This window comes from Citrus sinensis, chromosome 9, assembly GCF_022201045.2.
Source record: "Citrus sinensis cultivar Valencia sweet orange chromosome 9, DVS_A1.0, whole genome shotgun sequence".
Lineage (NCBI taxonomy): Eukaryota > Viridiplantae > Streptophyta > Magnoliopsida > Sapindales > Rutaceae > Citrus > Citrus sinensis.
The window spans coordinates 13372913-13651719 of NC_068564.1; the positions used below are offsets into that span (position 1 = coordinate 13372913).

General features: G+C 32.3%; 5 protein-coding genes, 1 long non-coding RNA gene, 4 other non-coding genes and 1 pseudogene across 12 annotated transcripts; 7 read left to right on the plus strand and 4 right to left on the minus strand.

Moving 5' to 3' along the window:
• Positions 1-20880: 20880 nt before the first annotated feature.
• LOC127899667 (uncharacterized) lies at positions 20881-21960 on the minus strand. Of its 2 annotated transcripts, none has more exons than XR_008051574.1 (2): positions 21709-21960; positions 20881-21235 (listed from the first exon to the last, which is right to left on the minus strand). It is a non-coding gene; the product is annotated as an uncharacterized LOC127899667 (long non-coding RNA). The 2 variants fall into 2 exon arrangements; XR_008051575.1 differs by having other exon boundaries at positions 21488-21960.
• Positions 21961-23665: 1705 nt separating this feature from the next.
• On the minus strand, positions 23666-26476 carry LOC102615906 (uncharacterized). Of its 2 annotated transcripts, XM_052434207.1 has the most exons (5): positions 26302-26476; positions 25129-25255; positions 24913-24985; positions 24023-24110; positions 23666-23911 (listed from the first exon to the last, which is right to left on the minus strand). In XM_052434207.1, the coding sequence occupies exons 1-5, from the start codon at positions 26330-26332 to the stop codon at positions 23862-23864; spliced, it is 369 nt and encodes a 122-aa protein (XP_052290167.1). In that variant the 5' UTR covers positions 26333-26476; the 3' UTR covers positions 23666-23861. The 2 variants fall into 2 exon arrangements, with proteins under 2 accessions (XP_052290167.1, XP_006477499.2); XM_006477436.4 differs by having other exon boundaries at positions 23666-24110; positions 26302-26462.
• A 26302-nt stretch (positions 26477-52778) lies between these two features.
• On the minus strand, positions 52779-52887 carry LOC127900107 (small nucleolar RNA R71). The gene has a single exon (XR_008052131.1). It is a non-coding gene; the product is annotated as a small nucleolar RNA R71 (small nucleolar RNA).
• Positions 52888-57926: 5039 nt separating this feature from the next.
• On the plus strand, positions 57927-59035 carry LOC127899660 (uncharacterized). The gene has a single exon (XM_052433161.1). The coding sequence runs from the start codon at positions 58236-58238 to the stop codon at positions 58788-58790; it is 555 nt and encodes a 184-aa protein (XP_052289121.1). The 5' UTR covers positions 57927-58235; the 3' UTR covers positions 58791-59035.
• A 122-nt stretch (positions 59036-59157) lies between these two features.
• On the plus strand, positions 59158-62125 carry LOC127899659 (probable cytokinin riboside 5'-monophosphate phosphoribohydrolase LOGL10). The gene has a single exon (XM_052433160.1). It carries the CDS (start codon positions 59158-59160, stop codon positions 59830-59832), a length of 675 nt encoding a protein of 224 aa, XP_052289120.1. The 3' UTR covers positions 59833-62125.
• A 2346-nt stretch (positions 62126-64471) lies between these two features.
• Positions 64472-169198, minus strand: LOC127899876 (uncharacterized; annotated as a pseudogene).
• Positions 67805-67908, plus strand: LOC127900090 (small nucleolar RNA R71). The gene has a single exon (XR_008052118.1). It is a non-coding gene; the product is annotated as a small nucleolar RNA R71 (small nucleolar RNA).
• LOC102615499 (amino acid transporter AVT1A) lies at positions 84211-91449 on the plus strand. The gene is made up of 11 exons (XM_025098825.2): positions 84211-84729; positions 85995-86269; positions 86610-86824; positions 87184-87207; positions 87292-87472; positions 87575-87794; positions 87879-88014; positions 88137-88302; positions 89449-89492; positions 90734-90796; positions 91206-91449. The coding sequence occupies exons 1-11, from the start codon at positions 84491-84493 to the stop codon at positions 91296-91298; spliced, it is 1656 nt and encodes a 551-aa protein (XP_024954593.2). The 5' UTR covers positions 84211-84490; the 3' UTR covers positions 91299-91449.
• Positions 127483-133568, plus strand: LOC102615225 (nudix hydrolase 16, mitochondrial). Its single transcript, XM_006477434.4, has 4 exons — positions 127483-127833; positions 127958-128093; positions 130603-130686; positions 133109-133568. Exons 1-4 carry the CDS (start codon positions 127763-127765, stop codon positions 133412-133414), a joined length of 597 nt encoding a protein of 198 aa, XP_006477497.2. The 5' UTR covers positions 127483-127762; the 3' UTR covers positions 133415-133568.
• A 691-nt stretch (positions 169199-169889) lies between the features above and the next one.
• Positions 169890-169998, plus strand: LOC112496047 (small nucleolar RNA R71). Its single transcript, XR_003062479.2, has one exon. It is a non-coding gene; the product is annotated as a small nucleolar RNA R71 (small nucleolar RNA).
• Positions 169999-187085: 17087 nt separating this feature from the next.
• On the plus strand, positions 187086-187189 carry LOC127900092 (small nucleolar RNA R71). Its single transcript, XR_008052119.1, has one exon. It is a non-coding gene; the product is annotated as a small nucleolar RNA R71 (small nucleolar RNA).
• The last annotated feature ends 91618 nt before the right edge of the window (positions 187190-278807 follow it).

Sequence of the window (278807 nt, forward strand, 5' to 3'; positions counted from 1 at the left end):
ATGACTTGAATAAAGAGTTATTAGATGACATCTTTCGACTCTTGAAATGCATCCTAGTGGATATTTATAGTGAGCAATTTTTTAGTTATAGCCATTATTCTAGAAAGATTATCACAATATAGTTTGATTCTAAACAATCTTGTTTGCTAGTTTATAATAAAATTAGATGGAAAGTCTATCATTGACCCATAGGAGGCATTTAAGTCATTTTGGCAGTAAAACCAGCGAAAGATGTAAGCCACAGTCACAACTACCACTATATATCCTTTTATTTTACTATTCATTTATCATTTGCATTATTACTTTTAATGGTGTAATTTTATCTTTTCTTACTGTTTGTTTTCTTTGCTTTTTTACTTTTAACTTTTAAGCCACGAACTTCATACTTCATTTAACAAACACACCACTCAATTTACAGTTGTGCGTCATTATGTTTGTCACCAAGATCTTTAAGTATGAGCTTATTTTTAAACACTCATAATTTGTTGTTGAGAATTTTCTCAATGAAAGCAACTTCAAATAGACAACTCAAGAACGTTTGTGTGCTTTGTGGCTTTCGCTATTGGAAAATACAAAGAGTTTATTCAAGCAGCCATAGAGAAAAACACACCTAGTGTATAAAGAAGATGACTGAGAATTATTAAGACTTGTCTTCTAAACAAATTGGATTTAACCCTCCATTTGAAAACTTATTCTTGTGTTGCAATATTTAGGTGATGTCTTCTAAACACTGCTTCTTTCTTTTCAAATACTAAGGATAACGTCTCATTCTGGTTAGGGCGAAGAATAGTTAATGATTGTGGAGTAACTAATAGTTGTGTTGTTGTACTTTTGCTAACCTTTTCTAAATTTTTTAGTTGAAAATGTCTGAATATGGAGTTTTAATTACTCTAGAAACACATATTTCTTGTCTTACAATTTAGTTAAAAATAATAATAAAATAATAAAATTTAAGACATTTTGTGTGATCCTTTGACATTGGATGATATGATGACTTCTCAATTTAGTATTTGTATAATCTTGGCTTTAAGTTATATTCCACCATATTTGCCACTTTGCATATCGATGTTGGTGACAAGTGTGAATTGAGAAATTTAATAGGTGAAATTGATTAAGTTATTTCAAGGAATGTACATATTGTAATAAGTTTCAAATGAGTTTTTAAGCCTATAATTTTTCTTAGAGGGCAACCATTTTTCATAATTTAACAGCTTATTGTTTTATAGACTATTTGTATCTTTTTGTTTGAGTCGACCAATAAAAAAAAAAAAAATTGTGTGTTGCTACATCTTAAAGTCCATTGAGCTAGTAGATATGAAAGACTATTTAGAGTTCTAAAAAATGAAAGAAAGGTCATCTTTAATTCATTTGAGCCTTTTATAGTCATCCTTATTGTGTAGTGTTCATAGTTACCCCTTTTGAGCCTATACTAAAAAAAAAAAAAACTTTTTTTTGTTAATTTTTCATCCTATCCCACTCCAATTTGGAGTATTACCCTATATTTTTATGTTTTCCATCACCTATTTATATTTGATAAAAATATGGACGATTTTTCCTTTTCAGAAAAGTGGTGCGCGCTCGCACACACACACAAACACATGTTAATAAAAAAAAGGAGAAAAAAGAGATAAATAAATAATAAATAAATAAAAACACCTTGCAATTTCTAAAATATCTCTATTTTTTCTCAAATATATTTTTTTGTTCTTTCTATTATTCTTTCTTTGTTAGTGATTTTCCTAGCAATGTTACGTCCTAATAAAAGCCATTGATTTTATGAAACTATAATTTGAAGTAGATGTTGATAATATGGACTAAAAGATATAGTGATGCATTAAAAAAAAAGTATACAAATAATATTGGTTTAAGCTATAAATGTTGAGATCATATTCTTTTTTAAGCTATAAATATTATTCCTTCATCTAGGTGATGCGATACTGTTTTTTTTTTTTATTTTCTCTCAATCTATCATTCCTTGGAATGACTGCTTTTATTGGATTTATTTTCTTTTAAGAGTGTCATTCTTACTAGTGAGATTTTAAGGTTTGGCATGTCATTCTTGAAAGTGACTTGATTAATGTAGCTTTTATAATTAATTATTTTGATAATTTACCTAACTGATTTGTGTGAATGATTGATGTGGGAGTGACTTTTCAAAGCCAAAGATAATGCTTATACTTTTATTTGATTGTTGTCATTAATCTGACTAAAGAAATAAATACAATTGCCCAAAAAAAAGAGATTTCAATTTGGATTTTTCTAGATATTATCGCTTAATTTACTAGGGACTAACAATAAGCCGGTTAAGGGCATGATGAATGCTGGAGAATGCATATTTATAAAGGGTAAAATTATCATTTTTCCTTCTAAATGTCATTAACATTTTTACTTTTATGTGTTTAAGATGTTTGAACTTTGATTGTGCATGTTTTGTTATAATTTGAGTAATTTATGTATTTTAGGGGTATTTTGGTTACTTCATGATTAATGAGAAGTTGGATCGTAAAATGCTGAAAACCTTTCAAAGGATAAAATCATAATTTTTTTACTTTTGTGGGGCCTAGCTGACGTGGTATTGTCCAACTGTCGTGGCATTGACCGATGAAGTGGCAATATTCGATTGGGCCAAAAAATGATGATGAGTTATTGACTGATGACGTGACAATATCCTATTGGACAGTAAAATGTTGATGTGGCATTAAGGATGATATATCAGTAGATTATTGGACCGAATTATAGCCTTAATGGCATGTTTCAGAGCTTGCAATATGGCGCAATCTCGAGTGTCCGAATTTTTTCATCCAATGGTCATGATCTGCCCATTGTATCTATAAATAGGGACTCCCTCTTAATTCAACAGGTCTTAATCTAAATCGAAGCTCCATTTTCTATAATTCTATCTTAATCTTGTATTTTTTACGTATTCTAATATAAAATTATGACCTACAATTCAATATGAGTGGCTTATTCAGTTTCAAACTTGAGTTCAAGGTGAAGGATCAACATGATCCATGGGCATAATTTAGTAAGTTTATTAACTCTCTCTCTTATTTATGTTGTTTGTTTTGACTTATTATTGATAGATAATAATAATCTTGTCTAGATTTTACTTGGTATAGCGGCTCGTTAGTGCAAGATCATTACTATTTAAAACAATAAGCCCTTTGTTGGGTTCAACTCATGTAGTTGGCCCAAAGCCCACATAAATTGTAATTGAAGAAGATTAAGAGGCCTAGATGAATTGTTCCATTAAAATTAGGTTTAGAAAACGTGGCTATATAAAGAAGGGAAAGTAGAGGCGGTAGTATAATTCACAATTGCAAAAGGACGAGAAAGGGAGAGAAAGACAATGGCTATTTTTGGTTTTGGGGGCAAGGATTTTTAATTTTTGATTCAACAATCGGAAGGCAAATTTAACTCTGATTTCTCCCAAATTTAGAGGTTAAGTTCCTAGCATAACGAGTGCTTGATTCTATTTCCACGAGAATGAGGACTATGGGAAGTGGAAACATCCCCTCATAAATTAAAGAGAAGTAAAAAGAAATATTAAGCTTATGGAAACTGAGACTCTACAAATTTAACATCACTAGAAATATCAATTTTTCCTAATCTAGGCTCTGGACATTTATATGCACTCTATTCAATATAGTAGCCAAGAAAAACACAAGCAAATGAATGAGGCTCAAGCTTGTGACTTGTGTAAGGTTTGAGCCATGGAAAACAAAGGCAGCCAAAAGCTCTCAATTTACTGTAGTTGGGGTTGTCCTTAAATTATAATTAAAATGGACTCTTCATGGAATTTTTTTAAAGGGCATTCTATTTATAAGATAAACTACTGTTTGAAAGGTGAAGGTCCAAAATTGTGGTGGCATGGAGGCTTAATGTATTAAAGTTAAACCTATCTTAAAAACATAGTGATGGTGACGCTCTACTGTGCCATTGTGTTAAAGTGTGTTGTTAGCCGGAGTGAAGAGATGAGTGATACTAGTTTTCTTAAAAAAGAATTTAAGCTTAATAAATTCACCTCCGCCATTTTATTTTGGTCTTAAAGATGTCTCAAAAATTCTTGAACTGAACAAATATAGAACAAAGTTAGACTTGTAACGTAATAGATAAGGCCATACATATTTTGTAAAATAATCCATATAAATTATATAATAATTAACATTATCAAAACAAGAAATAAAGGCAAGGACCCAAACATCTGAGTAAATTAAGTCCAATGATCTTTTACTCTTAATGAAAGACATTCCAAAGGGAATTCTATGACTTTTATTTCAGAAATTACTTATTGAATTTTAGTAGAAGGATGTCCTAAACATTGATGCCAATGACAATTATCGAACTATTTTAAATGGAATTCCCTCAAAACAAGCCTACAAAATAGAGTTCAAGCATTGTCCATTTGTACGAATTCAAAGAAGTTTCATCCTCAAGGCTAATAAATCAAGATAAAAAGCAAATATGCAATTCTCATGACAATCTCAAAGAAGGTATCAGCATGCTACAAATATATTGCACAATACAAAAAAACATAAGCAATAATGATGATAAATGATAAGAAAAAAATGTAACTGCAATTCTACAATATCTATACATTCAGCTTTAATCTCTAGGAGTGATACTTAAAAAATTATTAATGTTTTGTAAAGTGCATTTTTCTACCATCAAAATATTAGAAAAATGTCTAATGCAATTATGTAATACAAACAGATAATCTCACTAGGAATTGGACTGGTACATGAAGATGTATATGTACTGGAGAGTGACAACTAGGATGTAAAATTTAGTTGTTTTCTATTAACACACAATAGTTGATTTTTTTGTTTGTTTATAAAATAAGAAAAATGCAGTATGTTGGAAAAGAAAAGGAAAAAGAAAATGTTAAAGGTTCAGGCTAAAGTTCGACAGGTTAATATCAAAGAGGAGCAATAATAAATCTTTAACCATTGGTTCATGTTCATGCTTTGTAAAATAAAGATAAGTGAATATGCACACGACATAATTAATTAGATTTTCCTCTGTGTGTCTAGTACACGCATGTGTTTCTTGTTTTGGCCTAGGTGCCGTCTAGATTAGAGAAACTAATTAGACTAAAGACATAAAGAGAGTGACTATTTGAATATATAGTATAGTTTCCAAATTATATAGTTTGAAAACAATGAATTTAGTCTCACATTTTCTGAAGGAACACTATTCTTTGCCTACATTTCTTGATCTTTCTTTCTTTATCTTCAATTAAGCAAATTGATTATGCAAATAAGTAAGAGCATGTACAATCAATATTACAAAGGCCAATGAAAATAAAACCATTGAAAAAGAGGTAAATCAATCAAAATACACTTTGGAAATTTTAAAATATGGAATAATAAATCTTTGGGCCATAAATTAACAAAACATAGCAATAAATCTATGTCATTATAGACATAAAGTGGCCAAATGTGAAGCATTAAGAATCATAAATGAAGGCCAATTAAAGACAAAAGAAACTTAGCAATAATAAATCTTTCAAAACTTGTTTATCTACCAATAATTAATTATCACTAGCATCACGACTAAAAATGTAAAGAACTTTAATAGTTGGCTTAAGGAACAAACACGTAAAGAAGAAGAACTAAACCTAAAATTAAAGGTTTAAGACTACAATCCTTTGGTTTGTGTTACGATATTAGGGAGATGGATAGTTCACGTTGCATCGCACCGTGAACCATAATGGCAGACTGTGTTTGGAAAAATAAGAATAGCGAACTGGCTAGGGTTTGGGTGGTAGTAGTGGCCTATTGATTAGAGTGTAAGAGAAAAGTACTTTAAGCTATGGTTTAAGTGCTATTTGTGAGAGTGAAAGTGATGATGACTATGGTGGGTGTAGAGTATTAATTATGTTGATGAGTTTTGAGCTTAGGACTTAGAAAATTTTTTGTTTGTTCAGATTTAGGTTAAACACATTGTCTTGTTCTATATACTTCGTATTTAAAAAATCATTTGACAATCTAAATGCCTCATTTTGGATTTTCAAAAAATAAAATATTAATTTTAAATTTGGCAAAAAAGATCAACATCAAATTTCTATCACAAAGTTTGTGATTATGTTAATTTACATCACTAGCTAGTCATAAGCTCTTTATAGACAAACATTCTATCACAAGTAGGCTATTAGTAGCTTTGTAGACTAAAATTAATCCATGACTCCATCATACTTACATGATAAAATGAAATTTATCATAAAGTGACTATTATCTATTCCTAGATTTCTTGTAGTACACGATTTTCATCATTAAAAATAACAACTTAACTTTCAAATCACAACAATAGTGTTTACCTAATACTTTAATATTGTAGCTTAAGGCTACAGCCTACAGTTGTTAACCACAATACAAAATAGGGTCATATTTGATATGAACGAAATTAACAAATTTTCTCGTAAGTATAGGGGTGACAGCCACTAAATCTTAAAGGGTGGGTAGTGACAGATTCAAAGTTTTAATTTGTCCGAGTGGATAAAATATAAGCTGAAGTAGGTTGTCCTATTAGTAAAATTGAGGAGTACTACTAGAAAACAGACAATAGATGACGGGAAATAACTATCATAAAGGGGGTGTATGACAATCAATCAATCTCTTGTTTATGTTACTTTTACTCATTCATGATAGAGTTTTTCCCTTCATGATTTTATAATAGTACTTAATAGTCATATGTATGTCATACCATATTTTAGAGGGAAATTCTAAATCATTTGAATTTTTAGCATTTCTTTTGAAATTTTATTGATAAATTTCTTAATATTTCAATTAATAATATTTAAAGATATTTATTATTATTTTTGGAATTCCTCCTCTGTTAAATCATTCTCCCCATGAAGATAAGTCTTACTAAAGTAATATTGATTTTCTACAAAGGTCACATCCATAGTAACAGATTCCTTGTAGGAGGATGATAACATTTGTACCCCATTTTTGTTGGAGAGTAGCATAAGAAAACACACTTAACAAACCTAGGATCAAGTTTACTATATAAACATGGTTGAACAAAAGCATATGAAACACATCCAAATGCTTTCGGTAGTAAAGATCCAATCTTCTGAAAGTCTAAAAAGAAGGCCATGAGTTTCTTCAGAGGATTTTGATTGTCAAGACCACATTGTTGGCAATCTATTGATTAGATAAGTTGCAATAAGAATAGCATCCCCGCAATAGCATTTTGGCACTCTAGTCTAAAACAAAAGAGATCGAGCAACGTCAAGAGAATATTTATTCTTTCTTTAGAAATTCTATTTTGTTGAGGTGCATGATGCAAGTTGATTGATGTAGAATGTTGACATAAATACTCTCATAATATTGATTTTGATGATAATAAACTATGTGTGTCATTAGTTAAGGATGTTGGAGTCTTTAAAATTGGATAAGTTTCCTAAGTTGTACATTATTTTTAAAAAGTTCAAGTTTCTAGAGAAAATTAGATAACCGCTACTGATTAATGGCAAACTGTTTTCACAAGGTTTAATATGTTGTTTTGATTCTGGAAAATAACAATGAACCATTTATGAGAAAATGGCTAACCAATGATTTCCAGAAAGGGTAATTTTTCCAGACAAAATGTTGTTTTGATTTTGGAAAGTAACGATGAAACATTTATGAGAAAATGGCTATTTGATAATTTCCAGAGAGGAATTTGCTTTGTGGATGCGAATTGTTTAGTGCAAACGGTTAGCCAATAAAATTTTTGCAGGTTACTGGAAAATAACAGCTAACTGACATCTAGTTAATAGCTTATCCGACATTTGCAAAATGGTCATTTGTACAAGGTCAAAATAGCAATCTGATATAGGTTAATAGGGATCTAATTATGTCTAGAAAGTTAACAACAATTATTTTTCTTCTCCAACCATAAAGAGACTCATTCAAATTCAAATCAGAATAGATTGTACAATCAACATTGAGCTTATTATTGTGCATTCAATCCTTCTTGTGCTTAAAAATTATTAGATCACACCTTGAACTTTCATTTGTAAACACATGCACTGTGTGCAGAAAAGTTTTTATAATCTTTATCAAATTCAGTGTTTGAGAGTGTGAGAGGCAATTAGGTTAAGAGGTTTGGTATAACCTCTAGATGTAATGGTTGATTGACACATTTGAAGTCAATTGTAAAGATTTTGAAACCTTAAGATATAAGGCTTGGTTAGTGGAATCCTCAAGTTCGGTGAGCTTGGAGGCATGGACGTAGGCGGGGTTTGCCAAACCATGTAAAATTCTAGTATTTGATTCTCTTTCCCTTCTCTTCTTATATTTTGATTGTTGTTATTTATTTTTTTGTTATTTGCTTAATTTTATTAGACATTTACATTGGATTTTGATTTAATTATTCCATAATTTTTAGAAACTCAATTCACCCCCTCTTGGATTGCTTAACCAATATTTCATAGATGTCTTTATTAAATAAATATATCTTAAGTTTCTAGTTAAAGTATTCTTTTCCGTTATTAAATATCAAAGTTTGGATATAGATCCCAAACAATTTCTTAATAAACTTATAGAATTTCTTTTTTTAAGATGGATCCATATTATCCTGATACAATCGTCAATAAAGATGACAAACCACTAAGTGCCAAAAATATTAGTAATTCAAAATGGGCTCCATACATCATAATGAATTAGATTAAATGGTGTAGAAATTTGACTTTTTTAATTCAAAAAATAGAGCAATGATGTTTAGGAAATATACACGATTCAAAAGGTAAACTGCTAACATTTATTTTCTAAAATAACTTTGAAAATAATTTCTTTAAGACGGTAAAATATGGGTGTCTTAAACTATTAAGTCAAAGATAAATCTGGTCAAAATCGTCTTAATGAGAAACTAGACATTGAGCCTTTTCTTCACCACTCGTCTAATCAGTATCTAAGAGTAAAATTTGTCTCTTAGTTTTACCAACCCCAATCATCTTTCTTGATCAAACTTGAAAGAAAACAATAATAAAATGGATTAAATTTAGCTAAATGGTTTAGATCTTTTGTGAGTTTTCCAATAGAAAACAAATTATCATCCAAGTTTGGAATATGAAGAACATATTGTACGGTTATGGTGTTTGATATTTTGATAGTTTCTTGACCAACAACTAAGGAAAAACTCTCATCAACTATTTTAATTTTTTTTTCTTAAACGTGGTAAATAGCTACAAAAGTTATTAGACATGCTTATCGTACGATCAAAAGCACATGAATCAATGATCTAGGTACAAGAATCAAGTTTTAAGAGTATTAAAGAGGCTTTTATGACTAAGGAAGCCATAGAACAAGAATCTCTAATGGTGGGTTAATGGTTAGTCCTAGTGTTGCCAAGTTAGTTCAACAATCGTCTAAGCTTTTCAATCTTACTAGTTAAATCCATCTAGTCATTGCCTATTGCTTCTATCAACAATTAAGGTTTGATTTGTTTGGCTTGTCTAGTTGGTTGAAATCCTCCTTGATTACCAAGTTGCTTCAGATTTTGTGACTTTCCATGTAGCTTCTAACATGTGGCCCGTGTGTACCTCTATTTATCATAGTAGTCAAATCAAAGCTTGAAATTTTCCTAAGATTTTTTATTGTTAGTAGACTTTGTCACAACAAAAGAAGAAATTTGGAGGTTGCATCTCTACCCTTTATGGTTTTAAAACTCACTAGTTCTTTGTTGCTATTTTCTTCTTTAATGATAGCGAATGCTCGATCAAGATTAGGTGGAGGATTTGTCTAGAGGAGTCATTCTCTTGCTTGCTCATACATTGAATTAAGTCCTAATAGAAACTATACTCTATTTCCATAAGATCTCTTATTTTCTTTGTATCTTCAGAACATTATAGCTCCACATTCTAGTACAAATCAAATTCAATTGACAAACCTTTAAGAGTATTGTAGTAGTTTATGACATTCATAGACCCTTTGTGAAATAAATCTATCATTTAATTTGAAATATTCATGTAACAAAATGAACTTTAGAGTATGTTTTATTCATAGCATGCAAAATTTCTTTTGTTATAAGAAGTTGTTTATAGGTTTACTTGAATTTAGATTCAATGGAGTTAAAGCAACCAAGACATTACCATGTAATTCTCAATGTCCCACGTCTCAAATTTGGGATCCTTCACATCTGATGGTACTTTACTTATATATTTAAACCTCCATTTATTTTTCAGGGAGATTTTCCCAAATTGACACCACTCTATGAATTTCATTCCATCAAGTCTAGTGATAGTACTCTAAAGGGTGGGTTCTTAGCATGGATAGGGTTGAAAGGGTTGTTGGCTTTAGTGATTTCTAACATGATTTCAGGAAGCATAAGTTGGCAAAGAAGCCCAAGGAGAAAATGGCAATTAAGGTTGGAGAAGAAAATGGTTGTGAAAGCCATGAATGACACTGGTCAAAAAATGGCAATTAAGGCCCTCTGTTTAGCTAGAACCCCTTCATTAATTGCTTCATTGCTCAGGCATGCTTTTTTTCTATCTTTCCTCAACTAAGTTAGAGACCATGCCATGCATGAAATGATACCCAGTTTGTAGATCCTCTGATTCTTCCTTGTGTGCTCTAAAATTTTTACTATTGATACGATGTAAAAAATCATCTATACTGAGTTTGAATCATAACTGCAAGCAATCACCTAATCTTCTTTAACTGCGATAATTTTGGTTGATGTTAGGACCTTTATGGCAATGCATGGATACTACACATTAAGAGGTGGCTACAAATAGTTGGCCTATAATTATGTTGTGAGGAGTATTAATATCCATGACGAGGAGATTAACTAAGTAAGCTATCTTGTCACATTCATAACTAATAGTAATTAGCAAGCAGATGACCCTTTAAGGAGTTATTATTTCTCTAGCAAATCTGACCAGAGGCATCTGTTAAGGCCTTAGGTTCACGAACTTAGGCCTATTTTGTTTAGAATGCTCTTAAATATTATGTTAATAGAGCATATAATGTCAATTAGGTTCTTATTGATATCTTCTACCACAACTTTCATATTAACTCTAGCATGACCTTATAAGGTTGCCTAACCCCCATGGTATCTTCTCCAGAAAAAGGACATAAGCAGCGAGTGTTTCGTTTTTTCCTAATTCCCCAGTTACAATAGGTCCTTCATTTATAGTATTGACTAAGTGTTTGTTATTTGACCTGTTTATTAAGTCTTCTTCTATGGGTTCCGGTATGTAGGGCTTATTCTCATCATTCACCTTTTGGATATTTTAATTCCTTACTATATCTAGAAAGCACTGTCGTAAGTATCTTTTATAGATTGGGTATTGTATCTCTTCATATAGTCGAAAACACTCAATGGTACTATAGCCCCCCAATCATGGTGAAAGTCACAATATTCTTATTTTTCTTTCATTATTTCACGAACTGCTTTATTTTTGCAAGATTTCTAAATATCCTTTTGTTCATAACCAAGTAGAAGATATTCTCTGAAGAGTTGTTTAGCTCTTCATAGTTCGTAAAATAAAAAAGTCAAGGAGCCTTCTTTCATGATGAAGTGGTACATAGCGTGCTCTTTCTTTTTAATTGTGTTTCATGTCCTTATGCGCTCTTTGCTTTTGCCTTCTATTTCAGTGTGTAGTTCTCTTCTTTCATCACTTTAATTCTTTTTTAAGATTAAGTACCATGTCCATTAATTTTTCCTTAGAAAGCCTTCTTTTGCCTGTTTTTATCTTTTTTCATGACTCCTAGAACTACAACTATCTTGGCGTTCCGTGGAAGTAAACTCCTTGCTGGGAACAACCTCCAGTTTGGTCATTTCTAGAAAGCTTTGGCAAGGAGCTGGTCTTGCCACATTTTGACTCACTATCTTTCGAATGAAGGTGTTATTTTGACAAGAATCACCCGCACGGTCTAGTTAAAGCATGGACCGAATGTTTTTTACAACGATGTTCACACCATCTTTCCTTGTAAGTGGAGACTCCTTTTGTCGAAGCTTTGGCTTTGGCTCTTTCAAAGCTTGGGTGGTCGCAAAACTCTTTTACCTACTTAATGGGTACTTACTCTTGGTGTTCTTTCTCACCACTTTGTGCTTCCCATGTTATATTACAAGAAAAACGTGGCTCTTATATGAAGACAAACCCTAATTAGAACATTGACTTTTTGCATGATCTCCATAGATGGTGCTAAATATTTTAGCCCATTTTTTATAAGCTAAAACATTAGAGAAAAGGCTTTGTCTTTGGGTTGATTAGGACAACATCAAAGACATATGATTATTAATAATTTAGGTTACTATTATGAATTCCTTTGATTCTTTGAGCTGTTGATTAAGGTTAGTAAACACAAAACTTAAAAAGGAAAAGAGAGTTGTTAGAGATCATGCATGCGATGACACTTTGATGGTCAAGCCAATGGTGTGACTAAAATGGATGAAGACCACACTTGAAGACTTAAAGTAATTCAAATAGTGAGAGAGGTGAAAATGGTGTGACTAAAATTTATTTTTCTTTTACTTTTGACTTTTTATATGTGGGAGTGTCGTATTGGTCATGATTTATATTACAATTAAAATCCTTAACTTGTATTTGTTAGTCAATTTTTTCTGGCAATTAATTATAATTATTACAACTTTTTTGTAATATTAGATCAAAGTTATGAAAGGGTAATTTCAAAATAAATTAGGATTAGAATAGATATTAATAGTTGGTGATGTAATATAGAATATTTTATTATGTACAATATCAAGAATGGGTCTTAGTGCAACGACGAAGAGTTCAAGTTACAACCATTAGGTCTTGAGTTCAACTTTGGATAGCTGATGATGTCATTTGTGGGTCCTAAAATGTTGAGCAAGTGTTAGCAGCCACATGAGTGCCATGTCACCTGCTAAGTCCCACCTCACGCAACCAATCTACCACATCAGTAAGAGCACAACAAATTGAAAGCTATTTTCCAATTAATTCACAAATCTTTTCACCTCAATTCCAAACTCACATCTAACTAATTCTTAATAAGACTTAACTAGATAATCTCATCTTCATCTAAATCAAACGAAGTTCATCACAATTTCATTAAAATTATTCAAGATTGACAATTATTTTACAAGAAGATCAAATTGTTGTGAGCTAGCATCAAAGTATTCAATTTCTATATTTTTCATTATCCATGCTGCTGATTTTATTCCAACATGTTTATAATAGCCCATCACCTCACTACTAGATGTATTACCATGTCAACTAGAGGTCCCTAGATATTGAGCCACGTAAGCTGCCTATGTCAGCAGCCACATGAGTGCCATGTCACCTGCCAAGTCACACATCATGCCACTAATTTGTCACGTCAGCACTGTCACATCAGCATTACGTGATTGATGACATCAGTAAATTAGCACAGATTCAGCCCATGACAACCCAACTTATCCAAGACCATTTCTTTAAAGCTTCCAAACTCAGAAGCATAGTAAATTGCAAGCTATTTGCAAATTAGTTCCGAGCTCTATCAAGATATAAATAGATTAATCTCATCTTTACAAGTGGATTAAATTTTTTCAAGCTAGCATTTGAGCGTTCAATTTTTGTATTTTTCATCATCCAAACTACTAATTTTATTCCAAGATATTTACTAGCCCACCACCTCAATGTCACATGTATGAGCCACGTCAACCACTTGTGTCAATAGCCATATGAGCACCATGTCACCCGTTAGGTCCTACCTCACCCTACCAATCTATCATGTCAGCACGCCACATCACCATGGCTTTATGGATGACATCAGTGGATCAGTACACATCCAGTCCATGATAGCCCAACTTATTCAGGCCAATTTCATTAAAGCTTTCTAATGCAATAGCACAACAAATTACAAGCTATCTTCCAATTGATTCACAGCTCTTTTAACTTTAATTCCAACTTAAATCCAACCAATTATTACTAAGAATTAACTTGATTAATCTCATCTTCATGTAAGTCAAGCCAAGTTCATCGCAATTTCACAGAAATTACTTAAGACTGACAACTATTTTATGAAAAGATCAAATTGTTGTGACCTAGCATCCAAGTGTTCAATTTTTGTATTTTTCACCATCCAATTTTATTCCAACATTTTTAAGGGCCTCCCACATTACTGCCATATGTGTTGTCACATCATCTGCAAGTCACAAGATGTTAAAGCATATCAGCTGCTTGTGTCAACGGCCACATGAGCACCATGTGACATGCCAAGTACCACATGATGTCATTAATCTGCCATGTCAGTAATGCAACATTATCCAATACATCAGCGAATCAGCATACACGCAACCCATGACAGCCCAACTTACTCAGGCCCATTTCTTATAAGCTTCCAAATTCAGGAGCACAGCAAATTGCAAGCCATTTTCAATTTGATTCACAATTCTTTTCACCTCAATTCCAACTCACATATAACCAATTCTTTCGAAGAGATAGCTAGATTAATCTCATCTTCATCTAAAACGGATAGTTAGGTTAATCTCACCTTCATCTAAATCACCAGCATATTTGTCAAACGACATTTTTGCCCTAAAACTATGTTAATAATGGTCAATTTAATCGTTTGCATATTTATAACTATTAGAACGACAACCCAAATTTAAATAACTCTTTGCAACATTTTATCAAACTCTTGATTGCATTATATGTTTCCACTCGTTTTGACCAAAGCGAACACTTAAAACTCCAATCCTTTGACAATTATAATCAAACTTTATGGCTTCACAAAGTCATCAAAAATATTTACACAAAGTACATGAGACGTTTTAGCAGTTTTCTTATGCTTATCATCTTTCTTTTTACTCATAGATTACATAAAACATGAACAATATAGTGCAATAGAATTAACATAAAAGATATATATATATATATATAAAACAATTTGCAGGGATAAAAGAAAAAAAAAACTATCATAAGTTGCTCCATCTTGTCACTTTAAGATTCACCCATGACTTTTAACCATCGTATCATATCCATCTTAGACGCTAGCATATGTAGATTTAGAAACAACAAAACCATTTTTTAGTCAGAGCATGTTGATATTGTTCATTATGTATTCTTGTGACGTTCCTCTGTGACGGCTGCCTCCCCCAACAGTGTTAGCAACATTTGATTTCTGTTCATCTCTAACTTTATTAAATATCATTGTAAGTCCTTCAACTAATGTAGGATTGTTCACATCCCGTTCTCCAAATTTTGGTAGAGGTCATCCTTTACCCTACTGTTTGGCCATGAATGCAGATTTTCAGGAGCTTTCTAGATGAGAAAAAAAAAAAAAGGTATATCGCGTTTAAATGATGTTGTTTAGGTAAAATCACAATTTTACTTCTGTGACATTAACAAGGTCTTAACAAAGTGATGACAGAAGTTGAGTGAAAAAAAAGTCAACTTTGATAGAATTATGTAAAGAAAAAATAATTTTTGCATTTTTAAAAAAAACGAGATTGATCGTTGGATAATAGCCATTTATGCTTTTAATATTTTTAATTTTGGCTTCACATGATTTATAACAATAGAACATCGTTAACCATTAGTATCATGTATTCTTGGTAGATAGGAAATAGATTTTAATAAATTAAGAACTACATGGCCCCAAGGGCATCTTTGGTCCAACCAAACACATGGCATGAACCCATTGGCACTTCTCTCCTTATGTAGAGACATAATGGTATTTGTGCCTCTTTTTCAAATATTAGAGCCATTGAGATACTTTTTACTACTAGCCACGTGTGACTCCTTGATTAATGGCTTGCATCGGTTTGGTAAGCACCAAGATCATTTTAGAGGTGGTGCACCTTCAGTGGGTGCTTAAGAACCTCAAAGAGGAACCTCAGATAAGTTGGGTGCTTTAATTCTTGTGAGCTAATCACATCCAGTACCACATTTTTATATGATAGTGGTTGGAGAATGTCAAACAAGCTTACCACACAAGTTAAAGTTCATGGGTCCCTCTTTCTCGTTGATTCCTTGAAGTGGGTGATATTTAGTGGATGCACTACCACATCCCTTAAAGGTCTGATGGTTAATTAAGAGCTTAAAAAAAGGGGGAATATCTTTTAAGATTTGATACCTCTAATTTGACCTTAGTGTCTCCTGCTTTTATTCACTTGGTCCTCGCGGTTAGTCCTCCTTCCTCAGGGATCCTTAATGAAGCCTAAGTGCCATTTCTGCTTAGTGCTCCATGTTCATATCCTAACACATGTCTCTATCTTTTCGGTCAAAAATTCAAACTCATGAAAAACCATTAATTAAATTTATGGAAGCGAGCAATATTGTTACTTTATGCTGCGTTTACTTTTTAGATTTGAGTGGGAATCCTGAGGAGTGAGAATTCTTGGATTAGGAGTGTGGAGTGGGAGTGGGAGTAGGGTGTTTACTTAGACTAAATGAAAGTATGGATTGTCAATCAGAATCCTAATTATTTGTTTACTTTGTCTTGGATTGGGAGTAAATTATTTTAAATTATAATTTTATCCTTATGTACAGTATTATAATTTGTAATTAAAAAATTAATAAAAAATATATTTGGAAAATAAAATAAATATTTTATTATATTTATAAATTAATAATAATTACTAATATTCTTAATTATGTAAATTATAATTTTTTATTAATTTTAATTTAAATTATGTGAATAAAAATTATTAATAATAGCAACACAAATGAAATATTATTATTGATAATATAGTACAAAATTAATATTTTTTTAGAATAAAATATTTATTATTATTAATTAAATAAATAATTAATATTTATTAAAATTAATGTTTAATATTATTAATTTAAATATAATATAATTATTATTTTTAATAAATATGATATTATTTATTTGATTAAATATGATATTATTTATTTGATTAAATATGATATTATTTATTTTATTAAATATGATATTATTTATTTATTTTATTAAATATTATTTATTTATTTATTTTTATAAGGATAAAATGGGAAGAGGGGGGAGTGGATTCTCACTCCCACCTCTCCCCATAGGAGTGAGAATCCCACTCCCCACTCTAAAATTGGGTGGAATCCACGGATTCCCACTCCTACTCCCTTCTTTTTTAAAGTAAGTAAATACTGGAGTGGGAGGAATTCACACTCCACACTCCCACTCCAAAAAATAAACACTGCCTTAATTGACTCTAGAATAAGGATTCAGATTCGGTACTGAACTAACTTCTGCCTTAGCTTTCAAGGAGCTTATTACACCTGTCTACTTTACCTATTAATGGCTAAGATTTGTTCCCTTTTAAATTTTTTCTACTTTTCCAAAAATACACCGTATTGGAATAATTATACCGCCTTTTTCTCTCCCCTTGTGTTTTCTTTCAACCCCTCTTTACCATTAATTGGATTTAATGCTTATTATAAGATGAATCAAATTAACGGACTCCCACCAATTCCTTCTCTGCCTTCAAGTTTCAGAACTGATGAAATAGCTTTTTTGTCATCTTTCTTTTACCACCAATAGAGATAGGAGTACTCCAACACTACAATAACTTAGTGATTCAACCAACACTAGTTCTTCCATCATCATCGTGATATTAATTGAAGGCACTTCGGAAAGAGCAAAATTCGGCAAGATTAGTTTTATTTTTTTGTGAATATTTTTTCCATTGATTAAAATGCCTGCAATAAAGATTATTTCAAAATACTCAATTGATTTATCCTGTAAACCAAGACTAGGCATGGAGTTTGATTCAGAAGGAACTGCATATGAATTCTATAATAAGTATGCCTTAAAGGATACCCACGCTAAGAATAAGCAAACTAGTGAAATTACATCAAGGGTATTTGTTTGTTGCAAACAAGGTTATCAATCGAAATCCAAAACAGGTCTTCCAAAAGTAAAATATAGAGCAGAGACAAGAACATGGTGTAATGCTGGATTATTTATCAAGCTAAATAGGAAGAAGAATAATTGGTTTATTAATCTTTTATTGAGTCTCATAACCATCAGCTTATAATGCAAGAGTTTGCCCACATGTTACCTTCTCAAAGGAAAAATAACAGCTTCGCAAGCAATGGAAGTAGACTTGGCTGAACAATCTGAAATTTCACTTAAATCTGCATATGAGTTAATCGGCAGGCAAGTAGGAGGGCGAGAATCTCTTGGATTCACAAAACTAGATCAAAAGAATTATCCTAGAATAAGGAGACAGAAAAACTTAGCATACTGAGAAGCGAGGTATTTATTGAAATATTTTTCTGATGAAACTTTAAAAAATCCATCATTTATCATTTTTCTACTCTATGCAGCTAAACAATGAGGAACAGATCACAAATATATTTTGGGCAGATGCTAAGATGATTATTGATTATGGCCAATTTGGAGATGTTGTAAGTTTTGATACAACTTACAAAGTAAATAAAGAAAATCGACCATTCGCAACTTTTGTTGGATTTTAATAATCATCGAGTGACAGTTATATTTGGGACAACTTTGATGTATGATGAGACTGTTGATTCATTTATATGATTGTTTGAAACATTTTTAAAGGCAATGTCTGGGAAATCACCAAAAACAATCTTTATAGATTAGGATGTTGTGATGGCTAAAGCTATTTTCATGTAATGCCTAACACAAACCATAGGCTTTGTACACGGCATATAATGCAAAATGCCTTGAAGCATGTAAATAATGTTTTCAAAGGTCCTGAAGGGGTAAAAAGTGCATTATCTATGTTCATGAAGTCCATTGACGAGGAAAATGAGTTTTTGAGTGCTTGGAATGCAATACTTGAGGAGTGTAATGTGCGTGATAATAACTGGTTGGAAATTATATTTGAGTTAACGGAGAAATGGGCTTATGCATATAACAAGAAAGCATGGTCAACTGAAATTAATTGTACCCAATTATATTTGAGAGTTTTAATGCTAGTTTAAAAGATTACCTCAAGTCAGACCTCAATGTACCACAATTTTTTATGCATATCAAGAGGATAATTAATGATAAAAGGTATAAGGAGTTGGAAGCAGAGTACGATTTATGCTACAGGCTAGTTAACATGATAATGTATGTTAAAATACTTGCACAAGCAAGAGAAGTTTATACAAAAATAATATTTCAAGAGTTTCAAGATAAGCTTAAGGAAGCCATTGATTTGTCTATACAAAATTCTGTAATAGAAGGAGAATGTTTACGTTACGCAATTAGTATGGACAAGCACTCTAAAAACCGATCTGTAAAAAGGGAGATTGATGATATATTATCTTGTAGTTGTATGATGTTTGAGAAGAAAGGGGTTTTATGTAGTCATATGATTAGGGTTCTTAGAGATGTGATGGATATCAAAGAATTTCTTCCCAGCCAGTATATCTTAAAAAGATAGACAAAACAAGCAAGAGCTGAATTTGTTCAAGATTGTACGGGCGTGAAATTCAAGTTGATCCAAAGTTGCAGCGGACATGTAGATATAGAGCTTTATGTTCCACCTTCACCAGGATTTCAAGTAGAGCTTCTGAGAGTGAAAAAACATACAAGTTGGCGAATGAGCATGCAATTAAATTGGCAAAGCTGATTGAAGACCTTTTTGAGTTTAAAAATGGATGGTAATAAAATTAAAAAAATTCAAAACTCTCCTCCTATTAAACACTCAAGTAGTACTAAAATGGATGTTCAACAAAATGCTACTATTGCCGAAGGAAAAGGACTAGAAGAGAAAGAGTCACCTCGAGGAAGATGTACATTTAAAAGTGGTTTAGAGATTGTGTTAGCAAAGAAAAAGAAATTATATAATTGTCAGTTGCACTCTCAGATGTCTCAGGTGATGTAGTTATCTTATTCATCAAACCAAATGTTTAATTTTTTAAAATAAATAATTCAAATAAATGATTAATTTACATTAAATATTTGTAGGCACCCATTCAATCTGTTCCGGCAGTTAATAGCACTCTTCGTTCATCAATGGTTCTCCATTCATATTTAGTAAGTACTTTTGATCCCTTTTTAAAATTCAGTATTGATATTTATTTAATTTTGTAACATCTTAAGAGTTTTCTAAATTGTTCTTCTAGTTGGAAAAGCCACCACAAGGTTATAATGTGCCTAGTTTGGTGCTGTATCTCTCCTGTGAACAATCTCATCAGACTAGCTTTCAAGATTTGCTTTATCAAAACTCAACAAGATTTTCATTTACATTTCAAGACTCTCAAGATTCAAATAGCAATGCTTTGTTTTAATAAAATGTCATAAATGAACAACATATTGTTTATTTTCTTAGTACTGAATTTTTATTTTTAAAGATTAACTGAAGAAAATTATTATGAGTACCGCATCTGCTGTTGTAATATGGTATTCCAGATAAGTTTTCTTTGCTTGATTTCATATTATGTAGATTGACATATGTTAAATTTTATTTAGTTTTGAAACTTTATTAGATAAGACATTTATTTCATAGTAGAAGATGTGCCTAATTTGGTGCCATATCTCCCTTATGAACAATCTCAGCAGACCAGACCAGCTTTCAAGATTTGTTTTATCAAAACTTAACAAGATTTTCATTTACATGTCAGGAATCTCAAGCTTCAAATAACAATCTTTGTTTTAATGAAATGTCATAAATGAATGACATATTGTTTCTTTTCCTAATGCTAAATTTTTATTCTTAAAGATTAACTGAAGAAAATTATCATGTGTAATGCATCTGCTATTGCAGTATGGTCTTCAAGATAAGTTTTTGCACCTGTTTCACTTTCCGCCTTTTATATTTTAATTGATGAGTTAAATTGATTTAAAGTTTTGTTTGCTTGAATTCATGTATTATGTAGATTGAAAAATGCTAAATTTTAAGTAGTTTTTAAACTTCATCAGATGTGCATTCTTACATTTGATGCACTCATGAAACTTTACATTTTATTCTTTTGGACAAGCAGAACTTAGCTCAATTGAAAGCTATTTAAGAAACAGAACAAACTTTTTACAGAAATTGAACTTCAGATGCCAATATACATCTAAAATAATTTTATTATTAGATTATAATTGTACACAATAAAAATCATTACATTTTCCCTTTATTATATGTATTTTATACAATGAGAATGACAAACATGGCATGTACATAACATCCCTAGCCAAAGCCAAAGCCAAAAACCAACGGCCACTAAGAATACATCAGCAGTATTTGACAGACATGCCTCATCTTCTCTTTGGATTCACTATCTCTGAAGATACCTCTGTAGTATTTGAGGTACCAATTACTTTATTCAAAACAATCTCCTCATCAATGCTTCTCTCTGTCAACAATCTCATTTTGCAACACTTCATCTGACCTGAATCAAAATGAGTATTAAAATTATGGCTAACTCTCTCTCTCTCTCTCTCTCTCTCTCTTTTTCAATGAGAACTTTTATCAAACATGTGGCAGGCATGAAATACATCTAAAAATTATTTTTGCACAAATGCATGTTAAAACCACAAAAATTGACCATGAAGTAAGCTTCAAAGTTGCATAACCATGAATGGATAATTAAATTGAAGAATTGAATAGAAAAATAACAAACAATGAGATTTCGAGATAGTACCATCAACACCAAATGATCAACAAAAAAAAAAAAATACAAATGCTGTAAAGAGTTGATGAAAAGAAAAATTTAGAAAAGAAAAAAGATGTTCATTCAATTTGTTTGTGGACCTAAGTTTTGTGCTTTGAGCAAGAAAATAAACGGTAAGTTATAAAAAGCATGTTTTGTTAGGTAAGAGAAAATTGGGTAAAAGAAAAGAAAGAGAGGAAAATAATCCTAACCGTTAGTAGTGTAAGTGTACAGGTGTGATAAGATTCTTAAAAGTTGAGTAAAAACTTAGCTTTGCACTAAATCCGAATCCCTATAATAAAATCAACTCCATAACATATATGCCACAGGATGCTCGTGCTGTTCCAAAATCTAATACGAGACCTCTTGGGCTATATATTGAGGCGGAAGTGAGTAATGCTTTTCACACCCTTTTAATATCCTTACAAAATTTCATTTCTGCAGCCATATTTGCAATACTTACATAGCTAGAAAAAATTATACAAAAGGACTATTATGAATTTAATTAAAGTTAAAATACTTTTAAATCATGAACTCCAACAATTTTTAAATCTTAATATATGATAGTATTTATTTTTTTTACAAAATCAAAATAATCTGAATCAATGATGAAATAAACCTCTTAATAAAAAGATTTCTTTTAAAAAAAAGTATGGTTATAGTTTAGTTTTATTTATTCTAGATGATAGTAAAATTAATTAAACTCTATTATAATTGTTTGTACTTTTTTTTATAATTTTTCTCAAAGAAAGAGTTATAAATTTAAAAAGTATTTGATAAGAGTTTTAAAATGATGTTAGAAGCTCAAATCAACTAAAAAATACTAGGACCGTGCCATGGGCTTCATAAGCAGGCCAGAAAGATAAGAAAGACTTTGCAATCAATCTCACAAGTCACAAGTTGAGTGGCTAGAACCACTCCGTCACAACTGTAAGGGTAGTGGTTTGAATCCGCACATGAGTTATGGGGGTTTAATTTTTTTAACAAGTCTTAGTAATTGTCTGATTATAAATGAAAGGAATTTAAATCTATCACAAATAGATGTAGGCAATTAAAAAAAAATTCACAACTTAATTAATTTTCAGAAATACTGTTCATAGTTACTGTTTACGATTACTGTTTATGATTACTGTTCATCCACATAAAAAATGTTAATTTTCCAAAAATACAATAAATTTCGGAAAATAAATGACACGAAGATTTTTACGTGGTTCAGATTAATCAATCCACATAAAAAATGTTAATTTTCTAAAAATACAATAAATTTCAGAAAATAAATGATACGAAGATTCTTACGTGGTTCAGATTAATCAATCCTACATCCATGAGACCATGCCCACATGAAAAGTAATTCACTAAGTTGAGATGTTACAACCTATGAATTTGCCAAACTTAAGACTATCACTTACAGTTTATTACCATGCAATTTACTCAACCTTAAATTGAATCTGCTTCTCTTGAATAATTGCTACCCCTCTTGATCCACGATCCTTAAGGCACTTTTGCAAAATGATTAATAGTAATTCTTCAATTCTTCAACGTCTAATAATCCAACATTCACATAGACTCCCCACAGAGATGAAATGAAGATAAATAAATAAATCAACCAAACATTATGCACCAAATCCGAATTCTCTAGAGAGGAGGCCGAATTTTGCTTCTCTACTTTATGTTTTGTGTTGTGCGTGCCTTCAATTGTGAAATACCTCTCTTTATATAGGCACTAGGGTTTCACCAAAATAACAAGTCTTAAAAGATTTGAATTCTTTCCAAATAAGAGTTTCTTTCTTTTTATAATTCTCATGAATCTGAATAGAAATACATCTAATCTTCTTCCCTTACTTGCCTCCCAAAAATATCTGGAGCATTTAATGAACTTCTTATTTGAAACAATTTCTTGCTCTAAATAGATCTCATGCGCCAATTATAGAATCTCATCATTAATAGACTTTCTAAATTAGATATCTAATTAAATTAAGAAACAAATATTCTTAATAAATTAGAATCTCATCTAAGAGTCATGTAAAATTAATCTCTATTACAAGATATACAATAAATAAAATTTCAATTTAACTAAACTTATCATAAGATGCCAACTCTATAAATAATGGACTTAACAATAAATATCAGTTCAAATCTCATCTAAGAGTCATGTAATTAAAAAAAAAATTCTCACAAATCACAACTCGGAATCATTATTAGCGGCGAAGTTAATCGACAAAGCAACATGTGTACTTATTGTACATTGCATCCAAATCATAAATAAATATATAAAAAATTCAATTAATTTGTCATCTGACTGGAACTAATGAGAATCGTACCGTTTGAACAGTAATAAACCAATATGCGGCGCATGCTTCATAATTCATATCTTATTAAGTTTGGCGAGAAGGAAGACAGTGGCCGAAGTGACAACTGGAATAAAGATATCGTTAGGAACTGCTTTTGGCGCTACCCTTTGCTTTATAAACAGTGCTGTTATTGGTACGCCAAACATGTAAAATATTATGTCCTTTGCGCCAAAACCTGTTAATCCTGTATCAACTATCAATTCTTTAATTATCTTTTCAAATTCGTCCTTCGTCAATGATTTTCCTTTCCCTTTGTGGTGCTTCTGTAAAAAATAAAAAAATAAAAAAATAAAAAAAAGTAAAGTATTCGTTCATCATATGTATTTTAGGAAAATGTTATTGGAGAATAGTTCAATTGATTTTTTTTTTCTTTTGGTTTGAATCACGAGGTGGTCCTGAGTGTGCTCCAATTGTGGGAGGCGCATTTAAGTCCGTATCACAACCAATATTAATTCATGTCCGCACCGGGTCGACCCGTAAAGGATAAAGTACTGGCCAAAATAGTGACTCATACGAGAGCGGAGTTTTAACCCCTAATCTCTCTTAAGGAATGAGAGTGCCGAATCACTCACACCAACCAACTTTGGCTAGAATAGTTCAATTGATTGTAAATACATTTTGCACTTGTGATTATTGAAATTCGAGTAATAATAAAGACAAAAGTTAATAATTAGTGGATTAGATTTTTCAATCCCATTTATATTTTTTTCTTTGAAAAAAATGTGCATGTTGGAAAAACAATCAAAACTCCACTATAATTGTTTTAAAAGAAAGTTTCCTTAATTGATCACCCAATTTAAATAGAGAGATAAAGGTTAAGAAAGTAAATTGGGTTTTTCAAACTTTACTTTATTTTTCTTTTAAAAAAATAACTCATCAACATTTTTATTAATAAATTTTGTGAATTCTACCGCATCAGGAGTAAAATAGTAAGGGATACAAAATCTAAAAATTAATGGAGACTTGGGAAAATGATTAATTTACTGAAACAGAAAAGGGTTTTGATAATTTTCTCTCAGTACAGTTTTATATATTAAAGACTAATAGTCATGGAAAATTGCTTACCTCATAAGCTTCCTGAAGTGTTTCAGTCTGGGGTACACGGAACTGTGAGCTGCCAAGACTTTTGTTGATTTCTCTGTGCGTAGAATAAAAATTGTGGCATTAATTTCTCCATCCATTGTTAACTTTCTTAATTTCAATGGCATATGAAATTCAAATATTTTAATTCTAAATTATAAAAAAAATAAAATGACGAATAGAGAAGTGTAAGAAAAATACTCGATAGTTTGGCATACAGCTTGGTAGAAGTCTGCTGAGGTCAGAGCCTTTCTGCTACCAGCAATGTAAACTTCATAACATTGTTCTACTATTGGACCAATCTCTTTGACCTTCTTTTCCTCGCTTCCTTTCAAAATTAAATGAGAGACGTTAAATTAAAAAAAAAAAAAAACGTGTGACGTAGATCTTAGCTTTGTAAATTATAAGAAAATGCAGCATTATATATATAAATTAAGAATAATGATAAAGTGTAATGATGCGCTCATAAATTTGGGAACAAAATTTGTTTATTCTGCAGCAGCAAATGGTATTCACAATCTAGGTTTCAACGAAGGAAGTTTATTCATTATTAAAGCCGAAGTAAACGAGGGTGCTACTGCGAAAAGATTAAAACCTCGAGCCCGAGGGCGTCTCACCAGTTCATGACACCAAGTATTTGATAATAAATAATTTTTTACATCATCATTAATGAGATATATAATGCTAATGCCATAGATATATAATGCTAATGAGATCTTAGCTTTGTAAATTATAAGAAAATGCAGCATTATATATATAAATTAAGAATAATGATAAAGTGTAATGATGCGCTCATAAATTTGGGAACAAAATTGGTTTATTCTGCAGCAGCAAATGGTATTCACAATCTGGGTTTCAACGAAGGAAGTTTATTCATTATTAAAGCCGAATAGCTATGGGTCCTACTGCGAAAAGATTAAAACCTCGAGCCCGAGGGCGGAGTCGTCTCACCGGTTCGTGACACCAAGTATTTGATAATAAATAATTTTTTACATCATCATTAATGAGATATATAATGCTAATGCCATAGATTTTTACGAAATTGAAGAAACGGGATTTCAGAACTATACCAATTAGTTAAAAATCATTATTCTACTGCAGCTTTTAAGTTTTTAATGCTAATAACATAATTCTATATGATAAGTAGGATTGGAAGATCAAAGCCCTATCAGTTTGAAGAATGAGGCAATGGATGACAAATATTGCAATATTATGTAATAAATCAATAAGTTTCCGACAATATTTTTTTAAATGAAATTTTAAACTCTTATCATGATCAAATAAGTCAAAATGCGCTTCATAAACCTTCCGAGAGAGAAAAAAAAAAAACAAAATGGTAATGCAAAGAGAAAGATGAGGGACAAAATGAATTACCAGAAGCTAATGTCTTCAAGGCTTGGCCCATTATATTTTCTACTTAAATTTTTCAAGGCAACTAAGGTGAATTGATAAACCTCAGCCTCCAATAAAACAAGTCTCTATGCTTTGATCTTATGAATAAGACTTGCAAGATTGGGAGAGTATCCAGAATTTCCTGGGAACGAAGCAAAGTTTTCTTCAAAATGAAAAATAGAAAATCGATATATAAGAAACAAGGAATCAAGCTAGATGATGAGTTTAAGCTAGAATTTTGATTCTTTACCACCTCAAGGGAAAACTTCAATTCGATACATTAGAAAATCATTTTATTTAGAGTTATCTTATGCAAGAGTGAAATCCATACTATCTTTTGACCTGACAAAACCTAAATGACATTATTTATCTAACATGACACATTTATTAAGAATATTGTCACACAATGGCTAAAATAAATGTTGAGCTAACAATATATATATATATATATATATATGTTTAATTGAAGCAATCCTCAGCTCATGAGCTAGGTTTTAGCAATCAAAATAAAATATGAAAAATTTCCACCAAATGCTAGCGAATATTAAATATTAATTATTATTAAAATCCACATGAATTGATGTTAATAAAATATAAATAAATTATTGCTTTTATTTATGAAATATATTTTTATCCCATATTTCTATTATAATTATATATTAATTATATTTTATGAAAATTATTTAAAAATTTAAATACTAACTTAATTTTAAAATATAAATAAATCATTCGTTTAATGCTATCTTATTTTAAATAAGTTTATATACATAAATTTAAAATTATTATTTTTTAATATTTAATGAATTATTATGATATCATAAAAATTAAAGAAATCAATAATTCATTTAACTAAATATTTAATTACTTTAAAAAATAATTGTTTACAAAATATTTTATTTGTTTTGTGATGATAAATTTGTAACGACTCTTTCGCATTTGCAATATTGAATTTAATTTTTTTATTATATTAATATGATTTTTACGTTGACAAGTTATTAAGAGTAATTGGTTTGACAACTTAAATCATACCCGAACTAATCTTATGATCCAATGGGATAAAAAAATTTATGTTTTTAAGATTATATGGTGGGCGCAGGATAAGCAATCCTAAAGCTGTTAAATTCACCAATTATGAGAGAAGATATGATTGCTATTTGCTTTAAATGATTTATTCATGTTTCTCTGTTCTCATTCCGTTATAATTATTGATTTCTCCCTCTTGTCCATATTGTTCGTTAAATGCTATCTCATTTTAAATAAATTTATATATGTAAATTTTAAATTATTTTATTATTTAATGAAGAATTACAATATTATAAAATTTAAAAAATAAATAATTCATTTAATTACTTAAAATTTTATTTTTAAAAAATTATTTTATGTGTTATATGTCTAAAGATAGAATATTAATGGAGTGTCTGATATCTTGAGATGAGGTTTACCTTTATTTGAATTTATTTTGTTTTATGCTAATATGAGCTTGTTTTGTTTGTTTGTTGCTCTCTGTTCAGTTTCTCTGCTACTAATATTACTGTCAACATCAATTCTATTCCTATGCTAAATGAATCTAACTTCAAATCATGGTAAGAGAACCTCTTAATAGTTCTCGTAGTCATGGATCTTAACTTTGCATTAAGGATTGATTCTCCTCCACGTCTTATGAATAATAGTACCCCTGATGATAAAAAGGAAATAGAAAGGTGGGAGAAATCAAATCGCATGTATATCATGATTATGAAGAAGGCCATTCCAGAAGTATTCAGGGGCTCAATGACTAAAAAAAATAACTACGACTAAGGAGTTCCTTGCACAGATTGAACAGAGGTTTGTCAAGAACAAAAAGGCTTAAATTTATATGCTCTTAAAAAAAACTAATTTTAATGAGGTATGCGGATAAAGGCATATCTTTACCAACACAGTTTTACCAGTTTAAGGTTTAGAAAGAGACTTCATATCTGAATGAGCTCATATCACATTGTGTTTAAGAAAGGATAGGCTGAAGAAAGATAAGGAGAAAGTGCTCACCTAACCTTTACCTCTAAGGGCAAGAACAAAGGTAAAAAAAGGAAGAAGGATAAGGAAGCTACAGATACAACACCTCAAAAGAAACAACAAAAGAAATCGGATGATCCAAAAGCCACTAGTTGTTTCTTTTACCAAGCCGAAGGGAATGGTTTGATTTATTTTGAGGTTAATTTAACTTCGGTACCTAGATATACTTGGTGGATAGATTTTGGTGCAACCACTCACATCGGTATGTCTATGCAAGCTTGCTTAAATTGCCGAAAGCTCAATGATGGTAAGAGATACATCTATGTGGGTGATGGCAAGAATGTTGAAGTTGAAACAATTGGAAAATTTAGATTATTATTAAAGATATGATTTTATTTGGATCTTGATGAAACATTTGTTGTTCTGCTTTTTAGACGAAGTTTGATTTTTATTTCCAGTTTGGACAAATATGGTTATTCTTGTTCATTTGGACATGAAAAATTCAGTTTGTTTCATGATCCAAAACTGGTTGATTCTGGTTCTTTGTCAGGCAATGAGAATCTTTATATGCTTGATATGATTGCTTCATTTAATAAATCCTTGTAATTAAGTACACGAGGCCTAAAGAGAAAATTAACCTATAAGAATTTGGATGTGTTATGGCACAGGAAATAGGGTCATATCTCCAGACGGAGAATAGAGGGACTTGTGTTAGATGAAATTTTTAACCCTTTGGATTTCATAGATTTTAATATCTTTGTTAACTATATCAAGGGGAAACAAACTAATAAAAGGAGATTTATAGCCAAGAGGATTTTAGATATCTTAGAACTCATACATACAGACATTTGTGGGACATTTCCTATGGCTGCTTGGAATGGTCAACAATACTTTATGACGTTCATAGATGATTTTTCTAGATATACCTATATATATCTCCTCCATGAAAAGTCACAATCCTTGGATATATTCAAAAAATTTTAAGATTGAATTTGAGAACCAACTTGCCAAAAGAATTAAAAGCATTAGATTTGACCGTGGTGGCAAATATTATGACAGAAATGATGGTTTAGGTGAACAACATTCAGAGTTGTTTGTTAAATTCCTAGAGTAATGCAGTATCGTCCCACAGTACACTATGCTGGGTTCTTGTTGTGAAAATTTTATTGTACTAGTAAGTGCACAAATCTATTGTAGAATAGATTTTGTGGGGACGAGTGTCGATCCCACGAGCAGGTAGTTTTAATTATGCGTAGGATTAATTTTCTAGGTGTAAATTGAACTGGTTGGAAGTGATTTTTTTTTATCTTAAGGTTTAAAATAAAATGGCGAGAATGAATTAAAGATGAAAACAATGTGAATGAAACACTTGAATCTCTGGGTTCACACTCAACATTCACCATGAGCTTAATATTTCTTTTTTAGTTCTAATTAATTCATGAGGGGGTATTTATACTCTTCATAATCCTCACTCTAATAAATATGGTATCAAGCACTCAGTGTGTTTGATACCAATGATCTTCCACTAAATGTGGTGTCAAGAACACGCTGTACCAGACGATAATAATCCTACTGTTGACAACGTGGCAAGACTATCCACTAAATAGCTTATATACACTCTTTGTCGACACTGAGTCAAGATGACTTGTAAAATACTAAATGGAAATTTTCTCTCTAATTAATATAGGGCTAAGTGCTCATTATACTAGACAATAACGATCCTTTACTAGGGAGTCAGTATACCGTGTAAATTCTAGACATGATACACTGTCTGTTAATAATGAGTCAAAATAATCACATAAATCAAAGAGAAAAAGAAAATAAACTTACCTAATTAAGCCTATAGATCATGTTGAGAATTCGCCTTCAACCCAAGCTTAAAACTAAACTAACGACTCATAATTAAACTAGGGGTAAAATGATAATTTTATTAAAATACGTAGAAAATACAAGATGGAGGAAGAATTACAGAAAATGGACCTAAAAATATATTCAGGGGTGTCTAATTAAGGGGAAAGCCCTCTATTTATAAATAAATCATGGCCATCAGATAAAAACAATTCGGACGCTCAGGATTGCACCACATGGCAAGCTTTCATTGGTTGGAACACATCATCAGTCAACATCATATCAGTATTTCGGTCTAATAGAATGTTGCCACATCATCGATCAACACCACATAATCAGCCAATGCCACATCATTGGTCTAATAGAATGCTGCCACGTCATTGATCAATGTCACGTTATTGTATCGTATATGTGAACAGTGTCTTACTTGTGAATAGTGCTATATATGTGAATATTATCATATATGTGAATATTATCATATACGTGACAATATCAAATACGTTTTTATGTTCTTCCTAAGGTTTTCGATTGTTTTGAGTTAGAGAAATGTCATTTGTTTTACTATCCGACTTCTCGTTAGTCATGAAATGGCTAAACTATCCCTAAAATATATAAAATACTTAAATTATAATAAAACACACTTAATAAAAGTTTACAAGATTTAAATACATAAAAGGGAAAATTTTAGTGAGACTTGGAGCATAAAATGACAATTTTATCCTTTACAAATATACATTCTCCAGTAGTCAACAGTTCGGCCATTATGAATGATATAAGATGCTTAAGGATATAGTCAGGAACAAGATTTGTCATTCTACCTTACCAGAATCACTTTAGAGAGAAGCACTTAAGATTGCAGTGTATATCCTTAATAGAGTTCCAACTAAAGCGACTGCCAAAACCGCTTACTAGCTTTTGACAAGTAAGAAGACTAGTCTAAAACACTTGCATGTTTGGGGATGTCCAGCTGCGGCAAGGCCTTATAAGCCTAAGAGAAGAAACTGGACTTAAGGACAATGAGTTGTCATTTTATTGAATACTCTGAAATATACAAGGTTACAAGTTTTATGATCCCACGACTAAGTTGATTTTCGATTAGGAAAATGCTCAGTTCTTTAAGGATGTCGAGTTTGTGAGGGGAGATACAGTTAGGGACTTTGTCTTTGAAGAGGAATATGTTGATATTCCTATAAGTGTTATTGGCATTGATCAGGGTCTCATTCATGATTTTGTTCAAGACACAACAGATCAAGATAATGTTGGAAAACCCCCAATACAAGAAGTTGTTCCAAATGAAAAAACTCTATTACCTCAAGAACCTATGCCATTAAGGAGATTCATTAGAGAAAAGAGAAGTGCAGTGCCAGATGACTGCATTGTATTTCTCCAAGAACATGAGGCAGACATTAGAGTGATGGAAGATAATCCAATCAATTTCCATCAAGCCATGGAAAGTTCAAACTTTCAGAAGTGGATAGATACCATGAATAAGGAGATGAAGTCCATAAAGGACAATGACATATAAGATCTCATCCCATTGTCAGAAGGTGCAAAATCTTGGTTGCATATGGATATTTAAGACCAAGAATGACTCAAAAGACAATGTGGAGAGGTAAAAGGCGCGTCTTGTCTCATTGACTATGAAGAGACTTTCTCTCCGGTTTCTTTGAAAAACTCTTTCAACATTATAATGGCATTAGTGGTGCATTTCGATCTTGAGTTACATCAGATGGATGTGAAGACCACATTTCTCAATGGTGGCATTAATGAGACGACCTATATGGTGAAACCAGAAAAATTTATGTCCGGAGACCCAAAAAATATGATTTTCAAACTTAAGAAATTCATCATTGACTTAAACAAGCATCTCAACAATGGTATTTCAAGTTTCATTAAGTGATCATCTCATTCGATTTCGAGGTGAATTTAGTCAATGATTGCATATACCATACGTATTATAGGAGCAAATATATTTTCTGGTTTTATATGTCAATGACATTTTACTTGGCAGCAACGATATAGGCTTATTACACGACACCAAGGGATTTCTAGCTAAGAATTCTAAGATGAAAGATCTCGGTGCCGTCTTTTTTTGTATTAGGCATATAGATACACCGGGATCGCTCTTGAAGTATTCTTGAATTGTCACAAAGGAGCTATATTGATACAGTTCCTAAAAAATATGCATGCAATATTACAAATCAGGTGATACCCCTGTGATTAAGGGAGACAATTTTAGTCTCAATTAGTGCCTTAAGAATGATTTTGAGAAAAAAAATACAGAAGATTCCTTATGCGTTAGTAGTAGGAGGTTTGATGTATGCTTAGGTTTGTACGTGACCGAATATTGCGTTCGTTTATTAATTAGAAAGTTGCCAAACAGGTCTTACGTTACTTACAGAGGATAAAGAACTACATGCTCACATATCGGAGGTCGAATTAGCTTGAGATCATTGGGTATATTGAATTTGATTTTGCTAGATGCTAACATAGTATGAAATCTACTTTGGGCTACATTTATTTACTAACTGGGGATGTTATCTTCTGGAATAGTGCTAAACAATCTCTTATAGCCTCTTCTACGATGGCAGCAGAGTTTCAGAGCATGTTATGAAGCATCCAATCGTAGAATATGCCTGCAAAATTTTGTCATGGGGCTGCTTATAGTAGATGGTGTTGATAGACTATTCAAGTTATTTTGTGACAATAAGTCGGCAATGTTGTATTCCAATAACAACAGTAGCTCAACCATTCAAGTTATTTTTGTATAGTTTAATCTCACTAAGATTTAAGATACACCAGTTGGAAATAGGCATGTTAAGATCACATTACATGAAATTTTCATGTTAGACATCTACATCATGATCCATGTTAATAAGTTGTATTGGCATAGTGACCATTGATGGGTCGAATTATGATAGTTGTAACAAAGGCCGCTTTGATCCTATGTTGTTATAATTGATGAATCAGATTGGTCATAGATACATTTCGGTAATGTTAGTAAGGTTAAGCTTATACGGTTGATTTTACAAAACATAAATATAAGGTTATACATATAGCCCAAGTGGGAGATTGTTGGATTTTTTACTCTAACATTGTTGGATGCTTAATCCAACGTTGAGCTTATATGTGAATAATTATGTGTTGCACACTGTGATATAGGGTTAATCCCAATTAAAGGTGATCTATTAAGATTTTTTGTATTATAGGTTTTAATGTATCTACTAGGATGTTGGCCTTTAATGTGTAGAGATCAATGGTATTTTAATTATATGATGGGTATAATTAGGAATACCTAATGGAAAACGGAAAAGGTTGTCTATATAAGTAGTTATAGTCCACAGGTCACATGTATCTTTCTATTTTCTATTGACATCCCATCATCAGAGAGAGCAGTGAGAAACTTAAAGGATTCTCTAAGAGAATGTGTAGATCTAAAAGGCTAACCACACAACCCTAGAGAGCAATTCAGCATTATGGATTCAGGTACGCTTTCGCATAATTTTGTTATTGATTCTTAGTGATACAACATGTATATTCTTGTAACATAGGTGATGGATTTCTTGTTCTTACAGTTTATTGAAGGTGGCATAGTAGACAAACTTTGAACCGATAACCTTGTTCAAATAACTAGATATATCTTACAAATAAGCTTTCAAATTCTCAAGTATTCTTTAGCTGACAAGAGGATTGGCCCTGTGTTTATGCCTTGTTTTCATGAGCACTTTAGTAACTAGCCAAGTTATGTAGGAAGCGGCACCACCTCGTACACTCACTTAGGTAGACTTATTTATAATGCCTTTGAAATTAAAACATTTATAAGTGATATATTAAAATCTAAATAACTTATCCTTTTCCATATGTTCTAGGTATCAATTACTCACCTTTGGGGTGCATCTTAAAATGTTATAGTGCTTGCTATCACAACATATGATGTACTTTGCTCATTAAACCCAAGATCCTGATATTTCAAGTGTTGGATTGAGTTTCTATCAGTGGTGATAAGATAATTCTGGCTTTAGTTCTATCCCTTTATAAGTTTTAATAAAACACCCCTTGCAAAACCTTCCGTTAAAGGGTCCGCCACATTTTGGCATGATTTCACAAGTTAAGTTTTGATTACTCCGCCACTAGGCCTCTGGCCGAAGTGGTTGGCTGCACTCACAAGCGTGAGGGTAGCGGTTCAAGCCCCCACAAAATCATTGTGAGGGCTAAAATATTTATAAGTCCTTCTGCTTGCGAAATGTGAGTGGAGCAGAGACATCCCTCTTCTGTGAGGGTTATTTGTCTTAGCATGTACTTCATTGAATTTAATGTAATAATGTAAGCCTCAATTATGTATACCTGATTGTAAATATTAGTATAATGTCTGCTATAATAGCAGTTGTAAATATCTGAACAATACAGTAATCTGATGTGTAATCAGTATTAAAAAAAAAGTTTTGATTACTCCATCTGTAGGTAATTGTCTCACATAACTATGTCTTAAATCAATGTGCCTGGACTTTACTTATTGATTTGTTTGTATACCCTTGACAAAGTTTCCTCATTATCATAGTGAATGGATACAGGAGACATTGGTATAGACCAAATAGGAATTTTTATAATCAAATTCTTTAACCATTCAACTTCTTTGCTACATAAAACCAAAGTTACAAATATTGTAGCCATGGTGGAGTCTATTATACAGTTTACTTTGTTAAGCCCCATAAAATAGCTCCTCCACCAGGAATAATTATCCAACCACTTGTGGATGTATGATCACCTCGATCAATAATTTGACTAGCATCCAAAAATCCTTACAAGACTGAAGAATATGCAATATAATATATACCATAATTTGTTGTCTGTTTTAAATATTTTAAAATTATGTACATTGCTTGCTTATGTGCTTGGCTTGGATTACTAGTATATCTATTCAACTTTCCAACAGCGAGAGCAATGTCAGGCCTAATACAAGTCATAGCATACATAAAACACCCAATAACACGTGCATATTCTAATTGGTATATTGCTCTTCCAGTCTTAGAATACAATCTTATGTTTGAATCAAAAGGCGTTGACATAGGCTTACATCATAATAATTAAATTTCTTTAAAATTTTCTCAGTATTATGAGATTGCGTCAGCACTAGGCCATTATCATTTTTTTATAATTTAATCCCCAAAATCACATCAGTAAGCCCCAAGTCTTTTATATATTAGATGACAATGATGATTTAGTGAGTGTAATTCTCTCATTATCAATATAAAAAATTAACATGTTGTCTACATATAAACAAATAGTCACACCTTTATTTTTATTGAATTTGCTATATATACATTTATTAGATTCATGAATATTAAATTCATTAGAAATAATCAGTTTGTCAAACTTTTTATGCCACTGCTTTGGAGCTTTTTTAAGGCCGTATAAAGATTTGACTAATTTATAAATTTTATATTCTTGTCTTCGCATAACAAACCCTTCTGGTTATTTCATGTAAATTTCTTCATTTACTCTATTTAGCAAAGCTGTTTTTACATCCATTTAATGGATTTCAAAATGATAAATTGAAGTCAAAGCAATCAAGACTCTAATAGTAGCAATTCTTACTACAGTTGCATATGTATCAAAATAATCAAGGTCTTCTTTTTGCGTAAAGCCCTTTGCTACTAGCCTTTCTTTAAACCTTCTTTTTGTCTAAAGCTATTTTCTACTAGTTAACTTTCTTCTTCCTTTTGAAGATCCATCTACAACCTATAGGATTAGAGTCAGGTGGTAAATCAACTAAATTCCAAGTCTTATTACCCATGATATAGTCTATTTCGTCATTAATGACCTCTTTTTAGAAGGCAGTATCTTGAGACTTCATTGCTCTTCATAAATGAGGGGATCAGACTCTGTAGTAGGTGTGATCATGGTTTATTTAGATTGTGAGTCTCTTACCTCTTCTACTAAATAGACTATAAAATCTGGTTGAAAGGATTTTCTCATCCTTACTATTTTGCTTCTTATCAATTGGTTATGCTCATTATTAGCATTAAGTTTTTAACTAATTTCTATTGGTTTACCATCCTTTTGAGAATCAATTCTTTTTGGTATAATGGAAAATCTATTTTCATAGAATATAACATCTTTAGACTCCATTATATTGTTGATCTCAACAAAGCTATTAGGTTCTATTTCAAGAAACCTATAAGCTTTACTATATGTTCAGCATATCCTAAAAATATACATTCAATTCTCTTTTCTCCTAATTTCTTTGTCTTAAGTGTAAGTAGCCTTACAATGGCTTGAAAACCCTTATATAAGAAAGATTAGACTTTCTCTTTTTCCATAGTTCATAAGGGGTTACTTTGGTTTTCTTATTACACACTATATTCAAGTTATGACATGCAATTAAAAGAACTTCACCTAAAAAACCTTTACCAAGTCCAGCGTTAAAAAGAATAGCATTAATCATTTCTTTTAGTGTCTTATGTTTCCTTTCAGCTATACCATTGTGTTGCGGTGTATATGCAGTGCTAGTTTCATGCACAATGGCAATAGACTCACAAAGCTCAAGAAATGCATATTTACCTCATTTATCATATTTGAAGCTTTTAATTTTAATGTCACAAAAATTCTCAACTTTGATTTTATAAATTTTTAAATTTATCTAACACTTGATCTTTAGAATGTAATAAATACACATAGTAATATTTTGGAAAATCATCAATAAACATTACAATGTATTTTTTACCACCTTTAGTAGAATTATTATGCATATCACATACATCACTATGAATTAAATGCAACAAAGAATATATTTTTTCAATTTTTGAAAAATGCGATCTAGTGATTTTAGTCTTTACATTTTTCATGCATATCATTTTCATATTTGGGAATTAATTCTAAATTAGCAATATTATGCAATCTTCTAATATTCACATGTACTAAACAATTATGCCACAAAGATAATGAGTCAATCATATAAGTAGAGAAAACATTTATTTTATTAATATTGTGTTCAGACATTCCCTCATACATGTATGATTTCCCAACAAAGATACCACCCTTAGACAATACAAATATGTTTGACTCAAATACAAGTTTGAAGCCAAATTTATTAAGAAGGCTATCAGATACAAGATTTTTCCCAAATTTATTAAGAAAGCTATCAGATACAAGATACAAGATAAACCTTCAAGGCTAATTTTCTCTTTACTATGTTTAAAACTTTTCTTATGGTCTTCCCAAGAGGGAGGAAGTTTATCAATAATTGAAGAAACAATAATAGATTTATTATATTATTCAACCACAAGTCTATTATCAATAATTTTATAATTAAAAAGTTTAGAAGCCAAGAATTTCTTACTTGCAGCATCTTTCATCATTTACATAGCCTTCAATTAGTCATATAATTCTTTTGCTGTGGGTTTGTTGTGATAATGATCAAATAAAGTATCAAACATGACATTACAAATATGTCCTCTGCAGATGTAGTCATCTTGCTCCTACTTCTGTTGCACTCTAGTTCTTGCTATTATCTCATCTTTACGCTCTTAAGGGTTTGTATTGTGAGAATATGACCACATTAAGGCTTGTCAACAAGAAATACAACTTTTTCTGCCAACGTATAAAGTTGCTGCCATTGAACAGCTCTAGTTTGATAAAATCAACTGCGAATTGTCGAAGAGATGAAGTTGATGACGTTGTTATAGAAATAGCGTCTTAAGATTGTTGGGAATATGTACTTGTAGGGAATGGAAAATGTTAAGAATTGCAGAAATCATTGTGATACTTTATTATAAAAAATAATTTATTTACAAATCGTATGTAGAAAGAAAATATATAGTAATAAGTAAACTGCAGAAAAATAATATGTACTTCAAGGTACATTACAAATGTCATTTTCCTTAAGGCATTATTTGCCCCCTACCAATTGAGGGATGCACATGCGTTAAGCAAATATGCCTCTAGGATATAATGAAGCACTTATTTGTTTGCTTTTGTCATACATAGACGAAAGCAAACCTGAATACTCTTGAATATTACAAGCTTACCAAAAATTAATATATTATTCCGACAGAAAATAATATATTGGTTATATGATGCACAAAAATATGTGTTAGATGATGGAATTCACTTTAGAAAAGAGGGTTGAAAAAAGAGTAGCGTAGGATCATTATTGTCATGTCAAAGTGGCCTAAATATGGCCTCTATTTATAGATAAGTTTGCACTCCTCTATTTGGGTTGTCACCTTTCATGATATCCTTTAATCCATGGCCATTAGATCAATATTTGATCTTAATCAATGGTTCAAGTTGAACCATCACCATTTCAAATAAAATGTCACGAAGGTATCTTTAACTGAAAAGATACATCTTCTATAAGGCACAATTAATTAGATGTTTCTTTACAATAAGACATTATTTATTTTAAAAATTAGTCCAACAATCTAAGGCTGTTAAATTTACCAATTTATAAGATAAAACATGATTTATTTTGAATGATGAATAGGACTATTGACACCCTCAAAACTTCTCTTAAAATGTTTTTTTTTTAATGCACCTCATTAAAATATTTAAAAATTATATGATATCTTGTAACGTTTCTTTCAATGCCGAAAATAGCTTTAATTTACCGGGGTTTTTACTCAGTTTTTCTAGTTGCTTTATAATGGGGTTTACAACATTAACCCCAAATGATTGCATCTAAAATTTATAGTTGTATTTTTTTTAATCAAAATCATAATTGTTCAACTAGTATCAGCTATGCCCTAGTAAATTTGGTGCACAACAGATTGATTTAAACAATGGGTACGGTCTATATAAGTGCATTTTAGAAGAAGTTGAAGACATCTTTTGATTTTAAAATTGAAAGCCCGAATCACTCTATCCTTTGAAGCCAGCAATAAGAAATTCTCAGCCTTTGGAACATATATGACTACTAATTAACAGATTTTTGAAATCTACGAAAGCAAAATCCTAAAAGTCCAAAACGTGATATACAATGAAATATTAAGACTTCCTAACTACAAGCCTTCTATTGCTCTTATTCATTTAATTATGTTGCAATTTTCCCATAAATTATGTTTAATGATTGAGAAGAAAGAAAAAACGGATGTTGACTGCAAATCTTGGATGCCTGAAAATCGATCCCTACAGAAAAAAATAGCAGCCATAAAAATTTAAAAGAAGATTATGAAATTTTTAAATAAATTTCAAACTCAAAACACACGTAGGGTGCGTTTGGGATTGAGGTTGGGCAACTGTAGCTTAAAAGCTACAGCACTAAAGTGTTTGGTAAACACTAGCTGCTGTAGCTTTTAAGCTATATTGATATGATTTTTCACTTGTATAATATAAAATCTATTATATCTTTAATAATTTTATCAAAATTATTATTTAAAATTTATATTTACTATATATTATTAACTTTTGTTTCATAATTATAGCTTTTTTTTCACAGCAGCTGTAGCTTAAAAGTTACAGCACTTCAATCCCAAACGCACCCGTAGGCGGGGTGTACGGAGTCTGTCATGCACTCTTCTTTCACTTGTATGTCTTTAAGTGTAATTTTAATTAGGGGTAAAGTTGTAAAAAACCAAAAGGAGTTTTAAAAGGAAATTGAAGGGATGCTAATAGCTCGCCTCTTAAATGATTTCTTCACTCTCTCTCTTTTCATTCTCTTATAATTGTTCATTTCTTCCTCTTCTTCAAATTACTCATATAATGCTAACTTATTTTAAATAAGTCTATGTATGTAAATTTGAAATTGCTTTATTATTATTCAAAATATTGTTTTGTTATTTAATATTTAACAAAGGATTATAATATTATAATGATTAAATAAATAAATAATTCATTTAATTAAATATTTAATTACTTTAAAATAATAATGTTTAAAAAAAATTATATTTAGTATTATATGATGATGAATTAGTAATGATACTTGTACATCATTAAATTTAATTTTTATTATTTTAATACGAATTTTATGTTGACAAATTATAAAGAGCACTTGGGTTGGCAATTTAATCATATCCTAACTAATATCATGACCTCGTGGGATAAATTTTTTGACATTTATCAGATTATAGGGTGGGCAATCCAAAGGCTGTTAGCTGAGATAGGGCATGAGTTAGTTGAAATGATTTCTTCACTTCTTCTCTCTTCTCTCTTCTCATTGTATTATAACTATTCACTTCTCCTTATTGCCCTTTCCCTTCCTCTTTCACACTATGTTTGGTTTTGTTTTCTCTCTTTCTGTTATTATTTTTTGAATTTTTGTTTTCAATTTTCAATTTTTTACTTTGCTTAATATATATATATATAACTAAAATGAATAAAACAAAACGAAATACTTCATAAAAAAGAGGAAGGCTTAAAAATGGGCTAAAACAGAAGTGCAATCAAACAAAAATTATGAGTTAAATTATCTTATAAAACTCATTTTTGTAAATTCCGTAGTTAAAAAGAGATTAAACTAATTCTTTTACTGAGCACTACTCTTTTGTAAATCCATAAGTGACCCTTTAGTCTTTCTTCTCAAGAAAATTAAGAAAGAATGAAAAATTTTCCAAAATGCACAATAATTGAATCCTATATTTATCTTTCAAATAAATATCCGGAATCAAATAAACAAACTCTAAGTTTAAAAAGCTGATATAAATGTATAAACTATCTTCGTTTAAAAAGAAAATCAACAACCAATAAACTCTAACATAACTAATTCACGTGATTTGTTAGTGAAAGTTTCTTTTTTATTGTTACTCTTGTTTGTAAATGAGTAGAGAAATTATTTTCCTTCTAATTTGCAATGAATAAACACATTTGATTAGTGATGCGAGCTAAAAGTTAACCAAAAAGTAATAATTTTTCTATCAAATTGCAACTGCCTGAAGAGTTTATTTTGGATAGGAAATGAGTAGAAAGTTTGAAGAGATTTGTGCTATGAACCAAGTTCTTTACTAAAAAACTTACGTCAAATCATCTTTTTTGCTTCTCAATCAAGAACAAGCTCAACTTCACTTCTTTTGTACTCTGGTGGTTCTAAACGACAGTTTTCCCCATAGAACCCCCTTATAATAGAAGGGTGTAAGAACTTATGCATGAAATCTTAATTAAATTTCAAAATGCAAATACATGAAAGAGGTGTTTTAAAGAACTTTTGAGGGATGTTATACAACCCGGACTGAAAAATCTATATACTTAGCAAAATTTGGGTATGAGAGGAGAAAGGTTTTATTATTCCCATAAAAAACCACTATGTGGAGTTAAATGATGAATGCAAAACTTGTTCAAATGAAACGACATCATTTTTCATACTTTTTTTTGTAGCTTACGGTCATGGGGCAGCACACATGAGGAACTTAAACTCATAAGACAGTGAAAATTCAAGTCGTTTAAGCCATAAGCTTAAATGACATGTGATGTAGTGTGTCAGGAACGAATCAAAGTTGTTATAAACCGTTATCCATATGTCAAAATCTTATGCATTATTGGTTTGCTATCAGCTGTTATATAAACAGATCAACAGGGCTGCTTCAAAGATCATCTAAGAGAATTCTAAAGAGGGTTTTAAAAGGAGAAAGTGTTATCTTGTTCCTTTTAATCTTCTTTGTAAATGCTCTGTAATCTTGACTTGAATCATCAATAAATCTCATTCTGATGGCTTCTCCCATGGTTATAGATTATGCACTCTTGCACAATTGAACCACGTAAATCTATTGTCTTTGATTGTTTTGCTTTTTGCTTCTTAATTCAGTTAATCTTTTATGATCATAATCTTCATTAATTATGTTGTAAAGGGTTCTTAATCATTGAGTCATCAACGTTGGTTTGTTGGCTTATTAACATCTTGCATTGATCTTGGTCTAGATCTTAAGTAGCGATTGAATTGCTTTGAGTTCTTGGAGGCATTCCAATCACTACACTTGGTATTAGAGTAAGGTTTATAAATCAAGATCCAAGTATGGCTACACCTAAGATTGACCTTGAGAAGTTCAATGGTAAAAATGGAAGCATTGCTAGTTACTTAAGGGCTTGGTGATACAATTCAACTAGGGACCAAGAATGAGGGGAAAGAAGTATCTTCATCAAAGACTCCTAAACCAGTTATAAAGATTGACAAGAAGGCTAGAGAAATTGTAATATTTAGTCTTGTAGATTCAGTGATAAGGAAAGTGGCAAAAGAATGTACAGTTGCTAACTTATAGGCCAAATTGGAGAGCATATACATGAAAAAGACTCTTACAAATATGTTGTATATTAAAAAGAGAATGTTCACACTAAAGACTGTGGAAGGCGCATCTCTTAAAGATCATTTTGATGAGTTTAACAAAGCATGTGATACTTTGGAGACTATTGATACAACCTTAAATGATGAGAATAAAGCTCTACTCTTAATAAGCTCTCTGCCCAAATCTTACGAGCACTTTGTTGATGCCTTGGCGTATGAAAGCCGAACATTGTCTCTAGATGAAGTTAAGTTAGCCTTAAACACTAAGGAACTATAAGGGAAACAAAATAGCTTGGGAAATAGTTCTGGTGAAGACAGCAAAAGCAAAACCTGATGGAAAGAAAAAGAAGCAGGGTAAGAACAAAGACAAATCCAAGATCTTAAAGTGCTTCTTATGTTATAAACATAAACAGAGGCATTTCAAGAAAGATTGTTCAAAAAGAAAACTTAGGAAAAAATGGCATAATGGGGATGCAGCTATTTTAGAAGTAGAAGGTTATGAGTCTACCGAAGTGTGCATTGCAACATATAGTAAAGAAAAAGGTAAATGGGTTATAGACTCTGGCTGTATCTTTCATATGTGTTCATTTAAGAGTTACTTTATTGAGTTCCATAGTATTAATAGTAGTAGAGTAATGATGGGAAATAATGTTGTATGTAAGGTTATAAAAATTAGCAATACTAATATTAAGCTACATGATGTTACTATTAGGGAACTAAAATAAGTTAGATATGTGCCTAACCTAAAAAGGCATTTAATTTCCTTGGGTATGCTTGACCAAATAGAATATAATGTTACAATTGAATCTAATGAGATGAAAATTGTCAAGCGCTCAGGGTCATTATGAAGGGTAACAGAAGAAATGGTGTGTTTATCTTAGATGGTGAGGTAGTTAATGTGAAATTAATATGATTTCAAATGTTATCATTGACATAACCAAGCTATAGCATATGAGGTTAGGACATATAGGTGAAAGAGGTCTTAACGAACTAGAAAGTTAAGATGTATTTGGAGATGATAAGATTAAAAACTTGGAATTTTGTGAAGACTGCATTCTAGGCAAATCAACTAAGGCTAGTTTTAACTGAACAGTTCACAAGTCAAATGACAAATTGGATTATATCCATTCTAATTTATAGGTCCTACACATCAAGTATCTCTAGGTGGTATCTCCAGTAAAATTAAGATGACTTCTTAAGGAAGGTACAGGTTCATGTCTTGAAAAGCAAGGATCAAGTATCTAATAATTTTAAAGAATGGAAGAGCTTGTTTGAAATCAGACTAGAAAGAAAGTAAAGAAAATCATAATAGACAATTTGCAATCAAAGGTTTAATAGTTATTGTGCAGAGGAGGGAATTAAAAGACATAAAATAGTGGGGTTGATACCTCAACATAATGACTTGACTAAAAGGATAAACAAGACCCTTATGGATAAAGTAATGTGCATGCTTATATAATCAAAGCTTCCCAAGACCTTATAGGCAGAAACACTTCTGATAGCCTACTTCTCAGTTAACTTAAGTCCTTCTACTACTATTGATTTCAATACACCTCATGAGATGTGGATAGGTCAAAAAACAAACTATGGAGATTTGAAGGCCTTTGACTATTCAGCCTATGCTTACATAAACCAAGGAAAGCTAGCTCCTAGGGTGTTAAAGCGCATCTTAATATGACATTCAGTGAGGATTAAGGGTTATCAGTTCTGGTATACAAATTTTAATCTTAAAAAATGTATAATCAGTGGAGATGCGGTATTCAATGAAGAATAATTGTTAAGCAAGAAGTCGGTTTAAAAACCACCTGAAAGTGATTTTAATAGGACAAATAAGCATTAATTTCAATTAGACTTATTCCACCATGATGATACATAAGAAGTTACATATTTAAGTGCTATCATTGACAGATTAGATGATCATGTAACTCTACAATAAGAAGAAGAATCATAGCCACTAGACCAGGGTTATTAGCTAACTACAGATAAATCCAAAAGGCAAATCAGACCACCAAGAAGGTATAGATATGCTTATTTCATTGCCTATGCCTTGGTTGTAGCATATGAAATTGATGATGAAAAGCTAAAAACTTTCAAAGAAGCAATCCAATGTAAGTTTAAATCATAATAGAAAAAAGCTATGAATAAATAAATGTGATCTTTGTATAGCAATAACGCTAGGGAACTTGTTGGAAAACCAAAAAATAGAAGAATTATGACCTATAAGTGGATTTTTAGAATAAAAAAGGGATTGACGAGCTCAGAACCAAGGAGATTTAAAGCAAGGCTTATGGCAAAGGGTTATACACAGAAGAAGCGGGTCAATTTTAAGAAAGTGTTCTCTCCTCTAGTCAGGCATTCATCAATAAGATTGTTTTTGGCACTAATTGTAGTTCAAGACATGGTGTTGTACAAATTTTGTTGAACTCGCAAGCGCACGATTCTATTGTAGTATAGACTAATGGTGACTAGTGTCGATCCCACGAGGAGGTGGATTTTAGTTGTGTATAGAATTAATTTTGCATGAGGTGGTTGGATTTTGTGGTGAAAGTGACTTAGATTATCCTAAAATTGGAAATAATGGCAAGAATAAATTGAAGAGAAATCTATTGAAATGACGTACTTGGGTATCTGGATCCGTATCAACATGAACCATGGGCTAAATATTTCTTATTAATACCAATTAAATCATGAGGGGGGAATCCACACCTTATGAACCACACTCTAATCAATATGGTGCTAAGGGCTTATCGTGCCAAATAATAATAACCTTGTACTAGAGAGCCGGTGTAACCAAGGCGGTATCTAGACAAGATTATTATCATTTGTCGACGAAAAGTCAAATCATCCACAAAAATTAGAGGGGAAAAGAAAATAAATTTACCAAATAAAGCCCATAACACATGTTGAGACTTCACCTTCAACCCAAGCTTGAAAGAAAATTAGCTACTCATAATTGAACTAGGGGCAAAATGGAAACTTATTAAAATACGTAGAAAATCCATGATGGAGAAGGAATTATAGAAAATGAATCCCAAAAATGGATTCAGAGCTATCAAATTAGGGGGGAGAGGCCCCCTCTTTATAGATACATGGAGTAAATCATGGCCATCAGATTAAAAACAGTTTGGACGCTCAGGATTGCGTCACGTCATCAGTCAACAATACGCGGTTTGACCACGTTGATGAACAGTAACACGGTTTGACCCGAGTTGAACAGTGACGCGGTTTGGTTGAAAATAATCCTGTGTGATGCATGTACCGTACGCGAGATTTTTGGTCCACTGATATGTGGCCACGTCACCATGAACAGTACATAAGAATTTTAGTCCAAAAGGATCATGACACCTCATCAGTCCATGCCACATCATCGGTCAATGCCACGTCATCGATCCGTCTATGTGAACAGTGTCGTGAACAGTAACGTAGACAGTACCGTACACGTGAATAGTACCGTACATGTGAACAGTGCCATTTTTCCTTTTATGCTCCTCCTAAGGTTTTCGACCGTCCTGAGTTCAAAAGTGATGTCTGTTTTACCGTCTGATCTCTCGTTTATTGTGAAATGACTATGATGCCCCTAAAATACATAAAATACTTAATTAAAATAAAACATTCGGAATTAAATCAAAAGAAGGTTAAATACATAAAAGTAAGGGTGTTAGTAAAACTAGAAGTATAAAATGACGATTTTCTCCTTTATAAATATACATTTTCTAACACTCAACACACCCCCCAACCAGCTTATTGCTAGTCCCTAGCAAATAAAGGGAAAATAAAATTTAAATCCAAAATAATAATTTTTTTTAACACTCATGTTTATTCAATTAGACTAATGATAGTAATCAAATAAAAGTATAAGCATTATCTCAAGTCTAAAGAAACACCACATCCACATGAATCAGCCTAGTAGACTTTATCATATCTACCTTCAAGAATGACATGTTAAACCCCAAAATCTCACTGGAAGTAGTGACACTCTCACAAAGAAATTAAACCCAATAAAAATAGTCACTCCAATGAATGGTAATTGAGAGAAAAAAAATGATATCATATGCTCTCACCAAGATGAAAGAAATATGCCCTTAGCTAATAAATAATACGATCTCAAGTCAAACAAAAATGCTAGTCAACCCACTTTATTTATCTTTTTTTTTCTTTTTTTTATTATGCATCACTACATCTTTTTAGCCCATATAACTAGCTTCTACTTCAGACTATAGTTCCCTAAAATCAAAAAGGACTTTTATTAAGACGTAACGTAGGCTAGGGACATGGTTAACAAAAAAGGGAAATAAGGAAAACAAAGTGTATGTTTGAGAAAAATGCAGAGAATTTTTTTTTTTTTTTAGAAGTTGCAAGGTGGATTTCACCTATTATTGTTATTATTATTTTTTTTTTTTTGAAACAATTTTTTTTAAACAATTTTTTTTTTTGCTTTTGCTTGGCACAACGTGACTGAACAAAATAATTATTTACATTTTTCTCAAACATAAATAGGTGATGGAACTTATAAGACATCGGGTAATACTCCAAATCGGAGTGGGTCAAGATGATAAGTTTAACAAATAAAAGGTTTTTTTTTTTAAAAAAGGCTCAAAATGGTTAACTATGGATATTTCACAAAAGGGATGGCTAGAAAGGCTCAAACGGATCAAAAATGGCATTTCCATCATCTTTTAGGGCTCTAAATAACCTTCCATATCTACTAGTTAGATGGGCCTCCAAATGTAGCAACACACATTTTTTTTTCTTCTTTTGTTTTTAATTTTATAATTTTTTTTAAGGGTTAACTCAAAAGAAATCTAGAGATCGTGTATACAAAATAAACTACTAAGCTGTATAAAGAATGGGCAAAATGATTACTCTCCATGAAAAATGATAGGCTCAAAAACTCACTTGATACTTATTATGACATGTTCATTCCTTCAAGCAACTCATATTTGTCTTCGACATCAACATGTAAAGTAGGAAACATGGCGTAACATAACTTAAGACCAAAGATAATATAAATACTAAAATTTGAAATTAATCATGTCATCCAATGTTAAAACAAATCACACAATTTTTTTTTTTTAAAACAACATTCTACCCCCCAACCTATTCTAAGCATGAAAGGAAAATATACATGCAGAAATGTGAAAATGATGCAGAAAAACTACTTAGAAAAGTTACACTTAAAATGATAGAAAAAAAATTTTTTTTTTTAACTTAGAAGATGCTTTTCTAGAGGCACTACACTCCATATTCAGCCATCTTCGACTCAAAAATTTTGAAAATGTATATTTATAAAGGAGAAATTAAAAAGAAGAAGAAAAATGAACATCAAAACATAATGAAGAAAAAGAAAATGTCTATATTTTTTATTTTTTTATTTAATTTTTTTTGTTTTTTTTTCAAACGATGAAGATGTGTTTCTAGAATAACTACACTCCATATTCAGCCATCTTCAACACAAAAAGTTAGCAACAGTTAGTTTCTACAACAAAAAATCAGTAAAAACTTAACCAGGATTCCACAATTGTCGACTATTCCCTCCCCCCAACCAGAACGAAACATTGTCCTCAATGTTTGAAAGGAAAGAAGTAGAGTTTAGAAGACATCACCTGGGTGGTGCAACACAGAAGAAAATATTTACAAGCGGAGAGTTAAATCTAATTTGTACTTCTTACTGCGGCTACTGTTACCATCATTATTCGGACGCTCCAACACAAAGGTCCAGGGATCTGGCTCCGGTTTATAAGCTTGTAACAGATCAAGTAGCTCATTAGTAGTGTGAGCACAAATAAAAAGCTTTTTGGCATTGGAAGGAACGAAATAGTTTTTTATTCATGGTTAAGAAATGCGATAAAGCCATCATAAAAATTATTGACATTTAACAAACCGATGGGTTTCTGGTGAATGTGCAGATGGGCCCAAGATGCTAGTGTGATAAGTGCCTCTAGTGTTGCAAGATCTCCTGGAAGGAAAATAAAAGCATCAGCATGATTAAACATTTCAGTTATTCTTTCTTGCATACCTGAGACGACTAATTCTTCTCCAGTCGGTGAGTCAGACAAACTGCCCAAAGGTTTTAGGACTCTTGGGATGATGCCTACACTTGGCTTCCTTTGACAAAAGCAGCTTCTGAAACCAATTTTGATAAGCCTCGGTTACCTCCTCCATACACCAAGTGTAATTTTCTCTCTGCTATACTTCGACCAAGATCTACGGCTGCCTCAACGAACTCTTTATGTTTGCCATATTTAAATCCAGAAAGCACACAAATGTTCTTGAATTGTCTATTGGGAGTAGCTGCCATCGGAATATTTCTCAAAAATAATTTGTGAGTGCTTAACAAAAAGTCATATTTAAGAATCTTGGTGACAGTGGATCACAATTGTGTATGAGGTGGCATGTCAGTGTCAAATAACGCGTAAAGCACATGATTCGTGAGTCAAAAAGGAAACAGTAAAAAGAAGAAAAAAAATAATGATAAAATAAAATTATTAAAGACAATAATGCAAAAGATAAAATAACAGTAAATAAAATAACAGTGAAGTAAAAGGATATTTACAGGTAGTTGCGACTGTGGCTCACATCTTCCTCTGGTTTTACGTCCAGAAACAGTTTGAACGCCCTCTATGGGTCGAGGATGGGCTTCCCATCCAGTTTTCTTATAAACTAGCAAACAAGGTCATTTATAGTCAGATTCCCGAGACTATATCGTGCATGCTCTTTCTGGAATAATGGCCATAACTGGAGAATCGCTCCTTGTACATATCCACTAGGATGCGTTTCAAGAGACAAAAGGATATCATCCAATGACTCCTTATTCAAGTCATCCCTAATGAATTGAATCTTATCTTCCCTGTTATCAAACAACATTTCTAAAGAACATGGTTTTTTATCGCAACTCATTCTGGCACACTTATGACAAGCAACAGAAATTCTTCGAGCTCGTCGTTTTCTTGTATAATTTCCTTTACCACAACCAGGCATGTATGCAATAAATTTTGGAGGTAACTCACCTGCCAATCGTACTTTCGCCTCGATTAACCAACGGATATCAGCAGGTATGTTATTTCTCATGAGCATGGTTTTTTATCGCAACTCATTCTGGCACACTTATGACAAGCAACAGAAATTCTTCGAGCTCGTCGTTTTCTTGCATAATTTCCTTTACCACAACCAGGCATGTATGCAATAAATTTTGGAGGTAACTCACCTGCCAATCGTACTTTCGCCTCGATTAACCAACGGATATCAGCAGGTATGTTATTTCTCATGAGCAATCGCATGTATTCGGACCGAGCTTTATAGATTGTAAGGATGACATTCTGAGGAAGTGAAGGGAATCACTTGTGAAGCTTCGCTAGAGTCTCGTTTCTGTCCATACCTTCGCCTCAGAATATCAATTATTATGGGAAACTAAAGTAACCGACTTGATTGTCACGGAGTATCGTTATCTGCCACTTCACTGGGGTAACAAACTAAAGCACACAAAAAGAAAAACAAATTAAAACACACAAAGAAAATTAAAATCGTCCTCTTATTGAATTTACCTCAAGCTCCAACTGGATGTCGTAAACACTTCTCTCAATGTCTCCGAGTTGGCTTTCTAAACCCTCAACATAGGATACTAACTCTGGTGGTTGCAGAGTCCAAATACGATGTGTTTTACTGATTAGTATTAAAAATTGTTTAATTATCAAGCGATAATATGTTATTTTATGCTTATGTTATAATTTATATTTGTGTTTATGTAATATATTATGAATTATTAATTATGTTTTAAATATATTTAATTTTGTGTATTTTTATGTGTTTATTAGGAAAATTATTAATTTCACGTACTTCGAGGCTCCAAACAGATAAACGGAGGTCAAATTTGGATTCCGGAGGTCCGAAAACCTTAAGATCAGTCAAGATCGGCTTAAAATTGGGCTTGTGTAAAAAAAAGTTGACTTTTCCTGTTGACCGAGCACTGATTGGATGATGAAATGAGCTTACAATAGATATGAGTGCATGGGATAATTGGCAATCTTGACTAAATCTCAACCGTTCATGATTCAATGGCCATGATTGTGCCACGTGGCAATGGTTGGTGAAGCAAGTTGGAGGATCCGAATCTTTGTATTCGGGTCGACCCGATCCACCCATTAACCCGCCAAATCTCAACCGTTCTTTGGGTAAATCGGACGAGTCAAATGATGCCATGTGTGATGTTGACTTTTGAAGTTTGACCAGCCATTGGATCTTGATCTAAGGGTTGTGAGGAGCACATGCATGAAGCCTATGATGGACCGCAAAGCACTGGATTATGAATTTATTTTTCTATAAATAGAGCCTCATTTTTATGTTTTAATCATCTCTCTACAACTCTCTTCTTCTCAAATTCTCTCCATCTCCTTGTAATCTTGATTTCCAGGTGTGTTTTTAATATTTTGTATAATTATTTTCATTAATAAAATTAGTTTTATTTCCAATTTTAGTTGTTTTTATTTCTTTTAATTATAAGTAATTCAATTTTACTACTTCTTTTTATTTTAATTATGCTTAACTAAATAATATTAGTTAGGGGAAGGTGAAACTCTTAAGAAATAAATATGATTTAATCAAATTCTATGTTTAATTTTATAAATTAAATTATTTTCTATTTAATTTTATACATGTTTTATATTTTGAAAATTTGATTTATTGTAGACAAACAAATGAATTTGGCACAATAAATTCTTAAGATCTTAATATAAGGCATGGTGAAATGGTATTTTGACTTATTGTAGACAAATTAAATTTTGGCACAATAAATACTTAATCCATCATAAAATTAAAGGGAAAATAATAATAATTTGTATAATTAATCTTTTGAGTAATAAATCTAAAACAAATTGGCAAAAAGAATTTATTAAGTTTTATTTATTTCTAAGAGTGGATCCATAACCCTAACTAGTTCAATTCCATAGTTTCATTTAAATTAAGTTGTTTATATTCAAGTTTTAATTTCAATTTTTAGATAAAATAAAATAAACTAATTAAATCTTTTCTCTGTGGATCGACCTCGGACTCACCGAGTTATAATACAACAAGACACTCTTATACTTGGGAGTTAAAATTTACTTTTAAGTTGTGTCAAGTTTTTGGCGCCGTTGCCGGGGAAAAGTTTTTTATTTGGTTTGTTTTTCCGTTTTTATTTTTCTCTTATATGTAAAATTTCGTTTGCCCCCTTTTCCTTTTCTTAAATTCTCTTTTGTCCCCATATCTTTCATAATTCTCGTTTCACCCCAACAGTTTCCGTTTCTAGCCCAATCTTCTGGTAATTACGTTCGGACCCCGATATCTTTCAATTGTTTCACTTTCATCCCAAATTGCTAATTCTAAACTTCTAAAAATTACAGTTTGACCATAAAATTAAAAATAATTTGCAATAGAATCCCTAGACGAAATTCCTCAACATAATCAAGACTTGGACATATTTGGACATACTTTGGACATATTTGGACATACTTTGGACATATTTGGACATACTTTGGACATATTTGGACTTATTTTGGACCAAACTAACTTTAACTACTAACTCTAATTACTAACTCTTAACTTACTAACAGCTAACTCCTAACTTTTATTTAATTTCAGTTATTTAATTTTCTGCATTTATTTTATTTCGTATTTTTTTTTTTTGCTTTATTGGTGGGTTTAACCACCAAACTAACTACTAACCCTTAACTTTTATTTTCAGTTATTTAATTTTCAGTATTTATTTAATTTTGCATTTTTTATTTTTTTAATTGGTGGGTTCAACCACCATTTTTGTTATTTAATTTTCTTTTGTATACTTATATTATTTGCTTATTTATTTATTTTATTTTATTTTGTTATCAATTTGTGTAAATATTATCTTTATAACATAACCCTTGCATGAGACATTGGTCTCGATCTTCAAGTGGCAGGTTAATTCGTAGATCTCAATCTCCACCACCAATCATGGATGAGAATCAAGGCGAAAACGTTTTGGGCGAACCTAATCCTCAAATTGATCAGGGAGACAACCAATCTCAACATGGGCATGATCAGAATCAACCAAGGACTCTGAGAGACTACATGAATCCAACCAGAACCGGAGCACCGTCGTGTATAGTATTTCCTCCAGAAGCATCTCGATTCAATTTTAAACCAGGTATTATCCAACTTTTACCAACATTTCATGGTTTAGAATCTGAGAATCCGTACTTGCATCTAAGAGATTTTGAGGAAGTTTGTAATACATACACGGACCAAAATTGTAGCATGAACATAATTAGATTAAAGCTTTTTCCTTTTTCATTAAAAGATAAAGCTAAAACTTGGCTACAAAACCTTAGATCTGGATCAGTAAGAACTTGGAATAACATGCAAGAACAGTTTTTGAAAAAATTCTTTCCACCTCATAGAACAAATTCTTTTAAAAGGCAAATCACTTCTTTCACTCAAAAAAATGGAGAAACATTATACCAATGTTGGGATAGGTTTAAAGAGTTGCTTAACATATGCCCACATCATGGTTTTGAAACTTGGCGATTGGTCACTTATTTCTACGAAGGCTTAATACCCCAAAGTAGACAGGTTGTTGAAATGATGTGTAATGGTGAATTTAGGGATAAAAATCCTGAAGATGCACTAGATTACCTTGACCAGTTAGCTGAAAATGCACAACATTGGGATACTGTTGGAACTTTTGAATTGACAAATAAGCAACAATCATCTCCATCTAGTGGAGGAATCCATAACCTTAGGGAAGATCATGATTTACAAGCAAAATTTGCATCCCTAGTTAGGAAAGTTGAAGCTTTGGAGCATAAAAAGAGTGATCAAGTAAAATCTGTTCAAGAAATTGCATGTAACATATGTAATTCGAATGATCATTTCACTCAAGAGTGTCCCACTTTGCCTGCACTTAAAGAATGTCTAAATGATCAAGCTAATGTTATTAACACTTTCAATAAACCAAACCCATATTCACAGACTTATAATCCTGGTTGGAAAAATCATCCGAATTTCAGTTGGAGGAATAATAATAATGCACAATCTTCACAAGCACCACCTCCACAAAATTTTCAAAATCCTCAGCCTTATGCACCATATGTTCCACCACCTTGGAAAAATCTGGAGGACACAATGCATTCATTCATCAGAAAGCAAGATGTTATTAACAATCAAAATGCACAAACTTTTTCTAATTTGAAAGATACTCTTGCTAAAATTGCTTCTGCACTCACCATTCAAGAAAAAGGAAAATTTCCAGCCCAACCACAACCAAATCCTAAAATTCAACAAAATCCACCCACAGACCAAGTCAAGTCAGTTATAACTCTTCGTAGTGGTAAGGTTGTTGATAGACCTATGCCTGAACCTTATGAAAATGATGAAAATTCAAAGGGTAAGGAAGGACTAAATGAACTTACACCTAGTGAAGAAATAACTAGTGTTCCACCTGAACCACCATTTCCGCATGCATTGAATAAACCAAAGAAATCAAACCACTCTTCTGAAATTTATGAAATCTTTAAGCAAGTGAAAGTTAACATTCCTCTATTAGATGCAATCAAGCAGGTTCCTTCATATGCCAAATTTTTAAAGGACTTGTGCACTGTTAAGAGGAAATTGAAGGTAAGAAAGAGTGCTTTCATGGCCGAACAGGTAAGTACAATTCTGTCTACTAATAATAAGTTGAAATATAAAGATCCTGGTTGTCCTACCATTTCTTGTATTATTGGTAACCACAGAATTGAGCATGCTTTACTAGATCTTGGTGCTAGTGTTAATTTGCTTCCATATTCAGTTTATCTTCAACTTAATCTTGGTGAGTTAAAATCAACTTCAACTACACTTTTGCTTGCCGATAGATCAGTTAAAGTACCAAAAGGAATAGTGGAAGATGTTTTAGTACAAGTTGATAAATTTATTTATCCTGTGGATTTTATTGTCTTGGAAACTGAACCTGTTGTGAATAATTACAAACCAATTCCTGTAATTTTAGTTCGACTATTTTTAGCAACTGCTAATGCTTTGATTAATTGTAGGAATGGTTTAATGAATTTATCCTTTGGGAATATGACTTTGGAATTGAATGTTTTCAACATGTGCAGACAACCTAATGAAGAAAATGAGAATGAAGATGATACTGATGAACAAAAGGAATTGTTTGAATCTTGTATCGAGGAAAATATTCAAAAAGGGGATTTTTCTGAACTTTCTAATGTTTGTTTAGTTAATTCAATTGAGTCAAATAAGCAACTTAAACTTGATATTTCTAATATAAATTCGTTGCTTGATTCTATGCAGACTTCGCAAAATTATGATGACGAGCCAAAATTTGAGGAGCTTGGAAGTATTGAAAAGACAAAACAACAAGAAGCACCTAAAATGGAATTGAAACCTTTGCCTGAAGGATTGAAATATGCTTTTCTTGGAGAAGAACAAACTTATCCTGTTGTGATTTCTTCTACTTTAACAAGCGACCAAGAAGGTAAGTTACTAACTGTTCTTAAAAAGCATAAAAATGCAATAGGATGGACTTTAAATGACATTAAAGGCATTAATCCCTTAATCTGCACACATAGAATTAATTTGGAAGAAAATGCTAAAATATGTCAACAACCTCAAAGAAGATTAAACCCACACATGAAAGAGGTAGTCAAAACAGAAGTCCTTAAATTACTTGATGTGGGAATTATCTACCCTATTTCTGATAGTAAGTGGGTAAGTCCTACACAAGTAGTGCCTAAAAAATCTGGAATCACTGTTGTTAAAAATGAAAAAGGTGAATTAATTCCAACACGAATTACATCTAGTTGGCGCATGTGCATTGATTATAGAAAATTAAATGAAGCCACTAGAAAAGATCATTTTCCATTACCATTCCTTGACCAAATCTTAGAAAGAGTAGCAGGACATCCCTACTATTGTTTTTTAGATGGATATTCAGGTTATTATCAAATTCCTATAGCACTTGAGGACCAAGAAAAGACCACATTCACATGTCCTTTTGGAACATTTGCATTTAAAAGAATGCCATTCGGGCTTTGTAATGCTCCTGCAACATTTCAAAGATGTATGTTAAGCATTTTTTGTGATATGGTTGAACATTGTTTAGAGGTCTTTATGGATGATTTGACTGTGTTTGGGAATTCTTTTGATGATTGCCTTGATAATTTGGAGAAAGTTTTAAAAAGATGTGTTGAAAAAGAACTCGTGTTGAATTGGGAAAAATGTCACTACATGGTTACTTCTGGAATTGTTTTGGGTCATGTTGTTTCTATTAAAGGAATTGAAGTTGACAAAGCAAAAATCGAAGTCATATCTAAATTGCCACAACCAAAAACAGTTAGAGATGTGCGATCCTTTTTAGGACATGCAGGATTTTATAGGAGGTTTATAAAAAACTTTAGTGCCATATCTAAACCACTTTGTAACCTCTTATTAAAAGATGCACCGTTTGAATGGAATGATGATTGCCAAAAATCTTTTGAAAAAATAATTTGTCTTTTAACATCTGCACCTATTATGCAATCTCCTGATTGGTCTTTGCCATTTGAATTAATGTGTGATGCAAGTGATTTTGCTGTTGGTGCTGTTTTAGGACAAAGAAGGGATGGTAAGCCTTTTGTGATTTATTATGCGAGCAAGACTTTGGATAGTGCTCAAATGAATTATTCTACAACTGAAAAAGAATTACTTGCTGTGGTATTTGCATTAAACAAATTCCGTTCATATTTGCTTGGCTCTAAATCTGTTGTGTTTACTGACCATGCTGCTGTGAGATATTTGATGAGTAAACAGGATGCCAAACCGAGACTAATTCGTTGGATTTTGTTACTACAAGAATTTGACCTTACCATCAAAGATAAAAAGGGTGCTGAAAATGTTGTTGCTGATCATCTATCAAGACTCACATCCGAATTCTGCAATGATATAACACCCATAAATGATTCTTTCCCTGATGAATTTTTATTTTCTGTTACTTCAATGCCATGGTATGCTAATATTGTTAATTTTCTTGTTACAGGTAAAATGCCTTTGCAATGGAATGCTCAAGAGAAGAAGAAATTTTTTGTTGAAGTAAAGAAATTTTATTGGGATGATCCTTATTTGTTCAAATATTGCCCAGATCAAATTTTTCGGCGATGTATTCCTGATAATGAGGTAAGTAGTGTCATTAATTTTTGTCATTCTGAAGCATGTGGTGGTCACTTTTCTTCAAGAAAAACTACTGCTAAAATTTTGCAGTGTGGATTTTATTGGCCTACCATGTTTAAAGACACATATGAATTTTGCAAAAGTTGTGAAAAATGTCAAAAATTGGGATCAATTACAAAAAGAAACATGATGCCCTTAAATCCCATACTTGAAATTGAAATATTTGACTGTTGGGGAATTGATTTCATGGGTCCATTTCCATCATCTTTTGGATTTGTGTATATATTAGTTGCAGTTGATTATGTCTCAAAATGGATTGAAGCAATTTCTTGTCGAAATAATGACAGTAAAACTGTGATTAAATTTTTAAGAGAAAACATTTTAAGTCGATTTGGAATCCCTCGAGCCATTATCAGTGATGGAGGTAAGCATTTTTGTAATAAGTCATTTGAGTCTTTAATAAAGAAATATGGAATTACACATAAAATTGCTACCCCTTATCATCCTCAAACAAATGGTCAAGTTGAATTAGCAAATAGGGAGATAAAACAAATTTTGGAAAAAACGGTTAACCCAAACCGAAAAGATTGGTCTCTTAGACTTAATGATGCACTTTGGGCTTACCGCACTGCATTTAAAACATCATTAGGAATGTCACCCTATCGGTTAATTTATGGTAAACCTTGTCATTTACCTGTTGAACTTGAACATAAATCACTTTGGGCTATTAAAGCTTTTAATTCAAATTTGGTTGATGCTGGTAATGTGCGAAAATTGCAATTGAATGAACTTGAGGAATTAAGGAATGATGCATATGAAAATTCAAGAATTATTAAGGCAAGAACAAAAGCATTTCATGATAAAAGAATTTTTCGAAAAACATTTGAGATTGGTCAAAAAGTGTTGCTTTATAATTCTCGTCTTCATTTATTTCCAGGAAAGTTAAAGTCAAAATGGAGTGGCCCATTTGTTGTAAAAAATGTATATTCATATGGGGCCATAGAAATTGAGAATCCAAATAATGGTGTCACATTTAAAGTTAATGGTCAAAGATTAAAACCATATCTGGAACATCACCCACGTGACGAGGACACCGAAATTAATTTGGATGACCCACCAGTTCTTGATTAAGTTTTTAATGATTTTTTTTTGTTTTACTATTATTTTACCGTTTCATTGTTTGACTTTTTTTTTCCTTAGATTGATGCACTGTACATAGTTTTTTTTTAACATTGTTTTTCTTGTGTAAGCCTGTTTGTTTGACAGTTGTACATTCTCTCATCAATTTTCATTTTACATCATGAGCACCTCAATGAGAAAATACCTGTTCGCACATCTTAAAAGATTTCGGCGTATAAAATTTCACTTAAGAGGCCTAATACAAAGCTGTAAATCACATCCACTTTGGGATCTGCAACCACCAGAATTCGTGTCCTATGTTGAGGATCTAGAGGGACAACTCAGAACAGTAGAGAGTGGCATATATGAATTTCAAATGGAGCTTGAGGTTAACTCAATGAGAGGACGAATGTAAGTTCATTTTCCTTTTATATTGTGTGCTTCTTTTTGCTCGCTTTCACGCTTGATTTGATTTTGCAGATTTGATTTTGGTGTGTTTTGATTTATTTTCCCGTATAAATGGCGGATAACGGTACTCCGTGACTTCTTAAGTCGGTATCTTCAGTTTCCCACAATAACTGAAACCCCAAAATCATACATGGAAGAAATACAACATAAACTCCATAAGCATTTTCCCTCTCTCCCTCAGAATGCCCTCAGGAAAATTTACAAAGCTCGTTGTGAACGACTGCGTTTGTTAATGATCAATGGCATTCCTTCTGACATTCGTTGGTTAATTGAAGCAAAGGTCCGATTAGCAGGTGAGTTTTCTGGTCAATTTGTTTCTTACATGCCTGGTTTTGGTAAAAGTACGTTTGCTAAGAAAAGGAGAGCTAAACGACTTGGCTCAAAATGTCATAACTGTGTGAGACTTGGTTGCAAACGACCAGATTGTAAATCTTTAGGAATGGTTTCTGATACTCGTGAAGATAAAATTAAATTCGTTAAAGATGGCATGAGTAAAGAATCGTTGGATGATATCTTACGATCTCTTGAGACGCATCGAAGCGGAATTGTGCAACGTGAGATTTACAATTTGTGGATACTATTCCAAAAACAAAGTGCACAGTTAAGTCTTGGGAATCTGACTCAAAAAGACCCTGTTTGCCAGTTTATAAGAAAACTGGATGGGAAGCCGATCCTCGACCCATAGAGGGCGTTCAAGCCGTTACTGGACGTAAAACCAGAGGAAGATGTGAGCCACAATCACAACTACCAGTAAATATCCTTTCACTTCACTGTTATTTTACTTTACTGTTATTTTATCATTTGCATTATTGCATTTAGCGATGTGATTTTGTATTTAATAAATATTTGGTTTTCTTTTACTGTTTGCTTTTTCTAATCATTACTTTCTTTTTACTGTTTGTTTTTGAATTATTGAGCCACGAGCTTTACTCATCATTTGACAAATATTGCCAACCCATTTACAGCTGTTTCTCATTATTTATGTTACCAAGATCTTTAAATATGAGCTCATTTTTCAAACACTCACAACTTGTTTTTGAAAAATTAGTCCAATGGCATCATCTTCGAGTAAACAATTCAAAAATATTTGTGTGCTTTCTGGGTTTCACTATGGAAAGTACAAAGAGTTCGTTCAGGCAGCTGTAGATCTTGGTCGTGTCATAGCAGAGAGGAAACTGCATCTTGTATATGGAGGAGGTGAACGAGGGTTATCAAGACTTGTCTCAGAAGCTGTTTTTACCAGAGGAAGCCAAGTACTCGGCATTATCCCAAAACCCATGAAACCGCTAGTGTGCTTGTCTGGCCCACCAATTGGAGAAGAATTAGTGGTATCAAGTATGCAAGAGAGAATATCTGAAATGATGAATCATGCTGATGCTTTTATTTTCTTGCCAGGAGATCTTGCAACTTTTGAGGCACTAATTACATTTGCATCTTGGGCCCACTTGAACATTCATCAAAAACCCATCGGTTTGTTAAATGTTAATAATTTTTATGACGGCTTGCTAACTTTTATTAACCATGCAATAAAGAATCATTTTGTTCCACATTCTGTAAAAAAACTCTTTATCTCTGCTTCTACTACTAATGAGTTACTTGATCTTTTGCAAGCTTATACACCAGAGCCAGATCCACAGACTGTTGCACTGAATTGGTCGACTAATGACGGTAACGGTAACAGTAGCAGTAATAAGAAGTGCGATTTAGATTTAACTCTCCGTTTGTAAATATTTTCTGTTGTAGTGTTCATGTGATGTCTTCTACACTCTTTCTCTTTCCTTTTAAAACATTGAGGACAATGTCTTTTTCAGGTTGGGGGGAGGGAATAGTTGATAATTGTGGAATGTCTTAGTCCTGGTTATGTGTTTACAAAAAAAAAAAAAACCAAAAAAACAAAAAAAAAAATTTTTTTTTTTTCTGTAAAGACTAACTTAGGACAAATTTGAGTCGAAGATGGCAGGATATAGAGAATGTAGTCTCTCTAGAAACGCATCTTCTTAATCTTAAGGGTGTTGTTAAAAAAAAATTGACTCTTTCTTCATCTTTGTTATTTGCTTTTAAGCTTCTGCATCAAGTTCAGGTGAGATCTCTTCTTCTTCTTCTTTTATTATTCTCTTTTATTTTTATTTTTTTGCATATCTGTAAAATTATAAAATGTTAAGATAATGTTTAGATTAGGTTGTGGGGTGGGGATAATTGACGTATATTTTAAATATGTGTGTTGTTTTTCTCTTTTCTCTTTTCTTTTCTTTGTTAAAAAAAAAAACCAAAAAAAAAAAAAAATTTGTTTTTTGTCTAGGATGGCCGTGTAAAGAGTCACGACTTTTGAGACGCATCCTAATAGTCTTGTTGTATTATATTTTGATTTTGAGATTCATAGTAAGTTGTTTTTGTTCCCTTTTCTTTGAATTACTCAAATTTGTGAACTCTCCACTTGGTTATTAAGTTATTTAATTGTTTACTCATTTAACAGGTATTATTGAATCATTCTTCACACACACACTATGACACATACTAGTGGGTTGTAAGTTAAAGTTTTACAGCATTTAGTTCTTTTGATTTATTAGGAATAGTATCTAAGGTAGTAGAAAGTGTATATTTCCAAAAACAAAAAAACAAAAAAACCAAAAAAAAAAAAAAAAAAAAAAGAAGAAGAAAAAATGTTTTTAATTTTGTTATATCTAGAAACCCGAGTAATTAAGTCCGTAGGGGTGTTTCAACACCTAGTACCCTAAGGTCAACTGGTCTGGGAGTCACTGGCATAAAGCTCGCTACATGGGTAATAGATATATTGTTTGTTTATTAGAAACCCGAGTAATTAAGTCCGTAGGGGTGCTTCAACACCTAGTGCCCTAAGGCCAACTGGTCTGGGAGTCATTGACCTAAAGCTCGCTACACGGGTTAGAAATGTAATATAAAAAAAAAATGTGTGAATAATCTATTGCCTAAAGATATAATTTCTAATGAATTTTAGAACGAAAATGTAGTTTTTCTTTTAATGAAGCCCCATAAGTATTGTGTTAATTACTTGAGCACAAAAGAAGGTTTGATGATATTCTGGATAATGAGTGAACATCAATGTGGTAAAGGAATTTGGGAGAGTTCATTTATTTGGTAATTTAGAGGATAGATGAACAACTATTAACTTGCATGTGAATTTTATAAATCTTAATATAACGCTTTAATTGCTAGAGGGCTAGCAATAAGCTGGTTGGGGGGTGTGATTAGTATTAAAAATTGTTTAATTATCAAGCGATAATATGTTATTTTATGCTTATGTTATAATTTATATTTGTGTTTATGTAATATATTATGAATTATTAATTATGTTTTAAATATATTTAATTTTGTGTATTTTTATGTGTTTATTAGGAAAATTATTAATTTCACGTACTTCGAGGCTCCAAACAGATAAACGGAGGTCAAATTTGGATTCCGGAGGTCCGAAAACCTTAAGATCAGTCAAGATCGGCTTAAAATTGGGCTTGTGTAAAAAAAAGTTGACTTTTCCTGTTGACCGAGCACTGATTGGATGATGAAATGAGCTTACAATAGATATGAGTGCATGGGATAATTGGCAATCTTGACTAAATCTCAACCGTTCATGATTCAATGGCCATGATTGTGCCACGTGGCAATGGTTGGTGAAGTAAGTTGGAGGATCCGAATCTTTGTATTCGGGTCGACCCGATCCACCCATTAACCCGCCAAATCTCAACCGTTCTTTGGGTAAATCGGACGAGTCAAATGATGCCATGTGTGATGTTGACTTTTGAAGTTTGACCAGCCATTGGATCTTGATCTAAGGGTTGTGAGGAGCACATGCATGAAGCCTATGATGGACCGCAAAGCACTGGATTATGAATTTATTTTTCTATAAATAGAGCCTCATTTTTATGTTTTAATCATCTCTCTACAACTCTCTTCTTCTCAAATTCTCTCCATCTCCTTGTAATCTTGATTTCCAGGTGTGTTTTTAATATTTTGTATAATTATTTTCATTAATAAAATTAGTTTTATTTCCAATTTTAGTTGTTTTTATTTCTTTTAATTATAAGTAATTCAATTTTACTACTTCTTTTTATTTTAATTATGCTTAACTAAATAATATTAGTTAGGGGAAGGTGAAACTCTTAAGAAATAAATATGATTTAATCAAATTCTATGTTTAATTTTATAAATTAAATTATTTTCTATTTAATTTTATACATGTTTTATATTTTGAAAATTTGATTTATTGTAGACAAACAAATGAATTTGGCACAATAAATTCTTAAGATCTTAATATAAGGCATGGTGAAATGGTATTTTGACTTATTGTAGACAAATTAAATTTTGGCACAATAAATACTTAATCCATCATAAAATTAAAGGGAAAATAATAATAATTTGTATAATTAATCTTTTGAGTAATAAATCTAAAACAAATTGGCAAAAAGAATTTATTAAGTTTTATTTATTTCTAAGAGTGGATCCATAACCCTAACTAGTTCAATTCCATAGTTTCATTTAAATTAAGTTGTTTATATTCAAGTTTTAATTTCAATTTTTAGATAAAATAAAATAAACTAATTAAATCTTTTCTCTGTGGATCGACCTCGGACTCACCGAGTTATAATACAACAAGACACTCTTATACTTGGGAGTTAAAATTTACTTTTAAGTTGTGTCATTTACAAAATTGAATTTGCTTTTTGAGATGAGTTTTGACATGTTGAAGTGGTTTAAGAATGTTCAGGAGGAACGGTCTAAGTATGGTACTCATGATTAACAATGATAAGAGAAAACTTAATGATTAAACAAACACACTTATGCAAAAATAATTTCAATTAGCAAAAGAATAATAAAAAGAAAGAAAGAAAAAATCAAATCAACGAAAAGAAAAAAAAATCAATTCAAATCTAGTAGGTCACTCAAATTTATTTCGATGTCTTCTCCATGTGGTTGGTACTCTAGATATGGCTTTAATCTTTGACCATTAATTTTAAACATGACACCGTTCTTTGGGTCCTTAATTTCAATTGCCCCATGTGAAAAAACAGTATGAACAATAAAGGGACCAGACCATCGAGAGCGTAACTTACCTGGGAATAGGCGCAAGCGAGAATTGAATAAAAGCACTTTCTGACCTGGAGTGAAAGATTTTCTCATAATTTGCTTAGTGTGGAAGACTTTCATCCGTTGCTTGTAAATCTTGGCATTTTCATATGCGTCATTGCGAATTTCTTCAAGTTCTGCCAGTTGTAATATTCTTTCTGAGCTGACTTGCTACATGTCAAAGTTGAATTTCTTGATGGCCCAATACGCATGATGCTCGAGTTCCACAGGTAGGTGGCAAGTTTTTCCATACACTAGCTTGTAGGGTGACATCCCAATCGGGGTCTTGAAAGCCGTTCTATATGCCCATAATGCATCATCAAGTCTTAATGACCAATCTTTTCTGTCTGGCCTCACCATCTTTTCTAATATGTGCTTTATTTCTCGATTGGAGATCTCAACTTGGCCACTGGTTTGCGGATGATATGGGGTTGCCACTTTGTGAGTGATTGAATACTTTGTCAAGAGAGCCTTGAATGCTTTGTTACAAAAGTGGGCACCACCATCACTGATTATTGCTCGAGGGAATCCAAAGCGTGAAACAATGTTGCTTTTCAAAAAACCTATCACCACCCTGTGATCATTGGTTCTACATGGAATTGCTTCTACCCATTTCGATACGTAGTCAATAGCAACCAATATGTATTGATGGCCAAAAGAAGGGGTAAAGGGACCCATGAAGTCGATACCCCATACATCAAAAATCTCAACCACTAAAATTGGATTTAGTGGCATCATGTTCCTTCGTGTAATGCACCTCATTCGTTGACACCTATCACATGAAGAACAGAAAGTATAAGCGTCTCGAAATATAATTGGCCAATAGCAACCACATTGTAAAACTTTAGTTGCTGTTTTCTTAGCACTGAAATGGCCTCCACAAGCTTGTTCATGGCAGAATGAAAGAATATTCTGAATTTCATTTTCTGGGACACATCGTCTAATAATTTGATCTGCACAATACTTGAACAAATACGGGTCATCCCAAAAGAAATTCTTTATTTCCGCAAAAAATTTGGCCTTGTCTTGCTTGGTCCAATGCTCTGGAAGTTGACCTGTAACAAGATAATTCACGATGTCAACATACCACGGTAATACTTTTACACTCATGAATTGTTCATCTGGAAATGACTCATTCAATATTAATGGCTCTGTAATTGTGTCAAAATGGAGATGAGAGAGATGGTCTGCCACAACATTTTCTGTGCCTTTCTTATCTTTGAATTCCAAGTCAAATTCTTGCAAAAGTAACACCCAACGAATTAGTCTAGCTTTTGCATCTTTATTTGTGATAAGATATTTAAGAGCAGCATGATCTATGAATATAATTATTTTACAACCAATGAGATAAGATCGAAATTTCTCTAATGCAAACACTACTGCTAGCATTTCTTTTTCAGTAGTTGAATAGTTCAATTGTGCATCATTCAATGTCATACTAGCATAGTAAATAACACTGGGAATTCGATCAACTCTTTGTCCTAATACTGCTCCTACTGCATAATCATATGCATCACACATGAGCTCAAATTGTAAGCTCTAATTTGGGGGATGAATGATGGGTGATGATGTCAACAACTGCTTTAGTTTTTCAAATGCCACAAGACATGAATCATCAAAGATAAAAGGTACATCCTTAGCAAGTAAATTGCATAAGGGTCTAGAAACTTTGCTAAAATCTTTAATGAAACTTATATAGAAACCAGCATGCCCAAGGAAAGATCTTACTTCTCTGACTGTTTTAGGTGAAGGAAGATTAGAAATGAGATCCACCTTGGCTTGGTCAACCTCAATACCTTTGCTCGAAATGATGTGACCGAGAACAATACCTTGTTTTACCATAAAATGACATTTCTTCCAATTTAAGACTAAGTTCTTCTCGATACATCTCTGCAAAACTAGTGTTAGATGATGTAAACATTGATCAAACGAATCACCAAAGATAGAAAAGTCATCCATAAAGACTTCAAGAAATCGTTCAACCATATCAGAAAAAATGCTTAGGATGCATCGTTGAAATGTAGTAGGTGCATTACATAATCCAAATGCCATTCTCCTATATGCAAAAGTGCCAAAAGGGAAAGTGAAAGTAGTTTTCTCTTGATCTTTTGGTGCTATGGGAATCTGATTATATCCTGAGTAGCCATCTAGAAAGCAATAAAATTCATGGCCTGCTAATCTATCAAGCATTTGATCGATAAATGGTAAAGGAAAATGATCTTTACGTGTGACAGAATTTAACTTTTTATAATCAATGCATACACGCCATCCTGTAGTCACTCTAGTGGGTATCAATTCATTATTGGTATTCGTAACTACTGTGACTCCTGACTTTTTGGGGACAACTTGTACATGATTGACCCATGAACTATCAGAAATTGGGTAAATGATACCTGCATCTAATAGCTTAAGGACTTCAGTTCTAACAACTTCTTTCATATTAGGATTTAACCGACGTTGCATTTCCCTAGTAGATTTAGCATTTTCATCAAGGTGAATGTAATGCATGCAGTCTACTGAGTTTATACCTTTGATGTCTGCTATGGTCCATCCTAATACTCCTTTGTGCTCTTTTAAAACATCCAACAACTTACCTTTTTGTTCGTCATTTAGGGATGATGAGATGATTACCGGTAGAGTACTTTCTTCTCCCAAAAACGCATATTCCAAAGTGTTGGGCAATGGTTTGAGCTCGAGTTTCGGTGGTGATTCTGATGATGGGAAGAGTTTCTTCTCTGATGGTGCTAGTTGTTCAACTTTTGACTTCCATTTATTAGTGTCCATGGATGGTGCTGAGTCAAGCAAGGCGTTGACCTCATCGACTGTTCTGTCAATATCAAAATCCAAACCAAAGTGAGTTAAACATGTTTGTAAAGGATCATCACTAAGGTTTGAAAGAAAAGTGTCATCAACTAATGCTTCAATTAAGTCCACATCAACAATTTCATCATCTGCATTATGAGGTTGTTTGGCAATGTTGAAGATGTTTAGCTCCATAGTCATGTTGCCGAAGGACAACTGCATATTTCCAGTCATGCATTGAATGTGAGCATCTGCAGTTGCCAAGAAAGGTCGGCCTAGGATAATGGGGATGTGCTTCCTTGAATCCTGTATTGGTTCAGTGTCAATTACAATGAAATCAACAGGAAAATAAAACTTGTCTACCTGGATAAGCACGTCCTCCACAATACCACGAGGTATTTTCGTAGACCGATCTGCAAGTTGTAACACCACTGGAGTTGGGTGTAATTCTCCCAGTCCAAGTTTCACAAATACAGAGAAAAGCAACAGATTTACACTATCTCCTAAATCCAACAAAGTATTTTCAATTGTGTGGTTCCCTATGCTACATGAGATAGTGAGGGAGCCCGAGTCTTTGCATTTTAGAGGAATTTTATGTCGAAGTATAGAACTAACGTTTTCTGTTAAAAATGTCTTCTTTTGAACATGAATGTTTCTCTTTTTAGTACAAATGCCTTTAAGAAACTTGGCATAAGATGGAACTTGCTTTATAGCATCAAGTAAAGGGATGTTAACACTTACCTGTTTGAAGATTTCAAGAATCTCACCTATGGATTTTCCCTTCTTTCCTTTAGCTAACCTCTGAGGAAATGGAGCTTTGGGAACGTATGCTCGTGGTTTGGTTTCTTCTCACTCCTCCGGTGATGAGTCCTCAACACTCACAGGTACAATTTGATTTTCTTTTATCACCGACATCTCCACTTTGTTGTCGACTTCTTTTCCTTTTCGCAAGGTCATGACTGCTTTGACCTCTCCATGCTGCTGTGGTGAACTGGTACTTGCTTCATGTACTCCTTTAGGATTAGGCACTGGTTGACTTGGAAACTTGCCTTTCTCAACAGTCATTGCAAAGGTCTGAACTGAAGAAGCAAGCTGTCCCACCATCTTCTCGAGGCTTGAAACTGATTGAGCTTGTGAGTTGAAGCTTGCTCTCAACTCATTTCGTAGTCCATCAGTGGTGCGGTTCTGTTGTTCAATCGTGGAGTGAGTAAGATTCTTGAGATTCTGGAATGAATCCTCCCATGGTCTGGGTTGAGAGTAATTCTGATTCTGATTGTATGGTCTAAATAGTGGCTGAGAGGCTTAAGGAATTTGAGGAATTGGTTGCATTGGTGGAGCTGAAGCCGCTGGTCCATTCTATTGGAATCCTTGAGACCATGAAAAATTAGGGTGGTCTCTCCATCCAGGGTTATATGTGTTGGAGTATGGGTTGAAATTTGATAACTTTCTCATTACACATATGGCATTGGCTTGATCTGAGTATGAGTCATGGTCATGTGGTTCTGTTGATTTCGCAGTCGATAACGATGCTATTTGTCGAACAAGACCTTCAACCATCTCCTTGACTTCTTTGATTCCCGAAGTTGACTCGCCAATTTGAACCTCATTTACTCCCTTAATTCTTCTAGTATTCCTGAGTGATCGACTCCGTTGTTAGGAATTATCCCCTTGTCACTAGAAGAATTCCCAAATCTCTGATGCACTTTTTGACATTAGCTCTCCTCCACTTGTTGCCATTAGCCATTCTTGCACATTCGGTAATAATCCCTCAAAACGTATTGGCATTGGTGCCATTTCTCGTATCCATGATGTGGACACTTCAAGAGTAACCCATTGAATCGCTCCCATGTTTCGAAAAACTGCTCGTCTTCTCTCTGTGTAAACTCTGAAATTTCCCTGCGAATAGCATTAGTTTTATGCACTGGAAAATATTTATTCAAAAATTTAGTTACCATTTGTTCCCATGATGTAATGCTATTAGCAGGCAAAATATTTAACCATGAACGAGCTCTATCCTTTAAAGAAAATGGGAATAATTTGAGTTTAACATCATCGTCTGAAAAATTCTCATATTTAAAAGTTTGACAAATAGCATGAAAATCATTCAGATGATTATATGGGTCCTCATTTTCTAGGCCATAGAATGTTGGGAGACAATTTAGCACACTAGGTTTTAGTTCAAAACTCCTAGCAGCTATATTTGGGTATCTTATGCAGGATGTGCTCAAATTAGCTAAGGGACTAAAATAGTCCTTAAATGGCCTCTCCTGTGGTGCTTGTAAATCCATTCCAAATTTATTTTTAACGTGCTTGTGTGTGCGAAATGTTTTTTTCTAGTTCAAGGTCTATAGGTTCAAGATTAGGTAATAATGACCTACGACCATGCATGCAAAACAAATAAAATGAAAATAAAGATGGGAACAAAACAAATAAAAATAAATAAGAGGGAGAAATTACGATACTAACCTTATTGCGCTATTACAACCTTACTATAAAACACACTAAAAAAATACGTGAAAATAAATTAACTAAAAATAAATTAAAAAAAATTACAAAGAAAAATAACTTAAAAATTAAATTGCAAAATTGTAAAGAATAGAGAAAGAAAAGAAATTATTACCTCTAAATGCAGATTCTTTTTTTTTCTTTTTTTTAATAAGAAAAAAAAAATACAAGAAATCAAATAAAAGAAATTATTCACAAAAATTAATTCTATAAATTAAAATAACTTACCTCCCCGGCAACGGCGCCAAAAACTTGTTGTGCAAATTTCGTTGAACTCGCAAGTGCACGAATTTATTGTAGTATAGAATAATGGTGACGAGTGTCGATCCCATGAGGAGGTGAATTTTAATTGTGTATAGAATTAATTTTGCATGAGGTGGTTGGATTTTGTGGTGAAAGTGACTCGGATTATCCTAAAATTGAAATTGAAATGGCGAGAATAAATTCTAAAATTGGAATTGAAATGGGGAGCATAAATTGAAAAGAAATCTATTGAAATGATGTACTTGGGTATCTGGATCCGTATTCCGTATCAACATGCACCATGGGCTAAATATTCCTTATTAATACCAATTAAATCATGAGGAGGGAATTCACACCTCATGAACCACACTGTAATCAATATGGTGCTAAGGGCTTATCGTGCCAGATAATAATAACTTTATACTAGAGAGTCGGTGTAACCAAAGCGGTATCTAGACAAGATTATTATTATTTGTCGACGAAAAGTCAAATCATCCACAAAAATTAGAGGGGAAAAGAAAATAAATTTACCAAATAAAGCCTATGACACATGTTGAGACTTCACCTTCAACCCAAGCTTGAAAGAAAATTAGCTACTCATAATTGAACTAGGGGCAAAATGAAAATTTATGAAAATACGTAGAAAATACAAGATGGAGAAGAAATTACCGAAAATGGATCCCAAATATGAATTCAGAGCTATCAAATTAGGGGGGAGAGTCCCCCTTTTTATAGATACATGGAGTAAATCATGGCCATCGGATTAAAAACAGTTTGAACGTTCAGGATTGCGCCACGTCATCAGTCAACAATACGCGGTTTGACCACGTGGATGAACAGTAACACGGTTTGACCCGGGTTGAACAGTGACGCGGTTTGGTTGAAAATAATCCTGTGTGATTGATGTACCGTACGTGAGATTTTTGGTCCACTGATATGCTGCCACGTCACCATGAACAGTACATAAGAATTTTAGTCCAACAGGATCATGACACCTCATCAGTCCATGCCACATCATCAGTCCATGCCACATCATCGGTCAATGCCACGTCATCGATCCGTCTATGTGAACAGTGTCGTGAATAGTAACGTAGACAGTACCGTACACGTGAATAGTACCGTACGTGTGAACAGTGCCATTTTTCCTTTTATGCTCCTCTTAAGGTTTTCGACCGTCCTGAGTTCAAAAGTGATGTCTGTTTTGCCGTCTGATCTCTCGTTTATTGTGAAATGACTATGATGCCCCTAAAATACATAAAATACTTAATTAAAATAAAACATTCGGAATTAAATCAAAAGAAGGTTAAATACGTAAAAGTAAGGGTGTTAGTAAAACTTGAAGTGTAAAATGACGATTTTCTCCTTTATAAATATACATTTTCTAACACTCAACACATGGAGCTTGATCAACTTGATGTCAAGACTATATTCTTACATAAAAGACTTGAAGAATAAATATTTATGGTTCAATCTGAAGGGTATGAAGATCTTGAAAAGCCTAAACATGTTTGCGTATTGAAGAAATCTTTTAATGGACTAAAACAGACCTCAAGACAGTGGTATCTCAAATTTGATGAATTCATGGTTACACATGAATTCATGAGATGCAATTGTGATTGTTGTGTGTACTACAAGTTATTGAGGGTTAATCTTTATATAAATCTCCTTTTATATGTGCAAAACATGTTAATATCCTATAAAGAAAAAAGTGATATAGAGAATTTAACGCTAGTGCTAAATTCTAAGTTTGATTTTAAGAACTTGAGGACTGTAAGAAAGATATTAGGTGTAGAAATTGAGAGAATCACAATAAAAGGTCTTATATATCTGTCATAGAAGAAATATCTAACCAGAGTGCTGGACCCATTTCAAGTTAAGCAACTTACAATGCCCAAAAATAGATGATAAGAAACTTAAAATGGAAAATGTTCCTTATGCAAATATAGTTGGATGCCTTATATATGAAACCGGGTTAACGAGGCCAGATCTATCTCATGTAATAAGTGTTGTGAGTAGATAGATGGCCTCACCAGGTAGGGAACACCAAAAAACAAATGAATTTTTCATGCTCATATGAAATACTTTGTTTACCTTTAAATGATGCAATTCTATCATGCAACATTTTATTATCTAACTCTAGTCCTTTAATCTTTTCATTTAATGAATCATTGCATTTTTGTAAAGCATCATTTTCATTTTTCAAGTTATCTACATATGATTCTAGATGCTCATGTGAAGTGCTAGGTTTCTCATTTGATAATGCAACTCTATCATGCAATGTTTTATTCTCTAATTCTAGGCATATAATCTTTGCACTTAGAGTTTCATTTTCATTTATGAGCTCTACCATTTTCTTTTTAAAACATGCATTCTTTTTACCAATTTTCATCCACTCATCGTGCAATTCTTTAAACGCATCATGTAATTCATCATAAGTAGGAAGATCATTTACCTCATCAAGTTCATCATCCGAGTCATCTCCAATTGCCATAAGTGCCAAATTCGACACTTCATGAAGTTCCTCCTCGTTTGTAGTCTCCTCATATACAATTTCAAGTTTTCTCCAAATTTCATAAGCATTAGAACAATTTGAAACTCTATGAAATTCCTTTTTATCTAAGGCACACAATAAAGCATTCATAGCCTTGGAATTTAAAGATATCTTTTTCTTATCCAACTCACTTAAAGCATTCTTTCTAGGAATGAATAAATCATCACAAACAACTTCCCAAATTTCATAATCTAAAGCTTGTAAATAAATTCTCATCCTAGTTTTCCAATAAGGATAATCATTTCCATCGAAAAATGGAGGTCTAGTGGTAGATTAGCCTTCCATGATGATTGAGCTAATTTGGGTTGCTATGGATCTTTAACTCTAGACGGTTAAGTCTACACAAAAGCACCTTGCTATGATGCCAATTGAAATACAAGTATGCAACCCAAGAGGGGGGGTGAATTGGGATATTAAAAATTATTCAATTTTAAAACAAAACTCAATGCAAATCTAAAACGGATTTAAAGTAATAACAAATAAATCAATCAAGCATAATAAAAAGATTAAGGGAAGAGAAAACAAACACAATGATTTTTACGTGGTTCGGCAATCCCCGCCTACATCCACGCCTTCAAGCTCACCAGGCTTGAGGATTTCACTAAGCAAGCCTCCAAGGCTTCAAATGCTTACAATTGACTTCCAAGGTGTCAATGGACCTTCACAACAAGAGATTATCCCCAATCTCTTAACCCAAGTGTATCCCAACACTTACAATCTTTTAACTTAATTTTACAAAAAGGATTACAAATGAATTTCTCTCACACAATGGGTTTGATCACAAATGAAAGCTCAATGTGTGAATGAATAAGATGAATACAATGATTTAAAGCTCAATGAAAGTTGTATTCTCAATATTTTGCTCAATGATGATCGTTGGAAATCAAATCCTTGTTTGAATTTGAATGAGCTTATTTATAGCTGCAGTTGAAAACTAGCCGTTATTGACTTTCTGCACACTGTCGGATCGCCGTTAGCTAGATGTCGGATCGCCGTTTGACTGGTCAATATGACCGTTAGGCTGATTTTTCAAATTGTCGGATCGCCGTTAACTATATGTCGGATCATCGTTTAGGTCCAGAGGCTACTGGTTGATATCGGTGAGCCGTTTATCACACATGTCGGTTTGCCGTTTAGGTCCAGAGACTACCCTTTAGTTCTGGTTGATATCGGCGAGCCGTTTATCACACATGTCGGTTCGCCGTTTAGGTCCAGAGGCTATTGGTTGATATCAGCGAGCCGTTTATCACACATGTTGGTTCGCCGTTTATGTCCAGATACTAATCTCCATTTCTGCTTGAAATCGGCGAGCCGTTTATTACACATGTCGGATCGCCGCTTTCCACAAGAAACTTCTGCAGTGAACTATTTTGCAAGATGACTGTTTTGACTCCAAATCTTTATAAACATTACTTTATGAAACTTGTCAAAAATAGATGAAAATTATGTTGAGCTCTTAAAAGATTAATCAAACTTAATCATGTTTGTTATCATCAAAATCAATAAGGAATTATTTAGGTTAATATTTTCCATATTTGTTTTACAGTTTATGGTCACGGGGCAACACACATAAGTTATTACACTCATAAGACAGGTAAAACGAAATAATTCAAGTCATTTTAACCATAGCATAAGTGACATGTGATGTAGCATGTGAAAAAGGAATCAAAGTTTTTATAAGTTGTTATCTACATGTCAAAATCTAATGCATTCTAGGCTTTTTATCAGTAGTTATATAAGCTAACCAACAAGGCTAGTTTAAGGATCATCTAAGAGTATTCTAGAGAGGGTTTCAAGAGTTCCTTGTCATCTTCTTTGTAAATGTTCTATAATCTTGACTTGAATCATCAATAAATCTCATTCTAATGGTTTCTCATGTGGATGTAGATTGTGCACTCTTCCATAATTGAACCACGTAAATTTGTTGTCTTTGATTGTGTGTTTTTTGCTACATAATTCAGTTCATCTTTTTTTATCTTAATCTTTATTATTTCTATTACAAAGGGTTGTTAATCATTGACTCATCAAGGTTAGCTTGTTGCCTTATTAGCATCTTGCATTGATCTTTAGTCTAGATCTTGGGTAGTAATTGAATTGCTTTGAGTTCTTGGAGGCATTCAATTCACTACACTTTATTTTTTATATTTACATTAAAGGGAAAATGTGAATATACAATATTTTCTCTCTCCAAAAACACCTACACCCCACATAGATATAATTTTCCATTCTTTAAGATTTATTCACAATCATCATCAGTCCTCTTTCAGGGATCAATAAATTGTTTTAGTTATCAAAGAATGGGCAATCAACAGGAATCCTTCTCAAACTAAAATACAATATAAAATTGTGTAAATTTAATCAGAGACATCTATAATGCCTGGTTATAGAAGCATTGAAAGTTAAAGCTACAACTGTTTGATGACATTCTTCAAAGAAACATAGATGGCGAGAAGCAAAATATTTAAGTTATCAAGTTGTATAGTGAAAAACAGAGGCACATCAAGCATGAACAAAATCAAGGGTCATGATCTCATAAAGAACATGACATGAAGAGCTAAGACATTGTAGATTGTTGGTGATAAGGTTGTTGTGTCTTATGTAATAAGACAAATAAATGTAATAGCAGTTACTAGTATATTGTATGGTAATGTGATGTATTGTGAGCCCTTCATATTAGGTTTAGGCGATAGAGTAATGTAACAGCCTAGCACCACATAGAGAATAATAAAGTGAATAATTATTCAGGGAAACAAAAATATTCTTCATAGTCATTGTGATATACCATTATTCTTTATAAGATCGCACACAATCTTGATGGATCCATAGTAAGACACAAGGCCAGATTGGTGGCAAAAGAATACTGCTAAAAAGCTAGATAGACTATACTAAAACATTCAACCCAGTTGCAAAGTTAGCTACTATCTAGATTCTTCTAAGCCTTGCAGTCACATATGGCTGGGATATAAAATAAGTGGATCTAAATGACACTTTCCTAAATAGAGAGCTATATGAGATAGTACTTTTGGAGCAACTAGTGGTTTGAAAGTCCAAGGAAAAGAGAATTATGTTTGTAGATTAAACAAAGCCTTATATGGGCTGAAAGGGAGCTTAGTATGAAAAACTTAAGACAACTCTACTAACTTGGGTATTCATAAATGCAGTATCAGACAACTCTATTCCATTTAATAGATGGGGACAAAGTTATCTACATTCTAGTATATGTAGATGACATACATATGACGGGTAATCAGCCTAAGGTGATAGACAATCTGATAGAAAAATCGAACAAGAATTTCTCATTAAAAATACTAAGATCTTTAAGCTATTCCTTTATAACAGAAGTGAAGAGAGATTGTGAAGGTATGCATCTAAGTCAAAGCAAGTCCATTCTGGATTTGCTAAGAAAAACCAATATGCCATGATGCAACAAAAACCCAATTCCCATGAGCTCAAGCATCAAGTAAAGGCAATAATTAGAGGAAGACAAAGCTGGATGATTCTTTAAAGACACTACATTTTACATAAATGTAATTGAAGCACTATTATATGCAACAATCACTAAACTAGAGATAGTATACATTGTTAACAAACTATGTTAATTCATGTAGAATCTAAGAATGATGTATTGGCAAGGACACAATAGAATTCTAAGGTACTTAAAGGGGATGGTTGATTATGGATTATATTACACACTTGGGTTGAAGATGGAGATATCGACTTGTACAGATGCTGATTGGGCAGCAGATAAGGATAACAGAAGGTCTACAAGAGGCTACTGCATCATCTTAGCTGCTAATTGTTGTATCATAGAACTCAAAGAAACAAAATGTAATGTCAAACTCCAGGCATTGAGGCTAAATATAAAGCCTTATCAAATAATGCTACAGAAGTAACATGGATATAGTCACTTTTGTTTAAGATAGGAGTAATATTAGAAAGAAAATTAGTGCTACAGTATGACAGCAAAAGTGCAATAGCATTAGTTGAGAATCCAATCTTCTATTGGAGGATAAAGTACATTGAAATCAAATTAGTATTTCTTCATTCATTCCCATCCAATCACAAAAGAACCCCCTTTGAGTGGATGGGTTAGAGCAAGAACCAAATTGCCGATATTATAACCAAAGGACTTTCGAGCAATAGCTTTGTATACTTAAAGAACAAACTCAATCTCTATATAAACACTAGAGTTTGAGAGGGGGAGTTAAATCTACACTTGTTTAATGAAATTATACAAAGAAACATAGATGGCAGGAAGCAAAAAGTTAAAGTAAGCAAGTTGTATAGTGAAAATTAGAGGCTCATCAAGCATGAATAAAATCAAGGTCATGATTTCATGAAGGATATGACATGAAGAGCTAAAACATTCTAGATTGTTAGTGATAAGTTTGTTGTTGAAACACTAACTAGGCAACCCAAGAGGGGGGTGAATTGGGTTTTTAAAAATTAAGCTAAGCAAACCACACAACAAACCAATCTAATGCCTTAATAAATTCGAAAATAATAAATTCAATGAAAGTACAATAATAAATGAGCAAGGGAAGAGAAAGCAAACTCAAGGATTTTTACGTGGTTCGGCAATCCCCGCCTATATCCACTCCTCCAAGCACACCGGGCTTGAGGATTTCACTATCCGAGCATTTCCAAGGCTTCAAACGTTTACAATTGACTTCAAGGTGTCAATGAGCCTTTACAACAAGAGATTATCTCTCCAATCTCTTCACCCCAAGTGTTTCTCACACTTGTACACTCACAATTTGATGAGAAATGAAAAATACAACAATGAATCTCTCTTTAAGAGTGGATATACAAATTGAAGAACAAAGATGATTTAATAAATGATGAGTTACGAAATTGAAGCTCAATATATGTTGTGTGCAATTGTTTATGCTTGCTTGGATTACCAAAAATGAATTGGTTTTGAGTTTATATAGTTTGAGCTCATAAACTAGCCGTTATGCACATTTTGGTCGTAACCGGATTGCCGGTTATAGACATCCGGTTATCCGCTTAATGTTACCGTTACAGCCACAATTTTGAATTTCTAAACATCCGGTATGCCGCTTTGTCAAATCCGGATTGCCGCTTATGCTCAGAAGCTTACTGCCCAACAACTGGATTTCCATTTGTTAGGATCTGGTTAGCCGCTTGCTACAGTAACTGCTACAGTGAAATATTTTTCAAATTTATAGTTTGATCCCAAAACTTTATAAAACTGTACTATGGCCCAAAAAGTTATGAAAGCTTTCAAATAGGTCCAATTTTAGAATTTTTAAATAATGCTTTGTCAATCCCAAAACTTTCTGAAATTATGATTTCACCCAAACTATGTGAAATTATAGAATGACCCAAAATATTTAAATAGTTTCAAATAGGTCCAAATCCGAAAGTTTAAAAACAATATCAAAGGTTTTAAAATACTTTCATTTTAGTCCAAAACACTTTAATTCCATAACATCATTTTTCCATTAAATATGAAACCTTTATAATTTGAAAATATTGATTTATTTAAAAAGAAAATAATTTGAGCTTAAAAGATTAATCATTCTTAATCTTGTTTGTTATCATCAAAATCAACATTATGGAAACATATATGTTAACAATCTCCCCCTTTTTTATGATGACAAACATTTCATGTATTTAAATAATGATTCCACAAATTGCTCCCCCTAAATATAATCTTCTCTTACAATTTGCCAATTAGCTAAATTAACAAATTTAAATACATGGATTTTTCTCCCCCTTTATCATAAAAAAGAAAACTTAATTGGCAAAGAAAAAGAGTAGTAAATTTTTATAAATTTAAAAACATGTATTCTTCTCCCCCTTCGTCATCAAAAAGAAAACATAAAGGAAAAGAATAAAAGTAGCAAATTTGTTACCCATGTTGTTCGAGTAGAAATTTTGATAGAATCTCCCCCTAACAACAAGCATTACCTCAAATACAAGTTTAGTAATATTACTCCCAAATTATTATAAATCATGATACAAGCCAACTCCATTCACAAATCATCACACCAAATATCATGAACCATTATTCCATCAATTACCAAGTCAACAACTCATAACATAAATTTATCATATAAAACACCCATGTAATCAAATCGTCATCATATCTCAAAATCATCAAATCATCACCATAATCAAAACAATACTCAAAGTGCATATTATTCTTCTCATTTTGACAACATCGAAATGATATATTACTTTGTCTCCCCCTTTGGACAATAAAAAAGTTCAAAATGCATATTATCCAAAATCATATTATATGCTCCCCCTAAGTATATGGCCAATTTAAAATTTTAACCAAAATGATTTTATCCAAAAACATATCATATTTGTCTCCCCATATCAATCATCAAAACCTCAAATCGAGCACATTAGTTCAAAATTATCCAAAACGTAAGTAAAGAACATAACATATAACTATATCAAATCCATATAATTCAAAACAAACATATAATCCAAAATCATAGCAAACATCCATATAATCCAAATGCAAAATAAAATAAAAATAAAATAGTAAATGTTGGTGTGTTCAAATACAAGTATAAAGGATTTGAAGTGAAAAAGGATGAGATTGATGGATTTTAGAATGAAAAAGAATGAAGGAAGAAACCATTTTTAGAGAGAGAATGGGATCCAACTTGCCGAAATGAAGAAGAAGATGAATAGTTTAAAAAACCTTCGAATCCGGCTTGTCGGATGTCACTAACCGGCTAACCGGTTAGTGTCCAGAAGCTAAAAAGCCGAAAACGGCTTGCCGGATCTGTTTAACCGGAAATCCGATTATGTTCTAGCAAGTCCTTCACTTGAATCCGGTTATCCGAATATTGACCCGAGAGCAACCAAAGATAATGCGGCTCACCGGTTTGGAAAATTCGGTTATCCGGAATTTGTCCCGAGAGCTCCAAAATAAAAAAACGGCTTTCCGATTGATTAGAAGTGGTATACCGATTAAGCTTTGGAAAATATTTTTGAAATTTTGTAAGCTCTTAGACTTGTATTATACACATCAATTTATTTTTGGCTTAAAAATTGATCAAATTTAAAAATCATTTTGAGATTCAAAATTTTTCAATAAGCCATTTAATACATGAGACATAAATGCATACAAGACCAAACATATGAAATCGTATCAAACAATGATGTCAATTTTATTAGTGAATGATCATATAACACAATTAACGACACAAATTGAAAAATACAACAATGAATCTCTCTTTAAGAGTGGATATACAAATTGAAGAACAAAGATGATTTAATAAATGATGAGTTACGAAATTGAAGCTCAATATATGTTTTGTGCACTTGTTTATGCTTGCTTGGATTACCAAAAATGAATTGGTTTTGAGTTTATATAGTTTGAGCTCATAAACTAGCCGTTATGCACATTTTGGTCGTAACCGGATTGCCGGTTATGGACATCCGGTTATCCGCTTAATGTTACCGTTACAGCCACAATTTTGAATTTCTGAACATCCGGTATGCCGCTTTGTCAAATCCAGATTGCCGCTTATGCTCAGAAGCTTACTGCCCAACAACTGGATTTCCGTTTGTTAGGATCTGGTTAGCCGCTTGCTACAGTAACTGCTACAGTGAAATATTTTTCAAATTTATAGTTTGATCCCAAAACTTTATAAAACTGTACTATGGCCCAAAAAGTTATGAAAGCTTTCAAATAGGTCCAATTTTAGAATTTTTAAATAATGCTTTGTCAATCCCAAACTTTCTGAAATTATGATTTCACCCAAACTATGTGAAATTATAGAATGACCCAAAATATTTAAATAGTTTCAAATAGGTCCAAATCCGAAATTTTAAAAACAATATCAAAGGTTTTAAAATACTTTCATTTTAGTCCAAAACACTTTAATTCCACAACATCATTTTTCCATTAAATATGAAACCTTTATAATTTGAAAATAATGATTTATTTATAAAGAAAATAATTTGAGCTTAAAAGATTAATCATTCTTAATCTTGTTTGTTATCATCAAAATCAACATTATGAAAATATATATGTTAACAGTTGTGCCTTATGTATAGGACAAATAACATGTGATAGTCGTTTCCGGTATAATGTATTATAGTGTGATGCATTGTGAGCCCTTAATATTAGGTTTAGACGATAGAGTAATATAAAAACCTAGCAATATATATAGATTAATAAGGTGAAAAATGATTAAGGTAAGTAAAAATATTATTCATAATCATTGTACTGTGAGATACCTTTATTCTTACTTCAAACAAGAATTTTATGTTCAAAAAACCTCATGATTATTGAATCAATTGGCATAAATCAATACCCACATAGTAGAGCAATTGCCACTACTGCTTTAAGTACCCCATTAAATAGTGTTAAAAAATTAATTATTATTACCAACACCATTTTAATTTAAAACTACCCTTCTTCTAAATTTAATTTCCTCTCTCCCAAAACCCAAAAATAATGATCTCTTGAGTTTTTTCTTCTCCTCTAATTAATTTGCTACTTGATAAAATTTTCTAATCCCACGATTGATTTATATGTTGAAATCATGCATTGAAATTACTTCACCATAATACTATATAGTGGATTTCAGCGTGGCATTTTACAACATATGTTATGAGGTTTTGAATTTAGTTTTGCATGGCTTAATTCCATAACAAGTACGCATTTTACAATATATGTTGTGAGGTTTTGAATTTAGTTTTGCATGGCTTAATTCCATAACAAGTACGAAAATCTTCAATAACTATGTGGTCAAGTAGAATAATTGTCACTCCTAGGTCCTTATGGCGTGTTTACTCATTGATAATTGGAATGAGTTGGAGTCAAAATAGGTTAAAGTTTGAATGACGAATAAGAATCAAAATAAGTTGTTTACTTGAGTTATAGGAATAGAAACTAGAACATGTAGTATTCCCATTGATGTGTTTACTTCATCTTAGAATCATAATAGACAGTTATAAGTTATAAAAATATCTTTACTTAACTATTGTCTTTAGTAATAATAGAAATAATAGTAGTAGTAGTAATAATAATAATAACAAAAACCTTATTTGGAAATATTACAAAAATTTTGGGCCTTTTTATAAAGGGCAATTATCCATCGTCCACCTATTTTTTCTCACTTTTTTAAAAATACACAATTTTTAATTTTTTTTGTTGAGTTTCACTCAAAGTTATATGTTTTTGCACCTATCCATTGACGTCTTCAAACCTTTAAGACTTTGCTAAGGTCATAAGGATATAATGGTAATTTCACCTATGTAATTTGGACAATATTCTGTTAGTTTTCTTAACGATTTGAAGACGGTAGTAGATAGGTGCAAAAAAATATAACTTCAAGTGGAGCTCAACAAAAAAAAATTAAGAATTATTTATTTTTGAAAAAGTGTAAAAAAATAGGTGGACGGTAAATAATTACATTTTATAAATTTTGTAAAATACTGTAAAACCTTGATAAATTAATAGCTTGGAAATATGGAAAATCTATTAATTTAGTGAATAACAATATATTGATAAGTTAACAATTATTAACTCACCAATAAAATGATAATTTATTAATTTATATAGATAATTTCAAGTTGATAATATGAATTTTTGTGAAGTATAAAGCTAATGTAAATTAAAGAATTAATTCTGTCAACTTGTATGACATAATTTTGATTTGATCTTGCTGAGTGAATCAGTCATTCAATGATCCTTTGGCTTGATCACAATTATATGGTAACTCATTAGATAGAACGTTTTGGAGAGACAATAAATTAAGCCGATATCTATCTTATCTTTGTTAACACAACATACAAAATACAACAATATATTAAGCCAATATCTATCTTATCTTTGTTAACATAGCATACAGAATACAATAATAGCTTCACATTTGAAATGTGTAAAGAAAATGACAAAGACTGATGAAATGTATAAAGCGTTATGCTAGGATATCAAAGAAATTATATACATATCATATGTATTTAGTTTCAAATTAATTAATTCATGTATTAATTGGGTCTTAGAGACAAATAAGATTCTTTTGAGTATTTATTATCTAATAAATTTAGGAAATTATTAATTTACTACTTTGGCCCAAAGTTGGGACCCAAAAAACTAATACTTAATTGGGGTTATCAATTTAGAGAAAGCCTTTCTACACCCCTCTAGATTCCTCATAAAAACCATTTCTTATTGAAATTACCTAAATAACCAAAGACAATTAATTCATTTTTTTTTGTTTCGAATGAAAATTAAATTAAACCTTATTTTAACAAAATTTTAAACCCACCACATTTTATAATTTATATTTATATTTTAAATTTTAAATAAAAAATATTCTTTTAAAGAAAATTATAAGAATGTTGACTTATGGAGATATAAATAATCTAATAAGAAGAAAATAATTAAAGATTTTAGGATTTGTATGTATTTTATAATAAGAACTTAAAAAGAGATGCTCTATGTAGGGATGAAACTTTGTAGGAAGATGATTAATTTTTTTAATGTGGGGTATTTTATAAATTAAAATTAAGAGTATTTTAAGAAATAAAATTCAAGAGCGATTTTATAAGAATTTTATAAGGATGTTAAAAGCTCCACTGATCAATTTATTTAGTATTAATTTAATAAAATTCTACTCTCTATTGAAAATGTGGACTAAAATGTAGAATTTAATTAAGGTAATTTAAAATTTTCACAATTGAATAAGACAAATAGTTTGTCCTCATAATTGAAATTTGATTCCCAACTATATAGAAATTAGAGCCCCATTCTATAATGTTAAGATTTCATATATTTTGTTCCTTCTTTTGTTTTAATAAATAAATAACTTTAAGGGAAAATATCACTTGTATACCCTTAAATGACATTTGTATCAAACGTACTACAACACTTTTAACATGTATCAATCGTATACTCTAAGTTGACAAAATGTGTTTGTCATCCACCAAACCGTTAGCTGCCGTTAGAAAGTTAACTGAATTGTGACAAATTGACTATTTTACCCTTAAAACTCAAAATAAGGTAAAAATATATATTTACCCCAAAAATTAACGTAACTTTTCAATACATTTTTTTATTTTGTTTAACAATACATTTTTATTAAAAAATAAATTATTAATGGTACATATTATTAACAATTATCCGTAAAAAATTATCTATATTATATCATAAAAAATTATTAACAACATGTTATTTACAATTATATATATTATACCATAAAAATTTCCAATTCGAAATTGGAGGAGTAGATTCAGCAGTGAAGTATCATTTTCTTTTTTTTAATCCCGTTGAAACAACATTATTTCACATAAATGACGTCATTTTCCGATACATGGGATGACATGTCATTTTTTTATCAATATATATCATATGACATGTCAGTTTTTAGTAGGTAAATCGGATGACATGTCGTTTTTTTAATTAAAGTTTCTTCCATTTGAAAAAATTAAATTACCCTTATGATGTCAGTACACACTTTGTCAATTTAAAATATATGAATAATACATGTTAAAAATATTGTAATACGTTTAATATAAGGGGAGATTGCCAATTTCCCCCTACAGTAATTAACATATACCATTTTTTCCCCTGCTGTTTTTATAATGGCCAAAAAACCCCCTAATATCATAAGTTTATAATATTATCCTTATTTTCAACTACTCTTTTATTTATATTTATTATAAATTAAATAAATCACATGAATAGACACTAAATAAAAAATTAAGCATTAAAAATAAGAAATATATGTTTTGATATGAACAAAAAAATTAATAATAATTTTTTTATACTTGTTTATTTTGTGAAAATTTTCTTATAATAAATATATAAGAAAATTATTAGTAAAATGATAAAAAAATTATTATAAGAAAACCTGAACGAAAAATAAAAATTTATTATAAGATAAATAATAAAATATTTTTCCTATACTTTTTACATTTAATTTTAAAATATTACAAAATGTTTATTATAAGAAAATATTCACAAAATAAATAATTATAAGAAAAAATTTTATTATTAATTTTTTTGCTCATATCAAAACATATATTTCTTGTTTTTAATGCTTAATTTTTTATTTAGTTTCTATTCATGTAATTTATTTAATTTATAATAAATATAAATAAAAGGTAGTTAAAAATAAAGATAATATTGTAAACTTATACTGTCAAGAGAGTTTTTGACCATTATAAAAATAAAAAAAAAATAAATGATATATGTTAATTACTGTAAGAGGAAAAGTGGCAATCCCCCTTAATATAAGTATCATTTAAAAGTATCTGAGTGATATTTTTCATAATTTTATTAATTTTAATTTGAGAATTCGACTCTCCAGTCTAACCAATAGTCACGGAAGCGAGAAAAGTTGTGGTTACGCAACAATGCTCTCATATGACGACATATCCCCCCGTCATGCAATTTCGGTGACGTGGCGATGTCTAGAAACATCTCGATTCTGTGAAAAATGGGCTATTATTCCCACTTTTGTCGTTAAGTAAATTGTTCATTGTACTAAAAGCGCTTTTCTAAAGCAAGTTAATGCCACAGTTACTGCGCTATAAGTAACACCTACAAAAGAAAAAAAATCACTTTGCAATATATTTGTAAAATAACGTTACAATTCTAACATTTGAATCTTAAATTATAACTAATTAATATGATTTTCGTATATATAATAGTTTAGACCAATCATTTTTCAACAAAGGCAGCCCCCGGACGCCCAATTTCAGAGCCTGGAATTATGTTTAGACCGATTACTTTTTATGTTGTATATGGTGAATCGCGATCTTAAGATTTGAAATCACCTGCGAAATAAATAAATAAAATCAACTTCTGAGTATGACGAACCAATGAACAAACTGAGTGCAGTTGTTCGACAGAAAGGCGCGTGCTGAATCAGTTTCCTTATCATCATCAGCCGACATTAATTGTTTTGATTTTGGATGATTTCTGGGATTGTGCCAAAACCAATGACTTACGAAATAAAAAAATGAGAATACGAAACAAAACAAAACAAAACAAAACAAAACTTTCAATCTCAATCTCAGCCACCCAAATCTTTTAACCACAGCACAGGTGTTTCATTCCAAATTAACCAAAGTACTATATTCATGTTCTAGGGGTTTCGTCACTTCTTTGGTATAAATATAAAGTAGCAGGGTGGTCAGCTGTTGTCTTGATATTCTTCTTACTTGTGAGTACTGTTAACATGGCTGAGAAGGACAGAGAGAAAAGAGAAGAGTTGTTCTTATTGGAAAATGAAGATGGTGAAGAACAACAGCAAGATATTGAAGTGAACAAAATTGGAAGTAGTAGTAGTAGCTCTGCTTCTGGTGGCAGTGGCAGTGATGAAGAAGAAGAAGAAGATCAATATGATTATGAGGGTGGTATTGGTAGGGGCTCTTCTACTGGTACTTTCACTTCTCAGCAATGGCCCCAGAGTTTCAGGTACGACACAAGCTGCCTCTGATCACTCTCTGTTATTTCTTTTTGTATATTTTAATGGAATTAATTAGTCATAATATTTAGTGGTATATACTATCATCAAAACTACATATTAAAATAAAAAAAAAATTAGGAATATTTTATCAGCTTTTTGATGCGTTAGATGAGATATTCAACTAATTTTAATTCCTTTATTTTTAGTGAGAACCACAAACAAGTCATCTTGAGTGCCCTGTATACATAGCATTTTGGCTATATATATATATATATATATATATTTTGTAAATGTTGGATGGAAATTAATCAGTTTTTCTTGTCTCCATAACGTGGACTTGAAGGGCTGCATTTGTCATCCTAGAGACAACAAGACCTATTGCATTTTATTAGTCAGATCATCGCTAGGATCAATTTTTAATCTGTATCCATTTCGTCTATATGTCAAGAAATGACTTAACTAAGGTGACAGAAAAATGCAGAGTTATGTAAACATCTTTTCATGGGCTGTGAGCGTTAGAAAAAAATATTAAAGTTGCCAATTTAGTCACGTTATAATGGTAAAAACCTTTGGTTCAATAACTTAATTAGTAGCAGGCCATGGATTCGGGAAAGAAACATGCCATTTGAATATTTCTTACAATGCAGAAAGAAAGTTAATCAGAAATGCTGAAACAGCATGCTCCTGCTCTGACATCTTGGTCAGTATAATTTGATTCACTATTTCGCTGTCATATGATGTATGGTAAAAGGTCTCTAAACATATATTTTGTGGTTGCAGAACCAAATTTTGGGGCCGAGACTTATCAATTGAGAATCAGCTTCTAGATATGTCTTCATAAGATAGAGAATTAAACAACCAACTTTCATCATATAAACTACAAAATTTAAGAGGTGAAAAGAAGAGATAACTACTGTAATTGTGTAAAATCTATCTTGTTTTCATTCCATGTCCTCTATTCAGCTGTAGAAAGGTGGGGAATAATATTTTTTTTTATCACATAAAAGAAATATTAGCAGGCAAGACAAATTTAGAGCCCCTGTTATGTGTGTAGAACACTATCCCAATGAAGGGAGTTCTTGAAAGTGCATTTTTTATTTTATCTTATTTTATTTTTCACATGACTCAAGTCACACATTTCATTTGTTCAAGAAACTAACATTTAAATGTGGCTTTTAAGATTATATCAGGTGAGCATATAGTTATGCTTATTCAAGGATTGTGCTCTTTCTGTTGAATTCATTGAGGTACTCCACCTTTATTTTCATGGCAGGGAAACAACTGATTCTTATACAATTGCTGCATCACCATATTTTGGGACACTTGGACCTTCTCCAAGTATTAAATATTCAAGCTTCCTCAGTCAAGACAGAAATAATTTAGACATGGATGCAAAATACCCTTTCTTGTCTGAATATGAAAAGGAAGAGTTGGATAGGATCTCAAGAACTCGATCATCATTGTCAGAGAAAATATCATTTCATAAGCAACTCACAGGAGAATTACCCATTGCACATGGCTGTAGCTTTACTCAAACAATTTTTAATGGTAAGCTATGTGAATATAAACATTCTTTTGCCTTCATCATTAACATCCTTCATTCCTAGTTGTATTTTTTATGTTCTTAAAGTTATTAAAAAAGTTTAGGAGGGCTGTTTAACATTTAAAACTGGCCATGCTCATAGTGATTGATAAAAATGTGGGCAAATTTGCTCATATTTGTCTATTTATCTTATTTGTTCTTCTAATTTAAGCTTACCAATTATCAAAGGAAATGAGAAAATTGTAACTTTAGGCTAGAAACTGGTGGAACACTATGCTGTCTTATGTTGTACATATTCTGTTGTTTTTCTGGGCTGATTTTGATTTGTCAAATTGCTTTGGCCAGGAATTAATGTAATGGCTGGAGTTGGGCTTCTTTCAACTCCTTACACAGTGAAAGAAGCAGGCTGGGCCAGTCTGGTCGTACTTCTTCTTTTTGCAGTTGTCTGTTGTTATACAGCTTCTCTTATGAGATATTGCTTTGAGAGCAAGGAAGGCATCACAACCTATCCAGATATAGGTGAAGCTGCATTTGGCAAATATGGACGTCTTTTGATATCAGTAAGTTGGTAACTTCCAGTGACAGTATAGCAAAATGTCGGTGAAGTGGTAGTAATGATAATTATCTGTCCTTATTCTTTGTCTTGGTTCAGATGGGTGCATCCTATTCAATTCATTTGTTTGGTTTGACATTAGTTGCTCTGCATTTCTTTTATGTTGGGATGGTTAATCATGCACTTCAGATGTAATAAATGTGTCCAATTTTGTTTTGGTGCAGAATTCCTTTCTATTTTCTAGTAGTTTTCTCTCCAATATTGTTTAAAAGGAAACTTACTTCCGCTCCTCTATTATTTATTTTATTCTTAGTTTGATCATTTTGTATTCAATGTTCTCACAAGTATTTTTGGTTCTTCGTGCAGGTACTTTTGTACACGGAGTTATATGTAAGTGAAGCAATAAACATTTTGTTTTTGTTTCTTGCTAATAATTTTCAAGCAGTCTTCTAAGATATCTTTTTCTGTGTGCAGTCATATTGTGTGGAATTTATAATTTTGGAAGGGGATAATCTAACCAGTTTATTCCCTGGAGCATCATTGGACTGGCCTGGTTTTCAGCTAGACTCTACACACCTCTTTGGAATTTTGACTGCTTTAATTGTTCTACCCACCATTTGGTTGAGGGATCTCCGAGTTATCTCATATCTTTCAGGTGTTGCAAACTTGTTTGTCAGTAGTTTTATGACATTCAGGGAAAGAAAATTTTTAAGATTCATTATGTATATCAATCTTCATCTTGTTATCTATTTTGCAGCTACTGGGGTCGTTGCTACTATCTTAATAGTACTCTGTGTGCTTTTTCTTGGTACAATTGAGGGTATTGGTTTCCATCCAACTGGTCAGGTGGTGAAGTGGAGTGGCATGCCATTTGCCATTGGTATTTATGGGTTTTGCTATTCTGGGCACTCTGTGTTTCCTAATATCTACCAATCAATGGCCGATAAAACAAAATTTACCAAGGCATTGATAACATGGTAAATAATATTTTATTTTTTGGGGTTAGGCCATTTGTTATACCTGACTTTGTTTCTATTCCTTACTCATTACTTCTTGTGCAGTTTTGCTCTGTGCGTTCTAATATACGGGGGTGTTGCAGTAATGGGATTTCTTATGTTTGGTCAAGGTACCTTGTCTCAGATAACTTTGAATATGCCGCCTCATGCATTTGCTTCAAAAGTTGCAGTGTGGACAACAGTAAGTATGATATAGTGGATTCTAACCCGGATTATAGGAGTTGGATGTTTATGTTGTCTTTTTGAGAGAGGGTCATTATAATATGACATGGTCCTAAGCTTTTCTACATTGATCATTTGCAGGTTATCAACCCATTCACTAAATATGCACTCTTGATGAACCCATTAGCCAGGAGTATAGAAGAGCTACTGCCTGCTGGAATTTCAAATAATTACTGGTGTTTTATTCTTCTTAGGACTGCACTTGTCTTTTCTTCTGTTTGTGCTGCTTTCCTTCTTCCATTTTTCAGTAAGTTTGGAACTTGACTTTGCTTTTCTTTTATTCTTATCCATATTTGTTCAGAAGTACATGGAATTTTATTTTAGCTTATGTTTGTTAACGTGTATCACATTTCATGTTTTGTTCAATCTTTTGCTTAAATTGTTTGAAGTGACATCATGCGTAAAATTAATTGTTCTGTGGTTTGGTACTTCATGCGGTAAGTGCCCAACTAAAAATAATGGAATGCGATTTTGTGAAAATATAGTTTGTGGTTTCATTAGCAATTAAGAATCTATAGGTTATACTGATTTAGGCATCAATTGGTAGCTGACCTGAGGCAAGTATCAGTTTCAGTTTTATCATTGTGTGTGAAAATTCATAGCCTTGAAAGGCCCTTTTGATGTACAGTTATGGAAATTGTATGTTAGTTTAACCATATTCATTCTCATATTCTATAAAAATATAACAATTTAAATTACGTAGTAATTATAACCATAGTTCAAGATATGACAGACTGAACAATAGTAAATTATGTAGCAATTCTCATATTCTATGTTGGGAGGGTTGCACGACTGAGTCCCTGTGGCAATGTAAAGAAGCATTGTTTCAGATACAAGCTGTGAGGACTTTAGAATCCAGGAGGCTGAGGGATTCTCTGCATCCACATACTGAGAACATTAATATGGATTTTGAATCAGAATAACTAATTGTGCCTATAATAGCTGACCACATTATTATAACAAAGTTCAGATATGTATAATTATATAAACACTGTCTGAAAATGAATCCAAAACTTCAATCAAGTCAGATTGGGGTGGTTTGATTGACTCCAGCCATATTAGCTTTTGAACACTATGATAGATAGGTGCTGTATGTATTGAAGTTCTCCATAATGAATGGATGAAGTTTCAAAAATTTTAATATCAAGCGTATGGATATTTTCCAGTCATTACTTTTTCTTTTTTTAAAAAAATTCCAGACCTTACTTAACCATACCTTTCAAGGAACCTGCATAGGGTAACTGCAGCCGATGGCAAAATGAATTTCATTATTGATTCATTGGTTATTGTTGGGCTTCTGGCTTATTATCAGTTTGCTCTCACTCTTGAAGTGCTTTGCTTCTTATGCTTGTGAGTTTGAAAGGACTAAAAATATATTTTTGCTTGATGCCAGGTCTTGTAATGGCTTTAATTGGTTCTCTACTCAGCATACTTGTGGTAAGCATAAAAATCTTTATTTCCAATTATATAATACTGATGTTTTTTGTGTACCTCCAATTTTCCTTACAATCTCAATCTGGAAACAACTATTGTTTATTCCAGCACTGTTTGATAGATATACAATTTCTGGTAATACATGAATCATGACAATCCAGTTCATTAAACTGAATTATTATTGAGGCTATCATACATGATCCTTTCTAAACTAGGTTTCAACTGTAATATATATATACCATTTGAAAAATTGGAGCGGATGCTAATTTCGGTAGACTTAGCAGTGCTTTAGTTAAAGAATGTCAGGCTTTGCTATGTTGTTTCCTGGAGCTCACAATTGTGCAGGATGAGAATTATTGATTTTCTGGTTATCTAGAAGGAAAATTATACTCTGAATATGCTTTAACTATTTAAAGTCCTTACAAATATTCTGTCTGTCATATATCGTTTAGAGGGAGTGTTAAAAGACTCAGAAATGTAGTATACTTTAAAATAATCTTGAGGGTAGTATTGTTGATTCCAATGTTTAATTTCAATTTTTGAAGTTTAAGAACTTCAATAGCATGCAATCAGATCTTCCTGCTGCTCTAGGGCCCTTTATCTTCTTGTTAGGGAGTAAGATACTGAAGAATTTTTGAAGTATTGTTTTTAAGTACTTTGGTATAGTTTTCGAATAATTCATCATATCAATTTAAGAATACAGCAAACAATCTCAGGTGATACTTATATTCATGTAAATTAGTTTGTTCTAGGAAATCTTTCCAGCATTACTCTTCAACTTCATTTATTTTCTTTCATCTCTTATGAAATAACTAGAGTCAGTGAAGGGTGTTCAAGATTGATGGAAATGCAAGAGCTTCCTATCACAAAACGATAAGAAATGCCTTTTAACTTATCATTATAGTACGTATTTTATCAAAGGGTTAAAGTAATATGATTGTGATCTACTGAGAACTCCTAATATTCAATTTATGGAGATGCCGCTATTTCAGTAACTTCAAGGACTATACAGAGTACTAAAAACAGTGCTTTGAAAATTCAAGCATTTTGATAATTTCGTTGTCTGCTTGTAGCCTGATTTATATATTAGTAGCCTACATCCTTTGGGAAAAACATTCATTTCCGTGAATGTGACTGAATAGGACAATAATATTGCCCGTATCCTTTCTTTGTTGTCCTGAAGTTTTTCAAGGATTTTATTTTCAAAATCCATATAATCTTATATATCGTTGGCTCTTGTTCAGGCAATAATAATGCCATCATTATGTTTCATAAAAATCTTGGGGAAGAAAGCTACTAGAACACAGGTATCCATATTCTAACTCAATGTTAATGTAATTTAGTTCAACTTGCAGGAATTTCTTTCTGTGCGTCAAAATGAAGAAAATGGTAATAGAATGATATGATGAATAATCTGATATTAAATTTCTTCAAAAAAGATTTCATCTTTTAGGCTTCTTAGAATGCAGATAAAAACACTTTCCTGGAGAAAAAATTGCAGTATAAAACATGCCCTCAAATGGTATCACCTCTTTATCTTATATAATTCACACAATGAAGCATATAATAATGCCTCAGCCAATAACCATCCCCGCATATTAGGACCGCACATTTCAAAGCTTAACTTTATTAGTAGCCGCTATGCGAACAGATTGTTTTCAGTACTCAAAACATCTACAGTTCTCTTTCTTAATGTTAGCTTTTTCACCTTATCAGATTGTTTCAAGTACTGCAATTGCTGTACTGGGTGTGATTTGTGCAATCCTGGGGACATTTTCTTCAGTTGCAAAGATTGCCGAGAATTACTGATGTATCAAACTGTAAGATTTTATTATTGATTCTGCTGTAATCGATCTCTCTTTACAATGCAGCTACAATTTTTAAACTTTTTGACATAATGCCAGGATGTCTGGCTGATAGAACTTGTTATTCAGTATGCTATCTTAGAAGAATTTTATTACCCTTGCAAGTGATGGTTAAAAATTGTTTTGCAGTGGAAACATTTGAATCGTAATTCTCATAAAATATATAAAATTACCATAATATAGAAATCGTATTTTTACTTTTTTAAAAAATAATTTACTCTCAAGTCACGATTTGCCATTACCAATCTTGTTAAATCATGATTTGTTACGAACGATTTTATTGAATCACGATCTATCACCAATGCTATGATTCAAGTTCGATCTATACTTGATATGTGAGCGCCTTTATTATTACTAAAAACAACTAGCAGTATAAAAAATTTTCTCTTAAAATTAGAGAGAAAAAATTTAATTTTATGCCCTATGGCTCCTCTTTATTCCTTAAACCTTATGCTCTCTAACTATCTCTTTTCTTAATACAATAAAAAATATTTGATTTAAATTAGAAGATTGGATAAAATTAAAAAAATGACATTGCACTTGTTCTTATAAAATAACATAAAACTCCTTATATATAATTATATTAAGTGGAGTTTCTCATCAAATAATATATTTAAGGTTTTAATTTAAATTACTAGTTATCTTGCTTATCAATTCAGCAGTGGTGTAATCAATTAAATAAAATAGTCGGGAGATCATATGAGTATATACAATAGTGGCTATTATAATTATGCATGTAATTGAACTAGCCTGATTATTTAATTACAAATTCACTCTACTAAAAGAGAAACTAACTTCCATAATTGTATGTTATTTAGGATAGTATTCTCAAATAATAATTTGACCCATGCCACATTGATTTATTTACCGATCAACCATTTGTACTACATCACTAATTAAATTAATACCTCAATTATTCAATCAATTTAAATATATTTTATTTTTTGACACTTACTGATTTTCTTTAATAATTATTTTTAATATATTAATTTTGTTGACACTCTAGTTAAAGAATTTTATGATCAAGTATTGAAAATCGGTCAAGAGATGTGTGTTATTTTGTCAATCTATAATCTCACTGCTCATAGTTGCTTCTACTAAGATACCGAATAATCTTGACTATAACTGTATGTCGCGCCTATTGGTAACTCAAATAGAATAACAATCATAATCATGAAACTATAATTAACTCAAGATTAAAATTATAATAAAATAATTGTTTATGAAATTTAATAAATTTGACATACATTTAAAGATTAATTAAATCTCATATGTGATCTAGTTTAATGTAGTCAAATCACATCAATAAATTTATGTGTAATTAAGACAAATTATTCAATAAATTTATTACAGTCTAAATATAAATAGAGTGCCCACCTATGTTTATCAACTACGAACTCAATTTATTTGATTATAAAATAACTTGTGTTTATGTCTTCTGTGAATTTATATGATGATCACATTAATACATATAATATGATTAAATGAACCTTATTTAAATATTTATGCAATTAGAATATTTGAAGAAATATCTCAAATATTTTATTAATAAAAAAAAAATAAATAAATATGTTTTAAAGAGTACATAATCTCAACAATCTCCCTCCTCTAACTCTGAAAGCATATCTAGCATATTGCACATGTCGTAAGACTTGCAATACAAGTTATAAAAGTTTCCCATTAATAGCCATCGTGATAAGATTTGCCATATGTCATTTAGGATACCTGTTACATAACCTTACTACATTATTCCTTTAAAGAGATAGTATTCCCTCTCAATGTGGCTTTCTTTCTTGTGATTTCTTGGCTCCTATAATTGATCAATTGCACCACTATTATACTACTAAGTTTAGCATATATAGTTATTACATGTACCATTTTGGTTCTCATGACTTTGTCATTGTTACACTGTTACACTACTAAAGTTTAACAGATACAATTAGTATAGGTACCATCTTATGTTCCAGCAGGGACTTGTAGAGTTAAATAGCTTCTTTAGTAGCTTCAAATAGAGCCACAATTTTAGCTTTTGGTTATGGAGTCTATGATACTAAAATTGTTTCATACTCCTATAACTCAGATTTCCACTTACTGATTTAAACACGATTTGGAAACAAACTTCCTAGAATCCTTAGAACCTTTTGTAAAATTCACTATTATAAGATCACCACCAACATACATAAGCATATAATTTCTTAGTTCTTTTTAAAATCGATATTAAATGCTTAACAATATTTTGATATTTAAGGCATGAATGATATCTACTGACCATCTAATTGTAAAATAAGAGTCTATCATGACATGAATGAGACTAGGTAGTTTGTCTCATTTTATATATCTCCTCGAGTGTATGGGAACACTGATACATGGAGAATATATAATTCCATTTTTGAATGATAAAAATCATTCTTAGAACTTACATATTTAATCAAGACAGTATCTCATCAATATAAGCAGTTCGAGATAAAGTTAGAGTTTTATTCTTCTAGTTTCACAAAAGGTTGGTATCAAGAATAAAACTTTCTAATTTTAGGTCACTTTTATCAAACTGTTTTCTAGCCAACTCTTTATTACAGATAATACTTCTCTATCTTTTTCAATTAAGAGGGTATTACCATTATAAAGAATTAGTAATGCTATAGACTTTCCCTAAATTTATTGTACACAGAAGGCTCATCAATATTATGTATGAATCTAAACGATTTAATTGTTTGATCAAATATGATGTTCTGTGACCGGGATGCTTGCTTTAATCCATAAATTGATATTTGCAACTTACATACCATGTATTCTTGGCTTTTTCTAATGAACCCATCTAGCTGCTGCATATAGAGATCTTTTTCAAGATATCCATTAAGAAAGGTAGTCTTAACATCTCTTTGCCAAATTGCATAATACAGCATTGCAGCAATCAAGAGCAAAATCTTGATGGATTTAAGCATAGTAACCAGTGAAAAAGTTTCTTCATTATCAATTCCTTTTTTTTTAGTGTACGTTTTTGCTACTAATCTTTCTTTAAATGTTTCTACCCTTTTGTTTACTCTTTTTTTTTCTTCTAGATCCACTTATACCATATAGGTTTTTCCTTATTTGATGTCGCTACAAGTTCTTATACTTTATTGGAATACATAGATTCTATTCTTGGTTCATGGCGTTTTTCCATAGTTCAGTATCTCTATATAATAGAGTTTCTTTGTAGCTAGTGGAATATTGTACTTGGCTATCTGAGATAGTTGAATAAGTTTCTCTTTGTAACATGTACTTGACTAGTAATAGAGTTACTCTCCCACTATAACATAGTTCCATAGATTTTTATATTTCGGGGGTAATCCATTCCTAATCGTTTTTGCTCTTTTCTATGTTATTAAATATAAATAGAATACTAAACATCAACTTGATCTCATAATAGTTTCTCTAGTTTTACCTTACTCTTAGGTTATAAGTCATTTATATGGTCTTCCTCAAGTAAAGTAAAGTGTATGCCTACAAATACTTTTCTATCTTGAGGACTATAAATTAAACTTTCCCTTACCGCTTTAGGATACCGAGAATAGGTAATCTTCTGAACACAAATCCATTTTCTCTGCCTTTGATTCTAGCATAAATGCTAGTGGACTCCAAATACGGATGTGTCTTAAACTAGATTTGAGACTTTTTCATAATTCCTTGGAGCAATTGGCCCTGATATAGATGAAACTAAGTTCAATAGACTATACAGTTTTAAATACTGGTATCTAGAATCAGAAAGGTAAATGATAAATCACTTTGCACATATCTTGTCTTATAAAAAGGAATCTTGTTTCTTCACTTAATTATACTATTATGTTATAGTGTTCATTATAAATGGGACTTTATCTCATTTTATAACTAAATGGACTTTGAATTCTCCAGAGAGATATTCTTTGCTTCGATCAGATTGAAGTACTTGTATATTCTTGTCTAATTGCTTCACTGTCTTATCAATGTACTCTTTTGAATTAAAAAAGCCACAGAATCATGACACATTTAGACAAACATAAACGCGATGAATATTCGTCAATAAGATTGATAGAACACTCATAACCTCTTATAACATGTAAATTGATTAATACGCATGGATTTGTATGCACTAAATCATATTACTTTTTTAAATAAGATTTATGGAGTGATAATGATCAATCTTAATAGGCCAACAAGTCTATCATTAATCATTTTCTTAAAATCTTATTATAGTTTATATGACTTAAGCATAAATATTAGAGGTGATATTAGTTAGAAGAAACATTTCTTTTCTTAGATAATACATATATACTCTTTATCGTTATATCTTGCTTTAAATAGATCAATGGACTTATATGATATAAATTGTTTTTGTAAAGTACCAAAACAAGTAATTATAATAAATATAGGATGTAAAAATAACAGTGTGCTCTTGTTTATTAAAAACAAGCTACTGAAATTGAATTCCTCTAATGTTTAGAACATAAAGATAAATATAAAAAACTAAAGCCTTATAAAACTGATCTAGTCTTCTTAGCTTATATAAACTAGCATTTTCCCAAGCTTTCTTCATTTAGTCTCTTGGTTTCCTAAAACCAAGTAAATAAATAAAAAATAAGATTAGTTACATCAGGATTTACTATTGCATGACTCAATAGACATATGAACTAATTTGGAAAACTGAAAGATTTTTCATATCAGATTTTAATAATCTTAGTACAATCTTTTTTCCAATGACCCTCTTATCCACATTTGTAGCACTTGCCTCTTGGCTTGCCATTTATTATTAATTTTCTTATCCCAACTTTCTTCTTCTTATCCTTGTCTTTCGACTTATGCTTTGAAGAGAACCCTTTTTGGGAAGTTTCTTTTTATGATAAGATTCTTTCATAATATGTAGTTCGTGCATTAATTCAATTGAGGTCACATCTTTGTTGCTTAATATATAGTTGACCTTAAACTCTTGGAATGTACTAAGCAATGATTCAATCACCATGTTAATCTTTGATTTATCATCGATTTGAACACCATGAATGTCAAACATTCAAATAGTCCATCATTTTGAGGACATGATCATAGACTCTTGTGCCCTCTTCCATCTTGGTGTCAGTAACACATTTCAACGCTACTTCTCTGGCAAAATGAGTATTCTGCCCAAACATCTGATGGAGGCTAACCAATATTTCAATGGTTGTTTCCTTGCTTTGATGTTTGTTCTACAGTTTCATAGAAATTGAAGTCAATATATACCGTTTAGCCATTTTATTAGCTTTGCACCATTTCTTATAAGACTTCCTCTGATTTCTATAATCATGTAATGTTGGTTTTGGGTGCATGGTTGAGTCCAAACATATTTGCAGCCTTTAGCAGTGAGAATATTAAATTGATTGCATTTCTAATCTAAATAATTTTTGCGAGTGAGTTCATTTTTTACCAAGATAATCAATAATGGGTTTATGAAGACATTTTCTAAAAAAATCAAATATACATGCATAAACACTTTGAAACAAATAATATTCACAATATAAATTCTAAAATGCAAAAAAATCATAACTACGTTTAATTTTATTGTAACGACAATCTAGTGACGCATTGGCAAGCTATACGTTAGGGAAGTCATGCTTACACTTATAAGACCTAATTAACCATTAGATTATTTACTTGCATGTCGAAACATAATAAATAATTATCTTTATCTTTTAGGGCCACAATTTGTTAACAAAGCTTCGTTGGAAATGTTAATAACAAATTTTTATTGAGTGTATAATCATTGTTTCAATCTACATATCTTTCATATCAAGTAGCCACCGTAGGGGTGATCAACAGATTGAAAAATATTTCGATCTTATCTATGAAAAAATTCATCAAATAAAATGTCTAATATATATACTCTCTGTATGGAGCATCACCATATTATGAAGTCGAGATATATAAATTATTTTATTATTGAACTAACAATGAAGCCCGTGGGAAAAAATATCTTGAATTTTTCCTGTCCCACTCAATATTTTAAAGTTGGTTTTTCCTTTTGAACAATATACATATTATATCCTATTTTATTAATTGCATGTTTCTTGAAATAATATTATCTAGATGAAATCTATTATTATCAAGCACATGCAAAGATCAAACAATATATATTAATAGTTTATAGATGCCATGTATTATGATGCATGTAGAGGTGCTATCTTTTCTATATGACATGTTATCATGCATGATATCAACCAAGCATAGCATATGGATAAAAGATATTAAACCATCTCAATTCATAGTTTTCCTAAGGAAAATTTGATTTAATCTACAAGTTTAATATCTTTTGGGCTTCAAGTCAACGCCCATCTTCCTTCTTTCTCTTCCTAGCACTTGCTCTTTTCCATATCCATTGGCTTGGAAACTTTTGGGTTTTTAAATTTGGGCATCTTTTAAATAAAATTCTATTGGGTCTTATTTTTTAAATAATTTTTTTTATAAAAACTAGACCCAATCAATTTAATAAAATAAGCCCGAATTTATATTAAAAATTTCTTGAGCCAAATAATTTTTATTATTGATCTTACCAAATTTCCATTTATATTACCCAATTTTGAAATCTTAAAATGGGTTTGGGACCGATATAAATAAATTTGCCCAAGTAATTACTATTCGGCTTATCAAATTTTTAATTATATTATCCAATTGACAACCAAAATTGGATTTAGGTCCAATATAAATAAATTTGAACTTTTTCACCAAAAACCCAAATATTTTAGCTGAATTGTACAATAGTAAAACTATAGGGTGCCATAGGATATAAAAAACCCTAGTTCACATATTTTTCCTCCTAACTATTGCTAGCAAATTCTTGTGGACTTAAATGCAAGAGTTTCTATAATTTTATCAGAAATATAAATTATTGAAATCTTAGGGTGTCTAACAAAACAATCCAGAAGGAACCCTCCATCTTCTTCTTGTTTTACGCCGCCAATACCAGAAGCCACTGTTGTATTTGCTTCTTCTTGCCGCATCAACCTTTTCTTTATTTTCTTGAGTTCTTTGCTTTTGTTTTATAATAAAAAATAATATTTACATAAACTCTTGTGCTATTATTAGCTTACAAAGAATCTAAGAGTAATGAAATAAAATAATCAAGAGATAAACATAGTGAAAGTAGACCACTTCTCTTGTTACAAATCTATAAAATCAATATAAGTAAATCTCTAACAATGAATTGAAACAACCTTTAATATGCTCAAAAAATATATAATATATAAAATTAGTGTCACTCATCTTATACACATAATACAAGAGATTAATTTAATATAGTAACTCCATATATGAATATGAAATACCAATTGTTAGTTAAAAATCGTTATGCAACAAAAATATTTGGATCACAATTCTCATACAACATATATAATTACCATAATCTAGAAATTGTACCTTTGTTTTTTTGTAGAAATAATTTAGGCACCCAAATCACGATCCGGCACTACCAATCTTGTTAGATCCTGATTTGTCACCAACAATCTTACCGGATCACGATCTATCCCCAACGATCTTTTAGGTAATGACTCAAGTTGGATTCTTCACTTAACGTGTGGGCATCTTTATCACTATTAAAAGTAATTAGTAATAGAAAAATTTTCTCTCAAAACTAGAAAGAAAAAAGAAATTTCTACGCCCTATATATTATGGCTCCTCTTTTTCCTTTTATGGAGAAATAAACCCTTTTGTATCTCTTAGTGGAAACCCTAGACCCCCTATTTATCTCCTTTTAAATAAAAAAAAATTTTAATTTAAATATATATATATATATATATATATATATAAAGTTAGGACTTGAGGAGGTGATGTGGCATCACCATTTCTCATCTTTGTATATTCTCTATTATCTAATAAATAGAGAAATTTTCTTTTAAATTTGGCTTTTCATCTTCTCATAATTAATTTGATTGTTATTACACAATAACAATTATGTAAAGATTTTAATGAGGCATATTCTTTATAATGAACATCCAAGGGGGATAGTTATGAATTTATTAAAATAATCTATATCTATATATCTTCTATATCTATATATATATATAAAGTTGGGACTACAAGAGGTGATGTGGCATCACCATTTCTCATCATTTCATATTCTCTATTATTTAATAAATTGGTTGAAATTAAAAAATAATTACATTATAAAATATTAAAATATAAAATAATTATTAGATTATAAATGATTACATGTCTTTTCCTCTTTCTATTTAAATTCAACAATATGTAACCATTAATAATAATTAATTATAAGTCTTGAAATATTCATTTATTTTATTATGCCAACAATTAAATTTTAGTGGCTTAAAATACATCAATTAATTAATATAGGAAGGAAGGTCCATTCATCTTCTCTCAACAATACCATTAGAGCCTAATTTTAATGTCATAATCCCATATTTAATTATTCAATCTTTTGTTTAGTACCTTTTGGCTTCTTCAAACTCCATAAACATTAAATATTTAAGATTTGTGTCATCATTATTTCTCATCTTTTTTTTATTCTCTATTATCTAATATATTGGTTGAGATTAAAAAATAATTACATTACAAAATATTAAAAATCTATATCGATCTATATATATATATATATATATATATATATATATATATATATATATATATATATATATATATATATATATATAATTGGGACTACAAGAAGTGATGTGGTATCACCATTTCTCATCATTTCATATTCTCTATTATCTAATAAATTGGTTGAAATTAAAAAATAATTACATTATAAAATATTAAAATAGAAAATAATTATTAGATTATAAATGATTACATGTCTTTTCCTCTTTCTATTTAAATTCAACAATATGTAACCATTAATAATAATTAATTATAAGTCTTGAAATATTCATTTATTTTATTATGCCAACAATTAAATTTTAGTGGCTTAAAATACATCAATTAATTAATATAGGAAGGAAGGTCCATTCATCTTCTCTCAACAATACCATTAGAGCCTAATTTTAATGTCAAAATCCCATATTTAATTATTCAATCTTTTGTTTAGTGCCTTTTGGCTTCTTCAAACTCCATAAACATTAAATATTTAAGATTTGTGTCATCATTATTTTTCATTTTTTTATTCTCTATTATCTAATATATTGGTTGAGATTAAAAAATAATTACATTACAAAATATTAAAAATCTATATCTATCTATCTATATATATATATATATATATATAAGATTGGAGTATTAGAAAAAGATGACCAAACTTCTATAGCCTCTTCGGATATAGAAGCCTTCCAAGAGGAACCCACTCCTAAAGCAAACAAAATTCATTGGGAATTAGCCCTTCCCACTGTCAAGACTCCACCAGATCTAGCGATAGATAATAGACCAAGTGCATTAAATCAATCCCGATATAATGCATCTTCAGTCTATGAGTGGAATATTGACGGTATGTCCGAATACAACATCCTAGGATTGTTGCAACAGATGACAATGGCAGCCAATGCCTATAAAACCCAAGCAGGAACTTCTGATCGTGCTATATCAGAAATCGTAATTGCCGGTTTTACTGGTCAACTAAAAGGATGGTGGGATCATCTTCTCACTAATCAGCAACAATTAGACATTCTAAATTCCATTCAAGTCGATGAAAATGGAGTCCCTATTCTTGATGAGTTCAACAATCCAATTCAGGATGCTGTTGCTACTCTAATTTTAACCATTTCCCTCTATTTCATTGGTGATCCTTCACACCTCCGGGATAAAAACGCTGAGTTACTACATAATTTAAGATGTAGGAAACTTAGTGAATTTCAAAGTTACAAAACCTCATTCTTTACCAGATTTCTAAGGGATGATGCAAATCATATAACCTGGAAAGAGAAATTTCTTGCTGGATTACCTACCCTTCTAGGTGAAAAGGTAAGAAATTCCATCAAAGCCCTTTATGATAACCGTATTCCTTATGACGAGATTACCTATGGTGAACTTGTCAGTTTCGTCAATAAAGAAGGTTTAAAGATTTGAAATTACAGAAACGACTTAAACAAGAATTAGGCGGTTTCTGTAAACAATTCAATTATGACCCCTTTAAAACTTCTTATTCCAAAGATTGTAATGGCGAGTGTTCTACCAAACCCCGCAGGAAACATTACAAATCAAAAAATTCTAGGAAACCCTTTCGAAATTTTAGAGAACTTCCTTATAAGAAACCTTCAAGGCCTTATAAGAAACTCAAATTCTCTAAAAGAAAAGAGTTTAGAGCCAAACCAAAAACCCCTTTCAATTACAAAGAAGCTATATGCCATAAATGTGGCATGAAAGGTCATACTGCAAATTATTGCAGGATGAACAAAAAGCTTCATGAACTTGACCTCGATGAAGAGATAGTGTTTTATTGTTTAGAGTTTCGTGTTTAAAATCTTGTGTTTTATTTTGAAGTTTTGTTTTGTGGCGAATTTTTACTGGTTGTAAGTCCCGTTTTAGGATAAGGATTCCGCTGAGGGCTGTAAATCCATACCTGGAGCCATTTTGACCAAACCAATATATATATATATATATATATATAATTGGGACTACAAGAAGTGATGTGGCATCACCATTTCTCATCATTTCATATTCTCTATTATCTAATAAATTGGTTGATATTAAAAAATAATTACATTATAAAATATTAAAATATAAAATAATTATTAGATTATAAATGATTACATGTCTTTTCCTCTTTCTATTTAAATTCAACAATATGTAACCATTAATAATAATTAATTATAAGTCTTGAAACATTCATTTATTTTATTATGCCAACAATTAAATTTTAGTGGCTTAAAATACATCAATTAATTAATATAGGAAGGAAGGTCCATTCATCTTCTCTCAACAATACCATTAGAGCCTAATTTTAATGTCATAATCCCATATTTAATTATTCAATCTTTTGTTTAGTGCCTTTTGGCTTCTTCAAACTCCATAAACATTAAATATTTAAAATTTGTGTCATCATTATTTCTCATCTTTTTTTATTCTCTATTATCTAATATATTGGTTGAGATTAAAAAATAATTACATTACAAAATATTAAAAATCTATATCTATCTATCTATATATATATATATATATATATAATTGGGACTACAAGAAGTGATGTGGCATCACCATTTCTCATCATTTCATATTCTCTATTATCTAATAAATTGGTTGATATTAAAAAATAATTACATTATAAAATATTAAAATAGAAAATAATTATTAGATTATAAATGATTACATGTCTTTTCCTCTTTCTATTTAAATTCAACAATATGTAACCATTAATAATAATTAATTATAAGTCTTGAAACATTCATTTATTTTATTATGCCAACAATTAAATTTTAGTGGCTTAAAATACATCAATTAATTAATATAGGAAGGAAGGTTCCTTCATCTTTCCTCAACAATGCCATTAGAGCCTAATTTTAATGTCAAAATCCCATATTTAATTATTCAATATTTTGTTTAGTGCCTTTTGGCTTCTTCAAACTCCATAAACATTAAATATTTAAGATTTGTGTCATCATTATTTCTCATCTTTTTTTATTCTCTATTATCTAATATATTGGTTGAGATTAAAAAAAAATTACATTACAAAATATTAAAAATCTATATCTATCTATCTATATCTCTATATATATATATAAAGTTGGGACTAGAGAAGGTGATGTGGCATCACTATTTCTCATCTTCTTGTATTCTCTATTATCTAATAAATTGGTTGATATTAAAAAAATAATTACATTACAAAATATTAAAAATAAAAAATAATTATTAGATTATAAAAGATTACATGTCTCTTCCTCTTTCTATTTAAATTCAATAATATGTAACCATTAATAATAATTAATTATAAATCTTGAAATATTTATTTATTTTATTATGCCAACAATTAAACTTTAGTGGCTTAAATAGATCAATTAATTAATATAGGAAGGAATGTTCCTTCATCTTCCCTCAACAATGTCATTATGGTCTAATTTTAATGCTATAATCTCATATTTAATTATGCAACCTTTTGTTTAGTGCTTTTTGGGTTCTTCAAACTCTATAAATATTAAGTAGTTATGATTTGTGGCATTATTATTTATTATCTTTTTATATTTTCTATTATCTAATATATTGGTCGAGATTAAAAAATAATTACATTACAAAATATTAAAAATAGAAAATAATTAATAGATTACAAAAAATTACATGTCTCTTCCTCTTTCTATTTAAATTCAACAATATGTAACCATTAATAATAAATTAATTATAAGTTTTGAAACATTCATTTATTTTATTAAGCCAACAACTAAACTTTAGTGGTTTAAAATACATCAACTAATTAATATAAGAAAGAATGTTCCTTCGTCTTTCCTCACCAATGCCATTAGGACCTAATTTTAATGTCATAATCCCATATTTAATTATGCAACCTTTTATTTAGTGTTTTTTGGCTTCTTTAAACTCTATAAATATTAAGCATTTAAGATTTGTTATGTTTGGGTTTTTTTTTTATTATTTAACCAACATTCTCTTTAGAAATGTTATTGTGTTTTTATTTTTTGACTTATTTAAATTTTTAGTATTGTGTGTTTCATGGAATACTCTTTTCTTCATGAGTTAAATAATGATAAAGATAATTGGATGATAAGGGTTAGGCTTTGTAAGATGTGGGAGTCTGTTAATACTAAGAAAAATAGAGAGTTGATTAGTGTGGATATAATTTTTATTGATGAAAATGTTGTGTACACTTAACTATACACATTAGTATATATTTTTAATGTTAACAAAAAAATAATTAACTTTCATAAATAATATTAGTTTTATAAGGTTGCGTCATCTTTAAAAAAAAAATTCATATTTTTTATCAGTTTCACTAAGTACAAAGTAATAAAAAAAGATAATACTAATTTTTTTTAAAGCTGCACGAAGTGTGATTCTATTTCCTAGTATATATATAAAGCTGAGACTTGAGGAGGTGATGTGGCATCACCATTTCTCATCTTTGTATATTCTCTATTATCTAATAAATAGAGAAATTTTCTTTTAGATTTGGCTTTTCATCTTCTCATAATTAATTTGATTGTTATTACACAATAACAATTATGTAAAGATTTTAATGAGGCATATTCTTTGTAATGAACATCCAAGAGGGAGTTTATGAATTTATTAAAATAATCTATATCTATATATCTTCTATATATATATATAAAGCTGGGACTTGAGGAGGTAATGTGGCATCACCATTTCTTATCTTTGTATATTCTCTATTATCTAATAAATAGAGAAATTTTCTTTTAGATTTGGCTTTTCAACTTCTCATAATTAATTTGATTGTTATTACACAATAACAATTATGTAAAGATTTTAATGAGGCATATTCTTTGTAATGAACATCCAAGAGGGAGTGTTATGAATTTATTAAAATAATTGTAGATGTTCATAACATATATCTCTTAGTTTCTCAACTATCTCCCATTAGCAACCTTTAGCTTCCCTATAACTCCCACTATCTCACAAGGAATTATGATCCATAATTTTTCATTAATTTCATGGAGTGATTATGTAACTATAAAAGGAGAGCTCATCTTTTTGTTTTGTACACACACAATTGGAATGAATAAAATCACTCTATAATATATTATCTTATTTTATTCTTTATCTTGCGTTGCTTCTTTATTTGTATTGCTGGCTAATAGCTTTTTTTTTGTTTTTTATAAGACGACCTCATCTTAAAAAAAATCAATTCATATTTTTTTATCAGTTTCATCAAGTGTAAAGTAAGAAAAAAGGATAATACTAAATTCTTTTTTCAAAGCCACGTGAAGCGCGGTTCTATTTTCTAGCTTTTATTGGTTGATATACGTGTGAATGATAACACAATCCTCTGAGGTATTTTTTTAATTATTAATGTTTGTTAATCTTTAAGTGTATATTAGAAATTATTGATCCTTATGTTTTAACATGTTTATATTATTTTTCCATAATATTACAGATGTTGTCGGAAGTTTATGTGGTGTGGGTGATATTGAGATTGTTGGAACTGGTTTGAAAAAAAAGAGATATAAAAGTTCTAAAAAATTAGCAAGTTGAATATAATTTGGAACTTATCAACAACTACAAAAGGTATAAGGTTTGTACACTTAACTATACACATTAATATATATATTTAAAGTTAACAAACAAATAATTAACTTTCATAAATAACATTAATTTTATAAGGCAACCTCATCTTAAAAAAAATCAATTCATATTTTTTATTAGTTTCATCAAGTGTAAAATAAGAAAAAATGATAATACTAAATTATTTTTTCAAAACCGCATGAAGCGCGGTTCTATTTTCTAGTTAAAAGATAAGATAAAAACCAAAAGTGGCCTTAACGTTATAGTGACCCACTTTGTAAAATAACACAAAGCCACTTATACACAAGTGTATTAAATGAAGCCTTCCACCAAATAATATATTTAGGATTTTAACCCAAATGGTGAGTTATCTTACTTATCAATCTAGTAGTGGTGCTGTCAATCAAATGAGTTAAATGGGATATATGGGTACATACAATAGTAACTACAATACTTAGGCCTATAATTGAACTAGCTTGATTATTTAATTTCAAATCTACTTCACTAAAAGATTGGAACTGGTTTTTATAATTGCATGCTAGTTATCTCGCTTATCAATCTAGTAGTGTTCTCGAATAATAATTCGACCACTGTCCAATCAATTTAATTACATCTTGGTCCTTGGCATTTACTAATTTTCTCTAATGATTGTTTCCAATATACTAATTATCTTGATGCATTCTGGCCAGAGAATTCTATGATCAAGTATCGGGGAACCCGTCAAGAGATGTGTAGTACAAATTCTATATTGTCATTCTATAATCTCACTGCTCATAATTTCTCCCACCAAGATACTAGTAATTATCTTAATTACATATGGATACATACAATAGTAACTACAATAATTAGGCATATAATTGAACTAGCTTGATTATTTAATTTCAAATCTACTCCACTAAAAGATTGGAACTGGTTTTTATGATTGCATGCTAGTTATCTCGCATATCAATCTATTAGTGTTCTTGAATAATAATTCGACCCATGCCAAATTGATTTATTTACTGAACAATCATTTGTACCACATTTGTAATTAAATCGATATCTCAACTGTCCAATCAATTTAATTACATCTTGGTCCTTGCCATTTATTAGTTTTCTCTAATGATTGTTTCCAATATACTAATTATCTTGATGCATTCTGACTAGAGAATTCTATGATCAAGTACCGGAAACCCATCAAGAGATGTGTTGTACAAATTCTATATTGTCATTCTATAATCTCACTGCTCATAATTTCTCCCACCAAGATATTGGTAATCTTAACTATGACTATATGTCGTGCTCATTAATAATTCAAATGGAATAACAATTATAATCATGAAACTATAATTAACTCAAAATTAAGATTGCAATAAAATCAATACCTATGAGATTTAATAAGTTTAACAGTCATTTAAAAGTTAGTTAAATTTTATATGTGATCTAGTTCAATGTAGTCAAAGTACAATAACAAATTCATACATGATTAAGACAAATAATTCAATAAATTTATTACAGTCTAAACATAAATAGAGTGTCCAACTTTATTTATCAATTGCGAGCTCAATTTATTTAATCATAAGATAATTTCTATTTATGTCTTCTGTGAATCTATATGATGATAACATAAATACATATAATATAACTAAACAAACCTTTTTCAAAATATTTATGCAACAAAGATATCTGAAGAAATACTCAAATATTTTATTAATCAGAAAATAAATAAATCAACATGCTTTAAAGAGCATATAATCCCAACAACAACTATAGAGAGTATCATAGAAGTTCTATTTACAAAATAATTAGATGAAAGAAAAACTTATTTGTATTAAGGGTAAGCTTGCGAATGTGAATAAGATAGCTCATTTGATTTGTAGTGCTTTGAATAAAAGCACCTCCAATCAACTTTGATAGAGTAGCTCATATGTGCTTTGTGTTCAGTTTTGAATAAAATTACTTTCAAGCAATTTTGATATCTTATTAAATTTTTTTATATGTGTTAGAAATTGACAAAATAGAGAAAATTCCAAATTTGTTATTAATGGCAAAAAATAAAAAAAATCAATATAATATTTAATTCAATTATATTTAAAGTTATAAATAGCAAGTCAGATAACATGTCACCACCATTAGTTTTTAGTGGTGGCCAGTGGTGGTCCGCTAACGTCGAACATGAAACATTTGAGACATTAAGCATATCATTTGATTGGATTGGTATTTTCTACAGGAGCAACTCATGTACGATACTAAACATTATTTTCCACCTAAGTTTTTCTGATGCATCAACTTAGTACTATGATTTGATGAAAACTACACTTTACCACCAAATGTTTATGTTGTTAGCATTTTATTGCTATTTTGTTAATGTAGTTAAAAATTTGCTTATGTCATAAGGGCATTTAAGGAATTTCACGTTAAAGCCAAAATGCACCATTCAATTGTGAAAGAGATATTATCATTTGTCCATGAGAAGCTTTCTAACATATCAATTCAGTACTAAGTTTGTAAAAATTATATTTTACCACCTAATGTTTAAGTTGTTATCACTTTACTACCAAAACATTAACACAGTAAAAAATTTACTGATATCATAAGGGCATTTAAGGAATTTCATGTTGAAACCAAAATGTTAACATATTTGTTAAATTTAGAGTATTTGGTTGCTGTTGTAGTGTTTGAAATGGCTTAGGGTTGCTAGTGTTGAATGATATTATCAAAACTAAAGTGTTTGACTTATATTATTTGGAACTTAATATTTGAATGCACAACAACATTTTTATATAATAAAAAAAGTAGTCGTTTTTTAAATAGAATAACTACTTTTCTAGAATAATTTTCCTTTTGTAATTTCTTTCTTTTCAAATAACAAAATCATCTTTTATACTCCAAGTTAAATATTTAGTTATTTTAATGTTTTGGTGGCAAAGTGATAAAAACTTAAATACTAGGTGGCAAAATATAGTTTTTAAGAAATCTTGATACTGAATTGATATGTAAAAAAAATTTGTGGACAAATAATAAATTTCTTTTTTGTAATTTCTTTCTTTTGAAAGGAGAAAATCGTCTTTTATGGTCAAGGGGGAAAATCAACTTTTAACTCAAATTCTATTAGATATTAACTTATTTTTAATGGAATGTGGTAAAATGTTAATAGTATGAACACTTGGTAGTAAAATATTGTATTTACCTAACCATGGTACTGACTTAATGTGTTAGAAAAATTTTGGTGGGAAAATGATAATATCCCATGATTTTATGAAAGGCATTTTAGGAATTTTATTTTACAAAAATTGATTTTCAAATAAATAGATTTAAAAAGTTATCATGAGGTCCCATTTGGATTGTTAATTTGTTATTGAAATGTCAAAAGTAGTTTATTTTAATATTTTTAACAAAAAAAAGTGTTTGGGAAGTTTTCGTAATCTATTTATTTAACACTTATCTACATTTTTAGCAACAAATAATGATAAATATGCTAAATATTTTAAATTTATGTTAAATGTTGTGATATGTAATTTGTCATTCATAAAGTGGTGACAAAATTTCATAAGTTTTAAGTGAATTAATTATGTTATCACATTATTGGGGATCAACTGAGTGATTTTTAATCATATTTCTTTAATTGGTTATTTAAATTCAAATTTTGTGGAAGGTGAAGATTTAAAAAATGATTTGGACCTTTTCATGCCCTATTTTTTGAAATGAATATTCATATCACAATGTTCACTTAATAAATACTAAATTTTTTGAATAACATATGGGATGTCTAAAACTTGAATGCTACCTTCTAGTCCTTAGTTTCGTATGTTGTGGCTTTTACAATAATTACTGTTAGTTGTGTTGTAAAAATAATAATTTATGAAGATAATTAATTAAACATGTTATTTTTAAAAGTGTTGTGAGTTTAGAAAACAATCGTATGTATTTGGTAAATCTTATAGTTAAATTATCGTAAGAATATAAATAATTGAATTAAATATAATATTAAATAATTTTTATTGTGTATATACAGTAATTGATAACTAAAATAAATATTTTATATTATCAATTTTATTTTTTATTTTGTTATCTCAATATAATTGGTGATAATAATAATCTCTTTAAATTTAATGATTTTATTTCCTAATTAATAAGGATAATTTTAAATTTTTATAATTTATGAGGATATATATAAATTATATTGAGTATAAAATTGATTCTCAAAATCAGATTTTGAAAAGTCACTCCTTCCTTGCTTTCAAAACTTGCTGTAGGATGAAATAATTTTACCAAAAGTGATTTTTTAAAAAAATTATCAAACACAAAAATTAATTTTTAATTTTGTTTCACTTTTGAGTTTCCTAAAAGAAATTTTAAATAAGACTCTTAGTGCCTGTTTGGTATGGCTTATTTAAGAGCCATAAATGCTTATTTAATCGTATAAGCACTTTTTAAAAGTTTTTATGGTGTTTGGTTATTTTTTTAGTAGAGTTTTTTAACTTAAATAAGCTAATTTACCTCTACTAGCAAAAGCCCAAAATTTGAGCTTTTGGGAGTAGAGGTTATAGAGCTTTTCTAAAAATATATAATATAAAAAATATCACACAGTTTAATGGTTCAAAAGTGCTTTTTTTTATTGACAACCAAACACCCAATGACTTTTTGTCCAAAAGCTCTATTGGTATAAGCTCTACTGCTATAAGCTCTATTATTATAAGCTCTTTCCTTGCTACTCAAAAGATTGACAAATCTAGAACATGAGATGTCTATCATTGTTGGCATAAATTTTTAAAATTAGATAACTTATAATTTAATCCACCAAATAATTAATGGCACTGTTAAACTCTACCAAATTAAAGCCATAAAATAATATCATTACCACAATTTCCATCACTAGTCATGTATTTATTAAAACGAAAAAATTTCCATTAGAGTAAGCCAATCTATTTTTGCATTGTACTTTATCTTCAAAATGATATAATTAAGTTTTAGGCAACCTAAAACTTATGTCAATTATGGTGAAGCTACAAACAAATAAACTTTAATAAAAAAACACAAAAAATTGCTAACAGTTTCAATTAAAAATAAAAGTTGGTGAATTACTAAATAAAAAGTTGTTTGTAAACTAAAAATCATGGAAAGCTTTGAGAAACCCCCCCCCCCCCCCCCCCCCATGGCTGATGATCGATCCACCAAGAAGGCAAAATTTAGGGCTCAAAGTGATGTTGGTAATACTTCTGAGCGCCTCTCCTTTCGAGATCAGTTGATGAAGGCACAAAAGGACACAGAGGAAGAGTTGTTTGGCAGCGACGAAGATTTAGATTTAAATCTGGAGGATGTGCTTTTTATGAATACTGAATCTATGCCTTCTATAACTTTTTCACCGAAAGTTCATGAGCAGTTGATCAAGCCTTGGCAAAATACAGTTGTGGTGAAATTGTTGGGGCGCCGCATAGGATATAGGGCTTTGTGTAACAGATTGGAATCGCTGTGGAATTTGACGCCGGGATTTAACATCATTGACCTAGAAAATGATTTTTATTTGGTTCGATTCAAGAATGCAGGAGATGCGGATTATGCTTTACCCTCTGGACCTTGGACTATTATGGGACATTATCTGACTGTGCAACCATGGTCACCCCACTTTGATAGTTCTAAGGGGGAGATAGATAAAGTGGTGGCCTGGATTCGTCTCCCGGGCATGGCTCTGCATTATTATCATAAGAAAATACTCCGACGGCTAGGGCAAATCATTGGATCGGTTATCCGCATAGATTATAATACAGAATCTGCACAGAGGGGTAAATTTGCTCGAATTGCAGTGGAAATAGACCTTAAGAGCCCTCTGATTTCACAGTTTCAGCTGGATGGTAAATTACAGAGAGTTGAATATGAGAATCTTCCGGTTATTTGTTTTCACTGTGGGAAGTACGGACACTATAAGGACGACTGTTCTGATAGGGAGAGTAATGGTCCGACTGAGGACGAAGTGACTATCCCAGGTGATCCAGAGGAGCAGCAGTGGAAGAGCAAGGCCGAAAATGACAGCCGAAATGAACCAAAATTCGGGCCATGGATGGTAGTGGCTCGCAAAGGAAAGCCGAGAGTGGAGAAGGAAAGCAATCCCAATCAGGCAACTGAGCAAGTTTTGCGGGAGAAGTATGGGAAGGAATCACGTTTCCATATCTTAGCTAATCTCGGAGACAAGGAATCCAACCACGAGGAAAAACAGGACGCCCATATGGAATGGGCCCATAGAGATAATATTACTTCTCAGTCTAGACCTTCCTGGTCGTCAAAAAATAAACCCTTTAGAAAGAAAAATGTTCACCAATCAGCTAATCCTACGGATCCGGGACACATAGGTACATCTACTGGACTGAATGAGATAATCCATACTAAAGATAATATAATTCCGCAAAGCCCTACTAACACACATGTCTCACGAGGTGTTACCAACCTCCATGCAAGCCATGCAAGCCCCACTCCTTTCTCTATACCTGTGTACGCCCCTACCAGTTTAAATCCCCTCCATCACTCGGCCATCTCTTTCTCTACAAATAATGTCACTGCACATGTCCCTCCTGCTGATGTCCATCCAAAAACCTCCAATGGCCAACACAGTGCTGGTGGGCATATTATTCTGTCAGATTTGGATGGTGACCCTCCTAATCTCCAGAGTTTAGCTGCTAACATGGACATGGAAGATGACGCGAATGACAGTGATTATGTGGCTACAAGTGAGGATGGGGCTGACTCTTCGGAAGGTGATGTATCCCTTGTTGAAGAAACGGCCATGGACCTAGCGGAAGAGACATTTCGGCCGCTGCAGTAAGACTCTTCTTTCCTCTAATATTTTCTTATGAAGTTACAAATTCTTTTTTGGAATGTACAGGGAGCGGCCTCAAAGGGCTTTCGTCGCTCTTTTAATACCCTTATAAAAAATTATGGACCTTCTATGGTTATTTTAATGGAGCCTAGAATCAGTGGGAAGCAAGCCGATGATTTTATTAAATGCAGCGGCTTCGATTACTCTCATCGTATTGAAGCTACGGGTTTTTCGGGAGGTATATGGATTCTTTGGCGGGGTTATTTTGAAGTGGAAGTCTTGATCAATCACAAGCAATTCGTCCATTTCAAAATTTCAAAGAATAATATTCTTGAATCTTGGATCACAGCTGTGTATGCGAGCCCTAATCCTATGTTGCGAAGGCAGTTGTGGGATCACCTTGATTTCTTAGCTAGAACGATTCATGGCCCGTGGCTGGTGGGAGGCGATTTTAATTCCATTCTTTGTGCTGCTGAGAAGAAAGGTGGCTCTACACATATTTCTGGGGTATGTGGGTTGTTTAAGAGCTGGTTTAATAAGAATGGAATGTTTGATTTAAATTTCCATGGACCCCGTTTCACTTGGTCTCGTGGCTTCCTTATGAAGAGGCTGGACAGAGCCATTTCTAATACAGAGTGGCTAAACAAGTACCCAGACAATACAGTTTTACACTTGCCAAAGATTGCGTCAGATCATAGACCCATCTTAGTTCGGTTTAATAATGAAGCACGCAACACTGGGGGACAAAAACCTTTCCGTTTCTTAGCTGCATGGCTTACCGACAAGTCTTTTGGGGAGTTTGTCTCCAATGCATGGATTAACAGTTTGCCGTATTTAAATGCTGCTGATATATTTGTAAAGAAGGCCTTGGAATGGAATAGAGACCATTTTGGCAATATCTTTCAAAGGAAGCGATGGATCTTAGCACGTCTGGGGGGGATTCAAAAGGTATTAGAAACTAAGTCTCGACGAAGTTTGGCCAGGTTAGAACTTAAACTGAAGAAGGAGTTAGAGGAAATTCTTACACAAGAGGAGATTTTGTGGCTTCAAAAATCACGCAAAGATTGGCTTATCCAAGGGGATAGAAATACGGCTTATTTCCACCAAAAAACTTTGGCCAGACGTCGAAGGAATCGAATCACAGCTATTCAGAATGATAATGGGGAATGGATAGTGGATAATAGAATTATTAAGCAGCATGCCACAGATTTCTTCTCGGCCCTTTATACTAGTGAGACTTTGGCTTTCCGACCATATCCAATTAGGGGCTGCTTCCCTATCCTTGATGCAACCCTCACTCAAGGGCTCACTACTCCCATTGAGGATATTGAAATCCGGCAGACTGTTTTTAGCATGAAGCCACTCAAGGCCCCTGGCGTGGATGGACTTCATGCGATTTTCTATTAATCCCAATGGCACATAGTTGGCCAATCGTTCTGTGGATTTATAAAGAAGAGTTTCAGCAGCGCCAGTATTCCGAAGGAAGTTAACACTACGCTTCTAGTTCTCATCCCAAAGGTTGATCATCCGGTTAATCTAAAAATGTATCGCCCGATTAGTTTATGCATAGTAGCCTACAAAACCATTTCTAAAATTGTGGCGAACAGATTGCAGGCACTAATGCCGAGTCTTATTGGTCCTCAGCAGACTAGCTTTGTTCCGGGCCGTCATATAATTGATAATATTGTGATTGCCCAAGAAGTTATTCACTCCATGCGCAAGAAAACGGGGAAGAAAGGATTCATGGCGATTAAAGTGGATCTTGAAAAGGCGTATGACAGACTTAACTGGGATTTTATTTATGAGACGCTGCAGGAAACAAAACTTCCTAGGGAGACGATCCAGATCATTATGGAATGTATTACTTCGACAACAATGAAAGTATTATGGAATAGGGAAGCTTCTGATGAATTCGTTCCCTCCCGCGGTATACGGCAAGGAGACCCTCTCTCCCCGTATATTTTTGTTCTATGTGTGGAAAGGCTCAGCCATGGGATTAATAAAGCTGTCACTGCTGGGGATTGGCAGCCAATTCGACTTGCTCGTCGCGGTACTCCTCTTTCTCATTTATTTTTTGCTGATGACCTCTTACTCTTGGCCGAAGCAAATATTGAGCAGGCTGGAGTGATAAATATGGTCTTGAACAATTTTTGCCAGAGCTCAGAAGCTAAAGTTAATAAGTCTAAATCTCAAGTTTTCTTCTCCAAAAATATCTCGGCTAGGAGCATGAAAAGAATTGGGGTTGAACTTGGGTTCCCCATCACCAAAGACTTGGGCACGTACCTTGGGATGCCGCTGCTGCATACCCGTGCTTCGCAGCATACATACCAGAACATTATTGATAAAGTGGAAAGGCGTCTTTCGGGCTGGCATGCATCTCTGTTGTCTTTGGCTGGCAGAATAACCCTTGCTCAGACAGTTATACAAGCTATCCCGGTTTACGCTATGCAAACCACGAGCCTCCCCACTGGAATTAATCTGAAGATTGATAAAGCGTGCAGGAAATTCATATGGAGTGGAAACTCCAATCAGCAGAGAATGAGTATGGTTAGCTGGAATACTTTGTGCAATCCAAAGGCTTATGGAGGCCTAGGGCTTAAGGATTTAAACGTGATGAATAAAGCGCTCTTAATGAAGCTTAGTTGGGGAATCATCTCAGCTAAGGATAGCCTATGGGTTCGGGTACTGTGTACCAAATATGGGGTTAATAATTCCAACCCCCCTCTGACATTGCCGACTCGCTATGGTTCTCATATGTGGAAAGCTATCGGTAAAGTTTGGCGTGATACGATGGATAGTGTGTGCTGGTCTATTGGTGATAGTAAGAGAATCCGTTTTTGGTGGGACTGCTGGGTGTACAAGGATAAGCCCCTTGCGAGCCAGGTCACTTATTCTATTCCCGCTCATCTCACTCATTTAAAGGTTGCTGATTGTGTGGCAGCGAATGGGCAATGGAACTGGGCATTATTTGATCATTTTCTTCCTCACACGACCATCATGAAGATTGCGTCAATACATCCCCCCACAGTTTTGCTAGGTCCGGATCAGTTCTATTGGTCACATTCAAATAAGGGGAATTTCTTGGTCTCCTCGGCTTATAATGCTATCAGCCCTCCGAATAATCTTTTACAGGATACTAGTTGGAAGTTGGCTTGGAAGTGGCAAGGCCCTCAGGGTGTTAGAGTTTTCATCTGGTTAGCGCTTCATGGGCGATTGAAAACCAAAGCTGAGATTGCAAGGCGTCACATGTTGATAAGTACTGAATGTGATAGATGTGGTGCCCCGGTTGAGGATATATTGCATGTTTTAAGAGACTGCATGGTTACGAAAGGTTTTTAGTATCGGGTGATTCCTATAGCGATGAGGCAGCGTTTTTTCCAAGCTCCTTTTAAAGAATGGATGATGCAGAATCTTCAAAATGCATGGTCTATTTCTGGAATCCGAAATTGGGTTTGTTTCTTTGGTATAGCGATATGGAGATTATGGTTTTGGAGGAACCAGTTCTGGGTGAATGGTCTAGCTATGGACGGTTTATCCATGGTAAATGATGTCAAGGCTCGCACGGAGGAGGTGCATCTGCTTCAAGGGTCTTCTTTGATCTCGACAAACAGAAAAGTTAACAAATGGATTGGCTGGTCGCTTCCGAAGTGGCCATGGTGCAAGTTGAACTCAGATGGTGCCTGCAAGCCGACTGGTGTAGCTGCTGCAGGGGGCTTGATTCGCGACCACAATGGTCATTGGATTGCTGGCTTTGGGATGAATCTAGGGATTTGTTCAGTGACTATGGCGGAATTATGGGGTCTCTATCAAGGATTGATGCTTGCGTGGAACAAAGGGATCTAATGGCTTTGTGTTGAGGTTGATAGTCGCTGTGTTACTCAACTTGTGAAGAACAACTTGGTGAACTCCAATGAATTTTCTACTCTCATTCGTGCTATCCAAGAACTCATCAAACGTAACTGGCGGGTGGAGATTACTCATGTTTACAGGGAAGCTAATTTTGCCGCGGATTATTTGGCTACGTTAGCTTGTTCTTTTCCGTTAGGACTTCGTGTTTTCAACTCTCCACCTAAAGGGGTACTCCAGTTTATGTCCCAAGACACTTATGGGGTAGTATATCCCCGCCTTGTTAGTTCTTAGCTCTGATAAGAGCCCTTCTTAAGCAAAAACAAAAAAAAACTTTAATAAAAATTTATTTTTTAAACTCACAACACTGTACTATTTATTTAATTTTTGTATATTAAAATAGAATATTTTATAAATCACATCAGAGCAATATCAAATTCGCATTTTTAACAATCAATTCAAAATTTAATTATTTTATAATCTAATGCAATTGGAAAGATTGGTTCATGTTTATTCTTCAGCCTAGGCTAGCCCCCAAAAATTTCTTTGAGATCCAATAATTTTTAAAACTTTCTCATAAGTTTTAATAAATAAATAATATTTATATTAGTTCATGTTAGTCCCTAACAAATATTTTTATATATAACTAAAAAGAATTTCATAGTAATCTCAATAAAAAAATGTTTATTAAAAGATTATTTTAATTTAGAATGAGTAAAAATAATTTCTTGGCTTTGCCACTGATTTCATCAACTATTTTGAAAGAAAACAAGTGATACTAATACTTACATTAAATTATTGGTAATACATTAGTAAGTATTCTAGTTAAATATCCTAACCCATTTTGCACAACATTATTTAATACGATAATACTAGTGTAATTTAAGTGACACAACTTAAAAGTAAATTTTAACTCCGAAGTATAAGAGTGTCTTGTTGCATTATAACTCGGTGAGTCCGAGGTCGATCCACAGAGAAAAGATTTAATTAGTTTATTTTATTTTATCTAAAAATTGAAATTAAAACTTGAATATAAACAACTTAATTTAAATGAAACTATGGAATTGAACTAGTTAGGGTTATGGATCCACTCTTAGAAATAAATAAAACTTAATAAATTCTTTTTGCCAATTTATTTTAGATTTATTACTCAAAAGATTAATTATACAAATTATTATTATTTTCACTTTAATTTTATGATGGATTAAGTATTTATTGTGCCAAAATTTAATTTGTCTACAATAAGTCAAAATACCATTTCACCATGCCTTATATTAAGATCTTAAGAATTTATTGTGCCAAATTCATTTGTTTGTCTACAATAAATCAAATTTTCAAAATATAAAACATGTATAAAATTAAATAGAAAATAATTTCATCATCCAATCAGTGCTCGGTCAACAGGAAAAGTCAATTGTTTTTACACAAGCCCAATTTTAAGCCGATCTTGACTGATCTTAAGGTTTTCGGACCTCCGGAATCCAAATTTGACCTCCGTTTATCTGTTTGGAGCCTCGTAGTACGTGAAATTAATAATTTTCCTAATAAACACATAAAAATACACAAAATTAAATATATTTAAAACATAATTAATAATTCATAATATATTACATAAACACAAATATAAATTATAACATAAGCATAAAATAACATATTATCGCTTGATAATTAAACAATTTTTAATACTAATCACACCCCCCAACCAGCTTATTGCTAGCCCTCTAGCAATTAAAGCGTTATATTAAGATTTATAAAATTCACATGCAAGTTAATAGTTGTTCATCTATCCTCTAAATTACCAAATAAATGAACTCTACCAAAAGAAAAGAAAAACAACATTTTCATTCTAAAATTCATTAGAAATTATATCTTTAGGCAATAGATTATTCACACTTTTTTTTTATATATTACATTTCTAACCCATGTAGCGAGCTTTAGGTCAGTGACTCCCAGACCAGTTGGCCTTAGAGCACTAGGTGTTGAAGCACCCCTACGGACTTAATTACTCGGGTTTCTAATAAACAAACAATATATCTATTACCCATGTAGCGAGCGTTAGGCCAGTGACTCCCAGACCAGTTGACCTTAGGGCACTAGGTGTTGAAACACCCCTACAGACTTAATTACTCGGGTTTCTAGATATAACAAAATTAATTTTTTTTTCTTTTTTTTTGATTTTTTTTTTGAAATATACACTTTCTACTACCTTAGATACGTTTCCTAATAAATCAAAAGAACTAAATGCTGTAAAATTTTAACTTACAACCACTAGTATGTGTCATAATGTGTGTGTGAAGAATGATTCAATAATACCTGTTAAATGAGTAAACAATTAAATAACTTAATAACCAAGTGGAGAGTTCACAAATTTGAGTAATTCAAAGAAAAGGGAACAAAAACAACTTACTATGAATCTCAAAATCAAAATATAATACAACAAGACTTATTAGGATGCGTCTCAAAAGTCGTGACTCTTTACACAGCCATCCTAGACAAAAAATAAATTTTTTTTCTTTTTTTTGTTTTTAACAAAGAAAAGAAAAGAGAAAAGAGAAAAACAACACACATATTTAAAACATACGTCAATTATCCCCACCCCACAACTAATCTAAACATTATCCTAACATTTTATAATTTTACAGATATGCAAAAAGAAAAAAAAATAAATAAAAATAAAAGAGAATAATAAAAGAAGAAGAAGAGGAGATCTCACCTGAACTTGATGCAGAAGCTTAAAAGCAAATAACAAATATGAAGAAAAAGTCAAAAAAAAAAATTTTTTTAACAACACCCTTAAGATTAAGAAGATGTGTTTCTAGAGAGACTACATTCTCTATATCCTGCCATCTTCGACTCAAATTTGTCCTAAGTTAGTCTTTACAGAAAAAAAAATTTTTGTTTTTGTTTTTGTTTTTTTTTTTTGTAAACACATAACCAGGACTAAGACATTCCACAATTATCAACTATTCCCTTCCCCCAACCTCAAAAAGACACTGTCCTCAATGTTTTAAAAGGAAAGAGAAAGAGTGTAGAAGACATCACATGAACACTACAACAGAAAATATTTACAAACGGAGAGTTAAATCTAAATCGCACTTCTTATTATTGCTACTGTTACCGTTACCATCATTAGTCGACCAATTCAGTGCAACAGTCTGTGGATCTGGCTCTGGTGTATAAGCTTGCAAAAGATCAAGTAACTCATTAGCAGTAGAAGCAGAGATAAAGAGTTTTTTTACAGAATGTGGAACAAAATGATTCTTTATTGCATGGTTAATAAAAGTTAGCAAGCCATCATAAAAATTATTAACATTTAACAAACCGATGGGTTTTTTATGAATGTTCAAGTGGGCCCAAGATGCAAATATAATTAGTGCCTCAAAAGTTGCAAGATCTCCTGGCAAGAAAATAAAAGCATCAGCATGATTCATCATTTCAGATATTCTCTCTTGCATACTTGATACCACTAATTCTTCTCCAATTAGTGGGCCAAACATGTACACTAGCGGTTTCATGGGTTTTGGGATAATGCCGAGTACTTGGCTTCCTTTGGTAAAAACAGCTTCTGAGACAAGTCTTGATAACCCTCGTTCACCTCCTCCATATACAAGATGCAGTTTCCTCTCTGCTATGACACGACAAAGATCTACAGCTGCCTGAACGAACTCTTTGTACTTTCCATAGTGAAACCCAGAAAGCACACAAATGTTTTTGAATTGTTTACTCGAAGATGATGCCATTGGACTAATTTTTCAAAAACAAGTTGTGAGTGTTTGAAAAACAAGCTCATATTTAAAGATCTTGGTGACATAAATAATGAGAAACAACTATAAATGGGTTGGCATATTTGTCAAATGACGAGTAAAGCTCGTGGCTTAATAATTCAAAAACAAATAGTAAAAAGAAAATAATGATTAGAAAAAGCAAACGGTAAAAGAAAACAAATATTTATTAAATACAAAATCACACCGCTAATTGCAATAATGCAAATGATAAAATAATAGTAAAGTAAAATAACAGTGAAGTGAAAGGATATTTACTGGTAGTTGTGATTGTGGCTCACATCTTCCTCTGGTTTTACGTCCAGTAACGGCTTGAACGCCCTCTATGGGTCGAGGATCGGCTTCCCATCCAGTTTTCTTATAAACTGGCAAACAGGGCCTTTTTTAGTCAGATTCCCAAGACTTAACTGTGCACTTTGTTTTTGGAATAGTATCCACAAATTGTAAATCTCACGTTGCACAATTCTGCTTCGATGCGTCTCAAGAGATCGTAAGATATCATCCAACGATTCTTTACTCATGCCATCTTTAACGAATTTAATTTTATCTTCACGAGTATCAGAAACCATTCCTAAAGATTTACAATCTGGTCGTTTGCAACCAAGTCTTACACAGTTATGACATTTTGAGCCAAGTCGTTTAGCTCTCCTTTTCTTAGCAAACGTACTTTTACCAAAACCAGGCATGTAAGAAACAAATTGACCAGAAAACTCACCTGCTAATCGGACCTTTGCTTCAATTAACCAACGAATGTCAGAAGGAATGCCATTGATCATTAACAAATGCAGTCGTTCACAACGAGCTTTGTAAATTTTCCTGAGGGCATTTTGAGGGAGAGAGGGAAAATGCTTGTGGAGTTTATGTTGTATTTCTTCCATGTTTGATTTTGGGGTTTCAGTTATTGTGGGAAAATGAAGATACCAACTTAAGAAGTCACGGAGTACAGTTATCCGCCATTTATACGGGAAAATAAATCAAAACACACCAAAATCAAATCTGCAAAATCAAATCAAGCGTGAAAGCTAGCAAAAAGAAGCACACAATATAAAAGGAAAATGAACTTATATTCGTCCTCTCATTGAGTTAAACTCAAACTCCATTTGAAATTCATATACGCCACTCTCTACTGTTCTGAGTTGTCCCTCTAGATCCTCAACATAGGACACGAATTCTGGTGGTTACAGATCCCAAAGTGGATGTGATTTACAGCTTTGTATCAGGCCTCTTAAGTGAAATTTTATACGCCGAAATCTTTTAAGATGTGCGAACATGTATTTTCTCATTGAGGTGCTCATGATGTAAAATGAAAATTGATGAGAGAATGTACAACTGTCAAACAAACACGCTTACACAAGAAAAACAATGTTAAAAAAAACTATGTACAGTGCATCAATCTAAAGAAAAAAAATCAAACAATGAAACGGTAAAATAATAGTAAAACAAAAAAAAATCATTAAAGACTTAATCAAGAACTGGTGGGTCATCCAAATTAATTTCGGTGTCCTCGTCACGTGGGTGATGTTCCAGATATGGTTTTATTCTTTGACCATTAACTTTAAATCTGACACCGTTATTTGGATTCTCAATTTCTATGGCCCCATGTGAATATACATTTTTTACAACAAATAGGCCACTCCATTTTGACTTTAACCTCCCTGAAAATAAATGAAGACGAGAATTATAAAGCAACACTTTTTGACCAATCTCAAATGTTTTTCGAAAAATTCTTTTATCATGAAATGCTTTTGTTCTTGCCTTAATAATTCTTGAATTTTCATATACATCATTCCTTAATTCCTCAAGTTCATTCAATTGCAATTTTCGCACATTACTAGCATCATCCAAATTTGAATTAAAAGCTTTAATAGCCCAAAGTGATTTATGTTCAAGTTCAACAGGTAAATGACAAGGTTTACCATAAATTAACCGATAGGGTGACATTCCTAATGATGTTTTAAATGCAGTGCGGTAAGCCCAAAGTGCATCATTAAGTCTACGAGACCAATCTTTTCGGTTTGGGTTAACCGTTTTTTTCAAAATTTGTTTTATCTCCCTATTTGCTAATTCAACTTGACCATTTGTTTGAGGATGATAAGGGGTAGCAATTTTATGTGTAATTCCATATTTCTTCATTAAAGACTCAAATGACTTATTACAAAAATGCTTACCTCCATCACTGATAATGACTCGAGGGATTCCAAATCGACTTAAAATATTTTCTCTTAAAAATTTAATCACAGTTTTACTGTCATTATTTCGACAAGAAATTGCTTCAATCCATTTTGAGACATAATCAACTGCAACTAATATATACACAAATCCAAAAGATGATGGAAATGGACCCATGAAATCAATTCCCCAACAGTCAAATATTTCAATTTCAAGTATGGGATTTAAGGGCATCATGTTTCTTTTTGTAATTGATCCCAATTTTTGACATTTTTCACAACTTTTGCAAAATTCATATGTGTCTTTAAACATGGTAGGCCAATAAAATCTACACTGTAAAATTTTAGCAGTAGTTTTTCTTGAAGAAAAGTGACCATCACATGCTTCAGAATGACAAAAATTAATGACACTACTTACCTCATTATCAGGAATACATCGCCGAAAAATTTGATCTGGATAATATTTGAACAAATAAGGATCATCCCAATAAAATTTCTTTACTTCAACAAAAAATTTCTTCTTCTCTTGAGCATTCCATTGCAAAGGCATTTTACCTGTAACAAGAAAATTAACAATATTAGCATACCAAGGCATTGAAGTAACAGAAAATAAAAATTCATCAGGGAAAGAATCATTTATGGGTGTTATATCATTGCAGAATTCAGATGTGAGTCTTGATAGATGATCAGCAACAATATTTTCAGCACCCTTTTTATCTTTGATGGTAAGGTCAAATTCTTGTAGTAACAAAATCCAACGAATTTGTCTCGGTTTGGCATCCTGTTTACTCATCAAATATCTCACAGTAGCATGGTCAGTAAACACAACAAATTTAGAGCCAAGCAAATATGAACGGAATTTGTTTAATGCAAATACCACAACAAGTAATTCTTTTTCAGTTGTAGAATAATTCATTTGAGCACTATCCAAAGTCTTACTCGCATAATAAATCACAATAGGCTTACCATCCCTTCTTTGTCCTAAAACAACACCAACAGCAAAATCACTTGCATCACACATTAATTCAAATGGCAAAGACCAATCAGGAGATTGCATAATAGGTGCAGATGTTAAAAGATAAATTATTTTTTCAAAAGATTTTTGGCAATCATCATTCCATTCAAACGGTGCATCTTTTAATAAGAGGTTACAAAGTGGTTTAGATATGTCACTAAAGTTTTTTATAAACCTTCTATAAAATCCTGCATGTCCTAAAAAGGATCGCACATCTCTAACTGTTTTTGGTTGTGGCAATTTAGATATGACTTCGATTTTTGCTTTGTCAACTTCAATTCCTTTAATAGAAACAACATGACCCAAAACAATTCCAGAAGTAACCATGTAGTGACATTTTTCCCAATTCAACACGAGTTCTTTTTCAACACATCTTTTTAAAACTTTCTCCAAATTATCAAGGCAATCATCAAAAGAATTTCCAAACACAGTCAAATCATCCATAAAGACCTCTAAACAATGTTCAACCATATCACAAAAGATGTTTAACATACATCTTTGAAATGTTGCAGGAGCATTACAAAGGCCGAATGGCATTCGTTTAAATGCAAATGTTCCAAATGGACATGTAAATGTGGTCTTTTCTTGATCATCAAGTGATATAGGAATTTGATAATAGCTTGAATATCCATCTAAAAAACAATAGTAGGGATGTCCTGCTACTCTTTCTAAGATTTGGTCAAGGAATGATAATGGAAAATGATCTTTTCTAGTGGCTTCATTTAATTTTCTATAATCAATGCACATGTGCCAACTAGATGTAATTCGTGTTGGAATTAATTCACCTTTTTCATTTTTAACAACAGTGATTCCAGATTTTTTAGGCACTACTTGTGTAGGACTTACCCACTTACTATCAGAAATAGGGTAGATAATTCCCACATCAAGTAATTTAAGGACTTCTGTTTTGACTACCTCTTTCATGTGTGGGTTTAATCTTCTTTGAGGTTGTTGACATATTTTAGCATTTTCTTCCAAATTAATTCTATGTGTGTAGATTAAGGGATTAATTGCTTTAATATCATTTAAAGTCCAACCTATTGCATTTTTATGCTTTTTAAGAACAGTAAGTAACTTACCTTCTTGGTCGCTTGTTAAAGTAGACGAAATCACAACAGGATAAGTTTGTTCTTCTCCAAGAAAAGCATATTTTAATCCTTCAGGCAAAGGTTTTAATTCCAATTTAGGTGCTTCTTGTTGTTCTGTCTTTTCAATACTTCCAAGCTCTTCAAATTTTGGCTCGTAATCATAATTTTGCGAAGTCTGCACAAAATCAAGCAACGAATTTATATTAGAAATATCAAGTTCAAGTTGCTTATTTGACTCAATTGAATTAACTAAACAAACATTAGAAAGTTCAGAAAAATCCCCTTTTTGAATATTTTCCTTGATACAAGATTCAAACAATTCTTTTTGTTCATCAGTATCATCTTCATTCTCATTTTCTTCATTAGGTTGCCTGCACATGTTGAAAACATTCAATTCCAAAGTCATATTCCCAAAGGATAAATTCATTAAACCATTCCTACAATTAATCAAAGCATTAGCAGTTGCTAAAAATGGTCGACCTAAAATTACAGGAATTGGTTTGTAATTATTCACAACATGTTCAGTTTCCAAGACAATAAAATCCACAGGATAAATAAATTTATCAACTTGTACTAAAACATCTTCCACTATTCATTTTGGTACTTTAACTGATCTATTGGCAAGCAAAAGTGTAGTTGAAGTTGATTTTAACTCACCAAGATTAAGTTGAAGATAAACTGAATATGGAAGCAAATTAACACTAGCACCAAGATCTAGTAAATCATGCTCAATTCTGTGGTTACCAATAATACAAGAAATGGTAGGACAACCAGGATCTTTATATTTCAACTTATTATTAGTAGACAGAATTGTACTTACCTGTTCGGCCATGAAAGCACTCTTTCTTACCTTCAGTTTCCTCTTAACAATGCACAAGTCCTTTAAAAATTTGGCATATGAAGGAACCTGCTTGATTGCATCTAATAGAGGAATGTTAACTTTCACTTGCTTAAAGATTTCATAAATTTCAGAAGAGTGGTTTGATTTCTTTGGTTTATTCAATGCATGCGGAAATGGTGGTTCAGGTGGAACACTAGTTATTTCTTCACTAGGTGTAAGTTCATTTAGTCCTTCCTTACCCTTTGAATTTTCATCATTTTCATAAGGTTCAGGCATAGGTCTATCAACAACCTTACCACTACGAAGAGTTATAACTGACTTGACTTGGTCTGTGGGTGGATTTTGTTGAATTTTAGGATTTGGTTGTGGTTGGGCTGGAAATTTTCCTTTTTCTTGAATGGTGAGTGCAGAAGCAATTTTAGCAAGCGTATCTTTCAAATCAGAAAAAGTTTGTGCATTTTGATTGTTAATAGCATCTTGCTTTCTGATGAATGAATGCATTGTGTCTTCCAGATTTTTCCAGGGTGGTGGAACATATGGTGCATAAGGCTGAGGATTTTGAAAAATTTGTGTTAATAACCGACTGCCAGAGTTTTAAATTCTCTATGGTTCGAGTCGTTCGACCTTGCACTTACTATATTATATTATAACTAAATATTCTTATATACATGAGAGTAATCAACCACTTTTGAGTCACGTCAATTGTCAATAAAAATTTCACCCAACATTTGTTTTTTACTTTTTAATTTACCGAAAAATCCAAATGATCATACATGTCTTGTTAGAGGTAGTTAAAATCATTCAAAATATTAGTTTGTTTCCTGAAAACATTTGTTCATCTTATTTTTAATTTAAATACCAAAAACTAAAGTTTTAAGATTTACAGTGCATTTACTTTCTGAATTAGGAAATCTGAATCCGGAATCTGAATCATTGACAACGTTTACTTCACAAAATAAGGATGGAAATAAGAATCGTTATATTAGGGCCCACAATAAAATGAGATTAAAGAATGGGAGTATGATTCGCAAGTGTGGGAGGGGTTGAGAATCAGACTCTTATTCTTGGGACTGATATTTTTGCACTTCAAAAAATTTCATAAACCTAATTTTATCCTTTGTTTAAAAAAAAAAACGCACAGCAAGCATGACTGATCGTCATTTGCATTCTAGCAGTCTTGTTGATGAGAACCCAAAGCCATGACTAGGGGTGGGCAAACGGTTCGGTTTTTGCCAAACCGAACCGAACCAAATAAAAAATTTTCAGTTCGGTTCAGTTGTAATGATAAAACAGAATGGTTTGAAAACTTATGAACCGATTGGTTTATATTCGGTTCAGTCCAAAACCAAACCAAACCAAACCAAACCGAAAAACTGATCGATTCGTTTGAATTAATTAAAAACATATTAAATTTAAAATATAAAAACCTAAAATCTAAAATCAATTTTCAATCCTAATTGCTATTTTGTAAAAAAGAACAACCCTAATCGGTAAATCCCTAAATCGACATTCATCTCTCACGGTCGTTGGCGGCACGACAATCTTTCCCCGTCACAGCCTCTCATTCGGTTCGGTTCGGTTTGGTTTTGAAATTTGGTTTCTATTCGGTTTGAATTCTTAAGAACCGATCGGTTTCGGCTCGCTTCAGTTCTGGATCCGAATCGAACCGAACCAGAAAATGCCCACCCATAGCCATGACCATTGCATGTCGGTCGTCGAACGCAACAAAGCTTGTCGTCACACATCACCATCTCATGTCGATCTTGTGAAACAAAGCAAAGCCTTGCACCGATGTACATCAACTGCTGCTCATCACTGTCACTCTCTAAACTTTGCTATTGCTCGCTAAATGTCCAGCCACCACCACTTGCTGATTATTAAAAAATGTTGTTATTTTTGTTGGTGTGATTATTATTATTATTATTAACAATAACTATTAATTATTACTATTATTAGTATCGCCACCACTATTATTATTATTGTTATTGTCAATAATAATAATAATGACGACGACGACGACGAAGACTACGATAAGAATTAAGGGTATTTTATTAACCTAAAACAAAGTAAACACATCAATAGAAATACAATTTATTTTGATTTTGATCTTAATTCTTACAGCTTAAGTAAACTACTTATTGTGATTTTCATTCTAGTTCATTATAATTCCATCTTATTCTGATTCTTACTTATTTCGATTCTAATCCATCCTTATTATCAACTAGTATATTGATCATTAAGTTAAAAATTTTGTGTGTTCAATGAGTATTTAGAATAGTGATGTTATATTTATTCATAGTACATTGTTCTTAATAATAATTTATAATATAAATATTTTTATAATAAATAATTTTGTTAAAGTTTGAATGTTGGGAGTAATTTTAAGAGAATAAATAACGCCACCCACAGGCAACAGCCAACGCTAGTCCAAAGTGATTGGTTTTGATTATAGGTGATAAAAAACTAATTTTTAACCAAAAAAATTAAAAATAAAAATAACCGACCCAAACAACAGAAAGACCTCACGCTGACGCGTTGTACGCAACACCGTTCCACTTCCACCCGATGGCTGGCTTTTCTCTGTTCCTCTTTCTCTCTAGAGGTTGTTGAGGCCAGGAAGGTAGAAAGAGACTTTGATGGATTGGTCATGATATTTTGAAATAATAATGCTGTGTTTGCTCGTTATGAAAAGATTGAGATTGACATAGCCACCTTTATTTATTAATTTTATAATATTATTATTAGTAGTACTAGAGTTTTTGACAAATGTCTGAATTGGTGGCTCGTACTGGTCGCCATCAGCAGCGCTACGAGGCCGGCTGCCGCCTTGTTGCCGGGTGGGTGTGTTAGTTTTTATTTTGATTGAATTCATTTTTTTGTTTAATCGTCAATTGGCGTGTGTGATTTGCATTTTACAATATATGTTACTTTTCTTTTAATTAATTCAAATTTCTTTGACAGGTGTATTCCTTTTAAGTATAGAAATAGAAATTGTGAAGAAGGTGATTGTGATGGTGATGGTGATGGCGGATCTGAAAAGATTGTTGAGGTACTTATGATCAACTCAACTAGTGGACCTGGTCTTCTTTTTCCCAAGGTACCTTCTCATTTTTCACTTTGATCCCCTTTGCATTTGCATTGCATGTGGTTGTAGACACCGTCATTTGCTTTCATTGTCACTACTGATAAATGAATGTCACCCTTCGAATTGCTTTACTGAGTTGAATAAATATTCTGCTAGTATGCGAGAATATTATGATTATCATTAGGGTGGCCCTTTTGTATTTGAGATGTAAATTTTTACTGCCAAAGCCTTTCCTTTTACCCCACGATGCCAATACCTTTATTCTTTATAAATGGACTGCAGCCTGGAATAGCTTCACATGATAAACAATTACTGTGAAGCAAAATGGACATGTATTTGATCTTAAAACAATTATATGGATCTTTTTATTTGGATAGCTGATACGTATGCAATTTTATTTTTGAATCGTTTTCCCTCCCCCTTATGTGTCTCTTTCTTCGCGATTTCTTATTCATTTCTCTGTAAATCTCTTCTTTCTAATATAAGCTTATCTGTTTCTTGTGGAAAATAGATAAATAGCGGGTCTGTGGCTTTGAGAATCCTATCCTTCCACTTCTCTAAGGAAAGCTGGAAATTGCACAAGTAAATGGCATCTTAAAGTCATTGAAGTGCATAGGTTAGATGTTGGATGAACGAAACAGACTATTGAGATAGTTTATATCCGTTTCCTCTGTAATGCATGAGTGAAAACTTTTTGACAATTGTTAGATCTTCAATTTATAAGGTGAGCTCAAATATGCATTTTGACTCACTGATTCTTCCTTATATATACAGATCCTTGCTAGTGGCTAGTGAGTCTGTACTTTTTTGTTAAAGTCGCCTTTTAAGGGCATAATGGAGGAGAGTAGATTTATTTTTCTGTACAAGGAACAATTACAAACAATCCTGGAATCAAATCTTGCTTCCATGAAATGACTATTGTTCATCGCATGCAGCATTCCAACAGAAAATTCTCAATTGTAAAATGTGTGGGTTTCAATAGAAATAGTGCATTCAGAGTAGGGTTATGCCAGCTTCTAGCAATTCTTTGCTTTCAGATTTTATTCATGCTTTTGGGAAAGCTGAAAAAGTTAAAAAGTCTTGTGGAGATGCTCAGTACTGGCCATTTTTGGGTGATTTGGTTTGAAAGAAATAGAAGGTTTTCTGAAGAGTCTGAGGAAGACATCATCTTTTTGTGGGAAAGAGTGCAATTACTAGCTTCTCTTTTGGACCTCAGTTACTAAGGAATTTCAAGATTCTTCTATCTTTGTCATTCATCTAAATTGGGAAGGGGTGTGACTTAAATCTGTGTTTTTGAGTCTGTTTTTTTTTTTGGGGAGATTATAAAGACATATAGATCCTATACTAATTATAAAATTTGATCAGTATTCTATTGTATAGATCTTTTTGTGATCTCAAAGAATTCTTTTTTGTGGACACCTTGTGCACTTTTTGTACATGTTTTTCTTCTTAATATGAGTTTCTTTGTTTCCTATCCCCAAAAAAAACAAAAAGAAAGTAATAGTTCATTGTGAATGACTACAAATTTGCAGTTAATGTTCTACAGTTAATCCATTTAATTAGTGGTTATTGTTCTCTAAATTTTCAGGTCCTTAATTTTAGATTATAGTTAACTTTACTTCATGGTCAAATATTTTGTGTGCTGCAACTGTTAAGTTTAAATTTTAATCAAGATTATTTGGACCCCTCAACATCAAAGGGATAATTTTAAAATATGTTCACTGTGAAAGAAGGTTTTCTCTTGAAGCTAGTTTGATAAAAACTTGGAAGTTCATTTCAAAATCCTCAAATTCTTTCATTTTTTACTTTTCAAGCATTGATATGGTTGCTTCTCACCTCCACTGTTTTATCTGTTTCAATGTTACCACCATAAACACTTTAAGAGGAGATTATCTACTTTAAACCCTTCACAACCAACATCTAACTGACATTTTTTTCTTAATTTTTATAGCTCATTACTCTCTTTATCTTTCTCTGGGGGGCCTACATGTGAAACTGATATTAATTAATGAGCTCGATAGCCTTGGTGGTTTGATTTCTGTGTGGTTGTGTTAGTTTTGTTTTTCTCCCCTAAATAACTTAGAATGTATTTTAATAGATCCTTTACTACCTACTTACAAAATCTGATCAATATTCTATTGTATAGATCTTTTTGTGATCATAAGGGGTTCTTTTTTTGTGTTTTTCTTCTTAATACAAGTTTCTTTGTTTCCAATCTGAAAAAAAAGGTCTACACTACTATCCGAGTATTATCCTAATTTGATGATGTTTGAAGTCTGTATTTCTTCAGTGATTACCCAGTGTGTAGTGCTGCTTGCTGGCTATGTTATATTATTAAGTTAGGAGGATAAAAATTATTATAAAAAAAAAAAAAACAGAAGATGGACAAAGAAGGAACGAAGGGGGTAAAAAGAAAAAGAAAACTGAATCTCTGTCAAAAACCTTAAAAATAAATGAGAAAGAAATCAAATGTTTAATGTTTTTAGTTTTATTCATGTTGTTGCTATTTGCTTGATCTTAGGGTGGCTGGGAAAATGATGAAACCGTTGAGGAGGCAGCCTTACGTGAAGCTTTGGAAGAGGCTGGAGTTCGAGGGCATCTAAAGGTGAGAAAAATTGCTTCTTTATTTGTCTGTTCTATGCATAACTGATTAAGTCATTATTCTAAACTTAATTGTATTTCTTGGTATTCAATATTCTGAAGCATTGTAGATTCAAAAGTTTTTCATCTTTGTGTGTGAATGGCTAGGTTCATGTCTGCATTCAAATATTGACCCTAATAGTTTACAGTCAACTTATTGAGTGTACTGGGATAAATTAAACAAGGATGATGTATGCGATTTCAATTAACTTCCTTTGTCATGAACTACAAGTTGATTTAATCATTCAATTCTAACAATTACCCAAAAAAAAAAAGAACATAACAAAGTATTTCATGGAAATATGATCTCAAGCCCCAAATTGAAAACTGTGTTTTGAGCGAAATAGTAATAGCTGGAAGTTCCATGCATGTCACCTGAGGGCAAGACATACTGTCTGTGAATTGATTAAATAAATGAACGCATGGGCATTGATGACTTTGTTGATTGAAAACATTAGTACAGAGCAAAATGCTACCAATGTCAGTCCGCCTATCTTCTACCATATTTTTTATTTGGTGACATGTTCTTTACTTATGATTTCTTCTGCCTGACTGAAAAATTATCAGAAAAATCAGTAGGGAAATGCTTTTGGCATATTAGTTGCCTAAAAATTATCAGAAAAATCAGTAGGGTAATTCTTCTGGCATATTAGTAAGTTCCATACAATTGCCTGAACAGTTATGATGACCTTATGATTTGGTCATTTCGAGATGCATCAATGGAGTCTCTATATTCATGATTAAGTTTTTTGTGACCTTATGAGTTGGTCTTCCATATATTCTGACAAGATTTGGTCAGACCATGAGGTTAGAGAAATAGGCAGCCAGGCAAAAAATTCACATGAGCGTATGTAGAAGAGATGGCTACAAAATTAGTGCTGCTAAAAGTTAGAAGCTGTCAGAGTTTGTGAGATTTCTTCAGTGCTGAAGCTTCATATGAATGGGATGAGCTTCTCAGTGCTACAGATATGCAAGAGGCATGGGACTGTACCCATGGTTAATTTAGATATTTCTTGGCCTCTGCTAAAAATTGCCATGACAGCAACTTGATTTGCTGGGTATCTTTGATTGAATCTTCCAACAGGATATTGATAAGTTCTTCAAGTTAGCATCTGAGTAGGCCCACCATTCTGATCACTTAGTGAATCAATATGATAATTTGAAGGCCAAAAATTTCATGTGAAGAACATGCGGAGTTAGAGAAATAAAGTTGAGAGGTTGTGGTATTACATACCTTAGGGTTTCTTGAAGATATGTTAAGATCTGGCCTAGGGAACTGCCATGACAATGGTTTGACATGCTGGGTGTCTTTCATAAATTGTTTGACCGGGTTTTGGTCACTCAACACATATAAGAGATAATTACCTTAACATGTCACCATTCAGATCACTGAGGGACACTTCAACAATTTGTGAGCTTTTGGAGAGAAGATCATAAGCTGAGCATATCATTGTAATGATTGTCTTAAGGATTTACCCGGCACTCTTTTGGTTTCTTTTGCAGAAATTACTGAGACGATCTTGAGGTCAATAGCTCATCAGAACTTCCTCACTCATGCCTCACAACCTTTGTATTTCTTAAAAATATATTGATAGATAGAGAGGGCACATTCACATACGAATCTCACTTTCTTGGGTTTATCGAATTCCAATGCATTTCAACAAGAAAGTTATGTACTATTGGGCAGTCACATCTGCTAATTGTTGAACAGAAAAAATACTGAACTTGTTCTTGCCATGGACTTCAGCTATAATATTTTTATGTGGACCTGATTCCTCTAGTTATTGGTTGTTCGTGGTCGTACATTTAGCTCATTTTTCATGCATTGAGAAGGACTTTTAGTCTGCATGTGCATTCTAGAATCTAGTCCGAGCAATACTCTCTTTTACCTGGATATCATGTTAACAGTATGGTTTTTTTCTTTTGCAGTTTTGCAGTTTTCTTCTGGTTCTTCCTTGCTTTTTCTCTCTTCTTGTTTTGTCTGTATCTAATCTGTATCTTGATGTTTACTTTCAAGAGAAGAAAAAACATAAAATAGTAGTCGAATCAGTTGGAGATATGTAGAAGAATAAAGGGGAGAGAGGTTTGAATTGATTATACAGCTCTTTATGACTGAAAGTGGCAGAATTTTAGTTTGGCAATTACTCCATGGCATTTTTTGCTTAACTAGGACAAATTTACAGGGTTTTTTTAGTCTATTTGGTGTTTCTGGGGCCTGGGTATGTATGTAGTTATTAGCTTGATAACTTTGAAAAATGAGAACACTATTTATTCTTTATTAATTATTTTCTGTTTTCTTTTTCCATGCTTTCAACCATCATCTGTTTTACATAGAACCTGCTTGTTTTAGCATTGATTTTATAGATAAAAGAAGTCTTGCATTTCAGGAATTTCTGGGTTACTATGAGTTTAAGAGCAAAACCCTTCAAGATGAGTTTAGTCCAGAAGGTTTATGCAAAGCTGCCATGTTTGCTTTGCTTGTGAAGGAGGAGCTCGAGTCTTGGCCTGAACAGAGCACACGACAAAGAAGCTGGCTAACTGTCCCCGAGGCTATAGAGTGTTGCCGGCATCCATGGATGCGGGAAGCCCTTGAGAAAGGCTTCCTGAAATTGTATGCAGATCACATGATAAGCACCTCAAAGGAGGCTAATCATATAGATTCACCAGTTCATTGCCAGGGGATATTTGATTAACTTTTGGGCGCTTAATAGAAAGACTAGTCAAAGCTGATTTTGATGCTCTTTTGTTTTTATTTTATTTTATTTTTATTCAATGCAAGGTGTTGGAGCTTAGATGATAATAAAAATGTGTGGGCTCTTTTAGGTGTTCACCTCCGTTTATTGGAAACGTTTTTGTCTTCACTTTTACAGCACTTCATTTCACCATTTAAGCTGATTCATGAAGGAGATGAACATGTAGGTTAAGTTTTGTCTTTTGCAACACAGCAGAACTTGTGAATTTTGTTTGCAGCCTGAGAGAGAGTCTTCGTAGTTTCTACACCACGAGGTCACCTGCTGATGTGGCGGTGTTGGCCTACTAATTGGTGATGTGTGGCAGTTCAGCTGCATGGCAGTTTTGGAACAAAAATAAAGGGCATCTCCGTTAGTTGCGTTGCAAATTTGGGATGTCTTCGTAAGAAAGCTAACTTAAGGAAGAATGCGAGTAGGAAAGAACAACTCGCCTGATGATAATACTATTGTAAAAATAGCCAGTAATAGCACAATTTTACAAAGAATGGTTCTTTATTGTATTTACTATATTTCATTAGGGAATAGGATCTCAAGGCTTGTATTATGTTTGATCTGAACATCTAATTTGATCTTGTAAAAATCACGTATGATATGAACCATCCAACCTCATCCAACCTGATTCGGTAGATGGTCATATTACGTTTGATCAATCATCTCATTTGGTGGGGATTCCTAATCTCACAAACAATTAAAATTTCAGCATATTTCTAATTTTAAAACTTTATTATGGGATTGTTTGTTTTTACGTCTTCAAATCTGATGAACATCACTTATTTTAAGAGATTATATTTTTGAGTTCATTATTTTTCAAATAATATTATTTATTTTAAGACATTATCTTAATAGAAAAAGTTAAAATTTCTAACTTTTATCTTAGCTCTGCAGTCCTAATGAGTTATTTAAATTTAAATTCTCAAAGATACTATTTAATAGATAATTAATTATATATTTAAATCTATCTTTTACACTATATGGTTATATATATGCAGATTAGTAATCCTCTAAAAATATTCTTAGCATCCCATTATCAATGAACTGTTATGCCTTTTGGTCTTAAGGTCGCTCCTTCATTATTTCAAAAAGCCATGACATCTTGAGATAGGGTTTTTTGCAAGCTTGAGAAAAGGATTTTTTTTTTCTTCCATGAGGTCCTTGAAGAATTCTTTTTGCTCACAGATTTTGTCGACAAGCCCAATCTGAATCAGTAGGTTCAATAAGACCTTGCTGAAGCAACTGAGAACATTCTTGCTTAGCAAGTAGGAGGTCTGAAGGAGACATACCCGGGAGTGGGGAGTACCATTCAAGGAGAGTCCATAGAAGGTCTGGGGAGAATTCAGGAGTGGTGAGATGGCGGAGGACTGGTTGGACAGGAAAGACCAGTTTTATAGCATACAGGGTAGTGAGGCACCGCATGTACCAACCAAATCCGAAAATTATACTTGAAAATAGTTTTTCACGACACCACCCGAAAACACGGCACTCTTGGCCTTCAAAGAGGGTGAACGTTGTGAGTTTCAAAAGTTTCTCCATTAACTGCTTGGAAAAGTTTCGAGTGATTTTCCCAATAATCAGAGGGAAGGACAGAAGGATCTATCATACTGGTATCTGTACCAGTGTCAATAAACCCGACCAAAAGGCATAACAGTCCATTGATAATGGGCATCAAGGATGCAGAAAGCAGTTTTGTGACGGTCAACTGGTGAAATACCAAGTTGCCAAAAATCAGCCTTTAAATCAAACTTAGAGAAGATACGAGCCCCTATTCAAGAACTTTAAATATTTTCTCTTCTCGTATGGATCCCATCCCAAATGTCTTCTCTCTCGTTCTCTCTATTTGCACGTGCTTGCTCTCTCCCTCTCTCTTCTCTTTTTTTTTTTGTTTTTTTAATCCCTAGCTTTTTTTTTTCTCAACCACAAAAATTTCTCTACTCTTTCTAAATTCATTTCACAACTCTTTGTGAAAATCATGCAACGAATAGTATAAAACTCCACATATGGTTTTTTGTTTAACTTTATCAAATTCTTTTAGCAGGAGTAACTAATTTGTGATGTTGAGATTCTCTTAAAACCATAACTTTCTAGTTGTTTGACCATTTATCATACATAAGTTGCATTCTAGCTTTACACCCACATTTGACTGTTGAACAACTTCTACTTCTTTGTTTTGTATTTACATAATTCATATCTTCTTCATTGTGTTCTTCTTTAAAATTAGGCTTATTATTCTTTGACACACACTTTCCTTGATGGGCACAAGTAGTCGTCCATTAATCACCTCATTACAACCCACTCTACTTTTGGAAGAAGATCGACTTGAAATCCAAAAAATCTCTTGTCTATCATAATCTTCATAATAGGTTCTAGCCTACTCTAACGTTTTAAAAAACATCCTCACATATGATGCCTCTAATTGTTTAAGGGTCTTTCAACTTCTTCACTATTCTTTCCCTACAATGTGTCAAACAGTTAATTGACTTTTATGAAAGAAAGTAGCAATAATGAGACGAGAAGAGAAGAGAGAGTTATGAGATGAACTTGGAGAGAGTAAAACAATTTTACAGCTGAGAAAAACAAAATAACGAAAAGTCAGGATTAAAAAAACAAGAGAAGAGAGAGGGGGAGAGAAAGAGAGATAGAGAATGTGTAAAAGGAGAAAGAAAATACAGAAGGGAGAAAGATTTAGGCTGGGGTCTATATGGAGGATTGAAATAATAATTAGGCAACCTGAGAGGGGGGTGAATTGAGATTTTTAAATTCAAGAAAAAAAAACCACACAACAATTCAATCTATTGCCTTAATAAAATAAAAAACAATAAATTTAATAAAGCACAATAATAAAAGAGTAAGGAAAGAGAAATTAAACAATTGATTTTTATGTGGTTCGGCTAACAGTGCCTACATCCATGCCTCCAAGCTCACCGGGCTTAAGAATTTCACTAAGTAAGCCTCCAAGGCTTCAACCACTCTTACAATTGACTTTCAAGATATCAATAAACCTTTACAACAAGAGATTATTCTCAATCTCTTAATCCAAGTGTATCCCAACAATTACAATCTCTCAATTTGATTTTTCAAAAGGATTATAAATAAATCTCTCTCACACAATGCGTTTGAATACAAGTGATAGCTCAATGTGCGAAATAAAATGAAAAACAATCAAGTTTGAAGCTCAATACTAGTTGTATACTCAATAACTAGCTCAATGATAACGGTTGAATCACTTTTTGTTTGAATTTGATAGAGCCATTTTATAGATGGAGCTGAAAACTAGCCGTTGTTGACTTTCTGCACACAGTCAGATCGCCGTTTATCACTTATTGGATTGCCGTTATGGCTTAAGCAAGTGACCGTTGTGCCAAAGTTAAATCGTCGGATCACCATTATCAAGATGTCGGATTACCGTTATCATTCTAGAATCTTGTCCAAAGATATCGATTAACTATTTGACATAAACGGCTTACCGTTTGCAAGATGATTGCTCTCTAGACTGTTACTGGTTTACCGTTATCAATAAACAGTGTGCCGTTATCTGAGATTTGCTCTCTGGAAAGTAATCGGTTTACCGTTATCCGTTAACAGTTTGCCGTTATCTGAGATTTGCTCTCTGGAATGCAATTGGTGTACCATTATCCATAAACGGTTTGCCGTTATCTAGAAACCTACTCTTTGGAATACAATCAGTGTACCGTTATCCATAAACGGTTTGCCGTTATCTAGAAACTTACTCTCTAGAATGCAATCGGTTTGTCGTTTTCTATAAACGGTTAGCCGTTTATTTCCAGGTAGTTTTTTTTCAATCCTGTGAATATTATACGACTTTAAAGAAATGATCTAATTAAGAAATTTTCAAACTTATCAATTTAAAACATGTTTGTTATCATCAAAATTGTTATTACGAATACAAATAAGTTAATATAGATAAAATATCAAAAGTTTCTAAGAATTTAATTTCAATAAATCTCATCTATTAATTCATCCAAGATTCAATGAATAATAATGAGTGTAAAACTGAGGGTACTAAAAGAAAGAAAGAGAATCATGACTTATACTTTCTTCCTCAAAGAGACTACATCAGTAAGAGCTTTTCATTCTATGACTTTCTCAATGAGATTATAGAGAATATTGATTCTCAAAAATTTTAAAAACTAGAATTTTTATTTATGTGAAGAAGAAATTAAAACAAAATTCATTTGGTCCCTATATTTTGAGATTATTGTCTGTTTTGTTCTTATATTTTGAAAAATACTTCAAAATATCCCTAATGTAAAATTATTAAGATCCTTGTCATTACTTTTTGTTTTATTTTCTTTTACAATATTTTACAATAATCTTTCTTTTTCTTGGGATATTAATAAAAATTAAAAGAAAATTAATATTACCAAGCCCAAAAAATGAATAAAAACAAAAAAAATATAAATATTGTACATAATTTTATATTTTGGGCTTAATTTATAATTTAATTTCTTGTTAATATCCAAGAAAAGAAATATGATTGTGTTAATTGTTAAAACTAACAAAAATGACAGTGAGGGTGTCAATAATTTAATGTCAGGGGGGTTTTGAGATATTTTTCAAAATATAAGAAGTAAACAAGAATTAATTTCAAAATATAGAAACTATATAAACTTTAACCCAAACATAAGCAAGCAAATATATATGTTTTTATCGTTTGTACTTTAATTTACTATCTTTTTCAGTTTATTGATAAGCATAAATTAGTTTTCTTATAAGAATGAGTATAGAAGTTGGTAGGTTGAAATTTCAAATCCACAAAAGAAGAATAAAGGTACTAATGCGCCGCTTATGGGGATGACTTTTTAATTTCTCTCATGATGCATAAAGAATGTTACAAAATGAAATGACCCACCCGAAACTCCAAGGGCGAGTTTATTTACTTTCATGTAATGTAATTAGACAAAATTATCGATAAGGATTTTGCCAAAAGTTTTATAGAATTTCCCCTATATTTTGGAATTTCGAACATGCAAACCTGTAAAAGGCGCACTCCTAAAATAGTTCAATATTGAATTAACTTCATCAATCAACCTCCTCAAACTTAATATCACACATCACAACAAATAATATACTTAAAACGATCTAATCCAAGTATCACCTAACATCTCCAAATTATGAAAAGAGTACGTTGTACTAACAACAACATACATTAAAAATCCATATTCATCAAATCATGATAATAATTATAGAATCCAAGATAAGATGATCAAAATGCCCTAATAATATCATCTGTGTTTCCTACCACCATCATGTGGTCAAAGCTCAAAATAACTACAGTCACTAAGTTGACTCGTGCACCTACCATCTCTTGTAAGGGGAAAATATAGTAAAATAGGGTGAGTATAAAATTCAGCAAGCGGATAATAAGTTTGAAAATAAACTTACTGAAAAATAATTATATTATTGCAATATATAATTTCATAAAACTATATGTTAAAAAAAAAAGTTAGAACGTTTAAACCTTAAATCAAGTAACTAGTATACAAAAGAAATACATGATGTTGGGCATAATGATCATGAGGATCATATCAAGAAAAAACATATGTGTTTGTGTGTGTGTGTCTGTGTGTGCAATTTTAAAACTGTCACTAAACAAGTGCCTATGGGAACGATTTTGTCATCCTCGAATCTCATATGGACAGTGCAATGACATACATAAAGTATACTGTCATTCCTAAAGCTACAACGATAGACTAATGACATGTCATCTCATGTATCTCATCATACCACATGTTTAACATAACTTCCAAAGGGTAACAATGACCAAGCACATAACTTAAAGCCTTGGGTGAGCATAGACATGCACTAAAGACCTCCATCTCAATTATATCTCTATAACTATATATTTATATACTTGTCCTTATATCTGGAGGGGAAATGTACTATCTAATGATTTTAAAAATGAACTTTAATACATATGTACATAAACATTAATTTCAATGATGCAATACATCTATATTCCTTTTCATTAAAATACTCTCGCGAAATTATAATCAAAATAAATAAAGAAAATTATTTATAATATCATTTTAGAAACACATCAATAGGCAAATAAATTCCATTTCTAGAAAACATAATTGATGCATCAAACATTACTTATAAACATGCTTTTCTTTACCCAAATTAAAATCCTAAGAAAAATTTAAAATATTATTTTAGCATTCCACTTACTATGATGACACTCAACCTGGCTATTGCGGATATTTGTAGGTTGACTCACATTTGTGGCTCTTACTAAATCAATGAAATGATATAATTACTTTCATAGCATGAGAAATACAATTAAATTTATGCAATATAACTCGTAATGAATATTTACCCCATAACTTATAACTCCTGAATATATTCTTTTGGGGTAAAAATTTACCATAATACCGTCAAAACCATAAATTACACCTTATTCCATACTCTATCTCAATGTTTATATTTTCATTTCTTAAAACACTAATAAATCATCCAGATTATCAACAATCACATCACTAACCATAAAAGCTTAAACATAATATGTAAAATATAATTTTTTATTTTATTTTTTAATGTACGCATTTTATAGGATAAAATATTTTCTACTTATAATACGTAAGTGAATGATTCAAGTTTCATTTTTATTACTTTTCTTTTATATGTATTTTATAGAATATATTATTTTATGTTAGTAATAATGTTGAATGATTAAAGTTTGGTTAAGTGGAGAAATTGGTGCAGTTGAGTAATTATTTTGAATGATTAAGTTTGGTTGTATTTTTTAATTTAATTCATTATATTATTATTATTTTCTTTGTGTGTGCCTTGTGTGTGCCTTGATGTTCAATAAATACCCCCTTCTCATTTGCATTTAGAAATTTTCCAAGAAGTGTGTGAGAAAGGGCTTTAAGTTTCAAAGGTGTAGTCTTGAGTGAAATTCTTCTTGGAGAGGTAAGTATTTATAATCTTTTGAATTTCTAATTTTATGTATGATTCTAGATAATTAATTGAATGGTTTTGTGTATATTATCCTGAAAACTATTAACAATGTAGATTCAATGTTAAACGATTGTTGTTTTCATTAAGTCTCATGCATAAACCTTCATAATTTATTAAACTAGACATCTTTATCTTTCTATCCATATGATTATTGTTAAAAAACTCATTGTATATTAATTGTTTTGATTTTTCGAAGTTAAAACTCTAGTTCTTGAAAATTTTGATTTTCAGCAGCAATTCTCGCTTCTATAATTTATTTCGTAACCTATAAGATTTCTAAAAATTCTAGAAAATTTTATTACTGCACACACATATGTTTATTTTTTGTATATTTAATTTTGTAATTTTGTCATTATATTAACATCATTAAAAATCATAGAGCTGGGTTGCCGCAATCCTGGAACTGTTTTCCAGAATTGCGAGGGGTAATATTAAAGCAAGTTTGGGTTACTTTTTCATTAGCAAATGTCTTATAAATTTGAATTATGATTCCTTATAGTCTCCTCTGAAGGTCAAAACTTGAATCACTACTTTTGAACATGCATAACTAAAGTTATGAATTTTTGAATCAGCAGTCCTTTGTTTATATTGTCATTGGACAATTTTAATGCTTTTGCGGAAAAATTAGTTTTCGGAGATGGTTAGGGACTCTAATTAATCTTGTTAACATTTATATTGGATGCCAAAATGTTTACAGTAGTTTTGTAATATTTATGATTTTTCAGACATAGTTTTTGCGTGTTAGAAATCAGCTCCTATAAGATGGTCGAGTGTAGTTTGGTGAATTGATATGTTTAGGTTAGAGTAAATGGTTTAAGGAAGTTGCGTATCTTATGAAGGCCAGAATTGAATATGATATTGATGAGAATCTCATCTTGATAATTATAGGCCAAGAGTGAGCTCGTGTGTTTGGGGTTATTGTTAGTTTCTTCGGAGTGAGGTAAGTGAATTCATGCATAATGTTTATTATATATATGTAATTATGTATGTAAAAAATAATGTTATTCATATGGATTGGCAATTTATGGTTTTGAAGTATTTTATTGTTATAATTATTATTCCCATGTGTACGTCTGTATAGTTTTGGAAGGACACATTAATCCAAATTGCCCAGAAAATAAAAGAGTTAATCAATTAGAATTAGACAATTATAATATAGAAGACAATTAGATATAGAAGAAATTCTTAATATAGATCAATTATCCTAGTTTATAATAATGAGTTACATTTTGGTTTAAAGTTTATTTAAAATGTTTTTCTTAAATTTGTTTTAAAAAATGACTTTAAAATACTTGTGTTCCATAAATTGTTTTCCTTAAAATTAATTTGTAAAGCTTTCCCAATTAAATGTCTTATAAGAGTTTTTATTGATCGATTGTTGAATTATTGATATTTTAGCCTAGAGAGCTACACGAACTATAATTTTGATAATAACAAACCACATATTAAGGGTAATTGTATATTTCACAATCTCACTAGTTCTTGAAGAGTAAAATTCATTCAAGCAATATCTAGCTCAAGACACACAATGGGCAATGACACGATCAAGGACAAATATTAAGAGTACTAGCTCAAAGTGATCTCCATTTCTATAATTCTTGTAAAGCTAGTATGATTTAATGTATGCATGATTTAGCATTTTAAAAGCCCAAGATTTTATTTAATAAGTCATCTTTTTTCATGAACTAAAGGCTTTATAATTATAAGACAAGTAATTTTATGAAATTGGTTGTTTTTCAAAATAATGGACTAAAATGAAAGATTTTGAAAACTTTGATATCAATAAAGTATTATTTTAAATTCTGGAAGTGGACCTATTTGAAAAACGTTCAAAATCTTTTGGGCCATAGTATAATTTCTAAAATATTTAAGGCAAAACTATAAAATTTGGAACAATAGCGGCTAATTGCTTAATTTGTAGCGACTAACTGCCTAAGGTCTAGAAACATAGCGGCTAGTTGGCTAAATCTAGCAGCTAACTGCTTGGGCAAAATTTCAAATTTGATTTTGTAAGAGTAACTTGCCACGTCAGCATAGTGACAAACCGCTTCATTTTGGTGGCATCCGACAAGTCCCTAAAAAGTCAATAATGGCTAATTTGATTGTTTAAATTATAAAAACCCAAATCAAACTCAAATCTAACAACTTTTTCAATATCAATTGAGCTAAAACTTGTTCATATTACTGATCTTGAGCTTCCATTTTGCAAATATATATATATTAAGTTATCATTGAGCTATCTTTTATATATTCACTCTGAAAGAGAGTATTTGTTATAACTTTCAATTTTTTGCGTAAGCATAGGCGTGGGAAACACTTGGGAAAGGTGTGTGTGAGTGAAACATCACTTGTAAAGGTTTATTGATACCCTGGAAGTCAATTGTAAGATTTTGAAGCCTTGGGAGGCTTAAATAGTGAAATCCTCAAGGGTGGTTTGCTTGGAGGCATGGATGTAGATAGGTTTGCCGAACCACGTAAAAATCCATGTGTTTGTTTTCTTCACCCTTACTCCTTTTAAGTTTATGCTTTGTTAAATTTATTGTTATTCATATTCCTTGAAGCAGTAATTTTAATTGTATTGTGTTTTTTATTATACAATTTTTGTTTATAACCCAATTCACCCCCCTTTTGGGTTTCATAGCTAGTATTTTACGATAGTCAAAGATTGAAAATTATTTTAAGGTTTTAGCTCATTGTTTGTATTTACTATTACTGATATTACTGAACAATTAACTGTACTGTGCGCACGTATTGGCAATTTTTGCAAGGTAAAGTACTCTGATTAAACAACTGGTTGGATCACCAGGATCACAAGTGATATACTAAACTACTGGCCAGGTCACCAGGAATATAGGTGACACTATAAGGCATGAACAAACTGAACAAATGGACGATTTTTATTGATAAATGATTATTTATTAAAAATGATTATTATGTTATGACATAATTGATTATAATTTGAATAATGATACAACCACAAACTCTTGTATAAACTTATTTTGTACAAACTGATGTGGCATGATAAGATTGGTTGCATTAAATATCACTTGGCCCACATGATTTGTTTTTATTAATTTATATTTTCATTCAACCAATGAATTAATGCCACTCCAGTTTGTACAAAATAAATTTGTACAAGAGTTTGTGGCTGTATCATTACTCTTATAATTTTTACCATACATATATATTAGATTATAAAATGATTACTGATTTCTAATTTATGGCACATCATTTATCAATATGTATTAAAAATGATTATTTTTACGTTATGACATACTTGATTATAAGTTTTACCGTACATATATATTAGATTTTAAAATGATTACTGATTTCTAATTTAACGGTACATATGTATAAGATTACAAAATGATTACTGATTTCTAATTTATGGCACATCATAATGATTATTATGTACTTCATCGTTATTAGTAATCTTATGCATGAGTTTGCTTATTGAGTTGATGGCTCCCCTCTCGTCTCCAACATTTTGTAGATTGATTTTAGAGATGTGGGCTTTTTGTTTTAGAGAAGATGATTTGCTAGCCAAAAACTTTGGGCCTTTTTGTGATGAATAAATTGTTGCTACTTTGGTTATTATTTAGAGTTGAATTTGGTATTGGAGGTTATTGTTATTTTTATTGTTTTAGAGACTATGTTTCGACTATGGATATTATTGGATATTATTGATTTTCCTTTGGGAATAGTAATAAGATTGTAATGTTAAGAGGTTTCTTTCCAAATTCCTCTTGGGATTCTTGGGTGAATTTGGGGTGTTACATAATATATATATTTACAAGCTATTTGTACATCGAATCAAGAAAACAATGAGGGCAAAGTGTCTCCGGCTCTACAATGTCTTGCTGGTGCCCTTATGTTCCTAAAATAATCCACCAATTAATAAAATTAGCTTGGAAGCAACTTTACTCATTTGTTGGAAACCCTTCTATGAATAAAGTATACTAATCTTTAAATTAACTTCATTCTTGTGTAATCCAACTTCAACTAATAATAAAAATGATAGAAATCTCACTCCCTTTAGTGAGAAATCCAACTTGAAAGCTTAAATCACTTCCCTCTCACTCAAATCCTCTCTCTGCATTTCCTACACTTAAATTACTCTCCAATAATGAATGTTCCCAAATGACTTTAGGCTATGTTTGGTTTGAAGAAAGGGGAGGAGAGGAAAAGAGTGAAATGGAGGGGAAGGGAGAAGAAAGGAGCGGAGGAGAATAGTGAAATTAAATTTCATTGTTTGGTTTGACATAAAATTTTATAGGGAAAGGAATTATAAAATAAAATGGTGGTTTGGCGGCGGTCCAGCGAAGGTCTAGCGACTGTTCGGTGATGATCTGATCAGAGTTTCGGTGACGATTAATTTATATTTCTATATTTTCATATTAAATAAATAAATAAATAATTTTATTTATTTTGTTAAGTTTCTTAAATCATTCATTAAATTTAATTAGAATAAAATTATTTATAATGTTAAATTGATAAAATAAAATTATAAATAATAATTATTAATGGCATTAAACAAGTTAAAAGGTTGAAGGGTAATTTTGGAAGCTTCGGTTTCCAACATAAGAGGAATTTAAATTTTTCAATCCTTAGTGTGGAATTCGAATTTTACATTATGATGGATATTAAACTCTAATGGAAATTAAATTCTTATATATTTTGTTTAACTAAACAATGGAAATAAAAATAGAATTTAAATTACTTTTCTCTCATCCATTTTCTCCTTCCATAGAAAACTCTAGAGTAACATTAGAATAGCTTCGAAAATCAAGTTGTGCAAGATTCAAACTTAATTTTTGGCAAAATTCCCAAGCCTTGAAAGTTTTCCCAATTTTTCCCATCATGCTCATGAGCCCTTGCGAAGAAATGGTAAATGCTTCCTTTTTTGTTTTTAAGTTTTCTTTATATATAAAGCTTGTTGTTTAAAGGCTTTACATATAAAACTAAAGAAAATTAACTTATATATTCATACTTTATTATTATAGTAACTTACTTATATTATAGTAACTTACTTATATATATATATAAATCAAGGTATCACACACAAATTATGGTTGAAGCATTGATTCTCTATACAAATTCGATGAGCAAATAAAACTCATTCTCGCGTTGATAAATTTACTAGTATGTAATTTATATGCTCACTTTGAGGGCAAGAAAAGGAAGAAAGATAGAATAGATGGAGTAAATTTACTATCTCAAAAGTGTAGCACAATTGTAAGTGGTTGTAAGGCATAAAAGCGAGTTCTTTACAATCATAACTTAAATAAGTGGGTCGTAACTAAGGGTTGTTTAGTATTATTTTTCAATTGTTATTTTCATGAAACAAAAATGAGAATGAAAATGTCATTTTTAAATTCTAAAAATATGTTTGGTATCATTTTTAAAAATAGTCTTGAAACTGAGAAGAAGTGAAATGCGTTCGGTAGGAATATTTTAAAGAATTATTATTGGAATAATTTCCATAAACTTGATATTAGTAATGTATAATTATTTTTAGGGAAATTATCAGTCATATACCCTTAAATGACACTCGTATCAAACGTGCTACAATACTTTTCAAGTGTATCACTCGTATACCTTAAGTTGATAAAACACTTCTGCCATCCACCAATCTATTAACTTTCGTTAGAAAGTTAACAGAATTGTGGCAAATTGACTATTTCGCCCTTGAAACTCAAAATGAGGTAAAAAGATAAATTTACCCCAAACATTAATGTAAATTTTCAATACACAATTTTTTTTATTTTGTTATTAACAATACATTTTTTTATTAAAAAATATGAATTATTAATGAAACATATTATTAACAATTATCCGTAAAAAAATCCATATTATACAATAAAAAATTATTAACAACATATTATTTACAATTATAGATATTATACCATAAAAAATTCCAGTTGGAGCTTGGAGGAGTAGATCTTCAAAAATTTAGGTTAAATTTTGGAGGAGTAGATTCGATTGTAAAATAGCTTTTTTTTAGGAATTATTAACAATTATCCGATAAATGGGATGACATGTCATTTTTATCAAAATATATCATATGACATGTCATTTTTTATTAGGTAAATGGGATGACATGTCGTTTTTTAAAAAAAGACTAGGTTATCCTTATAATGTCAGCGCTTGCAAACAGCAATTAACAGATTGGTGGACGGCAGAAGTGTTTTGTCAACTTAGGGTATACGAGTGATATACTTGAAAAGTATTGTAGCACGTTTGATACTGGTGTCGTTTAAGGGTATATGGCTGACAATTTCCCTTATTTTTATTATTTAATTAGTCTGATTATTTTAATTTTAAGAATAAATTAGGTGATCTTGTTGATTTTTTTATTTAAACAAAAATAATGAACTTTACATTTTTGATTTAATTCATATATAAAAACATAAGTATTATAATATATATAAAATGAAAAGATTGTTGTGAAGGAAATTGATTTTTTTGGTATAATGATGATGATGATGATGATGATGATGATGATAATGTTTTTGTTGATATTATTTTTAGTTTGAGAGATGGTGGAAGAAAATTATTCATTCTAGAAGTTAATATTGTATTAGGAAACAAATAAAACAAGAAAAATTTATTTTTCTTCTTTCCTTTATTAAAATTGTAGAATCAGTTTTTTATTTTCAAAATACTTTCAAAAAATGAACTGCCGAACATATATTTGATGTTTCCTAAATTCAAAATGTAGAAAATGAGATTTGAAAACAATAGCGAGCGCACCTTAAATTTTTAGATGACCATAACTACAGATGTGACTCCTGTGAAGAGGGTACGTATGCAGCAGCAATAGACAGATGTTGGCTACATGTTATGGGGTGCCAAAATTTTAAGCCAAAGATGCTAGCTAGACTAAGCCAAAGATATTCTAGCTTGGCTTGATTCTAAAATGTTCCATCTTTATCACTTTCTTTACCTGTAAATATCTAGGAATTCTTTAGAGACTGGTAGAGTCTGAGTCCTCTAAGCCGTGAGAGTTCTGCGAAAGGTTCTAGAACTAGGTAGAATGTCAAGCCTCCTGATCGATAAGGCTTTGCACTTAGTGTTTCATTCAAGCAACTCAAAAGCAATTACAAGCAAGTTATCAAGTATTATATACCTATACTATTGTACACACTCTTTTTCTTCGGCTCAATTATTATTTTTTCTCTCTAGCTCTTATGCAAGCATTTATCTTAGCTAGTCAAGAAGCTTAAGACTTATTTAACATCTTCGTTTGAGATATATTTAAGTGTTGCACGAATGTGCTGCCCAAAATACTCATCCCACGAAATGTTGCTAAAGATTTGACTAAGGCATTTAATAGGGAGAATTTTCAGATAGCAAAGGTTCCTTCAATATTTGGTGGTACAGTACTTGCAATAATATCTAAGCAACCCAAGGGGGGTGAATTGAGTTTCTAAAAATTATGCAATACTAAATCGAATCTAGATGCAAATCTGAAACGAATTTAAAGCAATAATAAATAAATCAATCAAAATGTAAAAAGATAAGGGAAGGGAGATTCAAACACGAAGGTTTTTGCGTGGTTCGGGCAACCTCACCTACGTCCACGCCTCCAAGCACACCGGGCTTGAGGATTCCACTAGTCAAGCCTTCAAGGCTTCAAGAACACTTACAATTGACTTCTAAGGTGTCAATTAATCTTTACACCAAGAGATTATCCCCAATCTCTTAACCCAAGTGTATCCAAACACTTACAATCACTCAAACAAAGATTACAAATTTGTTTTTCTCTCACACAAAGTATATGGTTACAAATCGATGCCCAAATGTGAGAATAAATTAAAAGAGAATGTATTTAAGACTCAATGAAGATTATATTCTTGATTATAAACTCAATGATAATGTTGTGATCAACTATTGTTTGAATTTGATTGAGCTTATTTATAGTTGGAGCTGAAATATAGTCATTGACTTTCTGTACAAAATCAGATCGTCGTTAACCGTTAACCGTTTTTATTAGTCTAAGTAACTGTTGAGTTGAAATTCAAATAAACAGTTGACCGTTTGCCACTATCGGTTTGCCGTTAATTTCCAGAGACCTACAAAATAAATTTCTACTATCCGTTCTTGCTAAACGGTTGAAGATTAGCACGGAATGACATTCGAGAAATTATCGGTTAGCCGTTTGAAGTTAACGATTCGCCGATTATTTCCAGTAGCCTACAAAATAGAATAGGCTTATCTATTTGTGTTCAACAGTTCAAAGTTAGCACATGTTTCCACTTTGGAAATTATCGGTTAACCGTTTGATATAAACGGTTCGCTGTTTAATTCCAGTAGCCTTCCCTGCATACTTGCATTGTCCGTTTTTGCTAATCGGTTCAAGCTTAAGGAAATACTCATCTCTAGAGTTTATCGATTAACCATTTCAATGTGAATGATTCACCGTTTGTTTTCATAATCACAGTTTTAATCAGCATTTTGCAGAAAATGTTTTTCCAATTTAAGGTTAATGATTACTCAAATTTTATGAACACGTTTAGAAATATTATACGGCTATTTAATGAAATGTTTATTAAAGAAAAACTCTATAAAAAAATATTCAGAGTTTGTTATCATCAAAATCGTTATAAAGAACATATAATGTTAACAGTACTAGGATTCGATGATATAGATTATTGGAATCACTTGAAATAAATTAGACTTAAAGAGTTAGAAAGTGGAGATGATCATTGAGTCATTAACTATTTTTAAAGTATGCAACATGAGAATCATCTTATCCTCGTTTTTTTTTTCACGCTATTTAAGTTGATGAATTTGGGAAGGTAGTAAACTATTTTTTGTGTGGATGGTAGATCACATGCAAATTATGAAAGAGGTGGGGATGTAGTGACATTTGAAACTACACATAGAATGAACAAATATGAGTTACCATTTGCACCATTTTCTACAGCGGACCATGATTATGGAACCTTGCAGTTTGATTGTGCTCTTTTGCAAGATGAAATAAAGGTGTCTTTCCTTAAGCTATTTAGTATTTGGCTACAAGTTATAGAGAACAACATCTGATATCAATGATTACCAATCATGATCTAGCCATGGATGCAGCTATTAAAAAGGCATTTCCTAACATGTCATCGTTCATGTCTTTAGCATATAAAGAAAAACTTTGGAAAGAACTTGTCTATATTTATTTCAAAATTCAAAGGTGCACTAAAAAATTGCATTCTATAACACATATAAGATAAAATATTTTGAAGTTATGTGGAGTGATTTGATTACAGATTTTGGTTGAGTAATAATGAATGGCTTAGAAATTTCAATGAAATTCGTGAATCATGGGTACCGCTGTACCATTGAGGAACATTTTATGTAGTGATGAACACCTAGGGCCGAATTGAAGGTGCTAGGGCATTTTTTATTGAGTTTGTCTCAACAAAAGAAAAACAATTGAGAGAATTTGTAGATAGATATGGGGAAGCTTTAAAGAAGATTGTGGATATAATCTGGAAGATTATATATGAACATAAGGATAAAGTCATTGATGAGAGTAATTTGATATTGAAGCATGTAGCAAGCATTTATACACGAAATATTTTGACAAATTTTGTGATTAATTGGTTAATTCAATTCATTACAAGTCTGAAGAGGGAGACAATGATGGTGAATTTAATGCTTCTTTGGTTACTTTAAAAGTTCGTTTGAACAATTTATTAAAAGGAGAGCATCACAAGAAGGATACTATTATTTCGTGGGTTTGCCTTCATATGTTGAGAGTTCTTAATAAAGTTGAAATTGATGAAATTCCATCATATTTTAATTTAAGAAAATGGATGAAGGGAGCCAATTCTTTTAGGGTGCATTTGGCATTGTATTGCACTATATTACATTATTTAATGCAAGTGTATCATATTATATTGTATTACGTTACTACTGTAATGTAATAATAATGTACAACGTTTGATATTACATTGTAATATATTAATTTCTATTTTTGCTATATTTGGTGCTACAGTGCATTGCACTATATTAATTGTTTTGGTGATTAATTTAAATTATATTTTGGAAAATAATACTTAATAGTACTTAGAAAAATACTAAATACAAAAGTCTTAAATTTTAAAATTGTTTACATCAGTTTTTAGTATGAATATAAAAAAATCATAATTCTTCATTAAACATATATAAAACTAACAAATTTTAAACTTTTTGGCAATATAGCATTTATTTTTTTAGCATTTCCCAAATACATACCCTTTGAAATAAATATCAAAGTAAATAGTTAAATCAAGTAGGCTCTAAAAAATATCACAACATGAATAAGTAGTTGAAACATACAAGATTCATTCAAAAGTTATCTAACGTTGATAGTATAAAAGTTAATACATACTACAACATAGTCACATATTAATAAAGTAATACAATAGTTATACCATAATTATCAACATGCCTTTGGCAGAAATGAATTACAAAACAACTTATACATATTTTACTTATTTTATAAAACAAATGGTAAAATAAATAACAAAACAATAAACTAAAGTTATGTTCTTCCATATCTAATATGTCGTCCTTATCTCTTTTCTCCTTCTTTTACCATCTCAAAACTAAATCTCCATCTCCAATTCTCTTTCCTCTCTCTCTCTTTCTCTTCTTTTTTCCTTCTCTGTTTTTTTTTGTATCATTCTACAATTTTTCTTTATTTTTTGAGTTCTTTGTATCCTTTATTTATTTTTTAATTATTTTTGCAAAAAGTCACCGAAGATTTGTATAGATTTATAATTCTTATTCCATTCTTTAAGTAAGCTGAAGAAAGAAAATAAGCAAAAATGAGTAAGCAACTGGGTTCGATTTTCTTTTTTTTTTCTCTTTTTTTTTTTCATTTTGTAAAGAATGGCCTTGACAACTTAAAACATCAAGTTATGGAGGAAGCTAAAAATGATAATATAAATTTGTTGTGATGTCATGTAGTAGCTGTAGACCTCGTTACATAGAGGTGGTGGAACAGTAGATGCGGTGTCGTGTCAGAGCACTTGATGACATTTAGTGGCTCTGGCTATATTGATGTCGGTGATAGATTGGGTGAACAAGAATGATTGGATTTGAGAAGAGAATGGAAGTAAAGAGAAGTTATGAGACTTTATTGTTTTGAAGAAGAAAAACTTTTACATTTTTTTCTTTTTGATGGTAAACGCGATACCCCCATAGGTTTAGTTTAAGCATCTTTAAGTGTATTATAATGGCAATGTTATGCGTTCTAATACAAAGTTAGTTTTTAGCCAAACATAGGGTTATATTAATTTAATGCTACGTAGGATCGTAATGTTGTGTAATGCTAGGTGCCAGACACACCTTTGGGGTAATGGATGGACTAGTTGAAGGCAGCAGGCATGAGTGTTAAGAAGCATACTACCTTAGACATTTGTGTTGTATGTTTACACAAGTATAGTTTGTTGCTTCCAAGAATGAAATATTGTACAAAATGGTAATTGAAGACATTGAAATGCTTTTCATAAAAATATTAAAGGAAATCAGTAAATTGATTAAATCTAGTAATGACAATCAAGTGTCTACTCCAAAGAATGAAATATTGCTTCCAAGAATGAAATATTGTACAAAATGGTAATTGAACGCATTGAAATGCTTTTCATGCAAATATTAGAGGTAATCAGTAAATTGATTAAATCTAGTAATGACAATCAAGTGTTTACTTCAAAGATTCAAAAGAAAATTTGAGAGCTATATTTAGCCAAGTACTACTTCAAGATCCATACATAACATATATAAAAGGCAGGCCAAAAGAAGGAAAAGCAAGTACTAATAGTAAAGGTAGACTAAAGAGCTCAATTGAGGTGTCTTCAAGGCATTATAATTGAAAATCTATAGATTGCAAAGTGTCGATAAATAAAAGAATTTGTAAACAATTTCTGGATGCGTAAATGAATACTGTTGAGCCAAGTATGTGACTAATTCACTTATCATTTAAATCAATCATTAGATATATATATATTTATTATATTTTAAACTAATGCTTCCTTTTGTTTTCTCTTCTTTTTTCTTTTAATGATTGAAAGTGTAATACAGAGTGCTTGGACGCAAGAAAGTGAAAGGAAAATGAAAGAAAAGTAGAGAGATGTTTCTAAAAATATATATTATTTATTCTTGATTATAGCTGATAACAAATTGAGTGTTTATACTCATGACTCCAGTTGTTACAATTTGTTATAAGCTAAAGTGTTTACTTAATTGAAGATTGACAAATTAACTGTCTATGAAAAATTAGCAGCACTCTTTAATCAAGTGTATGACTCCCTACTATATCTAAACATACTCTGTAAGCACATTCACTAACATCCATTTTGAAGCTAAACTTTCCTGGATGAACATTTAATTTGCTTCATAAAAAACAAAACTGATCAAATGTGAGTGCCTTAGTAAGAACATTTGTTGTTTGATCTTCACTTGGAATAAAATATGCAACAATCTTTTTGGTAGCAACTTTTTATCTGATGAAATGAATATCCAGCTCAACATGCTTAATTTTTGCATGATATACTGGATTATAAGCCAAAGTTATTGCCTTTTGATTGTCAGACAACATGATAGGTAAATTAACAAGCCTAATATGCAATTATCAAGCAAAGATTAAAGCCACACAACTTTAGATGTGGCTTGAGCTAAAGCCCTATATTTAGCCTCTATGCTTGACTTGGATATAATTGGTTGCTTTTTAGATGGCTAGGAAACAAGATTTGATCCTAGATAAACAGCATAACTTGCTATGGATTTCTTGCACCTCTATCACAAGCCTAATCTGAGTCACTAAAACAATTCATCTGCATACCAAAATATATTGATCCTTTTAAGTATTCAATAGCCTTTTACATGCTTCCTAATGATTAGCTGTTGGTGAAGCTAAGAACTGACTAAGTTTGTTAAATTGGAAGGCTATTTATGGTCCAGTTAATGTCATAAATTACAAAGCACGAATAATGCATCTATATTATGAAGCTTTGGGAATAACAACACTGGGAGTAAAAACACCAAAACTCTTAGTAAGAGGATGACTAGTAGATATATATCTAGAAACAAGACTACACTCAGCCATGCTATATTTAACTGAAACATTTACAATATCTTTAGCCTGAGAAAGATGTAATCCAGTAGTCTCAGTAACTTCTATGCCAAGAAACAAATATTTAGATCTCTCAAATCTTTTAAGGCAAATGTATGATGCATATCAGTTATCAACTACTGAACAAGAAGTTTATTAGATCCAGTAATGCCTATATCATCAATATAGACCAATACTAACATGACCATTCTTCCATTTATAAAACAAGTATTTTCTCTAATCTTAGGTTTAGAAACCCCACTTTAAAACCATAGCAACCTTTAACCTATCAAACCATGCTTTTGGAGATTATTTCAAGCCATAAAGAGCTTTCTTTAGTTTATAGATATGATGAGATTTTGATGAATTAACACAACCTTTAGACTGTGCCATATATACATCTTCAACCAAAAAAACCATTTAAAAATGCATTCTTAACATCTACTTGATTAATTGCCCATCTATTCACAACTGTAACACTTAGAACAATTCTGACAGTGGAAGCCTTAACAATTGGATTGAAAGTTTTTGTATAACCAACCCTATAGGTCTGATGAATTCCTTTGGCAACTAAATTTGTCTTATATCTAAAAATAAAACCATCAGAATTATATTTCATCTTAAACACCCATTTATTACCGGCCACTTTCACTAGCTGTGTCGGTAAGACCAACTCCCTAGTATGATTAGCTTGAAGAGCTTGAAATTCTTCTTCTATAGCCTTTTGCCACTTTGGATCAGTTAAGGCTTGTGGAATTGAGGTGGGTTGTGATTGGTGACAATAAGAGCAGCTAAATAAGATTTAGGGTTGTAAATACCAACCTTTGGTCTAGTAACTAAATGATGAACTACTAGTGGTGGTTCAGGTAATACATGAGGTAGTGAATGGTTGTGATCAGAACTGTTTAGTGAGGAAGAAGGAAGATTGACCTCATTGTAGAAGCATGAGATTGAAGATCAGTAGCCGAGGAATCTTCTATCGGAGCATGAATTAGGGAAGCTGAAAATATAGACTGAAAAGATGACTCGATAGAAGACTTTGAGGAACTATAAGGCTGCATTATACAAGAAAAATCTATGCCATATACATGAAGAAAAGAATTTTAATCAAACACTACATGATTAGATGCATAAACCCTACCAGAGGAATGTAAGCATTTATATTCCTTATGAAAAGAACTATAGCCAAGAAAAACACATTTTTTAAATTGGAAGGCAAGTCTGTATTTATTGTATGATCTAAGATTTGGATAACTTATTGTATGGCCTAAGATTTGGATAACTTATTGTATGGCCTAAGATTTGGATAACAAGCACAACCAAACACTCCTAGAATGGAGTAATTAGGTGGTTGATAAGAAAGTTTTTGATGGGGAATTATCATATAATATGGGAGTAAGAAGCCTATTAATGAGAAAAACAACTATATGAAAAGCATTCCACCAAAATTTTAATGGTAGATGAGCTTTAGCTTATATGTGAGGCAATACAAACAATATGCCAATGCTTTCTTTCTATCTAATATTGTAATCATAAATATAAGGATAAGGATGTCTAAAATGAACTCGAAGATTCAGCATGTAATGAAGTAAACTTTTAAATTCACATTTCCAATCAATTTGAACAGTTTTGATGTGTTTATGAAGATGCTTTTCGATGAAATTTTTGAACTCATAAATATCTAGAGCGCATCTGACTTAGCAGCTAAGGGAAAGATCCAAGTAAATTGACTAAAATCATCTAAGATAGAAAGATAATAGAAGTTACATGAGAGAGACCTTAAAGGTCTGCGTATAATAATTGTAAAGATTCTATGGTTTTGGTTTTTACATAATCAAAATGTAATATGTGATTTTTTCTTTTCTTGCAAGTATTACAAAGCTTTTCATAGAAAGCAGCAAAGCCGTTACAAGTCTTTATTACATTATTGAGAGTATGTATTACAATATAATCTAGTCTTTTATGCAAGAGATTAACATTAAGAGAACCTGCAGTTACAAAGAAAATAACAAGGACTAGGACAATAAGCAAACAAATACACAAATTTATTTGAAGAAGATCGACATATTAAGGCTGAGTAAGGGCTTTGGACTTTATATATTCCTTATGTTACAACTCTTTTAAGCAAGATGATCCATGTACTCCTAGCCTTGACAAAGCACAAATGTTTAAGAAATTCAACAATAACATTATTGTCAACTATTAACTTTGAAACAGTGAATATATTTTTAGTAATATGAGGTATATGTAAGACATGATTCAGAACTAAAGGTTCATATGAAGTGGTGGCAAGCAACACAGGTCCAAAATGCTAAATATACAAAGCAGTACCATTTCCAATTAATCATTTTTTAGAACTAGCATATATTTTAGACTTAAAGAAGCTTATCAGAGTCATTTACAATGTGATTTGTGGCTCCACTATTAATGTGCTAGGACAGATCTTTAGCTATTTTTGGAGTAAGAGCAACTAAATGAGTGTGCTGCCAAGTTGGAAAAGTACCACTTCGTCCAGGAAAGCCATGAAATCCAAAAGAGTTACCACCAGTTGTGGAATAGGCAGTAGACAGAAATATAGAACTGTAAATGAGGAAAATAATAGGATCTTGATAGACCATATTGCCTTGATATCCTAATCGTCTTGGCATAGAAAAACTACTATCAAATGGGGAACTAAAACTTCTTGAATGTCCATTAAAAGGTCTAGTTTCACCATTGTTAACAAAAGAACACGAGTAACCTCTGCTATAATACCCTTAACTAAGTCTGAAAACACATAAGAACCACCTCTAACATGATTCCTTTGTGGTATGAAGACTGAATTATATCTACTCTTGCATTTATTTACTCTATTTCTTGGTGGAAAACATATTTGATGGATGATATCAAAGGCATCTCCACCACCATTTTCTCCTTGGCCACCTCCAGTATTAAAACCACTATAGCTAAACCATTTCCGTTACTTATAAAATTCCTTTGATTACCATCAATATTCCTTCCAGCGTATTGATTCTTTTAAACTATATTTGCAGACATGTTATGCATAACATCACACGTAATCTTGCTTTTTTTTTTTTCAATTCAACTCGATTCTTGTGATTCAGCAATAAAAAGTAAAGTTCATCAAGACTAATCTTGTCTCCTCTGGCTAACATAACAGTAACTAAGGGTTCATAATCTGACGAATCTAATCCTATTAATACATGTTACATAAATTTATTTAATTCAATAGATTTTCCTACTAAGGCCACATTATCAGCCAATCTTTTTATTTTGGCAAAGTAGTCAGCCATCGGCATAATGTCTTTCTTTAGAGTTTGAATTTGCATTTTCAAATTCATAATTCTAGCTTGAGATTATGAAGCAAACATACTAGTAAAGGAATCCAAGAGCTTTTTAGAAGTAGCAAAATAGATTATTGTATTGAATCAAGGACATCATTCAACTCAAAAGGAGTTGATCAATTTTGATCCAAGTAGTAAAATTAGGACTTACCTCTCTTAAAGTAGATCCAGAAGATGAACTAGCTCCTATGGCAGTATGAGGATGAAATTGCTTAGGACACACAATATCGCCATTGATAAATCTCTCTAAATCGTTGCCTTTGATCGAAGTAAGAAATTGTGTATGCTGCATGATGAAATTGTTTTGATCAAGCTGGATTGGTGTGACAAAGCTATAAGAGGAAGAATTTTGAGAATATATTATTTATTCTTGATTACAATTGATAACAAAAACAATATTTATACTCATGGCTCCATTTGTTACAATTTGCTATAAGCCAAAGTGTGCACTTAACAGAGGACTAACAATTAATTGTTTATGATAGATAACCAGCACTCTTTAATCAAATGTGTGACTCCCCATTATATCTAGACATACTCTCTAATCACATTAACTATTGGTTCATATTGTTGTTGAAATACATGTTGGTTTTAACAATGAGAGGGTTGCAAGGCCCTATTTTATATTGAGGTATATATTATAATCTATAGTTGCTATTAGAAAAAAGCTGCAAATATTAAATAAAAGTTAATAATATATAATAAATATAATTTTTAAATAACATTTTGATAGAATTATTAAATATAAAATAGATTTTTCTATCATTTTAATAATTCTATCAACAAGTATAAAATCAAATCAACTTAACATTTTGATAGAATTAATAAAGGTAAAAATCATCTTAATTTCCAAGCTATGATAACTAATGTTTACCAAATACTTTAGTGTTGTACCTTTTAAATTACAGCTACCCAGCTTCAATCCTAAACAAGACCTAAATTACCTAACTTGAGATATGAGGAAGTAGGGAATTAGTATTGATTGATTGATAAGGTAAAAATAACTATTCGATACTTCCTTATCAAGATTTTTTTTTAAATGGCAAAGAATTTATGATTATTTATACTGTCCTGATTAAAGAACTGGCTGAGATATCATTTTATCTCTGTTTATCAAGTTTGTCTTTAAATATAACTTTTGCAAGTGTTTGTTCTCATGAAGCAAGATTCTCTTACAAAATTTTACATATTGTCTTAATATTTTATTGCTTCTTTCATTATGATTGGCCCAACTAACAAAAATACTTGTGCCTTGCTTGAAGTTCAGTTGTCTAAGTGTCAATTTTTTGTAGTGTAATTTTGGCTTTCTTAATAATGCTAATGCTTCCATTTCTTATATTTGGGCAAACTTAAAACAAATTAGTTCTTAAGCATGCCTTTGTAAAGTAGAACCAAAAAAGTGCAAAATGTGCGATTGAGGAATTGTGATAGAGGCCATCATAAAAAGTGCACATTTGACATTAGTAGGTGGCACAACATCCAACTTCCTGCCTAGTTTTGAGTGAACTAAGCTATCTTAGCTACTTGGCCAATGCTCTTTTGAGAAATATCAACACTAACAATTTTTTCAGTAGTCTATAGGAAAGTCTAATAAAAAAAAGTCTAGTATTACTAAAAAAATGGTCTTTACTGACATTGAAATAGAGTTAGTAATTACTTTCAGTGAAACTTGTTAATTGTGTCAATAATATGGTAGTTAGAAAAATAATGACACTTGTTTGTAGTGTCACAAATATGGTGTCAGTAATTACTATTATTATAGTATCACCAATATTTTGACACCGTAGTGGTAGTAGTTGTTGATATTGTATTAGTGTCTATAATTATTTTACCATGGTATCATTATTTAATTTATTTGAAATTTTGAATTGGCTCAATGCTTATTGATTTATTGGTAAAATTAAAAGGCACTACAAAATAACCCAAAAAAAAAACTCGATTTGTATTAAAAAATCTTTCATTTCATATTTAAATATTATTAGTATACATTACAAATGCCAAATACTTCAATAAACAATATATGAGATATCCTACTCTCGTTACTGAATAATCTAAATTAAATACATAAAAATTTCTACCATCCAATCAAATGCCTACTAATTGTGGCTAAATTTAACAAATTTATAAGCTAAATTAAGAACGATGATTGCCTTTCACTCTTTGAACATAAGTAGTGTAATTGTTTTATCTCACCAGCAACTCCTCTGGATAGGTTAGGATACATGGAAAAGAAAAAAACAAAAATTGGCTGCCAATTCCATTGCAACACTAACTAACAAACAATAGAAAAACAATGGTTAACAAAAATAAACTTATTTTGCTCCAAAAAAAATATTCACAAGCTATTTACAAATAAACTTAGTTATTTCAAAGGAAAATTATAGGAAATTGGATTAATTTACACTATAGTTTATTGGGTCATTAAAAATTACAAATAAGACTAATTTAATTAATTATTTTGTAAATGCTATGCCATATTTAATCAATTAATTACCAAAAAAATTAATGGTAGTGAAATCATCAGCGAAAGAACAAGTTAAATAGCTTATGAATTGCGTAAGTTCCCCAATCTCTCTCATGAGTTCACCAAGTTCTAAACTTATAGTTAGGAAAACTATCGGAGCCTACAAGGCTACAACTTGGTATTCAAGAAACTTGCAAGATATAGTATCCTGATTAGGTAGCCCTAGGGAGGTTTAACTATGATCTCTTTCATTGTAAATCAAAAGTCTTAACTACGCAATCGAACCGTTTGGGTTATATGAAAATAACATGAAAAGTTCATAGTTCGACCTAGAATATCTCAGCCCATTGGCATTCATAATTCACTTCTACGAACATAAAACCAATTAAGTTCCAACTTCTAAGGATATACAACCAAAAGCTATTTTCCACAAACTTTTTGGGAGTTTATAAAGAAAAAAAAAGGCAATATGCGTGAAATACACCTTTCCTAAATATAGTAGCCCATCTTTACTAATAAAGAATAAAACATGCAAAAGCTTACACTTTTGCAACTTAGATGAAATATGTGATATTGTCTGAGCAAAATCTCCTGGAAAGAAAAATCGTTTCTTCAAACAAGGTAAATCCATCCAATATCCAATGATTTTACTCACGAAATATACATCATTGATGGACGGTAAAATGCATATTATGTTGGTCACTATAATTAACCCAGTTGTGGTAACATCAAGACAACCAATAGTAAACAATCGCGGTCTGGGTAGTCATGGATTTCTTTTATCCTGTAAACACAAACAATAATGAAATAAAAATTAAAAATACAACAATGGAGTACAATATAAATATGAGATCACCACTGATTTAAATTCACTTTCATCTAAAAAAAGTTATGTTTCCTTCTATTTGTAGAATATCAAAAACTGTAAGTTGCATATACCCAACTCTTCAAATAATCATCGAATAGACTTATCACCGCCCTAACCTCCTTTCTCCAACTGAGAAAATGTAACTGTCATTAGATGATTATATTAATTCCATACATAAATTCTGAAACCAAAAGCCGGAAATTTAAAAATAAGCTTAAGAAGACAAAAGGAAGCATTCTCAACGGTACTAACCCTTTAGGTTTGTTAAGTGCAATATACACTTTTGGAGGCAATTTATTAGGAAGACGTTTTCCATTAATGTAAATTGACACGATTTAAAAGTGTTTGATTTACTCTCAAGTATAAGAGTGTCTAGTTATAATATATCTCGGTGAGTCCGAGGTCGATCCACAGAGAAAAGATTTAATTTGTTTATTTTATTTTATCTAAAATTTGAAAATAAAACTTAAATATAAACAACTTAGTTTAAATAAAACTATGAAATTGAATTAGTTAGGGTTGTGGATTCACTCTTAGTTGTAAATAAAACTTAATAAATTCTTTTTGCCATTTGTTTTAGATTTATTACCCAAAAGATTAATTATATAAATTATTATTATTTTCCCTTTAATTTTATGATGGATTAAGTATTCATTGTGCCAAAATTTAATTTGTCTACAATAAGTCAAAATACCATTTTACCATACCTTATATTTTGATAAAAAGAATTTATTGTGCCAAACTCCCTTTTTTGTCTACAATAAATCAAAATCTCATAATATAAAATATGTATAAAATTAAATAGAAAATAATTTAATTTATAAAATTAAAAATAGAATTTCATTAAATCATATTTATTTCCTAAGAGTTTCACTTTCCCCTAAATATTAATATTTAGCTAAACAGTTTTTTATAAAAGAAATTACTAAAATTGAAAAACACATAAGTAAAAATGGAATTTGAAAATTGAAATGAAACTAATTTTATTGATTGAAAATAAATTACAAAGAGAGATGAGAAGAAGAATTTGGGGGAAAAGAAGAGAAGAGAAGGTGTGGAGAGGTGTGTTCACCCCTCCTCTATTTATACTAATACATGGTAAATCCACACCACACAAATAAAAAAATCTAACTACATCTTAACCTTACTTTTGTCCCACTAATAATCCTACTAATAAAACATAAACCTAACTTATCCACTTAAGCATATCCAACACATTCCATTAACAATTACCATACCTAATATGATAAAAACTTATAATTTTACAATTACCACATTTACCGTGGTAAAAACGTAAAAAAAAGTACAACAAAAGTCTTGGATCCTCCTCGACAATGACATAATTTCTCGGACTTGCGGAATCCAAATTTGACATCCATGCATTTGTTCGGAGCCTCAAATTGCATGAAATTATTATTTTTCCCTAATAAACACACAAAAATACAAATCAAATATTTAGAAAAATAATTAGAAATTCACAATATGTTACACAATTACAAATATAAAATACATTAATAAAACAAAATAACATTTTTATCCCTTAATAAACATACAACTTTTAACACTAATCACACCCCCCAACTAGCTTATTGCTAGCCCCTAGCAATTAAAGCATTATATTAACTTAAGATTTACAAAATTCACATGCAAGTTAGTAGTTGTTCATCTATCCTCTAAACTACCAAATAAATAAACTCTCCAAATTTTTTTTTTTTTTAACTCTTGGTCATCCACTCATTATCCAGAATATCATAAACCTTCTTTTGTGCTCAAGTAATTAACACAATACTTATGGGGTTTTATTAAAAGAAAACAACATTTTCATTCTAAAACTCATTAGAAATTCCATCTTTAGGCAGTAGATTATTCAAGGTTTTTTTTTTTGCATTTTTAACCCATGTAGCGAGCTTTAGGTCAGTGACTTCCAGACCAGTTAACCTTGAGGCACTAGGTGTTGAAACACTCCTACGAACTCAATTACTCGGGTTTTTAATAAATAAGCAAACAATATATCTATAACCCATGTAGCGAGCTTTAGGCCAGTGACTCCCAGACCAGTTGACCTTAGGGCACTAGGTGTTGAAACACCCCTACAGACTTAATTACTTAGGTTCTAGATATAACAAAATTAAATTCATTCAATTTTTTTCTTTTTTTTGTTTTTTTATTTTTATTTTTTGCAATATACACTTTCTACCACCTTAGATATTATTCCTAATAAATCAAAAGAACTAAATGCTGTAAAAATTTTAACTTACAACCCACTAGTATGTGTCATAGTGTGTGTGTGAAGAATGATTTAATAATACCTGTTAAATGAGTAAACAACGAAATAACTTTATAACCAAATGGAGGAGAGTTCACAAATTTGAGTAATTCAAAGAAAAGGGAACAAAAACAACTTACTATGAATTTTAAAATCAAAATATAATACAACAAGACTATTAGGATGCGTCTCAAAAGTTGTGACTCTTTACATAGCCATCCTAGACAAAAAAAAATTGTTGTTTTTGGTTTTTTTAAATACTAAAATTAAAACACCTATTTACAATTTACGTCAATTATCCCTTCCCCCCAACCTAATTTAAACATTATATACATGCAGAAAGATGAAAAAGATAAAGAAAACATAAATAATAAAAGAAGAAATAGGAAAGATCACACCTGAACAACCCGCTGAAGATGCGTTTCTAGAGTCCCTACACCCCATATTCTGCCATCTTCAACAAAAGCATTACTAGGATTTGCTATATTCCACATCTGTCAACTATTCCCTCCCCCAAACCTGAACAAGATATTGTCCTCAATGACTTAAAGGAAATAAGTAGAGTTTAGAAGACACAACCTCATAGCTCCAAGAAGATTGTTACAACTGAAGAGTTAAATCCAATTTGTACTTCTTACTAGGGCTAGGGTTACCATCATTAGTCAATCATTCCAAGGCCAAGGTCTTAGGATTTGACTCTGGTTTGTAAGCTTGTAAAAGATCAAGTAACTCATTAGCAGTAGAAGCACAAACAAAAAGATTTTTCACAGAGATTGAAATAAAATGATTCTTAATTGCATGGTTAATGAATGTGAGCAACCCATCAAAAAAATTATTAACATTTTGTAAACCGATGGGTTTTTTATGGATGTTTAAATGGGCCCAAGATGCAAATGTAATCAATACCTCTAAAGTTGCAAGATCTCCTGGCAAGAAAATGAAAGCGTCAGCATGATTTAACATCTCAGTTATTCGTTCTTGCATACTTGAGACAACTAACTCTTCTCCAATTGGTACATCAGACTTGCATCCTAGAGGTTTTAAGGCTTGTGGAATGATACCTAGTACCTAGTTTCCTCTAATAAAAACAGGTTCTGAGACAAGTTTTGATAACCCACGGTCACCTCCTCCATATACAAGGTGCAGTTTCCTCTCAGCTAAGGCACGACCAAGATCTACAGCTGCTTGAACGAACTCTTTGTATTTTCCATAATGAAATCCAGAGAGCATACAAATGTTTTTGAATTGTCTACTCGAAGATGTTGCCATTAGAATAATCTTAAAAAACAAGATGTGAGTGGTTTGGAAAAAGAGTTCTTATTTAAATATCTGAGTGACAGACAAAATGAGAAACAACTGTAAATGAGTTGGTGTATTTGTCAGATGACGCGTAAAGCTCATGTCTCAATTATTCAAAAGCAAACAGTAAAAAGAAAAGCAAACAGTGAAAAGAAAAAGTAAAAGAAAACAAATCATGATTAAATACAAAATCACACCATTAAATGCAATAATGCAAATGATAAAAGAGCAATAAAGTAAAAGGATATTTACTGGTAGTTGTGATTGTGGCTCACATCTTCCTCTGGTTTTACGTCCAGTAACGGCTTGAACACCCTCTATGGGTTGAGGATAGGCTTCCCATCCAATTTTCTTATAAATTGGCAAACAAGGTCTTTTTGAGTCAGATTCCCAAGACTAAACTGTGCACTTTCGTTTTGGAATAGTCTCCATAACCTGTGTATCTCATATTGCACATGTCTGCTTCGATGCGTCTCAAGAGATCGTAAGATATGATCCAACGATTCTTTACTCATGCCATCTTTGAAAAATTTAATTTTATCTTCTCGACTATCAGAAACCATTCCTAAAGATTTACAAACTTCTAGTCTGCAACTAAGTCATACACAATTATGACATTTTGAGCCAAGTCGTTTAGCTCTCCTTTTCTTAGCAAACGTACTTTTACCAAAACCAGGCATGTAAGAAACAAATGGATCAGAAAACTCACCAGCTAATCAGACCTTTACTTCAATTAACCAACGAATGTTAGAAGGAATGCCATTGATCATTAACAAATGCAGTCGTTCACAATGAGCTTTGTAAATTTTCCTGAGGGCATTCTGAGGGAGAGAATGAAAACGCTTATGCAATTTATGTTGTATTTCTTCCATGCTTGATTTTGAGATTTCAATTATTATGGGAAACTGAGAATACTGACTTAAGAAGTCACAGAGTACTGTTATCCGCCATTTATACGGGAAAATAAATCAAAACACACCAAAATCAAATATTCGTCCTCTCATTGAGTTAACCTCAAACTCCAATTGAAATTCATATATGCCACGCTCTATTGCTTTGAGTTGTCTTTCTTGATCCTCAACATAGGCCACTAATTCTGGTGGTTGTCATTCCCAAATTGGATGTGATTTACAGCTTTGTGTCAATCTTCTCAAGTGAAATTTTATTCGCAAAAGTCTTTTAAGATGTGTAAACAAAATATTCCTTATTGAGGTACTCATGATGTATGATGATGAAGAAAACAAAATTATTAAACACACTTAAGTAAGAAACATCACAACGCGTATCATTCAAGATAGTCAAACAATTCAAACGATAAAACAACAGTGAAAAGTTAAAATACTCATTAAAAACTTAATCAAGATTTTGTGGGTCACTCAAATTTATCTCGGTGCTTGGTTCACGTGGTTGGTATTCCAGATAGGGCTTTATTCTTTGACCATTAACTTTAAATGTGACACTGTTTTTTGGATTCTCAATTTCTACAGCCCCATGTGGATATACATTTTTTTACAATAAATGGGCCACTCCACTTTGGCTTTAACTTTCCTGGAAACAAATGAAGATGAGAATTATAAAGCAACACTCTTTGACCAATTTCAAATGTTTTTCGAAAAATTCTTTTATCATGAAAAATTTTTGTTCTTGCGTTAATAATTCTTGAATTTTCATATGCATCATTTCTTAATTCCTCAAGTTCATTCAATTGTAATTTCCGCACATTACCAACATCATCCAAATTTGAATTAAAAGCTTTAATATCCCAAAATGATTTATGTTTAAGTTCAACAGGTAAGTGACAAGGTTTACCATAAACTAGCCGATAGGATGACATTCCTAAAGACGTTTTAAATGCAGTACGGTATGCCCAAAGTACATCAGTCAATCGAAGAGACCAATCTTTGCGGTTTGGGTTAAATGTTTTCTCTAAAATTTGTTTTATCTCCCTATTTGCTAATTCAACTTGACCATTTGTTTGAGGATAATAAGGGGTAGCAACTTTATGTATAATTCCATATTTTTTCATTAAAGACTCAAATAACTTATTACAAAAATGCCTACCTCCATCACTAATAATGTCTCGAGGGATTCCAAGTCGACTTAGAATGTTTTCTCTTAAAAATTTAACGACAGTTTTACTATCATTATTTCGACAAGACATTGCTTCAATCCATTTTGAGACATAATCAACTGCCACTAATATGTACACAAATCCAAAAGATGGTGGAAATGGACCCATGAAATCAATTCCCCAACAGTCAAATATTTCAATTTCAAGTATGGGGTTTAAGGGCATCATGTTTCTTTTAGTAATTGATCTTAATTTTTGACAGTTTTCACAAGTTTTGCAAAATTCATATGTGTCTTTAAATATGGTAGGCCAATAAAATCCACTTTGTAAAATTTTAGCCGTAGTTTTTCTTGAAGAAAAGTGTCCACCGCATTCTTCAGAATGACAAAAAATAATGACTCTACTTACCTTATTATCAGGAATGCATCATCGAAAAATCTGATAATAGCAATATTTAAATAAGTAAGGATCATCCTAATAAAATTTCTTTACTTCAACCAAAAATTTATTCTTCTCCTGAGTATTCCATTGCGAAGGCATTTTACCTATAACAAGGAAATTAACAATGTTAGCATACCATGGTATTAAAGTAACAAATAATAAAAATTTATTAGGAAATGAATCATTGATGGGTGTTATATCAGTGCAGATTTCAGATGTGAGTCTTGATAAATGATCAGCAACGACATTTTCGGCACCCTTTTTAACTTTGATGGTGAGGTCAAATTCTTGAAATAACAAAATCCAGCGAATTAGTCTTGGTTTGGCATCCTGTTTAGTCATCAAATATCTCACAACAGCGTGATCAGTAAAAACAACAGTTTTAGAACCAAGCAAATATGAGCGAAATTTGTTTAATGCATACACCACAGCAAGTAATTCTTTTTCAGTTGTCCAATAATTCATTTGAGTACTATCCAAAGTCTTACTCGCATAGTGAATCACAAACGACTTACGATCCATTTTTTGTTCTAAAACAGCACCAATAGCACAGTCACTTGCATCACACATTAATTCAAAAGGTAAAGACCAATCAGGAGATTGCATAATAGGTGCAGATGTCAAAAGGCAAATTATTTTCTCAAAAGATTTTTGGCAATCATCAATCCATTCAAATGGTGCATCTTTTAATAAGAGGTTATAAAGTGGTTTAGATATGACACTAAAAGTTTTTATAAACCTCCTATAAAATCATGCATGCCCTAAAAAGGATTGCACATCTCTAACTGTTTTTGGTTGAGGCAATTTAGATATGACTTCAATTTTTTCTTTGTCAACTTCAATTCCTTTAACAGATATAACATGACCCAAAACAATTCCAGAAGTAACCATGTAATGGCATTTTTTCCAATTTAAAATGAGTTCTTTTTCAACACATCTTTTTAAAACGTTTTTCAAATTATCAAGGCAATCATCAAAAGAATTCCCAAATACTGTCAAATCATCCATAAAGACCTCTAAATAATGTTCAATCATATCAGTGAAAATACTTAACATGCATCCTTGAAATGTTGCAGGAGCATTACAAAGTTCAAATGACATTCTTTTAAATGCAAATGTTCCAAAGGGACATGTAAATGTGGTTTTTTCTTGGTCTTCAAGTGCTATAGGAATTTGATAATAACTTGAATACCCATCTAAAAAGCAGTAGTAGGGATGTCCAGCTACTCTTTCTAAGATTTGATCAAGAAATGGTAAAGGAAAATGATCTTTTCTAGTGGCTTCATTTAATTTCCTATAATCAATGCACATGCGCCAACTAAATGTAATTCGTGTTGGAATTAATTCACCTTTTTCATTTTTAATAACAGTGATTCCAGATTTTTTAGGTACTACTTGTGTAGGACTTACCCACTTACTATTAGAGATAGGGTAGATAATTCCCGCATCAAGTAACTTAAGAACTTCTATTTTTACTACTTCTTTCATGTGTGGGTTTAATCTTCTTTGAGGTTGTTGACATGTTTTAGCATTTTCTTCCAAATTGATTCTATGTGTGCAAATTAAAGGATTAATACCTTTAATGTCATTTAAAGTCCATCTAATTGCATTTTTATACTTTTTAAGAATAGATAGTAACTTACCTTCTTGGTCGCTTGATAAGGTCGAAGAAATCACAACAGGATAAGTTTGTTCTTCTCCAAGATAAGCATACTTTAATCCCTCTGGCAAAGGTTTCAATTCCAATTTAGGTGCTTCTTGTTGTTCAATCTTTTCAATAATTCCAAGCTCCTCAAATTTTGGTTTCCTATCATTAGTTTGCAAAGTCTGACAAGAATCAAACAACAAATTTATATTAGAAGTATCATGTTCAAGTTGTTTACTTGATTCAATTGAATTAACCAAACAAATATCACTAAGTTCAGAAAAACTCCCTTTTTGAATATTCTCCTCTATACAAGATTCAAGCAATTCATTTTGTTCATCAATCTCATCTTCATTCTCATTCTCCTCATTAGGTTGCCTACACATATTGAAAACATTCAATTCCAGAGTCATATTTCCAAATGACAAATTCATTAAACCATTCCTACAATTCATCAAAGCATTAGCAGTTGCTAAAAATGGTCGACCCAAAATTACAGGAATTGGTTTATAATTATTCACAACAGGTTTAGTTTCTAAAACTATAAAATCCACAGGGTATATGAATTTATCAACTTGCACTAAAACATCTTCCACTATTCCTTTTGGTATTTTAATTGATCTATCGGCAAGCAAAGTGTAGTTGAAGTTGATTTTAACTCACCAAGATTAAGTTGAAGAAAAACTGAATGTGGAAGCAAATTAACACTAGCACCAAGGTCTAACAAAGCATGCTCAATTTTGTGATCTCCAATAATACAAGAAATAGTAGGACAACCAGGATCTTTATATTTTAACTTATTATTAGTAGACAGAATGGTACTTACCTGTTCAGCCATAAACGCACTCTTTTTTACCTTCAATTTCCTCTTAACAGTGCATAAGTCCTTTAAAAATTTGGCATATGAAGGTACCTGCTTGATTGCATCTAACAGAGGAATGTTAACTTTCACTTGCTTAAAGATTTCATAAATTTCAAAAGAGTGGTTTGATTTCCTTGGTTTATTCAATGCATGCGGAAATGGTGGTTCAAATGGAACAATAGTTATTCCTTCACTAGGTGTAAGTTTATCTAGTTCTTCCTTACCCTTTGATTTTTCATTTTCACAAGGTTCAGGAATAGGCCGATCAATAACCTTACCACTACGAAGAGTTATAACTGACTTAACATGGTCCATGGGTGCATTTTGAATCTTAGGATTTGGTTGTGGTTGAGCTGGAAATTTTCCTTTTTATTGAATTGTGAGTGCAGAAGCAATTTTAGCAAGAGTATATTTCAAATCAGAAAAAGTTTGTGCATTTTGATTGTTAATAGTATCTTTCTTCCTAATGAATGAATGCATTGTATCTTCCAAATTTTTCCATGGTGGTGGAACATATGGTACATAAGGATGAGTATTTTGAAAATTTTGTGGAGGTGGTGCTTGTGAAGATTGTGCATTATTATTATTCCTCCAACTGAAATTTGGATGATTTCTCCAACCAGGATTATAAGTCTGTGAATATGGGTTTGGTTTATTAAAAGTGTTGATGACATTAGCTTGATCATGCAAACATTCTTTGAGTGCAGGCAGAGTGGGACAATCTTGAGTGAAATGATCATTAGAACTACAAACATCACATGCAATTTCTTGAACATATTTTACTTGATCACTTTTTTTATTTTCCAAAGCTTCAACCTTCCTAACTAGGGATGCAAATTTTGCTTGTAAATCATGATCTTCCCTAAGGTTGTAGATTCCTCCACTAGATGGAGATGGTTGTGGTTTATAAGTCAATTCAAAAGTTCCAACAGTATCCCAATGTTGTGCATTTTCAGCTAATTGGTCAAGGTAATCTAGTGCATCTTCAGGATTTTTATCTTTAAATTCACCATTACACATCATTTCTACAACTTGTCTAGTTTGTGGTATTAAGCCTTCGTAGAAATAAGTGACCAATCGCCAAGTTTCAAAACCATGGTGTGGACATATGTTAAGCAATTCTTTAAACCTATCCCAACATTGGTATAATGTTTCTCCATTTTTTTGAGTGAAAGAAGTGATTTTCCTTTTAAAAGAATTTGTTCTATGAGGTGGAAATAATTTTTTTAAAAATTGTTCTTGCATGTTATTTCCAAGTTCTTATTGATCCAGATCTAAGGTTTTGTATCCAAGTTTTAGCTTTATCTTTTAATGAAAAAGGAAAAAGCTTTAATCTAATTATGTTCATGCTACAATTTTGGTCTGTATATGTATTACAAACTTCCTCGAAATCTCTTAGATGCAAATATGGATTTTCAGATTCTAAACCATGAAATGTTGGTAAAAGTTGGATAATACCTGGTTTGAAGTTAAATCGAGATGCTTTTGGAGGAAATACTATACACGACGGTGCTCTAGTTCTGGTTGGATTCATGTAGTCTCTCAAAGTTCTCGGTTGATCATGTTGAGATTGGTTGTCTTCTTGATCAATTAGAGGATTAAGTTGCCCTAAATTGTTTTCGTCTTGGATCTCGTCCATGACTGGTGGTGGTGATTCAGAGTTACGAATTAACCTGCCACTTGAAGTCCGATACCAACGTCTCATACAATAATTATATCAAAAATATAACAAACAAATTAGTAACACAAAAACTAAATGAAAATTACAAAAAAAAGAAAAAAATGAAAAATTAAATATGTAAATAATATAAGTGTACAAAAGAAAATTAATAACTTAAAATTAAATAACAATTTTGGTGGTTGAACCCACCAATTAAATTAACAAAAAAAAAGCATAAAATAAATGCAAAATAAAAAAAACTGGTGGTTGAACCCACCATATAAAATAAAACAAGGCAAAAACAAAATGCAAAATAATAAATTAATAACTTAAAATTAAATAAAAAAACTGGTAGTTGAACCCACCAATAAAAAAATAAAAATAAAAAAACTAAAAATTAAATACTAAAATAAAAAAAATTAGTAGTTAGTTAGTTAAGTGTTAGTAGTTAATTTTCTTGATCCAAATTAAGTCCAAATAAGTCCAAGTCTAATTATTGTGAGAAATTTTATCTAGGGATCTTATTGAAATTATTTATAATTTTATGGCCATACCGTAATATTTAGAAGTTTAGAATTGAGCCATGTAGGATGAAAATGAAGATTCGGGAAGATTTTAGGGTCAGAACATAATTATGAGAAGAATGAGTAAGAAACGAGAATTGTTGGGGTGAAACTAGAATTATGAAAGATGTGGGGGTAGAAGAGAATTTAAGAAAAGGAAAAGGGGGCAATCGGAAATTTACAAAAAAAAGTAAAAAAAAGAAAAGGAAAAAATAAAACAAAATAAATATCTTTCCCCGGCAACGACGCCAAAAGCTTGACACGACTTAAAAGTGTTTGATTTACTCTCAAGTATAAGAGTGCCTAGTTATAATATATCTCGATGAGTCCGAGGTCGATCAACAGAGAAAAGATTTAATTTGTTTATTTTATTTTATCTAAAATTTGAAAATAAAAATTAAATATAAACAACTTAGTTTAAATAAAACTCTGAAATTGAATTAGTTAGGGTTGTGGATTCACTCTTAGTTGTAAATAAAACTTAATAAATTCTTTTTGCCATTTATTTTAGATTTATTACCGAAAAGATTAATTATATAAATTATTATTATTTTCCCTTTAATTTTATGATGGATTAAGTATTCATTGTGCCAAAATTTAATTTGTCTACAATAAGTCAAAATATCATTTTACCATACCTTATATTTTGATAAAAAGAATTTATTGTGCCAAACTCCCTCGTTTGTCTACAATAAATCAAAATCTCATAATATAAAATATGTATAAAATTAAATAGAAAATAATTTAATTTATAAAATTAAAAATAGAATTTCATTAAATCATATTTATTTTCTAAGAGTTTCACCTTCCCCTAACTATTAATATTTAGCTAAACATTTTTTTTTATAAAGGAAATTACTAAAATTGAAAAACACATAAGTAAAAATGGAATTTGAAAATTGAAATGAAACTAATTTTATTGATTGAAAATAAATTACAAAAAGAGATGAGAAGAAGAATTTGGGGGAAAAGAAGAGAAGAGAAGGTGTGGAGAGGTGTGTTCACCCCTCCTCTATTTATACTAATACATGGTAAATCCACACCACATAAATAAAAAAATCTAACTACATCTTAACCTTACATTTGTCCCACTAATAATCCCACTAATAAAACATAAACCTAACTTATCCACTCAAGCATATCCAACACATTCCACTAACAATTACCATACCTAATATAATAAAACCTTATAATTTTACAATTACCACATTTACCCTGGTAAAAACGTAAAAAAAAGTACAACAAAAGTCTTGGATCCTCCTCGACAATGACATAATTTCTCGGACTTCTGGAATCCAAATTTGACATCCATGCATTTGTTTGGAGCCTCAAATTGCATGAAATTATTATTTTTCCCTAATAAACACACAAAAATACACAAAATCAAATATTTAGAAAAATAATTAGAAATTCACAATATGTTACACAATTACAAATATAAATTACATTAATAAAACAAAATAACATTTTTATCCCTTAATAAACATACAATTTTTAACACTAATCATAAATAATACCCTTTGCAGGATCAACTCTAGTCTGAACATCATCACAAGTAATAAGATGCAGAAAAAAGTAATCCCATCATATATTAATTTTTAGTATTAAAAATGAGTTGAGAAACAACAAAATTCTGTACAAATCACTAAAATAAAGCAAAAGTAAGAGCTCACTTGAGGAGTGTTGCACACAAAACCATTTAATAGGAGGCAATTATGATTGAAAAAATAACTAAATGGTTGAAAAAGAGGATTGTAACACATAATCCATAATTTTTAATTTATCAAGTCTAGAGTAAGCTTATGCAATTCGAGAAAGTAATAAAAAAATAAATATTTATTAATGGTGAAAGGATATACAATAGTAACTATTTTACTTATCAACAATAACATTTTAATTGTTGGCCATCACAATCATAACTCGAGAGGCATGATCAGTTCTTGAAACCATAGGTACAGAGGCTGAATTTAAGAGAACAGAAGCATTTAGATATTTTTTCAAAACCAATGGTGGTAATGAAGGCGTCACCATTGTTTTCAACCATTGATTTGAAGTCGACAATCTAGATTTTCTATACCGAGAAATGAGAAACCTAAAATTAGTTGAATATAATTATATTGAATTTTAAACAAAATTAAGGAAAATAGAAATTATTGAGCAAGAGGAGAAGGCTGATGTGTAGAAATTTGTAGTTGTTCGTGGGGGTTTCGTGACTTTTCATCTTTCTGCTCTTGTTCTTCGGCCTCTAATACGTTGTCGTCTGAGGGCGAAGCGTAGTCCACCTAAGACATCTCTCTTTGTCTCTTCGTCCTATCTTATAAAAAATTAATTGGCGTGATAGATTACAAAATGATACTAGAGAAGTTTTGTTTTCTCTCAATTTTAATTTTTAGAGATTTCATAAGATAGGTGGCATTAAAATTAGAATTAGAAGTTAGGAGAAGTTTAGGTTTAGATTTGAATTGTAATGGATATATTTTTATATTTTTTAAGACTAAAAAAGCAAAAACTTTTAGGCTCAGTAGTTTTACTGTTGAAAGGTAAAAGTTCGAAGTTTTGAGATCTCGGGTTCGAATTAAGGCCAAAACAAAAATAAAATGATAAGTTTTTTTTCTATTGATACCTTAACGTCAATGATCTTTGATGTTTAATACAGTGACATTATAGTATCAGTAATTTATGATACTTGTCTATTAAACAAGAAAAATGACCCAAATGTATGTAACTACTGATACATTTTAATAAAGTGTCACAAGGCAAGTGTTAGTAAAGACCATTTTTCTCATAGTGTATCTAGCTTTTAGAGCCAATCTATTGGCAATTACCAAAGTAATTGAAAATTAAGTTCATGGTTCATATTCTTAAAAAAGAAATCTTTGTTAAAAGAAAAATATTTCATAGTTGACTATTAATTTCTTCATAGAAGTATGCAAAATTTAAATTCTTTGTCAGTAGGTGACCATCTCCAAATAAAGTACTTATAATTTTCAATGGATTCGGCTATGCTATTTTTATGTCAAAGAAAAAAATCAAAATTCTTTCAGAAGAAGTAATCAAAATTCATTTTTTGTTGTCAACAAGTTAATTTTACTTTTGCCTGTATTTTTTTTGGCATATTTTGCCTGTATTATTTTTTATGTCAAAGAATTTTCTTTATAGTTGAAATTAATGTCAGCAACAACTACAGTTTAGGATCAAACTCTTGGATTGTTTGTTGATTGGAGAAGTCAAAACTAAGGGAGAGAGCAAAGTATATAGGAAGGTGATATTTGAACTGAAGATTCGAATTTAAATCTTGACATCAAAATCTGGCCATTTATTTGGTTCAATTTAAGGGCTGAGATAATTACTTTTGTACCATCAAAACTCTTATTACATATATAACTCATTCAACAAGAAGCTAAGGTGGCATATTAAAATGAAAAAAAGAAAGAGATAGAATAATGACTTTTTCTTCCATTGGATTTTTCTCAAAAGTCAAATTGTTCTCACTTTTATCTCCATTTAATTATATTTTAAAAAATGTTGGTTTTGAAAAATTGAATAATACCTTTTTAAAATGTCAATAAATTTATTTAGATTTCATGAAAATATTTAACTTATAAAATTTAAAATGTATGTAATTCTTGAAAGGGTAATTACTAATTTTCATGTATTTTTATTTACGAAAACAAACATTTAAACACTTGTAATCAGACATAAAAAGTGATAAAACAAACATGCAAGTGGTTCAAATGGCGAGGCTATTTGAACTCGTGTACATACTCTTTAAACCCATTTGTTAATAAAAATTTCTATTGCAGTAACACCCTTTTAGTAAAACCTTTGTATTGTGATACTCTTTATATGAATAATCTCCATGTAGTAATAAAAAATTCTTTTCCCAATTTAGGCCAATTAAAAATAAAAATAAACTCTATATAATAATAAATTATAATTTTTTCATATCCCATCTAAAAGAACTGGACTCTAAATAGTAATAATTATCTGTCTATTACAAAAACTATATGTTATGTTAGATTAAAGGATTTAAGATTAAAATATTTTTCTAAAATCAATTGGGACAACGATTTATTCTTTAGTGTTATTACCATATCTTTGAAGTTGCGGGGACGTAATCACTTGCCAGCATGAACAACATCTTGTTAAAGCTAAAATATTTATAGCCTATTCATTAATAATTTATGTAATAGTGTATGCTTTACTTCTATATTATCTACATTAAGGTGAACTAAATCAAAACAACAATTTTTGTTACCAAGCATTAGTTTTAACCACAACATAGTTAGTTTGGTTCCAACATTAGGCTTATGGAGAAGTTTTACTATTTTTTTATATATTTAAAATATCTTTTAAATCTAGATAAAGTGAAATTCAACTAGACACCCCAATTGGTTTTTTAAAAGTTTCTTCAATAATAAACACAATTTAAAAACTCCAACAAAAAAAATTCAACAATAATAATTAAGGGAATTAATATAAAGAGATAAGGGTAGAGAAAATGAATGCTGATTGACATTAAAAAGTGTATACTTAGTAAAGGTTATAATTGTCATATTTCATTTCAAGTGTTGATAAACTAACAATTTCATCACATTTACAAAATCCCTAATTCATTTTAGGAATTGGCTATTTTATTTATTTTTAAGTATGTTTTTTGTGTTTTGTAGGAATATCTCTAAATTCATAGTGCTTGGATTGAAACATGGATTTGAAATTTAGATTACAAAGACTTGAAAGCCTTTGGAAGAATTGCTAGGCTTTGATCCAACATTAATTTTGAAAGGTTGAGATTGTGCCATGTTTTTAAGCTCACATACATCTCATTGTACTAGATTTAACACTTGTCAATTTAGTAGTTCATCCACTTTGACAAAAGATCCAATGGTTTGACTTCAGTTGTATCCATTGATTATATTGAATGCGACATTCCATAATGCATTACAATGGTTATAATTTTATGCCCCGAGATTGTATTAGTAGAGCTCATCTAATTGTTGTGTTTGTAAGCTCATTAGCATATCATGTAAATGCCCACACCTAATCAAATAAGAATTTACCTATATAAAGGCAGGAAAGCTTATAAATGAATGTGTGGATTTTTATTTGAGTTTTATAGAGAAATTTGGTGTAAATCTATAGTGATTTTTAAGGAAAAAGTGTAGTCAATAAAAAGAGATTTTTCTCTTCTCTTTGGTTTTCCCTTTTTTTAATTACACTTTTACAAATTTATAAAAAGAATGAGTATTTTGCTTGCCAATATGAGTGGTTAATTTTCTAAGCTAAAATGATGGGTGAATCTTAGGTATTCGAATTATGGATTTAATTACTATCTCAAGTGAGGTTAAGTTTATTGGTTTTAATTATATGCTTATAAGTCTTATATTCTACCTGAAATAACCGTTGTTTTTATTATTTATTTATTTATTCAATACCCTATTTTAAAAAAAGTTTCCTTAATGGGTAAGGGTTTTAAAAAGGCTTTGGCCTATAAATACCTCCTCGACATTATTTTGTTTTTCAAAACCCTAGAGGCGAATAAAGAAAAGAATACAGTAGTCGCATAAAGAGTGAATTCATATTTTTGAATAAGAAAAAGAGAAGATTTTGATTGTATTCCTATTCTCCATTAAAGGAGTTCTTGAGTTTGGATTTTGTCTTGAAGGTACGAAAGAATTTATAAGCCTTTAAACTTTTAATTTTGATTGTGATTTTTATGTGATTGATTGAATGATTCTGTATGTGTTGTATTTATAAAATTGTGAAAAGTATGATCGTGTATTAATTTATGTGTGTTTGAGTGGAAGTAATGTTGTTATGAATCCTGGAAACTGTGAACAGTATAGATTGAACTTCATATGACTGCTGTTTTAATCGAGTTTCATGCATAAAACTTTACAGATTATTAAACTAGACATCTTTATCTTTCTATATGTACATTTATTGTTCAAAAACTCATTTTATATAAATTGTTTTGATTTTTCGAAGTTGGAACACTGATGCTGGAAAATTTTGATTTTCATCAGTAATTCACAGTTCTATAATTTATTTCATAACTCAAACGACTTTTGAAAATTCTATGAATTTTTATTACTACACACACACATATATATATATATATGTGTAGTTTCTGTATTTTTAATTTTTTAATTTTTGGCTTTATATAAAAATCACTAAAAATCATGTAGTTGGAGGCGTGGACGTTGGCGGGGATTGCTAAACCACATAAAAATCATTGTGTTTGCTCTCTCTTCCCTTAGTCTTTTATTATTGTGATTTATTAAATTTATTGTTTTTTATTTTATTAAGGCAATAGATTGAATTGTTGTGTGGTTTGCTTAGCTTAAGTTTTAAAAACCCAATTCACCCCCCCTCTTGAGTTGCATAACTAGTATTTCATTTGGTATCAGAGCAAGATTCTCTTGTTAGGACTTAACCGTCTAGAGCAAAAGATCAATGGCAACCCAAAATGACTCTACCTTTAGGGAAAGACAATCTACAACTAGGCCACCATTCTTTGATGGTAATTGTTGTGCAAATTTTATTGAACTCGCAAGTGCACGAATTTATTGTAGAATAGATCAATGGTGACGAGTGTCGATCCCACAAGGAGGTGGATTTTAATTGTGTGTAGAATTAATTTTTCTAAATGGGTGGTTAGATTTGTGGTGAAAGTGATTTAGACTATCTTAGAATTTAAATTGGAATGATGAAATTAAATTAAAGTGGAAACTATTATAATTGAAGCGGTTGAGTATCTGGATCCTCATCAACATGCACCATAGGCTAAATATTCCTTATTAGTGCCAATTAAATCATGAGGAGGGAATCCACACCTCATGAACTACACTCTAATCAATATGGTGCTAAGGGCTTATCGTGCCAAATAATAATAACCTTGTACTAGGGCGCCGGTGAAACCAGGGCGGTATCTAGACAATATTATTATTATTTGTTGATGAAAAGTCAAATCATCCACAAAAATTAGAGTGGAAAAGAAAATAAATTTACCAAATAAAGCCCATGACACATGTTGAGACTTCACCTTCAACCCAAGTTTGAAAGAAAATTAGCTACTCATAATTGAACTAGGGGTAAAATGGGAATTTATTAAAATACGTAGACAATACAAGATGGAGAAGGAATTACAAAAAATGGATTCAGAGCTATCCAATTAGGGGGGAGAGCCCCCTTTTTATGGATACATTGAGTAAATCATGGCCATTGGATCAAAAATATTTCGGACGCTCAAGATTGCGCCACGTCATCAATCAACAGTACACAGTTTGACCACGCGGTTTGACCAGTAACACGGTTTGACTCGGCTTGAACAGTGACGCGGTTTGGTTGAAAATAATCATGTGTAATGCATGTACCGTACGCGAGATTTTTGGTCCACTGATATGCTGCCACGTCATCGATCAACAGTACATAAGAATTTTAGTCCAATAGGATCGTGACACCTCATCAATCAATGCCACATCATCGGTCAATGCTACGTCATCGTTTCGTCTATGTGAACAGTGTCATGAACAGTAACGTAGACAATACCGTACATGTGAACAGTGACATTTTTCCTTTTATACTCCTCCTAGGGTTTTCGACTGTCCTGAGTTCAAAAGTGATGTCTGTTTTACCGTATGATTTCTCGTTCATTGTGAAATGACTATGATGCCCCTAAAATACATAAAATACTTAATTAAAATAAAACACACGTAATTAAATCACAAGAAGCTTAAATATATAAAAGTAAGGGTGCTAGTAAGACTTGAAATGTAAAATGATGATTTTCTCGTTTATAAGTATACATTTTCTAACACTCAACACACCCCCCAACCAGCTTATTGCTAGTCCCTAGCAAATAAAGCGAAAACAAAATTCAAATCCAAAATGATTTTTTGATTTTTTTTAAACACGTGTTTATTCAATCAGACTAATGATAACAAACAAATAAAAGTATAAGCATTATCTCCAGTCTAAAGAAATATCACACCCACATCAACCATCTACATGAATCAGCCCAGTAGACTTTGTCATAGCTACTTTCAAGAATGACATGTCAAACCTCAAAATCTCACTGGAGGTAGTGACACTCTCACAAAGAAATTAAACCCAAAAAATAGTCACTCCAATGAATGGTAATTGAGAGAAAATAATAAAGAAGTGATATCACATACTCTCACCAAAATGAAAGAAATATGCCTTCAGCTTAGAAATAATACGATCTCAAGTCAAATAAAAATGCTAGTCAACCCAATTTATTTATTTATTTATTTTTTATGCACCACTACATCTTTTTAGCCCATATAACTAGCTTCTACTTCAACCTATAGTTCCCTAAAATCAAGAAGGACTTTTATTAGGACGTAACATAGGTTAGGGACATGGCTAACAAAGGAGGGGAAATAAGGAAAACAAAGTATATGTTTGAGAAAAAAATGTAGAGAATTTTTTTTAATTTTTATTTTTATTTTTTGGAAGTTACAAGGTGGATTTCACCTATTATTGTTTTTTTTAAACAACAATTTATTTTTTTTTGCTTTTGTTTGGCATAATTTCACTGAACAAAATAATTATTTACATTTTTCTCAAACATAAATAGGTGATGGAACTTGTAAGATATTGAGTAATACTCCAAATCGGAGTGGGTCAAGATGATAAGTTTGCTCAAAAGGGTTAACTATGGATATTTCATAAAAGGGATGGCTAGAAAGGCTCAAACGGATCAAAGATGGCATTTCCATCGTCTTTTAGGGCTCTAAATAATCTTCCATATCTACTAGTTAAATGGGCCTCCAAATATAGCAACACACATATTTTTTTCTTTTTTTTTTACAATTTTGTTTTTAGGGTTAACTCAAAAAAAATCTAGAGATCGTGTATAAAATAATAAACTGCTAAGCTGTATAAAGAATGGGCAAAAAGGTTACTCTCCAAGAAAAATAATAGGCTAAAAAACTCACTTGGTACTTATTATGACATGTTCATTCCTTCAAGCAACTTATATTTGTCTCCGACATCAACATGTAGACTAGCAAACATAGCGTAACATCACTTAAGACCAAAGATAATACAAATACTAAAATTTTAAATTCATCATGTCATCTAATGTTAAAACAAATCACACAATTTTTTTTTAAAACAACATTCTACCCCCCAACCTATTCTAAACATGAAATGAAAATATGCATGTAGAAATGTGAAAATGATGCAGAAAAACTAATTAGAAAAGTTACACTTAAAATGATAGAAAAAGAAAATGGTTTCTTTTTTTTTTTAACTAAGAAGATGTGTTTCTAGAGGCACTACACTTCATATTCAGCCATCTTTGACTAAAAAATTTGAAAATATATATTTATAAAGGAGAAATTAAAAAGAAGAAGAAAAATGAATATCAAAGCTTAATAAAGAAAAAGAAAATGTCTGAATTTTTTTTTAATTTTTTTAAATGATGAAGATGCGTTTCTAGAGTCACTACACTCCATATTCAGCCATCTTCAACACAAAAAGTTAGCAACAGTTAGTTTCTACAACAAAAAATCAGTAAAAACTTAACCAAGATTCCACAATTGTCGACTATTCCCTCCCCCAACCAGAACGAAACATTGTCCTCAATGTTTGAAAGGAAAGAAGTAGAGTTTAGAAGACATCACCTGGGTGGTGCAATACAGAAGAAAATATTTACAGGTGGAGAGTTAAATCTAATTTGTATTTTTTACTGCGGCTACTGTTACCATCATTATTTGGACGCTCCAACACAAAGGTCCAGGGGTCTGGCTCCGGTCTATTAGTTTGTAACAAATCAAGTAGCTCATTAGCAGTGTGAGCACAAATAAAAAACTTTTTGGCATTGGAAGGAATGAAATAGTTTTTTATTGCATGGTTAAGAAATGCGATAAAGCCATCATAAAAATTATTGACATTTAACAAACCAATGGGTTTCTGGTGAATGTGCAGATGGGCCCAAGATGCTAGTGTGATAAGTGCCTCTAGTGTTGCAAGATCTCTTGGAAGGAAAATAAAAGCATCAGCATGATTAAGCATTTCAATTATTCTTTCTTGCACACCTGAGACGACTAATTCTTCTCCAGTCGGTGAGTCAGACAAACTGCCCAAAGGTTTTAGGACTCTTGGGATGATGCCTAACACTTGGCTTCCTCTGACAAAAGCAGCTTCTGAAACCAATTTTGATAACCCTCGGTTACCTCCTCCATACACCAAGTGTAATTTTCTCTCTGCTATGCTTCGACCAAGATCTACGGCTGCCTCAACGAACTCTTTATGTTTGCCATAGTTAAATCCAAAAAGCAGACAAATGTTCTTGAATTGTCTATTGGGAGTAGTTTCCATTGGAATATTTCTCAAAAATAATTTGTTAGTGCTTAACAAAAAGTTTTATTTAAGAATCTTGGTGACAGTGGGTTATAAGGTGACAGTGGGTCACAACTATGTATGAGGTGGCATGTCAGTGTCAAATAACGCGTAAAGCACATGGCTTGCGAGTAAAAAAGAAAACAGTAAAAAGAAAAAGAAACAATGGTCAAATAAAATTATTAATGACAATAATGGAAAAGATAAAACAATAGTGAAATAAAATAACAGTGAAGTAAAAGGATATTTATAGGTAGTTGCGACTGTGGCTCACATCTTCCTCTGGTTTTACGTCCAGAAACGGCTTGAACGCTCTCTATGGGTCGAGGATAGGCTTCCCATCTATTTTTCTTATAAACTGGCAAACAAGGTCGTTTATAGTCAGATTCCCGAGACTATATCGTGCATGCTCTTTCTGGAATAATGGTCATAACTGGAGAATTGCTCTTTGCACATATCCACTGGGATGCGTTTCAAGAGACAGAAGGATATCATCCAATGACTCCTTATTCAAGCCATCCCTAATGAATTGAATCTTATCTTCCCTGTTATCAGACACCATTCCTAAAGAACATGGGTTTTTATCGCAACTCATTCTGGCACACTTATGACAAGCAACATAAATTTTTCGAGCTTGTCATTTTCTTGCATAATTTCCTTTACCACAACCAGGCATGTATGCAATAAATTTTGGATGTCAGCAGGTATGTTATTCCTCATGAGTAATCGCATGCGTTCGGACCGGGCTTTATAGATTGTAAGGAGGGCATTCTGAGGAAGTGAAGGGAATCGCTTGTGAAGCTTCGCTAGAATCTCATTTCTGTCCATACCTTCACCTCAGAATATCAGTTATTATGGGAAACTGAAGTAACCGACTTGATTGTCACGGAGTACCGTTATCCGCCACTTCACCGGGGTAACAAACTAAAGCGCACAAACAGAAAAACAAATTAAAACACACAAAGAAAATTAAAATCGTCCTCTTATTGAATTTACCTCAAGCTCCAACTGGATGTCGTAAACACTTCTCTCAATGTCTCTGAGTTGACTTTCTAAACCCTCAACATAGGATACTAACTCTGGTGGTTGCAGAGTCCAAATACGATGTGTTTTACAAAATTGAATTTTCCTTTTGAGATGAGTTTTGACACGTTGAAGTGGTTTAAGAATGTTCAGGAGGAACGATCTAAGTATGGTACTCATGATTAACAATGATAAGAGAAAACTTAATGGTAAAACAAACACACTTATGCAAAAATAATTTCAATTAGCAAAAGAATAATAAAAAGAAAGAAAGAAAAATCAAATCAACGAAAAGAAAGAAAAAAAAATCAATTCAAATCTGGTGGGTCACTCAAATTTATTTCGGTGTCTTCTTCATGTGGTTGGTACTCTAGATATGGCTTTAATCTTTGACCATTAACTTTAAACGTGACACCGTTCTTTGAGTCCTTAATTTCAATTGCCCATGTGGAAAAACAGTATGAACAATAAAGGGACCAGACCATCGAGAGCGTAACTTACCTGGGAATAAGTGCAAGCGAGAATTGAATAAAAGCACTTTCTGACCTGGAGTGAAAGATTTTCTCATAATTTGCTTGTCGTAGAAGACTTTCATCAGTTGCTTGTAAATCTTGGCATTTTCGTATGCGTCAAGTTCTGCCAGTTGTAATCTTCTTTCTGAGCTGGCTTGCTGCATGTCAAAGTTGAATTTCTTGATGGCCCAATACGCACGATGCTCGAGTTCCACAGGTAGGTGGTAAGCTTTTCCATACACTAGCCTGTAGGGTGACATCCCAATCGGGGTCTTGAAAGCCGTTCTATATGCCCATAATGCATCATCAAGTCTTAATGACTAATTTTTTCTGTCCGACCTCACCGCCTTTGCTAATATGTCCTTTATTTCTCGATTGGAGATCTCAACTTGGCCACTGGTTTGCGGATGATATGGGGTTGCCACTTTGTGAGTGATTGAATACTTTGTCAAAAGAGCTTTGAATGCTTTGTTACAAAAGTGGGCACCACCATCACTGATTATTGCTTGAGGGAATCCAAAGCGTGAAACAATGTTGCTTTTAAAAAATCCTATCCCCACATTGTGATCATTCGTTCTACATGGAATTGCTTCTACCCATTTGGATACGTAGTCAACAGCAACCAATATGTATTGATGGCCAAAAGAAGGGGGAAAGGGTCCCATGAAGTCGATACCCCATACATCAAAAATCTCAACCACTAAAATTAGATTTAGTGGCATCATGTTCCTTCGCGTAATGCTCCCCATTCATTGACACCTATCACATAAAGAACAGAAAGTGTAAGCGTCTCGAAATATAGTTGGCCAATAGAAACCACATTGTAAAACTTTAGTTGCTGTTTTCTTAGCACTGAAATGGCCTCCACAAGTTTGCTCATGGCAGAATGAAAGAATATTATGAATTTTACTTTCTGGGACACATCGTCTAACAATTTGATATGCACAATACTTGAACAAATACGGGTCATCCCAAAAGAAATTCTTTATTTCCGCAAAGAATTTAGCCTTGTCTTGCTTGGTCCAATGCTCTGGAAGTTGACCTGTAACAAGATAATTAACGATATCATCATACCATGGTAATACTTCCACACTCATTAATTGTTCATCTGGAAATAACTCATTCAATATTAATGGCTCTGTAATTGTGTCAAAATGGAGACGAGAGAGGTGGTTCGCCACAACATTTTCTGTGCCTTTCTTATCTTTGAATTCCAAGTCAAATTCCTGCAAAAGTAACACCCAACGAATTAGTCTAGCTTTTGCATCTTTCTTTGTGAGAAAATATTTAAGAGCAACATGATCTGTGAATACAATTATTTTACAACCAATGAGATAAGATCGAAATTTTTCCAATGCAAACACTACTGCTAGCATTTTTTTTTCAGTAGTTGAATAGTTCAACTGTGCATCATTCAATGTCATACTAGCATAGTAAATAACATGGGGAATTCGATCAACTCTTTGTCCTAATACTGCTCCTACTGCATAATCAGATGCATCACATATGAGCTCAAATGCTAAGCTCCAATTTGAGGGCTGAATGATGGGTGATCTTGTCAACAACTGCTTTAACTTTTCAAATGCCACAAGACATGAATCATCAAAGACAAAAGGTACATCTTTAGCAAGTAAATTGCATAAGAGTCTAGAAACTTTGCTAAAATCTTCAATGAAACGTCTATAGAAACCAGCATGCCCAAGGAAAGATCTTACTTCTCTAACTGTTTTGGGTGGAGGAAGATTAGAAATGAGATCCACCTTGGCTTTGTCAACCTCAATACCTTTGCTCGAAATGATGTGACCGAGAACAATACCTTGTTTACCATAAAATGGCACTTCTCCCAATTTAAGACTAAATTCTTCTCGATACATCTCTGCAGAACTAGTGTTAGATGATGTAAACATTGATCAAACGAGTCACCAAAAACTGAAAAATCATCCATAAAGATTTCAAAGAATCGTTCAACCATATCAGAAAAAATGCTTAACATGCATCGTTGAAATGTAGCAGGTGCATTACATAATCTAAATGGCATTCTCCTATATGCAAATGTGCCAAAAGGGCAAGTGAAAGTAGTTTTCTCTTAATCTTTTGGTGCTATGAGAATCTGATTATATCTTGAGTAGCCATCTAGAAAGCAATAAAATTCATGGCCTACCAATCTATCAAGCATTTGATCGATAAATGGTAAATGAAAATGGTCTTTACGTGTGACAAAATTCAACTTTCTGTAATCAATGCAAACACGCCATCATGTAGTTACTCTAGTAGATATCAATTCATTATCAGCATTGGTAACTACTGTGACTCCTGACTTTTGGGAACAACTTGTACAGGACTGACCCATGAACTATCAGAAATTGGGTAAATGATACATGCATCTAATAGCTTAAGGGCTTCAGTTCTAACAACGTCTTTCATGTTAGGATTTAACCGACGTTGCATTTCCCTAGTAGGTTTAGTATTTTCATCAAGGTGAATGTAATGCATGCAGTCTACTGGGTTTATGCCTTTAATGTCTGCTATGGTCCATCCTAATGCTCCTTTGTGCTCTCTTAAAACATCCAACAACTTACCTTTTTGTTCGTCATTTAAGGATGATGAGATGATTACCGGCAGAGTACTTTCTTCTCCCAAAAATGCATATTCCAGAGTGTTGGGCAATGGTTTGAGCTCGAGTTTCGGTGGTGATTCTGATGATGGGATGAGTTTCTTCTCTGATGGTGTGAGTTGTTCAACTCTTGACTTCCATTTATTAGTGTCCATGGATGGTGCTGAGTCAAGTAGGGCGTTGACCTCATTGACCGATCTGTCAATATCAAAATCCAATCCAAAGTGAGTTAAACATGTTTGTAAAGGATCATCACTAAGGTTTGAAAGAAAAGTATTATCAACTATTATTTTTATTAAATCCACATCAACAATTCTATTATCTGCATTGTGAGGTTGTTTGGCAATGTTGAAGATGTTCAGCTCTATAGTCATGTTGTCGAAGGACAACTACATATTTTCAGTCCTGCATTGAATGTGAGCATCCGCAGTTGCCAAGAAAGGTCGGCCTAGAATAATGGGGATGTGCTTCCTTGAATCCTGTATTGGTTGAGTGTCAATTACAATGAAATCAACAGGAAAATAAAAATTGTCTACCTAGATAAGCACGTCCTCCACAATACCACGAGGTATTTTCGTGGACCGAACTGCAAGCTATAACACCACTGGAGTTGGGTGTAATTCTCCAAGTCCAAGTTTCAAAAATACTGAGTAAGGCAATAGATTCACAGTAGCTCTTAAATCCAACAAAGCATTCTCAATTGTGTGGTTTCCTATGCTACATGAGATAGTGGGGGAGCCTGGGTCTTTGCATTTTAGAGGAATTTTATGTTGGAGTATAGAACTAACATTTTCTATTAAAAATGCCTTCTTTTGAACATGAATGTTTCTCTTTTTGTCCCACCATCTTCTCAAGGCTTAAAACTGATTGAGCTTGTGAGTTGAAGCCTGCTCTCAACTCATTTCGTAGTCCATCAATGGTGCGGCTCTGTTGCTCAATCGTGGAGTGAGTAACATTCTTGAAATTCTAGAATGCATCCTCCCATGGTCTGGGTTGAGAGTAGTTCTGGTTCTGATTGTATGGTTTGAATGGTGGCTGAGAGGCTTGAGGAATTTGAGGAATTGGTTGCATTGGTGGAGCTGGAGCTGCTGGTCCATTCTGTTGGAATCCTTGAGACCATGAAAAATTGGGGTGGTCTCTCCATCCAGGGTTATATGTGTTGGAGTATAGGTTGTAATTTGATGGCTTTCTCATTACACCTATGGCATTGACTTGATCTGAGTATGAGTCATGGCCATGTGGTTCTGTTGATTTAGCAGTCGATAACGATGCTATTTGTCGAGCAAGACCTTCAGCCATCTCCTTGACTTCTTTGATTCCCGAAGTTGACTCGCCAATTTGAACCTCATTTACTCCCTTAATTCTTCTAGTATTCCTGAGTGATCGACTCCGTTGTTGGGAATTATATGCTTGTCGCTGGAAGAATTCCCAAATCTCTAATGCACTTTTTGACATTAGCTCTCCTCCACCTGTTGCCATTAGTCATTCTTGCACATTTGGTAGTAATCCCCCCAAAAAGTATTGGCATTGGTGCCATTTTTCGTACCCATGATGTGGACACTTCAAGAGTAGCCCATTGAATCGCTCCCATGCTTCAAAAAATTGCTCGTTTTCTCTCTGTGTAAACTTTGAAATTTCCCTGTGAATAGCATTGGTTTTATGCACTGGAAAATATTTATTCAAAAATTTTGTTACCATTTGTTGCCATGATGCAATGCTATTAGCAAGCAATGTATTAAGCCATGAACGAGCTCTATCCTTTAAAGAAAATGGGAATAGTCTAAGTTTAACATCATCGTCTGAAAAATTTTCATATTTAAATGTTTGACAAATAGCATGAAAATCATTCAGATGATTATATGGGTCCTCATTTTCTAGGCCATAGAATATTGGAAGACAATTTAGCACACTAGGTTTTAGTTCAAAACTCCTAGCAACTACATTTGGGTATCTTATGCAGGATGTGCTCAAATTAACTAAGGGACTAAAATAGTCCTTAAATGGCCTCTCCTGTGGTGCTTGTAAATCCATTTTATTTTTAACTTGTTTGTGTGTGCGAAGTGTTTTCTCAAGTTCAAGGTCTATAGGTTCAAGACTAGGTAATAATGACCTTCGACCATACATGCAAAGAGCCAAAAATAAATGGGAACAAAACGAATAAAAATAAAGAAAAAGGAGAAATTACGATACTAACCTTATCGCGCTATTACAACCTTACTATAAAAATACACAAAAAAAATACGTGAAATAAATTAACTAAAAAAATTAGTAAGATAAACAAAAATTACAAAGAAGAAAAAAATAACTTGAAAATTAAATTACATAATTTTAAAGAAGAGAAAGAAAAGAAATACTAACCTCTAAATGCAGATTCACTTTTTTTTTCTTTTTCTTTTTTTTAATAAAAAAATTACAAAAAAACAATTAAAAGAAATTATTCACAAAAATTAATTCTACGAATTAAAATAACTTACCTCCTCGGCAACGGCGCCAAAAACTTGTTGTGCAAATTTTAATGAACTCGCAAGCGCACGAATCTATTGTAGAATAGACTAATGGTGACGAGTGTCAATCCCACGAGGAGGTGGATTTTAATTATATGTAGAATTAATTTTGTATGAAGTGGTTGGATTTTGTGGTGAAAGGGACTTAGATTATCCTAAAATTGGAATTGAAATGGCGAGAATAAATTGAAGAGAAATCTATTGAAATGACGTACTTGGGTATCTAGATTCGTATCAACATGCACCATGGGCTAAATATTTCTTATTAATGCTAATCAAATCATGAGGGGGGAATCCACACCTCATGAACCACACTCTAATCAATATGGTGCTAAGGGCTTATCGTGCCAAATAATAATAATAACCTTGTACTAGAGAGCCGATGTAACCAATGCGGTATCTAGACAAGATTATTATTATTTGTCGACGAAAAGTCAAATCATTCACAAAAATTAGAGGGGAAAAGAAAATAAATTTACCAAATAAAGCCCATGACACATGTTAAGACTTCACCTTCAACCCAAGCTTGAAAGAAAATTAGCTACTCATAATTGAACTAGGGGCAAAATGGGAATTTATTAAAATACATAGAAAATACAAGATGGAGAATGAATTACAGAAAATGGATCCCAAAAATGGATTCAGAGCTATCAAATTAGGGGGGAGGCCCCCTTTTTATAGATACATTGAGTAAATCGTGGCCATCGGATTAAAAACAGTTTGGACGCTCAGGATTGAGCCACGTCATCAGTCAACAGTATGCGGTTTGACCACGCGGATGAGCAGTAACACGGTTTGACTCGGGTTGAACAGTGACGCGGTTTGGTTGAAAATAATCTTGTGTGATGCATGTACCGTACGAGAGATTTTTGGTCCACTGATATGCTGCCACGTCACCATCAACAGTACATAAGAATTTTAGTCCAACAGGATCATGACACCTCATCAGTCAATGCCACATCATCGGTCAATGCCACGTCATCGATCCGTCTATGTGAACAGTATCGTGAACAGTAACGTAGACAGTACCGTACACGTGAATAGTACCGTGCATGTGAACAGTGCCATTTTTCCTTTTATGCTCCTCCTAAGGTTTTCGACCGTCCTGAGTTCAAAAGTGATGTTCGTTTTGCTGTTTGATCTCTCGTTTATTGTGAAATGACTATGATGCCCCTAAAATACACAAAATACTTAATTAAAATAAAACACACATAATTAAATTACAAAAACCTTAAATACATAAAAGTAAGGGTTGTTAGTAAGACTTGAAATGTAAAATGACGATTTTCTTCTTTATAAATATACATTTTCTAACACTCAACAGATGGACCATAGCAGACATCAAAGGGATAAGTCCATCCATATGCATGCATAAAATTCTGTTAGACGACTGTTACAACAATTTAGTGGAGCAATAGAGAAGGTTAAACCTATTATGAAGAAAGTGGTGAAGAAGGAAATCATTAAATGGTTGGATGCTGGAATTATATACCCAATATCAGCAGTTATTGGGTGAGCCAGTCAAATGTGTTTCAAAGAATGGAGGAATAACAGTGATGGCAAATGAGAATAACGAACTTATCCCTACAAGGACAGTAACTGGATGCAGAATATGTATGGATTACATGAAGCTCAACAAAGCCACAAGGAAGGATCACTTCCCACTCCCATTCATAGATTAGATATTGGACAGACTTGCTGGAAAACAATATTATTGTTTCCTAGATGGGTATTCAGGCTACAACCAAATTGCTATAGCTCAAGAGGATCAGGAAAATACTACATTTACTTGTCCTTATGAAACTTTTGCCTTGAGAATGATGCCCTTTGGTCTTTGCAATGCTCCAGCAACTTTTCAAAGATGTATAATGTCTATTTTTTCTGATATGGTGGAGCAAACATTAGAAGTCTTCATAGATGACTTTTTAGTTTTTGGAGAGACCTATAATGATTGTTTACACAATTTGGAAGAAGTTCTTAAAAGATGTGAGATGACTAACTTAGTACTCAATTGGGAAAAATATCATTTCATGGTGCAAGAAGGTATAGTTTTGGGTCATAAGGTGTCCAAGAATGACATTGAGGTAGACAAAGAAAAGATAGAAGTAATAGATAAACTGCCACCTCCTACTTCAATCAAGGGTATAAGGAGTTTTTTGGGTCATGCTGGATTTTACAGAAGATTCATTAAGGACTTTTCCAAGGTAGCTAAACCATTATGCTCATTGCTGGAACATGACAAGCCTTTTCATTTTGATAAAGACTGTCTTCAAGCCTTTGGAGAGTTAAAGAAAGTTTTGATCACTGCACCAGTGGTTATATCACTAGATTGAACTCTACCATTTAAATTGATGTGTGATGCCAGTGACCATTCTTTGGAGCAGTGTTAATGCAGAGAAATGATAAGCTTTTTCATTCTATATACTATGCAAGCAAAACTCTTACTCAAACTCAAATTAATTACACCATTACAGAGAAAGAGTTGCTAGCAGTAATATTTGCTTTTGATAAATTCAAAGCTTACTTGGTGGGTACTAAAGTGACAGTGTACACAGACCATGCAGCCATCAAGTACTTAATCTCAAAGAAGGATGCTAAACCAAGATTAATAAGATGGATCTTCTTGCTTCAGGAGTTTGATCTCGAAATTAAAGATAGAAAGGGGATTGAGAATCAAGTAGCAGACCACCTGTCGAGGCTGGAAGCAGACACAAGCACATTGACAAGAAAGGACATAATTGAAACTTTTCCTGATGAACAACTGTTGGTAGTACAACACCCACAGATGCTGCAGCACTCAGGAGCTCCATGGTATGCAGATTTTGCTAACTACTTAGTAAGTGGATTGCTACCACCTGAGTTGAAGTTTTAGGAAAAAAAGAAATTTCTTCATGATGTTAGAAGCTACCAGTGGGATGACCCATATGTATATAAGTTATGCTCAGATCAAGTAATACGAAGATGTGCTTCAGAGGGAGAGATTCCCCACATACTGGAATCATGCCATGCTGCAACATATAGAGGACATTTTGGTGGTCACAGAACAACTGCTAAAGTTCTGCAATCAGGTTATTACTAGCCTTCTATTTTTAAAGATGCGTATGAATTTGCTAAATGTTGTGACATATGTCAAAGGACAGGGAACATCACTCAAAGACATGAAATGTTATTGACAAACATTCTAGAAGTGGAAGTTTTTGATTTATGGGGAATAGATTTCATAGGACCTTTTCCATCATCCTTAGGGAACCTATATATCCTGGTTACTGTAGATTATGTCTCTAAATGGGTAGAAGTTGCAGCATTACTTACCAATAATGCTAAAGCAGTGGTGGACTTTCTTTAAAAACACATTTTTTCCAGGTTTGGAACTCCAAAAGCAATTATCAGTGATGAGGGTACTCTTTTTTGCAACAAAATATTTGCTACGGCTATGGTTAAATATGGAGTCAGGCATAAAGTAGCAACAACATATCACCCACAACCCAATGGTCAGGCAGAAGTGTCCAATAGAAAGATTATGAAGATCTTAGAAAAAGTGGTGAACCCATCAAGAAATGATTGGTCCTTGCGTTTACATGATTTTTTATGGGCCTATAGAACAGCATATAAAACACCACTTGGCATGTCTCCCTACCGAATTGTTTATGGGAAGGCTTGTCACTTGCCACTTGAGCTAGAGCATAAAGCATACTGGGCATTGAAGCAATTAAATTGGGATATACATACTACAGCAGAGCAAAGGAAGTTTCAACTATGTGAGCTTGATGAATTACGACTGTTCTCATATGAAAATGCAAGAATCTATAAAGAGAGAACAAAACACTGGCATGACAAGCATATCCAACACAGGAAATTAAGCCCTGGTCAACTAGTACTGCTCCATAATACAAGGCTAAGATTATTTCCAGGAAAACTAAAATCTCGATAGTTTGGACCTTTCAAGCTGCTCAGAATTTATCCTCATGGGGCTGTTGATCTCCTAGATGAAAAGATAGGCCAAGAATTTAAAGTCAATGGGCACAGAGTTAAGCATTACAGACACTCAGCCACATATTGTGCAAATGAGGTCTCCTTAAAGAACCAAGCTATTGAGCAGTCAAAGAAGGTCAGGCTGAAAGACCTTAAATTTAGCGCTCAATGGGAGGCAACCCATTGTGGGAGCAGTCAGTTCAAACCGAGCTTCATCCTCTATGGTTTTGTTGAAGGCTCTTCTTTTTATTTCATCTTAATTTTGTTATTCACTTGTTGTTATTTAATTTTATTAATTTGGATTAGTGCACCTTTATTTTTATTGTCGTTTTATGTCTTTATTTTTAATTTCTTAGGATTGGTTTTATTTATTTTTAAATTTTTCGATGGAAATATGTGTGGCAAATGGATTCCATCCTAACAATTGGGGTTGTATTGTTGACAGAGTGCAGAGGCAAGCCACATGTTAGCAACTATTGGAGAAGAGTATGTAACTATTGCTAGAGCAAACAATTGGGTGCTGCAACAACCAATATTACCGTTACAGTAACTTCAAGTTGGAGCCTCACACTTACCGTTGGAGATAAAATATGATAGATGGATGAATGGATTTGGATGGAAATTGAGGAAGACAAATCTCTGAAATTAATACACTAATTTCTCTGGCCTATTTTTATAGGATATACTTAATGAATTTAAAATATATTCTTCCCTAATTTATCTCTCTTTACCGGATTTATTTTCATTTAAATTCAACTATAAAAGGGAGTACTGTGCTTAGTGACCTACAACACTATTTCCCCTCTCCTTCGCAATCACGACTCCAATAATTCTTAACTTCTTTTTCTCATTTCACTTTCAGGCATATTACCATTAAATTTTTACTGCTATAGCAATGCCAAGGTATAAAAGAACAGCCAGCCGACTTAAAGATCCTTCACGCTTCCAAAGTTACCACACGGAAGAAAAATATGAAGAATTCATTGAACCGCGCAAGATTTTGGAAGAAAAAGGGTTTCAATTTCCACCTCAACCCACAGGAATTGTGCAAACATTACACAATGCTACAACAAGGCCTGGGTGGCTAGAGTTTTGCGACCACCCTCGAGACACTGTGCTGCCAGTAGTAAAAGAATTTTACTCTAATTTAGTAAGCCCTGGTCAACACAATATTTGGGTAAGAAACTCACTTGTTCCATTAGACTCTCGATTTATAAATGCTTTTAATAATTTACCTGCGGAAATTACTTGTGAGTATGCCAAGTTGCTTGATAAACTGACCCCGCAACAGTGGAACACAATTTTCACAACACTTACAGTAGAGGGTGCATCGTGGGCTAATGAGGAAGAGCGTGTAGTTAACAGGATAGATTTAAAACCTATTGCTAAGGTGTGGGTGAAATTTCTGAAATCCAGGCTTATGCCAACCACCCACACCACTACTGTTTCACAGGAAAGGTTGGTGCTGTTATATGCTATTGTTAGAGGGCTTCCTATAGATGTGGGAAGCAATATCAAAAAAGAAATTCGAGATTGTGCCATGAAAACCAAAAAACTATTGCCTTGCTATTTCCTTCACTCATCACTAGCATGTGTAGTATCAGACATTCGTCTTGATGCAAAGGATGAACATGTCAAGAATGATGGTGCTCTCACTGCACGCACCATTGAGAGAATTGCTGGTGAAAGTCCTGGAGCAACAACTGAACCAGCTGCGGTAACAAGAGCAAGACGAGTTATTGGGCTAGAACAGCGGATACAAGCATTGAGCACCAGCATCACTCAATGTGCTGAGGCTCAGCAGAGGGAGAGTGATCGGTTTTGGTACCTAGAGCACCTGGAAAGTCACCTATGTTAGCCTAAAGGGCTACACATAATGTAATTTTGATGATAACAAACATGTGTATTAAGTAATTTAATAAATATTGTATTTCACATTTTCACTAGTTTTTGAAGGGTAATATTTATGCAAGTGAATCAAGTGAAATCAAGCTCAAGACACTCAATGGACAACGGCGAAATCAAGAATAAAGTTTAGAGCTCAACGGACAAATTAGTGCGATAAATTCTTGTAAAGCCGTTTTTTAAGGGTAATATTTATGCAAGTAAATCAAGTGAAATCAAGCTCAAGACACTCAACGGACAACGGCGAAATCAAGAATAAAGTTTAGAGCTCAACGGACAAATTAGTGCGATAAATTCTTGTAAAGCCGTTTTTGAAGGGTAATATTTATGCAAGTGAATCAAGTGAAATCAAGCTCAAGACACTCAACGGACAACGACGAAATCAAGAATAAAGTTTAGAGCTCAACAGACAAATTGATTCATGATTTAGTATTTGAGAAGCTCAAAAGATTAATTTAATTAATTATTTTTCATAAACTAAAAGGTTTTATTTTTATAAGATAAAGTACTTTGTGGTTTTGAGTATTTTGGACTTAAATGGAAAGTTTTGCAATCTTTGTGTTTTAATAAGTATTATCTTGAATTCCAGAGTTGGACCTTTTTGCAAATATGTGAAATGTTTTAGGCCATACTATAATTTATGAACATTTTGGACTAAAGTGAAAAGTTGTGAGAATTTTGAAAAATATGGGTATTATGTTAAATTTTGAAAAAAGACCTCTTTGAGAAATAATAATATATTTGGGGCCATAGCATAATTTCAGAAAGTTTTGGAAAGACAAATATTATTAGGAAATTTTGAAATTGGACTTATTTATAAAGTTTTATGATATTTTGGGCCATAGTCGAATTATAAAAAGTTTTAGGCCAAAGTGTTATTTTAGTGAACAATATTACTGTAGCAAAATTCAAAAATAACGGTAATATCACTGTTACAAGCGGCTAGCCGGATAAATCAAGCGGCTAACCGCTTGGGCGCTGGAGTTTGGCTATAACGGCTAGTTTTCGGGCTTTAACTATAAAAACTCAACTCCAACTTCATTTTAAGAACTAATGCAAGCATAAATAAGATCATATAACATATATTGAGCTTCTATTTTGCAAATCATCATTTATTGAATCATTATTGAGCTCTAATTTGTTATCCACTCTTAAAGAGAGTTTCATTGTTGTGATTTTTATTTCTCATCAAATTGTGAGTGTACAAGTGTGAGAAACACTTGGGGTGAAGAGATTGGGGATATAATCTCTTGTGGTAAAGGTCCATTGACACCTTGGAAGTCAATTGTAAACATTTGAAGTCTTGGGAGGCTTGGATAGTGAAATCCTCAAGTCGGGTGAGCTTGGAGGCGTGGACGTAGGCGGGGATAGCCGAATCACGTAAAAATCCTTGTGTTTATTTTGTCTTCCCTTACTCTTTTAATATTGTGCTTGATTGAATTTATTATTTTTAATTTGATTAAGGCAATAGATTAAATTGTTGTGCGAATTGTATTGCATAAATTTTAAAATCCCAATTCACCCCCCTCTTGGGTAGCATAACTTGCATTTCATTTGGTATTAAAGCAATGTGCTCTTGTGTAGACTTAACCGTCTAGAGTTAAAGATTCATGGCAACCCATAATGACTCAACTTTTAGGGAAGGACAATCCACAATTAGACCATCGTTCTTTAATGGTAATGACTACCCATATTGGAAAACTAGGATGAGAATTTATTTGCAAGCTTTAGATTATGAAATTTAGGAAATTGTTTGTGATGGTCCATTTATGCCTTTGACTAAAAACGAAGTCGGGGAAGATATTCCAAAACCTTCACAAGAATGGAATGAATTGGAAAAGAGAAAAGCTTCTCTAAACTCCAAAGCTATGAATGTCTTGTTTTGTGCACTAGATAAGAAAGAGTTTCATAGAGTATCTAGTTGTGAAAGTGCTAATGAAATTTGGCACAAACTTGAAGTTGTTTATGAAGGCAATAATCAAGTGAAAGAGTCTAAAATTAGTAGGTACACTCGACAATATGAATTGTTCCAAATGGAACAAAATGAGAGTGTGTATTCTATATATACTAGATTTACGGACATAATGAACACTCTAGGAGCCCTAGGAAAGACATTTTCAAATAGCGAGAAAGTTAAGAAAATCATTAGGTCGCTACCTAAGGAATGGAGACCAAAAGGGACTGCCATTGAGGAAGCCAAAGATGTAAATATCTTACCTATTGATGATTTAATTGGTTATCTTATTTCTTATGAGGAAGACTTGGCAGCCAAAAAAAGTAATGAGGAGAAGAAGAAAAGCATTGTTCTCAAAGCCTCGAAACATGAGAGTGATGAGGAAAGCGAGCTGGATGAGGAGGAGATGGATATGCTAGCTAGGAGGTTTAGAAAATTAGTTAAGAAATCCAGTGAGCGAAGAAAATTTAGAGACCTCAAGAACCGAAAGGAGAAGAAGGAAGTAATCAAATGTTATGAGTGCAAGAAGCCTGGCCATATAAGAACGGATTGCCCTCTTTTCAACAAGCTCAAGAAGAAAGTAATGGTAGCCACATAGGATGATAGCAATGAGGAAACAAGTGATGATGAAGAGTTTCAAGAAATGACAAATCTAGCTCTCATGGCAATTGGAGATAAATCAGATGATGAACTTGATGAGGTAAATGATCTTCCTACTTATGATGAATTACATGATGCGTTTAAAGAATTGTATGATGAGTGGATGAAAATTGGTAAAAAGAATGCATGTTTTAAAAAGAAAATGGTAGAGCTCACAAATGAAAATGAAACTCTAAGTGCAAAGATTATACGCCTAGAATTAGAGAATAAAACATTGCATGATAGAGTTGCATTATCAAATGAGAAACCTAGCACTTCACATGAGCATCTAGAATCATATGTAGATGACTTGAAAAAATGAAAATGATGCTTTACAAAAATACAATGATTCATTAAATGAAAAGATTAAAGGACTAGAGTTAGATAATAAAATGTTGCATGATAGAATTGCATCATTTAAAGGTAAACAAAGTATTTCGTATGAGTATGAAAAATCACATGATGACGAGTTGATGAAAGAAAATGAAGTGCTTAAGAAAAAGAGTAATGAGCTTAATGAAATTGTGTTAAAATTCACAAGTGGTCAAAAGAACTTAGAAAAATTACTAAGCACTAAAAAATGTGTGTTTGAGAAAGAAGGACTTGGGTATAAGCCTAACTTGAAACAAAAATATTATAAAAATTATTTTTTCAAGGCTACCTCCACAAGTGATTATAAGATTGTTTGTCATTATTGTAATGGAAATGGTCATGTGAGTTTTAGATGTCCAATTAAGATAAATGTATATTATGGAGTCAAGTGTATTTGGGTTCTAAAAGGAACCAAATCTAACACTCAAGGACCCAAGAGTATTTGGGTATCAAAATGCACAACTTGAATGTTTTCCTTGTAGGTACCACAATCAAGGAATGGCGGAGAGTTCCTTGATAAAAGCTTATGAGGATAATCACTTGATTATGGTGTAAGCAAAAATGATGAGACAATATGATTTAATTGTTTTGGTAACAATTATTGCCTTATTGATTATAAGTGATGGTCTTTTAATCTTAGTAAGTATTTAATAATTTATTTGGTATCATAAAATTAAGTGCATAAACATGAAGTGGATAACTTTATTTTGCCTATTTATTATGTTGAGTGGATCATGAAAAATGGATAGTAGCTTGAATTTGTGAAAGTATACTTGTATGTTTACATGATTGAATTATCATTGTGTTTAACATTGAGTGCTTTATCATGATGCATGGTTATATATATATAATGATAGCTTGTCAACTCATCATGATGAATTTGTTTGATTTTAATGATTATGTAATGCCTAAGCATGAGAAATGAGTGATATGCTTATTAATCTTTGAATGCATATATGTTTCATGATTGTGTAAAATATATGCATGATAGATGAATTATATGTTTGAATTAATCATCTTTTGAATGTTTAAAATCATGATTCATGCATTAAATTGGCTCTTGAGATGTTTCGGGATCATGAAATGGTCTCGGGATTGCTCAAATTTCAGCCAGACAGCAAATTGATGTAGAGGAGCATAAACCAGGCGGCTAGCCGCCTGAATCAAGCGGCTAGCCGCTTGAAATCTGCTCAAACCCGAGAGCAAGCGGCTAGCCGCTTGGTCACGGGTTTAAGAGTTTTTCTTCCCCTTTCTCATGATTTCTTCAACCTTTCATCACTCTCTCTCTACCCACGGCCTCTTCTCCATTTCCATTCAAATTTTCTTCATTTCTCACCCATTTTTATGCCAAAATTACTCATTCAAATTATTTCTACCTTTCAAATAATCACTTGTTTCTGCAAATCTTGAAATCAAAATCTAAGCTTGCTAATTTCTTTCTCCTCCATTTCAAGCTATTTTTAGCTCATCTTTGATCAAATTAATATCATATATTGCATTAAATCAACTCTACGATCAAATTTTATTGGCTCAATCACTTCCATTTCACACAAAATCTTGAAAATCTGAATTTGGGTATTTAAGCGTATTCTTGTTTTCCATAATAGTTGGTTGTGAAAAATCCAAAGGAAAACAAATAGCTAAAAGGTGCGAGGAACATCATAGAGACAATCCAAAGTTCATATTAACCCATTTCCCACATCCATCATATTCATCTTGATTTCAGTTCTTAGTTTTATTCTGCACTACATTTTTCATATGCATTTTTGTTTTAATTATAGATTGAGAATGATTGTTATGTTTTATATTTGGATAATGTGGAACTAATGTGCTTATCTTGAGATTTTGATGATTGATAGGGGGAGCTTTTTACTATATTTGATGATGAAGAGGGAAATATGATTTGTAAGGGAGAAATACATATACTTTGAAATTCTTAAGCATATGAATTTTTTTTTTAAGTTTATTAAAATGTCACATTAGATCTTTGATGAGTTTAGTTGTCTTGATTTCTAAAATGTGATTAGTAATTATAGAGCTTGGATTGTTGACATTATGCTCTTATGACTTTTGCATTCCCTTGCTTAGTTTATTACTTGTTCTATTTTGGATAATATGCATTTTGAACATTTTTATTGTCCAAAGAGAGAGACAAAGTAATAAATCATTTTGATGATGTCAAAAGGGGGAAAATAACATGCACTTTGAATATTCTTTTGATGATTAATATGTGCTTATGGTGATGATTTTGGGATATGATGATGATTTGATTACATGGTTGTCTTATATGATAATTTTATGTTATGAGTTCTTGATTTGGTAATTGATGGAACGTTGGTTCATGATCATTTTATGGTTAATTGGATGTTTAGTTATTATATGTTTCTTGATTAACCATTGACATATTATCAATCTTAGCACGAATTTCTAGTAATTTTGATGATGAAGGGGGAGAAGTCATGTATTTTGAATATGAAGACCTATAATATGTATTTTGAGCTTAAAGTATTTGTGCATAATTTTGAAATATTCAGGGGGAGTTTTTGTTTTGAATTAAATTTATATATTTAATTATATATGCCATGTATTAAGGGAGAGTACAAATATCAAAATACATGAGATGTTTGTCATCATCAAAAAGGGGGAGATTGTTAGCCTAAAGGGCTACACATAATGTAATTTTGATGATAACAAACATGTGTATTAAGTAATTTAATAAATATTGTATTTCACATTTTCACTAGTTTTTGAATGGTAATATTTATGCAAGTGAATCAAGTGAAATCAAGCTCAAGACACTCAACGGACAACGGCGAAATCAAGAATAAAGTTTAGAGCTCAACGGACAAATTAGTGCGATAAATTCTTGTAAAGCCGTTTTTGAAGGGTAATATTTATGCAAGTGAATCAAGTGAAATCAAGCTCAAGACACTCAACGGACAACAACGAAATCAAGAATAAAGTTTAGAGCTCAACGGACAAATTAATGCGATAAATTCTTGTAAAGCCATTTTTGAAGGGTAATATTTATGCAAGTGAATCAAGTGAAATCAAGCTCAAGACACTCAACGGACAACGGCGAAATCAAGAATAAAGTTTAGAGCTCAACGGACAAATTAATGCGATAAATTCTTGTAAAGCCATTTTTGAAGGGTAATATTTATGCAAGTGAATCAAGTGAAATCAAGCTCAAGACACTCAACGGACAACAGCGAAATCAAGAATAAAGTTTAGAGCTCAACGGACAAATTAATGCGATAAATTCTTGTAAAGCCATTTTTGAAGGGTAATATTTATGCAAGTAAATCAAGTGAAATCAAGCTCAAGACACTCAACAGACAACGGCGAAATCAAGAATAAAGTTTAGAGCTCAACAGACAAAGTAGTGCGATAAATTCTTGTAAAGCCGATATTATTTAATTGATGCATGATTTAGTATTTGAGAAGCTCAAAAGATTAATTTAATTAATTACTTTTCATAAACTAAAAGGTTTTATTTTTATAAGATAAAGTACTTTGTGGTTTTGAGTATTTTGGACTTAAATGGAAAGTTTTGCAATCTTTATTTTTTAATAAGTATTATCTTGAATTCCAGAGTTGGACCTTTTTGCAAATATGTGAAATGTCTTAGGTCATACTATAATTTATGAACATTTTGGACTAAAGTGAAAAGTTGTGAGAACTTTGAAAAATATGGGTATTATGTTAAATTTTGAAAAAAGACCTCTTTGAGAAAAAATAATATATTTGGGGCCACAGCATAATTTCAAAAAGTTTTGGAAAGACAAATATTATTAGGAAATTTTGAAATTGGACTTATTTATAAAGTTTTATGATATTTTGGGCCATAGTCGAATTATAGAAAGTTTTGGGACAAAGTGTAATTTTAGTGAACAATATTACTGTAGCAAAATTCAAAAATAACGGTATTATCACTGTTAACAAGTGGCTAGCCGGATAAGTCAAGCGGCTAACCGCTTGGGCGCTGGACTTTGGCTATAACGGCTAGTTTTCGGGCTTTAACTATAAAAATTCAACTCCAACTTCATTTTAAGAACTAATGCAAGTATAAATAAGATCATATAACATATATTGAGCTTCCATTTTGTAAATCATCATTTATTGAATCATTATTGAGCTATAATTTGTTATCTACTCTTAAAGAGAGTTTCATTGTTGTGATTTTTATTTCTCATCAAATTGTGAGTGTACAAGTGTGAGAAACACTTGGGGTGAAGAGATTGGGGATATAATCTCTTGTGGTAAAGGTCCATTGACACCTTGGAAGTCAATTGTAAACATTTGAAGCCTTGGGAGGCTTGGATAATGAAATCCTCAAGCCGGGTGAGCTTGGAGGCGTGGACGTAGGCGGGGATAGCCGAACCACGTAAAAATCCTTGTGTTTGTTTAGTCTTCCCTTACTCTTTTAATATTGTGCTTGATTGAATTTATTATTTTTGATTTGATTAAGGCAATAGATTAAATTATTGTGCGAATTGTATTGCATAAATTTTAAAATCCCAATTCCCCCCCCCTCTTGGGTTGCATAACTTGCATTTCAACCTACACCAATTTGTTCTTTACATGAAAAGAATCTACGGGAATTTCCCTGATTCATTGCTCTAGTAGTACAATTTTGACACAAACACTACAGATGCTCCAGTAGTGGGCAGCGAAGAAGCCATTAACATAGATGAACCAGAAGAAGAAGCTGCAGCCGACCCACAAGCAGAGGTTGACTCAAAAAAGGCTGAACCATCTGACCAACCTGGGGAAGAAGGTGACAAGTCTGCAACTGACAGTTCACCAACAGAGGCAGAGGAAGAGTCTGAGAAAGAACGTGAGGAACCTCCAATCAGGACCTCTTCCAAACTCAGGAAAAAGCACATCATCTAAGAAGAGGATGAAGATGAACTGGAAGAGGAGCCCCCCATTCCAGTCCTTTCGAGAAAGGGCAAGGAAAAAATAGTTACCCATCCTGCCTCTGAAGATGAAGCCGAGCAAGTTGTTGCAAAGCTGGAAGCTGCAGCAACTAGAGTCACTTGTGCACCCATGGAAGCCAAGCAACTATTTGACATCATTGCTTCCATCACAGCTGAGGGACATGCAATAGATGCAACTGATCCAGCTCCTCCACAACAAACTCCCAACAAACCTGTTCGTGCTAGTCCTAGAGGATCCAACAAAAGAAAGGACAGCACTTCTGGAGGCATTACTGCAACAACCACACCAAAACAAAAAAACACCAGATCAATGTCAACCAAGCATGCTGCCCCAACTGCAACCCCTCCTACCAGCCCATTAAAGAAAAAGAAAAAGACTTTGCCAGCCACCTCTCCACAAGAATCCCCTAAGGATAAGCTGCGAAGTGCATCCAAAAAGCACTGATGTCATCACACCATGTTGTCGCACTGCCCAATCAACAAGGGAGTATCCCCTTCCTGCTACTCATTTTATTCAATTCTGCAAAACTTTTCTTTCATTATGTTTTCATTTTGTGTGGTTTATTTTTTAACTTCCTCCTCCATGTCCTTGTCGAGTTGTGTGATTTTACTGTTGTGTGCTTGTGAGGACACATCACCATTTAAAGTTTTGGGGGGATGTATCTCTGGGTGTTTTGAATATGTGTTTATGTATGTGTTGTGTGAAGCTCTACTATCTAATATTTGTGTATGGATTTGAAAACCTAATGAAGATAAATTGAGTGTTAATTAGTGATTATAAGAATGTCGAGTAGAGATAGTTATAAATGGAGAGTGAAATTCTGTCCTAACACTCAAAATTTGGTAGAGTTTTATAAGACTGTTGTAGCAGAGACAAAAGAATAGAAAAGATCTTAAGTTTGGGGGAAAATTTTTGAATGACTTTGCTTGCTATAAATAAAATTCTGCTCCAATGGCTCAAGTTGCTGAGTAACCAGAGCTGAGTATGTATCCCATATGCAGAGTTGCATTCAAAGGCAACAAGAGTTATGAGCAGTGCTGTAGCAGCTGCTTTGTTATGAAAAAAAATGAGACAATAATACAAGGAAGTCCTCTATCTAGGATATTGAGTAGCTAGGTCTGTTTATGAGCCTCATGTTCAGCCTTGAGTTAAAAGATATCTCTAGATAAAATTATGTTACAGATATTGTTCCAACAACTCTATATGTGCATGGTTTGAGTAATTGGGTGTCATCATTACAATTGATTGGCATTCACATGAAAAATAAATGTTGCAGTGAGGAGGGTTGAATACTCTCAAGTTTTCACTCTTAAAGAGAGCACAGTTTGAGTATGTGAGATTTATGCTGCTCCATATATGAATAAAATTGTGCTACTACTGAATTACATGCAATTTCTTGGTAATGTTGTAGCATCTCTGGAATTCAATCAAAGTAGCACACACACACTGTGGACAAAATGAAGCTTAAGTCAAGAACTGATTTACTATGGCCATTTTGCATGATTGGGATTGTGATCTGAAGGTGGAAGAATCCTTACAAATTTGATAAAAGAGCTAAGTTGTGTGTTGCATGATTGTGTGCATGAAGTGTTAGTATGTTGTCATTACTTGAGGACAAGTAACGGTTTAAGTTTGAGGGTGTGATAACTCTATGAAATGAGAGTTATTACGACAATTCTAAACTTAAATCAAGACCACTTAGAGAGTAAATAATGTGTTTTTATTATATTTTGGTTATAGTTTGCATAAACATCCATTTTAGTTTAGTCTTAATAAGTTTGCTTGATTTAAAGTAATTTGTGCTCAAAACATGTGCATAATTGTAGGTTTTCAGAAGTTCATAATTCATAAATGGATGCTGAGATATTAGGCTAGCGAGAAGAAGAAAGAATATGGCCACAAAAGAAGTGAAACACAATCGAGAATAGTGCAGTGTATAGCCGTTGTTGGACCAATCATTGCTGCAGCAATCCTGGAACACCGAGGGAGAAAACCTAGCTCGGGTTAGATGCAGAATTGCGATATGCAGTTTCCTAATTTGGGTCATGTACGCCCGAGGCTTTTGTTTACCCTAGTTTTCAGTTATAAAAGGAGGTGCGCATAACATAAAACGACGGCAAGGAATTATCTTTGGAAATATTGGAGAGAAAAAGAAGAAGAAGATCATATCTTAAAGGAACCAAGGCCGCATCATTAAAGAATCCAGCATAGTTATTTGGATTCACTATCTATCGTTCTTCAATTATTCTTTCTTCACTCTTTGATTAAACCAATGTATTTCATGACTAATATGTTGCTGTTTGTTTTTCTCTTCCAAAATATGAACTAAACTTAATTGTAGTTGAGTGACAAACAATCTAATGGATTCTTGATTGTTCCTATGAGTTGCTATATAATTGCTATAACATTTTACTCTAGTAGTTATTATTATAACTGTTATCTCGGTTGACCACCCATTTAATGGTTCAAGTTAAGATAGAGCCGCAAAAGGGCATGTCTTAGTGGATATTATTAGAGTAATACTTGATCTTAATTTAAGTTTCCTGGATTAAATTTATCTTGAATCCCATAAGGGTCATACTTGAAGTTAAGATTTGTGATAACTTAGACATAGGTACTCACCTTGTAGGGTGGAGAAAGTGGATGTTTATAATGCCATGCCATAGGTAGAATAGCAACTGGTCATTGCTAAGATACTTACGGGTATGAGAATTCCAATATGCGACAGTTGAGGATGCAAAATAAATTCTACCCAATGCTATAGAAATTGTTGTAGCAACTGGTGTTAACTTGATAAAGAACAATCAGCCCATAAAGAGAGTTTGATCATTCAACTACATTATTCTCATTTGGTTCTTCAACGCATTTTTATTTAATTTGTTTCATTACTGCATTGTTTCATTTTATTCTTTCACAATTATCAGTTTCAATAGTAACCAACTTTACATTTGTTCCTTTTGGAATCAAGATAGATTGCACTATTGTGATTGATGTAGCATTTCTAGTAACATCAATCCCTGTGGAGACGATCTTAAATATTCATCACTTTATTACTTGTTGTGTACACTTGCACATTAGCATCAATAGCATTTCATATAAAAGAATAACCAACAGTATGGTATTGTATGCATTGGGAGTGATTATGGAGGAGAGTTTGATAATCTTGCATTTAAAACCTTTTGCAATAATTTAGGCATTATGCATCAATTTTCATCACCTCGAAGTCCACAACAAAATGGAGTTGTTGAGGGAAGAATAGGTCGATTCAAGAAATGGCTAGGACCATATTGAATGAAAATTCTTTGCCTAAGTATTTTTGGGCCGAGGCCGTCAACACCGCTTGTTATATTTTGAATCGTGTGTTGATTAGACCTCATCTCAATAAAACTCCATGTGAGTTTTGGAAAGATAAAAAACCCAACATTGGTTATTTCAAAGTTTTTTGATGCAAATGTTTTATTTGAACACAAAAGATAATCTTAGCAAATTTGATCCAAAATCTGATGTTGGCATTTTTCTTGGATATTCAAACTCAAGTACAACTTATAGAGTTTATAACAAAAGAACTCTAGTTGTGGAAGAATCTATGCATGTTAGGTTTGATGAATCCAACCCCTCATCTGCGGAGAAAGTTGTTATTGATAATGATGTAAATAAAGAACTATAAGAAGAGTCATCAAAGGATAACTTAAAGAATGCATCATATGAAAATCTAAAGGAGTAACATGAAGAAACAAATGCAGAGCAAAATGAAAGTACATCTCAATCACTCCCTAAGGGAGGTATGTTTCGTCTCATCCTAAAGACTTGATTTTAGGAGATCCTTCACGAGGTGTAACAACTAGGTCATCATTTAGGAATACTTGGGAGCATGCTACATTCATATCTCAAATTGAACCAAAATCCTTTACGGATGCAAAAAATGATGAATCTTGGATTATGGCAAAGCAAGAGGAGTTAAATCAATTTGAGAGAAACAATGTGTGGGAATTAGTTCCTTAACCGAAACATCAATCCATTATTGGTACTAAATGGGTATTTAGAAATAAAATGGATGAATTTGGTGTGGTTGTAAGAAATAAAGCTAGATTAGTGGCTCAACATTACAACCAAGAAGAGGGAACTGATTTTGATGGAATATTTACACCCGTAACTAGATTAGAATCCATTAGGATATTGTTAGCATTTGCATGTCATAAAGATTTCATTTTATTCCAAATGGATGTCAAAAGTGTTTTCTTAAATGGTTATATTGTGGACGAATTGTATGTGAAACAACACCTGGTTTTGAAAATGAAAAATTTTCGAATCATGTTTATAAGTTGTCAAAAGTATTGTATGAATTAAAGCAATCACCTGGAGCATTGTATGATAGGCTTAAGAATTTTTTATTGGATAACGGTTTTTTGATGGGAAAAGCGGATACTGCTCTCTTTGTTAAGCATAAGCACCAACATATACTTGTTGTTCAAATTTATGTTGATGATATTATCTTTGGTTCTACTAATGAATTGTTGTGTAAAGAATTTTCATCTTGTATGAGTATAGAATTTGAGATGAGTATGATGGGAGAGTTGAAGTACTTCCTTGGGCTGCAAATAAAACAAAGCAGATACTACTCTCTTTAATTTACTTAACCGCAAGCAGACCCAATATCATGTTTAGTGTATATTTGTGTGTAAGATTTCAATCATGTCCCAAGGAATCGCATTTGCTTGCTGTGAAAAGAATTTTCCGTTCTTTGAGTGGAACCATAGATCTTGGCCTTTGGTATCCTAGAGGAACTCACATAGATTTAACTTATTATTCAGATGCGGATTTTGCCGATTTTAAAGTCGATAGGAAAAGTACTAGTGGAACTTACCATTTACTAGGACATTCATTTGTTTCATGGTTTAATAAGAAACAAAATTCAGTTGCACTCTCAACCACCGAGACTAAATATATTGTCGCAGGTAGTTGTTATGATTAATCTTGAACAAATTCCTATCAAGTGTGATAACACTAGTGCTATAAATTATCAAAGAATCTCATTCAGCACTTTAGAACCAAGCATATAGAAATTAGACATTATTTCTTAAGAGATCATGTTAAAAAAGAAGATATTGCATTAGAATTTATTTATATAGAAAAACAACTTGCCGATATTGTGAGGTAAAAGTTTCTCACTTAAATATAGTAGAATTTATTTTAAGCTAACAAGCCTCTTAAGTATGATAATAATAATAATAATAATAATAATAATAATAATATTTAAGTAATGATGACATAAGCAATGACATAAGTGATGATGTAAAATAAGTTTGTAGAGATATATAAGAATTCTAGAATTTAGTAAGGTATTTATGAACGATAATCTCAATCATTGATCAAGAGTTATGGTAGCAAAATCCTAGTCATCCATTAGCCTTAAGAAAGCCTATAAATACCCCTTACCCTCTTTCATTTTCAATGCAACCTAGAAATTTCATTCTCTTGTGTTCTAACTCATAATATAAAGAGTAGAGAAATCCTTAATTTAGAAAGGTCTAGAGAAGTCAAGGTTAAGAGGTAAGTAACACTTCAACCGCAATGTACGGACAAAATTCTTTTCATACTTAACTTCATTTTAACCATTTTTTTATGGTGTGATGACTATTATGATGTGATTAGTTATAATCTAAATTCTTATATGGTCGGCTATGCCGCCTAATCTATGATACTTAATTACATTATGGTCAGCTTTACCGCCTAACCTATGATACTTAGTTACGTTATGGTTGGCTCTGCAACTAATAGCTCAACAATGATTCAATCAATGATGATTTGCGTTTTGGAAGCTCAATATATGTTGTATGATCTTATATTTGCGTGCATTACTTCTTAAAATGAAGTTTGAGTTGAGTTTTTATAGTGAAATCCCAAAAACAAGCCGCTATAGGCAAATTCCAGCGCTCAAGCGGTTAGCCGCTCGATTATCCGACTAGCCACTCAAGAACAGTAATATTACCGTTATTTTTGAATTTGCTACAGTAACACTGTTTACTAAAATTACACTTTGGCACAAACTTTCTATAATTATACTATGGCCCATAACGTCATAAAACTTTACAAATAGGTCCAATTTCAGAACTTCCTAAGAATAGTTATTTTTCTCAAACTTTCTAAAATTATGATATGGCCCCAAAGATTTTATTATTTCGCACAAAGGTCCTTTTCAACATAATACCCATATTTTTCAAAGTTCTCAAAACCTTTCACTTTAGTCCAAAATATTCATAAATTATAGTATGGCCCAAAACATTTAAAATGTTTGTAAAAACGTCCAACTCCGAAATTTAATACTTATTTAAAATCAAAGATTTCAAATCTTAGCATTTAAGTCCAAATTACTTAAATCCACAAAATACTTTACTTTATAAAAATAAAACCTTTTAGTTTATGAAACGTATTTAATTAAATTAATCTCTTGAGTTTCTCAAATGCTAAATCATGCATCAATTAAATCATACCGGCTTTACAAGAATTTGTCACAATAATTTATCCGTTGAGCTCTAAACTTTATTCTTGATTTCGCCGTTGTCCGTTGAGTGTCTTCAATCTTGATTTTACTTGATCACTTGCATAAATATTATCCTTAAAAAACTAGTGAAAATGTGAAATGCAATATTTATTATTTTTACTGAAGACACATGTTTGTTATCATCAAAATTACATTATGTATAGCCTTTTAGGCTAACAATCTCCCCCTTTTTGATGATGACAAACATCTCATGTATTTTGACATTAAACTCCCCCTCAATACATGGCATACATGACTTCATCTTATAAATCAAATTTACAACAAAAAAACTCCCTCTGAATATTTGATTTAGATAATTCGAAAGCTCCCCCTTAATATTTCAAAAACATGCATAAATACTTGAAATACAAAATATGTATTATATGTCTTCATATTCAAAATTCAAAATACATACTTCTCTCCCTTCATCATCAAAATTACTAGAAATGTATGCTAAGACCGAAAAATTTAACCAAAATGACATTATCAAAAACTTATCATATTTATTTCCCGCTTTAAAAAAAATAGATATATGCAATTTGAAACAGGATTACCAAAAATAATTCAAAGAAGATATTGCCAATTTTGGGCGAGAAAAAAATTTCAGCAGAGTCTCCCCTTAAAAATGAACAAATCCTCAAATACACAATGTGGTTAAAAACACTTCCATATAAGGTTTAACAAGTATAACAAACCAACAACTCCACCAAGTTATCAAGCAACACATAAGACTTAAGCATATAATTAATCAATCCGAAAACATCATCCAAATATAACATATCCGAAGATTAAATAACAAGCATCCCTAATCCATAAATTAAAAATAACATATCCAAATATCAAACGACAAGATATCATCCGCAAATGAAAAACAACAATGCATGAATAAATGTAGTGCAAAGTGACAAATAACAAAATAAAATAGAGTGTTAAGGAGATGGTGGATGTGATGAAGAGGATGGTGGTGGAAATCCAAGAGCTGCAAAAAGTTGCTGCTGGCCATCAAGAAGCTGCAAAAAGTTTCTGTTATCTTTACGCCATTGATCATCACTCCAATAATAACCCAAATTAGCAATTGATTCATCGTCTAATTCCCTCGAATTTAAGGAGATTGGCTCGGTTATAGGAACATGGAAATACTCTAGAATTCGGGTAATAATATTAGCATATGGAAGGGATCTTTTGGCTAAATTGGGAGTACTAAGCATATGTTAAGGATAATATACCCAATATTTAGCACCCTCTCCTCTAGAATGCAATCCCAAATGGCTACATCTAAACGACTAACTTCATCCGCATGACCGGCCCTAGGAGTAATCACATGATGAAGAACATAATGAAGAATTCGAGTTTGAAGAGGTAAGGCTTGAGATTTCAAAGGTGAGTTACAGAACGCAGTGGACAAATCACGCCGTTGACAAATATTTCGAACAGCATTTTCAAGGGAAAACCAAGGTTGTTTGATTTTGGCTCTAGCACTATATATTTCCAATCCCTCATTTGGAGTGCCAAGGATAGAATTTAGCAAAGCAACATCAAGTTCAATGTGAACTCTCCCAACATTAGTAACAATTCTATTTGACACTTCCGTATCCATATTCGAATAGAAAACCTTGACTAAATTTTCATAGTAAGGATCTTTAACGACCAACACATTCTTCCATCCCATAGCAATAAGTAAATCTTTAAGAGATTTATCACAAATTTCTAAATTCTTCATATTAGTGAGATTGACAAAATAAGGAGTAATTACCGTCCTTGGCTTGAAATGGTCGAGAAAATGTTTCCAAAGTTGGAGTTGAGGAAAATGAATCAACATAAAGTCCGAATAATCTCCATGATCATCCTTACGCTTCTTGGCCACGTGTTTTCCCTTGGACTTGTCACCACCCGCCATTGTTGGAAGAAAAAAGAGCTTAAAAATGTAATTTCGGGTTTAACAAAAATTGAGTGAAATGGATTTGTTTGAGGCAAGAAAATTAATCCTAGAGATGAATGAAGCTAATTTATGATGTAGAGTGAATTAAAAATGGGCTAAAGGAAGTTTGAAAATCAAGAGAGAGAAACAGGTAGAGTGAGAATTTTTTTGATTTTGGGTTTTATGTGAAGAGTTGATGAAATGTTGTTTTGAGAGTGAAAATTAAAGGAGTAATAGATGAATAATGAGTTGGATCATTGATTTTAACAAGAAAATGAGTGAAAGATGAAGAGATTTGAGAAACAAAATGGAGAGCACTATTCATGCGAGAATGGAATGAGGATGGAATGATGAAGAACAAGTGAAGAAATCATGATGGAGAAGTGTTTAATGAAGATGAAATGCATGGGTATTAGTTTGAATGGTTGATTTGGGCATGAAAATGGATGAAAAAGGAAGGAAAATGGAGGTGAAAATGGATGGGTTGCTCACGGTTTTGAATGAGAGAGAAAGCATGTGCAGAAAATTCACGAAAGAGGAAGAAGAAGCAAAAAACAATTGCCATACCCGTGACCAAGCGGCTAGCCGCTTGCTCTCAGGTTGGGGGGACATTTCCAAGCGGCTAGCCGCCTGGTTGCTGTCCAGCTGCACCTTAGTTAATTTTCGGCCAATTTTAATCAATTTCGTGACCATTTTGTGATCCCGAAACATCTCAAGAGCCAATTTAATGCATGATTCATTATTTTAAACATCCAAAAGATAATTAATTTAAACAAATAATCCATCCAACAAGCATACAATCATGAAGCATATAAGCATTCAAAACTTAATAAAATGCAGAAAGGTCAAATTCGGAATAAAAACTGTATTGATTGAGCCATAAGTAACATGCAAGCTATATACCATTGGAAAGATAATTAAGTTAGCTTTCCAATAAAATTTACAGAGCTGGATTTGAAGTTCTCTAGAAGGCGTTATGACCAATTCATTACAGCTTGTGCAGACTTGGGATTTTCAACGACTCCTTTGTTTTCCAAACAATTTTAATAGATTCAATAACATAAATAGAGATGTTAATGCGAAAATTTCATCATCCCAAGTTCATTCCGAATTTTTGAAAATTGTTCTTCACAAAAGGTTTTTGTAAAAATATCGGCAAGTTGTTTTTCCGTAGAGATAAATTCTAATGCAATATCACCTTTTTGAACATGATCTCTCAAGAAATGATGTCAATCTCTATATGCTTGGTCCTATAATGTTGAATGGGATTCTTTGAAAGATTTATGGCGCTAGTATTATCACACTTGATAGGAATTTTTTCAAGAACAATACCATAGTCTCTAAGTGTTTGTTTCATCCAAAGTGCTTGTGCACAACAACTTCCTGCGGCAATATATTCCGCCTCAGTAGTTGAGAGTGCCACGGAATTTTGTTTCTTACTAAACCATGAAATAAGTGAATGACCAAGAAAATGGCAAGTTCCACTATTACTCTTTCTATCGACCTTGTGACCAGCAAAATCGGCATCTGAATAACAAGTTAAATCTATATGAGTTCCTCTAGGATACCAAAGGCCAATATCTATGGTTCCACTTAAATAATGAAAAATTCTTTTAACAGCAAGCAAATGAGATTCCTTGGGACATGTTGAAATCTTGCACAAAAACATACACTAAACATGATATCGGGTCTACTTGCGGTTAAGTAAAGTAAGGATCCGATCATACCTCGATACTTTTTAATATCAACCTTTTTAGCTTTCTCATCTTTATCAAACTTGATTGTTGTACTCATTGGAGTATTCTTGGTATTTGATTCATCAATACCATATCTCTTGAGCAAGTCTTTGACGTACTTAGCTTGGTTGATGAAAATCCCCTCATTGTTTTGTTTGATTTGAAGTTCAAGAAAATACTTCAATTCTCCCATCATGCTCATCTCAAATTCCTTACTCATACAAGAGGAAAATTCTTTGCACAAAGATTCATTAGTAGAACCAAAAATAATATCATCAACATAAATTTAAACAACAAGTATATCTTGATTTTTATTTTTAATAAAGAGGGTAGTATCCGCTCTTCCTATCGAAAAACCGTTATCCAACAAGAAATTTTTAAGCCTATCATACCATGCTCTAGGTGCTTGTTTTAATCCATACAATGCTTTTGATAACTTATACACATGATTTGGAAATTTCTCATTTTCAAAACCAGGAGGTTGTTTCACATAAACTTCCTCCATAATATAACCATTTAGGAAAGCACTCTTGACATCCATTTGAAATAAAATAAAATCTTTATGACATGCAAATGCTAACAACATCCTAATAGATTCTAATCTAGCTACAGGTGCAAATGTTTCATCGAAATCAATTTCTTCTTCTTGGTTGTATCATTGAGCCACTAATCTACCTTTATTTCTTACAACCATACCGGATTCATCCATTTTATTTCTAAATACCCATTTAGTGCCTATAATGGATTGATGTTCCGGTTTAGGAACCAATTCCCATACTTTATTTCTCTCAAATTGATTTAACTCCTCTTGCATTGCCATAATCCAAAACTCATCATTTTTCGCATCTGCAAAAGATTTTGGTTCAATTTGAGAAATAAATGCAGCATGCTCACATGTACATACCTCCACTCCTTGGGGAGTGTTTGAGAACTACCTTCTTGTTTCTCCAGCTCAATATTTGTTTGTTCTTCTTGTCTATTCTCTTGATTTTCTTGAGGTGCATTCTCTTGATTCTCTTTTGATAATTCTTCTTGTAACTCTCCATCTGCATCATCATTAACAACTCCTTTCTCCGCAGAGGAGGGGTTAGATTCATCAAACGCAACATGCATGGATTCTTCCACAACTAAAGTTCTTTTATTATAAACTCTATAAGCTTTGCTTGAGTTTGAATACCCGAGAAAGATGCCAACATCAGATTTTGGATCAAATTTACCAAGATTATCTTTTGTGTTTAAAACAAAACATTTGCATCCAAAAACTTTGAAATAACCAATGTTGGGCTTTCTATCTTTCCAAAGCTCATAGGGAGTTTTATTGAGATGAGGTCTGATCAACACCCGATTTAAAACATAACAAGCGGTGTTGACGGCTTCAGCCCAAAAATATTTTGGTAATGCATTTTCATTTAACATGGTCCTAGCCATTTCTTGAATAGACCTATTCTTTCTCTCAACAACTCCATTTTGTTCTGGAGTCCTAGGTGATGAAAATTGATGCTCAATACCAAAATCATTATAAAAATTTTCAAATGCGTGATTTTCAAACTCTCCACCATGATCACTTCTAATACAAGTAATAGAATAACCCTTCTCATTTTGAACCTTTTTACAGAAAATTCTAAATGCATCAATAACATCATCCTTATTAGCTAAGAATAATACCCATGTATATCTAGAATAATCATCTACAATTACAAATGCATAAAATTTACCACTTAAACTAGCATATCTAGAGGGTCCAAACAAATCTATATGAAGTAATTAAAGAGGTTTTAAAGTAGAGCTATGATTCTTGTTTTTGAAAGAGGTTTTGATTTGTTTTCCAAATTGACATGCTTCACAAATTCTATCCTCTTGAAAACCAATTTTTGGAAGACCTTTAACTAAATCATTTTTTGAAATTTTTGAAATTAAATCCATGCTAGCTTGTCCCAGTCTTCTATGCCATAACCAACCATCATCATGCAATGCCGAAAAACATTTATCATGAGTAGATGCACACTCTATATCAATCGTGTAAACATTGCCACATCTATTTCCCATAAACAAAATTTTCCCATCACATGCATTCTCAATAACACATCTTGACTTATCAAAAACAACTTTATAACCTTTGTCACATAGTTGACTAATGCTAATCAAATTGTGTCTCAAATTCTCAACCAAAAACACATTTTCAATTAAAGTTGAAGAAATTTTACCAACATTTCCAATTCCGAGAATTTTTCCTTTTGAGTTATCTCCAAAGGATACATCTCCACCATTTTCGATTTTGGTGAAACTTGAGAACCATGCATAGTTTCCAGTCATATGCCTAGAACATCCACTATCCAAGTACCATTTATTTTTCTTTTTCTTCAAACCCTGCAAAGAAAATCTTATGTCTTAGGTACCCAAACCTTTTTGGGTCCTTGATCGTTAGCAACGGTTCCTTTTGGAACCCACACACATTTGACACCATTATATGCATTCCTTTTTACGGGACATCTATATTTTATGTGACCATTTTGATTACAATAATGACAAACAATCTTATGATCATTTATGGAGGTAGCTTTAACAAAATAATTCTAATAATACTTTTGCTTCAAGTTAGGCTTATACCTAAGTCCTCCTTTATCAAAAACACATTTTTGGAAGTTAAGCATGTTATCCAACATCTTTTGCCCATTTGTAAATTTTAGAACAACATTACTAAGTTCAATATTCTTTTTCTTGAGCATTTCATTTTCCTTTTTCAAATCATCTACATGTGACTCTAAATGCTCATGTGAAGTGCTAGATTTTTCATTTGATAATGCAACTCTATTATGCAAGGTTTTATTCTCTAATTCTAATCCTTTAATCTTCTCATTAAATGACTCATTGCATTTTTTCATGGCATCCTTTTCATTTGTAGATTCTAGCAATTTCTTTTTAAGGCATGCATTCTTTTTACCAATTTTCATCAACTCATCATGCATTTCTTTAAAAGCATCATAAAATTCATCATAGGTTGGATCACTTACCTTATTGAGATCATCATCATCTCCTAGAGCCATAAGTGCTAGGTTTGATACTTCTTGCGATTCATCTGTATCACTTGAATCTTCATCGCTATCATCCCAAGTAGCAACCATAGCTTTCTTCTTGAGTTTGTTGAGAAGTGGGCATTCCGATCTTATATGGCCGAGCTTCTTGCATTCATAGCATATGATTACCTTTTTCTTCTCCTTTTGGTTTTTGAAATTTCTGAATTTTCTTCGGTCACCGGTTTTCTTGAAAAATTTTCTAAACCTCCTTGCTAGCATAGCCAACTCCTCATCATCCGGCTCACTTTCCCCATCACTCTCATATTTAGTGACTTTGAGAGCAATATTTTTCTTCCTTTCCTCATTTCCTCTTTCAGCTGCCAAATCTTCCTCATAAGAAATAAGAGAACCAATTAAATCATCAATAGGTAAGATATTCAAATCTTTAGCTTCCTCAATGGCAGTCCTTTTTGGTCTCCATTCCTTAGGTAACGACCTAATGATTTTCTTAACTTTCTCGCTATTTGAAAAGGTCTTTCCTAGGGCTCTTAGAGTGTTTACTATGTCCGTAAATCTAGTATACATAGAATACACACTCTCATTTTGTTCCATTTTGAACAATTCATATTGGCGAGTGTATCTACTAATTTTAGACTCTTTCACTTGATTCGTGCCTTCATAAACAACTTCAAGTTTGTGCCAAATTTCATTAGCACTTTCACAACTAGACATTCTATGAAACTCTTTCTTATCGAGTGCACAAAACAAGGCATTCATGGCTTTGGAATTTAGAGAAGCTTTTCTCTTTTCCAATTCATTCCATTCCCGTGAAGGTTTTGGAATGTCTTCCCCAATTTCATTTTTAGTTAAAGGCATAAATGGACCATCACATACAACTTCCCAAATTTCATAATCTAATGCTTGTAAATAAATTCTCATCCTAGTTTTCCAATATAGGTAGTCATTTTCGTCAAAGAACGGTGGCCTAGTTGTGGATTGTCCTTCCCTAAAGGTTGAATCATTTTGGGTTGCCATGGATCTTTTACTCTAGACGGTTAAGTCCTAACAAGAGAACCAAGCTCTGATACCAAATGAAATGCAAGTAACGCAACCCAAGAGGGGGGGTGAATTGGGTTTTTAAAATTAATGCAATACGATTCGCATAATAAATCAATCTAACGCCTTAATCAAATAGAGAAAAATAAATTCAAGCAAGCGTAAAGATAAAAGAGCAAGGGAAGAGAAAAACAAACACACGGATTTTTACGTGGTTCGGCAATCCACGCCTACGTCCACGCCTCCAAGCCAACCGAACTTGAGGATTTCACTATCCAAGCCTCCCAAGGCTTCAAGTTTTTACAATTGACTTCCAAGGTGTCAATGAACCTTTACAACCAAGAGATTATCTCCCCAATCTCTTCACCCCAAGTGTTTCCCACACTTACACACTCACAATTTGATAAGAAATGAAAATTACAACAAAAACTCTCTTTAAGAGTGGATATGCAACTAATAGCTCAACAATGATTCAATCAATGATGATTTGCGTTTTGGAAGCTCAATATATGTTGTATGATCTTATATTTGCGTGCATTTCTTCTTAAAATGAAGTTTGAGTTGAGTTTTTATAGTGAAAGCCCAAAAATTAGCCGCTATAGGCAAATTCCAGCGCTCAAGCGGTTAGCCGCTTGATTATCCGGCTAGCCGCTCAAGAATAATAATATTACCGTTATTTTTGAATTTGCTACAGTAACACTGTTTACTAAAATTACACTTTGGCACAAACTTTCTATAATTATACTATGGCCCATAACGTCATAAAACTTTGTAAATAGGTCCAATTTCAGAACTTCCTAAGAATAGTTATTTTTCCCAAACTTTCTAAAATTATGATATGGCCCCAAAGATTTTATTATTTCGCACAAAGGTCCTTTTCAACATAATACCCATATTTTTCAAAGTTCTCAAAACCTTTCACTTTAGTCCAAAATATTCATAAATTATAGTATGGCCCAAAACATTTAAAATGTTTGTAAAAATTTCCAACTCTGAAATTTAATACTTATTTAAAATCAAAGATTTCAAATCTTACCATTTAAGTCCAAATTACTTAAATCCACAAAATACTTTACTTTATAAAAATAAAACCTTTTAGTTTATGAAAAGTATTTAATTAAATTAATCTCTTGACCTTCTCAAATGCTAAATCATGCATCAATTAAATCATACCGGCTTTACAAGAATTTGTCGCAATAATTTATCCGTTGAGCTCTAAACTTTATTCTTGATTTCGCCGTTGTCCGTTGAGTGTCTTCAATCTTGATTTCACTTGATCACTTGCATAAATATTATCCTTAAAAAACTAGTGAAAATGTGAAATACAATATTTATTATTTTTACTTAAGACACATGTTTGTTATCATCAAAATTACATTATGTATAGCCCTTTAGGCTAACACGTCTCTGCCGCCTAATTTGTGATACTTATACTTAATTATGTTATAGTCGGCTATGTCGCCAGTATTAAAGAATCTTGTTTTTATTTAGTGTTGTGTGTAAATTCTGTTATGCATCTAGGAACTTCAAATGTTATGATATAAGTTGCATTGGATACATGTATATCATGGATTACATTATGAAGAAGATGTTTCAAAAAATGAATTTATGAAAAATAGGCGGTTGTACTGCCAGGTGGCAAAGTTTCTAAGGAGGACAAGCCCTCAAAGTTAAGTAAAAATAAATCTTTTGTGGATGGCGATACGTAACGCCTAAAAGATCAACTAATGAAGCCCAAGGGCATATGGTCTAAAGAGTAAAAGTGTCAGCCTTGTAGTGCAACATACCTAGGGCTCTAATGAAGTTGTTTTGTATTTTCTAAATTTCTTTTAAAAAGCTTAATATGATCATCCATATGCATAATAAGTTATACATGCATCCAATTGTTATCTTACTGGGCATTAGCTCATAAAGTCCTTATATTGCAAGTAACGATGAGTAGGGCAAGATGGCGCCAAGTCCTAACCAAGACGGAGTGCATATGGGCATAACAGACCTTGGGATTTTATGATGGGCTCAGCTTTATTTCAATAAAAAATAAATATCTTAGCTTTATGTAATAATCAAGTTTTGAATTAAACTATGGAATCTTTGAATGACTTTTACTTTATGTAAGAAAGTTTCGTTTGTTTTGTTAAACTTTTAGAATTCGTATTTATATTAAGAGTAACAATGTTTTAAACATTTTTAAATAAATATTTTAGTGGAGTGTTACAAATATTTTTACAAAATCTCTTTGCGAAGAACAATTTTTAAAATTTCGGTATGAACTTGGGATGATGAAATTTTCGCATTAATATCTCTAATCATGTTATTGAGTCTATAAAAATTGATTGATTGATGATTTTTTATGTTTATGAAGTGTTAGAGCATGATAGACAAATGATGTGTTTCAATTATTAATCTTTGAATGATTATATGAATTGGTTGTTTGAAAACATGTGAGTTCATGCATCATGCATTAAACTGACCCTTAAAACATTTTGGATCAATGAAATGATCTTGGAATGAATTAATTGTTGGCCAAAAACTAAAGTAGATGTGCGAAATCATTAGTTAAAAAAAAAAACAGATTGCCATTTACTCAATAAACAGTTAACTGTTTTTGGGACAAAAACTAGGGAAAATATTCAGGAAGATAACGGTTCGCCAACTTATCCCTAACAGTTCACCGTTTTGATAAAACTTTTGGGTTACATTCTGAAACGATATCAGCTTGCTAATATCTTACTAACTGCTCCCCGTTATTGCGCGTTAAGAGCATAGTAAATCATTTTCTCCTTCATTTTTTTTGCCCTTAAACCGTTTAACTCTCAACCCCGGCTGCAACTCCTTCTCTCAATCAAATTACCCATTTTCCTTGCAATTTCTCTCCAAATTGAAGCCATAGAAACTCTTTTTAACTAGTCTAGAAATTTTCATCTAATTAAAATCCATTTTTAAGCCTTCAATTGCAAATTCCCTATTTCAAAACCCTAAGGTAAACCAAGCGTAGTTCCTCCAAATTCTCCAAAAATTCCTTCTTTTCTTGATCCTATTAAGTCTAGAAACACTCTTTTACACCTCCAAATCTATCCATGGCTGGTGAAGGACCTTTAAGGCCAAGGAGATGGGTCAAACAGAGGATTGGCAGGAGTCCTTCTCATCCCCCTCTTGTTTCTGATTTCGAAAAAATCCACTTTCCTTCTCCTCCCATTGTTAGAAGATTCCAAACTCGATTTATGACTCGTAAGTTAACCGATTCCTTCTTTCTTGATTTAAGTGATTTTGAGGAATTGGTTATTTGTAGTAGTAGTGTGAAAAAGATGTTGGTACCATGGGAGGTTACTGTTGGTTATTTTTTTAATCAAATGCTATTGATGCCAATGTGCAAGTGTAAACAACAAGTAATAAAGTGATGGATATTTAAGATCGTCTCCACAGGGATTGATGTTACTAGAAATGCTACAGCAATCACAATAGTGCAATCTACCTTGATTCCGAGAGGAACAAATGTAAAGTTGGTTACTATTGAAATTGATAATTGTGAGAGAATAAAATGAAACAATGCAGTAATGAAATAAATTAAATAAAAATGCGTCGAAGAATCAAATGAGAATAAGGTAGTTGAATGATCAAACTCTCTTTATGGGCTGACTGCTTTTTATCAAGTTAACACCAGTTGCTACATCAATTTCTACAGCATTGGACATAATTTATTTTGCATCCTCAATAGTCGCATATTGGAATTCTCATACCCGTAAGTATCTTAGCAATGACCAGTTGTTATTCTACCTATGGCGTGACATTATGAACATCCATTCTCTCCACCCTACAAGGTGAGTACCTATGTCTAAGTTATTACAAATCTTAACTTCAAGTATGACCCTTATGGGATTCAAGATAAACTTAATCTAGGAAACTTAAATTAAGATCAAGTATTACTCTAATAATATCCACTAAGACATGCCTTTTTGCGGCTCTATCTTAACTTGAACCATTAAATGGGTGGTCAACCGAGATAACAATTATAATAATAACTACTATAGTAAATGCTACACAATTGTATAGCAACTCATAGGAACAGTCAAGAACCCATTAGATTGTTTGTCACTCAACTACAATCAAGTTTAGTTCATATTCTGAAAGAGAAAAACAAACAGCAACATATTGGTCACGAAATACATTGGTTTAATCAAAGATTGAAGAAAGAATAAGTGAAGAATGATATATAGTGAATCCAAATAACTCTGCTGAATTCTTCAATGCTGCGGCCTTGATTCCCTTGAGATCTGATCTTATTCTTCTTTTTCTCTCCAATTCTTCCAAAGATAATTCCTTGCCGCCGTTTTATGTGATGCGCACCTCCTTTGATAATTGAAAGCTAGGGTAAACAAAAGCCTCGGGCGTACATGAGTCAAATTAGGAAACTGCATATCGCAATTCTGCAGTTAACCTACGCTAAGTTTTCTCCCTCGGTGTTCCAGGATTGCTACAGTAATGGTTGCTCCAGCACTGGCTATAATATTGCACTGTTCCCAGTTGTGTTTCACTTCTTTTGTGGCCATATTCTTTCTTCTTCTTGCTAGCCTAATATCTCAGCATCCCTTCATGGATTATGAACTTCTGAAAACCTACAATTATGCACATGTTTTGAGCACAAATTACTTTAAATCAAGCAAAACTTATTAAGACTCAACTAAAATGGATGGTTATGCAAAATATAACCAAAATATAATAAAAATGCATCATTTACTCTCTAAGTGGTCTTGATTTAAGTTTAGAATTGCTGTAATAACTCTCATTTCATAGAGTTATCACACTTCCAAACTTAAACCGTTACTTGCCCTCAAGTAATGACAACATACTAATACTTTACGCACACAATCATGCAACATACAACTTAGCTCTTTTATCAAATTTGCAAGGATTCTTCCACCTTCAGATCACAATCCCAATCATGCAAAATGGCCATAGTAAATCAATTCTAGATTTAAGCTTCCTTCTGTCCACAGTGTGTGTGTGCTACTTTGATTGAATTCTAGAGATGCTACAACATTACAAAGAGATTGCATGTAATTCAGTAGTAGCACAATTTTATTCATATATGGGGCAACATAAATCTCACATACTCAAGTTGTGCTCTATTTAAGAATGAAAACTTGAGAGTATTCAACCCTCCTCACTGCAACATTTATTTTTCATGTGAATGCCAATCAATTGTAATGAGGACACCCAATTACTCAAACCATGCATATATCAGAGTTGCTGTAGCAATATCTGTAACATAATTTTATCTAGAGATATCTTTTAACTCAAGGCTGAACATGGGTTTCATGAACAGGCATGACTACTCAATATTCCAGGATTGCTACAGCAATGGTTGCTCCAGCACCGGCTATGACACTGCATTGTTCTCAGTTGTGTTTCACTTCTGTTGTGGCCATATTCTTTCTTCTTCTTGCTAGCCTAATATTTCAACATCCCTTCATGAATTATGAACTTCTGAAAGCCTACAACTATGCACATGTTTTGAGCACAAATTACTTTAAATCAAGCAAAACTTATTAAGACTCAACTAAAATGGATGTTTATGCAAAATATAATCAAAATATAATAAAAACACATCATTCACTCTCTAAGTGGTCTTGATTTAAGTTTAGAATTGCCGTAATAACTCTCATTTTATAGAGTCATCAGTTACTTTGAGTTTAGATGAGAAAACGTACCCAAACCTAGTTAGAATTTTCAATTCCAACATGGAACTTTCGGCTACTAGGTTGGATCGATTAGTGACATATGTCGGGGGTGTACAAATTGAATTCACTATGGAAGATTTAAATTCTATCTTAGGGACTGATAATTACAATTTAGAGCTCTATACATTTAGGAAAGAACTCCAGTTTAACCGCTTTTCTCATGTAGATGCGGTTAGGAACATTTGTTGGCGTCAAGACCTTTTCGATGATATTTGTTCTCTACCTTTTCAGTCTTAGTTATTGCCTATGCAGGTTAGGATCCTCCATAGTATTCTCCAGTATATCGTTACTCCTAGAAAGGGGCATAGTGATGAGGTTACTCATTTAAATGTCGGGTTACTGGATTGTCTTCTTCGAAGGCGTCTGCTTAACCTTAGTTATGTTATTCTCCGTCACATGCTCTCTACCCCTACTATAAACAATCGACTTCTTCCATACGGTAGTGTTATTACTAGGATTTGAGGCATTTTCACATACCCATTACCGAGCATGTATACGATGAGTCCAAAAGGTTAGGTGGTGAGATTATCCTCGGCATTCGTTTTCATAAGCGGAATGGGGAATGGGTGAAGGTTACCTCATCCAAAAATGAGAATACACTCTTAGCTTCTGAAGATGATCATATGCTGAATGATATATATTCTGCTGATCAACTTCCAGATTTCTGTTTAGGAGCTAGACCTTGAGTTCCTCATCGAGTTGCAGCTGCGCACACTAAGGAGACTGAGGAGCAGGAGGAGCATGATATAGATACCAACGTGCCTCCATCCCCTGCCTCTTCTTCAGCTTCTAAGGAGTTGTTACAGTAGCTTCTGAGCGAGGTTCGTACTCTCTCGGTTTAGCAGAAGTAGTTTGCGTCTCGCTTGGATTCATTTCAGCAAATCATTTTCGATCAACAATAGGAGATTTAAGATGGTCAGAGATGCATCCTCACTACCCTTGGTTTCCCTCTGGCTAAGTCTTCATCACGGCCACCTTCGTAGTTTATTTTTCCTCTTGGTTTCGCACATACATTTCTCATTTCATATTTTGGATGCTATTTTATGTGTGTTTTGGATTATATTCACTATATATTTTGGATTATTTTAACTTGATGTTTTTGATGATGTGTTTATTTGTTTGTTGGATCTATGCTTGTTATTGTGTTGATTGGCTTGTTGGATTGTTGGCATTCGTTAATGGAGTTGGGTTGGTTTGTGCATCTCTGGGAGTGCTTTTTCAAAAGTTTATGTATTTGAGGATATGTCAAATTTTATAAGGAGACTCTGCCTAAATTTTCTCGTTGCTTTTTCTTTTTAATGATGAAAGGGGAGAAATACATAAACTGTTTTTTTTTAATATTTCGGCCACTCAACAAATTTAGTGTTTTGAAATGTTTTGGTCACTTACTAAGTGGGAGCACACATTAAGGGGGAACAATCTTGCCTCTCATTGAAATGTTTGTCATCATAAAAAAGGGAGAGATTGTTAACTCTTTTGTTTTTATAATAATGATTTTGATGATAACAAACATGGCTTTCAATTGTTAATAATGATTTTGATGATAACAATAACAAACATGGCTTTCAATTGTTAATAATGATTTTGATGATAACAAACATGCTTTTCAATTGTTAAGTTTTAAAATTTGTTGTAAATTTTAAGTCCTATAATATTCAAAGCAAAAGAAAAATCTTTTGGAAATAAACGGCAAACCGTTTACAGAAAACGGCAAACCGATTACATTCCAGAGAGTGAATTTTAGAAAACGACAAACTGTTTATAGAAAATGATAAACTGATTGCATTAACCGTTTATGGCTAACGATACACTGAAAACATTCTAGAGAGCAACATTCAGATATCGGTAAACCGTTAATAGTTAACGGTAAACGATTTCATTCCAGAGAGCAACATTCAGATATCGGCAAACCATTAACGGATAATGGTAAACCGATTTCACTTTAGAGAGCAAATCTTAGCTAACGGTAAACCGTTAATGGTTAACGGTAAACCGAATGCATTCCAGAGAGTAAAACTTAGATAACGGCATACCGTTTATTAATAACGGTAAACCAATAACATTCTAGAAAGCAATCATCTAGGAAACGGTAAATCGTTTATGTCAAATGGATAACCAACATCTCTTAGCCAGTTGCTGGAACGATAACGGTAATCCGACTTCCTGCAAACGGTGATCCGACAATTTGAATTTCGGCGCAATGGTAACTTACCAAAGTCAAAACGGTGATCCGATAAGTGGTAAACGGTGATCCGACAGTGTGCAAAAAGTCAATAATGGTTAGTTTTCAGCTCCAATTATAAATAAGCTCAATCAAATTCAAATAATGGTTGATCACAACGTTATTATTGAGCTTGTAATTGAGAATACAACATTCATTGAGCTTCAAACTCGTTCTTGTTTCATTTTATTCACATATTGAGCATAGATTTGTAATCATATATTTTGTGTGAGAGAAAAATATTTTTGTAATCTTTATCCTTGAGAGGTTGTAAGTGTTGGGATACACTTAGGTTAAGAGATTGGGGATAATCTCTTATTGTAAAGGTCAATTGATACCTTGGAAGTCAATTGTAAGCATTTGAAGCCTTGGGAGGGGTTGATAGTGAAATCCTCAAGCTTGGTTTGCTTAGAGGCGTGGACGTAGGCGGGGATTTTCGAACCACATAAAAATCATTGTGTTTGGTCTCTCTTCCCTTACTTTTTTATTATTGTGCTTTATTAAATTTATTATTTTTATTCCTTTAAGGCAATAGATTGAATTGTTGTGTGGTTGTTTAGCTTAAGTTTTAAAAACTCAATTCACCCCCCTCTTGGGTTGCATAATTAGTATTTCATGTTTGACATGCAACATTGCTTGACACTAGTTTGTAGGCCCAGCATTGATTGAAATATACCATGTTTCACAACTGAAAAAAAGGCGTTTGTTACCTTACATAATACGGTTACAAACATAAAAAATAAAAAGCATTAGATGTGAAGTGTAAAATCTAACAGCTGGAAATGAAAAGTAACACTAATAGGGGAATTGTGGGGAATTGGGACAAATTTATTGAAAACTGATTGAGCTCGCATGTAAAATGGTAACTATAATGTATGGAATATATAAGTGAAACGGTAGACATATAGCATATGCAACAATTCTTTAAACCTCTTGCCGGTCTTGGTGGACAAGTTATAGTTTCATGAGAGCTTTAGTGTTGATACCCACAAACATCAATTTCTTTCTTCTTTTTTTCCTTAAAAATCACATAAAAAGAACAAAAGACTTTAAATAAGACATAAAACTAGCCTCAAAGATTGCATAAGTTATGCAGCTTAAAGGAAAATTCAAATATTGTCAAAGTTTTAACTTTAAATCAATGGTCAATACCATCTCTATTTTGACTCTTGCATTGTGTGGATGAATCAATTCAATTAAAATCCATTCCCAAATTCTTCAATATCAATAACCCTTGCCTTAAGTAAAAAAAAGAATAGATCAAACTAATCTTGTCACTTTGATCTGTATTTTTTTTTTCTCATAGGCATTTATGTGCATTTTCTTTTGATTTTTCTTTTTACCACTTGCACTTGATTGATTTTTGATTTTTTTTTATAAATATCTATAGTAAGGAGCTTTCATTTACCCCTTAAGGTAGCTTTCTTCTCATGACATATTATCCTCAACATACTAGTGGCACATAGGCCCAAATTACTCAAGGATAGCTTTACTTTTAAGGGTTAAAGATAACTATTTCTGACTATAGTGCTTGTGTATGCTACACTGTATTGTGGAGATAAGAATTGAGACAAACAATCATTTACTCAATCTAAAATTCTCAACTTATGCTATATCAATCTCAAATTTTAAGTCAAAATTATGAAAGAATTGATATTAGTGCTCATTATGTTTAAAGAATCTCAATTAATAGGAAATTTACACAAGAATCATGTGTAAACTAAGACAATGTTCAGCCATTTCTAAGAACCATATTCATTATCGTTCAAGTTCTTATCATTGGCTTATATTCAAGACAAACAATATATTTTTTTTAAAAGAAAATGCCAAAGTAAAAAAACTAAGTTTGAAATCCTCCCCCCACACATAATTCTTCCATTTTCATCAATGTAAGCCTAAGCTAACAAAGGAAAGAATTGAACATAGGGAAATAAGATGAGACATATAAATAGAAACAAACTAAATTAAACATACAGTGGATAAAGTAAATGAGAATGAGAGAGAGAAAGATCAAATCTGTTATGCCATGCTCTCAAAATCTAATTTGCAACCATTAGGTTACCTCCTAATAAGCGCTTGGTTTATTATCCTCAACCTACGTGGTTTCCATGTTTTACTGATCAACATATGCGGGTTCATAGAGTGGAATCTCCTCTACATTAAGTGTCTGAAAGTTTTCATAATAAGGCTTCAACCTTTGACTATTCACCTTTGAACTCTTTATATGTCCTTAAGCTCATAATCTCAACTGCACCATGAAGAAAAACATTTGTAACAACAAAAGCCCAACCCATCGAGAATGTAACTTACCTGGAAAGAACTTAAGGCGAGAACGGAATAGCAAAACTTTCTGTTCAACTTCAAAGTTCTTCTTCAAAATATGCTTATCTTGAAAAGCCTTCGTATTATCCTTGTAGATTCACAAATTCATATAAGCAGTGTTCTGAATTTCCACTGATTATTGCAATTGGAGCTGCTTGTATTGGCCGGTGGCATCCAACTCCATTTTACATTGTTTTACAGCCAACATGCTTTATGTTCAAATTCCACCAGCAAATGACAAGGCTTACCATATAGCAACTTATGACATGACATACTAATGAGCATCTTGTATGTGGTTCTATAAGCCCAAAGTACATCATCAAGCCGTAGGCTCCAATCTTTTATATTCGGATTAACTGTCTTTTCAAGGATTGATTTCACTTCTCTGTTAGACACTTCAGCTTGTCCAGTAGTTTGTAGATGATGAGATGCAGAGACCTTATGAGTGATGTTGTACTCCAAAAGAAGGCTTCTGCTGACCTGTTACAAAAGTAAGTGCCTCGATCGCTAATAATCGACTTTGGTGCTCCAAACCTTGCAAAGATGTTACACTTTATAAAATCTGCAACAATCCTAAAATCATCAGTTTTGTAAGCTTTTGTTTCCACCCATTTCAAAACATAATCAACAACATGAACAATATTGATATTACCAAAAGATGAAGAAAATGGTCCCCATGAAAACAGTGCCCTAAACATAAAAACTCTCAGCCACAAGAATAAGAGACTGTGGCATTTAATTTCTAGGTCCCAAATTACCTATTCTCTGACAAGGATCATAAGATTTGCAAAAGAGATATGCATCCTTAAATAATGACGACAAACAAAACTACTTACAAGTACCTTAAGTGTTATTCTCTTTGGTCCAAAATATCCTCTAAAGGCTAAAGTGTGATAAAAGTATGGCTCATCCCACAAATAGTACTTTGCTTCACTTTTGACCTTGGCCTTTTGTTCACAGTCAACTCCTCTAGTATTGTCCTACAAATTAAAAAATTTATAATATCTGCATACCGACGAGTAACCATACCTACATATAATAATTGCTCATTTGGAAAGTTCTCATGTATTGGAAATGCATCTTGCCATCGATAAGATGACTCAAATGACCTACCACTAAATTCTCAAAACCTCTTTTATTTAGAATCTCTAAGCCAAGTCCTCACAAAAGAAATATCTTTTGCGGTAGTAAGTACCTCAGAGGGGAGGCATAATAGATGGCGTGAGGAAGTTTGCCTACATCCTAGCCTAACATGGCTCTGATGGCATAGTCACTAGCATCGCACATGATCTCAAAAAATAGATCCTAGTTTGCTGGTTGAATCATAGGGGCTAATGTCATCACTTTCAACTTTTCAAAGATTGTCTGGCACTTTTCATCGGGGTCAAAAGTCACATCCTTCTAAAGCAAGTTCCAGAGAGGCAATGCTATCTTAGAGAAATCCTGACAAACCTATGATAGAAACTTACATGACCAAGAACAAACCTCCCTCACACTAGTGGGAGGTAGTAAAGAGTGAATAAGATCTATCTTAGATTATATTGACATAAATGTATCCATAACATTGATTTTGATGATAGCAAATAAGATTTAAAATGTTGGGGTCTTTAAATTTGGATAATTTCTTAAGTTGTATGATGTCTTGGACAAATTCAAGTTTCTTGAAACAAATGGATAACCATTATTCTTGAAACGACAAACTGATTTTATATGGTTGACATGTAATTTTGATTCTGGAAGAAAACAATGAATTGTTTATTAAAAAATGGTGAATCGACAAATTCTAAAGATGAATTATTTTGCTAATGATGGATCGTTTAGCATAAACAGCTGGACGATAACACTTTGCAGGGTCTTGGAAGATAACAGCAAACCGACATCATGAAATGGTAAGCCAACAATTCAAAAATCTACATAACAATAACATGCACAAAATCAGAATTACAATCTGACAGCAATTAATGGCAATCTGATTATGCCCAAAAAGCTAACAATGGTTGGTTTCTTCTCCAACTATAAAAAGACTTAATAAAATTCAAATTATAACAGATTCTACAGTTATCACTAAGCTTGTTATTGAATATTCCACCTCTCATGTGCTTATAATTTGATATTCTTTCATCAAATTATAATTTGGGCTTTTGTTTGCAAACACATACATTGTGTGAGGAAAAATTTCTGTAATCTTCATTTTAATATCAAAATTTAAGTGATTGTAAGTTTAGGGAACACTTTGGGAAAAAGATTGGGATCATCTCTATTTGTAATGGTTTATTGACACTTTGGAAGTCAATTGTAAAAATCTTGAAGCCTTGGGTTGTAAAGGCTTGGATAATGAAATTCTCAAGCTCGTTTAGCTTGGAGGCATGGACATAGGTTGAGTTTGCCGAACCATGTAAAAATACTATTTTTGCTCTCTTCTTCCTTATGTTTTTATATTAGTTTATTGTTAAATTTATTGTTAGTGAATCTTCTAAGAATTAGTTTGAATTATTTTGTGATTTTATTTACTTAAGATTTTAAAAACCCAATTCAACCCCCTCTTGGGTTATTTAGCTGGAATTTCAAACTTATCAACTTCAATCCCCCCTTAAAGAAACAACATATCCCAATACAATATCTTGATTAACAATAGAATGACATTTTTCTTAATTAAGCACAAGGTTAGCGTTAATGCATCGTTTAAGCGCAAGTGTAAGCTTATTTAAACATCTATCAAAGAATCATTATACACCATAAATAATCCATAAATACCTCAATGGTGCTCTCTATGTAGTCAGAAAAAAATATTTATCATGCACCTTTGAAATGTGGCAGGAGTGTTACAGAGGCCAAATGGCATGTGCTGGTAAGCAAATATGCCAAAGGAGAAATAAAGGTCATTTTCTCCAAGTCTTTTGAAGTGATAATGATATGATTATAAATTAAGTAACCATAAAAAAGCATTAATGATAGTGACCAGTTAACTTTTCAAGCATTTAATTAATGAATGGCAAAGGAATGTGATCCTTACGAGTAGTTGGATTCAGTTTGTAGTAGTTAATGCAATCCTTCCACCCAGTTTAAACTCTAGTTGGCACAAGTTCATTTTCTTCATTCTTAACTACAGTGGTGCCTAACCTTTTAGGGACCACCAACCCATAACTCTGTTAGCCTAAAGGGCTATACATAATGTAATTTTGATGATAACAAACATATGTATTAAGTGATTTAATAAATATTATATTTCACATTTTTACTAGTTTTTGAAGGGTAATATTTATGCAAGTGAATCAAGTGAAATCAAGCTCAAGACACTGAACGGACAACGGAGAAATCAAGAATAAAGTTTAGAGCTCAACGGACAAATTAGTGCAATAAATTCTTGTAAAGCCGGTATCATTTAATTGATGCATGATTTAGCATTTGAGAAGCTCAAGAGATTAATTTAATTAATTACTTTTTATAAACTAAAAGGTTTTATTTTTATAAGATAAAGTACCTTGTGGTTTTGAGAAATTTGGACTTAAATGCAAAGTTTTGAAATCTTTGATTTTAATAAGTATTATTATTGAATTTTGGAGTTAGACCTTTTTACAAATATTTGAAATATTTTGGGCCATACTATAATTTATGAATATTTTGGACTAAAGTGAAGGGTTTTGAAAACTTTGAAAAATATGGGTATTATGTTGAAAAAGGACCTTTTTGCAAAATAATAATATCTTTGGGGCATATCATAAATTCAAAAAGTTTTGGAAAGACAACTATTATTAGGAAATTCTAGAATTGGACTTATTTGCAAAGTTTTATGACAATTTGGGCCATAGTATAATATCACTGTTCATGAGCGGCTAGCCGAATAAATCAAGCGGCTAACCGCTTGAGCGTGGGAATTTGCCTAAAACGGCTAGTTTTCGGGCTTTAACTATAAAAACTCAACTCCAACTTCATTTTAAAAACTAATACAAGGAAAAATAAGATCATATAACATATATTGAGATTCCATTTCGTAAATCATCATTTATTGAATCATCATTGAGCTATAATTTGTTATCTACTCTTAAAGAGAGTTTCATTGTTGTGATTTTCATTTCTCATCAAATTGTGAGTGTACAAGTGTGAGAAATACTTGGGGTGAAGAGATTGCGGATATAATCTCTTGTTGTAAAGGTCCATTGACACTTTGGAAGTCAATTGTAAACATTTGAAGCCTTGGGAGGTTTGGATAGTGAAATCCTCAAGCCGGGTGAGATTGGAGGCGTGGACGTAGGCGGGGATAGCCGAACCACGTAAAACGCCTTGTGTTTGTTTTCTCTTCCCTTACTCTTTTAATATTGTGCTTGATTGAATTTATTGTTTTGATTTGATTAAGGCAATAGATTAAATTGTTGTGCGAATTATATTGCATAAATTTTAAAATCCCAATTCACCCCCCATTTTGGGTTGCATAACTTGCATTTCAAACTCATCAACTTGCTATCAAAAATGGAATAAATAATCATTATGTTAAAGAGCTTTAATATCTCATTTTTTACGACTTTTATCATCGATGGATTGAGGTGGCATTATGCATCTCTTGTCGGTTTAGGCCCTTTATCTAGTTAAAATGCGATGCATACACATGGAATGACTAATACCCTTAATGTTACTAATGGTCTAGCCAATCGTCGTCTTTTAATCCCAAAGCACACTAATGGGCTTTATCTTGTTGAATTGAAGTGAAAGTTTTATCAACGATGACTGAAAGTATTTCATTTTCACCTAGTAAATATATTTAAGGTGCTTTAAGAGTGGCTTGAGTTCTAAGGTAGGTACCTGTACAATAGAAGGTAAAAGTTCCTCGTTTGATAAAGACAATTCAAGGTAAGAAACATTATGCTTGTTGGTGCATATTGGGGCTATCCCATTTAAGATCGCCACAACTTCCTCCACCTTGTCATCTAACTCTACCAAACTTACTTGTTCCTTAAATCCTCCTTTTTAAGACTTCAAAACTTTTGTTACTAAATAACTTAAAGAATTCCTATACCAAAGTTTTAATATCATCTATGGAAAAAAAAGAGTGTAAATCACTACCATACATCATCACCTTAAAGATATTGAAGCGGATCACTTCACCATTGAATTCCATCATGAAGGTCCCATCGTGAACATGAATCTTGGATCGAGCCGTCTTAAAGAATGGCCGCCCCAGTAAAATGGGCATGGGATTGAGTAATGACTCATCCTCCGTTTCAAGGATATAGAAATTGACCAAAATGATCAATTTATTTACCTATACAAGAACAACTTCCACAACCCTCTTCGGGTAAACATTAGGTCTATCGACCATTTAAATAATTATACTAGTTTCTTCCATTGGACTTAAATTTAGGGAATTATAAATCGAATATGGCATAACTCTAATTGAAGCACCTAAATCTAGCATACATCTTTCATACCTAGTATTGTCGATAGTGCATGGATAGTAAAAGTGCCTAGATCCTTGCACTTAGAAGGGATTTTTTCTTTGAAATACAACAAAAACATTCTCCCTTACACTTACCTTGTTGTTACCACTTAATTGTCATTGTCGATGCATGATTCTTTCAAAATTTTGCATGACATGGCACGTACTTAATAACATCATGTAGAGGAATACTTACCTCTTCTTTATGAATGGTCTCAATAATGGGAATGGATGAATGGTAAAGGTTTTGAGTAGTGGTAAAATGGTACTTACTTCACTAGATGGATATGTTGGTAGAGCAAAGTGAGAAGAATCTTCCCTTGTTAAAGGAAGAGCCTCAATGGATGGATTAGCTATAGGGTGTGATGATGTTGTTGACACCCTCAATGGCTTAGCTAATGATGGTTTCAACTGCTTTTTAATCTAAAGAGACATAGCACTAGCATTCTCTTTAGGATTAATATTGGGTTAAGAAGGCAACTTACCTAAAGTTCAAGCCTCCATCTTCCTTATAGATGTGGTCAGTTGGCTAATTTGATTCTCCAAGTGCTGAAGTTGCGTCCGAGTAGTCTGTTTAAATTGCATAAAGTTAGTAGCAAGAGCTTTTACAAGATCTTCCAAAGACATACCTTGATTTTGATGAGCTGGGGGTGGTCGTCGAACTTGGTAAGGCTATTGTACTAGTTGTGGGGGTAACCTAGTGGTCGAGATTGTGCCATTAGGAATGCCTTGTTGTTAGTTCCCACGCTTATGAAGGAAAATTATTTTGTCTTGTGTGAACCATCTTGGAGAGTTGGGCATATACCAGTCACATGCCCGACCATGGTACATATGCCACACGGTCTCACTTGTTGCCCTAGGGCTAATTATTGCACCAAAGAAGTAAGATTTGAAACTTGTTATTCTAAAAAAGAAGTATTTACCTCATTGACTCACTTAGGTGCTGGTAGTGGATCATTTCCTGTGTTAAACTATTGAGAATTAGAAGCCATGCTGGCAATGAGATTCTAGACTACTTCCGGTGACTTATCCACGAGTACTCCTCCACTAGCGGCATCAATCATACTCTTTTCCATAGGCATTAGACCCTCATAAAAATATTGAATAAAGAGTTGATCATTTATTTGATGGTGGAGACAGCTAGCATGCAACATTTTGAATCGTTCATGGTAGTCATAGAGCGACTCTCCATTGTATTGTTGAATTGCACAAATTGTTTTTTTCAAATGCTACTTGCTTTTGATACTGGAAAGTATTTCTCCAAAAATTGCGAATGCATTTTATTCCATGTGGTGACAATACTAGAGGGAAGATAATTGACACAACTCAAAAGTGTTGTTACTCTCATATATAAGAGAGTCTAATTATAAAATAACCTAGTGAGTTCGAGGTTGAACCATAAGAAATTTAAAAATCTAGAAGTTAATTATTGGTAAAGTGAAGTATATCATTATTGGTGGGTGATTGAAGGTTCTTAAAACTTTCATTAGTCTGATTCTAGATAATTCAATGATGAATTAACAAAATTTTATACCTGGTTACTCTAAAAAGTTTTGGAAATGATCCATATTTCACATAGATTTTAGTGAATAAAACTCAAGCATGCACTTACAAAAGGTACTTTGACATTCAAGTTTGTGTTCGTTGATTAAGAATTATTTAGATCTAGATTTTTTTTATTTTGTTATGAAAAATGGGCAAAAGAATATTTCCTACCCTTTTGACACCTATTTATAGACTATTAAATGTGGGATTAGTGGAAACTTTATTTCATATCAAAATCCCCATCGTCTATTTCCTTTGTTTAATTTATGCTATTAGATTTGATAACCATTTTTGTTCGTATTTGAGTTCCTTACATTTGATTTCGTTAGTAATCACTTGATACTAATCATCAATATTTTCGAGGCCGATTGTCATTAATTGTTTCTAGATCTTTCATATAAATTAACTAATGAATATTGATTTTCAATTTGAAGTTAATGTAGGCCATATCCGATATTGATTTATTAATTTGGAACCTATATAAACCATATTTACATTTATCTTTAATATGAGATAAATGCATAATATACTCTTTTATCTTAAATACCGATTTCCAAAGGGCATATAGTGTGGTGAAAGTAGCTATATGTTTTGGCACTTATAACACTTTTCTTAGTGTATCCTTCTCTAGATTCATCTGTTATGATGTTTACATGCATAATGCATCTGTCATTTCTCTTACCACTGTATATATATATATATAGTTGATGCAGAGATCTAGTCGAGCTTGTTTCTGTGACTAGATAACTACGTCAACACTTGAATTTGTATTTTTAGGGGAGACAGTGCTGCTTGAACTTGCTTTCTTTGAGCAAATGTTGACAACCATGAACACTCTGACTTCACCTGCAAACACAAAGAAAAGTCAGAGGGTACCGGATGTTTTTTCTGCGAAAACCCTCTGACGCTCAAGTCAATTCTCGAGTCCCGGGAAAAATTTGTGCCATGCTTTTTGTGGCTCAATTGTAACTATTTGAAGTAAAGATTTTAATTCCCCACAAGAAAGAAATAATTTAAGAAGAGAAGTTCTAAAATCAGAGAGACAGAATTTCTACCCCAAAAAGAAGTGTCTTACCTTGGTTTAGATTTTGGGGGGCCTTTATAAGCAGCCGAAGATGTCGCACCACCATTCACTTGTAGACCTTGGTTGGCTGAACATGTTTGTTAAGTAATGGATGAGTGCGCCAGTTATAAGAAGGTTGAGGAGTTGCGTGGTAACTGTTTGGGTGCAGGCATCGTGTTCTATTTTTCTGAGACAACTCGTTGGTCAACTTTTGACTAAATCTTTGGATCGACCTGATTTTGACTCTTCTCACGAGTTCTTTGATCGTCCTCACATATACGACCAGATGACTACCTTCTCGAGGTACCACTGACCTCGAGGATTGCTCATAAAACAAGGAGGCCATATTTTGCTCAAACGTTTATCGGGTAGTGATGTTTTAACCACCCAAACATATATGTTTCCTATCCATATTTAAACTTACCCATTGCGGCGTTTTTTTGCTAATTGCAATTGTCATTTCATTTACTTTTGAATAAGTGTCCGTTTATTGTCAAATCGTTTGTTGTCATTAATGCCGATTTGATATTAGCATACCAATCACTTTTTGGATTTTTGACTACTCCACTTCACTTTTCTCTTCACCTTTTGAGATTTCATTTCTATTCCAAAATTAGTTTCAATTTCTTTTTAGAATCTGCAACACCGATTTATAATTTATTTAAAGGGGATTCAATCGAGAAGGGTTCCCTTATTCTCTCTCTTTATTTGCTTTTGTTCTTTTTCTCTAAATTCTTCTTCAGTTTGCCATGCCTTAAATCTTTCCCCTAGTTTGTCTTTTACCATTTATCTCGGTGATATCATATGTAGTTCGAAAAGCACAGTTCCTAGGCGGAGCATTATGCTTTTCAGGCAAGAAGTCATCTACTTGACCCTTCTTATATAACCATTGATTTTAGAGATTTTTTAAAAGACCTGGTGCATTGGAAGATGGTTAGGCTTAGCATTCTCCGATACTTGCAAGCTTGCAGTGTTTTAAACTGCATTCTGGAATGGAGTCATTACTTTATATGATGCGACTTCCTTTTGATGTACCTCCTTGGACAGTTCAAGGCGTGAAGCTTGGATAAAAAAATAGTTATTATGTTGTTCCTATTGGTAGAAGTTACCCAATCACATTAAACCCCTTTCAAAAGGATTGAAAGGATACCTATAAGCAATGGGCAGGCGAGGCACCATTGATTATTTTCGATCCTTCTAGCCGGGCTTGTGATTAACACTTAAAAGGAACTATGATGATTCTTTTTTTCGTAGGACCTCTTTTCCCAATTTCTTTATATGTTGTTGATCATTTTTTTCGTTTCTCACTTTTGTTATTATTTCCAAATATTTTTCAGCAAAAAGCCCTTTAAAGGTCAAACCCAATGCAGTTCTAGCAAAATATATGAAAAGAAATTTCAATGGATTTTGTTCGGTGCTGAGATTTTTAGAGGAACGGAGATTGTTGGAGGCCATGATGAGGCTAGAATGAATCAACCATCTTGATAATGTCTTCAATGAAGATGGTTATTTGATGATTCCAGAGTCTCTTTATGGCATGTCCTCTAGGGATCACTTTAACTTTTGTAATTTTCTTCATGAGCACCGTATTCTAGATTATAATAATGATGATTACTATCGAGATGATCTAGAAAATGATTCAAATATTTTTTTTGGATAATTCGTGCACTCTCTTAATTTTGATTGGTATCCGCATTTTTTATTCTAGTAAACTGATGACTAAGAAGTGGCAAAGAGCTTCTAAGAATGCCAAAAAGTTGGGATCTCCTTCAAAGAAAAATACCCAGAAGTGCAAAGCGAAAGACACTTCAAGTTCTTCTGAGGATGACAGTAATCAAGACAATTCGGATGATGCTTCCAATCGAAAATTGAGATAAAAGATAAGGCATGACCCAGTTGTTAAAGACAAGCAAATTGCCAAGAGCAAACAAGTTAGTCCTAACTCAAGTTAAAAAAGTCTAAGGCTGTTATGATTGAAGGTCTTGGAAAGCATCTTAGAAAGGTTCCTCGCAAGGGGAAAAAGTGATCCGTCGTCCGAGAGACAAGAAATTTTTCTTGATCCTTTCTTTTTCCTTTTATCTTTCAAATTCAGTTTTTACTAAATTGTTATATGTTTTGTGCTTTGCAAAAATTAGCATGGATCTTATGGAAATCCCCTAGAGATTATATCCCACCTAGGGTTTCATAATCTCCAGTTAGGCCAAATCTGAAGCCCAAAAGTCTAAGGAGGATGATAATAGTTATTCCACTATAAGAGATAGATTCAGATCCTATTGCAAGTATTTCAACACTTCTTAGAGTTAAAAGAGATGAATTAGCTTCTTATAAAGAAGTTGTTTGACCCAATCAAGATACTATTTTTCCATTTTTAATAATTTAAAGGATCTGTCAATTGGATTTAAGGATCATGACTCTGATTTAGCCATCGGAAAAGAAAGAAAATTCAGAAAACATTAATGGTGAGGTGTTCAATTACCCTAAGAACCTTCTATATTTTAACTCAAATCCTCCTTCAATTGTCCCTACACCTAGCAAATTCTCTTCTCTTACTAATGTCTTTGCTTCCTACATTTATTTTTGTAAGTGTTTTCATCTCATTTGTTTACTTTTATCTTTTTTTTTTTAATATTTGCTACATTCTGATAGAAGGATGAAGATTGAGATCTCACTCACTAATGTTCATGTTCCTACCATCCGATTTTCGAATGATTCGAGATTAAAAATCCCGATTTCTTACAGTCACATTGGCAAGAGAGACATTTAACCTTAGATCCTGAACCGTTGGTCGACTTAGACTTTTTTGGTGATATGATCAGGCACATCATCATGTTCGTCTCTCAAACAAATGTTATTGCACAAGTTACGGGTAATCACGATTGTGAGCCTTGATGGTATCAATTAGTTTTTCACGATTATTGACACTTTGTTAAAATTTGCAGGGCTTTCAAGACACTGTTGATGGTACTTTTCAATAGGGGTGTTCAAAATCCAATTTGATCCGCTCAATTTGTCTGATCCGTAGAAATTTGATCTGTAAAAACCCGATCCATAGATTGGTGGATTGAATTGGATTGAAAATTTAAAAATCTGCAATCGTTGAATTGAATATGGATTTACTTCTGTAAATCGTAAAAATCCGTCAATCCGCAAAAAAATAAAAACAAAATATTTATTTAATAAAAAATTAAACTTGTAAACATGACACTATACTTATTAATAAATAAATAAATTAAAATAGAGTTACATTAACGTCATATTATATCTTATTTGATAATAATATAAAATAAAAATATAATTTCCTAAGCAGTTAATTTTTATGTACTGATCTAAACAAATGAGATTTTTTTTCTTTTTGGTGTGTTATATTTTGAAACTTTGAATGTATTTTCTATCTTTATTTAAACAATTAATTTATTTAAGTCTTATTTAATTTTGAATTTGATCGGTAGTAAAATTATTTTTATATTAATTTTTTTATACAATTAGTTCGTATAATTCTGTAATGCATCAATTGTTTTAGATGTAAGTTATTTTTTGCAAATAATATATGTTAATTGTCTAGTTTCTGTTATACAAATGTAATCTAATTACTAATCCCTAGTTAAAGCAATTGCATCATAAGCTATTAAGGACTCGTAAATTTTAAAAGATAGAGAATAAATGATGCTATTGAGGGGGGGGGCTTAGACTACAATATCTAACAGTCCAACCCAGCGACAAGCTATTGGGTGGAGTGACTTGCCTTATTTAAAAACCCTAGCAGCCAGAATGTAATGATGGAACAACTCACGTGTGTCGGATGAAATGTTGTGTGGCCTAATATGCAAATCTTTTTGGGCTTATTTACAAACTAGCTAAAAAATTTGGGCCATTGTGCAAATAGCACCTAGTTAAAGGATTTAAAAAACAAAGAGTGGTGACATGGCAATTCAAGAAAGTTAAAGTTTGTTATTTTCATAGCAAACCCAGAACTATATGAAGAACTAATTTATCAGCTCGATTTATAGAGCATATACTCTTTCCTTTTTTTAATAATTTCCTTAGATTCTTGATTTCTTGGTTAGCATTACAATTTCTTTGTAACCATTGATCTTGTACTGTGATAAGTGCATATTTTTCATATATTTTGTTATTAATTTCTCCATCTCTTTCTTGTTTTGGTCTTAAATATTCTACTTATTTTAGTTAATTTTTAATATAGTAAATTATATTTTTATTGTGTTAATTTTTATCTTTTTTTTGTTATTTTAGGTATATTCTGGGATTAAAGAGAAATTAAATTGGAGCATTCAAGAAGAAATCTACCTGAAGGAATTAGGAAAGGAAATAACTGAAGATTTTTTGGAAGCCAATTAATTAACTGGTGCACATTTGGAAGCATATAGGATTTCATGGAGATTAATAAAGACTTTGGGAACAAGCATGCATAAAATGGAAACGTGTTTAATGTGCTTGGATTTACTTGACCAATTTAAAAAGATTGCGTGCATTGGATTAAATTATGGAAAGCAAATTGAAAAAAATGAAATTGGCGAAGTGCGCGGCATGTGCATGGCAATAAAAGGAAGCAAATATTTTGCATGGCTTTAAATGGCAAGCGCGTTATGGCATGGGCGGTTTTGGCTTTGGATTTTAAAAAAAATCGGCAGCCGAAAGGAATTGAAGAAAAAGGCAGCCGCTTGAATTAATCTCCATGATTGGTTTTATCAATTCTCTTATTCCCAATTTAATTATGTTAGACTAGATTTTCTATTTGGTTGAGTGTGAATTCAAAACCCCAAACATGTCATATGATTAATGTTCAATTTCTATCATTCAATTTATTTAATTGAGATTGTTTATGTTCTTCTATAATTAATGTTTATGATTTTATTCTCGTCTTGTTTGAGTGGCCAATTAGATAGGACTTGAATAAATTCTATTTCTAGATTTAAAATTTTTGATCCGTAATTGTCTTGAGATTTTAATCATAAGTAGCAGGTTGGAATCAGTGATTTCAATTGGATAACATAACCTAGGTTAAATAATCCAAGCTTGTGTGTTTATTGCCTTGATCAATCTAATATCTTTCTCTACTTAACGCTTCCATTATCTTAAGTTTAAAGAACTTGTTTTAAACTATTTAATGGTTAGAGATTAGGTGAAGAGCTTGTTTTGCCTAACGACACACTAAGGAAAGATTGAGACTAATAGAGCTTATTGTTGTCTACGGTTGATAGTTTCAATAAACAATTGATGATAGAATTGATATATTATGTGCATGTTTGGTGGCGGCGAATGATCCTTTAACCAAAGTTTTCATCATTATTATTTCTTTTTCCTTTAATTAGAGTTTTGATTAAATTTTTGTTTTCATAGTTTAATTTCTTTATTTCTTGCTATTTAGTTAAAAATTCAAAACCCCCCTTTTTATTTATAATTGGCATTTTCTTTAGTTAGATTAATTTATATTAATTATTTCTATTATTATTTTATTTTAAATCTTGCTTTAGAGGTGATAATAAATATAACTAGCATAGTCTCTGTGGGATCGATCCTTACTTATTCTGTACTAATTATTTATACTAGTAGTAAGGTTTTAAATTTGGTGCACCCTAACGGCACAACCAAATTTTTGGCGCCGTTACCAGGGATTAGCATATAGTTTGTTTATTATCACTCGTTTTATTTTATTATTTTTATTTTTATTTCTTTTCTCATTTTATTTATTTGTTTTATTTTAATTAGTTATTTTTTGTTCTATATTTAGATTTTCATGAGCATAGAGGACATTCGATTGAAACTCAAACAACTTAGAGCAACCTCATCATATTCTGAACTCGATTTTTCCATCCACATTCCACTCCTTAAGACAGAGCCAGGCAGCCCAGAACCCGAATTAATGGCTCAAAACAACAACCGAACACTTAAAGAGTTGGCAGCTCCTTACTTGGACCAGCAACCCTTATGCATTGAGAATCCAAACACTCAGGTAAACTTTGAACTCAAGTCTGAGATGATTCATCTTCTTCCTACTTTTCATGGTCTTGCAGGAGAGGACCCAAATAAGCACTTGAAGGAGTTCCATGTGGTCTACTCCACAATGAAACCATCCGGAGTTTTTGAAGAGCAAGTTAAGCTAATGGCCTTCCCATTCTCTTTGGCGGATTCAACTAAGGAATAGTTGTACTATCTTCCCTCTGGTACTGTCACTCATGGAATGAGATGCGTCAGCTATATTTGGAGAAATACTTCCCAGCATCAAAAGCTAGCAGCATTCGAAAAGAAATTTGTGGAATCCGACAATATAATGGAGAGTCACTTTATGACTATTGGGAACGATTTAAAAAGCTATGTGCCAGCTGCCCCCACCATCAGTTAAGTGATCAACTCCTTATTCAATACTTCTATGAGGGTTTACTGCCTATAGATAGGAGTATGATTGATGCCGCTAGTGGAGGAGCACTCGTGGATAAGACACCAGAAATAGCCTGAAATCTCATTGCTAATATGGCTGCTAATTCCCAACAGTTCAACACCAGGAACGATCTACTGCCACCACCTAAGCGAGTCAATGAGGTAAGTGTTACTTCCCTCAAACAACAAGTTTCAAATCTTACGTCTTTGGTGCAACAATTAGCCCTAGGGCAACAGGTGAGACCATGTGGCGCATGTTCCATGGTCTAGCATGTGATTGATATGTGCCCTACTCTCCAAGAGGGTTCACATGAGCAGGCCAACGCAGTTGAGGGGTTCCTAGGCCAACCAAGACAAAGGTATGACCCCTATTCTAATTTTTACAATGAAGGGTGGAAGGATCACCCTAATTTTAGGTATGGGAACCAACAACAAGGCATTTCTAATATGGCACCGTCTCAACCACCGAGCTACCCCCAACACCGGGTGCAACAATCTTACCAAATTCGGCCACCTCCACCTCCTCAAATCAAGGTACGTCTTTGGAAGATCTTGTAAAATCTCTCGCTACTAACTCTATATAGTTCCAACAGACTACCCAGACACAGCTCTAACATTTAGAGAATCAAATTGGCCAACTAGCCACATCTATGAGTAGGATAGACGCTAGAACTTCAGGAAAGTTACCTTCTCAACCAGAAATTAATCCAAAACAGAATGCTAGTGCTATGTCTCTTAGAAACGAAAAGCAGTTGGAACCATTATTAGCTAAGCCATCAAAAGTGTCCACAACATCATCGCACTCTGTGACTAATCCCTGCCCCGAGTCTCTTCCTTTAACAAGGAAAGACGATTCCCACTCTGCATTGCCAGTCGACCTATCTGGCCAGGTAAGTACCCCATCATCTCGAATTAAGACCCTTTCCATTCCTCCACCATTTTCTAGTAGGTTTAAACAATCCAAGAAAGAGGAGCAAGAAAATGAGATCCTTGAGACCTTTCGTAAAGTAGAGGTAAATATTCCTCTACTTGATGCTGTTAAACAAGTGTCGCGTTATGCAAAGTTTTTAAAGGAATTATGTAGCAATTAAAGCGAAAGTTGAGTGGTAACAAAAAGGTAAATGTAGGAGAGAATGTTTCTGTTGTACTTCAAAGAAAACTTCCTCCTAAGTGCAAGGATCCAGGTACTTTTACTATCCCCAACACTATTGGCAATACCAGATTCGAAATATGTATGCTAGATTTAGGGGCCTTAATTAATGTTATACCATATTCGATTTATAATTCCTGGAATTTAGGTCCAATGAAATAAACTAGTATAATTATTCAATTAGCTGATAGATCTAATGTTTACCCTAAGGGGGTTGTGGAAGATGTTCTTGTGCAGGTTAATGAATTGATCTTTCCAACTGATTTTTTTATCCTTGAAATAAAGGATGAGTCATCGTCCAATCCCACTCCTATTCTATTGGGGCGACCATTTCTTAAGACAGCCTGAACCAAGATTGATGTTCAAGACGGAACCCTCACAATGGAATTCGATGGTGAAGTGATTCGCTTCCATATCTTTGAGGCAATGAGGTATCCTAGTGATGTACATTCTGTTTCTGCCATAAATGATATTAATACTTTGGTGCAAGATTTCTTTAAGTTATCCGGTAATAACAGTTTTGAAATTCCCATACGTAAAAATCTTACGAAAGATTATTCTAAGGAACAAGTAAATTTGATAAAGTTGGATGATGAGGTAGATGAAGCTATGGCAATCTTAAATGGAGCAGTCTCATTACGCACCAATGGGTATAATGTTTCTTACCTTGAATTGCCTTTATTAAATGAGAAACTTTTACCTTTAGTTATGCAGACACCTACCTTAGAACTTAAGCCACTCCCAGAGCACCTACAATATATTTACTTGGGTGAAAATGAAACACTTCCAATCATAACTGCTAAAACCCTCACTTTAGATCAACAAGAAAAGTTAATTATAGTGCTTCGGGATCATAAGACGGTGATTGGTTGGACCATTGCCGACATTAAGAGAATTAGTCCTTCCATGTGTATGCATCGCATTTTACTAGAGGAAGGGTCTAAACCAACGAGAGATGCACAACGCCGCCTTAATCCACCAATGATGGAAGTCGTAAAAAAGGAGATACTGAAACTCGTTAATGTGGGGATTATTTATCTCATTTCCGATAGTAAATGGGTGAGTCATGTGCAGGTAGTTCCAAAAAAATCAAGCATCACAGTGGTCAAGAATGAAGAAAACGAGTTGTGCCAACTAGAGTTCAAACTGGGTAGAGAGTTTGCATTGACTATCGTAAACTGAATGCAGCCACTCGCAATGATCATCTTCCTCTACCATTCATTGATCAAATGCTTGAAAGGTTAAGTGGTCACTCTCATTATTATTTTCTTGACCAAGAGAAAACAACCTCCACATGCCCCTTCAGAACATTTGCTTACCGACACATGTCGTTTAGTCTCTGTAACGCTCCTGCCACTTTCCAAAGGTGTATGATGAGTATTTTTTCTGATTATGTGGAGAACATCATTGAGGTATTTATGGATAATTTTACAGTTTATGGTGATTCTTTCGATAGATGTTTAGATAACCTTACACTTGTTCTTAAACGATGTATTGACACTAACCTTGTGTTTAATTGGGAAAAATGTCATTTTATGGTTAATCAAGGCATTGTACTAGGCCATGTTATTTCTAAAAAGGGGATTGAAATTGATAAATCTAAGATAGATCTTATTTGCTCCTTACCACCTCCCACTAGTGTGAGGAATGTTCGTTCTTTTTTTGGTCATGCAGGTTTCTATCGCAGGTTTATCAAGGACTTCTCCAAGATAGCATTACCCCTCTGCAACTTACTTCAAAAAAAATGCAACGTTTGACTTCAATGAAGAATGCCAAAGAGCTTTTAAGAAGTTAAAAGAGGTTTTGACATCGGACCCTGTGATTCAACCACCAAACTAAGATTTACCATTTGAGATTATGTACGATGCCAGTGACTATGTTGTTGGAGCCGTGTGGGGCCAGCGTGTGGGCAAGCTTCCTTATGTCATCTATTATGCCTCTCGTACATTGAATGATGGACAACTTAACTACTCCACTACCGAGAAAGAACTTTTTGCAGTTATCTTTGCCTTAGAGAAATTTCATTCTTATTCAATTAGATCTAAAGTAATCATTTACTCTGACCATGCAGCTATTAGGTACTTGCTCACTAAAAAGGATGTCGAACCGCGCCTTATTCGATGGATACTTCTATTGCAAGAATTTGACTTAGGGATCTAGATAAGAGAGGTTCTGAGAATTTGGTGATAGATCATTTGAGTCAACTTACCTATAACGAAGATGCACTTCCATTGCATGAGAACTTTCCAGATGAGCAGTTATTATAGGTAAGTACAGTTACTCCTTGGTATGCAGATATGGTAGATTACTTGGTTACCAGGACAGTACCGGAAGAGCTAACCCGTGCACAAAAGGCCAAGATCAAGAGTGATATTAAGTACTATGTGTGGAATGAGCCATACTTGTGGAAGCATTATTCTGATCAAGTTATTAAAAGGTGTTTACCCGAAACTAAATTTACTTATATTCTCACTTTTTGTAATACTATGGCTTGCAGAGGACATTTTGGACCAAAGAGAACAGCTCTTAAGGTACTTGCAAGCGGTTTTTATTGGCCATCACTATTTAAGGATGCATATTTGTTTTGCAAATCTTGTGATTGTTATCAGAGAACAGGTAATTTGGGACTTAGAAATCAAATGTCATAATCTCCTATTCTTATAGTTGAGATTTTTTATGTTTTGGGTATTGATTTCATGGGACCATTTTCTTCATCGTTTGGTAATCTCTATATTGTTCTTGCGGCTGATTATGTTTCAAAATTGGTATAAGCAAAAGCCACCCGAACTGATGATTCTAAGGTTGTGGTAGATTTTATAATATGTAACATCTTTGCAAGGTTTGAAACACTGAAGGCAATTATCAGCGATAGAGGCACTCACTTTTGTAATAGGTCAGTAGAAGCCCTCTTTCGAAAATACATCACTCACAAGGTATCTACATCCTACCATCCACAAACTAGTCGGCAAGCTGAGGTGTCTAATAAGGAAGTGAAATCAATCCTTGAAAAGACAGTTAATCCAAATAGAAAGCACTGGAGCTTATGGCTTGATGATGCACTTTGGGCATATAAGACCGCATACAAAACGCCTATTGGTATGTCACCCTACAAGTTGGTATATGGTAAGCCTTGTCATCTTCCAGTGGAACTTGAACATAAAGCATGGTGGGCTATGAAACAATGTAACATGGAACTGGACGCCGCCGGCCAACACAGAAAGCTCCAATTGCAAGAATTAGAGGAAATTCGAAATGATGCCTATAAGAGTTCACGAATCTATAAGGAAAAGACTAAGGCTTTTCATGATAATCATATCTTGAGAAAGAATTTTGAAGTTGGACATAAAGTTTTGCTATTCCATTCTCACCTTAAGTTGTTTCCAAGTAAGTTACGTTCTCAATGGGTTGGGCCTTTTGTTGTTATTAATATTTTTCCTCATGGTGCCGTTGAGATTAAGAGCTTAAAGACAGGTAAAGAGTTCAAGGTTAATGGTCATAGGATGAAGCCTTACTATGAAAACTTTCAGACACTCAATGTAGATGAAGCTCCACTTTATAAACCTTCGTACGTTGATGAGTAAAACTTGAGAACCATGTCAGACTTAGGACAATAAACCAAGCGCTTATTGGGAGGCAACCCAATGGCTAGAGAAAAGATTTTAAGAGCATACCATAACAGATTTGATCTTTCTCCCTTTCATTATCATTTACTTTATCCACTATATGTTGAATTTTGTTTGTTTCTATTTGTGTGTCTTATCTCATTTCCCCGTGTTTAATTCTTTCTTTTGTTAGCTTAGGCGTACATTGAGGACAATGGAAGAACTAAGTGTGGGGGGGTGGATTTCGAACTTAGTTTTTGTTGCTTTTTTTTCTTTTTCCAAAAAAAAAACAACATTGTTTTTAATATTAGCCAATGATAAGAATTTGATTGACAATAAATATAGTTCTTAGAAAGGGTTGAATATTACCCTAGTTTATACTTTATTCTTGTGTTGATTTCCTCTTAATTGAGATTTTTAAAACCATGAGCACTAATATCAATTCTGTCATAGTTTTAACTAAATGACTGTTTATCTTGATTCTTATCTCCACAATACAGTCTTGTATACACAGGCACCATAGTCAGAAATAGCTACCTATAACCCTTAAAAGTGAATCTATCCTTGAGTAATTTGGGCCTATGTACCACCAGTATATAGAGGATAATCTACCATGAGAAGAAGGCTACCTTAAGAGATAGTATAACACCCCAAAACTAACGTGCGGAGCACATGAAGAAGAATGTTACTTACAATTCGTAATCCTTACTCATAAATTCCAAACTGAAGTACCTCAAATTCTTATTCAAATAAATCCACAAATTGCAACGTCTAACACTAAATAATCTCTCTCAAAACATAACAATAATAAAAGTTTCAATCTCCAAATTACAAGTTCATAACATAAATAAACTAAATAAAAACATGAGGTCATTCCTCTTCTTATTAAAATAGCAAACGGAAATGAAATTACTAACTCCAAGGCTAGGCACACCTTTCAAACGGAACTTAATCTGCAAAAAGTAATGACGAGGGGTAAGACGTCAACTCTGTAAGTAAAACCATTCCTAACACACTAGCCCAACCGATACCAAAAATATCGCAAGCCTTCTTTTATTTAAAACATATATGTTACAATTCATAAATTTCATAAAACGATATATCACGATAAAATAACATAAATTCATTATATCTCATAATATCAAAAGCATAGTTACTTATGAAAGTAAATCAGATATCACATTCACAGAAAACATATAGTAGCTCATGTCACATAGTGTCACCTATAGTCCCGGTGACCCGGCCAGAAACAAAATTCAGAATATCCTGTGCACACTCAGAACAGAAACCCAGTACTGGTCCAGACAGATATATCGTATATTACGATCAGAATCAGAATCAGAATCAGAATAACTATGGACAATAAGCCAAAACATTAGGAATCCCACACAATCATCAATAATTGAAATTAGTCATGGGTACAAAACATTCGTATCAGATTCATAAAAAGTCTATAACAATAATTGAGGCTTGCAGAATATTTTATAGACAAAATTATAAAAGATAGTCATGTCATAAAATAATTTACTTATTGAAAAGCATTTATGAAATATTTTGTTAAAATGATTTAAATTTGAAAACATTTTCATAAACTGATTTTGTGATGAAAATCCATTGATCTTCTAAGTAGTATAAAAAAAACTCTTATAATAATATCAAAATACTTATACATATCCAGTATATTAGGAATGAAGTCACTTACCTTGATAAAGGGATTTGAACTAACACACCTCTAAGTCTCTAAAAGTCTCAATCACCTCCAATACCAATTGCTTTGATTCTCTCCTAAACAAATGTTTTAATTCCTAAGTTGGATTGAAAATGAAAGGGGTAGGGAGTATTTATAGGATTCCTTAAGGCTACTGGATGGTTAGGATTTTGCCACCACAACTCTTGAGCAATGATTGAAATTATCCTTTATAAATACCTTATTAGTTTCTAGAATTCTTATCTATCTCTACAACTTCTCTTACATTATCACTTATGTCATAGATTATGTCATTATTACCTAGTCATTGCATCATCATTTATGTCACTACTTCTCTTAAAAAATAAATATTATATATTAATACTATTTTAATACTTAAAGGGGCTTGTTAACTCAAAATGAATTCTACGATATTTAGGTGAGAGAATTGAACCTTACAATTTCCTCCCCCTTTAAAAAAATTTTGTCCTCGAAATTCAAAGATTGCCTTATGCATAAAAGAGTTTAGGGTATTTTTCCAACATTTCTGTCTCTCACTCCCATGTGGCTTCCTCAACAGAATGGTTCTTCCAACGTACCTTAACTAAGGGAATAACTCTACTCCTTAATATTTGCTCTTTTCGATCAACAATCTCAATAGGCTGCTCCTCATAGGACATGTCTTCTGATATATGAATTAGTTGATAGTCTAGCACATGTGAAGGGTCTGCTACATACTTTCTTAAAACAGACACATGAAATACATTGTGAAGCTTAGATACTAGTATCTAGGATTTTTTCCAACTCTACTCCTTAATGTTGGAAAAATGTTTTTCCAACATTTTTTTGTTATGCCCAAAAGAATCCATATCTCAAAATCACTTATGACCAATAAAAGCAAACACATCACGCTTTCGTTGCGCTACTCTGATACTTCAATCATATATTTCTTAGAAATAAAATCGCAAAGCCTAAAGGTTTGGCATAAACCTAATTATATTCATCCTTACAAAATCCTTCCCAAGCGATGTAGGATGTCCCAAACATCCACACATTTCCGGTTGGGAATCGCTCTGATACCAATTGTAACGCCCCAGTCCGAAATCCAAGGGCAAATATGTCCACAACTCATATATGAATTTAAATAACTCTTTACAACTGATAAAATTCGAGTCTCAAATGCAAAAGCCAGCGGAACAACTTAAAAATTTAGCCAAACCATCTACCATCCTTAATTCAAATCTATCCGAAATCCAAGGGCAAATATGTCTACAACTCACATATGAATTTAAATAATTATTTACAACTGATAAAATTCAAGCCTCAAATACAAAAGCCAGCGGAATAACTTAACAATTTAGCCAAACCATCTCCCATCCTCAATTCAAATCCATCTTCTCACTCCTCACGAATCAATCCTGACTTCTAGAAACTGAATCATAATAAACTATAATGAGTATAAAACCCAGTAAGCAAACTAGTTTTTCTTATACGGAAATACATACATACTTATACATAGTGCAATGGATGATATGACATTATCTTTGGAAATATTGTAAATACATTCATCAAAATCTCTTTCTATCGCTTTCAAACTTTCTCATTTTCTTTCAATAAAAATACGTATCCTGCAATGTGGCACTTTGTGTTGTGCGTGGCACTTTGTACCATGCGTGGCACTTTGGCCTTCAAGAGGTGGCCCCCGTATAGTCTCAAGAGGTGGCCCCCACACAACTTCAAGAGATGACCCCCAATGCAAAATCTCATAAAACAAAAATTATGTTTGCTAAAATCAACTTTCTCATTTTACAGAAAACATAATGCATTTTCGTGCTCATGCCAATGAAATATTCACACATACGTATGCCCATGTCCATAAACACACATAACAACACATCATATCAACACATCGTATAAACACATGGGCATAGCATATCAATATCCGTACATATATAAAAATAGGCTTTCCAAACATATCAAACATATATATTGTTTATTGTGATTCGTTTGGAAATCTAGTTTACTTACCTCCTAGTATCCTCGAGTAACAAATGCACATCGATATCATCGGCCTCTTAATCTTGATTTCTCTAAACCTTTCTAAATTAAGGATTTCTCTACTCTTGTTATTATGACTTAGAATAGAAGAGAATGAAATTTCTAAGTTGCATTCAAAATGAAAGGTGGTGGGGGGTATTTATAGGATTTCTTAAGGCTAATGGATGGCTAGGATTTTGCCTCATAACTCTTGATCAATGGTTGAAGTTATCCTTTATAAATACCTTACTAGTTTCTAGAACTCTTATCTATCTCTACAACTTCTCTTGCATCATCACTTATGTCATTGATTATGTCATCTTTACTTAGAATTACTTAGAATTAAATATCTAAGTAAAGATGAGATTATCCGTTATAAATGTCTTGCTAAATTCTTGAATTCCTTAACTTTCTCTATACTTCTTCTTACATCATTGCTTCTGTCAATGCTTACATCATCATTCCTTATGTCATTGCTTATGTCATCATTCTTTAAATTAAATATTATAAACTCAAGGGGCTTGTTAGTTTAAAACAAAACTCACACTTTTTAAACTTTGCATACAACTTCTTCTCTCGCAATGTTTCTAACACAATCCTTAAATGTGTCTCGTGTTCCTCCTTACTTTTAGAGTAAACCAATATGTCATCAATAAAGACGATGACAAACTGGTCAAGATAAGGTTGGAAGATCATATTCATCAAATCCATGAATGCTGCAGGAGCATTAGTTAATCCAAAAGGCATAACTAAGAACTCATAGTGTCCATAACGAGTTCGAAAAGTTGTCTTCGATGCATCCTCACTTCTTATTTTCAATTAATGATAGCCAGATCGTAAATCAATTTTAGAAAATACCGCTGCACCTCGTAATTGATCAAAGAGATCATAAATTCAAGGAAGAGGGTATTTATTCTTGACAGTAATCATATTCCACTGCCGGTAATCAACACACAACCTCATTGAACCATCTTTCTTCTTTACGAACAAAATGGGAGCACCCCAAGGCGACACACTAGGATAGATGAAACCCTTATCTAGTAACTCTTGCAGCTGGACCTTCAGTTCTTTTAACTCAATGGGTGCCATCCGATACGGCGCCTTGGATATAGGTGTAGTACCGGGGACTAATTCTATAGTAAACTCAACCTCTCGATCTGGGGGTAGTCTAGGAAGATCTTCAGGAAATACATAATAAACTCCCTTACAATAGGTATGTCTTCAAGGCATGCCCCATCGGGATGGTCAGCAACTACATACACTAAAAATCCTTCACACCCCTTCTTTAACATTTTCATTGCCTTAACCATAGAAATCAAACCTTTATGATTCATATGATTCCCTTGAAAATGAAATTTTTCCTCGCCAGGTAGGCAAAAAATAATTTCCTTAGCAAAAAAATCTATTGAAACATGATAAGGTCCTAACCAATCCATCCTCAAAATCAAATCAAAATCATGCATCTCTAAAGGTAGGAGATCCACAAGAAATTCTCTATCACACAATACGATCACACACGACTTATAGACATGATCTATTAATTGGCAATCCCCCATAGGGGTACCAATTGACACATGATCATCTAGTGGTGTGATAGGCACATCAGCATAATGGGCAAACACACAAGATACAAATGAATGTGTAGCACCAGGATCAAAAAGAACTTTGGCTTCTCTAGATAATAAGGACAATGTACCTAATACTACATCATTAGACACCTCAGCATCTTTCTCTGTTAGCGCAAAGACATGCCCTTGCACCCTTGGTTCTTCCTCTGGTCTTCATTAGTTTGAGTATTTGTAGTCTCGCTACGTCTCTTTGGGCAATCTATAATCCTATGCCCAGTTTCTCTACAAGCAAAACAAGCTCCAGTTTTCCAATGGCATTCACCAGGGTGCCTCTTTTAACAATGTTGACAAATAGGGTAGTTCCTTTGAGAGGTGTCATTCGGAACACCCTTATTATCCCATTTGTTACTTCTACTAATATGCTTCTGGGACTGAATGCCCTGTCTATAAGAATTTACATTTTGTGGTCCACCTTGTCAATTTTTTTTATTTCTCTGATCCCTTGTAACTTGAGTTTCAAGAATATCCTTCTCCGCAAGAATTGTTCGATCCACCAAATCGACATAATTGTTAATCTTAAGGATGGTCAATCGCCCTTTAATGTTAGGACATAACCCTTCCAGGAACTTTCTACAGTTACTACCCTCATAGCAACCAAGGTAGGAGCAAAACGAGAGAGAGCTGTGAATTGCTCCTCATACTCCGCAATATACTTTGTTCCTTGAGTCAATTTTAGGAAGTCAGCCTCCATCTGGTGTCGAACTTGTTCAGGAAAATACTTTTCATGAAATGCCTCCAGAAATAACTCCCAAGTAATAGGTGCATTTTGCAATCCAGCCCTCAAAAGACGAGATTTGGCATCCCACCAGTGGTCTGCCTCACCCTAAAGGACAAATGTGGCCAATATCACCCTCTGATCATCATTACAACCCATTGCCATAAATATCTTTTCCATCTGTTTAAGTCATGCCTCTGCAACCATAGGATCAACAGTCCCCTGAAAGGTAGGTGGTCCCAGTTTCTTGAATCGTTCTAAGTTCATCATAGCTCCTTAATCTCTTGTGCCACCTTGCCTTTCAATTGGCACGTTCTCTTGTGCCCCAACTCTACCTCTAGCCATATCTTGTATCAGCCTACTCTGTTGTTCCATCAACCTAATCATTGTGCGCATCATTGGATTACCTTCGTTATCCATCTCGCGCAAGGCTGGGTCAGCGTCATCAGTGATACCTAAAACATTTCTCGAGCTAGAGGCATTCCTAGCACCTCCTCTACGTGACATCTTTTGACTAAAACACGAAGAATAAACAGTTAATAATTCATAGTTAAAGGTCATGCTAGTGCGCAAAGTACTGAATAAGTAGTATATCTAAGAAAAGTTAGTGTTTGACAACAAGAGCAATCAAATAATTCATTTTACATTAATACCAAAAATCCTATTCCAAAACGTTATTACAAAGTCACAGGCAACTAGAGAATTAAAATAACCAAAATAGAATTACTAATTATAAACGATTATTCCTCGCTATAAAGATCTATTTTCTCCATTAACCTCAATAAAGTCTATAAAGTCTTATGCCTTCTTTTTACGGCCCCAAGGTTCATAAGTTCACTCAACCGGGTGGGGAAAGGATCTAACTCTACTATTCTTTCCTTAGTCGTGACTCTAGCTGTCTTGATTTCCTTAGGAGTTCTATGAGGTAGTTTATCTAGACCTGGAGATACCCATCCTTTGCTATAGTAAGGCTTAAATCGAGGTCCTGTCTAAAATAGGTGACGTATTACAAGTTTATTCTTATTAGCTCCCTTGCCATAAACACGTAGTCCACGTATAGCCTCATTGAGCTTATTTCTTGAAGCTCCGGATCCTGGAGGAGTATTAATGTAGACCTCTATAGTCTATCTTAGTCTATAATCCATTCGCTGCTTATGAAGTCTCCTAAGATCTTTGACAAGAACTCCTCCTAAGATAAACTGTTTAGTCCTATTAATTTCTGTCCATCTCTTATTCTTAACACTTTTCATACCCATATTGTCCTTCTTCATATCTATAAAACAAATGTAATCGATTCAATTAGACAATCTAATTAATCCTTAAAAGAAAATCTACAGAATCCTAACCTAGTGCTCTGATACAACAATTATAACACCCTAAAACTAACACGTGCCGAGCACGTGAAGAAGGATGTTACTTATAATTCGTAATCCTTACTCATAAATTCCAAACTAAAATACCTCAAATTCTTATTCAAATAAATCCACAAATTGCAACGTCTAACACTAAATAATCTCTCCCAAAACATAACAATAACAAAAGTTTCAATCTCCAAATTACAAGTTCATAAGAGAAATAAACTAAATAGAAACGTGAGTTCATTCCTCTTCTTATTCAAATAGTAAACGGAAATGAAATTACTAACTCCAAGGCTAGGCACACCTTTCAAACGGAACTTAATCTACAAAAAGTAATGACGAGGGGTGAGCCGTCAACTCTGTAAGTAAAACCATTCCTAACACACTAGCCCAACCGATACCAAAAATATTGCAAGCCTTCTTTTCTTTAAAACATATATGTTACAATTCATAAATTTCATAAAACGATATATCATGATAAAATAACATAAATTCATTGTATCTCATAATATCAAAAGCATCAAAAGCATAGTTACTTATGAAAGTAAATCAGATATCACATTCACAGAAAACATATAGTAGCTCATGTCACATAGTGTCACCTATAGTCCCAGTGACCCGGCCAGAAATAGAATTCAGAATATTGTGTGCACACTCAGAACAGAAACCCATTACTGGTCCAGACATATATATCGTATATTATGATCAGAATCAGAATCAGAATCAGAATAACTATGGACAATGAGCCAAAACATTAGGAATCCCACACAATCATCAATAATTGAAATTAGACATGGGTACAAAACATTCGTATCGGATTCATAAAAAGTCCATAACAATAATTGAGGCTTGCAGAATATTTTATAGACAAAATTATAAAAGTTAGTCATGTCATAAAATAATTTACATATTGAAAAGCATTTATGAAATATTTTGTTAAAATGATTTAAATTTGAAAACATTTTCATAAACTGATTTTGTGATGAAAATCCATTGATCTTCTAAGTAGTATAAAAAAAACTCTTATAATAATATCAAAATACTTATACATATCAAGTATATTAGGAATGAAGTCACTTACCTTGATAAAGGGATTTGAACTAACACACCTCTAAGTCTCTAAAAGTCTCAATCACCTCCAATACCAATTGCATTGATTCTCTCCTAAATAAATATTTTAATTCCTAAGTTGGATTGAAAATGAAAGGGGGTTAGAGGGTATTTATAGGATTCCTTAAGGCTAATGGATGGCTAGGATTTTGCCACCATAACTCTTGAGCAATGGTTGAAATTATCCTTCATAAATACCTTACTAATTTCTAGAATTATTATCTATCTCTACAACTTCTCTTACATTATCACTTATGTCATAGATTATGTCATTATTACCTAGTCATTGTATCATCACTTATGTCACTGCTTCTCTTAAAAAATAAATATTATATATTAATACTATTTTAATACTTAAAGGGGCTTGTTAGCTCAAAATGAATTCTACTATATATAGGTGAGAGAATTGAACCTTACAGATAGAGAGAAAGCTCCTGACTATGGACAAAAAAAAAGGAGGAAAAGAGAAAAATCAAAGAAAAATGCACACAAATGCCTGTGAGTGAAAAAAAAAATTGGAGATCAAAATGATAAGATTAGTTTGACCTACTCTTTTCTTTATTCAAGGTAAATGATCTTGATATTGAAGATTTTGATAATGGATTTTGATTGAATTGATTCACACACACACTATAAGAATCAAAAGAGAGATCGGATTGACTATTGAATTAAAATTAGAACTTCGATAATATTTGAAATTTTTTTTGAGCTATATGATTTATGCAATCTTTAAGGCTAGTTTTATTTTAAAGTCTTTTGTTCTTTTTCTGAAAAAAAAATGAAAATGAAATGATGTTTGTGGGTATCATCGTTGAAGCCCTCACGAGACTATAATTCGTCCACTAGGGCCGCCTAGGGGTTTAAAGGAACGGAGATTGTTAGAGGCCATGATGAGGCTAGAATGAATCAACCATCTTGATAATGTCTTCAATGAAGATGGTTATCTGATGATTCCAGAGTCTCTTTATGGAATGTCCTCTGGGGATCACTTTAACTTTTGTAATTTTCTTCATGAGCACCGTATTCTAGATTATAATAATGATGATTACTATCGAGATGATCTAGAAAATGATTCAGATATTTTTTTGGATAATCCGTGCACTCTCTTAATTTCGATTGGTATCCGCATTTTTTATCCTAGCAAACTAATGACTAAGAAGTGGAAAAGAGGTTCTAAGGATGCCAAAAAGTTGGGATCTCCTTCGAAGAAAAATACCCAAAAGTGCAAAGCGAAAGACACTTCAAGTTCTTCTGAGGATGACAGTAATCAAGACAATTCGGATAATGCTTCCAATCCAGAATTGAGAAAAAAGAGAAGGCATGACCAGTTGTTAAAGACAAGCAAATTGCCAAGAGCAAACAAGTTAGTCCTAACTCAAGTTCAAAAGGCCTAAGGCTGTTATGATTAAAGGTCTTGGAAAGCATCTTAGAAAGGTTCCTCGCAAAGGGAAAAAGTGATCTGTGGTCCGAGAGACAAGAAATTTTTCTTGATCCTTTCTTTTTCCTTTTATCTTTGGAATTCACTTTTTTCTGAATTGTTATCTGTTTTGTGCTTTGCAAAAATTAGCATGGATCTTATGGACGTACCTAATCCCCCAGAGATTATATCCCACCTAGGATTTCACATTCTCCAGTTAGGCCAAATCTGAAGCCCGAAAGTCCACGGAGGATGATAGTAGTTATTCCACTATAAGAGATAGATTCAAATCCTACTGCAAGTATTCCAATGCTTCTCAGAGTTAAAAGCAGTGAATTAGTTTCTTATAAAGAAGTTCTTTGACCCAATCAAGATACTATTTTTTCCATTTTTAATAATTTAAAGGATCTGTCAACTGGATTTAAGGATCATGACTCTGATTTAGCCACCGGAAAAGAAAGACAATTTAGAAAACATTAATGGTGAGGTGTTCAATTACCCTAAGAACCTTTTATATTTTAACTCGGATGATTCAACATATCCTCCTTCAACTGTCCCTACACCTAGCAAATTCTCTTCTTTTACTAATGTCTTTGCTTCCTACATTTATTTTCGCTAAGTGTTTTCATCTCATTTTTTTACTTTTATCTTTTTTTTATATATTTGTTACATTCTGATAGAAGGATGAAGATTGAGATCTCACTCACCAATGTTGATGTTCCTACCATCCGATTTTCAAATGATTCGAGATTAAAAATCCCGATTTCATACAGTTACATTGGCAAGAAGAGACATTTAACCTTAGATCCTGAACCGTTGGATGACTCAGACTTTTTTGATGATATGATTAGGCACATCATCATGAATATTCATAGGGTCCAGTTTTTGTTGCCGATTCTGCCACGGGTTCTCGTTCTTCTCCTTTGGTGGTTTATTCTTTGATGCCCGCTGATTCCATTATAGATCTTCCTTCAACTTCTCCAATGATCTCAACTCTAGTTCCTCCTCAACTCCTCTTCCAAATTTTCCTTCTGTTCTTTAGTAATTTATTCTCCGGGTCCTTCACTAGTTTGTGCTTCAATTCCTACTCCTACTATGCGTCTGGTTTTCCGTGGGGTTACTCCTTCGATAACTAGCTTTCCTTCTCCACAACTAGATTCCCAAGGAATACCATAGTTATTAAGGAGTCATCCAGAACAAAAGAGACTCATGCTGAGGGTGATAACTCTCTATCCCCTAAAAAATATTGAAGGTGTGCAAGATCATCCGTGGACTCCACAATTGAGGAGGTAGAGTAATCAATTCCCAAATCTGACCACCTAAATTCTGCAACGTAACCTAAAAGCTTGTCTAAGAATCATGTTCGTCTCTCAAACCAATGCTATTGCACAGGTTACGGGTAATCACGATTGTGAACCTTGATGGTATCAATTAGTTTTTCACGATTATTGACAGTTAGTTAAAATTTGCAGGGCTTTCAAGACACTGCTAAAGGTACTTTTCAATAGGGGTGTTTAAAATCCAATTTGATTTGCTCAATTCGTCTGATCCGTAGAAATTCGATTTGTAAAAAACCCGATCCATGGATTGGTGGATTGAATTGGATTGAAAATTTAAAAATCTGCAGTCGGTGGATTGAATATGGATTTACTTCTGTAAATCCACAAAAATTCATCAATCTGCAAAAAAAAAAAAAATTAAACTTGTAAACATGGCACTATACTTATTAATAAATTAATTAATTAAAATAGAGTTACATTAATATCATATTATATCTTATCCAATAATAATATAAAATAAAAATAATTAAATAAAAAAATATAACTTCCGAAGCAGTCAATTTTTATGTACTGATCTAAACAAATGAGATTTTTTTTTGTGTCTTATATTTTGAAACTTTGAATGTATTTTCTATTTTTATTTAAACAATTAATTTATTTAAATCTTATTTAATTTTGAATTTGTTCGGTAGTAAAATTATTTTTATATTAATTTTTTATTCAATTAGTTTGTATAATTAAAAACTTTTAGCCCGCAAACCAATCCACCAAATGTTGGATTGGATATGAATTGGGTCAAATCAACATCTGGGTCAAATCAACATCCAATCCACAGACGTGTGAATTGGATTTGCTTTGAATTTCATCAATTTATGAATTGGATTGATTAAAAATTTATAATCTGTAAAATCGTGGATCGGATATGGATTAATCTCCAATCCGCAAAATCTGATTCTCGAACATCTTATTTTTCAAAGATTGCAAGATGTGTAACAATTAAAATATGATCTTCATAGTGTCCAAAATAAATATGTGGGCTTCTATGCACAAGCCCAACAATGGGAGAGAGAAGTGCATGAGCCAGACCGCGAAGTCCAGAAAGAAGAGATTGTATTGGCAAATTTAGACTTCTGGAAAAATAAGATCAATGCCATCGAAGCTAGATTTATGGATATTGAAGCTAAATTTATTATTCACTCGGTTTGGATAATTCAACCCAATCAAGTTCGAACTATAAACTTAAACGGAATTAAATTTGACTCGAGCTATGAATTCGGGTTCAATATAAGTTTGTAACCATAATTTTACCTCCATTAACTAATTAACTAATAATCAAACAAATATCTCATAATCTCATTCAAAAATTAAATAATTAACATAAAGAATTCTGTATTTAACAATTAACAAAAAAATAACTAACAATTAAAATATAAATTACTAACAATTAATTAATGGGAGATTAAAAAAAAGAAAAAGAAGAAGAAATATTTGCCAATGGTGGAAGAAAAGAAGAAGAAGAATAAGAAGAGAAAAGAAGTAGAAGGGTATTCGGCAATGCTAGGGGCAAAAAAAAAAAAGAGAAAGAAGGGGGGAGGGAGTAGAGGAGGCAGCTGATTGAGAAGTGTGCGTTTGGGAGATATGAGTTTGTGGGTTTAGATGGATATGAATCTTTAAATTATTTATTTTTAAGGTTTTGAAACTAAACAAGTTAAAAGCTTCAACCCAAATCGAACCCAAATCGAACCCAAATCGAACCAAAATCGTAATTCAAATGTCCATCCCCATGTACAGAGAGGTTATCTTAGGAGTATGAAAAGGCAATGGATAATTGAGACAATGCTATTACCCAGACCTACAACTAGGCTAGAACGATCTAGTCCGAAAAAAATATTCAAACCCCTTATATTTTGATTAATTTTAAATATGGATAAAGTGTTTATTTTATTTTCATATATGTCCCTAATTCAATTGCCCTTTTGTTTTATCAATTTCATATACTAATAGAGCTTTTATTTTATTTTCAAATATGTCCCTAATTCGATTATATTATTTTCCAATTGAAATTAGTGTTTTATCTTATAAAATGATTAAATTATATATTTATTGAATAGATTGAAAACATTAGGGGATCTAAAATGTTATTACTGCTTTAGTTTATTTTTAAAAAATTCTGATAAAAAAAAGTATGTCAATGTAATATAACATTGTCACTAGTATTAAAAGTATTTGAAAAAAACATATAGTAACAACTATCAACATTTTCATAAACTTTTTATGTAAATTTTGATGTTTTATTTATTAGTTATATTAACTAAGAGGACAAGTTGGAAAATAAAATTTGAGTATTTTGAGTAGCTTTTGATAGAAGAATCATTAGCATCTAGTTTTTCAAAGAGTGTCAGAGTGCTTAGCAAAGAAAGAACGGCACCCAAATACTTTTTTACTGGGTTGAATTTAGTTTATTATTAAAACTTTTGACTAATAATATTTTTATAATTTAAAAGATGAATAAATTTTAGTTGTTTAATTAAGCACTTTTCAAACATAAAGGTTCTACTTGCAATTTTTAATTGATTGTAATTACATGTATTAATTTATTTTAGTTTGAAATTCTTAATTGATTTATTAATTTGTATATAATTACATGTTATTATCAGTTGCAATGTCAGATTCCATAATTAAAAAATAATGTTTTTATATTTGAATTGTCTTTTGTTTTCTACTCTTTTGCTATAATTATTTTTAGGGTAAAATCTTGTTTGATCCCTATATTTTAAGATTAGTGCACATTTAGTCCCTGTATTTTTTAAAATACCTCAAAACATCCCTACCCTTAAATTATTGACATCCTTGCTGTTACTTTTTATTTCTTTTAACTTGCTTTTACAATATTACCCTCTTACAATAATGTTTCTTTTTATAAAATTAATAAAAAATTAAATTATCAATTTAACCCCAAAAATTAAATAAAAACAAAAAGAATATATTAACTTTTGTGAAAACTTACATTTGTCCAAAAATAAATTTATTGTAAAAATAATTAAATTACCTTTTTTTGGACATTGGTAATAAAAAAATTAATATATTAATTCCTCAGCAGTGTGTTACAAAAAGTAACATATATTAATTTTGTTTCTGTTTTATTTTTTGAGATTAAATTGATAATTAATTTTTTTTTCTTTTTACTAACGTCAAAAAAAATATTGTAAGAGGGTAATATTGTAAAAATAAAGCCAAAAACAACAAAAAAGTAAGAGGAAATGTGCTAATAATTTAATGTCGGGAATGTTTTGAGGTATTTTTAAAAATATAGGGACTGAACGGGTACTAACCTCAAAATATAGCGACTAAACGAGATTTTACCCTTATTTTTATTTAGAGGACTTATTTATAGGTTTTTTTTTGTCTCCCTTATTCGATGTATTTTTTTCTACTTATGAATATTTATGCTCATTTCAAAATATAAAATTTTTAGTTTATCTCGGGGTAATATAAAGTTCTGGGTCCGCCCCTACTATTACCCAAGTAGAGGTGCTGTAAAAATATGAAAAAGCTGCCCAAAAAACCGTTACGGAGCAACAAGATGAAGAGCCTATCCGGAATTGAGGTTGGGCAGCTATAACTTATAAGGTACAATACTAAAATGTTTGGTAAACACTAACTGCTGTAGCTTGAAAGATAAGTTGATTTGATTTTATATTTGAATGATGAAATATCTATTATATCTTTACTAATTTTGTCAAAATTATTATTAAAAATTATATTTACTACATAATATTGACTTTTATTTCATATTATTTTTTTTCACAGCAGCTATAACTTTTAAAGTACAGCACCTCAATACCAAATAGGGCTGAAATCTAAAGATTAAGGCAAGAAAACAAAGTATTGCAAAAATCAGTTGCTGACCAAGTGTTAGTAATAAACACGGCTCTTAAATCGTTAAAACAAACTCAACAAGAGATGCAATAATTGAAATGAAAATGAATCTCTCTAGAAATTTGCTGAAGATTACGAAGTCCATTCTAAAGCAAGAGAAGCTTTTGATAGTTTTGAGCGGCAAATGGAGCTAACATGCCAGTAATATCAAGAGAACCTTGCAAAGGCAAAAAAAAAAAAAATAATATACAGATGCCGCCCAGATTAAAGCCACATGAGATAAGGAAATTATAAAAGCCACTGAAGATATTGCCATTGGTGCATAGTGCCAGTTATTATCGGAAAGGTTGGCATGTTAGAAGATATTGTAAAGGCAAGATTCCTCGCTAGATAAAGGAAGAATTCAGTTTAAGAAAGGCTAGTCATATCGGCATATAGATCGAAAGTATTCCATCAAATTAACTTGAATGATAAATCCAGGGTTGAGGGATTTGGATGGTCCTGACCTGGATGATATTGGAGACTAGAGGGAAGATTATGAAAAGGTAGGAGATTCGAACAATGTCAATTACGAGGATAAAGACAATTAAAGGCAATAAAATAAGTAAAAAAGAAATTGCATATCTATTGTACCCGATTTTGAGAATAATAAAAATTTCCTTCTAAGTGTTATTTCTTAATTTTTTTATATGTTGCCTCTTTGTTGTTCACTTAGACAAATTCTGTAATGCATCAATTGTTTTAGATGTAAGTTATTTTTTGCAAATAATATCTGTTAATTGTCTAGTTTCTATTATACAAATGTAATCTAATTACTAATCCCTAGTTAAAGCCATTGCATCATAAGCTATTAAGGACTCGTAAATTTTAAAAGATAGAGAATAAATGATGCTATTGAGAGGGGGCTTAAACTACAATATCTAATTGTCCAACCCAACGACAAGCTATTGGATGGAGTGACTTGTCTTATTTAAAAACCCTAACAGCCAGAATGTAATGATGGAACAACTCACGTGTGTCAGATGAAATGTTGTGGTCTAATATGCAAATCTTTTTGGGCTTATTTACAAACTAGCTAAAAAATTTGGCCCATTGTGCAAATAGCACCTAGTTAAAAGATTTAAAAAACAAAGAGTGGTGACATGGCAATTCAAGAAAGTTAAAGTTTGTTATTTTCATAACAAACCCAGAACTATATGAAGAACTAATTTATTAGCTCGATTTATAGAGGATATACTCTTGCCTTTTTTTAATAATTTCCTTAGATTCTTGATTTCTTGGTTAGCATTACAATTTCTTTGTAACCATTGATCTTGTACTGTGATAAGTGCATATTTTTCATATATTTTACTATTAATTTATCCATCTCTTTCTTGTTTTGGTCTTAAATATTCTAGTTATTTTAGTTAATTTTTAATTTAGTAAATTATATTTTTATTGTGATTTTTTTTATTTTAGTATTTTAGGTATATTATGGGATTAAAGAGAAATTAAATCGGAGCATTTAAGAAGAAATCTACTTGAGGGAATTAGGAAAGGAAATAACTGAAGATTTTTTGGAAGCCAATTAATTAATTGATGCACATTTGGAAGCATATAGGATTTCATGGAGATTAATAAAGACTTTGGGAACAAGCATGCATAAAATGGAAACTTGTTTAATGCGCATGGATTTACTTGACCAATTTAAAAAAATTGCGTGCATTGGATTAAATTATGGAAAGCAAATTGAAGAAAAAGGAAATTGGCGAAGTGAGCGGCATGTGCATGGCAATTAAAAGAAGCAAATATTTTGCATGGCTTTAAATGGCAAGTACGTTATGGCATGGGCGGTTTTGGCTTTGGATTTAATTCTTTCCATGCAAGGATTTAAAAGCCACAATTGAAGCATTATAAAAGGATCAAGCGGAAGAAACACAAAGGGGGATGTTTTGGCAGCCACACATATAAAACAATTTTCAGCTGCAAAGGAGAAGAAAAAAAAAATCAACAACCAAAAGGAATTGAAGAAAAAGGCAGCCGCTTGAATTAATCTCCATGATTGTTTTTATTAATTCTCATATTCCCAATTTAATTATGTTAGGCTAGATTTTCTATTTGGTTGAGGGTGAATTCAAAACTCCAAACATGTCATATGATTAATGTTCAATTTCTATCATTCAATTTATTTAATTGAGATTGTTTATATTCTTCTATAATTAATGTTTATGATTTTATTCTCATCTTGTTTGAGTGGCCAATTAGATAGGACTTGAATAAATTCTATTGCTAGATTTAAAATTATTGATCCGTAATTATCTTGATATTTCAATCATAAGTAGCAGGTTGGAATCAGTGATTTCAATTGGAGAATATAACCTAAGTAAATAATCTGAGCTTGTGTGTTTATTGCCTAGATCAATCTAATATCTTTCTCTACTTAATGCTTCCATTATCTTAAGTTTAAAGAGCTTGTTTTAAATTATTTAATGGTTAGAGATTAGGTGAAGAGCTTGTTTTACCTAACAACACATTAAGAAAAGATTTAGGCTAACAGAGCTTATTGTTGTCTACGGTTGATAGTTTCAATAAAAAAAATTAATGATAGAATTGATATATTATGTGCATGTTTGGTGGTGGCGAATGATCCTTTAACCAAAGTTTTCATCATTATTATTTCTTTTTCCTTTAATTAGAGTTTTGATTAAATTTTTATTTTCATAGTTTAATTTCTTTATTTCTTGTTATTTAGTTAAAAATTCAAAAACCCCCCATTTTATTTATAATTGGCATTTTCTTTAGTTAGATTAATTTATATTTATTATTTCTATTATTATTTCATTTTAAATCTTGCTTTAGAGTTGATAATAAATATAACTAGCATAATCTCTGTGGGATCAATCCTTACTCGTTCTGTATGAATTATTTATACTAGCAGTAAGGTTTTAAATTTGGTGCACCCTAACGACACTACCATACTGTGTGTTTTGATTAAAAAAAAAGGAAAATTATCCACCGACCACCCTTTTTTTCCAACTTTTTCAAAAATACACAATTCTTTTTTTTTTTTTGCAGCGCTCCACTTGAAAGTTAACATTTTTTTCATTGGTTCACTCTTAGATCTCCCCACTACACAAACAACCACAAATGCATTAATGATCCTTGCAGACACTGATACAATCCCAACAATAATCCAAATTCCTAAACAGATCCGACCAAGAAGAAAAGTTATTTCCAAAAACACCCTCACAGATCTTCCAAATTTGATCTTAAAGCTGGTTTTTGGCAACTCGGACATTCGTGTAGTCAGGGCGTTCTTCTCTGATAAATTATCATTTCACAATGAAACAGTGGTGGATAAGTGCAAAACAATATAACTTCAAATAGAGCTCAGCAAAAAAAAATTTAAGAATTGTGTATTTTTAAAAAAATACAAAAAAAAGTGGTCGGTAGATAATTTATCTTTTAAATTTCATGGTAAAAAAGTCATTTAAACAATATTCCGTTAGTTTTCTTAACGGTCTCCAAACGGAAGTGGAAAAGTGAAAAGAAATGTAACTTCAGGTGGATTCCAGCAAAACAAAAAAAAAGAATTTTGTATTTTTGAAAAAGTTGGAAAAAAACGGACGGACGGTGGATATTTTCCTTAACAAAAATGGGCTGACTTTTTCTTCTATAATATGTGCATTGTTTTTTGTTCTCTAAATTCTAGTTCTGTCACTATGCTTGATCTTTAATTAAGCTTCTGGTTTCTTAGTTGTAATAATCTTGAAACCATAACAAGTGGTATAAGAGCTTGGAGTAATTCCTTGGCAACGTTTCCAAACCCAAGATTAACAAGTTCACTTTTGGTGGTAACTTCTCTATTTGGAAGATAAAAATAAGAGCTTTATTGGTTCATCAAATTCTTGAAGCAACTTTAATTAAGAAGATTCTGAGGAAGCATCAAGTTTAATGTGTGATGAAAATAGAAAATAAATCATCAATAAAGCTCACAGCACTCTGATATTAAGTCTAAGTGAACTATAACAAATCTTAGATGAGGAGACATCATTAAAGATTTCGAATAAGCTTTGTGTATGAAGAAGTCTTTAGCTCATAGGTTGTTCTTGAAGAAAAGGCTTTGCACATTCTAAAAGATATTTTAGATGAGAAGATAGTATTACGGATCTCGAATAAGGTTGAAGCTTCATGTATAAAGATGTCTCTGGCTTATAGGCTATCCTTGAAGAAAAAAGCTTTACACCTTCAGATAAAGGAAGGAACCTCAATTAAAGAACACATTGACACCTTCAACAAGATCATTATTAATCTTGAAAGAGTTGAAAATGTGGAAATTAATGATAAAGATAAAGCTTTCTTCATGTTGAGTTCACTACCAAAGTCTTATGAAGGCTTTGTTGATAATATGTCATATGGTAGAACAACTTTGACTTTGGAAGATGTTAAAGCCTCACTGATTCAATAGAGATTCAAAACAATAATGGGCGAAGTGAGTAATAGTGAAAGACTGTTTGCTAGATCAGAAAAGAGAAATGAGTAAAAGAATAAGAATCAAGGAAAAGGTCAAGGAAAGAACCAACAAAATACTAAATATATAAAAAAAGTGATTCTGCTATAGAAAGAATGGTCCTTACATTAGAGATTGCATAGAAAAGAAGAAAAAGAAAAGCCAAGAAAGAACAGGGAATGTAACACTAGCCTCTAATGATTCATTTGAAGATAGATATCACAGTGCTGATTTGTTGGTGTCTTCAAACATCGAAACAAGATGTTAGTGCATTCTTGACTCAGGTTACTCTTTTCATTTGTGTCCTGATAGAAGTCTTTTTTATAAGTATGAATTAATGGCTATTGGTAGAGTCTTGATATGGAATAACAATATGTGTAAGATTACTAATATAAGATCCGTGAAAATCAAAATATTTGATAGGACTATAAGAATTCTACATGATCTTAGGCATGCACCTAGGCTAAAGAGATCTCTTTAGGTATGTATGACAGCTTAAGATACTTCTTTAAGTCTAAAAATGGTCATATGAGGATAATGAAAGGTCTTAACGAGAATAGATTGTATATGCTAGAAGGGTCATCAATGTCGTGTCAGCTACAATGCATGTTATTTATGATATAGAGAGAACCAAGTTATAACATTTCAAACTTCGCCATACGAGTTTCAACGGGATGTAAGAGCTAAGTAAGTAAGGGCTGCTCTGTAAAGATAAGATTCATGAGCTTGATTTATACGAAAACTACATTTTTTGCCAAGCAAGTAGGTCCAAATTTATAAAAGAGCAGCACATGTAGGTCTAAATTTATAAAATTGCATTTTTGGCAAAGCAAGCAAGTCTTAGATTACAAGTTGATCTTTAAGGGCCTGAACATGTTCTATCTCTATGTAGTGGTAGGTGAAATACTAGTTATGCAACTCAAGAGGGGTGAATTGGGTTTTTAAAAATTAAGCTAAGCAAACCACATAACAATTTAATCTAATGCCTTAATAAAATCAAAAACAATAAATTTAATAATGCAAAAAAAGAGTAAGGGAAGAGAGAGCAAACACAAATATTTTTATGTGGTTCGGCAATCCCTGCCTACGTCCACGCCTCCAAGCAAACCAAGCTTGAGATTTCACTATCCAAGCCTTCCAATGCTTCAAGTTCTTACAATTGATTTCCAAAGTGTCAATAGACCTTTACAACAAGAGATTATCCTCCAATCTCTTAACCCAAGTGTTTCTCACACTCAAACTCTCACAAATTTGATAAAGAAATGAAAATTACAACAAACAACTCTCTTTTAGAGTGGATACACAAATGATAGCACAACGGAGATTTAATATATGATGATTTGCGAAATAGAAGCTCAAAATATGATGTATGCTCTTGTTCTTGCTTGCCAAAGTTCTTAAAATTGAATTGGATCTGAATTTATATACTTTTGACACAAAAATTAGCCGTTACGGAAAACTAGCAAGCAAACGACTAGCCTTTAATTAGCCGGCTCGCCGCTTAGTACCGTGCAAGTTACCGTTGCAATTTGAATTTTGCTACAGTGATGCTACAGTAACACTATTTTCTAAAATTATATTTTTTTCCTAAAACTTTCTATAATTTGACTATGACCCAAACGTCATATAACTTTACTAATAGATCCAATCTCAAAATTTCTAAATAATACTCATTATTCCACAAAACTTTCTGAAATTATGCTGTGCTCAAAACTTTATAATATTTTTTAAAGAGGCTTTTTTTAGAAATTTAAAATAATGCTTATTGATTTCAAAGTTTTCAAAACTTTTTCAAATTAATCCAAAGTTTGAAAACACTCCAATCCACAAAATACTTTATAAATATAAAATCTTTTTGGTTTATGAAAAAAAATAATTTATTAAACAAAATCTTGAGCTTTTCAAATGCTAAACCATGCATATATTAAATCATACCGACTTTACAAGAATTTGTCACAATAATGACTCCATTGAGCTAAACTTTATTCTTGATCAAGCCGTTGTTCGTTGAGTGTCTTGAGCTTGATTTCACATCATTCGCTTGCATAAATATTATCCTTCAAGAACTAATGAAAATGTTAAATACAATATTTATCATATCACTTAAGACACATGTTTGTTATCATCAAAATTACAATATGTGTAGCCCTTTAGGCTAACAGTAGGTATTTCTTGTCTTCGATAAATGACAACTTAATGAAGGTATAGATATGAATACTCAAAACTAAAGACCAAGCTTTAGAGAAGTTTTAAAGTATGGAAAGTTTTGGTAGAGACTCAATTTGGCTTCAAGGTTAAGTGCCTAAGAACAAATAATGTTTTAGAGTTCTATAGTTGGGAGTTTAAAAATTCTATAAAAAACTGGAGTAAAAAGGCACAAGATAGCCAAATTAACCCCTTAGCAAAATGGTTTAGCTGAGATGGTGAATAGGACACTTGTGGATAAACTAGATGCATGCTAGTTAATTTAAGATTTTAAGAAGTTCTTAGGTAAAAGTTGTAAATACAACTTGTTATCTAGTTAACAGAAGTCCCCCGGCTGTTATGGGTTTCAAAACACTAAAGGAGATATGTCAGGAAGGGCTGCAAAGTATAAGAATCTTATAATTTTTGGGTGCCTTGCATATCCTCACATAAATCAAGGCAAACTTGATGTTATAGCCTTAAAAGAGGTCTTTGTTAGTTATCTTGATAGAGTTAAAAGAGAGATCTGGTGTAAACAACATAGAAGTGCTATTAGTAAGGATATGACGTTTAATAAGGCAGCATTAATCAAGGAAAAGGTAACAAGTGACACTCATGCATTTGCTGATAATAACATGGATAAACCAGCTAACACTTCAAAGCTTAAAGTAGAGTTTTCTAATGAAAGAGATCATGAAAGGAAACATCTAATACCTCTAATGGATTATATAATGAATTTGAAGAAACTAAGGAATTCAATATACAATAAGCTGACTTGCAAGACATTAATTAGCTAGAGACAGAGTTAGAAGGTAAACTAAAACACGTGTCAAGTATAGTTATGCTGATTTAATTGCTTATTCATGATAGAGTGCTGATGATATGGTAATTAAAAAATCGGGTAGTTACTTTGAAGCAATTGAAAGTGAAAATTATGAGAATGGCTAGAAGCCATGAAAAAAGGCACAGATTCCTTGTAAAGAAACTATACTTGACTCATGTACCAAATCTAGTTAATAAGAAGATAGTTAGTTGTAAATGGATCTTTAGGAAGAAGGATGGAATCCTTTAAACTTTTAAAACGGAAGGTAACGCTTGTGGCCAGAGGGTTTACATAGAAAGAGGGTGTGGATTTCAATGAAATTTTCTCCCCTATTGTCAAACATAGCACTATTATAATCCTTTTAGCTATGGTGGCATTACTTGACTTGAAGCTTGAGCAAATGGATGTTAAAATTATCTTTTTTCATGGTAAGCTTGAAGAACATATATTGATGGTTGGCATGAAGGTTTTAGGCACAAGTGAAAGAAAGATAGCATACCTATCTCAAACAATCTCCAAGGCAATGGTATATAAGATTTGATGATGTTATGGTCACAAATAGTTACCACATAAGCAAATATAATACATGCCTATTACAGTGAGTCAGATAAAGGTGGAGCTGTATATTTGCATTTGTATGTAGATGATATGCTTATCGAAAGTAAGCACAACTGTACAAATATGAGATACACAAGTTAAAGAATTTACTCAATGGAAAACTCAAAATAAAAGATCTTGACAATGCAAAAAAGATTATTGGCATGGAAATCTCAAGGGATAGAGCTATGGATACTTCATTCTTGAATCAAGAAAAATAAATCAAGAAGGTTTTAAAAAGGTTTGATAAGGATGACAACAAATGTATTCTAACTTCTTTTAGTTCTTTGTTCAGGTTGTGAGCAACTTAATCATTTGAGATTGTCAAATAAAAGTTTTAGATGGATGAGATACCATATACAGAAGCTGTAAGGAGCCTTATGTATACAATGGTGTGCATTAGGCCTTATTATAGCCCAGTTAGTGCTATCAGCAGATATCAAAGTTGTCCAAACAAGATTCATTGAAGTGCTGTCAAATGGATAATGAGGTATCTTAGGGATACTTTCACTCATAGTTTGTTATATAGGAAGCCAAATAATGGTGTAAATAAAACTATAGGTTATATAAACTCTGTTTACTAGAGATTTTGGCAAAAAAATTCCATCACAATTTACATATTTATGTTGAACAATTGTGTGAGAAGTTCACAATCTACATATTTATGCAGCCAATGGTGGCATTATTTTCAACTAAAGTTGAATTTATTGCAGCTATAAACGCGATTAAAGAGGCTATATGGCTTCAATGAGTTCTCAATGAACTTTGATTGAGTAAGAAAGCAGTTCAATTTTTTTGTGACAGTTAAAGTGCTATACAATTTATTAAGAATGAAGTTGATCATGAGAGGACTACGCATATAGACGGGAAGCTACAATTCACTAGAGATAAAGTTGCAAAAGGAGCTATGAGTGTTTGCAAGATTCATACATATGTGAATCCCACTGATGTACTTACTAAGGTGCTTTCAACAACTAAGTTTTAACTCTAAATATGAATCTATCGGTGTCTTGCCTAATCTAAACTGAATTCAGGAGTGAATTTTTGTTATTTGAAGGTTTTTTAAAAAGCAACTTCTATGAATGGGCCAACTTGCTCAATTCATAAGGTGAAAAATGTTGCGTGGGCTAATGTACAAGTCTTTTTGCACCTATTTGTGAACTAGCTTAAAAAGTTAGTCCAATGTGCAAATAGCACTCAGTTAAAGGATTTAAAAAGCAAAGTATGCTTAAGTGGCAAGTCAAGATAGTTAAAGTTTATTGTTTTCATAACAAACCCAGAACTGTATAAAGAGCTAATTTGTTAGCTCAATTTGTAGAGTTTCTCTTAAGTGTAAGCAATCTACAATCCCTTTTACTAATACTTTGTCAATTCGATATAGCCCTTCCTAAGTGTTAGCAACATTTAATTCTTTACTAACATCCATCGCCTATCTAAGGGCTAGATCTCCCTCTTGAAAAGTTCTTGGTTGGAGATTCTTGTTGCACTCTCTCTTAGAATTTCTTCGATAGTTGGCCATGTGAATTGCTGCTATATCTCTGCGCTCATCGACAATATCTATATTTACTTATAAGATAGTTGAATTAAGATTGAATTGAGCAAGTTTAGAAAAAAGAGTTAATAGTAAGTTCTCTGTTGGTAATATGGCGTTCGTACCATAAACCAATGCATATGGGAAACTTTTAATAGCTCTTTATTTTTTATTTCGGAGTGCCCATAGTATATTGGGCAATTCTTGAAGAAATTTCCCTTTCTATCTTTCAACTTCTTCTTTAAATTTGAGAAGATTAGCCTCTTGTTTATTTCAGCTTAGTTGTTTCTTTATGGGTAACTCCTAAAAGAGAAACATTGTTCAATACAAGTTCATTGAACCATTAAGATACAACTAAATTTGAATCACTACAAACATACAACTTTCGAATGTGAAGTCCTTTTCTAAGTTATAAACCCACGATCAATGCTTCATATGAGGTCGGGAATCCATCCAGATTGAGTCTTCAATTATCAAGCCTTCAAGGCTTTTCATATGGATACATATTCCAGGCCCATTCTAATTTGATTCATCATTAAAATGAGTTAAAGCGTGGTCTATGACCAGGGTTTCATACTCTATAAGGAAATACACTTACACTTTTGGCTTTTAAAATAATGTCTGAGTTTTGTTATAGCCTGAGTGGGAGCAAAGCACGAATTTTTCTACAGTTGTGTATCAGGTTTCTACATAAAACAGAGTATTGTTTGTGAATAAGATTATATGTTCTTATTGCTATCAAGACTTGTGGAATTGTAAGATACTTTTTTCTACTGTTACAATGCTTGGGATTGTTCCAAGTCCAAACTTTCTACTTTTTGGATCTATATTGCTTGGAAAAACGGCTTGCGATAGATAGATAAATCTACTCAAAACTACTACTCGCGCAGTCAATATTTGAATTTCTTTTCTGTAGTTCAATCATATTGTGTAATATCTTTACTTATGTTGGGTTAGCTTCAATCCCTCGATGACTAATAATGTGCCTCAAGAAGCTTCCAAATGATACCCTAAAAGTGAACTTTGTGGAATTAAACTACATCTTGTTATCTTGGATAATTGTAAAAATTGTTTGTAAGTGATATAAATGGTTTACTTTTTTTTTGTTTTTAATCACTGTATCATCTATATATACCTCCACGATATCTCCAGTTAGTTCTTTAAAGATTTTGTTAACCAACCATAGAAAAGTTGCACCCGCATTCTTGAGCCCAAAAGGCATCACTTTGTAGCAGAATAATCCCCTAATAGTAAAAAAGCTTGTTTTATCATGATCATCTAAAGTCATCATTATATGATTATAACCATTGTACCATTAAGAAGAGATAATGCTTGTACCCGGTTGTGGCATTTATTATTTGGTTAATCTTAGGCAATGGTTGTGTGTCTTTGGGGCAAGATCTATTGAGTTAAGTGTAATCAACATACACTCTCCATTTCCCATTCTTCTTTTATAAAATGATCGCATTTGAAATCCATTACCAGTAGTGAACTTCTATAATAAACCATATTTCAAGCAATCTATCAACTTCGTCACTAAGGATCTTTCCAAAGCAAACCGGCGTTACTTCTATTGAACTGGCTTGACATCCTCATTAATCTGCAACTTGCGACAAGTTATATCTAGCGGTACTTTGGGTGTATCTTTGTGAGACCATGAACATACATCTTAATTCTCGCAGAGTAATGCTAGTAATTCCAATGCTCTGTCTTTATAAGTTTTGTTCTTTAATGTACTATTTTTTTGGGTGCCAAATGATCTAAAGCATATTCTTTTAATTTCTCGATAATTAAAGCCTCATAGTGTAATTCTTCTAGATGCATGCCCTTTGGCCACTCATCTGCTAGTTACTACTCTGCATTATTCCTCCACCTAAAATTGAGGTGGAGGTAAATTTTCCTTTCGGAAAATTCACTCTGCTAAAATCATATTCTTTGTCCCCTTGCTCTCATTGCCTCCCTTGGAGTTATTTTCCATAGATTTGCTCTTCTTATCTTTTAATTCTTGATGGCAATTGAATAATATTCTTTAGCCACCATCTGATCCCCCCATATTTAAATTTTCCCCTTCTGATTACTCGGACAAATATGATTATTTAGTGCCAAATTGAAGGGACTGTTTCCATGTAGTGAATCCAATACTACCCAAAATAGCATTGTAAGCTGATGGGGTATCCACAACCAAGAAATCAATGTTCATAGTTTTATCACCCACTCTAACTGATTATGCCTTTAGCAATTAACTGGATTCCTTCAAGTGCAACCAAGGGCGCATAGCATTTGCAAAAGTCTTTTTTGTTTAACTTCATATTCTTAAATGCTTCCTAGTATAAAATCTCAACACTGCTTCCGCCATTAACTGGGATGCACCTGACATAAATATATGCAATTGAAAGGCTAATGACAAGCAAGTTGATGTGGCCAAATGAATGCCTTCGAGATCTTTCCTGAAGAAATTATCAGAGCTAAATCTTCGTAGATTTACATAATAAGGGGGCTTACGCTTCTAATATATTACATTTTTGTACTTTTTTGGCTCCCACATATTAGCTCCTCTACTGCTCTCACTTTTCTATTACTGATTAGCCGTGAATCATCGCTGAATAGAGTTCATTTATGGTTAATTGCATTTGTTTTCTATATACTTTCATCAATTCTTCGTTTTTGAATTCGCGAGATAATCTTTGATGGACCCATGAATCATGTTATTTATACATGGAGGTTAGGACAGATTATTTTTCGAATTGATCTCATTCAAATTCTTATTTGAATGAGTAATCTTCTTAATCATATTCTTTGCTAGTGTTGGTTACATTATCTTCTGGATTAGAGTTTCTATCCTCTACATCCGAAGGATTTGGTGATGTAAGCTTTGGATTAAGCTTCAATTGATATTATGAAGATGGCCATGTCGAAGAATATCCTTAATTTAAATTTTCAACAAATGAAATTCATTACTAATATGCCTTATCATTGTATAACATATAATGCTTGTTCTAATAACGCCTCTCTATAGCCATTTTGATCAGCTTTAGTGTCTGGAACAACACTGAGTCTTTGTTTACTTGTTAGATTTGGAAGATTGGCCCGTTGATAAGGACAAGACTGCAATCGTCAAACTTCCTTCTTTCGACAACTCCGGGCCCTTGCATTGGTGGTTTCTGCTTCACTATGGATATCCCACTGGGAAAATAGTTCAATGTGATTGTGTTGTTTGTTATCATAGCAATGAAGTGTTGTTACAGTGCTTCATCTTTCTCAAGATGGATGTACTATTTTGACTTGATATTTATTAGCTCCATCATTTGGAAATTCTTTTTTCTCAACTGTTTTCCATTTTGGTGTCAAGTCTGACTGCTCTCTGGCATTCTTGGGCAACTACTCTAGTATCATACTTCTTATATGCAACGAAAATTTAGTGTTCTAATATTCCTTTGATTCTAGAGAAAATCGAAGTAAAAGAACGAACTAAATTCATATTGATTCCAAAGAATACCGTATAAGACTCGTTCGTTCTACTAAATGCCGAGAATTAACTGACACGAACCCTGTCTAGGACTTATATGACCCTAATCAATTTAGTCTCCAAGATCGCTTCTAAACCTGAAATTGAATGGAACCGCACTCGATGCTCAATGAATACACAAACCTTGGCATGTGAGGACACCACAATCAATTATTGATGATCAGATTGATAAGTTAAGAGTTTGAACGCCACGAGAATCTGATAAACTCAAAGAGTTTATTTAAGACCTAAAGAGAATTCACACTTTCACCAATTGCATCAAAATTAATATGTCCTTGTTTTTTGGATGCGGGTACATTATATAGGGTTGGTTACAAGAATTTTCGGAAATAAATCATAAACTAAAATCAAACCGAAATCCTAATTTAAAGCAAATAAGAAAAAAAATCTAAATCAAATTAGAATCCTAATCTAAAGCAAATAGGAAAGAATCTAAATCAAACCAAAATCCTAATTGGCTTAAATGCCTTACATCAATTAAAATGGAAACAAGGCAATTAAAAGATAAATAACTTATTTGTTTACCACTGGTCTCCTCAAAAAATAGGAAAGTATCTGAAAAGGAAAGTAGTGTATTCTCCAAACGAGAAAGTATCCGAAAAGGAAAGTAATATATTTTCCTGCCATAATGTGCAAGCCAACTTTCTAATTTCACAGAAGTGATATTTTTTATGTAAGTGAGAATTATGCCTCATCCTACATGTTTGTGATAGTTTTGTCCTCAATTTCATCATTCCCCTCCTCTTAAAGAGGATATGTCCTCAAATCACCAGTTGCATCAAAAGGACTCAAATCAGAAATATTAAAAGTAGCACTAACATTGTACTCACTAGGCAAATCTAGCTTGTATACATTGTCATTAATCCATTCCAAGACTTGGAATGGACCATCCTCTTGTGGTAATAATTTAGATTTCCTTTGTTCCGAAAATCATTCCTTGTGCATGTGTAACCATACCCAATCGCTGATTAGTATTAAAAATTGTCTAATTATCAAGCGATAATAATATTATTTTGTGCTTATGTTATAATTTATATTTGTGTTTATGCAATATATTAGGAATTATTAATTATGTTTTAAATATATCTAATTTTGTGTATTTTTGTGTGTTTATTAGGTAAAATATTAATTTCACATAATTCGAGGCTCCAAACAGATAAACGGAGGTCAAATTTGGATTCCGAAGGTCCGAAAACCTTAAGATCAGTCAAGATCGGCTTAAAATTGGTCTTGTGTAAAAAGAGTTGACTTTTCCTGTTGACTGAGCACTGATTGGATGATGAAATGAGTTTACAATAGATATGAGTGCATGAGATAGCTGGCAATTTTGACTAAATCTCAACTGTTCATGATTCAATGGCCATGATTGTGCCACATGGCAATGGTTGGTGAAGCAAGTTGTAGGATCCGAATCTTTGTATTTTGGTCGACCCGATCCACCCATTAACCCGCCAAATCTCAACCATTCTTTGGGCAAATCGGACGAGTCAAATGATGCCACGTGTGATGTTGACTTTTGAAGTTGACCAGCCATTGGATCTTGATCTAAAGGCTGTGAGGAGCACATGCATGAAGCTTATGATGAACCGCAACACACTGGATTATGAATTTATTTTTCTATAAATAGAGCCTCATTTTATGTTTTTAATCATCTCTCTACAACTCTCTTCTTCTCAAATTCTCTCCATCTCCTTGTAATCTTGATTTCCAGGTGTGTTTTTAATATTTTGTATAATTATTTTTATAATTCAATTTTACTACTTCTTTTTATTTTAATTATGCTTAACTAAATAATATTAGTTAGGAGAAGGTGAAACTCTTAGGAAATAAATATGATTTAAGCAAATTCTATTTTTAATTTTATAAATTAAATTATTTTCTATTTAATTTTATACATATTTTATATTTTGAAATTTTGATTTATTGTAGACAAACAAATGAATTTGGCATAATAAATTTTTAATATTTTAATATAAGGTATGGTAAAATGGTATTTTGACTTATTGTAGACAAATTAAATTTTGGCACAATAAATACTTAATCCATCATAAAATTAAAGGGAAAATAATAATAATTTATATAATTAATCTTTTGGGCAATAAATCTTTAAAAAAAGGGCAAAACGAATTTATTAAGTTTTATTTACTTCTAAGAGTGGATCCATAGTTTCATTTAAATGAGTGGATCCATAACCCTAACTAGTTCAATGTCATAATTTCATTTAAATTAATTTGTTTACACCCTAACTAGCTCAATTTCATAGTTTCATTTAAATTAAGTTGTTTATATTTAAGTTTTAATTTCAATTTTTAGTTAAAATAAAATAAACAAATTAAATCTTTTCTCTGTGGATCAATCTCGGACTCACCGAGTTATAATTTAACAAAACACCCTTATACTTAGGAGTTAAAAATTACTTTTAAGTTATGTCAAATTTTTGGCACCGTTGCCGGGGAAAAGTTTTTTATTTGGTTTGTTTTTCCGTTTTTTTATTTTTCTCTTATATGTAAAATTTCGTTTGCCCCCTTTTCCTTTTCTTAAATTCTCTTTTATCCCCACATCTTTCATAATTCTAGTTTCACCCCAACAATTCTCGTTTCTAGCTCATTCTTCTCGTAATTACGTTCTGACCCCAACATCTTTCAACTGTTTCACTTTTATCCCAAAAGGCTCAATTCTAAACTTCTAAAAATTACAGTGTGGCCATAAAATTAAATATAATTTATAATAGGATCCCTAGACGAAATTCCTCACAATAATCAAGACTTGGACTTACATCTTGGACATACTTTGGACCAACTAACTCTAACTACTAACTCTTAACTTACTAACTGCTAACGCCTAACTTTTTTTTTCAGTTATTTAATTTTTTGCATTTATTTTATTTCGTAATTATTTATTTATTTTTGCTTTATTGGTGGGTTCAACCACCAAACTAACTACTAACTCTTAATTTTTATTTTCAGTTATTTAATTTTCGGTATTTATTTTATTTTGTATTTTTTTTGCTTTATTTTTTTTATTGGTGGGTTCAACCACCATTTTTTTTAGTTATTTTATTATTTTGCATTTATTTTTATTTTTTTGCTTTATTGGTGGGTTCAACCACCATTTTTTTTTCTTTTTCTTTCTTTCGCATTTATTTTATACTTAATTTTATTTTTAATTGGTGGGTTCAACCACCAAAATTGTTATTTAATTTTAATTTTAATTTTCTTTTGTACACTTATATTATTTGCATATTTAATTTTTTTAGATGTATTGAAAAGGCAGAACAACAAGAAGCACTTAAACTGGAATTGAAACCTTTGCCTGAAGGATTGAAGTATGCTTTTCTTGGAGAAGAACAAACTTATCCTGTTGTGATTTCTTCTACTTTAATAAGCGACCAAGAAGGTAAGTTACTAACTATTCTTAAAAAGCATAAAAATACAATTGGATGGACTTTAAATGATATTAAAGGCATTAATCCCTTAATCTGCACACATAGAATTAATTTGGAAGAAAATGCTAAAACAAGTCAACAACCTCAAAGAAGATTAAATCCACACATGAAAAAGATAGTCAAAACAGAAGTCCTTAAATTGCTTGATGTGGGAATTATCTACACTATTTCTGATAGTAAATGGGTAAGTCCTACACAAGTAGTACCTAAAAAATCTGGAATTACTGTTGTTAAAAATGAAAAAGGTGAATTAATTCCAACACGAATTACATCTAGTTGGCGCATGTGCATTGATTATAGAAAGTTAAATGAAGCCACTAGAAAAGATCATTTTCCATACCATTCCTTGACCAAATCTTAGAAAGAGTAGCAGGACATCCATACTACTGTTTTTTAGATGGATATTCAGGTTATTATCAAATTCCTATAGCACTTGAGGACCAAGAAAAGACCACATTTATATGTCCCTTTAGAACATTTGAATTTAAAAGAATGTCATTTGGGCTTTGTAATGCTCCTGCAACATTTCAAAGATGTATGTTAAGCATTTTTTGTGATATGGTTGAACATTATTTAGAGGTCTTTATGGATGATTTGACCGTGTTTGAGAATTCTTTTGATGATTGCCTTGATAATTTGGAGAAAGTTTTAAAAAGATGTGTTGAAAAAGAACTTGTGTTGAATTCGAAAAAATTGTCACTACATGGTTATTTCTAGAATTGTTTTGGGTCATGTTGTTTATGTTAAAAGAATTGAAGTTGACAAAGAAAAAATTGAAGTCATATCTAAATTGCCACAACAAAAAACAGTTAGAGATATGCGATCATTTTTAGGACATGTAGGATTTTATAGGAGGTTTATAAAAAACTTTAGTGCCATATCTAAACCACTTTGTAACCTCTTATTAAAAGATGCACCGTTTGAATGGAATGATGATTGCCAAAAATCTTTTGAGATGTGCGATCATTTTTAGGACATGCAGGATTTTATAGGAGGTTTATAAAAAACTTTAGTGCCATATCTAAACCACTTTGTAACCTCTTATTAAAAGATGCACCGTTTGAATGGAATGATGATTGCCAAAAATCTTTTGAGAAAATAATTTGTCTTTTAACATCTGCACCTATTATGCAATCTCCTTATTAGTCTTTGCCCTTTGAATTAATGTGTGATGCAAGTGATTTTGTTGTTGGTGCTATTTTAGGACAAAGAAGGGATGGTAAGCCTTTTGTGATTTATTATGCGAGTAAGACTTAGGATAGCGCTCAAATGAATTATTCTACAACTGAAAAAGAATTACTTACTGTGGTATTTGCATTAAACAAATTCTGTTCATATTTGCTTGGCTTTAAATCTATTGTGTTTACTGACCATGCTGCTGTGAGATATTTGATGAGTAAACATGATGCCAAACCGAGACTAATTCGTTGGATTTTGTTACTTCAAGAATTTAACCTTACCATCAAAGATAAAAAGGGTGCTGAAAATGTCGTTGTTGATCATCTATCAAGACTCACATCCGAATTCTGCAATGAT

What these genes read in the sequence shown, in the direction of transcription:
- LOC102615499 (XM_025098825.2), top strand. Translation starts at nt 84,491, where the DNA reads ATGGCTGAGAAGGACAGAGAGAAAAGAGAAGAGTTGTTCTTATTGGAA. An exon ending in TACTCAAACAATTTTTAATG is followed by an intron (nt 86,270 to 86,609) that starts GTAAGCTATGTG and finishes TGCTTTGGCCAG; the next exon opens with GAATTAATGTAATGGCTGGA. An exon ending in AGAAAGCTACTAGAACACAG is followed by an intron (nt 90,797 to 91,205) that starts GTATCCATATTC and finishes TCACCTTATCAG; the next exon opens with ATTGTTTCAAGTACTGCAAT.
- LOC127899660 (XM_052433161.1), top strand. Translation starts at nt 58,236, where the DNA reads ATGGAAGAAATACAACATAAACTCCATAAGCATTTTCCCTCTCTCCCT.
- LOC102615906 (XM_006477436.4), bottom strand. Translation starts at nt 26,332, where the DNA reads ATGGGCCAAGCCTTGAAGACATTAGCTTCTG. An exon ending in GCTGTATGCCAAACTATCGA is followed by an intron (nt 24,986 to 25,128) that starts GTATTTTTCTTA and finishes TTCTACGCACAG; the next exon opens with AGAAATCAACAAAAGTCTTG. An exon ending in CACTTCAGGAAGCTTATGAG is followed by an intron (nt 24,111 to 24,912) that starts GTAAGCAATTTT and finishes TATTTTTTACAG; the next exon opens with AAGCACCACAAAGGGAAAGG.
- LOC102615225 (XM_006477434.4), top strand. Translation starts at nt 127,763, where the DNA reads ATGTCTGAATTGGTGGCTCGTACTGGTCGCCATCAGCAGCGCTACGAG. An exon ending in CTGGTCTTCTTTTTCCCAAG is followed by an intron (nt 128,094 to 130,602) that starts GTACCTTCTCAT and finishes GCTTGATCTTAG; the next exon opens with GGTGGCTGGGAAAATGATGA. An exon ending in GAGTTCGAGGGCATCTAAAG is followed by an intron (nt 130,687 to 133,108) that starts GTGAGAAAAATT and finishes CTTGCATTTCAG; the next exon opens with GAATTTCTGGGTTACTATGA.
- LOC127899659 (XM_052433160.1), top strand. Translation starts at nt 59,158, where the DNA reads ATGGCATCATCTTCGAGTAAACAATTCAAAAATATTTGTGTGCTTTCT.